This window comes from Marmota monax, unplaced genomic scaffold (assembly GCF_021218885.2).
Source record: "Marmota monax isolate L192 unplaced genomic scaffold, Marmota_monax_Labrador192_F-V1.1 WCK01_AAM20220418_F8-fsc00080, whole genome shotgun sequence".
In the NCBI taxonomy this organism is placed as follows: domain Eukaryota; kingdom Metazoa; phylum Chordata; class Mammalia; order Rodentia; family Sciuridae; genus Marmota; species Marmota monax.
In genome coordinates, this window is record NW_026694750.1 from 1,405,822 (window position 1) to 1,640,042 (window position 234,221).

Genomic DNA, 234,221 nt, shown 5'->3' on the forward strand with positions numbered 1-234,221 from the left:
CCGTCACCGTCATGGAAGTCAAGTCCCCTTTGGACCCACACAGCATTCAGAGTTTTGCTTTTTGTCTTTTCAATTCCACAGATGGTGGTCCCCTACCAGGTGCCCGATGTTCTGCTGGGCACGGGGGATCTGGAGCAAAATGAAGCCCATTCATTCATTCATTCATTCACTCGCTCACTCGAATGTGTATTGATCACAGTTTTCTCCCCAGCTCGGGCGATGCCGTGAGAGTTAAAAGGTTCATTCATTTTTCTGTTCATTCAACAGCGCTGACCAAGCTCCGTGCTGGACGCAGCAGGCCTGCAGCCCTCCGTGGCTCACGGTGCACCCCGGGAGCCAGGCTTCGAGGCCAACAGTGAGTCACTGGGTCCCGGGAACTGGAAGGCCACCCCCTCCCTGCCTCAGCGCTCCCTGCTGATGGAAGCGAGGGACCCACTGGCTGCTGCACATTGCCACCTGGACCTCTGGGTCTGAGAGACAAGGCAGGGGCCACCCCTGTCCTGGCCCTGATGTGCCTAACGCAGTGGGGACATGAGGGGGCCTAAGAGAGAATCCTCCTTTTCCTTCTGCTTCTTGCCCCCTGACCCTCATCCGGGGCTCCAGAGAGGAGAGGGGCGAGCCTGAGAGCCAGGGTCAGGGAGGCTGAGGCCACACGCTGCGGCCCCCCCCCAGAGAAGAGGGGCTGCAGGAGACCCTGCGGGCCTCAGAAGAGCCTGTGGGGGGCCCTGACCCCCTGCCCTGTGAGGGCGCACGGAGGGACGGGGAAGGGCAGCCTCCTTCCTGGCTCACCCAGGGGTCCTCAGGGGACATCAGCTCTGTCCCTGGACTTGTGATGGTGACCCAGGCTTTCCTGGTCTTCTCCTGTTCCCTGGTTTCCTGGTTTCCCCCTCAGGCTGGGCGAAGCCGGCGGAGTCCAGCACTTACAGCTGGGCGTGGCCTGTGTGGCCTTGCTCCTTCCAAAGGGGCCGCAGCAGCGCCAGGAGTTCTTCTAGAATCCTCCTCTCCCGTGGTGGGGTCTGTGTCCCCTCCCCTGGCATCTGGGCAGAGCTTTGTGAATGCCCTCACCAGTGGTGCCTGAGAGCAGGGACATTGTGACCCCTGAGGCTAGACCTTAAAGGCCACACCCTTCGCCTCGCTCTCTTGAAACCCAGGCGCCAGGCGGGCCCAAGTGGAGAGCCACCTGCTGAGGTCAGGCGAGGGTTCCAGCCCAAAGTCCAGCCGGGGTTCCAGCCAGCAGCCAGAGCCGTGAGCCAGGGGGCCTTCAGCGCCCCAGCCCTGGCTACCCAGTCACTGGGGCCTCCGGAAGCTTGAGCCTTCCCAGGTGAGCCCCGGGTGCACACGGTCGTCCCACCACACCGTCCACACTCCTGACCCTGGGCATAATAAAATGGTTAGTTCACACCCCCAAGTTTGGGCTTGGTGTGACCGCGGTCAGAGTGGCTGGAGCACTCTCCCTCCTGCTTTCCCTCCGGGGAGGGGTTTGGAGGTCCCTGCGCGGGTGCTGGCTGATCTCTGCATTCCCCACCTTGGACCGGACTGTGCTCCTCCTGGAGGTAAAAGGTCTGGTTCACCCTGTAAGGTCTCCAACAGGCTGGGAGCCAGGAAGGCTTCTCCTCCTCCAGGAAGCCTCCCCTGACTTCCTGTGGCCAACTTAGGGGCCCTTCTGCATCCCTAGCCATGAGGCTCACCTCACTCATTTCTGCGGCCGGTCTGTCCCCACAGGCTGTGGGACCCTGGGTTCTTTGCTTCCTGTCCTGTTGAGCACACAGGAAGTGCTCCGGAGGGCTTGTTGAAGGTCCAGAGAATGTGCCCTATTCCCTGAGCCTGGACAGCCGTCCCTCGAGCTGGGATCCCTCCACCTGCAGGGATCTGGACTCTGGATGCCCGGGGCGGGGCTGGCCTCAGTTTCCCCACCTGTGAAATGAGTGCGTTGGATGAGGAGGAGACTGGGGGCTCCTTCAGCTCAGTCGCCCAGAGATCTTCCAGGAGGCCCAGGGCAGCCTCGGGGTCAGCTTCCCAGGCTGCCCAGACCAGCAGGGGGAGGCAGGGTGCAGAGGGAGGGTGCATCCAGGAACCCGGTGCCCTCCCTCGTCCTTGTCTAACCTGGGGAAGCCCAGCCCTGGGCTCGGGACTGGGGCCTGATGTGGGGTCCACCCTACAGCAGGGCCAGGCCCACAGATGGGCAAGAATGTGGACGAGCCTCCTGCCTGTCTGTCCCCTGCTCTCCTCGCTCACGGAACGACTCAGAGAGGTCACCCCCTTCCCCACTCCTGGTGTCCTCACACGAAGCTGACACATGGCAGGGAGGCAGTCACCAAGGAGCACTGGTGGCAGGACTTGAAGACTGAGATGTGGCACACAGCTCCTGGCACACAGAAGGCGCTCCATGAACGTACCTATTCTCTCAGCAGAAGCCACCATTAACAAGAACCTGCCAGACACAAAGGCCAGGTGTTGTAAGTTCTGGTGACTCGGTTCCCACCAGAAACCCAGTTAAGTACTTTCTTTTTTGCTGTTTTATGAGGGGGAAAGGAATGAGACTCAGAGAGGTTACATGAATTGTCCAAGGTCACACAGCCATGAAAAGTCAACACTGGAAATTAGAACCCAGGTCTGTCTGACCCCAGAGATCTTATAGCCTCCTCTCCCTGGGACCTCCATGTAGGCCCAGGCCCAGGACTGTGGCATCAAATGCCACTGCAAGAGCCCATCTCAGCTGTGCCCTGATAGTGACAGCAGGGACGTGGGGGCATGCAGTCTCTCTGGACTCTGTTCCCCACCCCAGATCAGAGCAGATCTCAGACCCCAGGACTTTTGAAGCATGAGAGGATCCAGAGAGGGCACTGGGTAGACCCTGAGCCTGTCCTGGGAATGGCCTTGAATTGATGGGCAGCAGCTAGGGGTGACCCCACCAGGCTGGGGATGGGCTGAACGAAGAGGGTGAGAGAGATTTCCCCTGCAAAGACCCCTGTGATCTGTGGCAGTGACTTCCCTGTGGGGCCCTGCACACCCACACTCAGGCACAGGCACACCCCTGCTCCTGGCAACCTCTACCCCATCCCCAGACCGTCACAGCCACGGGTGGCCACGCACAGCTGCTCCCGAGCAGGGCATCTGTGGACACACGTGGCCTGCACACCTGTCCAGGCCCAGCCCTGGCTCCTGAGACCACCTGGGCTTGTTTCCACAGGCACGCAGCACAGCCCCAGTGTGTGTGTGTGTGTGTGTATGTGTGTGTGTGTGTGTGTGTGTGTGTGTAGACAGGATGGGGTCTCGCCCACTCACTTGGTCAGAGGGTCCTGGAGCTGAGGTTACTCTAAACACCACTGACCCTCCCTGGGTCCGAGCCTCGTCCACTCCTGGGGATAAGCCCAGGAGAGAGGATCTTTCCTTCCTCATTTTATCAATGACCTAACGGAGGCACAGAGAGGTTAAATAGCTCATCCAAAGTCACACAGCTAGATGAGAGCCAGCGGCGTGGCAGCTCAGACCCCAAGGCCTCAGCCAGCGGCAACCCTGCCTCAGAGGGGCGGGCTCCAGCTGCCCATTCGTCGCAGCCTCCCTCCCTGTCCTGCTCCCTGCTGTGTGTCCCGCAGCACTCTGCCACCTAAACACCCTGAATTTCAGTCATTTGCTTTTCTGCCCCTTGATGCCCCCAGCAATGTAAGCCACGCGAGGTAGACTTTTGCCCTTTGCCCTCTGTGTCCCGGGGTCTGGCACATGCTAGGGGCTGGCGGGGGCTCGTAGACATGTGCTGAATGAAAGGCTGTGAATGGGAATCCCCAGGCCAGGAGGAGGGCAGGAGGCCCGGCCACTAGGGGCTGCAGGACTGTCACCAGCTCCTTCCTGCCCAGCTGGGGCTCCCTCTCTCTGGTGGAGGGCAGGCGTCTGGGCTGTGGCCTGGTGGGGCTGGTGGGGGCTTTTGAGTGGGCACAAGGTAAGCCGGAAGGGGCCCTTTCCTGTCGTGTTCTTCCACGTCTCCAGGCTGGTGGGGGCACCTCCTGGGGGACCCTGGCCCCAGGCCCTGTCGGGAGAGGCAGGTAGACGCTCCTCCTGGGCCCTTCTCAGCTCTCTGGTATCAGGCCTCCAGCATCTGGCCCCACCCCTCCTGTGCCTGCTGCCCCTGCCCCACCCACCACTAGGTGGCGCCAAGTGCCCTCTGACAGTGGGAAGCTGCCCCGAGGGCTGGGTGGGAGCCAGGCTGGCCCCAGCACCCTACATTCTGGCTCTGGCTGGGCTTCCTGCCCCCGTGTCCCCTTCCTGGAAGGGCATGGCAGCCCCCAACAGTGTGTGCTGAAAGGTTTCCATCCATTACCTGACAGTCCCTTCAAAGTCTCACAAGGGCTTTGATGATGAGGCAGACACCACTTTTGTCCCCATTTTATAGATGAAGAAACTGAGGCACAGAGAAATTGGAGTCACACAGCTAAGAGGGAGCGTATTCAGAAAGCTACCCTGGGTTCCATGCGGAACTACTGCTTCCCAAGAGCTTGCCCAGGAGGGTCTGGGGCCCCCTGAGTGAACCAGGAGGCCCCCAGAGCTGCCAGAGGCTCCAAGGGAAGCCTCCAGACAGGAGACTGTTGGCAGAGCTTCCTGGCCCTGGGAGGGGAGGAGCCAGGCCTGGGAGCAGGATGGAGAGATGCCTGGGAGCTGCCTGATGGGGAGCCCAGGAAAAGAAGGAAGGAGTAGAGGGGGAGTGGGGGCCTGGAGGGGCCCCCCAAGAGCACTAAGAACAGCTGGGAGAAGGTTGGACACAGGCGCCGGATGGGGAGGATTTGTCCCAGATGTTCCAGGCAGCGCTGGGCCCAGATGGCACTGAGGTGGGGAGCCCCCTCTTCAAGCGTCCAGGCTTGGGAGGTAGGGCCCAGACGGGATCCTGGGTCCAGTGGGGTTGTAGAACCCCCAGACCAGGGAAGATCTGGGGGCCCAGGGAGGCCACGGGGCCCGAGGTCCCTGGGGCTCAGATGTGCTCCAGCTGCTGCCCACAGCGACAGCCACGTAGCAGGGCCTTCCATTTGTCCATCAAACACGTGGATCGTGCCAGGTGCTGGGACACTGCAGGGAACTGGACCAACCAGGTCCCTGCTGTCCCTGGTGCAGGACAAACACAGTAAACATGTGAGTGGAGAAGAGAGGGATGAGACTGAATGCCAGAGGTCTCGTTTAGGTTGGGTGATGGGCAGGGGGACCTTGGAGGCAGCAGGATTCACTGTAAATGGCCAGGAATGACTTTCTGGGCAGAGGGAGCAGCAGGAGCCCTGGCCTGAGGCAAGGGCCAGCTGAAGGGGCTGCAGGGATGGAGGAGGGGTCAGCAGAACCCCAGAGAGTGGCCAGGGTGCAGGTGGGAGAGGAGGCAGCCGGAGGGCAGGGCCAGGCTGAGGGGGACCTGTTGGGGTGCCCGTGAGCTCCTGGGGATGGCACATGCTCCCCAGTGCCAGCACGGGAGAAACCAGCTTGCATTTTGGAAGAAGACACTTGTTCGGGGGGATGTGCAAGAGGAGACCACAGGGGGAAGGGGTGAGCTCAGCGGCCACCTCAGGGCCCTGCCTGGGAGGGCAAGCCTCGGGCAGCTCGGCACTGCAGAGGTGCTGAACTGGGACCCTGATCTGCTGCCCCAGTTTCACTTCTGGCCACACCACTCACTGGCTGTGTGACCACATTCTGAGCTGTGATGTCTTTACCGGCCAAATGGGGACAGAAGCTGCCTGGGCTCCTTCCCTGGGATTCATGACAGTCAAGATCGGGAAGTGACAAAGGGCCAGAGCTTGACCGATAAGGTCAAGGGGGAGGCTGGGCGTGAGAGGACCCTGTGCCTGGGGTTGCTCTGGGGACAGAATGTTCTGGGGGGAGCGGATGGAGTGGTGACATTGTGGTTGAAATCACCACTGGGGCTTCAGTCCCTCCCTACACTGCTCTGGGCTCCCCAGTCTTCAGAGTCTGGGGTCCAGGAGGCCACCCACCCCTCCCCCACCTTCTGTCCTCCATCTTTTTTTTTTGCATCTTCTTTTTAAAATAAAAACGCCGGCCGCTCGCGGCTCGCTGATGTTTATGCCTCAGTAATACATTATGTATTATTTTGTTTTAAGCACAGCTTTTGCATCCTGACAGTAACAATAAAATGTGACTATGGGATTGCTAACACAGACAGACTAATGTTCCCACCGCCCGCCTCTTTTTTTTGCGTCCTAAGCACTTTTGAAAAGGCTCCTTTTATATTCCTAATAAAATTATAGCAAAATACATCGATTTACTGGAAAAGAGTTTAGGGTCGGGTTGGGTTCTTCTCCCCCTCCCCCCGAGTGGGCTGCCGCTTCCCCCAAAGGCTGATGGACCTTCCGAAGCTCCCATCTAAGTGCTGTTTGACCCCCGACCCCAGGTTATGTCACCTGGAAGGGCTGCGCCTACCCTGGGTGGGGCAGGAGCCCAGGACTGTGGGTGTGGAGAAGGGGTCCCTCTGTGTTGGGTGTCCCTGTGTGGTGTCAGGTGTCCATGCGTAGGTCGGGGTGTCTGTGTGTAGAGGGGTATCCTGTGTTGCTGGGCGTGCCTGTGGGTCACAGTGTCGGTGTGTGGGGGGTGTATGGTGTCTGTGTGTAATTCGGGGTGCCTGTGTGTGTCGGGGTGCTCCTGTGTTGAGATGTGGGGCTGTGTGAAGGTGACATCTGAGCCATGTTGGAGGGTGTCCCGGTGACACTGTCCTGAGGAGGTTTTCCCTGTGGTGGGAGGCGTGTGCCTGGGTGTGATGCGCTGGTGGGGACCCACACGAGTGCTGGGCAGTGGGGTGTTTGTGGGTGCAGGGATGTCGGGGTAGGGGTCTGTATGGAGTGGGGGGGCACTGAAGGTCAGGCTCAGGCTTGCTCGGGTGTCCCTGACGAGTAGCTCTCTGGTTCTTCCCGGTGCGGAGGCAGGTGGTTTGCTTAGGAAGACGACATAATCAGCGAGTTCTCCCCATCTGAAAAATGGGGTCCCGCCCCGGCTGGCCACTGCCTCCACTTCACACTGGCCGTGTGTGCGCGGGCGGGCGTCTGTCCCTGTCCACACGGGGCTGCGAGATCTGGGGGCAGAGGAGGGATGAAGAGCACGACAAGGTGGATCCTCCTGGTGGAGGCCCCTCAGGCCGTGTGGCCATGCTGGGCTCAGAGCTGCCTTGGCCAGTAGAGGGACATTGGGTCTCTGGGATGACCCTCAGCACAGGTGGCACAGGGGCAGCAGGCAGGGGAAGGGTTCCAGCCATGCACAGAAGCCATGAATGGAGAAAAGGACCAGCTCCTTCCTCCTGCCCAGGGCCCACTCCTCATCCTCACCAAGACGGGTGCCAGAGGCTGGGCAGCAGGGCCCCGGGCACTGGGTGTCCTTCAGGGGTGGGCACCTGCTGGCCTGCTGTGGGTTCTGAGACCAGGGCACTCTTTCCCGCTATTTCTGCCTTGGTTCCCTGCAGAATCCCGAGTCTAGGAAGGAAAGACCCATCAGACTCCCCCACCCCAGTGTCCCCCTCTGGGGAGCCTGAGTCCTCTGAGACGCCCAGGCCAGAGGGGCCCCTTCTGGGGCTGGAGCTGGGGGAACCTGGCCGAGAACCCCGATTCCCTGCACCCCAGCCTCCTAGGAGCTGAGTGCCCGAGGACCCGCCTGCCACCGGCACAGAGCCTGGCTTCCTCCCCCACCCTCCGCAGCCCGCCCTCTCCGGAGTATATGTGGGTTTGCACGATTCAGAAACAGAGAGGAAAAAAAAAAAAAGAATTGGGTTTTGTATACTAAGCACTTTTGAGGGCAATCTGGGGCCCCCTAATCCAGAGGTTTATAACCTCCCCAGCTAATGCTCCCTGTCACTGTGTTTTGATATCATTACTACATTATCCTCACAATTTTTGAGTGAAAAAATACAGTACTTAGAAAGTCGAAATTCATAAATAAATTCATGTCAAACCGCACTTAATATTGATTTTGTTAGTGTTCAGATTCAATAATAAGGTACTGCGTGCATGAATATTTAAATATAATCATCGTTTCTGCATCTCCTAATGGCCTCTGCTCCTCTACACTCAATTTAAACACAATTTAAAAACTATAATGTATTGAAAAATACTAGGATTTAGCAATAAATCATCATCGGGAGATTCCAGGCCTCTTATAGGGTGGCTCGATATGGGCTTCTCTGGGGACCGTACAATTAGATTCATGTTTTTAAACTTCTCAATTATCCATATACCATAATTTTATGTGAAAGTTTGTTTCGCTTCCCCCCTCGCCCCCGCCGCCCCCCGTCGCCGCCGCCCCCACCCGCTCCTTGGGTAGGAAGCGGTGGGCGCTTAAGTGTCCTCTTAGCCAGAGTAGAGTGGGGTCAAAGGTGGCCGTCCTCAAACTGAATTAGAGGCCGGGCCTGCCAGAGGCAGCCGGCGCTGAGTCACTTAATCACATTATTTGGGGAAAATATAGGGGGGAAAGAGATAAAATGACTTAAAATGAACTTGCCAAGGAGGAAGCGGAGTTTTTTAGATTTATTTAAAAAGCAATCCTTGGCCTGAGGAAATGCACGCAGGGCTGCGGCAGGATGTGGTAGGTCCCCGCGGAGCGGAGCGGGCGGCCAGGCTCTGGGAGCCCAGGGGTTTCCAGCCTGCTCCCCGGGGCCCCAGGGCTTTGTGAGGAGCCCCTGGGGTGCAGTAGGCCCAGCCCTGAGGATAAAGGGGTGCCCTCGGTCTCGGTCGGGGATGGGGAGCTGCTGGAGCCCTCTCCTCTGGGAGCCTGAAGGCAGGAGGGCGGGCTGTGGCAGGGTGTGGCAAGGCCCTGGGGCATCTCCTTGTATCCTGGTGGTGGCAAGTGGCAGCCGATGCGGACAGACGGCAGAGGTGGCACAGCAGTCGGGGTTGATGACGGGAGTGGATGGGGACCGGGGGGGATGTGGAAGGTGGTGTGCATTGACTCGGGGCAGCCAAATGCACACCTGGTCTGGATTGGGGTCACCCACCCCACTTACCAAGGACCTACTGGGTGGCTGGCGCTTCATGTTCAGCCCAAGGAGCCCCAGAACCACTGTGTGATGTAAGACATAGTCATGCTCATCCCACAGCTGAGAAAACTGAAGCTCAGAGAAGGGAAGCAGTTTGTTCAAGGTCACACAGCTGGTAAGGGATAACGTGGGGATTTGAACCCAGCTCCCTGTAGAACGGATGTTCTTTTTGTCTGGCTTCCTCTTTTGCTTGGCAGGTGCACTTGGAGGGTGGGTAAGATGTTGGCTCTGAGCCAGGTGCTCTGGATGCTCCAGAATTCTGCTCAGCTGCTCTTATCCCAGGGAGACATCTGCTCCTATGAGGGAAGGGGCAGGGACTCAGCACATTTGGATTCTGGAAACTTCTCTGGTCCCTGGTCAATGGGCAGGTTCGGTGTGAGGGTCAGTTGAGTGGGTCCAGGGCTAGACCCTGGACTGGTTGCTAGGGGAAACCCAAGTGTTAGCCTGAGAGTGGGGGGTGCCTTCGGAGCCCTGGGACAGATGGGTGGGTGGGCAGTGGTCAGAAGTGGGGGGCTGGATTTCTAGACGAGACTTCCACATGGGACAGGAACTCGAACTGGGGAGAGGCCTCACGGGGGTGGCCCAAAAAGGGAGGAGCCCAGCAGAGGCCAAGCCTTCACTAGGAGGCTGTCAGGTGCGCAGGTGAGAGCCAGGCCAGCTCATCGCTGGGTCTTACTCCCACCTGTTTTCTGATCAGCATTACCCAGGACCCTCGGCGGGGCTGGGGCTGGGGCTGGGTGTCGTGAGCCTGGGCTCTGGTTGGGTGAGAGCCAGGTTTTTGCCCTGTCCTCACACAGGCGTGCAGCAGGGTCACCCACAGGGCTGTGTGTCGCCTGTTCCAGAACACGGACACAGGGCGGCAGGGAGGTCCGGAGAAGGAGCTCGGGGGCTCAGCCTCTGGAGCAGCCCACAGGTTCCGCGTCCCGGAGGCTGTGGCTCCTTCCTTCATTCAAATTCACCCCTTTGCTCTCCGAGCAGGTGCCTGGCCCGGGATTGCAGGGAATGAACGCAACAGGGCCCCGAGCTGAGGATGGAGCCTCAGGTCAGTCTCCTCATGGGTGACGAGGGGATTAGCATCACCTGTTTCCCCTCCTTCTGCCTAAATTTTGTAAAGCCACAGAGATGAAAAGGTGCCAGGTAAAAGTGGCCCCAGGTGGGCTATTCTTCTTTTTCCAGTGAACGGGCCTGAGGAGCCCCTCGAATGGAATAGGAATAAAATTTGGGAAACTGGGAAATTGGGAGCCATTGTGAGCTTCTTGAGCCATGCAGGTCACCGAGGAGGCCTACCCAGTCTCAGCTGTTCCAAAAGGCCGGGGGGGACACTGGCTCTTTGAAAAGCTGAGATCTCCAGATATTTCCTGTGTCCCAGTCACTCCCACTGTCCCCATCAAAGTTAGTGTCTCAGATACCAGGGACTCCCCTCCTCTGGACAGGAGAGGAGTTGCCAGTAGAGCCTGGGCAGACAGCAGCTCTGGATCCCTGGGGCTGCTCCTCATCCCTTCGGCCAGGATGGGACAGGGGCCTCTTGCTCCCCTTTCAACTGACCACCCAGTGACCTCCCAGACCTTCCCCTCAGGAACTCTCGGCACCTTGGCCCCTGCTCCTCTCTCCAGTCCCCCTCCAGACCACACACGTTCATCCGCCTTCCCTCGGCCGCAGGGCTGTCACAAGGACCCCGTGGAACAGGAGCATGGAGGGCTTGGTGGACAGGATAGGGCTGCAGGGCTCCCCCGCACACCGTGGGACCCTGAGGACTGCCAGGCATAAGTTCTGTGGCCACAGAGGCTGCTGGCTCAGATCCTCAGATGGGCAGGGCCGGTGCCTCCTGGGGCCCTGTCACTCTACATCCAGGGCCTGTTTTTTTCTGGAAAACAAGCGACATTCATCACAAGTGACAGCCAGGCCCTAATGCAATCTCTGCCGGAGCCATGAATTGCAAATGGGTGGCAGTGAGGAGGTGCTCCATTAGGCCCCCCGGGGGTCACACGCCTGGGTCCAGGGGGTGCAGGTCACTGATAGGACACCTCCTAGGATCCACAGCTTCCTGATGCCACCCTGGACCAGGCCCCAGCTGCCTCTGGCCCCAGGTCCTCAGTCCTTGGGGTGGGGTGGGGCAAGGCTTCAGAGTGGGTGGAAGCAGGGGCCGGTTCCTGGTGACGAAACCTGCTTTTGTCCCTCTGTGAGATTCACAGAAGAAAAATAAAACACCAGGGCAATTACTTGAGCAAGTTGGGTGAGTGTGGGGGGATGTGTCCAGGCTCCAACTCTGACACCTCACCTGCCTGGCCACCGGGAGGATGGGATGGGGGTGGGGTAGGGGACAGGAGCACGCAGGTGACCAGGAGGTGCATGTGGCCTTGTGGCTCTGCGCCTCCCCAAGTAGCCTCTGCCCTCCTGCCCCCCCCCCCCCCAGCAGCCCTCCACTCCACGTTCGCCCACCCCCGCTGCCCTCATCCTCCCAGCTGGGCCCTGCCCCACCCAGGACTGGTGCCACCTCCGCACGTGTGTGCCCAGCTTCCAGCTCTGCACACAGGTATGTGCTGCTTCTCTCTACTCCATGAGTGTGCCCAGGCCTCACGTGTGTGCCCAGCCCACTGCCAGCCCAGCCCTGAGTCAGGGTGCGCCGCCAGCCTCTGGCACCCAGGGTAGGCGGGTGGGTTTGTTTTCCTCTGTGTGTCTGGGGTTCAGGGGGAAAATGAAACCTCCAAATGAGCTCTCCAAATGAGCTCTCCCTGGGGCGCTTTCCCCTTTTTTTCTGCCCAGGTGTCTCTAAAGGGAACCTCATTGTCTGTTTCAAATTCATTTGCACTTAACTCATCTAGAAGTTTTGCAAGAGCTGTTTGATGTCCAAGGAGCCTCCAAGCACCCCTCCCCCTCCCCACCCTCGGAAGGAGCCTTTTAACCCTTGGAGACCCAGAGCCGCCTTTGGACCCACGTCAAGGGCCCGCTGCCCGCTCAGCTCCTGGGTGTGGGAGGGGGCACTCAGCGAGAGCAGGCGGGGGTCGGGGGGAGGTTCTGTCCAGCTGGCCCCCTCCCTTGGCACATGCACCCAGCTGGGCATCTCAGCGCCCCCTATCCAGTGGCTCCAGCCCTGCTGGGTGCTGGGCCCAGCTGTTGGAGCTCTGAGCCTCCCCCACTAATTAATGGGTGCCTTCAAGGGCTGACCCAATTGGCCCCCAAATTAATCTCAATTACAGCGATTTGGTAACTGCAGGACTAGCCAGCCCCACCGAGCTGGGATTTCATCACCTGAGAATGGGGAGCCCGGCCGGACAGCTCAGCCTTCCTGGATGTTATCGGCGGGGGCGGAGCGGGGGTGCTGGGTGGCGCTCAGGGGCCCCAGGCGGCACAGCCTTTATCAGCACCATCAAATTAGTTCACACCGGCTAATATGCACATTGGCAGCCTGGCCTGCCCGCCCCTTCCCAGTCCTGGCGGGTGGGGCTTCTGGTGATCTTGGGCTGCCGGGCCCTGTCCCCGGGTCCCACGGGCTCGCACACTGGCTCACCATGGGGCCCAGAGCTGTGTGGCTCTGGAGCTCTGAGTCCCGCAGGGTGCCGGGTTCTAGACCCAGGGTCCAGCCGGGCTGCCTCTTCCTGGGCTGGCACAGAGTTGCCTCGCTGCAGGGCAGACGTGGGCTGGTGACGCCTGGTGCCTGGCAGCTCCCTGCAGTTTCCAAAGCCTGCTCCCAACCAGTAGCCCTGGTTTGCTCCCCGCAACACCCCTGTGGGGCAGGGCAAGGGTGGTTACCTCCATTTTACAGACAGGGAAGTAGAGGCCCAGGAGAGCAGAGCTGGCTTCGCAGGCCTGTCAGGGGCCAGGGTCTGCCAGGCTGCAGGGCTCCTGGTGCAGCACTCTGCCCAGGACACCCCGGAGACCGTGCGGCTCCCTCCACACGCCCAGCGCCTGCCCGGGGCACCTCTAACTGCCCCAGCCTGTGGTTGTTTGCTTATTGGTTCAAACAGGCCAAATTTTCTGAACTTCGGTTTCTTCATCTGTCAATGGCGGTGAAGATGATGAAGCCTGCATGCTCCCAGCCCACACGCACAGGCAGACAGATGTGAGGCCTTAGCTGTCATTATCAACAGTGCGCGGGGCGGAGGGTGTAGGAGGCCCGGTTAGGAGGCCATCCTCTGCGGGGGAGGGGTGGCTCTAATGGTGGAAGCCAGGCAGTGGGTGCCAACCAGGAAGGTCTGGGGGCTCTTCCTCATGGCCCAGCCCACCCACACCCACAGTCACAGCCCTGTGTCCTAACACTCCACTGTCTGGCAGCACGCGGGGAGGTTCTTGGATCCGTGAATGACTGGGCGGAGTCCACCCTTCTGCTCCAGAGACACTTAACACAACGTGGGCTGGTTACTCCCACCCTCCTCCGGCCTCCCTTCACCACTGCCCCCAGGGGCTGCTCTGCATCCAGGGCCAGGTCTGCCCCACCCTTGGCAGCACCCCCGGGAACTCCCACCACCCCACCCTCTCACCCCTGGGCCCGGTTTAGCCAACTGGGAAGGGATCCAGAGCTCAAGGTGGGGGTCCTCTGGGAGTGCTATGACAGGTGCCCATCCACGCCGGCCACCCAGGCCACCACCCTGCACGGGAGCCAGCGCCCTGAGAGCCCTCCTGCCCGCCCCCCACTTCCCGCAAACCCAGTGGCAGGATGATTGATTTTGCGGGAAGAGCAGCCCCGAGGGTGGGGGTGGGGAGCCGGGCGCCAGGGGCTCCTCACTCCATTTGCGTGTGGCTGTGAGTCAAAGCTGGGTCCCTCTGGGCACCGTGCGGGGTGTTCCCCGGCTGCTTGGCCTGGCTGAGGGGGCTCAGGAAGAGCTGTGAATCAGGGCCCTGGGGGTGCCCAGCAGCACTGAGGGGCCTCTGACGCCTCGGGCTGTGGCAGTCCCTTAGAGGGTGACTGGCAGCTCACCTGGAGCGGAGAGAGTGTCAGAAGGGGTCTCAGCCCTCCTTGGTCTGAGTTTTGCAGAGCCCCTGGGCAGGGAGTGGAACAGCCCCCAATGGGCTGGAACCCTGTTGTGTCAGGCCCAGAGGTCCAGAGAGCTCACTGGGGACTCAGGGGACACAGGAGCTCTGAGCCTTGTGACATAGAGCCCAGGTGTGTCCGGGATATGCTCAGGTGCATGCCTGTGCTCTCTCTCATAGGCGCCCAGGACCCGTCTTCCAGGCCCAAAGCCACACAAGGGAGCAGCTCACCCAGGATCAAGGTGTGGCCTCGGTGCTGCAGTCAGCTCAGGGCACCAGGAAACACCTCCCAGGACAGCCCCAGGGGCCGCTCAGGCAGCAGCAGCTGCAGCAGGACAGGGATTACAGGACTGTCTTTCCAGTGCCTCCTGGAGTCGTGGGCAGCCCAAGACCCAGGAAAGGAACGACTCAGGGAGGACCCGAGCGCCCTGGATTCAGGAGGCTGCAGGAGAACAGGTCCCAGCCTCTGTCGGTCACATCTGTCCCTGCCCTTTGGGGCGTGGCATGTGAGGGGGTGCAGCTCTTTCTAGCAATGCCTGACAAGGGGATTGCTTCAGCCCTGACCCAGAGTCGGGGGGCTTCCTGGAGGAGGGGACCCGCAGGTCACCAAAGAAGCAGATCTTCCTGGGGTAGGGGAGACCAGGAATTTGGGGGTGGGATCCTGTGAGGAGTCTGGGGAAGCTGGGGCCTGGGCTTGGGTGAGGGAGGGAGGAGCCTCTGGAGCAGGAATGGGCTCCTGACCGTGGGTTTCAGATGAAGCCTTTGCACTATGTTCAGGTGTGCTGGGTGCTGTGGGAGAGCCAAGGAAGTCCCCAAAGCCAGCCTCGTTTCCAGGGACCTTACAGGTCAGCTGGGAGGACAGATCACCCACACAGAGAGGCATCCAAAACAATCATGCTCTCATGGTGGGTCATGGGCGGTACTGGGAGCCCCCCACCCCCGGCTTGTCTGAAGACTCCGTGCACGTGGCTGGAGCTCAACGGAGCGCCCAGCGTCCTTCCAGCAGTCCTGAGGATACATTGGGTTGGGGTCAGTGCAGAGGGCGGGCATCCTGGAAGTCAGAGCTTGCAGAGGGGACCCAAGAGAGAATTGCAGGCCCACGCTCCAGTGCTGTCCAAAGAAGGCCGGAGAGACCAGGGCAGCCCTTGGAGGCCGCTTCCTTGGAAAGGGTGGGACCCAAGCATCCCCAGCCACTTAACACCCAGAACCCCCCATGAGCTATTCTGCAGCAGGGGACGGGGCCTCCCTGTGCTCAGGAGAAACACGGTTTTCTGGGAGCCACGGTGGACGCTGCAGTGACGGGTCAGAGCAGCCCACAGACCCAACTTCTGGGCCTCTCTCCTCTCTTTCTAGTTTAGGCCTCACTAGTTTATTATAACAGGGGACATGGGAATCAGTGACCTGTCGATAGGCTTCAGAACGCCCGTGGCAGGGGCAGCTTCAGAGGGGGCCATTTCAACAGCGATCACTTAACCTACAAACTTTCCTAGAACGTCACCATCTCCGAGAAATACCCCGGGTCCTCTAGAACGCCTCTAGTGTCTCCAAATTCTGGAAGGAGAATGTTGTCTTGAACTTTTCCACCAGCTGAATCTCTCCACCCTTCTCTTTAGAGCTGGTTCCAATGGCTACTACTGCTGCTCGGGATTCTCTTCCCAGAGAGCTTTCTGGAAGCGTGAGTCTCCCTGGGTTGCTGTCTCCACCACGCTGCTCTCAGGCAATATTCCGGCAAAGTGGGGGAAGGAGGTCTCTAAGGCCTGGCTTTGCTCTGGCTCACATCCTCACCCCACTGTGGCCAAGCGTACCTGTCCCCTGGGAATCTTGTTAACGCACTGGGGGACTAGAGTTTGGAAAATGCTGACCTAAGTCCTTAAAATTCTCCCTTTTCCTTGGAGATTCCATGTTCATTTTAACCAATCTGGGAAACGATGGAACAGCAGAAGAAGGTTTCAGTCTTTCGATATCATTTCTCAGGAAGACTCGCTGTCAGCGCCGCTCCACTTCTTAGTCCTTCTCTTCTGCGGTGCTGGGGGTGGAACCCAGGGCCTCACGCGCTAGGCAAGCGCCCCACCACGGAGCTGCACCCCCAGGCCCCAGTCTTTCTTCCTATGAACGTGCAAGAGGAATACCTGAATGCGCTAAGTCTGAACTGGGATCACACAGTGCTCTGTCTTGCTTTTTCCCGCATTGTTATGAATGACTTGTTCCACGCAGAAGAATATATGTGCAACCTAAAGAATAACCGTAAAACAAGCAGCCAGGTGTGCACTGCTTGATTTAAGAATTATACTCCACTTTTCCACTTAGTAGTATGCTCTGGACATTTTCTCAGGCCATTAAATATTCTTTGAGAACTTGAATTTTAATGACTGTCAGGTGTTCCTTCAAAGGGTGGACCATATTTTATTTAACAAATCCCTTCTTCTCAGAAATTTAGATTCCTTCCAACTTTTTACTCTTAAAAGGACACCAGGAAGAACACTATTATATGTAAATTTTTGCCCATCATCAGAACCATCTCTATTTCTTTACTAAAAATGGAAAGAAGCAGCACTTTAGAGTCAACGTTATAAAATAGCGATAGGGAATGTGTGTACTTCACACACCTGGCCAGCTCTGGGGACAGCAGAGCTGTCGTTGAGATTTACAAGTCCACGTAATACGTACTGATCTAATTTCCATTATACAGATGGACAAACGGAGGGTCAAGGAAGTTAAGTGAATTGCCCCAAATTGCATCAGAAGTGCAAAGCTGGGCTTCGAACACCCACAGTCTGATCCCTCCCCACTGTGCTGCACCTTGGTGTCTTCATTCACTCAATGATATTTACTGAGAACCTAACATAGCCCCGGGCACAGCTGCAGAGGACAGGGGTTCAGCTGTGAGCTAAACAGATACAAAGCTCTGCCCACCTTCTAGCAGAGGGTAACAGACAGAAAACTCAACCAGGCAGATCTTTAGACTGTTTAAAGTCTTCTGGCAAAAAATGCAACAGAAAAGAGGCAGAGGAATGCAGGAGTACCTGGGTGTTGCTTTAAAATAGGGAGGCGGGGGGGGGGGTTGTGGCTCAGTGGTAGAGCACTCTCCTAGCATGTACGAGGCACTGGGTTTGATCCTCAGCAACACATAAAAAATAAAATAAAGATATTGTGTCCATCTAACACTTAAGAATAAATATTTAAAAATAAAATAGGGAGGCATAAAGGGCCCCCTGCAAAGAAGACAACATAAGGAAATAATAAGAGAACACTCAGCTCTGCAGAGACAGCACTCCAAGCAGAGAGGCTATTAAGTGCAAAGGCCCTGAGGCAGCAATGGCTGACTGTCTAAGGAACAGCAAGGAGGCTAGTGGGGCAGGAGAGAGTGAAAGGGAGGGAGTAGGAGGAGGTGAAGCCAGAGAGATGGTGGAGGAGGTGCACACAGAAGGGCTCTGTGGCCACTGGAAGGACTTGAGCCTTTCTCTGAGGCAGGTGGCAGCCATGGAGGCAGAGCAGTGATGTGATCTAGCTTCTGCCGTCAGCATCCCTGATAGACTTCCATTTACGGTTGCACAGGTTATGGATTGCACAAGGGCAGCACAAGTTGTTTCTTTCTGCTCACAGACCTGAATAGCTTCCAGATCCTGCACACCTGTGAAGGACTGTGTTCTGCTGCAGTCCCACTCAAGTGTCCCCTGAGGTTGCTCCTCTGGCTCACCAGCCCCTCTGGGGAGCCTGATTTCCACTCTGACCCAACTCTAATCCTGCCACAGCATCTCCTGGGCAGGGCAATGGGAAGTGTTCGGAGTGTGACTGTTGACTTAGAGCCTGGGTATAAGTGACCACGAAGGTGCATGAGATGGGTCTGGCCAGGCTGCCCCCCACAGGAAGCTCTCCAGGCCCAGGCAAGGCTCAGCAGCGGGGCCAGCCATGCTGGGCAGTCTGGCTGCTTCTGGTGGGGTGGATGCTCTGGCCACGGACGTAACAAGAAGCTGATTGATGGAACTGTCATTCTGCGGGGTTTAGCCTGGAGGCCGCTGATCAAACCCCAGGGCCAGGGCCCCGCCCACTTCACACAAGGTCTGGCCTGGGGCCGCCCAGCTTGACGGGGCGCCCACGGGGCTCTCTGCTTACTCCTGGCCATCTGCCTACAGCTGGGCACAATGAAACGCAGTGCCACGTTTTAAAAACTGCTTTGGCTCCACTTAAGGAAGTCACTTTGTTCCAGCCGGCCAGGGGCTGTTGAGCTGGAGCAGCCCTGCCTCCTGTCCCAGAGGAGATGCCCATCAGCCGATCAGCCCAGACGCCAGCAGGAGTTGCAGTGCCAGATGTAAATTTGGGAACTGTCAACAGATACCGGTGTTTAGAGAGCCGAGGCTCTGGGGGCCGGGGGAGGGCTGCAGGGAGAAGACTCTGAAGGCCTCTGGTGTTTACTGGGGACTAGGAAGAGGAGGTGCAGGGGAGACTGGAAAGGAACAGCTGGGAGATGAGGAAGGAAGGTCCCCAGGAGGACTGAGTGGCCCCTGGGCCCAGCTGATGGAGGGTGAACCAAGGCCTGGGAACTGACCCTGTTTGCAGCTGTGTGGAAACATGGGACATGGGTGTCAGGGTGGGCAGTTGCATGTTGGGTGCTCGAGGGCGGGAGGACCTGTGGTTCCTGGGAAGCAGGCGCAGGCACAGGCGCTGTTTTCCAGGGGTTGACCACGGAGGTGGCAGAGGCCAGGTAGGAGCTGGGGGAGGGGCAGGGAGGAAAATGAAGCTGAGGGCCTGGAGATGGGGACAGTCCCCACGGCCTGAGGTGAGCCAGGGGCTGTCCAGGAGGAGAGGAGGGGAGGGTCTGGCATCAGGGGAGGTGCCCACATGAGATGGCAGTACTAAGGACCCGCTTCCAGGGACCCACCCAAGGGGCAGCACCTAAGGAAGGGCTGTTTCCTGTACCACCCCCCACTGGAGACTGGGGGCCCTTTGCAGCCCTGGGGTCTCCTGCAGGGGCAGGAACTCGGATACAGCCAGGACTTGAGGAAGCTGCACATGAGGAAACAGAGGCCCGGCGAGGTTACACGATCTGCCCTCGGTCACACAGCTCTTAATTCAACCCTGATTTTGCCCAACACTCTCCTGCTACCCAAGGAGCAGGGAGGCTGAAGAGATCTGCTGGGCTCCGCAGATTTGGCCTCATGACCAGTTTAGTGTTCAGGCGCCGGTGGCCAGGAAGATTCAGGCAGGGGCAGCCCTTCGGGGCTCCCAGACACTTGGGGCGGTCAGTCTGTGATCCCCGGGACGCACGGGGAGCCAAAGGCTTCCACGCGGGGTGGGGGGACTGCTGGGCGTCGACCGGGAGGTGCGAAGGCAGGCGAGAGTGAAGGGGCTGGAGGGGACCCCAGGCCACCGAGGGGCTGCAGCCTCTCCGCCTCGCCGGAGCCAGGCGGCCCGGGCCGCGGGTGGTCGCGGGGCAGCGCGGGCGTCTAATGGGCAGCCCGCCGCGTCCGGGGAGGCCCCGCGCTAATGCGCCGGCGGCGCTGCCCCGCGCGATCGATGCGCAGCCCGCGGCCCCGCGGGGCGGTCCTGGGACCTCAGCGGAGCCCGGGAGTCCCGGACTGGGACAAGGCCACGGTCGCTGGCCCTGTCACCAGGGCCGGGACCTGAGGAGAGGACGAATGAATCCCTCCCAAATTTCAGGGGGCGCAGGGGAACCAACTCGGAAATCAAGATAAGTACTTAAGAATTTCAAAACTGCTGAGCTGAGCCCTGTTGGAGCAAGGACAAAGTCAGGAAAACGCGTTCTGGCTTCTCGAATTCGTGGTATTTTGCTGCTCATGGATGGTTCACCTGGGGGTTTAAAGGAGGGTGTTGGCGGGTGAGGGTGCTAGGATCCCACTCCCCCACTGTGATCGACCAGAGGGACACATCAGATGTCAGCATCTTAATGCTCCTTTTAAAAAAAATAACTTTGTTGGGATATGATTTACACACTATCAGTTCATCTGTCCAAAGTGTGCAATTCCGTGGTTTTTGGTGTATTGGGAGTTGTGGGATCATCCTGGCCACACACAGATGTTAGGACATTTTCATCACTGAATACCCAGGAGGGCTTCCCATGGCCTTTGTTGTCCCAGGCAACCGCACACCCATCCTGTCCCTGCGGACTTGCCTGCTCTGTGCATTTCCTGTAGATGGACCATGCACAGTGCAGTCTTGACCATGGCTTTTGCACTTGAGTGTGGTGTTTTCCAGGTTCCCCGTGTTGAAGCACGTGTCGAGTTCCAGTGTTGACACTGCCAAATCCTGTCCGCTCCTTTTTTGTTTTTGGTAGTAGGGATTAAACCTAGGGGCGCTCAACCACTGGGCCACATCCCCAGCCCTTTTTAAGATTTTATTTTGAGACAGGATCTTATTAAGTTGCTTAGGGCCTTGCCAAGTTGCGGGGGCTGGCTTTGAATTCGTGATCCTCCTGCCTCAGCCTCCCAAACTGCTGGGATTACAGGTGTGCGCCACCGCACCCAGCCCTACCCAGCCCTATCCACTCTGTGGATGCACTGCATTTATCCATGTCCCTGTCAGTGGGTGTTTGGGTCATCCCCATGCTTTGGCTATTAGAAAAAATGCTGTTATGAACATGTATGTAGAAGGTTTTATTTGGGTGGTTATTAGGGATTGAACTCAGGGGCACTCGACAACTGAGCCACATTCCCAGCCCTATTTTGTATTTTGTTTAGAGACAGAGTGTCATTGAGTTGCTTAGAGCCTTGCTTTTGCTGAGGCTGGCTTTGAATTTGTGATCCTCCTGTCTCAGCCTCCTGAGCCTCTGAGATTACAGGCGTGTGCCGCCACACGGGGCCTATGACAAGTTTTTGTGGACTTGTTTTCCTTTCTCCTGAGTAGATTCCCAGGAGAAAGCATTGGTCAAATACTTAATGTTTGTTTTTTTTTAAACATTTATTATATTTTTAGGTGTAGATGGACACAACACAATGCCTTTATTTTTATGCGGTGCTGAGGATCGGACCCGGGTCCCGCCCGTGCTGGGCGAGCGCTCTACCGCTGAGCCACAATCCCAGCCCTACGAATACTTAATGTTTTAAGGACCACCAGACAGGCTGTTTTCCAAAGTGATTGTACCTCCTTCAATCCCACAAGCATTGCATGACGGTCCCATGTCCCCCTCCACCCCACACTTGCTGTTATAGTTTTTTTGATTCGAGTCCTTCAAGTGGGTATGAAGTGGGGTCTTGCTGTGGTTTTGCTGTGCGTTTCCCCGATGGCTAATGAATGATGTTGAACACATCTCCGTGTGCTTATTGGACGTCCGTACATCTTCTTTGGAGAAGTGTTCAAATCTTTTGCCCGTTTTTCAGATACCTTAATTATCTTTTATATAAGTGGTAACAGCACATTTAATGTTCTGCCCTGCGTCTTTGCACTTGCCAGGTGCTCTAGAGGTCTTTCTGAGTTTTATAGATCTACCTCGCTATTCTTAAGTAGCTATTCAAGGTTTCACAGTGTGGCTTTGCTCTCTTTATCCAAGCTCTGATTGATGGACATTTGTGTGTGTGTTTTTTTGAAAACATTTCCCATTACAAAAAGACAAGGTAATAAATAATAAACAGCCTTACACACATCTCTGTGCACCCAGATGAGTCTTTCTGGAAAAGAGAGCCCTAGGAGTGGAATTCCTGGATCAAAAATTGAATTTTGATAAACTATGAACAGGGCTGGGGCCTACACGTACAAGGCCCTGGCTTCAGTCCCAGCACCCCCCCCCACACACACACACGTATTAGTAAACTATTCTAAAAAAGTTTAACTCACATATACCTTCACCAGCATCGTGGAAGAGTGGCCCCTCCTTTGGGATTCCTTGTTCATTTTTTCAGTACTGGGAATTGAACCCGGGGCCTCAAAGACTGCTGCTACCCAGTTCTCTACCACTGAGCTACAGCCCCAGCCCAGGAGTGCCTTTTGTTTTTTAGAATTTTTTTTCACAATACCTTTATTCTATTTATTTATTTTTATGTGGTGTTGACTCTTGAACCCAGGGCCTCATACATGCTAGGCAAGCGCTCTACCACTGAGCCACAACCCCAGTCCCAGAGTGTCCTTTCAATTCAGTCTTTACCAATACTAGATAGGATAAATCCTCCCTCCCTCCCTCCCTCCCTCCCTCCTCTCTCCCTCCCTCCCTCCCTCTCTCTTTCACATGGCTGTGCAGTGAATCTCATGCGTGCTAGGCAAGTGCTCTACCACTAAGCCATGCTCCCATCATGTTTTTCAAAAAGACAGACAGATAGATAGATAGATAGACAGATAGATAGATAGACAGACAGACTCCATTGTTTTAATATTCGTTCACCTGATGGCTCCTGAGTGTAGATTTTTTCCTCGTGATCATTGGCCATTTTTATTTCACCTTTAGTCCATCTTCTTGTGTTTTTATATAAGCTAGAGAAGAATAATTTTCCCATGGCCTGTTGCTGGCCTGTTGCTACATAGTTTTGATGTTGTGAAAAACAGCGTAACTCTCTTTTCCTATTTGACTCCTGGGTTGTAGCTTAGTTTTCCTGCTTAATATTGTAAATTATTTTACTTGGATGGTCTTTTTTGGGGAGTCAAGGGTACCAGGAATTGAGCCCAGGGGTGCTTAACCACGGAGCCACATCCCTTGTCCTTTTTATTTTTTATTTTGAGACAGGGACTCACTAAATTGCTGAGGCTGGCCTCAAACCTGCAATCCTCCTGCCACAGCCTTTGGAGCCACTGGGATTCCAGGTGTGCCCCACCATACCTGGCTCTAATTTTTTTTTTTAACATTTATTTTGTAGTTGTAGTTGGACACAATACCTTTATTTTATTTCTTTTTATGTGGTGCTGAGGATCAAATTCAGGGCCTCACATGTGCTAGGCAAATGCTCTACCACTGAGTCACAACCCCAGCCCTCTAATGTTTCTATATTAAAAAAGAAATGAATTCCAGGCCAGTCTCAGCAACTTAGCAAGGCCCTACGCAGCTTAGTGAGACCTTGTCTCAAAATAAAAAAATAGAAAGGGTTGGAGATGAGCTCAGGGTAAAGAACCCCTGGGTTCAATCCCCAGTACCAAAAAAAGAATAAAAAGAAAAGAAATGGAGAGATTATTTTAGGATGCAATAACAATATTGAGATAGAACAACTCATTTTTTCCCTTCCTTTCTTTTATACTAGGGATTGAATACAGGGCCACTTTACCACTAAGATGCCCCCCTCGTTCTTTTTTATTTTGAGACAGGGCCTTACTAAGTTGTTGAGACTGGCCTTGAACTCATGATCCTCCTTTCTCAGCCTCCCAAGTTCCTAGAATTACAGGTGTGTCTCATCATGCCTGGCAAGTTAATTTTTCTTAAACTAACAAGTCAAATGCAACTTTTGTGAGTTTCCCAACATAAACGTTTATCAAATGTGATAGTCCGCTTGTAGATCCTACAAAAAAGAAATAATGAAAAATTCTGTCAAAGGAGAATACTCCTTGCAGTTGGACGTAAGTACGAGGGAGCCGACGTCAGGGAGATGGTGGAACCTGTGTTTGGGACTAGATGAATCCATCGGTGGGTAGGAAGAGGCCGGTGTTGATATCAAAGTTTAGTTTATGACAAAGATGACCTTGCAGTTCAGAAGAATCCGATAAATGGTCTTGGTTCAAATGGCTATCCACTTGAGAGAGAGAAAATGTGTATTCATTTATCTATGAAATATTTATGACGGCCTCACACATGGCAGGCACCACGCATGAGGACCTGGGATGGATCAGCCAACAAAGCAGACAAAAGAACAAGTTCCTGGCCTCATGGAGCTAAGTGCTGGCTGCCGAGGCAGTAGGTCCTCCAAGCCCAGGAGGTAAGTAGCTGAGTTATGTGACATTCGCAAGTTCTGAGCACTACCCAGGGCCATGGAGGAGCCGTCGGGAGACAGGGAGAGAAATGGCCACTTTAAATAGTCAGAAAAGGTGACATTTCAGCAAAAACTCGAGGGCGACAGGGCAGCTGGCCTGTGGCTAGCAGTGGGAGGGCTCTCTGGGGCCGAGAGCAGACAGTGCAGGGCCAGAGGAGGGAGGTGTTTGTGCGGCTGTGTTTTGAGCTCTAACATGTGGACTTGTGGGTGCGGTTGGCTAGCATGTGGGCTGTGGCGTGGGCAGCCACCCCTCTGTTTGTTTGGAGGCCACCCCTCTGCGGCGGCTGTGCAGGGCCACCAGAGGCAGTGGAGTCTGACACGCTGATGGTGGGAGCATCACCTGGTATAGACCGTCACCCAGCTGACCAGAACCCAGATGCCTGTATCAAGGCCTTCAGCACAACCATGCGATTTTGGATTCTGTGGTGCTTTGGGCATGACCAGATGCTCTGCGGGTTCACCTTCCACCCTCCGAGTGGACAGAGAAACAGTTAGGTTCCCCCTGAGGAAGGACTGAAAGCATAGACTCAACTGTCCATGACAACCAGGTGAGACATATTGTGCCTTAAAGTCACCAATCAAAGGGGTTAGGTCAAGAACGGGGTGGGGGGGCACTTGGGCTTGAACTTGAACTTTGACCCTGAGGGTCACAGGAAGGTCCTGAGCAGAGGTCTGATTCGAGTCAGTTTCTGCTTTCACTGGACCACTCTGGGATCTGGGTGGAGCAGAGGGCAAGAGGGCATGTGTGTGGGGAGGCCCAGGAGGAGGTCAATGCAGTGCCCAATGGGAAGTAGAGGGCAATGGAGGAGGCAGGAAGTGGACGGACCCTGGGTGGTTTTGAAGACAGAACTGCACTAGGGGTGACTGGATTTGGGGAAAAGTAAGGAATCCTCAGGAGCCCAGCTCTGTGGCTGGGGTTTGAGCGGCCCAGGAGACTTCCGAAAGGGCAGGAGGTCAGACACTGATCGCAACAGAGGCCAAGCAGGGCTGCAGACCCGCTTTGGAAAGGGTCACTCTAGTCCCATTTCCTGCCCCATACGGCAGCTGTGAGCCACGTGTGGCTTCTGAGCACTTGAAATGCAGCCAGTCTGGTGGAGATGTCTCGCTGAGTGTAAGACACACCTCGGATTTCACAGGCTTAGGATGGAAAAAAAGTACAGTAGCTCGAAAGTGATTTTTTATGTTGATCACAAGTTGATAATATTTTGGATGCATTTGGCAAGATGAAATACAGTATTTAAATTAGTTTCACTTTTTAAAATGTGTCTACCAAGAAAAAAAAAATTAATTGCCTAAGCGGCTTGCACTGAGTGTGCGTTGGGTGGTGATTGAAGCTCCGAGCTGGGTGAGGTCGCCCTGGGAGTGAGTGGCCAGACACCCAGGGGCAAGTCCTCCAAATCCCAGAGGGTGAGGAGGAAAGGCGGGGAGGGGGAGGGCGGGGGAGGGCAGGTCCTGGCGGCCAGGAGACCAGCCAGGAGAGGTCTCCAGCAGGAGCCACAGGCGGCTGGAGGGCTGAGGACTGGAGCGAGTCATTCTCAGGGAAGCAGGTCCTGCGGCCCTCCACTGCCAGGTTCAACAACAGGGAGCAAGGACAGGGGACCCCTGCCCCGCTCCAGGGCTCTTGGTGTAAGGGGAGAGGAGGGTCCCCTGAGTTCTGAGCTCCCAGTCACCCGAGGGGAAGGGGCAGAGGAGCAACCAGGAAAGCCAGGGGGCGAGGTTTGGAGGCCCAGCTTAGAGGGCTCAGGAGAAATCCCTATTCACGTTTGAAAACCCACATCCCGGGTCCTAACCCTCCCCCCACCCCCAATGCCCTGGGCACAGGGGTGGCAGACAGGGGAGGAGCAAAATAACAAGGGGTGGCGGGGTGGGGAGGGCTTCAGGGTCCGACTGCTGCCAGAAGGGGTCAGGATTTGAGCCCAGGGCTGTCTGGCTCCCAGTCTGTTCTTACAACACAGCTCTCGGTCCTGATGTGCCCAGGGACATGCATAGGGACGTGGGTGGCTGCAACAGGCTCTTTGTGGCTCCCAGCACTGCAGCGCTTTGTCACCCAGCCGCTTTCGGTGAGTTCTCCTTCGTGGGCGCATCTGTGAAATGGAGCGGTCGTGCCTTAGTGGCCTCGGCACACTGACTATGAGGGGCACACTAGTCTGGCTGGGAGGCGCGAGCCAGACCGCGCTATGCATCTGCAGCGGACACTCGCTCCCCAGGGAGGGTGGTGGAGAAGCTGGCCTCCAGCTCACCAGAGGAGAGGGAGGGCACTAGGGCGGACAGCCTCGAGTGTCTCTCGGCCTGTGCCCTCCAGAGCTCTGAGGCCTGTTTCCAGTGCCCCTGAAGGTCAGGCACTCCTTCCTGCCTCTGACTGTCCCCTCCGCCCTGGATAAATAGTGCCTCCGCCCGCCCGCCTCCTCATTCCCTCACGCTTCACCAGAATTAAATTCATCATTCATTTTTTATGGTTTATACATAGTGTAATTTATGTTTTCAAATATATTGAGGTCATACTTTAGCAGAAAAAAAGTATTTCACATTGAAATTGAAGGCATGTGTGTCCCATTAAATGGGGATGTTTGGGATAATTTTAAAAGGCTAAAAGTAGTAGAAAGTAACATTAAAATAAAATTTGAGAGATGTAATTACCCCTAATCGCACCATAAAATAATCAATACTGCATTCCATTATTTCTGACTTCCCTAGTTATAGCTTTTTTTGTTAAGCTCTTGAATATTGATGAGGTGAAAGGGTCGTGTCTCCTGGCGGAGGTCTGATGGAGGTGGAATTAAGGTGGAGTCCTCTCCAATTATCCCAGGGAGACCACGGGCACCGGGCGCTGCTGCTTCTGGCAGCGGATCCCAGGGGGCAGCACCGGGCTCCCTGATCTCCCGTCCAAGGAGGGACCCTGCTCTTCCGACCTAGGGCTGGAGTGGAGGCCGGGGGTGGAGGCACAGTATGTGTGTGTCCTTGTAGTTTTTGGAGCGCTGGCTGCTTACCGACCTCCATGCTGACCTCATAGACAAGGTCCTTCGACTTTCTTTCTTTCTTTTTGGTCTGGGGATTGAACCCAGGCGCTTTACCACTGAACTACATCCGCAGCCCTTTTGATTAATTTATTTATTTTGAGACAGGGTCTCGCCTTGCTAAGTTGTTGAGGCTGGACTGGAACTTGCGATCCTCCTGCCACAGCCTCCCCAGTTGTTGGGATTATGGGCGTCAGCTATGGCGCCCCTCATTCATTTGACTCTCAGGCCAGTCCTCCAGTCGGTGTTAGCAGGACTTCCCTTTTTACAGATGGGCACTCAGTGGTGGGATAGTTACCAAGGAGCAAGGCCTGGGCACTTGTCATTGTGTGTGCACCTGCCCAGCCAGCCGGGCCTCGCTGCGTATCATTACCATGAATAATAAACAGGGTAGAGGCGGCGAGGGCTGGAGAATCCAGCAAGAGAGTGCAGGGGTGCTGATCCCCCAGGAGAGGATAACCAGCGTTGACCTTGAGGACAGCTGTCACCGGCTACAATGGTGCCGGCCTAGCCGTGAAAGTCTCCGATTCCCTTTGGTGAGGTCTGAGAGCCTCCGTGTCTCTCCCGCACTGTATACAAAGGGTCCACTTCTGAGCCACCAGGTTCTGTAAGTGGGGGTAACAACAGAGCACCCCCGCCGTAAGTGGTGTCACCTGCGGAGCCCATACTGAGCACACTGCCGGGCACCTGGGGAGCGCCAGTCAACGGCGGTGGTGCTGCTGACTAAGACGAGTTCTCCTCCTGGGCCTCAGCTTCCCCAGCTCTGGAACGCTCCTGGGTGGGGACCGAACTGGACAGCAGCAAGGCCTTGGGCCTCTCTGATGATCTGCACAGGTTCTGCCGTGTGCCTTTGTGATCGTCCACCGGAGCTGAGTCCCTGGACGGTCACCCCGTCCAGCCTTTGCCCTCCAAGCAGGCGGCGAGTCTAGGGGTGCTCCTCAGCCCCTCTTCTTCCCATCTTGAGGAATTTGCACCTTTCAAGCTGCAGAGGGTTTCCCTGGGGCTCAGGACTGGGTCCCAGAGAGGGGTCCTTGAGAGCCCACCTGGGCAGGGAGAGTGGCCAGGGGTCCTCCAGGCCCTGAGCTGGGAGGTCTGGAGTCTGGACACCTCGTGCCAGAATATACGGGTGTCCTCATGCCCGCTGCTTGCCCAGAGTCCAACCCCCTGCCCAGAGTCCAGAAGGCTCTAGGCTTATTAATTACAGTAGCCAAAATATGGCAGCACCCCAAAGCCCACACGGAGTGAGCCTCCGAGGCAGAAGGCTGTGAAGGAGGCCAGACACCAAAGACCCGGTGTGGTAGACTCCATTTGTGTGAAGTCTCCACAACACGCAAATCCACCGAGACAGAAAGCAGATCAGCGGCTGCTGTGGGCTGGAGGAGGGGAAGGTGGGGAACGAGCGCTTCATGGGCACGAGGTTTCCTTTTGGGGCGATGAAAAGCCTCTGGAACGAGGTGGTTGCATAACGTCGTGGATGCACTCGGTGCCACCGAGACGGACACTTTCAAATGGTCCCGCTGGCGCACTTGTTCCGTGTGTTGTTCTGTGTGTTTTTCCACAATAGAAATCTTTTTTTTTTTTTTTAAAGTCAGGACACCCTGGAGTCAGTGACGTGCCAGGAGCCAGGCTCAGCCTCCACTCCGGGCCTTGGGGCGGCTGCTCAGTCCCAGTACATCAGAAGCCTGGGATACGGGGAGCTGACGGCCAGCCTCGCTCCGTGTCATTACCATGAATAATAAACAACAACAGAGTGTATTTTTAAATCTTTCCCTAATGGAGATTCCCAAGCAGCAACCAAAACACTCAGATGACCCTCCACTCCCTGAAGATACTGACACACAGAAGCCGTGTCACTCCCGGAGGAGCGCACCGAGGGCTGCACACACCCTGGTCCTGGGCGGTGCCCTCACTCCCCCCGGCCGCCCACCCTGGCTTTCCCCAGAGCTACCAGAGGCAGGGGGACAGGAGGGTCTACTGCATCCTCAGGGGCCCTGCCAGTGCCCTGGCCCCCTGACATGGTCTCCCCACAAGCTCCCTCTCCTGCCCTCTCACCAGGGCCTGTGCTTGGGCTGTTGGGAGGGGACACCGGTAGTGCCGACATGTTGGGAGGGGACACACGGCAGTGCCGACATGTCTCTGGTGACACCTGAGGCCCGAGGCACAGGGTCATGCTCGAGGTCTCCTGGCAGGGACGTGGCCCACCAGGTCTGGCTCCCGGCAGCTCCTCTACACTTGTTCTTATGTTTTGCAGTACTGCTCAGCAGAGGCAGAGCAGAGCAGTTGCCCCAGGCCAGGCCAGCCAGTGACCTCAGGAGGCCTCAGTTTCCCCATCTGTAAAGGAGGCAGGGACACCAGGTGCCTGTTGGGTGGGGGGATTATGGAAAGGATGCACGTGATGTTTCAGGGCTGTGCAGAGCAAATGGTGACCATTTTCCCAAGGATGAGGCTGAACCCAGGCCATGCGGCCTTACCAGCTCCCACCCTTCCAGGGTCCACCTGGTAGGCTGGCTGAGGACTGGCCAGAGTGCCTCTGCCCACTGACTTAGAAGTCAGCTGTTGTGACAAGGCCCATCCTGGGGTCCTCCATGCATTTTGGATAATTTACATGCTTTGCCAGGTGATCCTCTGGGCAGCTCTGGGAAAGACAGATTGCCATCCCCATTTTCCAGATGAGGAGACTGAGGTCCAGAGAGGCCGAGAACTTGATGACTGTGGGATTCAAAAACCACACTTTTGGATCCAAGAAGCATGGCTTTTAAATGCTATGCAATGACTGAATTGCAGTAGGGGCTCACTGTGGCTTAGAACAGGGGCCTTGCAATGATGCACTTGTCTGGAGTGAGGAGACACAGCTCATCATATTTTTGAAAGGAATCAGTGGCAGTCCCAAAGTCTCTGACCACCTCCTCCTCCTCCTGTGCCTCAGTGTCCCCATTTTTGAAATGCCAGGTTGGACTGGAACATCTCCAAGGCCTCTCTGAGCACTGATGTTCACTCATTCTCCGATCGTCCTGTGATTCTGTCCTCTCCCACCTCCTCACCCTAGCCTGGCCTCCCTGACACAGCCCTGCAACTAGCCACAGGCCCAGGCCAGCAGCCATGTCAGAAGTAAGAAGAAAGTGCGTCCCTGATGGGGGTGTGTCAGGGAGACGCAGCTGCCACCAGGCTGGGGCTCCACCGTTTCCTCCCCAGCCTCCCCTTGTCCCCTTTCTCCCCTGCGGTCCAGAAAGGCCCCAGCCAGACCCTGTCCAGAGGCCCCATCCCCTCCAGACCCAGTGACCCTGGCACCAGCCACAACCCAGCACTGGGTGAGATGGAATTGACAACCATAACTAGAAAGCTCTTTTAGGAAACTTGGGAAATGGAAGGGAGGCCATTAGGAAATTTACATTTGCGAATATGATGTTTAATTAGCAATACCAATAAATTAATAGGAGAATCTTGCTGCGGTTCTAGGTTCATAAAACACCAGGCTCAGCCTGCGGAGGAGAAGGGAGCAGCTTCAGGCTGCCTGCGGGGAGAGCAGGGAGCCGGTCCTCACAGAGGCCCTGCCCTGGCCACGCCCGCCCTTCCTCCCTGCCTCCGCCCATCTTCTGATGGACAGCAGGGCGGAATGAGGCAGCACTGACCACAGAGGCAGGAGGGTCTGAGCTCGCAGCCTGCTGCAGCCACTTGCTCCTTGGAGAAGCCGTTCAGCGTCTGAGCCTCCATGTCCTTCTCTGTCAAATGGGGATAAGGATCCTAACAGCCACCTCCCAAGGCCATCGTGACGATGAAAGGAATTAACGTGGCTAAAAGCACACGGAACAGAAAGAAGCTGGCACAAAATAAGTGTTGGTTATTAAGCGGCCGCTGCTCCTGCTATTGCGATTATTAATGGGATAGCGCAGGCGGAGCACCTGGAGAGGCAGGACTTGATAAATACGAGGCCTTATTGGCTTTCAATTTTTCTTTCCCAAATCCAACCTGCTCTCCCAGCCTCCCAGACACCTGGGGTGGCCGCCCTGATGACCCTTACCACCCGGTCTGGCCCCAGGGCCCTTCTGCATCCCTCCTGGTTACTGGTTCTGCCCAGCAGAGCCCCCAACGCGTTTGTGAACAATGACAGGTGCTGGATTCTGATAGTGCCTCCCCAGCTTGCAGACCCTCCATGGCTCCCAGCTGCTTTCGGATTTCGCTCAGGCCCCTCCTCTGCTGCGGCCCCACAGTGATCTGGCCGCCTCATTTCTCACCCCTGGGGCCTAAGGCACCACATCCTGCCAGATGCCAGCTTCTCCTGCTCCTGGGCACATGCCCCCACACATGCGGGCTCATCTCAGAGTGCCCCCCTCTAGCTGATGAACTTCTGCTCTTTTACCAAGCACCAGCCTTAGCAGGCGAGAACAGAGGCTGAGTCACTAGCTCTTGTCATCTTCTTCCGCCCACCACTGTGGCCAGCACCTGTGACAGGCCGGGGTATGGCCTGAGTCTGTCCTCGGGGGCACTCAGATCGATCGCCTTCCTGGGTCCTGGAAGATCTGCTCCACTCATCCTCTGGAGAAGAACCTCCCTGGACAGTCCTCCAGCCTCGGTGCTCCCACCTGCCTCGGGTCATCTCTCCACCAGTTGTGATCACGTGGCTGCTGGGTGTTTTGTCCCTAGGTCTCGACTCTTTGGGACCCAGCCTTTCATTTTTTTGTCATTTCTTACTCCTGCTCGGCTCAATGGATGAATAAACATACATCTAGATCGCCTCCTCCAAGAAGTCCTCCCTGACTGCCTCGGCTCTATTGTAACCTTTGCCTGTGTTTTTGTCTGTCTTCTCCACCAGATGGTCAGCTCTTTGAAGGCAGGGACCTTGTCCTTTTGTTTATTACTGCTTCCTGGCACCTGTCCTTGAGCCAGTCACATTGGTTTGCTGATAAATATTCCCCGGGTAAGTGAATAAATGAATGGATGAGAAAATGATTATCTGGATGAATGAGGAACCGAGTGAATGGATCAGTGACTGACGGGACAAGCGAATGAATGAACAAAGAAGGGGAAAAATGAAGGGATGCGCCCACGAAGGCCAGGCGGAGGGTGCTTCCCTGGGCTGGGGGCAGACGGCAGCTTCTCTTGAGCCCTGACCCCGCCCCCGGCTTGTTTCCCCAACTGTTTATTCAGCTGGGTAAAGTGCACAGGAAACATGATAATAATTAAAGCAGACACAACAACAGGTAATTAATTGCATTTCCAAAATTTGATCCATGCATATGAATGAACGGGAGGTCACAGACTCTGTGCGGAGAAGCCCCCATGCTCTCGGAATAGAGGTGCTTGGTCTCTGCTGAGGGAGCGCCCAGAAGCTGATGGCTGGGGGCTGTCTCCTCCTGACTCTCCTATGTGACCCCAGCTCCCCAGGTCCCGGGCAGGGAGGGGTGATTAAGGGTGACCCTGCAGGGAAGCCCAGGGCGGTAGGGATGCCCTCCAGAGTCACAACCACAGGAAGTGTCTGGTGGTGCCTCCCATGGGGTGTGTGCCGGGTGACCACTAGCTCAGCTGGAGCAGGGACCCAAGTCCACGGGCTGCCCGAGGAGGCCTGGGGCTGGGCTAGATGTGCAGAAGCTCCAACGCCTGCCTGGGGACTCTGAGTTGGGGGATCTGGATGGGACTGTGTCCATATTTTAAGTAAGACCCCGGACATTCTGCAAAGTGCCTGCTGGCTAGTCTCAGGTAGCCTCTCAGGTCCAGAATGCCCTCCCCAGGATGAGTGCAGCCCGGGGTCCAGGTTGAGTGGCGTGGGCAGGCCCACCCCTGGCTCCAGGCCCCCATCAGCTGCCACAGGCAGGGGAGCTTGGGGGAGCAGGGGAGGGTGGGGGTGAGGTCCCTCTAGGCACAGAGAACTGACTCCCTGTTTTTCATGGTTCTGCCAGAAAAAAATGTCACCAGCTCCAGGAAGCCTCTCAGCCACCAGTGAACTGAATCACTGTCCCCCGGCTGCTGAAAGGCCAGGCACCCACTCCCAGCACGCAGCTCAGTCTATGGACAGGAGAGTTCGCTCCTCCCCTCTGGCAGGCAGGGCTGAGGCTGCAGAGCCTGTGCACGGCCTGGGGTAGGGGTGCAGTGATGATCAGGTAGCTGGCAGGGAGGTGCGACCAGAGTGCGCACGAACCCCCCCATCATGTTCTTTGTTCGGTCCCAGAGGCCACCTTCAGCTTCTGACTCCAGCTCCCCAAGGACATCTCTCTAGCCATAAGCATGAGCTTGGCCCCTGCGACCTTCAACCAATGACGGGTGGGAGTCGGTGGGAAAACATCTAGCGGCCCTGACTGGGGACAGCCTGCAGGTGTGCTCTGCAGTCCTCTGGGACCCAGGAGAGGGAAGCCTCGTTGCCCCTGGGGACTGCTGCTTGACATACCAGGCATCTCCCTCCATTTTCCTTGGGGGTCCTTTCTAAATAAACACCCACAAATCCTTGGTCTGCTTTGGGGAAACTCAAATTTTAAAAGCCGCCTTAACTGGGAGGGGTGAGAATCCTGTCTTACACCAAAACTACCCGAGGGGACCCTGGGCTGCCTTACAGAGTCCCTGATCATCCCAAGTCTTGTCTGGCCACCGCAGCCCCAGTGGCAAGGTACAAGGATGACAAAACAGAGGCTCTGAGTGGTCAACGTCTCAGGTGGGGAGCAGAGCAGAGGCAGCCAGGCTGGGCTCCAGGCCTGGTGGAGGGAGCAGGAGTCCAGCACAAAGGTTGCTAAGTGTTTGCCAGTTATCACCTGAACTGCTGTCTCCCTAGGAGGCAAAACTATTTGGGAAATGATTGGGGACCACGCGTTTCCCATGTGTGGGATCCATCGTATGCACTTACATTGTCAGACTGGCTTCCAGGGCAGTGGGATTTGTACCTCATTTCTAGTGACCCAGATTAGTGCTGCTCTGATGGGCAGGGCTTAGTGGCACAGCTGGAAGGGTGGCCTGACTTTCTGGGGAGGGGTCCAGGGCCCAACACACAGTAGTGGGGGGGGGAAAGGATGGAATTCCTCCTTCCTGTTCCAGCCTTGGACTCTGAGAGGAGAAGGCCCTGTTTAAATCTGAGCTGTGTGTTCCTGAGCCCATGACCCACCTCTCTGAGCCTTGGTTTCTTACCTGTATCCCAGGGCTCACAGCCCTAATTTGCAGAGCTGCTGGGACTAGAGATCCCAGTGTGAGCCAGCACTCACCAGGTGCTCAGCAGATGGCCTGGAGATGCTTCCCAGCCTCTGTGATGTCACCTCTCCCCACTGACTTATTAAGCCTGGGCAGTGGTCAGGTAGGTGACAGCAGGGCCCACTGGGGTTGGGGTTGTCATTAGAATCTGTTCTCAATGAGAAGCCATAAGGCCACAGCCTAACTTCCTAAGGGACCTGTGGGATTGGGAGGTAAACAGCCCCTGATGGTAGGTGGGACCTCTACCTCCTTCTTGTTACCGGCCTTTTAGGAGGTGGTGGTGGCCTGGAGAGCAGCGATCAGAGCCATGGACCCCAGAGATCACAAGCATGTTGGTCTTGACCATCAGCCCCACCCCATCCTCTGCCAGCTGACCTCCCGGGAGGTGGCCTCAAAGAGCGATTCCTCCTCCCAAGAAGCCCTGGGGAAGACACCTGGAGGATGTCAGATGGCAGATGTCCACATATAGTGGGCTTTCCTGTATAGTATTTTAACTTGAAAAAAGAAAAGCCCAAACACATCTCAGTGTTGTAAATACTCCACAGAAACTTGCAAACACTTGCGAAGTCCTTTGCACTCCTTTGTATAAACGCATTAAGCCCCGCTGTCTGCCCTCTCGCTGCGGCACTGTCCAGGCTTGTCCTCGCCGGAGGCTGCACTCTCGGCCCAGCCCCAGGCCCCGGTGAGAGCGGGTGGCCTTCCCCGTCCCATTCCACGGCACCCGGGGCCACTCGGGCCTGCAGGGCTCTGCGCAGCCTCCCCGCCTCCCCGAACTCAGCCTGGCGGTGGGCGCGAGGCAGTCCCTGGGCCCGGCGCGGGCGGGCGGCGCGCTCCTCGGGCGAAGCACCTGCCGGGTCCGGGTCCGGGCTGGGTCCGGGCGCGGCGGGCCGTGTCCCGCGCCGCCCGCGGCCGCCGGTAGGGGGCGCCTTGGTCATGCATTATTCATCGCCGCGCCCGCCCGCCTCCCTCGCCTTCCCCCGCGCGGGCTGCGGGCTGCGGGCTCCGCGGAGCGGGAGCGCGGAGCCTTCACAATATTGTGGCAGCTCCGCGAATGACGGCTCCGGGAGGCGGGGGGCGCGCAGCCTCGGGCGGCGGCGGGGGCGAGGGCGGGGGCGGGGAGCGGCCCGGGTGGGGGCGACGCTGGGTCACATCGTCCCGGAGGGGGCCCAGGCCGAGGGGGCTGGTTCAGTGAGGGCAGAGGTTTTAGCGTCCGTCCGTCCGTCCGTTCATGCATCCATCAGTCCGTCCGTCCTCCATCCTTCCTTCCTTCCACCAAGTCAGCTAACATCTCGCACCAGGGGTGCGATGTAGGGACAGGGTGGTGAGCAAGGTAGGCTCGGTCCTTCCCTTTCAGAACTTAATCTCCAAGTAGGGAGGAAGACAGATGAAAAGCGTGCAAACAGATAATTAAGATAATTCTAGGGAAGAGCGCTCTGCGGAAAATAAAACTCTGGTGTGTGTGTGGGGATCTCCCGGATGGTCAGGGAGGGCTTTCCGAGAAGGTGACATTTGTGCAGGGACCTGAATGACAAAAATGAGCCTGACCTTGACTAGTCCCTGGGTCTCTGGGGTCTCTCCCTGCCTCATCCTGCCTTTCTAGGGGTGCTGTAAAGGTCAGCTTTCCCCATCCCACCCCCACCCAAGAAGCAGGGAGGAGGGTCTTGATGAGCCCGATGCGGACTGAGGCCTGGCAATGGTGACACCCCATCCCCTAGCCTCTCTGTAGGCCACAGGTGCTGCCGGTGCCAGTCCACCCCTGAGCACTGGGCACAGGGCATTGAGAGCAGGTTCCTGGTGCCCCCTTCCCACTCCTGCTTCTGGCGCTGGGCTGGGGGGACTTGGGATTGTGGAGCTCAGCCTGAATGGGGGCTCTGCTGCCCACCCCCCAGCCCTCAGCTCTGGGGCAGGGGGGCCAGGGAAACAGAGGGCGTGGGCTCAGGGTCACCACCAGCATCGGGTTTCCTTTCACTTGTACAAAGACTCATTGACGCCTGAGCACATCAATATCCTTAATGACAGTGAAGAGGAGCTGGGACTCCAGACGGCGTGCCTCCCCACCTCCGCCCCCTTCCTCCTCCTCCTCTCCCATTCCTTCTCTGTCTCCTCTCTCTGTCCCTCTGTCGTCTTTCCTTTCCCCTGCCTCTCCTTTCTCAATCCTGCCAGTCTCTCTCCTCTCTCTCCCTTCCTCCTGTCTTGGAGTCTTTCCTCTTTTTCTTCTTTCTTTCCTTCCTTCTGGTCTTCGAAGCCTCCCCTCCTCTTCTCTACCCTCCTTCCTCTTCCTTCCTTCTTCTCTCCCGACTCTCCAGACCTCGTAGCTCTTGTACATCCACAGCTCAGCAGCTCAACCAGGAGAGGCCCCAGCTGGACCAGTCCCTCCGTCTGTCCAGCCCAGCTGGGCCCCAGCACCTTCCCATGAGCCCTCAACAGCCCCAAGGCAGGGCCTATGTGGTAGGGTCAGGAGAGGCAGCTCCACTTCTGTCCTGCAACCTCGGCCCCAGAGGCACCTGGGCAACTGCCCTTCCTGCTGCCCCATGCTATGCTGGGAAATGAGAACGGCAAGTTTGGGTGTGGGATGCCACCGGTGAGGACAGAGTTTTGGGGAAGATTTTCTGTTTTGTATTTTTTATGACCATATATAATTTTGCATTTCTCCCTCAGCCTCTGCCTTCTTGGCTCCCAGATGTGTCCCACATTGAAGAATTATCTCTCCTCCCTGGAGTGAAATAAATGCAATCAATATGAGTATTGCTCTCAGGGCCTTGAAATATTACATTAATGTTCCATGTGGTGACATTTTAGCTGGAATTTTCAAATACATTATGATGGTTCAAATTAATATTTATCAGATCAGCTTTTATATTTTGCAAAAGAGAGAGAGAGTGAAAGAGAGAGAAGGAGAGAGGGAGAGAGAGAGAGAAAAGGAAAGACAGAGAGAGCATTATTAAAATACAAAATGCAGATCAAGTCTGAAATCGATGGTGCATTCTCCCAGAGCATTCCAGGGGCTGTCTTTAGCTTTCTGGGTTTGTTTTTAAATTTATTGGTGTTCCAGGCAAATCTATTGGGCTCCCATGGCCCCCTGGCCGGCCTCCCCTCCTCACTCCCTCTTGCAGGCTATAGGCCCCTTCCTTTTCTGTCTTTCTCTCTTTATTATCCTGAAATGTAAATTACGACATTAGCCTGGTCCTTATTTTTTTTTTAAACTCTCCGATGATTAAATCTGCTACACGACATCCTTGTCCTTTCTATAAATTAAATCATCTTGGCTTTGCACCTCCACTCAGGGCAGATGCCACACTGGTGTTGAGGCAGCGGGCAGCTGAGGCTGAGGGCTGGGGTCCTTGTCCTCTCCTGGAGATGACACAGGGGGCCTTTGTGTGGGGCAGGGAGGATGTCTCCCCGGCTCCTGGCTTCTCTGTAAATAAGAAATGTGGACTGGAGGGAGGAAGTGGTGGCAATCGTACATTCCACTTTATTTCAGTCACTTCCAAACTGATTACTCTGTGAAGTGGAAAATCCAGGCAGATTAATGGTTTAATTCTCTTTCTCTTTTCTTTTGCTTCCTCCTAACCCGCCTCCTGTTTTCCCCTCTTTCTTCTTTTCACATCTTTTTTCCCTTCTCAGAGTTGTATTTTTTAAAAAAAAAGGCTCAGCAGCTTTGGGCAGGCGCTCGCAGAGTGGCCACGTGGTTGGCAGAAGGAAGGACAGCGGGTCCAGCCGGGAAGCGGTCCCAGCCCTACCTTGACTCTGACTGGAGCCCTGCAAGGGTTAATAGTGCCCATCTTAGCCCTTAACTTTTTCTTTTTTGGTGGTCTTCTGTTTTCTCCCTCTTCAAGTTCTGGGCAAGAGTTTGCACTGGAATGAGTATTGTGAGGTGCACAAAGGCACACACACACACACACACACACACTTGCAGTCACACTCCTGCACACGCCACCATGCCCACCAACGCAGCAGTAGAGACATTCTGAGAAGACCTACATGAAGCAAGCTGCCCTCCTGATTTCTCTCCACTGCTGATCTGGCCAAAAGAACGACAGGAAACTTAAAAAAGAAAAGGAGGAGGGATCGATTATTCGACCTGTACTTGAACCCGACTGAAAGAGATAAAGCGGAATTTTCAATAGGTCCCCTGCCCTTTTCACCAGGAGGGAAAGAGGAGAAGAAAAACAAGAGATATTTATATGACAGCAGCTGCTGAAAATAGCATTTCAGAGCCATAAAAAAAGGCAAAACGAAATTCAATGGGAGAAAAGGCAAGAAACTCCTCGTCTGCTCCCCAAAAGGCGAAGCCGGCGGCGAGCGTCCCCGGCTGAAACGCAGGCGCGCCTTCTATAGATCTGTTCTAAATTATACTTGTCATTGAGGGGGAATTTATGCTTCTATTGATCTGCAAAAGGAAAATATTAAATGGTTTGGTTTTGATCTTTCGGTGACCCCAAGGTCAAGGGTAGTAGCAGATTAGTATTCATAGAATTCATCACGGAATTGCAGCCCGCATCCACTTTATGCAAACATGCGCCCCACACGCCCGGTGAAGCAGGCAGCAAATGGCCAATGGCGAGGAAAAAGGCAGCCGCACGCCCTCCCACCCCGCGGGGCTCTCCCTCGTGCAACCTCGGGGAGGAGAGGAAAGAAACGGCACAGGGGTGAGCGGATGGATGGATGGATGACGACACCCCGTGACTCTCGTGGGCTTGCACAAAAGCCGAGGTTCCCAGGTTGGGGAAGGTCATGGAGTTTGGATCACGGTGATGGACATTGTAGTGTGCAGCTGAAAGAGCCAGAAACCTGAGACCCAGGGGCCCAGGCGGGCAGGAAGGGGCACCCAGACCAGCAGCAAGACATTGCCGGAAGGGCAGGAGCAGACAGGCGCATGCGCGGGCGCACACACGTGTGCGCGCTCACACCCCGCCAGTGGGAGCCGGGGGCTTTTCTGAAGGAGGGACGTGGAGAGCTCTCTGAAGGTGACATTGTTACTTGTTCCACACCCAGGAGCATCCTAAGTGCAAGACACTCAAGGGCCTGGATGGGAAGCGGAGAAAGGCCCGGCTAGCAGGCTTCCCTGGGCCACTCAAGGGCTTCCCGTTCTCCCTCCCGCCAGGGCCATGAAACCTGCGTTCAGATGTGTGTGTAATAAGGACACGTATGAAGTCCCTGGAGACAGACTGCAAACACCCCTCCCACCTCGCATCAGCCCACAAGTGCCCTCTTAGCAGAGTCTGTCCCCAATGTGGGAACATTTGGTCAGTAACAGAGTCACTTGCCAATGCACTAAAAATAACCCACCCAGCATATCCCTGCAATGGCAGGAATTCTGGCTGGCCCTTGTTCTGCCGGCTGATGGGGGCCCGCGGGGGACAGATCCCCACTCCTAATGGGGGCTGGGGAGGGGGAGAGGGAGCCGACCTCTGGGGGTGAACTTAACAGTGCTTGCCGTCTTCATGGGGCACCTTATGCACATTCTCCCCTCACTTAACACAGAAATCCTAGCAAGCGGGACCCGCAGCAGCCCATAGCACAGATGAGAAAACTGGGCCTGAGAGATGAAGTCACACTGACCCGGCATCGCTGTGTTCTGACTGAAGTCCACCCTACTCTAACTGCCTGGCACCTGCCCTTCACAGTTTGAGAAAATCCCAGGATTAGTCCTTACTCGAGATTCGGAGGGAGGGGAGTTGGGGATGAAGACAGGGCTTGGAGGCCTGGGGGGTGGGTCTTGGGGGTTGTGAGGGAAGGAGAGGCAAGGTGGCCCTAGCCCTGCCCCCACGTGCCTGCTGAGGAGGACAGTGCTCTACCTATTAATCATGTTTCATTTATATTAGCTTGACTCGATCTACTGTATATTTGAAATGGATTTAATTTTAGATCACGCACTATGGAAGGGGGCCAGTTTGGTGTAAGGAGCATTATGAATATTTTCCATAAGCTGGATATACATTATCCAGGGACAGATATATGAGCAGCGGCCCAGGGCTGCTGGCTGGGGGAAGGGGGCTGCTCTCTCCTTCCTTCCCCCATGTCCCTGCAGCACAGGGTCATAGGGCTTTAGAGGGACCCCTCTCTGGCCTCTGCTCCTTTGGGGGCTGGTGGGGGTCTCCATCTTTTCCATGCCTGTGATCTCATCTCCACTGACCTTGAAGCCGCTGCTTTGCCCAGCTCAGGGCTGAGTCGTCGGCCTGAGAGGCGTGTGCAGGAGGGAAGAAACTAGGAATGCAGAGGACCCTGGAGGACTGGGATGCTGGCCTGACCACCAGCCACTTCATCTGGGCTATAGGAGGCACAGGGCCAGCCTGAGAATAAGAGAGGGGTTTGGGAAGAGAGAGGCTCAGGCCTCCCACCTTCACCCCCCCAAGCTCTGAAGGAGGAGAAGGCCAGTCGGCTGGTGGGTGGCACCCTCCTGCTCAGCCAAGCATGAGTGACAGGCCAGGCCTGACTTTCTGGAGAGCCCCTGAGCCTGGGCTGAGATGTCCCTTTCCTGGTGGTGGCTGGGGGGGGGGGCCTACATCCTGGGACCTTGCACCTTTCCAAGAGAAGCAAAGCCCGTTTTGAGTCTATGATTCCAGACCCAAGTTGGGGACACTGAGGCCCGAGGAGGATGAGAGCCGCATGGCGGGTCGTAGAACGAGTGGCCAGCTGCACGGGCACAGTACACTTGTTGTGTAATGCTTTGCACGTCCCAGAGTGCTTCCTGTTCGTTCTCAGGGCTCACAAGCTGGCCTGGATGGAACTAATGCCTGTGGTGGTCAAGAGACAGGCCAGTGGCACAGCTGAGGAGCAGCAGAACCAAGCCTCAGACGCCCATTCCACAGCACCGCATGAGCCAGGCGTGGCATGCAGGAAGCGGGCTCAGGAAGGGAAGGCGGCTGTATCCAAACCTGGACCTTTTGTCTTCTTTCACCCCCAAATCTGTCCCTTTCCCTGTTTTCCCACTCAGGTAAGTGGCCCCGCCATTCTCTAAGCTTCACGAGTCCCAAGTCCAGCTTTCTTCCCTTCCACCACCCCTTCCTTCAGCCCCATCACCATGACAGATGCATCCCCAACATCACCTCTTCCAGTCTGTTTGCTTCTCCCCATGGCTCCCTTCCCCCCGTGCAAGCCACCACCATCTCTCCAGGCCCACGGCATGGGCCTCTAGAAATGTCCACAAAGCCGCCTGCCCACTCCGGTCTGCTGTCTACACTGCGGCCAAGGAGATCATGCTTAACACCAGTGCAGGGCTGGGGTGCGGCTCAGAGCTTGCCAAGCATGCCAAGGCCCTGGGTTCCATCTCCAGCACCACCAAGGAACACAGACACAGGCAGACACATGGCACATGGTCCCTGGGGCTGCCCTCTCCTCCCTCCTCTCCAGATCTGTTTCCCACTCTTTACCTGCCATCTACCATGATCCTCCCACCCCAGGACCTTGGCACAAACTGGTCCCTCTACCTGGGCTGCTGCACTTCTTGCTTTTGCCCCAGCTGGCTCCTCAAGCTCTGCTTTGACCTGCCAGGGAGACCCCGACCATACCCACCGTCCCTCCCAAGTCCACAGGGAGTCCCACATGGGCCTTGTGCAGACCGACAGCCGTGGGAGATGTCTGGGGTCTAGCTGTCCACACCCAGCAGGCAAAACTCTGGGCATGTGCCGGGCCCGTGCCGGGACAGGTCCCAGCTGAGACATCCGTCTCAGCCATCCACTCATCCACCAGTTCCTCTGTCGACCACGCAGAGCATAATACACCCGTCACCCGCCCAGCCTGGGCTGGCAGGCTTTCAGAAGTGGCATGCGACGCTTCTCTTATTCATTCTTAATTTAAGGTTTTGTGAGTTGTAATAACCCCCTTCCCCCCAAATCACTGGGAATGGGGACCTCCATGACAGCCTCGGGCAGGGGGCTGAGAGTAATTGCCCTGCGTGTGCTGTTGGTGTCTGGAGAGGACAATGGCAGGGGGCCTGGGTGGGGCTTCCCAGTACCCAGAGCGCCTGGAGGGCCACGAGCCAGGAAGGGGTGGGGGCCGGAGTCACAGGCAGCTGAGAACCCTAGAGAATCATGTGGCCTGTGGTCCACGGCTTCACAGGGGACAGGTGCCCTAGACAAGGGGGGCCCTTCTTCCTGCAACTCCTTCTGCTCTACCCCCGAGGCAGAGGCTGCTCCCTCCTTTTCTAGGGCCAGAGACAGTTGAAAGGGGAAAGGGAGTCTGGAAGTGTGGCTTTAGCAGAGGGGGTTGCCCACAAGCCCTGGTCCTGGCTCCACAAGTGACATTACACCAAACGCTCCACCTCGCTGAGCTTCAGTTTCTTCATCTTTAAAGGTTTTGCTTTACCAGTACCTGCTTCTAGATTGTTCTGTCCATTAAAAAGTGATCACACACAAAGAGGTGAAAGGGTTCGTATGAGACAGGTCGGTCTTCCAGAAAGTTAAGCACTGAAATTTCTGTAACTATTTTTTTTTAATATATTTTTCAGTTTTTGGTGGACACAACATCTTTTTTTTTTTTAAATTATTATTTTTATGTGGTGCTGAGGATCGAACCCAGAGCCCGGCACATGCCCGGTGAGCACGTTACCGCTTGAGCCACATCCCCAGCCCCTCTGTAACTATTGACTCACAACGGGTCTTCCCACAGTCCGTGATGAGATAGCGTGGGGCTCCTGGCTTCCTATCTGGAGAGAAGGTGCTTTCACAATGGAGGAGGCCAGTCATTTTTATCTTGAGATAGGATCTTACTAAGTTGCTGAGGCTGGCCTCGAACCTGCAATCCTCCTGCCTCAGCCTCCAGAGTTGCTGGGATTATAGGCATGTGCCAGTGTTCCTGGCTGGAGGGAGGGTCATGAGCCTTCTGCCACCTTCCATTGAGGAGCCCTGTCCACCTACACTGCAGCTGGCCCCTGCTTCCTCCAGCACCCTCATTCCTAAGGCAAGGTTTGTTTTCTGGGTCACTGCCGCCCTTCTCTCTGGACTGGGGTTTTACCTGGGTACCTGGAATGGTGCTGGCACATAGCAGAGCTCAATAAATATTTGCCCAAAGAGTAAGTGATTGAATGGGGTGCATGCAGAAAAGTGGGGGACAGAGGGCATGTGAATTGGGGATCAGGTGGGGAGAGTCCCCTGGACCCTCACTGCCTCTTTCTTGGGCCTCAGGAACAACATACCTGCCACACACTGCCTGCCCATCAGTCACTGGAATGACCTCCCCTGCCTCCCTATAGATTCAGGACCTGGTGAGAAGAGCTGACGGGAACCTGCGTGTCCCCATTTCCCACCCAGATGCCTGGGACTCCTCACCTCCTGGCAGCCTCGGCCCCCACCCCTGGGTCCCTGGAGCTGAATTGTCCCTAGGGCAGTGACTGGCCCTCCTCACCCTTTCTGTATGAAGGGGTCCCAGACCCTGGTGTGAAGCAGGCTTCCAGAGTGCACATCCTCTTGGGCATGAATTCTAGGAGCCAAGGATGACAACAAAGAATCTGGCCCCGGTGCCCCGCAGCCCTGGTCCACTGCTGTGATCCTCTCGGTGCCGGGTCACCCAGCTCTCCCACCCAGGGGCTCACGGGACCCAGTGCTAGAGAGGGCGAGAGGCCGGCAGCAGCTCCGACCCGTGCCAGGAGCCCTCCGAGCGGTCCAACCTGTGTCTCCAGGCAGGGGAAGGAGTCCTCTGTGGTCCCCAGACACCAGGCCCAGAGAGCTGCCCGCCCTGTTCACAGGCCCGCAGCGAGGGCCCAGGCTGAAGCAGGGCTACTCTCAGAAATTCTGAGTGGTGAGGCCGAAGCAGAAAATAGATCTGACGACGTTGACGCCGGAGGACGGGCTGTCCAGTGTACAGAGGCCATGTACTGGGGTGGGTGTTCTGAGAGAGAGAGAGAGAGACTGAGCCAGAGGGGGAGGAGAGATAGAAAGAGAGGTACAGAGAGAAAGAGGAAGAGGGAGAGAGCAAGACAAAAACAGCTGCTTATCTGGAAACGAGAGAGAGGGTTTGGAGAGAGCAGCACAAGCCTGTGGGGTCCCTGTGCATGGGCCAGAGATGAGCGGCCAGGGCTGGGGCCCAGGGAGCCTGCGCATGGGTCAGACACGGGGTACTCTGCCAACACTTGTTGAATTTGATGGGGGATTGGGAGGTGGGGGCAGGTATTTTGCATCCAGGAGAACGAGTGCCCTCCTCACGTGACTGTCCCCATGTGCCTGCGACCACGTGGGCAGCGTGTGCATGCATGTTAGTGTGTGGAGGAGGGCAGGGCTCAGTTTCCCTCTCAGCTGTCCCCACGTCCGGGGACCGGGGACGTGTGCAGCCTGCCCCGGCTGCTGGGCCACAGGGCCAGGGTGGTGTCTGGTGGTGGGCGGCCTGACACACGCCCTCGCTGGGGGGAGGCCCCTGAGCTGTCAGCAGCCAAGGTCGGGCAGGCAGCGAAAGTGAACCGTAAAAGGGCCACTTCTCGCTCTGTTCACTTGACACTCTCTACCCCAGAAGCCACCTGTTCAGCCATCAGTCACCCACGGAGAACACAGCTTTCCTGAAACTGGGAATTGGACAGAGAGTCCCAGGAAGGAGTGAGCACAGGGGCAATGCCCACCCTCTGCCACTCCAGGGGCCTCTACGTCCACCCCCCCACCCCCCCACCCCCGGCTCCGGGCAGGCTGCAGGCCGGAGTCTGGACTCTGAGCTAAAAAAGAAAAAAGAAAAGAAAAAGAAAACCACTCCTGATTCAGCACAAACCTGCTACATTTGCGGGTCTTGGGAGGGCACAGAAGTGCCCACCTTGGGGGGATCGAGCAGCAGCCCTCACCAGGATGGCACAGCAAGAACTGTGCCCTGGAGGGGTGACCACTTGAGACACGCCCGGGTGGGGGGCACAATGAGGACGGCCTGGGGTGGGGGTGGCCCCGGGGCCTGGCTGGGGCTGGGGGGCAGGCAGGACAGCCAGGGCAGGGAGGGACCTGGCTTGGAGGCAGCTTGGGGCTCTGCCCAGTGGTGGCACCCGGGCCAGCAGAGGCCCAGCCCTGCCCCGCACGCCCCGCCTCGCTTGCTTGTTAATTTCGTCGTTTAGCCCGTTTATGGTGCTCCAGTTGCTGTTGCTTTTATAAACAAGCATTTTGGTGACCTTCCCCTCCGGACATCAGCTCCGCAAGAATCCCGAGCCCTGAACATTTATAAATAAGCCTTCTCTCAAGTTCCACAACAGGTGTGACCTCCCCCCCGCCCCCCTCCCCTGTCCTGTCCGAAAACCCAACAGTTTCAACAAGCAAAGGGAAGCCACGCGGGCTGTCTTAAAGGGGTCGAGCAGAGGCCACCCTGCGCGGGGCACCGGGGGCTGATCCACCTCCTTCTCCACCTCCCCCAGGTTAGGGGTCCTAGAGGAGAGGGCCAGGCCGGTGGGCAGTTGACCCCTGACCCCACTCCCCCCACCCCGGCCCCCGTGGCTGTGGTCTGAGATGCGTCCTTGGCTGGCACAGTGTATCTGAGTCTAGCTCGTTCTCCCCAGGAACTCGTATCGGGCCCCCCACCCTGGTCCTCCCACCGTTTGCTTCCCATGGCTCTGCTCGGCGCCCCTTGATGAGCAGAGCCTTCCGTCTCCTTCCCTGCCCAGAGCTCTTGCTTCATGAATTGCAGTGTTTCACGAGCGTTTACCTAACACACATCCGTGTGTTCAGCTGATGCTTCTTGAGCCCCTCCTCTGAGCCAGGCCTGCACCAAGGACAAAACGCTGACGAGGACTCACCCTGCCCCGGAGGAGCCCAGCATCCAGTGGGGCAGAGGGACAGGCTGCACGACTTGTGAACCCCTCGGTGCTCCAAGGGAGATGGGGGCAAGAAGCACCTCGTGGAAGTCATCACCACAGAGGTGACCAGGGGAAGTGCATTCCAGGCCAAGGAACCAACCAGGAGGGCTCAGAGGCAAATGTACCGGGGGGGGGGGGGGGGGGGGGGGTGGGTACAAGTGGCAGGAAAGCAAGGATTCATCCACTTGCTCGTCCTGATAGTGGCACTGGTCTCAGATTTGAAAACCAGAAAGCAGGGATCAGGCCTGTGACAATGGCTCCCTGGGGAAGTGATCCTGGTGTTGGTGGTAATATTGGCTGTGGTGCTGGTGCTGGTTATGGCTATGGTGATGATGGCGGTATTGGCTGTGGTGGTGGTGGTGGTAATGGAGGTGACCCTGGTGATGGCAGTGGTGACGGCGGTGGTGATGAAGGTGATCCTGGTCTTAGCTGTGGAGATTGTGGTGGTGATGGAGGTGACCCTGGTGATGGCAGTGGTGTTGTTGGTGGTGATGGTGGCAGTGAAGGTTGTGATGGTGATGGTCACGGCGGTGTTCACGGTGACTCCCACCTGAGCGAGTGAGGCAGGCCGTGCTGTTGCAGGTAGTGCTGGCGCTCATCATCGGTGGTGAGCCTGAGGATGGCTGTCACGATGACAGCTGAACAGAACCATAGGGAGTATTTCTCCCTGTGTGTCTCAAGGCAGGAAGCGGAGACGCTGGTCATGCTGTACGGGAACATCAAGGCCTAAGAACTAACAATTTGGCTACAAGTGTCCAGTGTGATGATGAAGCTAAGGATAGAAACGGGGCAAGAAGCAAAAAGGCCTTGAGCCAGGAGGCGGGCAGAGTTGGGGCCAGTTAGGCACAGGGCTCAGGTTCAAGTCTGGCCGCAGGGGACTTGGTGGCATCCTTTGTCTAGCAGCTGGTGTGGGTGCTGGGCTGAGCCTCGTGGCCTAGAGGACTCCTACAGGCCCGACTTTCCAAATGGACATGAACCACAGCACTGTGAGTCCTGGGCATCCTGGGGTCTGACAGAGGAAGCTGGGGATGGAGGACCCCATGCATCATAAATAAAAGTTACCAAAATGTGTCCTGAGGTTTAAAAAGAACTTTCCCCTCCCTTCTCTTTCAACCCATAGCGACCTTTAGAGGTAGGCCCTGATTCGCTTCACAGACGAGCACTGGCTTTGCCTGGGCCTCCTTTCTCCTCTTCTTACCCTTAGTAACTCTGTCTGTCCTTCTGGCCAGCTCAGTGGTCACCTCCTCCAGAAGCATCCTGATGGTCACCCCAGTCCTCTGGTGTCCTGGTATCCTCAGTGGCCACAGGGAACTGCTGGAGTCTTGCCTCAGGGTGAGACCGCTCTTGAGCTCAGTGTGGGTAGGGACCTGCCCCTACCTCCAGCCCAGGTGCCCGGCACAGAGCCTGGCTCAGGGGTGCTCAGGAAATGCCAGACTTATTGGCCTGCTGGTATTACTAGCTGACTTTGGGCCCCTCTGATGGCCCTGGCGATGTCCAGAGTTGGCAATCCCACTCCACTCTCAGGCCCTGGGTCAGTGCTTTCTCCTGGCAGTCGGGACACTGGCTGAGCCCCAGGGGAGACGATGGAACATGGGCAGAGGTGGCTCAGCTGACAGCTCAGGACCAGTGGAGGAAGGATTTGGGGCTGGGAATGTAACCGCCTTGTGTGGCTCCTACGGACAGAGTCCCTTTTGTATTCTATTGCCTGGCCCAAGGGCTGGCTAATGGCCAGGCGTGTGAATTTGACAGCATCAGACCCAAACCAGCCTTGTCTGTCCTTGACTTGACCCTCCCTGGGTCTGGATTTTTTTTTTTTTTTTTTTGTATTGGGAGTTGAACCCAGGGGCTCTTAACCACTGAGCCACATCTCCAGCCCCTTTTTATATTTTATTTTGAGACAGGGTCTCACTGAGTTGCTTAGGGCCTCTCTAAATTACTGAGGTTGGCTTTGGACTCGTGATCCTCCTGCCTCAGCCTCCAGAGCCACTGGGATGACAGGCGTGTGCCCCTGGGCCTGTCTTGAAAGAGTGAGCCAAGCTTTGGGGGACTTGGGTGGGACTTTGGCCAGTGCACCAGGCAGCATCCCGGCTGAGTCGCGACACCTCCCCAGGTGCTGGAGGGCAGTAGGAGTCTTCCTCACCCTCCCACCTCTTAACAGTGAGGATGGATGGGAAGGCACTGCTACGCTATGGAAGGAGGTTGATAAAAAATCACAGATTCATGGTATTGTTATTGGCAACAGCAGTAAAATGAGCCGCTCACCTTTTGCACTGTGTTGTTGACTCTCAGAGAGCAGAACACAGTCACACACGGTGGCCCCTGAGCCCCAGAACAACCCTGAGGGCCGACGGAGCCATAGTCACAGTAAGAGCAAAGGCAGCTCCCTGCCGGGCGCCAGGCCCTGGGTCAGTCGGGTCTGCTGGGGCTCAGGCACCCTGCGCGTGGCAGGCTCCGTAGCTCTGACGAGGTTGTCCCTGCCACCTCCGGCCTCAGCCCATAGAGTGGGCTGCTGCAGCCCAGCACCCCAACAGCCCACCACAAGGGCAGAGGACACCCTCATGGTCCTGATGTGTCCTCTGCTCCAGGGAAACAAGCCCAGAGTAGGAGCCTTGCTCTGCCTCCAGCTGCCTGCGCCCTCAGCAGCCCCTGGTCTCAGCCCCACCAGGGGCACCAGTGCTCTCCAGGGTTCTGTGACTGCATCCATTTAACACTATATTCTGGGCACCTTAACCTCCCTGACTGTCCAGAGGCTGCAGACGTGTGACAAATGGGACCCCCCTGGGGGCTGCCTTCTGGAGGCTCGAGTCCCTGTGGAGGTTACAGATGGGGAAGGGAGACCAGGCAGGAATGGGCCTGTGGGGGCAGTGGGGGCAGGTGCAGTGACAGTGACCAGGGCTTCTGTGAGGGTGGCGATCTCTGATTCCAGTAATCGAGAGTCACTCCCTGGGAAGTGGCAACAGAGAGACTGGACCCAGGTCGACTGGCCCCCAGCCCCTGCCAGTGGGTCAAAGCTGGCTGGGTGGCAGTGGACGAGCGTGCTGGTTAAGACTGAGGCTTGGCGACTCGGGAGGCCCCTTTCCCCTCCTCGTGCTCAGCCGGGGCTCAGCAGGGGCCGTGACAGCGCTCCTTGCTCTCTTCCTCCTTGGAGGGTCTCTGTCCAGGCAGAGGGCGCGACTTGCTCGGGCTTCAGGGCAGACAGTGGCACAGCCAGGGCTAGAAGTTGGGGCTCTGGACTCCACGCCCTCCACTACCCTGCAGTGGAGTGGAGAGGTCCCTGTCCTCTGGGCCCAGCTGCAAAGAGTCCAAGGCCTCAGGAAGGAGGCAGTGGATGTGGTACAGGGAACTCAGGCCTATGGCTTCACACACCCAACTCCGGGGTCACCCCAGGGCAGAGGTTCTGTCTTGCTGATATGGCAGCTGCCAGTTACCTGGCACCTGGCCGGGTCAGGCACCTTCCACCTGCCATCTCATACAAACCCCACTGCCGCTGGTGGACTTCATTTCACTGGGGAGGAAACTGAGGCTCAGAGAGGTGAAGGAGCTTGCCCCAGATTGCACAGCAGGAAGAGGGCCGAGTAGTGTCCCAGCCCAGCTCTGCTGACATCACCTGCCTAGGGACTCACCTGGTCAATCAAGTATGGCACCCTGTGTGCAGGTATTTCTTCCCACTTTGCACCAGGCAGTGTTTTGGGGCTGAGGACAAAGACAGTGTCCGTTTTCTCAGGAAGCTCAGCTTGGTCAGGGCCGTGGTCTAGACTAACACCAAACAGACCTTTTGCTTACTGTAAACACCATATAGCTCCTTCTTGCCCCTTCCTCTGGTTTTGACACAAAATTCACCTTCTCAGATGTTTCTAGGATACTTGGTTGAAGGTTTCTGGTCCATCTTTCATTTAATTTATTTCCTTTTCGTTTTGCTTCTTTTCTTTTTCTTTTTTCTTTTTTTTTTTCTGTACGAGGATTATACCCAAGGGTGCTCTACCTTTGAGCCACATCCCCAGCCCTTTGTAGGTTGAGACAGGGTCTCACTAAGTTGCTTAAGGCTTTGATAAGTGGCGGAGGCTGGTCTTGAACTTGCAATCCTCCTGCCTCAGCCTCCCGAGCATCTGGGACTAGAGGTGGGCACCACTGCCTGGCTCTTTCCTTCCTTTCTTCCATCTCTTTCTTTTCCTTTTTGGCTCTTATTATTCTCTAAACACCATGCACCCAGTTCCTGTGAGTTGGTTACTGTCTGTCTCTTCCGCTGGGTCAGAGGTCGGCAAGCTGCAGCCTGTGGAATGTAGCCCGTGGCCACCTCTTCGTGTTTGGCGGGGGAGCTAAGAATGACTTTTACATTTTTAAATGGCTAAAAAGTAATCAAAAGAAGAGTAATATTTTGTGACATGTGACAATGACATGAGATCCAGATTCCAATATTCATAAAGTTTTATTGGAATACAGCTGTCCTCACTCATTCACACGCCGCGGCTGCTTTTGCGCTGAGTTGATGGAGCTGAGCGGCCACCACAGACTGTCTGCGGCGCCCTCATTGCTGCTCAGAGTACTGCAGATGTCAGTGCCGGGGTGGTAACTCCATGCTGCCTCTTAGCCCACAAACCCTAAATATACCTTCTATCTGGCTTCTTCTTCTTCTTTTTTTTTTAAGAGAGAGAGAATTTTAATATTTATTTTTTAGTTCTCGGCGGACACAACATCTTTGTTTGTATGTGGTGCTGAGGATCGAACCCGGGCCGCACGCATGCCAGGCGAGCGCGCTACCGCTTGAGCCACATCCCCAGCCCCCTCTCTGGCTTCTTGTAGACGTCTTTAGACCCCTGCACTAAAATGTTGCTGACCATCAGAAAGCAAGGTCCCTGGGCTGGGGGCTGGGATGTGCTCCATGATAAAGAGTCTGCCTCACATGCAAACCCCTGGCTTCAATCCGTAGTGCAAACAGAGAGAGAGAGGGCTGGGGCTAGCATGTGTGAGGCGCTGGGTTCGATTCTTAGCACTGTGCGTAGATAAAATAAGGTCCACCAACAACTAAAAAAATTTCAAAAGAGAGAGAGAGAGAGAGAGAGAGAGAGAGAGTGCTCCCCAAGGCAGGGAGTTTGTGTCTGTTCATTTACTGCCATGTTGCGGGCATTTACAACAGCGTTGGGACTTTTGCTTCCAGACATGATGTAACAAGTGCCAGATTTACTCTCTCCCCTTAAAGTACCAGAAACATGAGCAAAAAAATCCATGAATCGATGGAATTCAGAATTGGACGATAGCCAGTGCAGGACCATGATCCCCAGGCGAAGGCAAACAAAGGACGAGGGTCCTGTGACAGCCCTGGGTCCTGCCTGAAGAGCACTGGGAGGCCAGAGCGCGAGGAAGGAGGGAGCAGGCCAGTCAAGCTTGTTAGTCCCACAGAGTCCAGGACACAGAATGGAGTTCAGGAAGATGGAGCAACTAAAATCTGGGGGACAAAATGATGAAGAGGAGGGAGGGAGGTCACAGAGAGACATGCAGAGATCATGTGAGCTGGGGTGAGAGAAAAGACCTCCGACCCCCCAGGGAATCTTCTGGATTAGGCCTAGTCTAATTGCAAGTTGTTCCCAAGCAGCTCAAAAGCGAGCCTTGACAACAGCAAACCAATTCCAAATAACTCGACCGCATCCCAGAACAAAGCAGCAATCTTTAAAAGAATACAACAGAATCCAGCACCAACACTGTGGAGTTTAAAGTGTCAGTGGAATAAATAAGTGAACCGCGGAGGTTGAGAGCTGGATCTCTCACGGTTGGAGGAGGTTACAGACTCACAGGCAGGAAGGCTGGAATGAACCCTGTGGGTCAGCGATGGAGAGGTCAGTATGAACCCAGGTTTAACTTAAAGCAGATTCAGATGGGCAGATAACAGAAACGATTCTAGATCTGTGTACGAGAGGTTATGCTTCCTGAGAGGGCTAGTGACAAGGAAACCCTGGCAGCAATGGGCGCCCCCAGCCACCTCTCGAATTCTAGTACAGTTCTCCAGGAAGAGGGGAAAGGGCAGGCTGCAGGCCCAGGGCAGGGGCACAGTCAGAAGAGCTTGCGGTACCAGAAGGTAAGGACAGGCTCCAGTAGCACAGGGCATGTCACAAGCACCCAGGAAACAAGCTGAAAGAGCTCTCACGGGCCAAAGATGGAACACTTTGGACAATAAAATAAAATAAATATTGGATTATAACCCAAAGTACAAAATAAGTATGTGTGAGTCCATATATGAATAAATAAAATGGGGGGTAAGTCTTTTTCCAGAATAATTTCCAATAATATGTGTAGATAGTGCCCCTAAAGGAGGTAGAGCTTATTTCAAATGTTGATTGCAATTTTTATCTGCAGAAGTTTAATTGGAGCTTTCTCAGTATTTCTGAGTCTGGGTTACACTTAGTGGCTTGCTTCTGAAGGATAGAGAGGAAAAAAGCAGGGGCTGGGGTGGTGGCTCAGTGGTAGAGCGCTTGCCTAGCAGGTGTGAGGCACTGGGTTCAGTTCTCAGCACCACGTAAGAGTAAATTAATAAAATAAAAACCCATCAACATTTAATTTTTTTAAAAAAAGAAAAAAAGCAGTGACTTTACCCTTCCTAGTGGAGGAAACTGGCAACCACCACCTCAGCTGGCCCATGAGGGATGACGTAATGTGGCTTCGCCTTCTGGAGAGGATGTCACACAATCCCCAGGAGGATGCCCTGCAAGGGCCCTTCACCTCGGTGGTGTGCCTTCTCCAAACCCACAAGTCCAGCCTGACCACAGGAGAAACTAAAGACAAACCCAGGGAGCATACAGTGAGCATTCCCCTCCTCAAGATGGTCAAGGTCTACACTGTGTACACAACCAGAGATGTGGAAAACTGTGCTCTACCTGTGTGATAAGAATTGTAGTGCATTCCACGGTCATATATAAATTTTAAAAATTAATTTCAAAAAAGATGGCCAAGGTCTTAGCAAGAGACTAAGAAGTGATCACAGACCAGAGGATACGGGGGAGAGGCATGGCAACAAGTGTCATGTGACGTTTGGGATTAGACGCTGGAATAGAAAGAGGACGTTGATGGAAAAAAGAAAAAAAAAGGTGAATCCCAAATACAGTTTGGAGTTTAGCTAGCATAATGTGCCAACGTCAGTATGGTAGTTTTGAAAAATGTGCCACGGTGACGTGAGACATTAGCAATGGGAAGACTGGGTGGGCAGCGTGGGGACATTATCTGCACTATCTTTACAGCCTTCCAAAAGCATATTTTTGTGGTGCTTGGGGTTGAACCCAAGGCCTTACATGTGCTAAGCTAATGTTCTACCCCCGAGTCAGCCCAAAGTTAGAATCATTTTTTTTTTATATTCTTCAGTGCTAGATATTGTTACCAGGTCCTCTTACATGATAGACAAGCACTCTACCATTGAACTCTCTCCCAGCCCTTTCAGCTTTCCTATAAATCTAAAGTTATTTTAAGTTTTAAAGTTTATTTTTTAAATGTCCAGCCTTCAATAAAAATTACCAGGCAAGCAAAAGCAAGGACAGAGGCAATCATGACTCACAACCAGGAGAAAAACCAGTCAATAGAAGTAGACCTAGAAATGTCACAGAAGGTGGAGCTGCGGACAGGGTTGTTTGTGGCAGCAGTCATGAAGGCTCCGCTCATGTTCAGGAAGGAACAGAAGCATGAGAGATGCAGAAATACTGAGAAAGCTCCAATTAAACGTCTACAGATAAAAATTGCAATCAACATTTGAAATGAAAATGGACCCACAGGTCCAAGAAACTCAGATGGGCCCCAAACAGAAGCAATTTGAAGGAATCCATAGGACAAATTGCTAAAACCAGTGAACAACAACAACAACAACAAAAATGCCTAAGAACAATAATGACAGAACAGTGTTTGGGAGAATCGGTAAATATGTCAAACAGTGAAGTTAACAACCATTCTAGAATGTGACCCAACAGCTAAGGAGCGGGACTGGGGATGTAACTCTGATAGAGTGCTCGCCTAGCATGCACAAGGTCCTGAGTTCCACCCCCAGCACCACCAAAAAATAAAATAGAAGGTATGGAGAAGAATAATAAAACAGGATGAAAGGACAAGGGAGGGCTATGCTCTTTCCACAGGGAGGTTTTAGGAACAGGGCATTTGAGTAGACCCTAGAGGAGACGAGGGAGCCGTGGATCTCCAGGAAGCGATCCCACACAGAGGATCGCTTGTTCAAAGGCCCTGAGAAGAAACCATGTTCATGTTCTGGTGTGTCCAGGGAGGAGCAGGTCAGAGTAGCAGAGCAGGCAAGAGGGAGAGACAGGGTGTGGATGGTGAGGCTGGGCTTTGTGGCCAGCGTTAGGTCTTTGGCTCCTACACCAGGTGAGACAGAGTCCTTGGAAACCCTTGAGAAGTGGCAAGGTCTGAACGAGGTTGCAGAAGTTTCTCTCTGGACCAGGTGGGGACAGGGAGATGGTTAGGAGCCACCACAATGGCCCTGAGGGGGAAAGGATGTGGATGCAGAGAGGGCCACGCCAGTGGGCTTGGCGAGCGATGGTTGGATGGATTCCGGAGGAGTTTTGAAAGCAGAGACACCAGGATTTGCCCAAGGGTGTGGGTGTGGGGGTAGGCAGCCAGGCAGGAAAAGACTCCAGAGTTTCTGGGCCTGGGTTGTTAGAGGAATCAAGCTGCTGTGTTAAGAAGGGAAGACTCCACGGTCATCGAGTTTGGGGTGCAGTGGGGATGAGGGGAGCAAACGAACAGCCGTGTCCTGCCACAGTGGCAGACATCGGCAGGAACCACCCCGCTCCTTCTAAATGTTCTTAGTCGTGGCCTCAAAATCCCCTCTGCACACACTGTAGGTCCCGCGTGGTCTGCCAGGAGACACGGGGTGGAGCAGTGGCGGAGTGGCACAGGGGACCGGTCCCTGGGCTCCCAGGTCTCCCATCCTGGCTCCACCCCTGGGGCTTTGGGCTTATGATTTGGGATTAAGTAGCTCATTTCTTCACTCTGAGCCTCAGTTTTATGAAATGGGGTGATACTTGGCACTTCCCTCAGTGGGGACGAGATGGCGGATGGCGCAACACAGAAGGGCCCATAAACGGTGGCTGGTACAGGCCACCACAGCTACCTGCCAGGTTGCAGACTTTGTGCAAGGAAGAGCCAACTTCATGTCCCCAGGAGCAGGTGAGCAGGGAACAGAGGACCCTGGAACAGAACGAGTACCCAGGTTTGATCTCTGCCCCGTGGGTCCTTGGCCAGAGTTCTGGAGAGAACCCTGCAGGGGCCCAGATGAAAATCCTCCCATTTTTGGACAGAGTGGGCTGTCGTTGAAATATAAGAAGTCCCTGTTGAAAAATGTCCCTGCTGTGAGCACCGCTGGGTGGATTAGCTGGCATTCCTTCTCCTCCATTGAGCGGAGTCACAAGCTAATAAATATTTCAGAATTGGCTGTATTCAATCCAGCCCTTGTCCCGTTTGACGTCTGTTCTCTCAGCTTTCAGAAGGAGACAGGTGCAGATGGATGAAGAGGGATTTAATTACTAAACATCTCCAGCTCGCGATATGCGGACACATGCTGTCCCGTGCGCGCACCTACTGCACACGGTCACGCACGCCCCGCGCACCCACACAAGTGTGCACACACGGACCCTCAGCACACGCACACCAAGTGATCGCCCAGTCCTGTGCTCTGTTCAGAGGAGCCACATCCGAGCACAGGGCCAATAGTCCATGTGGACACACGCATGCCGAGTGTGTGTGCGGGACCCTGGGTGTCCCCGGGAGCGTGTTTACAGTCCATGTGCACCATGTACATTTCCAATATGTTAACAACGTGCACACACCCAATACCACAGCCATGCAGATGTTCATTTCTACGCATACATATGTGACATGTTTCTGGTACAAGCAAAATTCAAAGGCACTTCCTTTGTCCAGCCGTGTTGCTCACTCCAGGGGACACTGGGGACTCAGCAAAAATGCAGGTGGACAGTGGCATCTAGGTCCTCACAGCACAGCTTCTATTTTTCTTGACACGATTGAGCACATGCATGACACACATGTGTGTGTGATTCAGGGCTAAGATGCACGTCCTCTCTCCTGTGTCCAGGGCTGCCATGAACACCCATGAGGGTGAGTGCTCCTCTATCTGGGCACACTCGTGTGCACACAGGCATGTGCGCACACACGCTCGCCCCTCTGCTGGGAGCCTCAGCTCTTTCCTCTTCTGCGAGAACGTGCCCAGCCTCTCGCTACTGGCCCTCTGGGGGGCTGGGGGTCTCAGAGGTCTCATTTCTACTGTCCATCACCAGCGTTTGGCCCTGAGGTGGAGGGGGAGGACATGCCTCTGGGTCCTGCCTCAGTGGTGATGGTTGGGGCCAGGAAAGGGTTGGGAGAGAGGAGATGAAGATGGGCAGAATGTGACCAGCCGCCATCCCTTAGGGTCCCTCATAGGCACCTTCGGGGTAAGGACACATCACTAAGACCCACTGCAGGTTGGAGAAGCCAGGACAGCCGGCATCTCCTTTGTCCCCATTCACACCTTGCTCGGGTATTGATGGAAGAGCACCTTGGTGTCAGAGAAGACCTGGGGACTGTTATCTGCTCTGTGCTGAGAAGCAATCCCTAAGGAGCTGGTTCCCAGTGGGTTAGCCTCAGCCCTCAGGGGCTAGCCTCAGCCCTGCTGTCAACAGAACCCAGCCGTGAGTTTTTTCCCCAGAAAGAGCCATTGCAAACAGACAGGGGGTGTGAGGCTTCCAAATAACCAATCAGTAGACCCTATGGAAATGCATGCAAATGAAAGATGCAAATCAGCACCGAGTCTTTTTGCATCTGTAACCGGCCCAGACCACCTGCCTGAGGTGATCACTTCCTTCCCTTTGTCAGGAAGGATGGGAGCTGAGTCCAGCAGGAAGCCGGCCGGAGGTCTGAGGACCCTGTGTGCTGACAGGGGCCATTCCCCGTCCCTCAGCTCTCTGCATGGCCACACCTGGCAGCCCCTCCCCCATTCCAAGTGCCCACTCACAGACCATGCACACTCAGCTTTGCCCAATGCACTCTCACACGAGCAATGCACAGCGCCCCACCTTCATATTGGCAAACACACATTCGCACTGTTGCACGCTTGCTCACACATGAATCACTCCCGTGCATCACAAAACATGCCTGCACACACTTTTCCTTGACCAGGAAGGAGCCTGTGTGCTTGTGCCCCATCCAGATCAAGAGTCCAGGATCCTGGGCTAGGGTTGTGGCTCAGAGGCAGAGCGCTTGCCTAACATGTGTGAGGTACTGGGTTCGAACCTCAGCACCACATAAAAATAAATAAATAAAATAAAGGCATCGACAACCACCCAAAAAAAAAAAAAAGTTCTGTGGATGTAGCTCAGTGGTACAGTGCCCTTTCAATCCCCAGTACCCACCCACCCCCCAACAACAACAACAAAAAAGAGTCCAGGATCCTGCCAGGCATGGTGGCATACATGTAATCCCAGCAATTTGGGAGGCTAAGGCAGGAGGATCACAAGCTCAAGACCAGCCTCAGCAAGTTAACAAGGCTCTAAGCAACTTAGCCAGACCCTGTCTCAAAAGGAAAAATAAAAGGGCTGGGGTGTGGCTCAGTGGTTAACACCCTGGGTGTTAACACCCTGGGTTCAATTCCCAGTACCAAAAAAAAAAGAGTCCAGGATCCTGGGGAGGCGGGCAGCGGGGGCACGAGGGTAGCCAAGTGTTCCAGGAGAGTCCTCTTCCTGGGGGCTGCCCAAGGGGTAAGTGGTCTAGCCTGGTCCCCTGGGATTCCCTGATGGATGGAGACCCCTTTCAGGAAGGGTCCCACAGCCTCTGGGAAGGGAGGGCAGGCACCCCCGGGGAAGATGCCTGCCTCAGAGAGCGGTAATTGAGGGGTAGGGAATTAGATAATCAGCACCGCCAGGAAGTGGGGATGTGCCCGTGTTGCCTTTGTTCCTAGAGTGAGCAGTCAGGAAGGGAGGGAAGGAAGCCAGCCAGGCTCGGGGTGGCTGGAAGGGGGAGCAGGGTCCCACCCCTCCTCCGCACAAGAGGTGACACTGGGCACTGTCAGGCCCCAAGCCCACCCGGAGGAGGTCCTGGGGGGTCAGCTGGGCCTCCGAGGGACCTGGGACTGCTTCCTTGCCCCTGAGCCACACCACTGGCTTCTCCCGGGCCCCGGTGCACCAGAGGCTAAGAAGCGCCTAGGAACGCAGAGGGCCCGAGTTTGACCCCTTCCATGAGAGCCTGGGGAGCCCCTCCAACACTCTGAGCCTCAGGGCCTCCCTGGGACCCTCCCTGCAGGTGAGGTGCCCTTCAAGCCTCACCAGCACTGATAACCAGGTGCATGCCAAGCTCAGAGCCGGTGCCAGGCTGGGCTGGGGCCTTGTGCACAGCCCCGTCCAGCCTCCCAACACCAAGAGGCCAGGACTGTGTCATTATTCCCCCCGTTTCACCTCTGGCCAAACCGAGGCAGGGGCCATCACAGGAATGGCAGGGGTGGCACCTAGGCAGAGGCAGAGCCTGTGCTGCCAGGGCCTCGATTCCTCAGCCAGGGAGGAGTCCACAGGCTGCTTGACATTGAGTCACCCAGGACATGGGCGATGACAGTGGCCTTTGAGAAGGAGCAGCCCCCTTTTCCTGCCTCCCTTTGACCCCCAGCTTCAAACCCCCAACACAGCCCTCGGCCCCAGGCCTGCTCCGCACACCCTCCGGAGCCCCTCGCTGAAGTCCGCCATGCACAGTGGCCCTCAGGGGTTCCTTCAGAGACTCCTCTCCCACGAGATCTCTGAGGTGCCCCTTCCAGCCTTGAATGGGGGGATTCTGGCCACCCCACGGTGCTGGGCACTTACCCATCACAGCCGCATCACGGTTGCCCTGATGCAATTGCTGAGCCCGGGGTGAGCAGGGACCTTGGTTTCCCTGCTGTCACAGGAGGGAGCTGGACTAGTCCCCATCCCTCCTCAGATCCTCCCATCTCTCCCCGCAGACCCCGGTGCTGGAGGCCACGCCCCGAGTGAGTAGGAAGGTTTCCCAGCGGGCAAGGGCTTCTGACCACCCTGCAAAGATGGGTCGAGCCGCGGCCTGCTGTGGGCATTCGTTCATTCCCAAATGCCACCGCCCTGTTTCCCGTCTGGCGCTGAGTGGTCTGAGCCCTGGAGCAGGAGTCCCAGCTCAGGGGCCTTATCTGGCTGCACCTTCCTCACCTGATGGGGCAGGTGAGCAGGACACACGACAGGACTCATTTCCTCCCCGCCTCAACCCCGAGTCCTCAAGGGTCAAATGGGATGCTCAGGGGCTACTGGGGTGGACAGACAAGCCAATAAAAGCCGAGTGTGATATCTGTCCCGAGTACTGGGTCCAAGCCCAGGAGGAGTCTAAGTGCTTCACTTGCGGCCCCTCCTCCCGCCCCACCAGCTCGCTACAGACTCATTCGACCCCTGCCCTTCCCTCGGTCTGGCAGGCCACGGGCCCTGCCCAGATCTGCCTGGCTTGCTGCCCACCTGGTCTGGGATTGACCTTCCCTGGTCCTGGCCCCTGGCCCACCTTCCCTCTCCACTCCCCTTCTTCTGGTGGAGCTGATGTGCATCTGACTCTGCCCACAGTGCCCATCCCGCCCTAGGACCAGAGCTCGGCCAGGGCAGGGGGTTTGTGTCACTTTTGTTCACTGTGGCTTTTCTGGTGCCCAGACCCCTGCCCACCATGTCCACCCATTTCACAGATGAGGAGACTGAGGCCCAGGGAGGTTCTGCGAGCTGCTCAAGTGGGCGGCAGGGACAGAGTCCAGGCTCCCCAGGATTTCCCAGCCCTGTGAGGAGCCCCCCTCCCCCGCACCCTCCAGCCATCCCATCCCCCGCACCAGCGTGCCCTAAGTGGCGGTGGTGGTAGAGATGGGACAGTCTGCCCACCTGCTCGGGGCCGGAGGCTGGAAGGGGCCACTGGAAGCTGTGGAGGAGCCTGTCTGCTCCCTGCCCCTCCAGGCTGCCCGCCCCACCCGAGGCTAGAAACCCGACACCCGCAGCCCATCTGCTTCTAGGCCTCTGTCCTCCGCCCCTGGAGGCCTCTGGGCCTGCGGCTGGGAAGCTGTGATTGTTCGGGGCTGAATGGGCAGGCCTGGCGCCCATGCCAGGTGCACCATTGTGAGGGCCCTGACACCTGCCTGGCGGGGGCACGGACCCTTGGCTGGCTGAGAGGAGCTGCCCACCCGCCTCCCGGGGCTGGGGGTCCCAGCTCCCCCTGCTCCCCAGGGCAAAAGGCCCCAACCCAGAGTCCCTGCCTGTCTGGGGTGGCCTCTGAGGCCCCTCCAGCCCCACACCCCCTTTCCTCTCTCTGCTCTCAGCCCTGGTGAGGCCAGAGACACCATTGGCCATAACCAGAGGCACAAACTCTGGGCCTCAGTTTCTGGTCTGTAAAATGGGGCTAATCATAAAACCTGCGGAAGGAGCATTAAGTGGACCAAAGGCCGAGATCCGGAGGCCGCGCTGAGCACGTGGTGGCCGTTGGAGAAAAGCAATTATCACGATTAAGACCTAGCAGTGTGCAGGCAGGAGCCCAGGGGAGCTGGTCTCAGCCCCAGCAGGCCCCGAGCCCCCAGCCGCCCCCCTGCCCGCCTCCCCTTGCCCTGCCTCCCGCCCGCTCTATGAAAATTTAATGCCGGGTAATGACAGTCTGGGCTAATGAAAGAGGCTTCTCTTCTGGCAAAAAGAGAAAAACAAACAAAAATCAACAACCTGCAAGGGGGCATTAACTTTTCATGAGCCGCTCTCCCCAGCGACACCCCGCCCTGCTCACCAGGGCAGCGCCAAGCCCCCTCCTACCCACCCTGCTTCTGGAGCTGGGGCTGGGCAGCCAGTGGGGGGGCAGGCTGGAGGGGGCCTGGCTTCTGGAGGCTCCTTCTTGGGGTTCCCTCATAGGGCATCTGCAGCCCCAGGAGGGGAGGGAGCCCCCGGGGGCTTCTGGAGCAGGACTTGGGCTCCGGGGTGGGGCGCCAGTCCTCAGGTGAGGGGGGCTGAAGTCCAGGGGTGGGTGGGAGAGGAGAGGGCTGGCGCAGGGGCCGCTGTCCCGCCACCAGCGGCCTCCTGCAGCGCCAGGCCCCCGCGCGTGGCTGTCTCTGGCTGGAAGGGGTCTGAGAAAAGGGCACAGAGCCTCCCTGGCCGCCTTTCCCTCTCTTTGTGGTCTCCTGGAGAGCCATTGGCTGCTGCCTGTGATATCCTGAGAGATGTGACAATTAATTTTCTTTTAATCAAGGTCGGATGAAGTAAATTGGTGCGGCTCTGCAGCCCTTCATTTTCTGTTTTTGCAGTAAGGCAAAACAAATATGATCAAATTACGCTCCTCCTCACCTTATTGAATTAGGAGGCATGACGGATCAGAGGGAGCGAGTGTTCTGGGCCACGTAGACCCCCTGCCCCTCCCTGCCTAGCCTCCGCCTCCTGGATTCCAACAGGTCACCTTCCCCAGGGACCCCAGGGGGTTGGAGGACAGCACCTGGTGTGGCTGGTGCTCAGTGAGTGAGGGACCCAGGGACTCCTGCGCTGGGCACAGGGTAGAGGCGCTCAGGCTGGGAGAAGGACTGGCCTTGGGGAAAACCAGCCCCTGTCCTGTAGTCTAGAGCCTCCCTCTTCCTAGGCGCCACTGGCAGGTGGGGGGTCCTTCCTCTGTGCCCCGCTCTGTGAGCTGAGGGAGGGGCTCCTGGGTCCACAGAAGTCCCCCACACAGTAGGAGTCGGGCAGTGCGGGCTGACTTGGGGGTGGCTTTAATTCGTCCCCGTGGAGGGGCTGGGGCTTCTGCCAGCAACCGAGACAGACGCCCACAGCCCTAGGCTCTGTCATTGGTGCCACGCCGAGATCAGGTCTCAGGGCCACCAGAGCTCATGCTGCCATGCGGGCTCAGGGAGATGCTGAGTGGTCTGGAAGGGTGCTGGCCCAGGGACAGCAGGGAGGGACCCAAAGACGGTCCTCAGCAATGCCCGGACCAGCGCAGGGAGAGGACGGCCAGGTCACCCGGCAGGAAGGGTGCCCCAAAGGGGCCGGCCGTCCCGCGGGGCTGTGAATGTGCGCTGGCACACCAGGGGGCTCGGATCCCAGCTCCTTTCTGGAACATTTTAGGTTTTCTTTCACCCTCTCTGCAGTGAGCATGTCCACGGTCATCCATCCCAGAGCCCAGTGAGTACAGTGACCTGTCCAGGCAATGTCCCACGGAAGGTCCCCAGAGGATGTCGGTCAGCACCGGCACCTTCTAGCGTCATGTTCCTATGGCTGACGTCGCTCAGAGGCCAGGAGAACTGGCTGTACGAGGGTGCCCCCGCCCAGCCTCCTTCTCTGAAGCAGAGGATACCCCCAGGACCTCGTGGGGTCAATCCCAGGGTCCACTGGCTTATCTGGGGCTTTCAGTGTGTGGGACCCTCATCCTCCGCTGCGGGCAGAGCCCTGTCCCAGGCAGCACAGGGGAGGAGGCGTTGACACCACGGTCACTTCCGAGGGAGCCCACAGCCCAGCTGGACATACACGGCGGGAAATCCCATGAGAAATCGACAAGGGCACAAGGCAGAAGAAGCCCGGAGATGCCACCCGCAGCCTGGGGGAGGGCAGCTGGCCCTAGGGCACCCGGGCAGAGGCCGCTGGCAGGAGGCCGGGGAGTTAGAGACAGGGCTCCGCGGGAATCTGGAGGCGAGGAGCAGGCTCTGGGTGAAATGGGAGGGACCGGGAGGCTCAGGGCTGAGGCAGGTCCCCAAGAGGACGATGGCAAGTGGGGTGGCCCAGCTCAATCTGGGCGAGGTCGGCTATGAAGACGCCCACAAATGAGGCCCTCGACAGTCATCTGGGAAGCACCTGCCACAGCCCACAGGGTCCACCTGGACCCACAGAGCTGCTTCTCCTGGGAATTCCAGGTGCTTAGGAGACACATATGTAATTATTTTACTATTTACCAGCAGGGCTAGGGATGGAACCCAGGGCTCACATGTGCTAGGCAAGTGCTCTTCCACTGAGCCCTGCCCCAGCCCTGGCTCTGGGCATTGTGGTATAGGAAGGCTCACGCCAGAGCCTCTGGGCATAGACTGGGCAGCCTGCTGTCATGGGCAAGCTTTGGGCTTCCTGTGTCTATCATATCTGGACTCTGTGATATGGGACAAGTGACTTGACCTCTCTGGTTAAATGGGATGAAGCTCACAGGCGGTGCTATGTGGCCCCAGCAAATTCCTCAATGCCTTTGAGCCTGCCCTGCCTGGGGGAGTCAGCTGACTGACACCCGGTCCTCGGCCTGGGCTGGGGTGTGAAGCAGGGGTAGTGCCTGAGTCCAGGAGCAGATGGGTGACCCTGGACATTGCTCCATGGGCCATTCCTGCATGCGTCTGCTGTGTCCGTGGCCTGAGCTGTAGGACCAGTCTCAGGGTGGGGACTTCTCAGCAGCTGAGTCACTACCCCTGGGGTACACCAGTCACCCAGATGGGGCAAGATCATGACATATATTTATCTCTGCCACCTCCCCAGTACCTCCTCTTCCCCTTCCTTTTCCTGTCCTTCTTCCTCCCTTTTTCCAGCCATTGGATGGGCCCAACTGACGCTGCGACTACTCAGCCCCAAATCTTTCCTCTCCTAAACAAGGTCTGTGGTCCTCCTAGGCCTTCTGTCTCATCTTCTCTAAGTTCAATGACAGTAGAGTAGCTGCCACTAATTGAGTACTTACCAATTATGAGCTACTTTGCATACATTAAATCTAATCCCTTATTTGCCAGTTGAATTGTTACTATTATTATCCCCATTTTACAGATGATGACAAGACTCAGAGAAGTTGAGTGGCCTGCCCAAGGTTGGAACGAGGAGTGGCTAAGCTGGCATTTTAACCAGGTGGCACTGATGTCAGAGCTTCTGATCCTTCCAGGATGTACTGTGCCATTTGTCTTCAAAGCTCCTAATTCCCTAGGGGTCCTCCCTAGGCCCAGAGCCCCTGCCCCCAGGAGTGTACACCTTGTTCCCACAACACGGACTTGTCCCAGATCCTGTCCTCGGCTAGTCCCAACCCCTTAGCCAGTCCGTTTAATGAGTCGCCTCCCTCCAGGACCTGGCTAACTCCAGCACACACAACTGTCCATAGATGCTGCCCCTAAGGCAGGCCAGTGTCGGGGCAGGGTCTCCGGCGCCTGTCAATCTGTGGCAGGCCCGCGGGTGGGGTGGGCTCCCGGGGCCATGCCCATGGCTGCAGCCGCCGTCCCCACCCAGGCCCAGACACAGGGTGGAGGGGCAGCGGGCGCCCAGCTGGTGAGCGGCGATCCCTCCTTATCCGGCATCAGCGCCTCCTTTTGCAGCTGAAGTTTCAGATCAGAGCTCGTTTTCACCCTGATGCTGGGGCTGCGAGGGGCGCGGAGAGGGATTCCAAGGTGGCGCCCCTCCCCCGCCAGAGCACGTGTCCACTGTCAGAGAGATGCTGTGGGGACCAGGGCCAGGGTGGCCATGGGCAGGCACCGGGCCGCTCCTTTTTCTGTTTTCCAAACCAGAAGGGCTTGGCTGGGTTTCTGTCCCCGCTGATTATTGAGGTCACATCTATGCATTCTGTGAAGTTCAGGCCACGCAGGAAAGAGGTCGCCAGCCCGCACTCCCTGCATCGACAGCGGGCAGTGCCTGTCCACACTGGTGCGTCCCCACAGAAGCCCCTGCCTGCTGTGGCCCGCAGAGCTGGGTGACAGGCCCCCGGGTTGCTTTCCCCCTTCACAGTGCAGCTTCTCCCGGCCACGGGTTAAAGGCTCCCTGGCCCTGTCATGGGAATCGTTGCTGGCCTTGGTCCTTCCTGGCCAGGCCTGCAGCGGCTGCCCCCTATTGCTTTCCCTTCCTGTCCCTCCTGCCAGAGATGCCTCAGTGTCCCCTGTCCTCTGGCTCCATCTGTCCATCCACGGAGGGGGAGTCGGCTCACAAGGATGTGAGTTGGTCCAGGCGGCTGCAGGGAGCCTGGGGTGGAGCCAGGCCCCTGGTTGAAGCCTCGCTGGCCGGGGACCCCAGGACCAAGGCTCTGTGGGCCGCGAAGCCTGATTCCCCCTGGGAACTCGGGGAGGGGAAGACGGCTCCGCAGGGCGGCCAGGAGCTGGTGGGCACACACGGGCTCGGTCCTGGGCTTAGGGACATGGTGGCAGCTGACAGCCTCCGGCTGGGGTCCTCTGGAGGTGGCAGCCTTAGGGACAGGGGAGGGCTGAGAAGTGGGGGCAAGCGGCCCTTAGGAGGGGACACTCTTCCAGAAGGGAGGACCAGGAGGGGAGGAGAAAGGGGGCAGGGCGGGACCCTGTGCGGCCAGCAGCCGCCGGGCGGGGGGCTGGTGGATGAAGGATGGCGAGAGGCACTCGCAGGGCGAGCGGAGAGGCCGGGAGCGCTGGAGCCATCCGTCTTTGGTAGGGCCGCTCCCACCCGAGATCCTGGCTCCCCCCTCTGCTGCTGGGGCCCTGCGTTTGGGGGTCCCCCTCCTTCTTCCTCAGCCCCTTGCCTTCTGCGTTTCCCCAGGAACGTCCTTCATCCGGCCCGCAGGGTTCGGGTCACCCCACGGAACGCGGGCTCCGTGCCACCGTACACTTCGGAGAATCATTAGCAGAAATCATTAGCTGGGATCCAGCCTCCCCCATAAATCTCCCCTGCACCTGGATCATTTGTCCGCGCCTAATTTCCATCTCCCGAACTTTATGATTTGTCCCTGGTTTGATGAGCGTTTCTCCCATCAATTGTGCCGTAAGTGCTTGCAGAGAAGGACCCCCTGCGCTGACCCCATCTCAGACAGACGGGTCTGGGCTCCTCGCCCCGCGGGCCGCTGCTGGAGGCCCCCTCCCCAGCCCCCCCAGCTCGTCCCTCAAAGGGCAGCTTAAAGTCGCTGTGCCCGCAGCCTCCCTTGGGAAGGAGGCCCAACTGGCCCCGGCGTGTGGCTGGAACCAAGGGGACGGAGGAAGGGGGGAAGAGCCTGTGGCTGGGTGGGTAGCCTGGTTTCTTGTCTTTGCCCCCACTCGCTGTGCGACCTCAGGCATGTGGCTCTCCTTCTCTGAGTCTCAGTTTCACTCAGGTGCGGAGCAGGGATGATGCTGCCCATCTTTCATGGTTGTTGTGTGAGTTGGGGTCATTTGTGCTTTCCCATGTTCAAAGCCGTTCAGGAAGTGTGTCTGCTCGGCCCCTTGACGCTCCAAAGGGCTATGTACCCTGCTCTTTGGTGCAGAAGGAACAGCAAAGAGTCACACACTGGTGAAAAGGGAATCGGCAGCCACCTTGGCGGTTGAGAGTGAGGGCCTTTGTGCCTGGTAGACATGGGTTTGAGTCTTGCATCTCCCACTAACTAGCTGTGTGATGTTGGGTAAGTCCCTTGACCTCTCTGTGGCTCCGTTTCTCGTCTGTAAAATGGAGGTGAAGCAAGCACTAAACACTTAGTCCAGGCAGGACGTGACCCCCACAGCCACTGTTGTTTTGTCACTGTGAGGCACAGAGAGGGACAGAGGTGTTCCTAAGGCACATTAGAAACTGGAACAGGTGAATGAGAGTATCAGAACAACGTAGAGGGACAGGAGCGCTGGTCCACGGGGTTCTTGGGGACAGGATCCCAGGCCTTGCTTAGTTGCCCAACAGCTTTTGGAAATGTCAGGCAAACCCCAGGAAAGGGACTGAGAGGAGGTGAGGGACAGGACTCAGGACTCTGCACCCGAGGAAGCAGGGTGTTCCCAGGACCTGTCCTCGGAGGCTGTGGGGCCCCCAGGAGGCGCCCGCTCCCCGGGCTGGGGCGAGGATGTGGAGTCTGGGGTGTTGGGAAACACGGTTGGGCCCTTCCCAGGGCAGCTCTGCCCACCTGGAAGGCTCCCAGAAGGGACACGTGTACCTTTGGGTTTGGGGACACAGGGTTCAGCAGGGTTGCCCGGGGGAAGGTGGTGGGAGCAGCCAGGGCCTCCCGGTCCTCCCGGGTGGGGCTGGGGGCACGGCCGTGGTGGGTCCCAGGGAGAGGAAGCCGCCACCGTGGAGAGGAACACCCACTTTAATGTCAGGGCCGGTCCCCACCTGGAGGCAGGGAAGGCCCGGGAGGTGCAGCGCGGCTCCTGGCATTTGCTGGGGTGTCCTTAGCTCACTCCGTGGGAGGCCGGGGAGCCTGCTGGTGCAGTGGGTAGGTCATGTGGCCCCGGGCGGGTTACTTAACCTCTCTGGGCCTTAGTTTCCTCCCTTAAAAAAGGGGTGATAATCTCGCAGACTTCACAAGGTTGCCGGGAGGAGTAATTATACCCCTCGGAGGATGGCGCCTGCCGGGCAGTAGGCACTCAGTCAGTGACGCTCATTGTCGTCATCCCAAGAACTGCACTTGCTGTGACACATTTTTAAATGCAGGGCTTTCTCGCAAAATTACCAAGGGCAGCGTATTTATGTCCATTTTCAAGGTGGAGAAACTGAGGCCCCAAAGCTGCTCAGAATGGAAGGCGGTTCCCAGCAGAAGCGGGAGGAGGACCGGCGCCCACTGACTGCTACCTGGCCACGCGGCCTGGCGGCGGACCCCAATTTGTGAATTCCCAGGAGCCCAAAACAGAGCGCCGGGATCTGGATTCATCAACACCCTCCCACGGGGTGACTCACCGAGAGCGAGAGCGGGATCTGCCCCGGCACATTCCCGCCCCCCGGCCTGGCAGCCGCAGCCCTGCTGACCCGAGGGCCCGGGAGACGGGGTGCAGGGCAGAGGGGCACGCTGCCCTCCGTCCGCCTGGGCAGCCATGGTGGCCGGGACGGTGAGCACCCCGATCCCCAGGGGCCCCAGGCTCACAAGTCCTGGGCCCTGGGGACACCCAGGGTAGAGCCCCGGCCCCGGGCAGGAGAGTGGACGGGGTGGGAGTGGGCGTGGGCTGGCGCCACGGGCTGCAGGGAGCGCGCGGTTTTACGGGTCGCATTATCTTTTATGGGACCCTAAAAAGAATGTCAGGCTCTGGAGGGCGGCCGCCCTCTCCTCGCCGCCTCTGATGGCCGCCGTCGCTGCTGCGACAGGCCTGGCCCCCCACCCCCAGAGCTGGGCGGCCGTGGTGCCCACGGAGCACTGGGCTGGCGGGAGCTCCGGCCCCTTCACACCGGGGAGGGCTCCCATCGCCCACCAAGCGGGGGTGGTGGCTCCAGACCCGCCCGCGGGCTCCGTCCACACTGGGGTGACTCTGCTCCCAGCCCTGTCCTTCCCAACCCCAGGGTGGGCCACGGTCCCCGTGAAGACCCTGACCCCCCCCCACCTTCCCCAGGTGACTCATTTCCCGTGGTCCTCTCGGTGCCCGAGATCCCCAGAAACCAGCTTTCGGTGCCCAGCGGCCCTGCCAGGGCTCCCTCGCCTGCTCTGACCCCTCGGTGCTTGCTCACTACCTCCGGCACCTGTGCTCTGGGCTTTGGCCTCTTCCCCTAAGGAAAGCACCGTTCTGGAAGGGACGGGAAAGATCTAGAAAACAAGTGTGTGCGTGTGAGGGGGGTGGGTTCGTTTCCCCAGGAGGAGGGCATTCAGAATCTCCAGGTGCCCGTGGCGTGGTGGTTAGGGCTACGACTGTGGGTCCCTGCTTGGTAAGGCTCAAGTGGGCCGCCACTGAGTTCACGGTGCCTGGTTTGTAGTAAGTGCTCAACAAACACAGACGACCACGGATAGCGTCCTTAATCGCAGAGTGGGTCTGTCTAAGCTTCTGCACTCTGTCCCTGGGGACTCCAGGAAGAGGGGACATGAGTTGACGTGGCAGCAAGAGGCGGTGGGGTGACACAGCAGGAAGAACTCCGGGCCACGATACTGGGGTGAGGGGGACGGGGGTGTGACAGCTCTTTCCTCCAAAATGGTTAAGAAAGAGGAGAGACTAGCCAAGAAAGCCGTGCCGCCCAGGGAAATTAGGCAGCGGGCCTAATGAAAACCAGGCAGCGGGCCAAGTGAGAAATGTGGCCTTCCTTCTGCCTCTCCTGTTTCTTCTCTAGGAGCCTGGGGTGGGGCGGGGCAACTACCACAGGACCATGCTGGGGGCCGGGGCGGGACGGAGGAGAGGGCTGAGGGAGCCTGGGAGGTGGCCTGGGACTGCACAGAGGTGGCCCACCAACTCTGGACGTAGGGTCAAACAGGCTTCAGGGCCTGCTGGCTCCTGCAGAAGTTCTAACACAAGAAACAAAGGCTCAGAGAGGTGGTGTGACTCACCTAGGGTGACCCAGCAGGCGGGGGAGAGCCCTCCCAGGCATCTGGGACTCACGGTTTCCATACACCTCTTATTCCCCTTGCTCTGGCCCTAACTCAGAGGAATTCAGCCCTTTCCCCAGCGCTTGGGAGTTGTTTGTGTTTGCGGTGTTGAGGCTGGAACCCGGGACCTCGCACAGGCCAGGCAAGCGCTCCCCCACTGAGCAGCATCCCGGCCTGGAGGCCTGTCCCTTAAGGTCAGGGCAGCGGGGTTGCTGGGGCACGAGGTCTCAGATTTTCTCCCCATAGGCTGACCTGATGTGAAGACCCCAGGGCCTCCCTTCCATCTGGAGTGTCCCTTAAATTTTATATAAGTTTGATGGGTTTTCTCATGATGCGCTGCTTAAGAAAACCCTCTGTCCTTGCAAAATCTAGAATGAGGTTCATACACTGGGATGATCTGTCAGGTTTATTTCATGACCTGTCCCCCCTCCTCCTATGGCGATACCTCCAATGCCCCTAGCTAGACAGGCCCAGGGTCCAGTGTCCACTCTGGACATCAGGCCCTCGAGGGCCGAGATTTTTGTTAGTTCTATTCACGGCTGTGTCACCCATCGGCACCTAGCACAAGTCTCGGCACATAGTAGGTTCCCAGCAAATATTGAGTGAATAAGTGAATGAGTGAGTGCATCCATGGAATGTCTGACGAGACCTGTCTAGGGAAGTGAGCGTCCAGGGAAATCGGCAGAAGGAGGAGGCATTTAAGGGCAGAGAGGAGAGACGGGCCTTTTGACCAGAGGAGGCAGTCTGTGCAAAGGTCCAGAGGCAGGGAGAGGGCAAAGTTCTGGGAGAGCTGGAATGAGTAGTGTGCTGAAGGGCTGTTAACCCAGTCCCTCTCCTTCCTGGCTGTGTGACCTCGAACAAGTGGTTAGTCCACTCTGAGCCTCCGTCCTCTGGTTTGTGAAATGGGACAATAGAAAGGTCTACCCCATCGGGAGTTGGGCCGACCTGCCAGTCCATGCCTGGGCTCTCCCCGTGGTTAGTTCTGGAATATTCAGTGGCTCTAATTATGGTCACAGTGTCCACTGTTCCTATGATCCAGTGACTTCGGGGCGCTGTGTCTCTTTTCACACCATGCCCCCGTGCTCTGTCCCCAACCCAGGCCAAGCTGCAGCCAGGGGTGCTTCCTTCCTGTCCCCACCCCTGCTGAAGGTCAGGCCTCCCCAAGGTTATCTCTGTTCTCCTCTGGATTCTGTGAAGTCCCTCAGGTCACACTCTAGGGCTGAAAAGTGTTGCTTTTTATAGCCTCCCTGGTGGGGGGCCTGTGGGGCCCCTCCTGGGGCGTCCCGTCCCCGGGCACAGGCACTCTTAGGGGCTGTGGTCCCCTCAGCCACGCCAGCCCGGCATCCCAGCAGTCAGAGGCCCTTCCGGGCAGGTTTCCGGTGCCAGAGTGGCATGGCCCTGGCCAAGGAGGCGGAAGCCCGGGGACAGGGGCCAGGCCCGAGGGTCCCTCCCCAGGCCTCAGCGTCTCTGGGCGGTGGGATGCGAGCCCCGCCTGCCCCTCGTGGAAGTGAAGTGTTGGGGCTTGGGGAGAACAGGGCAGAGGGTCAGCTGGCGCCCGCCATGGCAGGCTGGTCAGGGGAGGGGACAGGGGAGGGGACAGGGAGACGCCAGGCCAAGGCACACCCGGCCTGCAGCCTCGCAGAGTGTCTCCAAGGTCGGGCAGGAGGGAGGAGTGTCCTGTGCACAAGCTCCTCCCCCCACAGCACGGTCACCCCGCCAGCCTGTGGGGTGGGGGGACGAGGACACGGAGCTCCGGCCACCTGGCTTGCAGGTGGCAGAGCTGGGATGCCACCCAGAGAGGACCCTCCTGGGATCATCTCAGCAGGCAGCCCTGGGGACGGCGGCAGGGGTCTCCTCCTGGGGGTCCCTGCTTGCTTCCACGGGCCGCCAGGCCCCGCTTTCTGCCCCAGGAAGAGGTTGGCTCCAGGGTCTCCCCGGGCCCTGAGTGGGGCCCAGGACGGCCCAGGGCTGGCTCAGCACAACCCACTGCCCTTTGATTCCCCAGCGCCCTGCCCGGCCTCTACCTCCCTTTTAATCTGGTTCTTATCAAACACGATAACATCCAGCATAATAAACCCAGGTCCACTTTCTAACAGCTGATTGCCCCCACGCCCTGATTCAGAGATACACAGCCCATGTCCTGTGCTGGCCCGTGGGGACCTCCATGCCACCACCCCACCCCCTGCTCCTCCCAACCTGCTCATCACCCCTCACCTGGCCGGCCCCGGGGAACCTCTGGGGACGAGGATGCAGCCTCTGCCCTCTGCAAGTATCTCACACCTGCAGAAAGGTCGCAGGACCAACCTGCCCATCCCTCTCTCCTAACAGCAAGATAGAGCCATTATTTATTGAACACTTATATTTTGTGTCCAGCTTTGTAGCATTTTTTATCATATTCTCACTGAATCATGAATAATAGATACTATTCTCCACCCGGTTTTATTCAGAGGTGAGGAAACTGAGGTTCAGAGAGGTCAAGTCTGTTGCCCATAGTCACACAGCAGACTGCTCTAGGGTCCAGACTCTGAAGCACTCTGCATCCTGCCTTCTGCCTGCAGCCTGCTAGGTAGAGAGCACCTGCCAGGCAGCATCCCATCCTCACATTATTTGGGTGGCCCTGCCCCAAGGGGGTGGACCCAGGATTCAGATCCATCCCTCTCTTCCCAAGGCCCCAGGGGGCATGGCCGGGAGAGAGGGTTCCTGCTCAGCCCAAGACTGGGCCCGCTGCCAGGGCTGAGCCTGGGGTGCATGCACCCTGTGGGGACCTTTGTCCCTTTAATAGGTCCTCCTGGGTACAGGACGTCCTAGGGTGGAGGGCGCAGCTGGAGTGCCAGGCCTGGGCAAGCCCTGCCCAGGGCACTCCCCAGGCTCTGCAGCTGGGGGAGGGCACCCTTGTCTTGACTGCAGCCATTGGCTCCCCGTGGACAAGAACTGTGGCCCTCGCCACCCCCAGCCAGAGAAGGACATGGGGGTCCCAGGTATGGTGGGGGCCAGGTGGGCAGATTGACTCTGCCAAATGCAAATCACAGATAAGACCCGGACCCCGAGGTACAGAGACCCGCCCACCCAGCTGCCCACCTCTGCCCACCCCCACCACCCTGGAAAGCCTCCACCCTCTTCCCTCCCGACTCCTCTGAGCCTCTGCAGGCTTCAGGTCCAGCCAGCAGCACCTCCTCCAGGAAGCCCTCCAGACTGCTGCTGCCTGCAACAGTCTCCGCTCCCTGCCTGGAACTCCGGAGGCCGCTAAGGGAGATGCCGCTGCGAACTGAGGGAGCCCCCCTGTGTGCCAAACCCAGCACTGTGACCTATGTGGTCGGGAGGAATACAACATTTAGCACCCATTCTGGCCTTGAGGGTGCTCTCAGACTGTGGGGGAGAGCCCACCACACAGACCCACCCAGTATGGTCCTCCCCTGCCTGCAGCCCGAGGTCCCTAGGGCTCTAGTCCTTGGGGGGCACCAGCAAAAGGCTCAGATCTGGACCATAGTAGGTGCTCAATGAAGACGTATCAGCTAGAGAATGAACTGAAGGTCTGAGCAGTATCTGTGAGCTTGCTTCAGACCAGGGGGATCCCAGGGAGGGAGGTTAGGGAGTGCCGCCTCATTGGAGACCTGACCAGAGGAATTGGAAGCCAGACCATGAGCAGAGGCAGGGGCAAACCCGGGAGGACCGGCAGCTGCAGGTGTAAAGCAGAGAAAAGTGAGGAGAGGGAGGCGGGGTCACACCTGGTAGGACCTCGTGAGCCCTGCGGAGAGGTCCTGACCAGGTCCTGCAGCACGGGAGCCTCTGATTGGCACTAAGTGGGGGACCAGGGGCTGGGACCCTGTTGCATAGGAAGCAGCCCCTGGGGCGGAGGTTGAGGCGCAGAACTTTCTGCTCCTTCCTTAGTACACAGGGTCGGGCTCCCAGGATGGGCCTCTGGTGCCCCTGGGGCGCCGTCGATCTGGTCTCCAGTCTACATGGGGGCGTTGGGCTCGGTGCTGGGGAGGCTCGGTCCTGCTTGAGGATGGCTGAGGCAAGAACCCAGGGCCCAGTTCGCCTGCGCAGGGGACAGAGGAAGCCCTGGGCAGGGCAAGGTGGGGCCCAGCAGGCCCCGGGCTGCCCTGGCTCAGGCCGGGGCAAGTATGGCCTCAGAGCGCTGGAAGGTCAGGGCATTTAGTGCTCCAGGACAGGGCTGAGGAGCAAACGTCTCCTTCCAAGGGGCAGGAATGGGGCAGGGGGCTGGGTTCGAGTGTGGCCCAGGGTCCCCAGTCCACGGGGCCACCAGCCCTGGACCCTTTCAGCCCTCACAGAGGCCTGCCACGTCGCCAAGTAATAACGTCACTGCTTTGGTTTTAGATGGAGATGGCATGCCCCGTGCTCGTGTTTCACGGTCACCGTGAGATGTGGTGGTACCGACCCGCTTCACGGATGAAGAAACAGAGGCACAGACTCTAATCCCACTGGTGGCTGTGGAGGGGGGAGTCAGGATGACCCTGGAGCCCTCTCGACGCCACCAGGCAGACCGGGTGGGAGACAGCCAGGCCTGGGGTGGCATGAAGTGACCTCTCCAAGCCTCCGATTCCTTCCTCCTGCCCCAGAACATGGGGATGGAGACCGTGGGCCTCATGCCGTTGCTGGGAGCTCACAGGAAGGGGTGTGTTGAGGTGCCAGGAGCACGGGGTGGGAGGTGACTCAGTGGCAGAGCACTTACCTCGCCTGCACGAGGCCCTCCTCCGATCCCTAAATAAATAAATAAATAAACAAACAAACAAATAAATGGCAAGGTGCCCGAAGCCCAGCAGAACAGGGAGCTCACTGCCTTCCTCTGGGCGGCCAGCCTGCCTGGCCTCTACCCGATGCCCACACCCCTCTCTGCCCCATGCCCATTTGCATACCCGGCTGCCAGCCCTGGCAGCTGAACTGGGCATACCTTCCGCCCTCCCTCCTGTGTGGGGAGGCTGGGGCTGCGGGGTTGCCCACCTTGGAGGCTGGGCCGGGGCCCGGTGCCATCCGCACTCCTGCCTCCTCCAGGCTGGGCACAAAGGGGAAGCCCCCTCTGAAGGCCCCAGGAGTTCTGGTGAGCGGCGACTGTGGATAAGGCGGCAAAGCGCGCCCCTCTCACCCCCCAGCCCACTTCCTCAACCCACAGAAAGGTCTTTAATGAGCGAACAAAACAGAGAAGTCCAGGAAGACTGTAGCTCCTCGGCCATGCCACCTAGCAGTCCCCTGTCCCACCTCCCCTGAGGGGCTGTGGCTTTGATGTGGGCTCAGGTGAGCGCCCTGGCCTCGACTTCCCCCTCTGTAAAGTGGGGGTGAGACTTCCTCCCTCCCTGCAGCTCAGGGGGAGAGCGAGGGCTGAGAGCTTCGGCTTAGCCAAACCCTCCCCTGCCTCTCTCTCGGCTGCCGGTCTGAAGTCCCCCCTCAAGCACCTCTAGAAACTGAGGCCATGCCCCTGGGCTCCTGGGACGGGTCGGGGTGAGGAGCGGACCCTGGGCGTCCCCGTGCCTGCCCCTGCCTGACCTCCCAGTGCTGCTGCAGAACACCTCCCTCCCCTACCAAGGGCTCAGAGGTGTTTGGACAGCCCAGCCTAATGGTTTTCATTTTTGTCCTGAACAATGCCGTTTCTGGGCTGATTGTTAAGTAAATATTGCAGGAGGTGGCCCCAGAGCTGACGCAGGCTGGGGACATTATCAGAGATACAGCTCTAGGGGCAGGGCCCAGGCCTCTGCCACTCACAGGTCCTGCCCAGGACTCCAATCCCCATGGTGGCACGGCCCAGGGGAACTCACTCTGAAAACCAGTTCTACCCAGTGGTGCAGGCTCCCCAGCAACCGCAGACCTCTGGGGAGCCGCAGTGTGTGCTCGGCTGTCCCAGTTTGTGCCTGACGGTGAGGGTTTCTTGTTGCTGGAGACCTTCAGTGCTAACGCCACGGGAGTATTGGACAAACCCAGATGGTTGCTCACCTTGGAGGCTCCAAGAATCATGACAGACAGTGGGAATAGTCCATGCTGCTATGGAAGATGACAGCAAGTGCTACTAAAAGCCATTTATTGAGTGATTACTGTGTACCATTCACTTCTCATGTCTCAGCCTTATCCCCCAAATGGCCCTATGGAGAGCTGTTAGTCCCATTTTATAGCTGAGTAAACTGAGACTCAGAAACTGGCATGAACAAGATTCTGTGGCTAGGAAGTAGGAGGGCAGACTGTCAAATGCAGTCTAATTCCAAAGCCCTAGGTTTTAATTACCATCTGTCTCATCTGGGACATTGACCTTGGCCAGTCACAGATGGTAAAACCAAGACCAAGAGAGGTGAAGAGCACCCAGTCCTGGACTCCTGCCCCCTCAGTGCAGGTGAATGTAGGGTACCACTGCCCATCAGAATTGGGAGTCCTGGCTGTCCCTTGGCCCGCCCCTGAAGACACACACCAGCTGGTTTCAGGGAATAAGATGTGTCCTTGTCTAAGTGGCCCCCAATCTGTCCATGACATTGGGAGTCTTGCCTTCCCTTGAGAATCCATGGAAAAGGCAGACCCCCGAAGTCTTGCCCGTTGCACAAGTCACCCCCAGAGTCCTGACTTGACCCGCAGGCAGGCCCTGGAACTCCAGCCCCGACCTGGTTTCTGAGGACGGGAGGCAGGGGGCAGAGCTGGCTGGACCCTCCTCCCCATCTGAGCCCCTCCTCACTGTCCCCAAGCTCGGCTGGTGCTCCGGCCCCAGGGGCAGGGAGGGCCCTGGCACTCTGGGGGTCTGTTTGAGGTTTCCTCCAGCGGCTGGTGGCAGCGGGTACGGCTCACTAATTAATTAGCGCTTAAGTACTTAGCATCCTCCTGCATCGTGTCAAACGAGGATTTGAGTCTTAATTCCCTGTGTAGGTAACGGTGGGAATGTGGGGGAGGCGGGCGGGACCGAGAGGAAACGCTTCCCCTGGTGGGGACGCAGGCCGAGAAAGCCAGTGGCTATCGAGGGGGAAGGGGACCCTTGGGGACAGGACCCTCACAGCTGCCCTTTCCCCCCAGAGCCCCCACCACTCCACTGGGCCATGTCACCGATGTCACTGCGGCTGATGGCCGGGGTCGGGCTCCGGCTCCAGCTCCCAGCCCATCGCTGGCTTCCCTTGCGCCCCAGTGAGTCACTCATGTCTCTGGTCTTGAGTCACATGTGCGGAGGCGAGGGTGACAGTGCTGCCGTGGGACTGCTGGGAGGTGAAGCTACTGGGTGGAAATCCTGTGGAAAGCGCCGGCACGTGGTGGGACCCGGGGAATAGGGGCTATCATCTTTCACAGTCACTCTCCGTCATGTTTTTATTTGTTCAACAAACACGGATCCGGTGTCGACTCCACACCTGCCGGGCGCACGCCGCGTGCTGGGCGCAGGGCTGATAGTCTCCGGCTCCCGAAGGCCCCATCCAGCGTCAGTGAAGCGCAGGGTGGCGGGAGGCTTGGGTGAGACGCTGGTGTCCCCATAGCCTGGTCACCACGCTGAGCCTGTGGGTGAAGTCGGTGAGGGAAAGGCCCCTGGCTGCACTCAGGCAAGTAAAGGTTCTCATCCTTGGGAGCAGGAGGAGCACGGCAGGAAGGGGTGAAGGCCCGGGCCAGAGGAAGGTGCCAGATGAGCCTTAGATGGGCCACGTGGCTCTGCTCTATAACCTGAAGGAAGTCACACGCCCTCTCGGAGCTTTGATTTTTTTCCTGGGAAATGAGGACGGCAATCCTGTAGGAGATAGCATCGACAGGCGAGGGCCGTGTGAACTGACAACATGTCATAAAACTTCAGTGGCTGTGTTGTTTAGGGGCCCAGAAAGGTCCTATAGAAACCTTTACCCGCTACATTATAAACTCCTTTCAGGCAGAGATTCAAATTTAACCTTGTACCCCCTGTGGTCCTAGCCCTGAGTTTTACCCATAATAAAAATCCGTGGCATGGATGCAGCACCTACCACATACCAGGTACTGTGCTGAGCACCAGGCATTCACCATGTCTCACCACCTCTTTACCACAGACCCCATCACCAGCCATTCTCCCAGATGGGCAACCCGTAAGTCACTCCCCGAGGCTCTCCCGGGTAGAGAGCAGGGCAGCCAAGATTCAAACCCAGCTCAGCCGCACCTGATGCTCAGCAAATGTCTGTTGAGTGAATAAGTGAACAAATGAGGGCTCAGCGGGAGCACCACTGGTTAAGGGAGGGGGGGTGCTAATGAAGCTGTCAGAGAAGCGGCCACGGGCAAAGCACACCCCTGCTTTGGGGCATTCTTGAACTACTGCACCAGAAGCCCCTCCCCCAGAAGCTTAAGAGACTTGGGGACGGGGGGGGGGGGGGGGGGAATAAACCCAGCCCAGAGAGGAGCATGTGGTTCCGTGGGTAATGAGACACTCAGCTGGTAGCAACGGAGCGCCCACTGCCTGCCGCACATGCGCACAGGAGCTGAGGGTGCAACCCTGTGGGGCCAGACCCTGTCCTGTGCCTGCAGAGGAGCTGGCCTGAAGTGTGAGGGTATCTAGACCTGCCCCGCTGGCTGTGTCTGTTCTCCTTGGGACGTGGAGGGTTTAAGGACAAGGACGAGGTCCAACGGCCTCGCTGTGGCTCACATCCCCAGACCCAGAGCTTGAAAGAAACTGGAAGAAGCAGAACAAAGCGGGAGGCAGGAAAACGAAGCCCTGAGGAAAGCTACGATCTGTCCTTTCCCCAAATCGACAGATCGTGGCCACCTGCTGCCCACCGGGCGGGCTGCTGAGACCCTCCGGGGCTTCCCCCGGCTCTGTCCCCCGCAGGCTGCATTTGACAACAGGAAAACAAGCTTAGAGGGGTCACTTTGTCCAAGGTCAAACGGCTAGTACGAGGCAGAGCTGCAATCAGACCCCGGGTATCTGACTGCAGAGACACATGGTCAGCTCTGCTCCTTCCCTGGGTCGAGGGAGGTCCCTGCTGCCTGATGTCCACGGGGAAGTAGTGTGGGAGAGGTGGGCGAGGGCAGGGACACAATCTCAGGTTGGGAAGCTGCCATCCCACCCTCAGGCCACCTCGAGGCCACCGGAAGGAAGAGGAGCTGCTGGACAGAGGGGTTTTGGAGACCCACCTGGCTCCAAGTTAACGAGCATCTTGGAAAACCTCTCTGCAGGTTCCTGGCAATGTCCCCGTGGGAGCCAGAGCATGTATTTTAAGAAAAAAAAATCATTAAAGAAGTTAGGACTACAGAGAGGCCGTAAATGTAAAATATGGGTAGTTGGACAGTGGATCCCGAGCAGCCGCATGCAGAGTTCATTGACGAGCCAGAACCTTGTCCAAGAAATTAATCACAGCGGTTTTCCCAGATGGCTCCCAGGATGTCTGGTCCAAAGTTTTAACTTGCCCACCTCGCTCAGGACCCATTAGGATAGGGGCTGCACCCCGCCAGGAGAGAAGGAAGTGTTAGCACAATGAGGGAGACTTGGGCACCTGGAAGGGTGCCCACGAGGTCCAATTTTCCAGACAACCCCCGAGTCCCCCCTCCCTCACTTTGGCTTCCAGCATCGACATTCTGGAGGAGGAAGCCACACACCTCGGTACCTGCTAGGCACTCGGGGGTGCCTATTGACTGTGGGAACGATTACAGGATTTGGGGCACTGGGTCTGCTCATCCCTTTGATAGGCATTTGATCCTCCTTCCTCTCCTCAGCAGAGGAGGTGCCTCCACCCAGACATCTTTAATCCTGCTCCCTCCTTCATCCCGTGAGCCACGGTGAAGGGGATTTAAGGTGTCGGGGACCCCCACCTGCTCAGATCAGATTCAAGTTGGGAAGAGGCCTGGGCCTGGCGGAGGCAGGAGATCCAAGGCTGGAGGGATGAATTCCAAGGTCCCACCCAAGCCCCCAGCCCCCACATCCAGGGTGACTTCCAACAAACCACCTGACCCCTCCCCACCTCCTCTTCCCAGCCAGGAGACAGGAAGGGTGACATTGAACGCCAGCTCTGGGGCGTCCTAAGGGTTAACTAATTAATGGTCGGAAAGTGCTTTGAAAAAATAAAGTGGTGGATAATGGGAAGGGCAATTATGTTGGGAGAAACTCCTAATTTGGCTGGAATTGATGTTAATGATAAAGTATCTGAAACATGTAGCAAGCAAGCGTGATTGTATTTTATATGACAGAGACACTCACGCAGGGGACATGGAGAGCGGTTAATTTGGTTAAATAAAGTGAAAGATAAAAGGAATGCGGACACCTCAGGACTCCCTGTTTATCTGGACTCCTTGTAACACTTCGGAATTGGATCAGGCCCTTGACTATTTATTTATTTGTTTGCGATGGAAAGACATGGGGGAAGTTGTCATTTTATGGCTCAAAAAGAGGCCAGGGAAAGCAGACTCCAGATAGGAGGCCCGGAGCTTGGGAGCAGGTGCAGGCTGTGTTCCAAGAAGAGGCCGAGGTCACCCCTACTCCATCTCACTGGAGTTGAAGCTCTCTCACCTTTCAGGAGGAGAACCAGAGGGAGAGGGAGAGGGAGCAGGAGTCGGTGTAGAGGCCGACATTTCCTGAGTACTCTGCTCGCTCGACTGTTATGATCCTTTACTCCTTACATCAATGGGGTGGGTACCATTTTCACATCTTACAGAGGAAGATCAGAGAGGTAAAGCAATGTGCCCAAAGTCACATAGCAAAGATGGGCTCAGGCTGCCTGACACTTGACCTGAAACTCCATAGAGCGACTTTGGGACTGATGAAGTGCTCTTGATCCTCAAGACTCTGCTCTCTGAAGCAGAGCGCCTGGGCAGGAGGTAAGGCCAGGTGAGGACGACTGTCACTGTCCTATGAGGACTCTTGTGGTCACCTTGGGTGACGGAGGCTCCTGGCCTGGAAGGTGCCTGCCAGAGTCCATGGGAGGGTCCGAGCCTCGGTTTGAGTCCCAAGAAGAGAGCATGAGGTTACCCCAAGGAAGAGGAGGGGCCTTGTTTTCTGGAAGGTCTGGGAGGTCCCTGCAGGTCCAGATTAGTATTCAGTATTTATAATATTTCCATAATGGCAAAACAAAAGAAAACAAGCAGAGAGAATGCATTTTTAATCACCAATCATTTCTCTTTGTTTGTTGTGAATGAACAGCGAGGTGAAATAGTATTTCATAATCACCCATTCGAATTTTCCTCCCCACAAAGCACCGGAGAAATCTCTAAATAAAATAAATAAACAAGCCAAGACCTTAAAATAAATTCCAGAGGGCACAGTGCTACGTGTGGGTGATCACAGCTGTGGGGGGCAGGGGCTGGGAGGTGGGGGAGGGAGGACAAAGGGCCGGGGCCTCGTCAGTTACCGGCAGGCAGAGACCCAGGTCTGGAGACCTACGGGAGGGGACACGGTGGAGCAATGGCTTGCAGATGCACAGGTCAGGGTGGAGCTGGGGTAGGCTCCCCACCCTCCATTTCCTCATTCTTCCAGAATCTTCTGATGCTCATCCTCTTACTAAAAACCAGGGGAATTCCTGTTTCCTGGCTCCTGGAGTTTCATGACCTCCCACTCCTTATCCAGGGAAGCTTCCCTGCATAGCGTAGGCTGCCTCTGAGCCAGTCCAGCCCTCCCTAGACAGAGCAAGAAACTAGAGCAATGTGAAAATGAAGGGGCACAGCCGAGATCCCCTAGCAAGCTAGTGAGGGGCTGGGCCTGGAACCCAGGGCTCGCCACCCCGTCCGGGCAGCCCTCTTGGACGTCGCTTAGCTCTGGGAAGCTTTCACTGGTGCGTACCTCTGAGCACCTCACTGCCGTTCTGGAGAATTTGTCTTGTGTATGTCAACATTGCCTGGCCCTCGGGGGCTAGCGAAGGTGCCTGGTACCCGGGGACACTCACCAAATGTTTGTCAGATATACGGGTGGGTAGACGGTTGGGATGGACGGACGGATTATTGGATAGACGTGTGGAAAAGGTTGGGATGGAGGGTTGGATTATTGGGTGGATGGATGGGCCGGTGGAGGATGGAGGGGTGAGAGCCTTATGCTCCCTGGGGCTCTCACTGGCTGGTGGAAGAGGCTGCCTTGGAATGGCCACTTGCTACATAGTTAATGCCAATCACAGTGTGACCTCGCCAACATCTGGGTCCTGGTGACTTGAAATGAGGCCTTCAACCACCTCTTGAAGGACTCCAGAAAAGAAACCACCCTTTGCAAAGCAGGCCCCTCCAGGAAGAAATTTGAGGCAAAGGTCTCAAATGAGAAGCAGTTAGACCCCCATTTTCAAGTAAGTCACATGGTGGTAAAAGCACTGGCTGGTGCAGAGGACCGGGCTCTGGCCCGCTCTGCCCCTAACCTACGGCACGATCGTGGCTCAGGGCACGGCCCCCTCTCTCTGCGTCTGGCCCCTGCTCTGTGGCCCACCCGGCCAGGGCTTGGGAGAACACCCTCTCTGGGGCTCTTGTTTTTAATCGGGGTGGCCCTGCTCCCCTGTCCCTCTCCCCTTCCAGTTGAGCAGCAATCCCAGCCCTCGTCAACCCTGCCTCCTCCCTGGTGGGACAGTGAGATGGATAAGCCAAAGCGTCAGGAAGCCAGGCTGGATGTCCTAGCTGCAGCAAGGCCCATACTCCCTCTGAATCCTATTGAAAAAATAATAAAAAGGTAATTACTTTGTCATTACTGAACACTGGTTTGTCTTTTTTTTTTTTTTAAGTCCTGACCATAAATAACCAACCCATTACCCTTCAGAGTGGGTGCACACATCCGCCCAGGACCCGCGGGGGCACACACTGGTCCTCCACTCCTGCCCCACCCCATGCCGCAGAGCCTGCCGCACACCCACAGACAGACATGTGTGTCGGAGAGGTGCCACTCGCCACTCGCCATTGTCTAAGCCTCCTGCTAGATGCTGGAATAATAACAACAGCACCTCATGTGTGTGAATCCAGGCTCATGTTCATCAGTGCTGTGAGGCAGACCTTGATTTTGGTGCCATTTTACACATGGGGACACTGAGGCTCAGAAGCCCAGGGTCATACCACTTGTGAATAGCAGAGCTGGAATTTGAACCCAGGTGACCGAATTCAGAAATCCAAGCTCCCATATTCAGATTTTAAAAATCACACACACACACACACACACACACACACACACACACAGTCTGGTTGGGGGACGTCGGGAGAATTAATTATGAAATGTTAATTATTAAGTGTGCTATGACAGAGAAAACAAAGGGCTTTGGGGGCACTGGTGGGGGATCTAACCCAGCCTTGGCTGGGGGCACATCAGGGAAGGCTCCCTGGAGGAGGTGGTGCCTGTTTGGTCTTAACCGTAAGGGGGCGGGGCAGAAGGATGAGCCCCACAGAGGTCTGGAGGCCATAGCAAGGAAGGCAGGTTGCAGCTCCAGGCTGCTCCTGGGGAGCAGGTGGGAGAGGTGAGGCTGGGTGGCGGGCAGGGCCGACAGCACATCCGGGCCAGGCTGGCAGAGCGGGCCATGCTCCCCGCCCACACTCAACTACTTGGCATTCCTGATGGTGTGACATGAGGCACCTCATCAGCAAACAGCTCTTTCCTGCCTCCCTGGCCATCCCCGCCCTCTGTGAGACATGGTGCCATGGGCGCAGCCAACACCTGCACGGGCGCCCGACGGGAGGGACCATGGCCACTTCCGGAGTCCCAGGCAGGTTCTCTTTGCTGGTGGCCCTGCTGACCTCAGGCAAGATCAACAAGGTGAACCATGACCACTCGGCCTCTGTGCTCAGAGGTCTCAGCCCACTGCAGCTGGGGGGAGGTGGGCAGGAAGGAGGAGCGGGTAGGGGCTGAGCCACGGGCCTGTGCCCTACGTGGCAGGAACCACAGGCCATGGGAGTGTGGCTTTTACTCTGGGAATAAGTGGAGAGGCCAGAGGCAGTTCCCTTCGACTTCCCCGTCACCAGGTTTACCTTGCTTGACAGGGCCCTGGTGCCAGGTCGGCCCCACCCTGGCAGGCGTGGGAGGGGTTAAGGTGTTGGCCCGAGGATCCTTGGGTAAGAGGTGACGTCAGCGTCAGCCCTGCCCCTCACCTGGATGTACCTCTGTGTATTCCCGTGTCTGCTGACAGCATGGGCATAGTCTGCCAACGTCCAAACAGCACAGCTGTACCTCCCCGGCCCAAACCCTGCTTTAAAGGCACCCTGGCCCCCCATCTATGAGCGTGCTCACCCCCGTCTGTGCAGATCTCGCCACTTGGCATGAGAAACACCCTGATTCACACCCAGGCTCCAATCTCCCAGGCCGGCTGTGGAGGTGGCTGGGAAGGGCGGACCTGGTGGGCTTCATCTCAATGCAGTCTTTACGTTTTCAAATCTAATTCACACTCAAACGCTTGGCTCTTGGATTGTGAGTTTTTAAGTTGTCTACATTTATTTATATTTGAATTTCTCTGTGGTTCCTGAATTATTTGCAGTGAACACCAAGTACCTTTTCTTTTTTCCCAGAAATTTAAAACTTTTTTTTTTTTAAGGTAGATGGTTCAAAGAATGGGAGAGCTGGAAGGAGCCTAGTGGAGATGGGAGACCCAGGGACCAGCGAACATGTCCTTTTTAAAAAGGAAAAATATGACTTCCCTATGATTCTTCTCATTATCTGGCAGGGGTAAACATAAACGCCAAAAAGTCAATCAGTTAGAATGAACTAGAAAAGGAGAACAGAGAGCGAAACCGCCTGTCCCTTATTCGAGCTGAGCTGAGAGATCAGGAAGGAAAATAAAAGCGGGTACCGGGCGACTCCTGAGCTCAGAAAACAGGTAGTATTTATGGCACAGAAATCCCTAAGGCTTTTCCGTCAAGAGAGGCTTCTGGAAGGTGCAGGTGGATGGCTGGGAGCAGAGGGGAGCTCAGCTCTGTTGAAGCTGAAAGATGGAGACGGACCCTACCCTTTTTGTGCCAAGGCTGAACGAATGCCCAGGAAGCCCGGGCTCAGGTAGCCCCGGAAGCTGTGAAGTGCTTTGCTCTGGGCTCCTGAGCCCTCTCCCCATCCCTGTCGAGGCCGTGGGTCTCAGCAAGGCCACTCAAACCTTGAACGGCCCCTGCTTGTGGCCAACTTGGTTCTAATAAGGATTCATTACTGGAATCGCAGAGTCTTTCACCCATTAAATTAGCAGGGGTTAAAAAAGAGGGGGCAAGAGAGTCAGAGAGAGAGAGAGATCACCAGAGGTTGGCGAGTGAAGAGGGAGATGGGCTTGCTCATACGCTATGAGCAAAGGCAGCCTTCCCCGGGCAGGCGATCTGGCCATGGGTCTCAAAAGCTTTAAAATGCATGCACATCCTTTGACTCAACAACTCACTTTAAGGAATGTCCATGGTTATTTATGGACAAGGATATTCATTAGAGTTATTTATAATAATGAAAAGAATTGGAAACAAGTCTGATGTCCAAAATTTCCAATAGTGAGAGACTGCTTAAGTAAATTACGATCAAACTCCACAATACAGCCATTAAAAATCGCATGGTAAAAGAATATTTAACAGCGTAAGAAAAATGTGCATGCGACATATATCCAGCAAACAGAGACAAAAGAGAATCCGATATGTTCTGTGTGATTCTGATCACACAAAATAGAGGAAAAATGAAAAAACAACCCAAAATGCATGAAAGGGAATACATGAAAATATCCACAGTGATTATTCACGGGGGTGGGGGGGTAGGATTAAAGATGATTTAAATTTTCTTCTTCCTGTGGATCTGTATTTTCTGAATTTCCTACAACAAATACATATTGTGTATGCTGGAAGAAACAAATAATTATGTACTTTGCAAAAAGAATAAGTGAATTTTGAATTGGAAGGACTTGTAACGCTCATCAGCCTGGATGGGGTTTGAGAACCCAGCTTAAGAGTTTGGGAACAAGTTCCTGTCCCCCGCCTCCCTCCCCAGGACACTCCCCAGAGAGACATTTGTAAGTAAAATGAATGAACTCAGCTATTTTTTTTTTAATTACAACTTGCCCAGTAATCACCATAATCACTTTTCTCAGGCACTTGTTTAATTACTCAGTCACTAAGCATGCATTGAGCACCTACTGTGATACCAGCACCACGCTAGGCACAGCCAACTCCCCAAGCACAGACCCCACTCAAGGCAAGAGGGGAGTGAGCTCCCTGTTGGCCATTTCTAAATTTGAAAACAGCCTTCCTTTGTCCAGTGTCTCGAGTGTTTACTGTGTATAAGATCTGATGCTTTGCCCTGTGATTTCTTTGGTTCCATTTGTCTTTTACGAGATTGAAATGAGATTTACAGTTAAAGGACAGATTTGTTCTGCTTCCCCCTCCTCCTCTCCCCACGGGACTCACATTTAGGTTTCATTTCCGGCTCTCTTTCCAGGCTGGGGACGGTAAGCAAGTGCTCTACCCCTGAGCTGCATCTCCAGCCCCAGGTTTACTCACTCATGAGACGGCATGGAGGTAAAAACGCTCTCTGCAATGACGTAAGTTGGGAAGTGAGAATTTTGTTACCTCCCTGCCCAAGCAGCTGGCCCTGGGGGAGTCAGATTGCCTGCCTCAGTGTCCTCATCTGTGTCATGGGTATATGTTCCTCATTGTTCACCACATCATCCGTTGTTATGAGAGGCTAATGGGATGATGCAAATATTTAGCCTGGTGCCTGGTGCAGCAAGACCGTTCAATAAATATTGGCGATTGATGTACGATCAGGTTTTGCTTACCATCGCCAGAGAGAACTAGAAACCAAAAAAAAAAAAAAAAAAAAAAAAAACTCTCACCAGGAAGCTGAGCTGTGATTACTTTGGAGCCTTTCCCACTGACACCAACTGAAACAGACTTAAATTTCTTTGTTCCAGTCAATTATCGAGAGGCTCCTGGGTGCTGGGTGTGGTGCTTGGCTCCTGAGCTTCTGGGATGAAGGCACAGAATCTGCATTCAGAGTGGTATGTATATATATATATATATATATATGGGGGGGAGGGTGGCTGCGCACGGGGGTCTTCTCTAGAGACTTAGTACAGGCAGCCCACTTAAAGGACCCGGGTGGGTCCACGACTGTCACCTTCTCTCCCACCTGTGCAGCCTCCTCTGCTGGGCTACAGTTCTACAGAGCCACCTACTTCCCCACCATAAACTCCAGCCAAATGCCAGGGAGCAAAAACCCTGGCAGGGCCACTGCAGCTACCTGGCAATGCCCAGGTTCTACCAAGTCCAGGGGGCCCCAGAACTTTGTCTTAGGCCCTTTCTGGTCATTCTCTCCCTGGAGCCCAGGCACTCTGGAAGGCAGGGACTTATCTTGCCTCAGCACCCAATTCATACAGTGAGGGCCTGTGACGTGCCAGGCACTGTTGGAGGTGTGAGGGCATGAGGGGACACAGAACAGTCTCTCTGTAGGTTGTTTCCGTTCTAGGAGGGGCAGCTGGAGAGGGGACATGGGAACTGATGACTGAAACCCCTGTTAGACAAGTGATCAGGATAAAGGGAGAGAGAAAGACTGGGAGCTCCTTCAGGGAGATGGACACTGTCTATACTACCAGGCGCTCAGGAGGCCGAGGCAGGAGGATCAGGAGGAGCACAATTCAAGGCCAGCCTGCACAACTTAACAAGAACCTGTCTTAAAGTAAAAAATAAAATGGGCTGGGGATGTAGCTCAGTTTGTAGAGCAGTTGTCTGGCATTGAGAAGCTCTGAGTTTGATCTCCAGTACTGCCAAAAGAAAAAAATAAATAAACAAAAACAAGCCCTCCTAGGAGGGGAGAGAGGAACAATCAACGGAGTTCCACTGGAAGTGAGAAGGCTGCCAAAAGGGCTTCCTAAACAGAGGCACAGCAAGTGCAAAGGCCCTGAGGTGGGGATAAGCTTGGTGTTTCCAAGATAGAAGAAGCCAGTGTGACCAAGGGGAAGGATAGAGGGAGGTGAGGCCCAGAGCATGCAGTGACCACATGTTGGAGGACTTGCTGACCATTAAGAGTTGGGATTTGGTTTTAGGGGGAGCTCAGGAAATACTAAACTGTAGAAAATAAGGAGAAAGAGCATGTGGTCTCAGTCCCCTCGGGGGCTGGGGAAGAACCAAGCAGTGGAGGTGCAAGAAGGGATGGAGGCCAGAGGCCTCTCCAAGCCCCTGCTTCCTTGTACTCTGGAGTCGGGAGGCCAGAGGAGACTTCATTTTTCACTTTGCTCCTCCAGCCCGGTGCTGTTTCCGCTCCCCAGAGGTGAGGGTCTCCCAGAAAAGGCTGAAAGTCTCCTGGGGGAGAGGGGGTTGGGAAGCATCTGACCCAAAAAATGGAGGAAATAGTAAAGTAGTTTAAGGTAAGTTTGGTGGTGAGACATAACTCGGTGATACTGTAGGGAGGGAGGGTGGAAAAGAGTTGGGGGGGGCTTACAGCAGTAGAAAAGGGGGAGCCTGATAGAGAAAGGGGGACAGTCCTGGAGAAGCTAGCCAAGTCTGGGACCAGCTCTCCCGGGCAGGGTCCTGTCTGGCTCAGCCTTGTCTCCACCACTGGTAGAGCCCGCCCTTTACTGGGACATAGCAGACACTGGCCAGATGATTGAAGGCATGAAGGACGGTTGCTGGAGGGGGAGGGAAAAAAATGGAAAAGAAGGAAAGCAGAGAGGACAGGAAAAAAATGAGAAGTAGAGGGAGCACTGGATGTCCCCAGGAGCAATGACAATTACTAGCACTTATTGATCAGTGTCTTGGCCTGAGCCCTTTTCTTGCATTAACTCATTTTAGCTTCTCAATCACAGGCAGTAGGTACTATTATTATCCCCATTTTATTGTTGAGACAACTGAGGCATGCAGGGGTCGAATGCCTTACTCAAGGTCACCCTGTTGGTCAGTGGCTGGGGACTGACCCCAAATCCCGAGCTGTTCACTGCTTCTAGACACTGCCTCAGGAATGGAGTGAGCTGCGAGCCAAAAGTTAGAAGGCCAACTTTGGCACCTCTCAATTTCTCTTGAGGAATGGCAGGATTGAGTTTGGAGTCTCTGCCATCACTGAGTACAAGGGTCTTATAGATGAGGGAGCAGCACCCAGCCCCTGGGGATTAAGGATGCCTTTGATGGTGGGGGGTAGGAATGGAGAGAAGCAGGCCCGTAGTCCATGGGGTCTGCTCATCATTGATGTGTTGCTGCTTTCTGTTAATTGTGGGGGTGAGGAGGGACTTGACAGGTGTCTAAACCCTAATTCTGGCCTTCCTGTATGAACAAATTCTGCACCGATCCCCAGACCTATTCCAGGAAGTTAGGGGCTAGGTTTTTTGAGCTGGTTTCTTTCCTAGCCCCTCTGAAGTCAGCAGCTGACACTGCATACCCAAGGAGCCTGATTGCCTCCATGCCCAAATGTGCAGGCTTCATTAGGGGATAGGGCAAGTCCTGCCACTTCAGGGCCAGAGGGCCAGAGAGTCCAACGCTCTGTCCATTTGCCGCTGGACCAATTAACTGTCAGCTTAAGGCAGGGCATGGAACACATCCCAGCAGATGTCTGTCGTGGACCATTACGCAAGGCTGTGGGGTCACTTCCAGTGCTGAGAGCTTGGCTGGAGCCTTGCAGAATAGGCCCCCAAGTCTCCCAGCCCACGGCAATGTTTTACCAGCCTGTGGCATTTCCTCTTAGTCTAATGCATGGTGTCGAGCACATCTCTAAGCTGTGGGCCATACTTTAAATTTTTATTCATTTATTCAGCTGATCATTCATCTATTTAGTTTACTATCATGGTCAGTTTCTTCTTGATCTCATCATCCAGGTGTTCTCCCCCTTTCTGAAGGTCTCACATTATTTTCATCCTGGCTTTGTGCAGAAGGGAAATAGGTACCCTGAGTAGCTCAGTCCTGGGATGGGGTGGCCTGGCTGGGAAAGGCAGGACCAGGGTTTCGACAGATGCTGACCCCTAAGCTCAACTCAGAGTAGCCAACTCAAGCCAACTGGGAGGTGGGAAGGGTGGGCGTGAGGAGGAGTGGGTTTTCCTTTGGTGGAATATTACAGTACCCCTCAAAGAGGCTCTCTGAGAGCTGGGTTTGGGAGGTAGTTCTCCAGAGACACTGCTCTACTGCCTTGTTCTATTTTCTTTGGGTCCTTTCACTCTCTGCAATATTATTCGTTTTAATGTTCATTATCTGCCCCTCCCCGTGTAAGGTTCATTCTGCACAGCCTTTCTTACTCACGTAGGATTTACTTCTTGCACAAGAGATCGAACGAAAACCCCCTTGCAAAGAATAAGTGCAAAGAGGACATCCAACAGTGAGAACACTGCGTTCCTTTGGTTTCGACGATTCTAATATTTTCACTTGCAAAGAACCAAGTGGAAAAGTGGGAACCAAGCTCGGGGTCTCTCGGGGTTCGGAACAGATGAAAAGTAAAGCACCCCCATCCTTTCTCTCTTCTGCCCCAACCTCAACTCCACTCAGTAGCGGGGTGTGGAAACCTTTGGGAGCCGCAAAAGGGAGCGGCGCGCTCAGAAGCTGCTCTGCAGGCCGCGTCTCGCTGCGCACACGCCGAGCCCAGCCGGGGCGGTGGGTGGGAAGAATCCGGGAGGGGAAGGTCTCGGGGTGTGAGGGTGGAGCGGAACCTGGCCCTGCGATCCGGCCCGGGTTTTGCATGCCACCCACTCGCCCGCTCGGCCGCGGAGAATTCCATAATCACAGCGGGCGAGAGCGGAGACTGGGAGCGAAAAATCCGGGATCCGGCAACTTTGGGCAGCGCATGCGCGCCCGCGGCGCTCCATCCCAAACACACACACATTTTTCCCCCGGACTTGGAAAGTCACCCAAAGCCGCCCCAAGTGCAGGTAAGAGACTCGGCGCTCCCTCCGCTGCGGGCTCCCCTGTTCCCCAGCTCCGCGGGCCTCTCGGGGCCCCTCTCCGCTTCGCCCCCTGCCCGGGTGCAGCCCCCCACTCCCGGGGCTGCCGCTTGCAGCCGGGAGCGGGCGAGCGAGCGAGCGAGAGAGCCAGACAGCTTGCGAGCGGCGGCTGCCACCCAACTCCGGCCGTGCGGAGGCAGGGGGCACGGAGGGCTGGCACCCCGGCATGGGGTGGCGCGTCGCCCGCTGTGGCCAGGGGAATGCCCGGCGCGCGGCTCCTGGGGAGGGGAGGGCTGCTGCTCCTGAGGGTCACTTACTCCAACTGAGGGGGCGGCGGGGTAGGGGAGAAGAGGGGGAGGTGCCAGGTTCGAGTGCACGACTTTGCAAATATGGTGGGGGCGCCCCCCGCGCTGTGGGCTCCCGGGGGGGGGGCAGGTGTTCGCCAATACTGGGTGATCATTCCTTTCCCTACTCACCCCAACCCCCAGCGACAAGGGGGTCGTGCGCTCTCCAGGGCAGAGAAGGAGGCAGGGGTGAGGGGCGCTGGGGTGACTTTGCAAGACTTTGCCCAAGGGAAGGGGCGGGTGGGGATCACCTTCAGCCGGCTCTTGTACCCCGACACCGGGGTGTGTGTGCTTCCGGCAGAGGTAGGCAGTGTTCGCTTAGGCTCAGGGTGCCAAGGGGTGCCCGGGATGAGAAAACCAAGGCAAGAGGTTTGTTGGATGGGGGGAGCGGCGCCCCCTTTTTCATCTTTGCCTGGAAGTTTATCTCAAGTGCGCTGCTCCAGGCGCGGCAAGTGGCGCTTCTCGCTCTCTCCCCCACCCCCCAGCCTCCCCGGGCGCAGGCTGGCAACGCTGGGCACGGACACAGAGAGTCAAAGCACCGACTCAAAGCCGCTGGGCTGTTGGCCGAAGCCCGCCTGGGTCTGGGAAAAAGTTCCGGGGAGTTGCGGCGGCTGTTGTGTGCGCGGGGAGAGAAGTTGCGCCCGGGAACGTGGGACGCTGGCCTGGCAGGCCAGCTAGCGGGTGGAGCGATGCGATCCCGGGGGCTTCTGCAGCGGTGGGAGGAGGGTCTGGAAGGGTCTGTGCTCCAAGGTGGGCAGAGGGTGATCTGGGGGCTTAGCATTTGGGGAGGAAGAACCCTGAATCCGAGAGCACAGGGCTGAAATAGGCACCTGGTGGAGGACAGAGAGAAGAGTAGCTTGTTTGGGCTCAGGGGACACTAAAGGGGAAATGGTTGGACCACCCCGTCTTTGGGGTTCTGGCTTCTTGGCAAAGGAGCGCATGGTGGCTGGCGGAATAGTGTTGGGGAGCGGGGCTGCAAGGGGTGCGCGGGAATGGAAGATTGGGTCAGACGGATAGTCCTGTTGCTGCCGGGGCAGGGGGCCGAGTCGTGCGCTCGGGGTGAGCCGGCCGGGCGGAGCGGCGGCCGGTTTATTTTTACTCGGTGGCATTTGCAGAATGTGCAGCTGATGACCGTCGGCCGCCAGGAAGTTTTGCTTTCTGTTCTTTCTCTCTCTTTTCGAAGCCAGCGCGGCCCGGAGCTAGAGGGCCGCCGAGTCGGGCCTGGGAGGGGAGGGGGGCGGCCTCTGGGGTTGCAAGGTGCCGGCAGGGGCGCGCTGGGGCCGCGGGCGGGGGCTGCCGGCGCGGGCGGGCGGACGACGGGCGCTGGCGGCTGCGGAGCGGTTGGGCGAATATCTGTCCCCAGCTTTGGAAGCTCCTCGGCGAGGGGAACAGGTGTATGCGCCGTCAATCACAGCGGGAGGGACACTTTGGGGGCGTAGATTAAGATCATAATAATAGATTTTTCTCTTGGGGGGTGGGCGCAGATTCTTCCAAGTCATCCCAGACCCGGATCCCGAGTTGGGGGAGGAGTGGAGTGCGGAGGGAGGCTGGGGGCCGCTTCTCCCTCCGCATAAGTTTTTCCTGACACAGGCTCAGCTTGGGAAGCGGGCCTGGGTGCGACGTGGACCTCCTTCCCATCAAGCTGGGAAGGTGCGGGTCCGGTACGTGTGCCTGTGCGTAAAATTTATCCACCAAGGAAGCAGCAGTAATACTCCTCTTTTGGGCCGGAGCTCCCCCAAACCCCGCTGGATCTGGGAGACTGGCGGGGGTCTGCGTCGCTGCTCCAGCGGAGTCTGGGGACACGGCCCTCAGTGTGTGTGGTTGTGCGCCCACACCCTGTACACTCGCAGACGTGGGTGCGGGTGGGGGAGAAAGATCGGGTAGTTGTTGGCCAAAGTTGGTAAATTTAGGACGCCTCTAAGCGAGTACAGGCGCACGGGCAGAGCGTGCGAGAGGACTGGAAAACAGACCGCTGGGTAACATTGGTTCCCCCCCCCCCCCATGACACGCGCGCGGGCGCGCGCGCGTACACACACACACACACACACACACACACACACACACCGCCGTCCTAAAGAGAGCTGTCCCGGCTGAGCAGGAGCAGCTGCGCCGGGCTTGGTGGGGGGGGGGTAGTTGGTCCCCGGGGGCTGCGCCCGGGCTGCGCTCCACGTGCCCGGAGGGGGCGCTGGGCCATTCCGCGCTTGAGCGCAAAGCGCCGGGTTTGCGCCCTGGTGGCTGAGAGGCGGTGCGTCCGGGGCGGTCGTCGCGACCTGCGCCGTCTCCCGCGACCCGCACCAACTCCCCCGGTCCCCAGCCGCTTTCCCAGTTGCCAAACTTTTGACTTTTACGGTTTGCCCCTTTCTGGAGCTCTTGATTCTGTAGAGAACTTCTCCCTTCCCGGCCGCGGCTACCGTCTCTCTCCCAGGAACACAGAGAATTGGAGAGATGACCCCCCCCCCCATCTTGTTAGCCACCTTAGAGGCGGTTAACGAGAGTTTATGGGGAATATTGTTGAACTTCAGTAATCAGGTTTCCAGCGATCTTATGCCTCCTGTTTAATTTATTAGACTAGTTATTTATTCTGTTGATGATAATCTGTTGCTGGTTTCTATGGAGATGTTAAACTGATCTCTTTCAGAAATCAAACTCCATATGCACTAAAACGTTTAAAGGGGCAGTGCCTCCCTCTTTTTCCCCCTGCCTTTTTTTGTTTTGTTTTGTTTTTTAGACTTTGCACCTTGCTGAGACTTCGAGTCTTGCTTTGAGTCTCTGCGCATTTTACTTCCTTCTGACGAAGGAGAGGAGCCCGGGAGACTCACGCTTTGTGGCAAGTACAGCTTATTATGGCTAGCAGAAAGAGAAGGCTTTGATCCCTAAGTTGCATCATCATTTAAAACAGATCATTTCACCACCACCCCTTTCCCCCCCATCATAGAAGAGCAAAATTCTTTCAAGATCAAAGAGTCCAATCTTTAAAAAAAAAAAAACAACTATTGTTTAAAAAAATAGAAAAGTCAGTTAAATATGAACCTCCCCATTTATATCTGCTCTCCTTGTGTTTAAAGGATTTTTTGAATAAGAAAAACAAAACTCAGTTCATTTTTCAGACTTATTAATAGTTTATCTAGCCCCCCCCCACTTTAATTTAAAAAGAAGTTCAAAGTTAGATTTCTCTGCCTGTGGGGGTTGAGGTATACTTGCTTCTCTTTTAGATCCTGACCATCTGTTTTTGGAAAATTAGCCTCTGGGAAGAGGGGGAAAGCAGTTTTTACTCAAAGTTAATGGAGTGCTTTAATTTATTTATTTTTTTGAAAATATACAAATATTTAAAAGTCCTATTTTCCTTGCTTTTTAAGAGAATACCAGTAACCTCTGTCTGGTGTGTCAGAGTGTATCAACTTTTCCTTCTTCTGTCCTCTTCTCTGCTCAGGTATTTTTTCTGTAGACTTGTGACTTTGGTGAATTTTTTTTTTGGGGGGGATACAGTGAATGAAGAAACTAAAGCAGAAAAAAATTATCGTGGTTTTTGACACTGAAAAATTGCGAACCTACTCTGGCTCAGATATTTATCATGCTGACAGATATGATACAAAGCGATTGCATTCCTAATGATCCTCCGGGACTAAGTTGTAGGTAAAACCATTTAATGCATTTTTAATATTAAAGTAAGGCCCAGGTTCCATTTTCTTGGAGGTAGGGGGAGTGGCTGTCCCTGTACAGAGCTGGTGTTCTCTGAATAGACAGCTTTGCTTCTTCAACTAGACCCACCCCCCCATTTCACATTTCCATTACGTTGGGGAGGGGTGAGCCATACAGGGCATTTGGCTTTCACAAATAAATTTATATCCTACCAGAAGGTCCAATACTAAATAAGAGTACACTTAAAATAAAACCACACACACACACACACAACCCAAGACTCCACCCCTGTTATAGGAAAGAAAACATAGGCAATACTTGACCCCCCCACACCCTTCAGCCCTCCTGCTTCTCTTTTATATTATCTTATTTTGGAGGGGGCGGGTGGAATGGTGGTTGCCTTTCAGCTCAGAAGAGGAGAGAGGAGTCATTCCTATTATTTCCCTCTTTGCTATATTTTAAATTTTTGTTTGATTTGGATTGCAAACAGAGCAGGGGCTTAGGAGTAAAAAGAGCACTGTGGCTTTAAACTCAGGAGTTTGCATATTCTCCTTGTATCTTTCCCCTTTGCTAATTATTGTGTTGTTTTCAGAGCAAATATGTCATATCCATGGCGACCGGGCAGGTTTATTGTCTTTCTGAAGCAATAGCTCACATAAGTAATTAATGACTTTCTTTTTTTTCCTCTGGCTTAGGTTAAACAGATCATTCAAGGAAAGTCATATCTCTTCTCTTCTCTCCCTCTCTCTCCCTTTTCCTCTCTTTCTCTCTCTCTGTCTCTCTCACCTTCTCTCTCTCTCTCTCTCTCTCTCCTTTTTAGCCCAGTGACATAAGAACATGAGTTAAGAACAAGAAAATACTTTAAGCAAGAAGTCAACAAGCTTATTTCCCCCCCATTTCTTCTGAGAGCTGAGTGTCAGCTTTCAGACCTCAGAGTTGTCATCTGACAGCCCTGAGCAGTGTGGTCCCGCCCGGGCTGGCTGTCCACTGCGGGTCTGCAGGTCGCTCAGAGTGGAGGCAGGGAGGTGGTGGCATGGCCGGGAGGAACCTGCAGGAATTTGCTTTTGAGTTTGGGGGAAGCACTCCAAAATGATTATTTCTCCTGTATTTGGCAGAATTTAATTAAATTGTTTACTGGACAGAATGAACGAGTTGGTAGTCTGTGTCGCCCGGAGCCCTTCTTTTTTCCCAGTCTAGTTCATTGGAAAGACAAAGTTTTCCTTTTCAACTCACCTTCTTCAGCTTTCTGTGGCCTTTGTCTTAAGTGCTTTTTCCTGGAGGCGTAGCTTTTGGGATTCCCTCTGGTTAATATTTCCAGAATCCTGGTGGGGTTTTTATTTTTTTATTTTTTCCCTTTCAAACCTCCAACTTGAAGTGTTTTCTCCTTCTTAAGAATCAACAGCTATGGGATGATCAACTCTGCTTGGATTTTTTTTTTTTTTTACTTTTTCCTTTTTCTGGTGGGAGACCCTTTGGGGATGTCAGATTAGATAGGCAGCCTATTGGTCTTCTGTACCTACATAGTGACAGTGCCAGGGAAAGTAGAGGCTGTGTGTTTTTTTTTTTTTTTAAGAAACCACTTTTTATGTCCTGTGCTTTTCAGATGGACCTTTGCTACCAGAAGCCTTATGATGTCACCCTTTAACTTTAGGAATTTGCTAGATGTTTCTGCTAGCATGCTCAGCCGCCTTCTGCCCTCCCCCCTGGACACACATCAAGCACACTCCTGCGATCCTCCCCCCACTTTTAAGCGTTTCACATATGACCAAGGTTTTGTGTGTGTCCTTCGAAAAGGGGAGAGCCAGATAGCAAAGCATCACGTTGTCCTCAGACACGATTCAAAAGAATATTTTCCTCCCATCTGAACTAAGTGCAAAAAAGACTGCGAGTTGACAGAATGAATCTTTAGGCTTTTGCCATCAACAGTCAAAATATAAAGAAGAGAGATTTATTTGGTATCTGGTTTCTGAAGAGGAGCAGAGGAGGCCAGGCAAGTCTGATGCTGAGACTCCAGCAGGGCTGTAATTGAGCCCGTAACCTCTTGATGTCTATATCAGAAAAACAGACACGAGCAGGGAGAATGGAGGAGAGGAGAACCAGCAAGCCGGGCAGAGGAGGGAGCTGGGGGGAGAGTCACAGAGAGAGGGAGATAGATTTAATTTATAGACATTTTAAAAACCGTAATTTCATTAGGATCTGTTCTTCCCTTTCTCTGAAGGGCAGCCCGGCAGACCGATAAGGCCAGTCCCTCTGCCCGGGATGCGTGGTGCGGTTTGTTGGGCGCAAAGCCTCGGCGTCCTTGCCAGGGCGGTTGCCTCTCTGTTCGCTCCTTATTTTCAAATTTAAAAGCCCCGAACAGTCAGAAGGGCTGTGTGGCTCAGGCTGCCCCGCGATCTCCCCTCTGGTGCCACGCTCTTCTGGGAGCGGGTCTGTCTCCTGTCTGGGCGGTGGCATCTGCATGTCTTCCATCTGTCACCCGGCTGCTGTGGTTCCAGCGGCAACGGGCTGCCAGGGAGGGGGAGGCCCCCAACTCGTCCCCCATCAAGTTCACCAACTGAAGTTGCTGTGGTCCTGTGGCCGCAGCTTTAGGGGGGAAGATGAAGCTTGTCATAAATTCTGCAAAAATTAATCAGCCGTTGAAGAGCTGCTCATGGACGGGGTTTGGCAGGCAAGCCGGCGCCTACTGCTGCTCCCTGTCCCGAGTCCCATAGAGTGAGGGGTGTCCTGCACTGTGAGGAGGGAAGGGGGAGCTGATGGCTTTTTTGGTTTGTTTGTTTAATCACAAAAACTGAGGACAAGTAGGAAGAGGGCAGAAGACAGATGGATTTACCGAATATAAATCCTCAAGTGCCCTTGTTCCATGTTGTTGGAAATTTTCTCTCCCTTTCGGTCTGGATTTGTCCTGTGTGTCTTTGGTGGAACAGACACGTAGAGAAAGAGAGCGGGGTGGGGGGCGGTAAGGAGAGAGAGAGAGAAGGATAGAGAAGAGAGAGAGAGGAGAGAGAGAGAGAGAGGCAGGGACAGCAGAGCTCCTTCGGAACTCATTATCATTCTTAATAAGTCTTAAGGAATAAAGAAGAGCATTGAGTGTAAATGCTGGGTAATCCTAACACTTCTCAAGGTGAGAGGAGTGTTGAGGACACAGAGAAAAGAGAGAGCAGAGGAGGGGTGGGAGGTGGGGCTCACAGGGCCTGGGGTGTGGAGGCCCTGCAGGAGGCCTAGAGGCTGGGGTGGGGGGACCCCCGAGATGCCTCAGGTGGGATAGGTTGTCTGAGCTGACACACACGGGGATCTCCAGGATAGGGTGATTTGCTGAGGGTCAGGAGGAGGGGTGCAGGGACCCGTCCTACCTGTGTGTGGGGTATGGACTGGTGTTTTGGGGCCTTTCATTCCTCCTGGGCATCATGTCCCCAACCTCCAGGCCTCAGACTTTTGAAGAAGGCCCAGAACGGGATGGAGGAGCCTTGTCCTGCTCTAGGCCCCCACCTTACTGTCCCCTAGGGATCCCGCCCCCACCCCCGCAGTGGCCGCACTGGAAAGCCAGAGGGCCAGAGCAGCAGCTAGAGCTCAGCTCTGGACACTAGGTGGCTTAGAGGATCTGCTCCGTTCTCCGCTTGGCCGCTGGCTTCCCTCCCCTCCCCGCGGGTGGGCTCCGCTGTGCATTTGCTCTGCTCGCTGGGCTGGCAGCCCTGCCCAGGCGCATGGCCCAGATCCCAGGCTGGCCCTCCCGCAACCAGCTCTCAGGCAAAGTGAGGGTGAGGCCGGGGGGCAGCTCCCGAGGGGCAAGACAGCTGTCCAGGGACACTTGCAGGCAAGAGGAAGCGAGTCCAGCCGGGTCTCTGCCCGCTCCATCCTTGGCCACCTGGGCATGAGGCACTGCTGAGTGCTTGAGGGGGTCTCTGAGCTGTGCACTTCCCCTTCTTAGTTTATGTGCCCCCTTTGAGAATCTTCTTAATAAAAAAAATCTCATAAGCATAAATACTGCTTATACTTTGAGGGGTTTCACAGATCTTATAAGCCCGGCCTAAGGACCCTCCAGGGTCCCTTGCCCTGGTGGGCTTCCTTCCAGTTCTGTGGGATGGGGCAGCAGGAAAGAGGAGGCAAAACCTGTCCACACCACCACTTCCACTGGCCTGCCTCAGTCCTGGGAGAGGAGAGTGCCATCAGGTGTCACCTAGGGGCCCATAGATGAGGCAGGAGCCAGCCTGCAGGTCACCCTCTGTAGAACCACACCTGCTCGGGCAGATGCCCCAGGCCAGGTCCAAGGCAGCGGTCCCCTCCTCTGGCTTACCTCCGCTAGGATTCCTCGGATGTTCGAGGAAGGGTGTTAGCCAAGGTCATGTTCCAACCATCAGGAGAGAGGTGGGCATGAAGGACAGCACAATTCAGATTTGACTTACCAGAGTTGAAACAAAAAAAAAATTTTCAACTCTGTATTTCTTTTGGAAAGCAACTTCTGGGGAGCTTGCAGAGGGTGTGTGGGAGTTGGAGGTGAAGGCTGGTGACTGAGCTGGTGTGGAGCCCAGAGGGAGCGGGACGGGTTAATGGCGGGTGGATTCTGCTTTGCTCTTGTATAAGAGCAGTAATGGCCAAATTGCATGCCCTGCGTGCGCCTTGCTGACGAGATTTACCGAAAGGAAGCTGAACTGCCTCCGCTGCTGGGCTCTGGGTGGGTGAGCTTCTGTGTGTGTGTGTGTGTGTGTGTGATCGTGCGCGTGTGTAAATGAGAAGAAGGGGTGGGGGAATGCGCTCTGCCGGGCTGGCACCCTTCCCCAGCACTAATTGCTGGCAGAGTACCCACGGGGGCTGTGCCAGCGTCTCCAGCTCCGCCTGCCCCCCTCGCCCCAGGGAGCTCAGCTGTGCAGCTCACTATCCGAGGGCCATTTCCGGGCCCACTAGTCCTGGGCCTCCTTTGGGAATTTCAGGGAAATCTGATCCTTGGGGAGACTGTGGGTCAAGTGCCTGCATCTCTGGCAGGGACTGGGGTGGATGGGACAAGCCAGGGGTGGTCCAGGGCTCTGCTAAGGTTCGGCTGCCCACTCCCCTGCCAGGCTCCACGTGCCTGTGCCCACTCAGGGTCTCGTGAACCGTGGCGGGCTAGGCGAGGCATCGGGGCACCCTGTTCTGGTTCTAGCTCTGGTAAATCACTGTGTGACCCTGGGCAAGTCACTTGATCTCTCTGGGTCTTAGTTTGTTCTCTTGTCAAACGGCCTGTGACCCTACTGCCCTCATAGGGCTGTCCAGGCTGCCGGCTGGGCTCATAGCCGTGAAAGTCCTTTGAAAGTAATTAAACGTAATGAAGAATTTATCATGGTCATGTTGTCAAGTGCACGGTGTCCCGATGTCAGACGAGCTGGTTTTATGTAATATGGTACCAGTCTCAAAGGGGACCCCTGTGAATTCCATTCCAGAAAGCCTCGGCCTGGACACGGCGCCTGGGGCTGCCATTACATTTTCATATCAGGTTATGGGTTGGCTCTCTTGTCATCGGGAGTGTGGGGCTGGGTTGGGGGTTGCCTTTTAGACAGATTGGAGGATCCCATCCAGGATATGGGGGACACTTAGCTGTTTTAGCCTATGGGGCGCATTTGGCTGTTTTGGAAAACAGGGGTTCATTGAATTGCTGCATGCACATTATACATTCTAGAGCCACTGAGCTGGGGATCAAAGTCTTATGTTCTAGCATTGGTTTCTTAACTAGCCCGTGCCTCAGTTTCTCTCATCTGTAAAGTGGGAAGAGCTTGCTGTCTATATATCTGGGGACCAGGACTCTATTAGGTGTGGGGCAGTGTCATATTGGTTGAAAATTCTAAATTTTGTGCTTTACTTCTCTGGCTGCCTTGGGGGCCTCCTGGAATTTGAGGTGATGAGTCAGGAGGGAATGAGAAGGTAAACTGTATCGGTCCCAAACTGGGGCTGTGGCCATTTGCTTCTCTTTCTCATTGTGGCCTGAGTGGACATTCCTGGAGCTCTGTAGGTGAGCGGATCCGTCATGGGAGGTGTTTGGAACAGGAGGCTTGTGATGGGAAGAGGTGGGGGACAGACCCTGGGAATTGGCTCAGGGTGCCTGTGGTCTCTGCCTGTGTGCACCTAACTCTGGGTCAGGTGATCCCAGGGTCCCGGATGTGAGGGTTCTTTGTGGTGGAGACTGTGCCTGGCAGAGGGCTGAGAGCATGGGATTTGGAGCCAGGCTGAGCTGAAGGGAGTGTTTCTCCCACTTGGGCAGATTAATCCTCTAATCCTTTGTTTCCCTGTCTGTAAAATGGAATTTGTACCCTGTGGAGTGGCTGTGAGGATTCAATGAGAGAACAGTATCTGTCGCTAACGTCGGGTCTGCTGGGTTTCAACCTTGAGCATCATTTCACAGTCTGCACTCTGCCCAGTGAGCTGCACACAGTAGGACCACAGGGAGGCTATGACAATTACCTGGCCATCTTAGGCTCAGCCTCAGATGGGTCCACGGGTGGTTTGGGTGACCTTTGAGGCTCAGTGCTCAGCCAGAGGGTGGGGCCAGGCTGAGCATGACCAGTGTCCCCTTAGTCCCTACTGTGGTTGGATCCAAGGTTTCCCACCTACACTTGAGTGAGCCTGTCCTGGAGGCCCCTGGGCCTGGGTGCAGCGGGCAGGGAAAGCTGGGGGAAGAGGCAGTGACCTAAGGAGGCAAGGGCAGGGTGCTGTGGGGCGGGGGGCACCGGAGGGGCGAGGGGCACTTATGGAAGATGAGGTGTATGAAACTCCATCGGCCTCTCCCATTTCACTGCGCTGTGCCAAAACATCCCGGTTCTTGTTTCACTATCTGAGATCTGGGGGCAGGTTAATTTCCATGACGAACTCCCGGCCACGTGCTTGGAGGATTTATCTAATTAAATTGATGCTTTTTGCTAAGAAAGAAAAGAGAGAGGGAAGGAAGGAGGAAAAGAAGGAAGGAAGGCGGGAAGGAAGGGAGGGGAGGGAGGCAGGCCAGCGTGCTGGGGACGGGCGGGGCCTTGCTGGTGGGCCGAGCCTTGGCTTCCAACTCTCACTGTATTTTCAAAATTTCTCTTGGGCCAGGAGGGACGAGCTGGTGGGTTTGGGGTCTGTAGCGGCCCATCCAGTAGCCACTAATCCACCTGGCAATGTAACTTGAATTAAAAAATAGGTTCGGCTGTTCCCCGGCCGTGTGTGGCTCCTGGTGCCACTGTATTGGGCACACGGGGACAGAACATTGCCAGCACTGCAGCCAGTTCTCTTGGTGGGTGAGCCAGGTGGGTGAGCCCCCAGGGACCATGATGGACATGGAGTGAGGGGCTGGGCTACAGGGACATCCACAGATGTCCTTGGGGGCACCATACCTGGAGCCAAGGCCTCTGTGGGGTGGGACCACCTTGTCTTTCAGTCCCTACTCAGGTTTCCTCTCTTGGGACAGGGCCACACGACATGGCCAGTCTGGAGTTAGATGGGGCTTTAGACATTTCTCCCACTTAGGGCCTTGGTGACCTTGGGCAAGGGTCTTATCTCTCTGAGCCTGTGGATTGGGCTGACAGGAGGCAGAGCCTGCCCCCTGGGGTTCCTGGGGTCACTAACTGAGCTCACATAGTAAGCACTTAGTAGACTTGGACCACCATCCCGCCATCAGGACCACAGTCGTCACAATTGTTGATATTATTTTCATAAAGATTATGGAAGAGCTTCTGTGACTGCCCAGGTGTGAGGGATACTCCCCTCCCCCTGGCCACCACCAAATGTTGATTTTCTTCATTATCAACGGTTTCCAGGATGAGTTTAAATGAACCCCCCACACCCCTCCTTCCTGGGAACCTATTTTGGATTTCTTCTCCCCATCCCTCCTTTTCGGGGCAGGAGGAGGACTTGGAGCTGCCGGAAAATTAAAAAGTGCTGCTTCTGGAGAGTTAGATCCCCTGTCACTCCCAAAACACACACACACACACACACACACACACACACGCTGCCTCGCGCGTGCACACACACCCGGCTCCACTGGCCAAGCCACGTTAAAAAAAAAATCCAAAGTATTAACATAGGGGAGTACAGATGTGGCCCTGGCAGGCTGGCCAGGGCGCTTTGAGTGGGGGTGGGGGTCACTGGCCCCAGAGGGACGTGTGTGTTGTTCCCGGACATTGCCCAGTGCCCTGTGTGCTAATGCGGAGCTCCCCTGCATTGTGCAGACGCCTTCCCCCGTGAAAAGGTAATGGAGTCAGTGAGTTCCGAATGGATTGAAGCTGACAGTAAATGAGAATTTGGCAGTGGGTAGAAAACACGCTCCCCCAGCTCCACTCCCCACCAGAGCCAGGCTCGCCCGGCCCTCCCCGGACTCCCAGCGCCCGTTTTGGTTTTTAGAAAAGAATTACGGTTTCTTTTTTGTATGCATCAACATTAGCAGCTGGGGTGATGTCCCGACCTGTCCCCCTCCCCTGGATGGCCGAGCCCCCTCCCCCAGGTTGCCACCTCCCAGCCCCTTGCCGCCTCGGTGGCTCCGCCAGCGATCCCGAACGAGTTAAGGGCTGAATCAACTCCAGACCCAGCTGCACATTTCACTCTGGGCTCCTGAATGGAGCGATGTGCTGTGCTCAGCAGGATTGGAGACGGTCTGCCCCGGTGACCCAGGGCCCCCACCCTCCTGGGCTCCACGGGCTTTCAGGGGACCTGCTGCCCGATCCAGGACCTCCTGCCTGGCTAATTGGGGAGCTGGTAGCCCATGTTGTGGGGTCCTTGTCTAGTGCCCTCCCTGTGTCCAGCCTCCATTAGAGACTTTTTTTTTTGTACTGGGGAATGGACACAGGGTGCTCTACCACTGAGCTACACCCCAGCCTTTTTTTCTTTTTTCCCTCCCTCCCTCCCTTCCTCTCTTCCTTCCTTCCTTCCTTCCTTCCTTCCTTATAGACAAGGTCTCACTAAGTTGCTGAGGCTGATCTCAAACTTGCAATCCTCCTGCCTCAGCCTCCTGAGTCACAGGGATCACAGGTGGGTGCCACCATGTCCAGTTCCTTGGAGACCTATTTTGATTTTGAAAGAAAAGGTGCACCATTCTGAGCTGGCATCGTCCCTGGCTTGCAAAGAAGGCTGGCAATTTTGAGGGCTTGAAGATGCCAGGGGCCCTGCCCCTCCCCCCACAGTTCTTCTTTCGCCACGTCCACACCCATGGATAACTCCTGTCACGCACTTGCCAAGACCCCCGCATATGTAGGCCTCCCCATTTAAACACTCCCAAGAACCCCCCGGAGGGAGACACTGTCACCCTTGTCCTTCAGTGTCCCCAGCCATACCCCGTATTTATACAGTGGCATCTCTGCAGCTTGACCATCGTGTCCTGGTGGGGCAGGGGTGGGCTCTTTCCTATTCTTGGGGGCCAAGAGGCAAGAAGCTCTCATTTCGGCAGAATCATATAGCCTGCTCCTTGGGGGTGCATGTGTCTGTCGTGGCTGGCAATGCCGCCTTAGGGGCCCCTTTCTGTAAAGGCCTAGTGGTGTCTGCTTGTGTAGGAGCCTGGCCGGGAGAATAGTGGTTAAGTCCATAGTTTCAAATCCCCAGCCCTTCAGTTCTTAGGAGTATGACTTTGGATATAGCACGGACTTTTGTGAGCCTCAATTTCCTTGTTTGTCAAAGAGGACGGATAATAGTGCCTGTCGTGTGGGGTGGTTGTGAGGATTCAGTGAGGTAAAGCTGGCAGGGGCCTTGGCACGGGCCTGGCATGTGGTAACAAGGGGTGACTCTCGTTGTTGCTATCACTGCCCGGATTCCATCCTCCCCATCTGTTACCAGGGAAGTGGCAAGGTGGAAGGCTCAGGCCTGTCCCTGTGCTTGGGCTCCAGGACCCCCAAAGCCAAGCTAGAGTCCCAGTCCATCGCTGTGGCCACCAACTGTCTGCCAAAGCACACTTGCCAATCCAGCAAGGCACTGCCCCTCCAGGCCAGATCTCTGCAGGAAGCAGGGGAAGGGCTTGTGATACCCAGGCCTGGGTGGGCACCTTGGACACTCAGTGGCAGCCCCTGGACTGGCTCTGACTGCCTGGCCCAGGGCGAGAGCCACTCCTGGACAGTGCCGCCATCTTGGTTCTCCTTGGCCTCTCCTCTGAGGACGGGAGCACGGCCCTTGCCCTCCCCCATCAGCAGGTGGCCTTTGCAGCCCGGCACCTGTTCCTGGAGGGCGGCTGCCAGGAAGGCGCAAACCCAGGAATCACCCGCCTGGCGTGGCCTCCGAGTGTTTGCACGAGGTCCGAGTGCCGCCCGGGGGGCTGGCCTGGGCCTGGCCTGGCAGAGGAGGGGCTTGTTCTCTTGCCCCTGAGCCCCCTCCTCGCCTTCCAGGTGCGTCACAGGGTCTGTGCTCTGGGCTTGGCTGGGGGGAGGAGAGGCAAAGGTGAGTCGAGGGTGCGGGTGAAGGGTCTTGCTTTTGTCCCCAAGGGGCAGCAAGCAAGCTGAGGCCCTTGTACATAGTCATTTTATTAAAAGAAGGAAACAGACAGGTCCCAAGTGCTGACTGGGAGTGTGTCGAGTCCTGTGTTGTGACCGGAGGGCAGAACACAGGCAGGAAGTGCTTCTGCCGCCTGGGACCTGGCAGGAATAAGCCCCGAGAGGGGCAGTCGCTGGCCTGCTCATCCAGGCTCAGGGCACGAGGGCCAGGTTTGAATGGTTGATCTGACTCGAGCCCGAGACGCGTGCTTTCCTCATGCCCTCGGAATCGTGGGATCATATTTTCAGCATTTTTTTGAAAACTGATAAAGGGAAAAATATTCACCTGTAACGTCACTCTCGAGATACAACCTTGTTTAGTATTTAATGTATTTCCTTCTAGTCCCCCCGCCCCCCCGCCTGGGGACTGGGTATATTTATATAACATGTATTTTACATAAATTATGATCACAGGAGAGTGCAGTTGGGTTGAGACCCTGGATGAGGTGGGAGGGTCTCTGAGCCGAGGCCGCCCGGCAGTGATGGATTCTCAGCGCAGTGGAAACCTGGGCTTGGCCCTGAGCCATCCCGTGGGTCACCGGCGCCTGAGGTGTGTTGGAGAAGCCCTGGGTGAACGGACAGGCAGGCAAGACCCCCGTGCGCTCTGTGGGGCTGGCCCGGCTCAGTTCAGTGGTAGAGTTTTCCTTCTAACTTGCTTCCTTCTTGCTTTTGACAAATGGGAATATTTGTACCATTTCCCCGAATGACCTCCTCTCCTTGGGGTAATGAGAAAATGAAAGTCTTCGCTAAGTGCTTTGAGATATTCAGATATAAAAATGGAGAGAGCGGGCGATGTCAGGGGCCTTTGGCTGCCAGGGTGCTTTACAGAGAGGAAGCGCAGTTGTTGGGAGTGAAGGTCACCAGGAGGCTGAGGGCCTTGCTGGAACCTCGTCCCTCTGGGCTGGAGGGCAGCCGAGTTCGGGCCGGCTGGGCATGGGCGAGGTTGGGGTGGAGCCCCTGCCCTCCTCCAGGCCCATGCACCCAGGCGAGGCCCCTTTGGCCAAGGTGATCTCGATGCCCGGGCAGAGCCCGCCCTGGGCCTGGGTCTTGTGGCTAAATGATCCCATTCAAGGACAGACTCCTCCTCTCTCTCCCTAGTGTCAGCCCAGGAGTAGCACAGTGGAATAAATACTGTCACCTATACAAATAGTCATCCCGAAGATGATTTCGAAACATGGAAAAATGTTTATCATACGGATGAAAATGCTCCCCGAGTGCGGAGCGGGGCGAAGGCGCCTTTAGGAGCTGGATCTAAGCACCAGTGCTCCTTCCCGGGCAGAGCCCAGAGGTGCTCCTCCAAAATGGAAATTACAGCGTGAGGGCGCCGGGACCAGGGTGATTTGTTTTTTTATTTCACAACATTTTATTTAAATTCCCCACAAAGCCAACGAGGCGGCCCAGCGGGAGGCTGGCAGGGTGGGGGCGGGGCACGGGAGAGGGCGCTGCACCCACGGCCCCCGCAGGGCGCTGAGCTCACCGGCTCTGCCAGCCGCAGAGACCTATGAGATCCCGAGAAGCCGAGGCGTATCGGTGACTCAGAACTCGGTGTTGTGCTGTTCAACAATAGCTTTTGTCCTTTGCCCAAAACCCTAGGCCAGTGTGTGAAAAAAAAAATTATAAAATTATGAGATAGTTTGTACTTTCCTTACCAGCCGGTGCCAGCTTTGGGCGCTTTATTTATTCAAGGTGGGGAGGCAGGGAAGGCGGGGTGGGGGGGAGATAGAAAGGAAAAGAAAAACAAGGGAGAACTCGGACAAGGCCCAAGAGAGGTTTGAGCCTCAACAACAAACTTTCTTTTGTTTGATGGGTGGGGAGGGAAAAAATAAGGAGAAAACATGCAGAAGGCCGGTTCGAACCAAGCGCAGCTCTGTGTGGGGTTGCCCCAGCCTCCTCCCCCAGGGCTTTGCTTTTATTGGTGCAACTGGAAAGCTGTTTTGGAGGGGCTCATCTAGTGAAGGGGGCGATGAGGAGGGACGTAGGCAGAAAGGGCTGGAGCCAGTGGCCAGGATGGGAGCCAGGAGGCAGGGTTGGTGTCTCTGTTCAGACCGATAATGCCCAACTGCCAACAGCCTTTGCCCTTACTTCCGGTGGGGTTTAAAGAGGATCCATACCTCCTGGAGTCCCAGATGCCACGCTCTGCCAGTGGGACTCAGAATTCCCAGGGGCTCAGGGTGAGGAGGGGTTTGCATCTGACCGGACTAGTGTTTCCCTCTGGTGTCCACTGGAACACGTTTCGGGACTGAGATTCAGGAAGGCCTTGGTGGGGCTGGGAGTGGGTGTGTGTGACAAAGTGTGTGTAAATGAGTGTGTGGGTGGTCATACCTGAGCTCGTGTGAGGGATTGTGTGCCCCTTGAGACTGGCTTTTCTCCCTGGTTATGACAGCCAGATGGGTACAATTTGGGAGGAGCCTCAAATCTAATTATTTCACGTGTCACCCTGTCCCCTGCCCCAAACTGAGTGTTCCTATGAGGTGGCCTGGGCCTGAGCCGATGGGCCATGCTTCCTACCACATTGGCTCAGATGATTCTGTGGGTCTTCCATAGTGGTTGGACCAGGAAGAGAAAGGTTTGTGGGTTCAAGGACAAGCCCCTGGGGCTGGGGTGTGCTCCCCTGGACTCAGATGCTCACACTGTGGCCCCGATAAGGATCCCAACCCCCTGGCTCAGGAATGGTTCCCTCATGATCTTTTAGTCACTGTGACCTTCCCTCAAAGAGGACAGCTACAGATTACAGACCTTGGTGTACAGACAAACTGAGGCCAGGAGAGGGGAGGCTACCGAGCCAACGTCCCCCAGCTAGTCTGTGACACATTTGGAAGCAGGACCAAGCCTGTGGGCTCCTTGGAAACATGCTCCTCTCCCCCATGGCTCTAGTGAGGCCAGCCGGGTCCCAGCGCAGAGCTGTGCTTCCTCTACTTTCTCTTTTTGCTACTGAGGTTGAACCCAGGGGTGCTCAAACACTGACCCACATCCCCAGCTCTTTTTATTTTATTTTGAGATAGGGTCTCACTAAGTTGCTGAGACTGGCCTCCAACTTGTGATCCTCCTGCCTCAGCCTCCCAGGTCACCGATTACAGGTGTGCCACGGTGCCAGGCTTTTCCACTCTTAGGGTAGGCAAACAAACCCTCTTGGGGGACCAGATTTTGTGACTGTGGCTCAGGGTGACTGATCCTCTGCTTTCTATTGAGGAAAGAGCCCTGAACAGAGAGATAGACAAGAGGTTTCCAGCCCCACCTCTGCCACTGACAAGCAGCCATGTCCCAAGACCTGGGCTTTGTCTACTTGGAGCTGGAGGGCTGGACCCGGAGGTTCCTCATCTCTTCCCACTTCAGGACGCCTGGAGCTTTCTGCCACCATCCAGAGTCCCCAGCTGTGCCATGCAGCAAACCCTCTCCCACAACCTGTCAAACCAGAGATGCCAGTTCCCCAGGGCTCCCAGGAGCTCCCGCCCCTCTCTAGTACCAGGCAGAACCTCTGCAGGAAGGCCCCGGCCTGTGCCCTGTGCACCTGCTTATTGATAACTGTGTGTCTGAATGTGCCTCGGGTCAGAGCCCTTTGGTTTGAACTTGCCTTGTACCGAGAGGCCGGGACGTGAGAAAATTACGAGCAGGGGAGAGGAGTGGTACCCTATGACAGGAGGCAGCTGTGGAGAAGGAGCAGGCTCCATGCCCAGGGTGAGCGCCATCTGGGTGGGAGGCCTGGCTTCCAGCTGTGGGGGCTCCGGAAGGGCAGAGGCTGGGAGGAATGATTTTGAAGCCACTACTATGGAGATTAAGGGGATGAGAATGTAAATCTCAAGTAAAAAGGTAATTGAATGTAATAGCAAACACTGCTCGCTCTATGTTAATTTTAGCTCTTCCCCTGGATACAAGACGCTGTATTAGTGTTTTATTACCATTTTGTTTGCACTAATAAAATAGTAAAATTTATTTCAAGGAAGTTGAAGGATGGTTTTACAATGCAAATTTGAAGAAATTGGACTTTTCATTTATGCCTCTGCTATTTTAAACCCTGACGGGTGTAAATTAGCTACAGGGACTGAGGAGACCCCATTGATGGGGACTTGGGAGGCGGGAACCCTGGCAGGGGTTGCAGACTGGCTCAGGGCAAAATGTAGAGAGGGCTCCACAGAGAGGCTGAGGCCACTCAGGGGCCTGGCTGGGTGGGACTGTGCAGTGGGTGAGGGTGTCAGGCGTGAGTGACTGGCCGTGGGTGGGAACGTCACACATGGAGCCACTGGGGAGACACTCAGGCCTCGGGGTTTCATCTTTCTCCTCGGCCCTTTGGTCTCCTTCTTGTCCTGACATTGGGCCTTGATTAACCTGGTGAACCCCCAAGGGAAATGAGCAACCTCTCTCCTTTGTGTCCACCAGGGGCAAGTGGGCCACTTGTCCAGGACACACCCATCTGTCAAAAGGGGCTGCAGATTGAGGAGAAGCCATCAGAGTCTGGAGGAAGGACCCTGAGCCTAAAAGGAACCAGGGGAAAGACCCAGGCCAGGGCTCTTTCTGAGGAAGCCAGCATCCCTTCAAAAATGGAGCCGAAAGAATGGCCGGTCCCCAGCCCAATGGTGTCCATGAACCGAAAGGCCAGATGACAGAATTAAAAAAGAAAAACCAAGTGGTCTGAATCAGGGAAGCAGACAGCGAAGGATGTGGGTGGAGAAGGAAGGAAAGGGGTGATGGCAGAGGTTCCTTTTGAGTTTGGGGTAAAGCATTCAGGTTGGATCTTGTTTTATCCAAACCGGTTTGTTTATCTCTAAAAAATTATCGGCAGCAATGGCCCAAAGGGATGCATTGAGGGGACCCGCTTCCAAAGAGTAGGGAGCCCAACAAGTGTTCTAATGTCTGGCGGAGTCGGCAGCTTGTATCGCCCAGGGTTTGCTGGCTGCCTGCCCGGGTTGGGGGGAACAGTGAGCCCGGGGTGCTGGTTCCTAGCTCCAACCCCAGGTCTTGTGGGGCTTCTGTAGTGTGTTCTGTCTCCCTTGGTAGGGTGTGTTTTGTGTGTGTTTAAGGAGACGATTCAGACTGTCCATACTGGCCAGGCCAGGGGATGCAGGCTGCAGGGGCCTGTCACAGCCCCTGCAGCAGCTGCACAAACCCTGTGGATGCCCTTGGTGGCAGAGTGAGAGCTTGGGTGTTAGGACTTGGCTGGTGGCTTGCAGGGAACTTGGTCCTGGGGCAGAGGAGGTGGGCACAGACTCCCAGCCTCTTTCCGTGGCTCCTCTAGGCCTAGGGAGCCACATCTGGAGCAGTGGGGGCCTGCGTTGACTCGGGTCAGAGGTCACCCCTGAGGGTCAGGCCTGTCTGTGGCAGCAGGCCCAGCACTCCATGTGGTTCGTGGAAGAGAGAGGAAAATTCTCCAGCCAGGCTTCTTTGGGGTCCTTTTGGAACAAGGGGCTGGGGATGGGATTCCTTGGGGTCATGAGGTTAGGTGTGCAGGAGTCAAGGTCAGGAAACAGGCCTTGAACCTCCTCTCTTCCACTTCTGAGCACCCAGGAGGCCCTCGTGGCTCTGGGCTGGTAGCTGAGGGGCAGAGAGGGAGGCGGCCAAGGCGAGGGCAGGCTCGAGAGTGTTGCTGAAAGGAGGGAGAGAGGAGGACATTTAAATGAGGAAGGCCCGTCATTTAGCACTGGGCATGCTTTCCAGTTCTCCAAGAGGGGGAGATGCACTGCTGTGTGCCCAGGGATTTAGAGAGGCATCGGGCAGGGGGTTCCACTCCAAGTGCCTTTCAGCCCACAACTGTAATTACCCAAGGAGCAGACGGAAATGGGAAAAGAGGATTAGCGGGCGCCCTGCTGGGCCTGGTGGTGCAGGTGGCACCCGGAGTGCCCAGCCTGGCACAGCACCTGCCAGCTTTTAGCTCAACTTTGAGGCTGGGGTCAGAGCCACGGTGGTCTACCATGGGCAGTGGACCCCTGGGCACCTCTTTCCTTGGCTGTCCTGCCTGGCCACAGCACACCCTGGAAGCAGGACCCGTCTCTGCTGCCTTGTCCTGGGTGGTCTGGGGGGGGCCTGTCATCTGGTGCCCAGCACTTCCCCAGTGGCCCCTTCAGTTGGAAGAAAGTGAGGCCAGAACCCTGTGGTCTTTTGCGCTCCGTTTCGCTCAGCCCCCCGGGGGGTGCCGGCATCCCTGGGTGCTCTGAACCCCCAGCTCACCTTCCGTCTCCTGCCTGGCTTCCCTGCACCTGTCAGCTGTCTCACTGACTGTCTGGCTTGGCTGCCACCCATCCTCTCCTCCCAGGCCAGCCCCGCCCCCACCCCTCCCCCAGCCCCATTCCCTCCCTTCCTGTCTCTGCCCACGGCTGTCTCTACCTGCCCGGTCGCCGGCACACCTGAGGATCCGAAGCTGCCTATCGGAGTGCGGGCACGGTTCAGGGTGTTTACCAGACAGCCAGGATAAGGTATTAAATCCTGTTGCTGTCTTCCCAGGGCCGGGTTCCTCAGATGGTTTTCCAAATTCCTAATCTCAGTGCCCGCATCCCTGTGTTTGATGGGAGCGTTCCCTTCCCATTGAAGCTGAACCCGGCAGGAACTGTCATGGGGCTGGGGCTGGGTTCCCACCGGGGCACGATGACATGGGTGTCCAGCCCCTTCCTCTCTTTGGTTCTTCCTTCCTTCCTTTCTTTGGGAATCTTAGCAAGACAGGGCCAGGATTCTGCCATCCAGTATTCTAGAGCCTTCTTGAGCCCCCCATGCCCTCACCAGTATGGGTCTGAGGCCACCTTCTAAAATTGGGGGTGCATGTTGAAGATTGGGCTTACTATCAGAGGCCAGGGGAATCCAGTTTGAGGAGGGTCTGGAAGGGAGTATGCAGGCCAACAGCCCTGCCTGGGTTCTAGAATCGTCCTTTGCATTCTTCATACCCAAAGATCCAGAGGGAGCCTCTGGGGTGACGGGAGGGCTCAGGTGAGCCCTGTGCAGGGGAGCCTCCTCCACTCTTTTTCTTTTCTTATTTTGCCTTGCTAAGGTTGAAACCCGGGCCTCACACATGCTCAACAAGTGCTCTACTAACAGCCACGTCCCCAACCCCTTTTATATTTTATTTTGAAACCAGGTCTTGCTAAATGGCCCTGGCTGTCCTTGAATGTGCGATCCTCCTGCCTCAGCCTCCCAAGCTGCTGGGACTATAGGAGTGTGCCAGGCCCCTGGGCCCAGTGATCGCCATTCTTGATGTGGAGCAGAGGTAGCTCCCACGATCTTCCTTTCTGTAGGACACCCCGGGACTTGTCTGCCCACCTAGGATGGCAGGACTGTCCAGAGGGCAGGGAGGCTCTGCCATATCCTTAATCCCCTCTCCTAGGAACCAGGCTGTGAGAGGCCCGTAAGCTCATTCCCCCGTGCTGGGGAGTTTCTGGGAGGGAAGGAGCAGGACTTTGCAAGGCAGGGACCTGACCAATGGTGGGGGGGCTGCCTGGTTCCAGTAGGTTTGTCCCTTCTCCCAGCTACCACGTGACCTGGACTTCTAGTCCCCTTGTCTCTCTCCCTGGCGGTAGACCGCCTCTTCTTTCTCTGCCCACTGCTCCCTTCTCCCTCCAGGCAAAGAGGGCTCTTGGCTTCACAGCAGAGCCTCCCTCTTTCCAGGTCTCCTCACCTGTTCTTGCTGGGTTCCAGGTGGCACATGGCCCCACCCTCCCAGGTGGCCTCTGCAGCCAACACTGTTCTGGGCCTTTCCGTCCCTTTCTGAGACTGCACTACAGGCGCTCTGGAGGGCTCGGCCGTGGGGAAGGGGTGCAGGGTGCTGTGGCATCACCGTCTCCATCGAGGCTGCGGGCTGGGGCTCCCGTGGGCGTTTTGGGCACTGTGGTTTCTAATTTTATTTGGGGTCTGGCTCTTCTTTTTCTAATATGTGCTGATCAAAAAAATGATCAAAAAGTAGGATAAAAAGGGGCTAGGAAAAAATCTTGAGAGTGATAGTTGGGCTGGTGAGGACGGGGAGGAGGGGGACGAAGACAGGGAGGAGGAGGAGGAGGAAGGAGGTGAAATGAATTCATTAGAAAAACTTGTTTACTGGCTTTGCTTAGGCGCCTCCATTTTAAAAGTCTACGTTTACAATAAGTCGCTAATTAAAATACGAAATTAAGCAACAGCTATGTTTTTTTTTCCCTTACACTTTAATTGCATGATTTTTTGTGATGTAATTTCTGGAAACACCCAGTGTACCTCACAGGGCTGATTGTTTGATAAACTAGAAGCACCTGAAACCAACCCAAAAAATAAATATATAAATATCCAAGGGGAACTTAAGGTAGATTGGAAGTGACAGAGAACTGCAGACAGCAGGGAACCAACAATCCAGGATGATGATAACCAAAAAACTTCCAAGTAAGGACATTATCCTCCTGCCCGCACCCCCCACGGCACCACCGAAGCCAGAACACTCTGCGTGTCTCGGGGAGGGGAAGCTGAAACAAGCCAGATCAGGGGGCAGTCGCGCCCTGGCCCCTGCCCCAAATTGGTGCTATGGAAAACACCAAGACAGAGTTGTATGTCTTTCTGACTTCATTTCTAGCTGGGCTCAGAACTGGGACCTTTGAAGGGGAACTTCTTTGTCCCTGTTGCTCTCGGCCCAGGGGCCAGTCCCAGAGGGGAAGGATTGGGGGACCATGACTGTCCCTCCTGGACACAACAAGAGCCCCCATGCTCATGCCACAGCTGGGAGGTGGCCCAGGCCTGGTGGCTGCTGGCCCTGTGTTCCTGACGGCCGTGGAAGCACAGGCTCTTCCAGAAGGTGGTGGAGAGGGTGGTCCAGGGCAGGGGAGATGTGTGCTGACGCTGGCAGACAAACCGTGGCCTGCTACCTTTAAGATGTAGACCCAGGCGAGATTGCAAAACTGCCGAGAAACCTGTCAGGAACTGACTCAGGGTGGGGCGGGGAGGAAGCTGGATCCCGTGGCAGCCTGGCTGCTGGGGACACTTCGGCCCGGCATCGGTGGGGACTCTAGGCCTCCTGGGCATGGGGCACAGGGCAGCAGGAGCTTGTGGGACAGAGGGGACCGCAATGCTGGCTCCTTTTTCCATGTACCAGCCAGGGTCCCAGTTGGCCAGGGCCCCAGGAACCTCCTGACGTGCTCTGCTCTTGGGGAAAAAGGAAAGGCCCCCTTTCAGAGTCTCTAAAAATTACATTTTCTCCTTAATTGTAATTTATGCTTGTGGCTAATTGGAAAATACCAAAAAAAAGTATAAAAAATAATTAAAAAGTGGGTAATGTAGTGATTGAAAGTATGAGTCAGGGAGATGGAAAGATTTGGTTGTAAGCCCCAGATCTGCCACCCAGCAGTGTGACTCTCGGCAAATTACTTAGCAATTCTGAGCCTCAGTCTCCTCATCTATAAGTTGGGAGTGATGATAATACACACCTCGTCAGCTGCTGAGGATTGTGGGATCACCCACATAAAATATTTAACACGGGCACACGGCACACTTAAATATCAGCTATTTCTGTTACAATAGTTAATAATGGTTATCCCCACTGCCTTGGGATAAGAGGCTTTTTAATTTTTCATTAAGAAAAAAATTTTTACATGGATGAGATTATTTATCTCAACCTGTGATGTCCAGTACAGTTAGCCTCTGGCCACATGTGGCTATTTAAACTTAAATTAATTAAAATTAAATAAAATTAAAAATTCTGTGCCTGTCACATTCACCACATTCCAAGCGCTCAGTAGCCACATGTGGCCAGTGGCTGCTGATCTCAACAGCACCAGAAATTCTACTGGGCAGCTCTCTGAACGACATAACCATCTGAGGTTTTCCACTGGACCATTTCCTCCTTTTTAAAAAATGCCTCTTTTTAAAAATTTGTTGTTATTATTTTTTGCGGAGCTGGGGATCAGGGCAAGGGCTCTACTGCTGAGCTTCTTCCCCTTCTTTTAAAGCATCTCTTAATAGCTGTGTCGTGGTCCACGATGTGGCCCCATCCACTCTTCCTGGTCTGGTCTTTGAACATCCTCTGGGCTCTGATTGGCTGTGCTGGGTCCTCCCTTCCTCACTTTATTGTGCTGCTCTCTGATTGGTGCTAGGCACTGAGGGATTCTGGGAAAAGCAGACCTCTCCTGCTGATTGGCTCCCAGCAGAGATGCCAGGGCAAGGGTGGGGCACTCTTCTCCCCTGCCTGGGAGGGCTGGAGGGGCTGCTCCCCTTGGCACCCCATGCCTCCCCTAGACCTTGTCACCTCACAGGGCCGGAGACCAGGGAGAGGAGGGACTTGCTTGAGGTAGTAAAAATGAGCCATAATTACCCACCGTCTACTTTCCAGAGGGTCCAAGCCATACCCAGAGCCCCCAGAGTACCCCCAGGAGAAAGGCAGCCTTTCTTGATGGGGGATGCCACCATGGGGGGCTGCTGGCCTGGTTCCCCAAGGCCTGTGCAGTCCTCCCGAACCTAGAAGGATCTTCAGCCTTCCAGAAGCACCTTGACTGAAGATGGTTGTGAATTCCAGGGTGGGAGTGTCGGGAGATCCCAGGTTGGAGAGCCACCCTAGGAAGATCGTGCAGTGGCTGCGACCATCCTGTAGCTGGGTTGGCCGAATGAGCATTGGGGTGATGCTGGGGTCATGGTCCTCCCAGTGTGGCCAAGGGCAGAGCACTGGGTGGAGGGCTTTGGGCAGGGTCGGCAGGGGAAGTAATCCCCGGGGCAGTGGGCAAGACAGATAGGGAGAGCCGAAACCGGACCTGCTGATGTGGCCCTTTCTGCTCGCAGCGGATCATAAAATATGGCTCAGATTTTCATTACGGGCTCTATCGATTATCTTCTGGGACGGATGAATTATAGAGAACATTAAATTTTTTTTAAAAAGCAAGTGAGAGAGGAAATATCTGAATGAGTTTGGGTGGTCGATGGCAGAAAGGGCTGAGCCACCAAACCTGGTCTTGGAACAGTGAGGACAGAACCTCCCAGGGCCAGCAGCCTCTGGCTGTGGCTCTGGGCCTCCAGGCCTCCCTGTCTGGCTCTGCAATTGGGGAGGCCTGTGCTCCCCTATACTCTCCTTACTGTGCTCTGGCCCCTCCAGGGACCTGCCTGGCTCTGGGAAGGTGGAAAATCGGGCTGTTTACAAGGTTCTGACCTAAACCTTTCCCAGGCTTTGAGGCTCCATTTCTGGGAGCTGGGCCCCCAAATCCTACTGTTTTCCCTCCAAGGACAACCTAATCTGGAGGTGCTGCCTGGGCGGAGGGAAGGTTCGGAAGGCAGCATTGGTCTCCAAGGGTCAGGACCTGGGTAGGAACGCCTGAGCCCCTTAGCCACCTCATCTTTTCCCAGCTCCTTGTTTCTCCCATCTGCAGTCACGTCACGGAGGATTTCTAGTTTCCTTCGTCACCTTGGGAAGAGCAAGTTGGGGTTCACTGCTGTGCACCCAGTTGGAAAGAGCCCCCCAAAAGCCCACCCTCCTGCCTCGCTCTATACCCCTCTTACTTCTCCTCCCCTTGCCAGGCAGTGTGGCAATTAGGTGTCAGAAGGTTCTGAGTTCAAATCACTTCCCAGCGTGTGACCTTGGGTGGGACGTGTCCCTCTCTGAGTCTTTGTTTCTCAACTCTCCAGTTGAGATAATCATCTACCTCATTGAGTTCTTGTGATGATTATAGGTACTGATGTATTAAAATCCTGAGTACACAGTGCTTAATAAACATGAATGGTTATTATTTTCCTCCTCTCTTATGGCAGAATCTAGAAACCTCCCCCTACTTCATTTAGGCTTTTTGATTTATTGGGTTTATCAAATGCTTTATGGCACGTACGATGTGCTAGGTACTTTTCTCAGCATGTTACACGTAATAAATCATTTAATCCTCACGACTGTACTCAGGAGGAGCGATCACGTCTCCATTTTGCTGATGGGGAAACTGAGGTGCAGACAGGCTACAGGAACTCACCCAGGGTCACCCAGCTGAGGAGTGGCGGAACCCGGGTTCCTACCTGGAGCTTGTACCCTTCATGCCCTGGGCGTGCCGATCAGGGATCTGGAGGGTGGCAGATGTGCATACATGTGTGAGTGTGTGAGTGTGTGTGTTCCTGTGTGTTTGTCGGTGTGTAGGCGCAGGGGGGCACATTCAGGCAGCGCCACCCTCCAGGTGGTCAGCTGCTCAGCAGTCCCAGCCTTTTCCAGGGCCCTGTTCTGGGTGGAGTGTGGCCCCCACCCTGCACCGTCCACCTCACACGGGCTTCACCTAGGCTCTGTGAAGGTGGTGGTTTCCATGGATACCCGTGTCCCTCTGGCGACACGCCCTTTTTTGTCTAACTCTGCTCCCTGGAGTTGATTGTTTTTGGCACCTGGCTCTGTAAACTCATCCAACAATTAAAAGGCGGGTGGGGGTGGAACAAAATGGAGACAGATAGTTACTGTGGGGCCAGTGACACTTAGGAAGGGCCCCTGGGCTGCGGGTCCCCTCCCTGTCCCCCGTGGGCAGCATGACAGCACCCAGGGTGCGGAAAGGCCACGGCACCAGCTGGCTGGGAGTCACTCCTGCAGGGTTCTGGTGCCTTCCCTCGGCACCGTCTATCTCCCCTTCTAAGGGGGCCCTTCCTGGAGTCATGCAGCCATCTCCAGAGGCCGCCGGAAGCCGTGAGGTGCCGGCCTGGGCCGATGGGAACGCGGCCTGCCCTTGTTTTGGTGGAGCGTGTGTTTGCCGTGTGTATCATCGGGTGCCTCCTGCGCTGGGCGTACCCGTCGTAGGCTGTGTGAGATCACAGTTGAAAAATGCGGTGAAAAACATTTTCATGCCGCAACACATCGTGTAGGATTTTTGTATTAAGATGTGGATTTTTTTATTGTTTTTTTTTTCCCTCCTTTTCCATACGGCCCCGAAGTTGGGCAACGCACACGTCTGTGTTTTTGTTTTCACTCTGGGTGGTTTGTGAAATCTGCTCATTAGCGCCGTCCCTTCCCCACCCCAGCTGATCTTCTGCTGTCTGTCCTCACGAATGTAGATCTTTCCCCGCCATCTCCTGGTGTCTCCTCTCCTTTGAAGAGGTGGCGGGGGGGGGTGGGGGGGGCTCCCTACCTGTGCACATTCGCCAAGTGAAAGTCAAGGGCTCCTGTGGCCCTGCTCCTCAACCCAGGGTCTCTTAAGCAGGTGTTGGTGGTGGGAGGTCCCGATGTGGGCAGGCAGCAGAGACTTCTGCCTCCCTCCGCCAAAACACCCTTCCACCTGCCCCCTTGTCTGTAGAGATGAAATGAAAGTTGTCCTACCCGATAGAGCCTCCTTGGAGTGGCCCTCTCCTGAGTGGCTTCCTCGTCCCCATCCCATCAGATGACAGGCAGCAATGAGTATGCCCACAGCTGAGACCCCATTTCCCAGGCAGGCCCAGGGTTTGGCCTGCACACCAGGTGTGCGGCCCTGGGCCTGTCCGTCCCCATGTTCAGCCCAGCCAGAGCGGCTGAGCACGGCCCTTGTCTTTGGCTGTGGTGTCCAACTGAGTGCATTCTGGAGGCCCTGGGGGACTTGCTGGAAAGCTGTTCAAGGCTGTGGGAACTGAGATTCAGGAAGGGAAGTGGCATCAGGTGGAGTGGGTGCTAAGATCATGGGGAGAGGAGGAGGAGGAGCAGGTGAGTTTGGCCCGCATTCTCCAAGCCCAGGCCTGGCTTCAGCTCCTGTGAGTGGTGTGACCTTTGCCCAGTTGCTCCGTATCTCTGTACCTGCTATCCCTGATCTCTCCCTGGGGACCGTAATTGCTCCTGCCTTCGTGTTGTAAAGACTGGGCAGGATCATGCGTGTAGAGCACTTGGCATGGGGCTTGGCATCTGGTTAGTTTATATTAGTTCTCACGCAGGCCAATTGGCAGAGGGGAGAGCCACTCATCCAGTGCTCTCTATTCCCAGCATGCTCCCGGGCACATAGTAGGTGCTCAGTCAGTTCTTCTTGGAATTGATTGGAGGAGGATCAAGTAGCCAAGTGGTCCCCTCAGACCTGAAAGTCATGAATTCACAGGGATCATGAGGGAGGCAGAGAAGTCAAATCGCAGGTTGGGCCTAGGGAGCTCAACAGAAGGGAGAGTGGAAACTGCCCATGAAACTTTCTGTTGGGAAGAGGGAGAAGCCACACTAGGCCCGTCTGATTCCGACTTGAGATCAGGGACTCGTTCAGTTCCACCAGCACTTAGGCCACCCACTGTGGGCCAGCTGTTCTGCTAAGTGCCGACACAAAGATAATTAAGACCTGGTCTCTGCCCTCGAGGAGTTAGGAACCCAAGGCGAGACAGACCCATGAACAAATTACTTCAGTCCAGCGTGGATTCAAACGCAGGGACTACGGATGTGCCAGGAGCAGAGTCGAGGGGCACGTGACCTCTCGAGCGCTAGATTCCCTGAAGCGTGGAAGGAGAAGGTGGTGGCAGCGCCCCTCTCAGCCTTTGCCAGGTCTCCCCACAGCCTGGGGGACCTCCTCTCCTTCCTTCCTTCCTTCCTTCTCCTTCCAGGTGACTGGTGAGGAAACGGAGCCCTGGGAGATTAGCCGGCTCGGCGAAAGGCCCACACTGGGTTAAGTGGCAGAACTGGGCCTCAGACCCACATCTCTGATCCTTGGCCCAGGGTTATTTCTGTAACTGCATCTGGCTTCTCGCCCCTTCCCCCCCCCCCCCCCCCCCCCCGGGGCTGCTGGTCGGAGATCCGCACTCTGGGCTCTGCACCTACTGACCGGGATTTGTGCTGCTGCCATGGCCCCTGGGGCCTGTGTCGTGGGAGAACCCCGGTGCATGAAAGGCCCCAAGGCCTGTGCCCTGGTTTGGTAAATGGGTCAGGCCACTTGGTTTGGGGACAGTCCCAGAGTAAGGCCACACCCTGGCTGGGCTGGGGGATGGCAGGAATGGGGAAGACTGAGGAGGAGCAGGAAGAGGCCTGGCCACACCCTTTATTTGATTGAAGCTCCCTCTGCCCCTCAGGTTCCTCTGTTGGCAGGAAGAGGTCAGACTAGGCTCCCTAGGGTCTGGAGACCCCTCTTACCCTGTCACTAGACCCCCTTCAGAACCAGGCGTGAGACACTGGGAGTGCAGCTTGGGTGTGGGGTCAGACTCTGGTCCACCAGCTCCTTCCAGAAGTTGGGAGGTAGCGTGTTTCTCTTGACCTTTTCTCTAGGGAAATACCGTGTCCCTTCTGCAAAGCTGGGAGCTGGGAGTGTCACCCCCCCATGTCAGAAGCTGGCTTTGGGTGGAGTCTGAGGACCCTGAGGTGGAACCCCTGCAGGCAGGCATTCTGGGGGCAGCAGCCGTCGGTGGTCCAAGGCACCCCCCACACCCAGAGCCGTGAATCCGTGGGTGTGCTTCGGGAGCTTCCAGGGATTCTGGACTAACTGGAGGAGGAGTGTCAGAGCCCAGAGGACTGAGTCTCCCAGTGGCCCTGAAGTTCCCATTAAAGTGTTTTTTCCTCTTTTTTAAAGAAAAAAAATATTCCCAAACTGGAAAACAAAGGAAATCCACTTCCCCCAAATCACACGAAACTCACATTAGGGGCCTGGCAGGACTCCATGGAAACCAGGAAACCCGCCGTTAACCCTGTGTGGTGCTGAGGGTGGGGTGGGAGCCAGGCCAGTCCACCCTGGACTGCTGTCACCTTCCATCTCTACACTGGCCCAGGGAGCTGGCCTGGGTGGCATCGCCCCACCAGAGGGGAGGAGCTTGTGCCGAAGCCTGCAGAGCCCACTCCCTTCCACTCAGGCCCAGCCTTGGGTGGCAGGAGAGGAGCACTTAGCTCTCCAGGGAGGCCCCCTGGGGCCTCCGAGGCCCCGGGCCAAGTTGGAGAACCTGCCAGGCAGCTGCCCACTCCATGCCACTCACTGCAAACAGGGCCAGGCCCGCTCACACACTTGGGGAGCACACTGCCGTTGACCGTCATAGATGTCACAGTCCCCCAGGAGAGGAGGAAGAGAAGGACCCGGATTTCAGTGCCAGCTTCATACGCAGGGTGGGGGTGAGAGTGGGCAGAGTTGCCCCGGGATTCCCTGCACCCTGCTCTTACATCATGAGGCTGGGCCGCCACTTTGGGAAGTTGTGCGCCAGGTTCGGGCGTGTGTTTGTGTTTGCACGCACACGGGCTCGTTTTTTCTCAAAAGGCTGAAAATATTTACAGGTTTGAAGTTGAAACGCAAACAGGAAAAGCCCTTTAAAAAGTGAGTGTAGTGGATATTCAAAACAGGGATCACCATGGAAACACCACAATATTTGCTTAAATTGACACAAAGGTTGCCGGTAGCAGGGCACCAACTTTCTTTGGCCACTTTTTTTTTGTTTTTTTGGCCCAGCACCTATCACAGATGAATCTCAGCTGCCTCCTTCCAGGGCGTTTGCCCACGCCCTCTTTTCTTTTTTATGAGATGACCCAGCTCCACAGCAGAGGGGAGCGGGGAAAAGGAGAGAAGAAACCGAGTTGACCATCCCGCGCAGCTGCCCAGGCCCTGCTTAATGCTGGGTTTGCAGACTCCATAACCCCTGGGGGTCTGGGGCAGCCGGGAGCTGGCCCAGGGCAATCTGGAGGGCAGCAGGGTTAGGGAGCTCAGGGGCCCGTTCTGTCGCATGGGTCTCATCTGTTTCCAGTGTTGGCTTGGTTCATTCTCAGGCTGACCTTTCACCCCAGGTACCAAGCCTTGGGTGTGACCCCTCTGTTGTTCCCAGAGTGGCACCTGATTGGCCTAGTATTGTCTCTCCCTGTTTGATTCTTAGCATAGCAATTGGCTAATAATTGTGCAAAGGGCACACTGGTCACCGGGTCAAGTGTGGCATGCACGGTGGCAGTGCCACCTGCTGATTGACAGGCAGGGTCCAGGAGTCACATGTTGTTGGCTTGTTACCACCCGAGGTGTCGGAACCTTGCCTCCTTTGTTCGCCTATGGGCAGCAGGTTTGTGGGCACCAACTGTAGCCTAATCTGTTTTCCTTTCTCTTTTTGGTAGGCACATAGACCTTGGTGACAGAAGACAAAGATCCCATTGGCCCTTCCAGCTGCCCTGGCCACCAACCCCTCCTTCACAGGGGGTCCTGCAACTCCCAGGTGGTGCGTGTTGGAATGGACTTCAGACCCCAGCCTCTTGGGATGCAAAGGTAGCTGCTCTTGGTTCCCAAGGTGCCCCTGGGAAGAGTGGGCCGGCCAGTTTGGGGGTTGCGCCTTAGGATGGGAAATGCGTAGGCCCTAGGCCACCCTTTCTCAGTGGGTTCCAGCCTGGGTGGTGGTGGCTTATGCAGCATAGGTGAAAGTGAAAAGAACATGAGGGTGAGGAGAGGGCCCTGGTCTAGGAGCCGGGCACCTGCAACTTAGTCTGGGCTTTGCCAGCAGCTCACTGCCAGCTCCCCCTGAATCTCCATTTTCTTACCTGGAACATAGCAAGTTGGAGTAACTGACCCTAAAGAGTCCTCCCAGTGGTCCTGTGGGTGACACTGGATGGTATGGCGTGAGCGGGCCAGGGTGTCAGGTGAGGCCTCCGCCTGTCAGATAGCCATCCTGGATCTAGGCATCGGGTCATCTCTGAACTTCATCTCAGGGACCTTTCTGTATGGGCAGAGGCTTCTCTGAGCTCTGGGCTCAGCCTGGGGAGACCCACTGGGGCTCTCTTGGGTGGCTCCAGCCAGGCCTCCTTGGGGACTAGTAGGAGCCCTGAATACAACCCAGGGATTGCAAATCAGATGCAAACGTGGCCTTTGGTTGCTGGGGTGGAGCGACATGTGGCTGAGACTCTTCTTCCTGGCATCCAGGATGTGATCGGGCTCCAGGAATCGGTCCATCTGTACCTAAGGTGTGCTGCTGTTGTCCTGTTGTCACCTGAAAAAGGCCACGTGGGGGGATTGGTGGCTGCGAGGTCTTGCTTGCATTCGGTGCCAGCATCTGTACCTCTGCCTCTCCTGGAGCTCTTCCTGCCATCTCTGCCCTCTCTGATGATGACTGTTGGGAAGGCGGGAGCCTCAGGTTGGCTCCCAGCCCACCCTGCGCCCTGCTCCAGAGGCTGCCCGAGTGCCCCTCTGAGGGGACAGGTTCGCCTCTTCTCTTCTTGGTGGCAGGCTTTTTGTTTTCTTCTTTCTCTGGGCAAAACATGCCCATTAGTTTTTCCCTTTCTGAAGTTTCCACTCACTGTTGGCTCCCAGGGGCCGTGCCAGCTGGGATTTGCACCCGGCACAGGGTAGGGGCCCAGCAGGTCCGGTGGGACTCCCACATCCTGGCATTGGCTGTCTTGGGCTTGATAATGAAGCTTGGGAACCCTGCGGGCTCCGAGAGGGAATGTGGTCACCGAGTCCCGCCTCACTTACCCGTCCGTTTCCAGTGACGGGCTTGGCCACAGCCTGGGGTTCTCATGGCAGGGTGACCCCTGGTCTCAGAGGCATCCAGCCTGACCACAGCATGGGCGAGGGAGCCAAGACTGGGCTCAGTCTGGTCCACAGGCCTGGCTTAGCGTCTCCCAATTTCTGGCTATTCTCTGCGAGATCTGGTCACATTTATCCTACAGTCACAGAGGGTCTGGTGTCTGCCACTCTCTCCCCCATAGACAAAGTGGACAAGAAACCCCTGCTCTCACCAAGTTCCTGTAGCAGAGGTGACAACCAGCACACCCACAAAACTGAACAAAGACTTGGTGCTGAATGGAATGTGCCCGGGGCACTTAAGGCAGGATGCACAGAGGAGGCCTCTGAGGGGACAGCTGAGATGAAGGACAGGAAGTGGACAGCCATCTGAAGAGCAGGCAGGAGAATATTCCAGAAAGGGAGAACAGGTAGTTTAAAAGTCCTAAGGAGGGGCTGGGGATGTGGCTCAAGCAGTAGCGCGCTCGCCTGGCATGCGTGCGGCCCGGGTTCGATCCTCAGCACCACATACAAACAAAGATGTTGTGTCCGCCGAAAACTAAAAAATAAGTATTAAAAAAAAAAATTCTCTCTCTCTCTCTCTCTCTCTCTCAAAAAAAAAAAAGTCCTAAGGAGGGAGGAACTCACTACGTTCAGTGTCCAGGAGGAAAGGCCAAGTGGCCGGGAGGTAGATAGGGCAGGGTCCTGGATGTGTAGGGCGTAAAGTGTCAGGGGAGAAGGTGGGATTTTATTCTTGGGTGACAGGATGTCCCCTAGGGGCACCTTAAGGAAGGAGGTAGTGAGATGCTTTTTGTTTTTTAAAGACAGCCGGAAACCAGATGCCCTGGCGCATTCCTGTAATCCCAGCCACTCAGGAGGCTGAGGCAGGAGGATCTCAGGTTTGAGGCCAGCCTGGGCAACTTATCAAGAATAAAATAAAAAGGGCTGTGGGTGTGGCTGGGTGGTAAAGGGCCTCTGGGTTCAGTCCCCAGTCCCCAGAAAAAAAAGTGTGAGGGTGTCCTGGGAAGCATGCATCAGAATGGCGGCAAGGGAAGAAACCAGGAGGCCAGGGGACGGGAGGAGTGAGGGGCCTGGATGGAAGCTGTGTGCCCAGAGGCAGAGTTAGTGGAACTTACCAGTGGATTGAATGGGGTGAGGGAAGGAGGGGTCAGCACGCCTCCAGGGTTCTGAGCCCCTGGGGTGTGGCCTGCGTCTTCTTTCTGACAGTGCCAAGAGACCCATGGCTCTTAGACAGTTAACACCTTGTGGGTTGGAGGAGGGGCGCCATCTTGGAACCAAGCCGGTGGCCAAGCAAGTCCTGAAGGGCTTGGGTGCCCCTTGGTCCGCCTCCAGCAGCCAGCCTTGGAGCAGGCTGTGACTTCCATGCTGGCGATGCTTTCAGCCCTACGACTCTGCACGACACCAGCTTTGGGCTTTTGTTCCAGGGGTCCTGTGCTGGGTCTGAGGTTGGGCACAGACACCCGTAGAGTTTCTCTCAGTGGGGCTTTACATGTGGTCTGTCTTCTGAGCTCCTGAACCTTTTCCTTCGTGCCTGGTCATATAGACCCTCAGTTGATCAGCTCTGAGGCTGAGAAATGGGACTGTCTAAGACCTGGTCATGTCCATGGGACCCATTTCAGCTGCCTGCTCTTGCACATCTGCAGAGATCTTGGGGGTCTTTTATTTATTTATTTTAGTTGTCGATGGACACAATATTTTTCTTTCTTTATTTTATGTGGTGCTGAGACTTGAACCCAGTGCCTCACACATGTTAGGCAAGCACCCTGCCACTGAGCTACAGCCCCGGCCCTCTTGGGGGGGGTCTTTCCTCGTGGAAAGCTGTGCATTTTCCTAGGTGGCCCATCAGACTTGAACTCAGGCCCTGTGACTTTTTCTGGGGCCTCTGTCGTGGACTCCACTACCCCAGGTCCTGACATCATCTGCAAGGACCAGGCAGGAGGAGGCAAGCCCAGCCTGGTGCTGTGACAGTGAGGCAATCCCCGACTCCCCCCACCCCCACAGGCTTTGTGCAGCCCTGGGTACTGCCATGTAATTCGGTAGCAAGCCAAAGGCCTGGCTGGCACAAGCGTGAAGCTGTCACCACCGGCTGCTGAGCCCCATGTGCACTTGCCCGTGCTGGCAACACACCCCCAGCCATATGGGCCAGCTCAGCCCTCCAGGAAGCTCTGGAGGCCTGACCTCCAGGGGGCGTGACAGGAAGGGCAGGCCAGCTACGTTTCGCAGGGGGCATCAGGGGTGTCCCGAGTGGGAAGCAATATGTGACACAGCAGCTCAGTCCTCCAGGAAGCTCTGGAGACCTGACCTCCAGGGAAGTAATGGGAGGGAGCAGAAGGGCAAGCTGGTGGCGGCTGGCAGGGGGTGACAGGGATGTCCCAGGCCCACAGCTGGTGCCTCAGCCTGGCTCGGAGGGGGCCGCCAGCCAGTCCTCCTGGGCGTGCCTGCTGGCCCTGGGGGAGGGTGCGTCTGTGCACACGTGGGAGGCTTTTCTGCTTTCTGCCTCCATGGTCTGCACTAGATCCATGACCTTCACTCCTAACTGGACTGGACAGTTCTAATGCCATCCTCCGGGGCTTTGATCTGATGTGAGGCTGGCAGCTCCAGAGCACGCAGCTGCGGTGGGGGAAGCAGAGAGGTGGGTTCCGGAGAGGGATGTGGGGCCATGTTCTCCACCACCCTGGGTGACGCAGAGCTCAGGAGGATGAGTGGGTTCCAGTGGTGCAGCCCCGTGAGGGGTTGTGACTGGGAGAAGGTTTGGAAAGAGCCACTGATGGTTCTGGTTCTAATCTGGGTAGGAATTCTGTCTGATGGCACAGGCGCCCCGCCCTTGGCCCTTCAGTTTTTCCTTATAGAATTGGAAGCCCCCGCTACCCCAGGCACTGACTCAGGGACGTGGGCTGGCAGGTCTGGCAGCACCTGCCCTGTGTAGAGCTCCTGGGGGTCTCATCTGGTGCCAGGGTTGCTCGAGCAGAACAACGATGGCTTTAGGAGCGCTGACACCTTAAGGACCAGGGGAGATGCTCGGCCTCAGTCCCTGTGGCCTCTGGGTGCCTGCAGCAAAAAAATACCAGTAACAGAGGAGCCCCGGAGGCTGGGCACGCGTCCCCTTCCCGTGTAGACCTGTGGGCTCCTGCTGTCCCACCAGCGTCCCCTTGGCCTCTTTCATTCCAGAATCTACAGAGATACAGACCTGATCCAGGTGAGAGTCCTTAAGTCAGAGGTCGCTGGACCAAGGCATGAGCCACCAGTGGGACCCTTGAAGTCCATCTCCCAGGTCCTTGATGGTGACACACACTCACCCCCCACGCCATTTGCTGCTTGTTCTCTGTCACATGGGGCCTTGGAGTGATCCTCACCTTCTGCTCCCCACCCATGTTTTCTCTTGGGTTTGGTTGACTTCCCTCGGGAGCAGGAGGCTTGTCCGACCCTGAGCCTTGCTCTGCTAGTCTGGGGTTGAGACCGCTGTGGCCGGGGTGGGAGAGGAGAGGAGGTGTAATTAAACACTAGTTCCTTTTCCAGAAATGCTAATCGAGAAAAGCAATTAAAAGCAACTTTTTTTTTTTCCCTTAGTAATCTGGGTTAAGAGCTGGTAATGAAGTTTAGGGCCATTGTGACTCAGTATTTCAGCTTCACCGACTCAAGTCAAAACAATCCAAGCCCAGGAGCTCACCAGCCGCTGAGTTGGGCCCGGGAAGCAGCTGTGCGTCCTGATGTTCCCGCTTGTCACCACCCTTTGCCGTTCCCCGGGGCAGAGAGGAGCAGTTGCAGCTGGGAAAGGGGATCTGAATGGCATGTAGGTGGGTCCCCGAGGTGACCCCTCAGAAGACCAGAATCTGGAAATGCAGCTGAGCGGAAATGCTTAGGAGCAGGGCACGTGTGGCACCTAGTGTAAGGGCCAGAACCAGAAAGGGTGGGTCAGATAGGGTCAGGGGAGAGGAAGTGGTCCTGGGGTGGACAGGGCTCAGCCACATGGGCTCAGAACCAGAGGAGCTGGTGGTCCAGTCCTGACCTCCAACCTCTGCTCGTTCACCTCCGGTTTCATTCATTAATCAGTTGCCATTGAGCACCACTGCATACCCATGTTTTAGACACTGAAAGTGCAACAGTACATAGAGAGGTGAGGATTCCCACCCTCGTGGAATTTACATGCTGGTGGGAGGGAAACAGACCGTCCAGGGCATCAGGAAGGAAAGGAGATGTTCATTGGTGACGTGTTAAAGAGAAAATTAAAGCAGCTCCCGGGAATGGAACGGGTAGGGTGGGCAAGTGGATGTTGGTGATTTTAGATGTGGCTTCTGGGGGAAAGGGTCACTGAGGTGGTAACATTAGGGCGGAGACAAAACAGAAGGGAGGCCGTGGTCACCCTGGTTGTTATCTGGAGGAAGAGTGTTCTTGTCCAGGGGAACAGCAGCTGTGAGGCCCCAGAGGCAGGAGGACAGCAGGGAGGCCAGGGTGGCTGGGAAGGAGTGACCTGGAGATCAAGGCTGGGGCAGGGGGGTGCGGTCCACAGATCCTACAAGCCTGGCAGGCCATCGTGAGAACTCTGGCTGTTACCCCGAGTAAAACGAGATGCTTTTTGAAGAGCTCTGACTGACATGATCTGATTAGGCACAAGCTCTTTATTAAAAAACAAGACCCTATTGTCACTGTCCCCTCCTCTCATGGTCCCCTATGTGCAGAGTCCGCCTCCCCCCCCCCCCACACACACCCCTTGGAGGCACTCTAGCAACATTTCAATCTGGGATGGGCCAGAGGGTGCTGGGGGGTGTATCTGGAACTCACTCAGCCCCAGCCTCAGCCTCTTCCCTGGGAGCAGTTCACCATCAGGGTCTTGTCACTTTAAGCAGCCCCCCGCCTGGCTTCCCTGGCCTGCTTTATCTGAAGTCCAAGCGCATGTTGTTTCAGGACCGATCCGCTTTAGCTAATTAATAATCTGACAGGAGCCACCCAGGGGATTAGCCTCGGAGCTGAGCTCCACCAAGCCCCAGCAAATGAGCCCCATGCTCCTCAGGGACCTGGAGGTGACTTTGGGGGGGGGTGTTCAGGGAGGGGGGACCCCCACAGGTGAGCCATGGCATGGGGCAGTATAGGAGTGGCCAGTGAGGGAAGAGGAAGGGGAGAGATGGGAAAGGAGCCTCCTAGAGGACTCCACTGTCCCCAGACAGGCAAGGACTCTGCTCTCCTCTGCTGCCTCTTATGGTCTTGTCACCTGCCAGAAACTGTCCCCACCTGAGGAGCTGGGATACCATGGCCAGCATTAGCAAGTATAATGCAGGACACGGGTGTGGCCGAGCCTCAGGTGACCTGCACCCCATCTTCAGCACGAGTACGTTCCGTGGGCTGTTGGCGATCGGCTCCCACTAAAGGTGTCTTCGTTGTGTATGAGACACTCTGCTTCCACGTTTCCTCTAGCAAACCTGAGAGGAGGGCCAGAGGCTTTGGGGCTCCCTTTAGAAGAGGTGGCACTTCCTGGGGAGCCACCTGGGGCTTTTTCAAGCAGGGTGAGGCTGGGGTCCTGGTGACCTCATTGTCACAGTACAGGGAGAGGAGGACGAGGAGGACAGATGTCGGCCACTTGCCTGTCTTCCAACCTGTTGGGCCCAGGTGGTCCTTGGATGCTTAGAGTCTAAGTCCCCTCTGGAACATCTGTGGCCCCAAGCGAGGGAGCAGTGCCCCCCGGCCACCTGTCCCAGGGGAGGCTGGCATCTAGGAAATCCAGCCTGCGCCTAAGGGGAAGGCTTGAAGTTTCTGGGTAATCTGGGTTGGGTGGTTGTCCACTGAGGGCATTTGTTCTGAGCAGGGGTGGCCTCCTGTGTGGGAGGGGCCAGGCCAGGTCACATACAAGGTCAGGGACAACAGCCTGCTATGCAGGGCCCCTCCTTGTTCCAGGTTTCTGGGCACTGAACAGAGATACCCGTTGCTGACCTCCCCATGCCCACCGGCACGGCCACAGAGCAGAGTGCTGGCTTCTCAGGAAGGACACACCGTTCAGCCGGGCTGGCTGCCCAGGATGTCACTCTAAGGGCAGGAGGGGCGGGTCTTTATTGGAAAGCTTGATGGGGTCCAGCCTGCTGGCTCTCGTGACCCCTGTCACCCTGGCTGTGTTCCTCGTGGTCAGGGAGCTCAAGGCAGCGAGAGAGGCCAGCTGCCAGCTGGTGGAAGTCCAGCCTCCTGCAGCCAAGGGGCCTGATGCCAGGCGGGCACTGCCCTGAGGTGGGAGCGCGCGGGCCCCGGCTCTGTGCTCTAGGAGTTAACAGCATCTGCGCCCGGGGAGGCCCCCTCTCCCCGCTGGGCCGCCTCCTCCAGCCTTTCCCGGCACAGCCAGCCAGGGAGTCTGTGGTGCGAGCAGTCGGGGCCGGGGGTGCCGAGCTGGTGGGAACCTCTTCCGCTTCCTGAGCTCTCAGCCTCTTCCCCAGCGTGCCCGGTGGTTTGGCCCTGGTTCTCGAGCCGTCTGCTGCCCGTGCTGCCTCTGACCGACATCGTTAGCGTGGGTATTTATATTTCATTAACGACATTAAGCCCAAATGGCATTAAAAGCAAAGCTGGTGATAAATAGCTTATTAATAAACAGGGAGTGCTCCGTGCTGCCTGGCCTATCCCAGCCCCAGCGTTAACCCTTGCTGCCCTAGATAAATATGCTTCACCCCAAAGACCAGCCCCCAAAAGATGGGGCCGGAAGGGCCTGTCACCTGCCCGTCCTCTACCGGATACTCTCAGGTCCACGCACATTGGATCCCGAGTGGGCTAGTTCTGGGTCACTGCAGCTCATGCGACCTGGCCAGATCCCTCACGGCCTCTAATCAAATCCCCCTCACCCCATCCTCACTAATTTTGATTCTGGGGATGAAGAATTTAGGAAATCTGGCTTTTGTAGGCTGCAAGCTCAGGTCTTCTCCATTTCCTTGAAGTTCTGTCTACAAGGACTTTGGAATCAAAGACAGTGATGCTGCCGGGTGCGGTGGCGGGCACCTGCAGTCCCAGCAGCTCCAGAGGCTGAGGCAGGAGGATGGAGAGTTCAAAGCCAGCCTCAGCAACTCACGAAGACCTAAGGAACTCAGTGCGATTCTGTCTCTAATAAAATACAAAAAAGGGCTGGGGATGTGGCTCAGTGGTTAAACGCCCCTGGGTTCAATCCCTGGTACCAGAAAAAAAAAAAAAAAAAAAGAGTGATGCATATGAAAATAATAGCAGTGACACAGTGACAAGCACAGCTAACATTTTCGGGGTGCTAACTGTGAGCAGGCCTTTCACTGAGCACAGGCCCCCATCCTCACAGCCACCCCAGGGAGTCCCACTGAGCCCCACTGTATAAGTGGCAAGGCACTTCCTGGAAGAGCGAAGCAGTTCTACCCACTGAAGCCCAGGTCACACAGAGGCTAGGCCCTGGTCATGGTGCAGGACTTGGTACGGGGGGCCGTCCCTGGCTCCTGGGCCTCGGACCTGCCGAGGCTATCCAGGGCTGTGGCTCCAGGCCTTGACTCTGCCTCTGTTGAGCCCCCTGCCCACCAGGACTCAGCTGTTCTGTTAGGCGATGTCACTGGCCAGGTGAGCCCGCCTGCATGCAGGCTGTCTGTCTGGAGGCCACAGACATGCATCACAGAGTCCATCACCTCCTCTAGAACTCAGAAGTGCCAACAGGGATGTCCGCGGTGACCCCAGTGAACAGAGTCCCGCAGGCCTGGGTTGTTTGGGGTTTCGGTCAGTGTTTTGTGGCTGTCATCTCTTGATGCTTGGAAGAATTAGGGGCAGACTCGGTCCTCCCTTGCCCCGTCTCCCTGGCTGAATCACTGAAGGTAAGAGGAGAAACCGGAGCCTCACTTAGAACGTCTCACCTTGACCAACCTGAGCAAGAATTCTTGTCCCATGCCCTGTCTCTTTGGAACTGTCTGGGCCACACCGGGTTGAAGGGGGCCAGGGACTCCCCGGGAGTTTTGCGGTGTAGAAAGGAAAGAGGAGGGAGAGTCGAAAGTGACGCTGCCGTGGGGTCCCAAGCAAGAGGGTGGGGCAGAGGGCTCATGGCCGCGGCCTCTGCTTCTGCCCAGTGACGCAAACTTCCCACTCGCAGGAGAGTGCCGGGACTCCTGCTGCCTCAGCCGGGGGCCAGGCCTCTTCTCCCAGCCCATCCCAAAGCTGGGAAGGAAGTAGGAAAGCAGCCACCGTCAGGATCCTGGTCAGAAAGTTCCCTTCTCACCTGGGTGGCTGGACCTGACCCTCACACCCCACCCCCGCCGAGGAGAATGACGCAGGAACCAGCAAGGCCCCGGCTGACCGCTAGGTGCTGTCAGGGCTGCCCCTAAGGCCAAAAGACCCGGCCACTTGCTCTGGCCATGCAGGCCTTTATGGTAACGGCAGGGCACAGTGTATGGCAGAATCACAGTTGTCACCGACATTGTACTTAAAGTGCACTAGGTCTCTAGGCCTGTCCCTCCCGTAGCTAGCTGGTGGTCAGGAGGGAGAACCAACTGGGAGGAAGATGGGAGAGATGGGCTTTGAGACAGGCCACCCGAGTCGCTGTTTTGTAGAACTGTGGCCGTCCCTTCGCCATGCTCGGCTCCACTGTCCTCTGTGACATGATTGTGCCTTCTCTGCAGGGATGCAGTCTCTAAAATGCCTGTGATGGCCTTGGACCTGCGAGGCGCTGGGCGAGGGCTGGTGCCCGTATTCCTGCTCTTACCTTGTTGTCGCTGATATTCTGTCTGAGAAACAGGGGAGGAAGTGGGTGAAGACTCACATACACAGCAGGGCGTGGCCTGCCGCTCCCTCTGGGGACTGACGGCAGCACTGGTAGGGATAAGTCCATCCATCCAGTCGTCCACTCATCGTTTCTAGGACATCTCCTCTGCTAGGCTCAGGAGGAGTGAGGACAGGGTGAGTCTAAGGGGAACGCAGCGGGGCTCCCAGCCAGGGCTCCTGGGGAAGGGCAGCTGTGGGTGTGGCCACTCTGGTTTCAGGCAGCTGCAGGGACCAAGGGAGAAGAGCTGGCATCTCAGCATGTGGCCCTGCTGCATGGTGGGGCAGGTCCTTCCCCTCCCGTGCCGTGCCCACTGATAGTGGGCTGGCTGTTGGCAGGCATAAGCCACCTTGTTGTCCCTCTGCTATGCGAAGCCCAGAACCTGGGCAGGGCTTCTGCTTGTCTGCCTGCCAGGTGTTGGAGTGCTGTGCTCCAGGCCCTTCCCTGGCCACCCGGCTGACATGCCGTTCCTCTGGCCTTGGTGGAACATGAGTGGCACGGTTTGGCCCAGGCTCGAGGGGGCACTTAGCAAGAGCCTCCGCCTGAGGAATGAGGTTGGTCCCCTAGGTTGCATCAATTTCTGAGGGATGGGGATGTGCAGACCCCTCCCCTCTGCAGACCCCTCTTTCCCAAGGCAGCTTCCCTTCTTCTTCCCCTCCACCCTCTAAGGTGTCCTGTGTTCTCCAAGGGCCAAGGCTCAACAGGGGCCGGGGTGGGACGGCCAGTGGCTCCTGTGCAGAAGGTCTGTGTGGGCTTACCTTGCTTTAGTGGAACGTCACAGCAGACTGGGTGGCCTCCCTTATGTGCCACTTGTCACTCTAAGGATTCTGAGTGTCCACTCCTGCTTGAAAGGGACCACACGGGAAGAAGCTATGAAGTCATCTGTTTTGCCTCACGTGACCTAAGGAAAGGGGCTGGGGGTACAATGGGTGACAGCTCCGGGGACTGGGAGATGGTGGGTATGGGCAGATGGCTCAGTGTGCCCAGGAGCGGGGCCTGTGACCTCCTGGGCAAACCTTCAAGGGGGTCAAAGGCCGCTCCATATCCAGAGCGCTTTCTCTGCCTCATTCCTGGGCCCAGTGGTGCCCTGACAGGAGGCCAGCCTCCCTGGGCTGGGCCGTGGGCAGGGAGGCCCTAGGAGAGGCCTGGGCCCAGAGCTGGCCCTCAGTCGGGCTTAGGGTGCCCTCTTGGCTCTGGGCAGTGCGGGCCTGTGGAGTGCCAGGCAGGGTGGCCACCACAAGGAGCCAGGAGGGGGACGGCAGAAGGGGTCATGCGTGTTCTGTCCTCTGGGAGCTTCTCCTACTTTCATTTTCTTTTTGCCACTGTTTTTTTTTTCCCTTGGGGTCTAATTAAAGACTTGGAGCCGTTTACAGCCTGTGGTTGGCTTTTTATTTGGAGCCTTGGCAATTACCTCCTGCCCTAAAATAAGTTTCGATGGAGCAGGGGTAGGCTTTTTCTTTCGGCCAAGTTCTCAGCTTTAATTTTGCCGTGTGTGCGTGTGCGTGTGCGTGTGCACGTGTGTTCCTTCATGCTCGAGTGTGTGATGGGGTATCATGATGCCTGCCCCTCCTCCCCTTTCCAAATCCTTGTCACTTGCCCCATCTCAAGTGTCCCTTGGCCAAGGCAGAGACCTGGACAGTGGGAACAGTATGTCCTCAGCCTCACCCTGCCTGGAGGCACCTCGGTGACAACAGGCAGGTCATCTGTTGACTCTGTCCCAGTTTCTTCACCTGCAAATGGGGCCAGCGGGCTGGGCATGACGGAGGCTTTGGTCCACACCACTTTGGAAACAGACCTCTTGAGTGGGGGAAGCCACTGCCGGCAGCACCAGCACCCCGGGCCTCGTTTGCCTCTTAATCAACACCCTTTGAGTTTGATAGGAACCTGTTGTCGTGTCCCCATTTTATCCCTCTCTGTTCCCCTGGCCACTGTGTGAGCAGATGTGATCACCCCAAGTTTATTGCTGAGCCCTAAGGCCAGGGATAATTAGTGGCTTTTCTGAAATCACTTTGCTTAAAAGAGACAGAGTCTTGAGATTCAAACTCAGGTCCTATGATCTTCCAAAACCCAAACCCAAGACTTTGTGGGGCTCAGTGTAAAATGAAAACGTGGAGCCCCTTGTCCTGAAATAAGAATTCTAGGACCCCAAGAACAGGACATTAGACTGAGTGGGTGCCCTTCTGAGCACCTGTGTGGCTGCAGGGGTTGCATGCCCAAGAAGCTAGCCCTGCCCGACGCCCTCTTGAGTCTCCTCCTATCTGCTCTGTCGTACCCATGAGGTGATGGCAGGGAAGTCACATAGGCCAGTGGTGCCCCCCTGGCTGCTGTGACCACCCCTTCAGGGGGGCTGGAATCTGGGTTCTCCCAGCTCCTGAACTTTTCCATGAGCCCTGTACAGGATCTCTGGGTTCCCTGAGTCTCCTGGGGTCCTTCTCAGTTAGAGGTGAGGAACTGAAAAGTGGGTTCAATAAGAACTCTTTTTCCTTGGGGTAGAGGTTGAAGTTTTGAGGACTTGGTCCTCCGAGTCCCATTGAGGAGCTCAATGAGATTCTTTCTGTCAACCCAAAGCAAGTGGTGACCTGCCAAAAATGTACAGGTCAACCTAGGCTCCAGTTGTTCCGCTTTGGGTAGAAGGTTAGCCAGCCCATTCCTTGGGCAGATCTGGAAACTTCCTAGCTGGTTGCTGGGGACTGGGATTGCCATGGAAACTTATGGGTGGATGGATGGATGGATGGATGGATGGATGGAGCACATAGCTGGGTGTGAGCCCATGCGAGTGCCCATGTGCATGCACACGCGTGCCACAGAGGACATGGCTCTCCTGCAGCAGGCAGCTATTTACATGAGAGCTGTCAGGATGATTGGCTTTTACTGCATTTCCCAGATGGAGCGGCCTTTGCCTACCCGTCCAGTGTGCTCCTGCCCGTGGCCCCCTTTCTGTCTTCTGCTAATGCCCCCTCAAAGATGTCTGAGTGCCAAAGTCCTCGCTGCAAGAGCCCATCTGGACTCTCTCCCAGGTGCCCCTGCTTCCCAGAAGCCTTCTAAATTCTGGACCTTGGGTGTACTTAGGGTGAACCGTGTCCTGAAAACCATGGCAGCCATTTTTATGGGGGGGGGACAACTTTGTGTAAAATGGGGGCCAGGTGGGGGTGGGAGTCCCCCAGGCGCGAGGCCTGAGGCAGTTGGAGTATAGGAGGGCGAGGTGCCCGAGTTTCCAAGGACTGATTAGATGGTATGCCAAGTGTATTAAATTTTGCAGACATTTTAACAGCAATATGCTAGATAGTTGGGTGTCCCCTGAGGCGGCTGGATTTTTTATATCCTTCACAGAAGGTCAGAACCCTCTTCTGCCTGCCTCCCCCTCCATCCCATGCTCTCTGCTCCACGGCTCACCCTCCCCTTTCTCAACAATTTCCCTGGCTTCTCACTCTCTGCTCATCAGGAACCTAAAAGACATCTCTGGTCCCTGCCAGAAAGAGGGAGCACCGGTCCCTCCCGCCTCGCCATTGGGCTGGTGTCAGGGGTCTCCAAGGCTGGGGAGGGCTCACGCTGGAAGCTTGATTTCTGTTCTCTCTGCCCTGCACCCCTCCCCCCACTTTGGAGACTGTTCCTCCTTATTTTTATAGAAAAAAGGCAGGAAAAGCATCCATCTGGCATATGAATAATTGAAATGGCTCAACCCTGTTCCTGTGGCTGCTGTTTGTTCTCAGCCCCCCCCCCCCCCGGCCCGGCCCATCCCCGTGAGCATGGGTCTCTGAGCGGAGGCTGCGTGCGTGGGCATTCTTCGAAGGGTCTCCGGTGAGGCCCAAGGCTCTCCTTAACCTTGAGTCCTTTCTCCCTGGGAACCAACAGGTCTGAGTGGGGGACATTTGGAGATGTGGTTTCCTTTTCACTGTCCATGGGGATAGCCAGCCCCTGGCTAGAGTCTCCCAAATATCACTGCAACTCAACCGGTTCCCTTGGCTCCCCGGTCTCAAGGGCCAGCTTCCGTCACCCTGGGCTCTCCCAGAGCCTCCCGGGAACCTCTGATGTATTAAATTTTGCAGACATTTTAACAGCAATATGCTAGATAGCAATATGCCCAGCCTCCTCTTATCCCCCAGCCTCTGCGCCCCGTCCTGAGGGCTCTGGTGACCTCCCAAAGCTTCAGGGGCTCTGGGGACTCCTCTTTGGGGAAACTGGCTCTGGCAGTGCTGTCCCAGACTTCTGATCAGGCCTCTTGCCCAGAGGCCTCTGAGACACCCCGTCCCGTCCTCTGCCACCCCTAGTGTGCCCAGCTGAGGCTGCCCTGGCTGGAGGTGTGCCCTTCTCTGCGTCTTCATTTAGCCTTTGGGTTGGGAGCCGTGAGAGAGGAGATCCGCAACTTTGCTTTCTGGGAGGCAGCACGCGGCGGTGGGAGGGCGGGGCAGAGGCAGGCTGGCCGAGCTCAGGGCCTGGCCCGTCACTCCACCGGGCTGGGCCCAGCTGCACACCAGGCCCCGTGTCCCGGCCCAGAATTCACTGTCTCTTTAAAACCCTTTAGAGGAAAACCAAAAGAAGTTTAGTGCATTGATTCTAGATGAAGATGGGCCTCCAGATGATAGCCTGACCCTCCTGGCTCCCTGCGAGAGCCCACTTCCCTCTCCTCCTCCCCCTCCCACCCTCCTGCCCCTCTGCCCGCCCTGCCTCTCCATTCCCATCCCTTGTTCTTGCTCTGTGAGAGGCTGACGTCAGGGTTGCATGGAGTGTGGGCTTTCTGTTTGAAAAGTCAATACTTCTGTTTGTCTGTTTGGGACATCATGTTTGTGTCATGTGTGAATATTGACTTGCAGCCGTGGGCCCTGTGGTTATTAAGTGCTGGGAGCCAGTGTGCATTTCGGGACCACCGAGCGGCTGTGGTGGGGTGGGGCTGGCACGGGCATCACCACAAAGTGGTGAGAGGCCTCAGAAGACGCCCCCATAGGAAGAGGGTGCGAGCAACACCAGAACATTCTAGATCTTTTCTGGGTTCATTTACAAAACTGCCCAGTCAGCAAAAAATAATTCGGATGAAATTCAAATCAGGTTTGTTAATATATAACCATAAATATATAAATATATAATAAATATAAAAGTCGTTTGTAAAGACTCCTACACATGTTATAAAAGCTGCAAAATGTCTGACATTCCAGGGCCTGGTACGAATAATTAGATATTTATGTCCAATAAAACTGGTTTGATGGGGAAATCGTTTCCCTGTGTGGATTCTCAGTTGAGGACGAGTTTCGGTGGTTGGGTTTGTTTTTTTCCTGACAATAAAACCAGGGGTTTGGCACCAACAAATGTATTTCCCGTAAATATCTAAATCTCCGTTTTCCAGCGTGAGCTCTGCTGGACGGGCCCCGTCACGCCCGCCACTCTCCTCGCTGGCCTTTTCATTGTCCCTGGAGAACAGTGTGCACGGCCCCTCCTCCCTGCACCCCGGGCCTGAGCTGTAGCCAGGACCACTCTGCCCCCCGCGCCCCTCCGCACCTAGACTGCTGCTGTGGGCTCTTCACTCTGCTCTTTTGGGGGATCAGTTTTTTAGCCTGGGGCTTCTGCTCTCCTGCGCCCTGGAAGCCCAATCTAAGCCCCTCCTACCCCCCCACTACCATTTTTAATTCCCGTCTTCACCTCCTGCTTTAGACCCTGCTCTCCCTTCTCTCGGGAGCTCTGTTTGACCCCCTGGCCCATAGCCTTCAGGGCCTCTACCACGTGCCTGGAGGCCCTGGGGAGGCAGTTTGCCTTACTGCCCTGGCTTGGGGAGATCGCCCAGCCCCACCCTTGTTTTTCTTCCATCTGTTCCACAGCCGTGAACAGATGGAGCCAGGAGCCAGAAGGTGCTGTCGATGACTGTGACCTCTCTCTCCCATTATACGGATGTGGAGCTGAGGCCCCAAGTCGGGCAGATGGCTTGGGGTGAGGGGCTGGCTTAAGAGTCCTAAGTGGGACAGACAGAGCTGGGCCAGAAGTACAGCCCCTGGCTTGACCTCCCTCTGGTTCTGGGCGTGCGGAAGGGGAGCACACCTACTCCACAGGGACCCCTGGGGCAAGTGGCCTCCCTCTCTGAGCCTTGCATTTCGGACCAGTGACGAGGAATCAGTGCTCACTCCGCTGTAAGGCCACCCAGAGGAGCGACTCAATGAAGTGTCTACGAGTCGCACCTTGGGTTCTGGGCCGACGGGTCCGTTCCCCAGGAAGAAGGGAGTCAGGTTCACCCAATGGCCCAAGCCCGGACCTGCATGTCACCGGGTTGCTTGACACTGGGGTGAGGGCCTGTCTACGGGGCTCCCCCTGGGTGGTGGGATTGCTTTTGCCTGTCTCCCAGCATGGCTGGGACGTTCTGGCTGGGTTCAGGGTGCCTTAGAGCTTCCCAGGGGTCTGCTGTGACTTAACTTCAGCCAGGAAGGAAAAGCCACTGGTGGAGGAGCAGCACCCGGGTGCTGGGGTCTTCAGGGTTCCTCAGGAACGCACCCCAGAGGCAGGGCCAGAGAAGCCGCAAGGGTGCACTGCAGCGCCTTCGCCAAGACCCAGCCCAGCTCTGTCTGGGACATTTGGCCCAAACTGTAACCTGGGCCCTACGGAGGCTGGTGGCCCCGATGTTCTGACAGACATCTTTCAGATCAAAGAAAAGGAGTCTCCTGGCAGCCAGCACGCCCAGGAGGAGGGGAGAGGGCTGGCAAGGAGGGCTCGGGGGAAGGTCTGCAGGCCCTACCGGGAGCCTCGGCGCTTAATTATAGAGCTGTGAGTAGTGACAGTAGACAGCCCTGGGTACCGCTGGGGCTGCTGAGCGGTGGCACTGCCACATGCCACGAGCCCACACTCTTCCTCCGCTCTAATCCTCCTGCTCCTTGCTGAGGACCCTGCGTGTTCGTGCTGGGCGTGGCCAGCAGCCCAGGCCCCCACCCCCCCAGGATAACCCTTAAGTGACACACAGTGGCATGCCAGCTTCACCTGTACCCGTCCCCGGAGCGGAGAGGCCCAGAGCACACGGGACCACCCTCCAGGGGTGGCTCTCTTAGGCCAGTAAGTTTCAAGACACACTATTGCCCAGGGGACGGGACCCTGGCCTGGAATTCAAAGCCGCCCTCCAAAAGACACCTGGGTGGCTTGTTTTTCAATGTTGTCTTTTTTCTTCCTCCTTTTCCCCAACCCTCGCAAAACTAAAAAAAAAAAAAAAAAAAAAAACTTGGAGAAGCAGAGCCCAAGCTGCCTGTGACTGGCTCACAGAGAAGCCAGTCAAACCTCCCCTTGTTGAGAACATTTTGACAGCATAAAATTGTTGCCGGAATGTGACTTTAACGAAAAGTAAAAAAAAAAAAAAAAAAAGAAAAAAAAATCCTTCCTTCATGCATATGGAGTTTTTTGGAAAAAAAAATGGTATTTTAATGCTTTCTATTAAATTGGGACTAAAAGTGGTGTCTTAATTTGCATGCATTAGCATATTTGCATATAGATCACTGAAATGGTGGAAGAGAGAAGAGCCTTTAAATGAAAATTCTTTTAAAGGCACAGGCCCGCTTCCCTCCCCACCTCCCTCTGGGATTTATGCTTGATCTTTTCCTCTCACCTCCAACCCCACCTTTATGTCTTGATTAAGCTGTGAATGGACAGGAGAGTCAAGGCTCTACTTCTTAGGAGCCAATTCGGGGTGGAGTCAAGGGGCCAGAAAGTCCTGGCCCTTGATCACCCCCTGGCAGAGCTCTGAGCTGGCCTGTCCTGGCAGTGAGTGGCTCTGGAGGACGGGCCTATGTCCACGCCGACAGGCAGGTGGCCTGGACCCCCGGGCCTCTTCCAGCCATTATCCTGCCCTCTTTCTGGCTCTTCCCCTCCCACCCCCGCCCCCCGGGCCAGGTTGGTTCTATAGAAGCCCACTGTGGGCACCTGTCCTGCCAGCCCCTGGCCCCAGAGGAGGGGATGCTCTTCTTCCTCTGGTGTAACCCATCTCCATCCTCCGTTACTCTCTGCCACTGTCCTTGTTTCACTGTCTGCAGAGAACTCACTAGTTGTTTGTTTACTTGATGATTTGTCTCTTCCCGCCAACACCACCCTTGCCAAGGACAAACTCCACAGAAGCACAGCCCGGTGGCCGACTCATTCATAGCTAGACCCATGGTGCTACTGACAACGCCCAGCGCATTATGGGTATTCAGTAACTGTTCATTGAATGAGTGAAAGGGGGCTGGGACTCCTGCCAGGCTGAGCCTTTCCCAGTGCCATGGTCTCATGGTACACAGTGCCACACCCCAGCCCCCTTTAGATGTCTTCAGCCTTGCTGGAGGAGCAGGATTTGGGAATTGTCCAGGGCCTTCCAGTCTGATCCCAGGCCCTCAAAGAATGCTTTAGCCCACCCTTGTTCCTTTGGATGGCAGGCTGGATGGAGTGGGGACCTGGCCTTAGGGAGCAATCGGGCAGGGTGGCCTATAGGAAATGTTCAGCATGGGGGAAAGAGCTGGGGCTGATGAAGCTAGGGTCACCTTATGCCAACACAAGGGCCTCCAACCCTGTAGCCATATAGATCTTTATTTGGCACCCTTCCTCCCAGAAACTTCAGGGTGCACCATCAATGCCCTGGTTTCTGTACCCCAGTTGTGCTGCTGGCTGTCCCTAGTCTAGGTGAAAGAGTCCTGGGAAACCCCACCATGCTCTCTGCATTCCAGAGGGACAGCCCGGGAAGTGAGGTCTAGCCACTGAGCCCTGAGCCATCCCTCCCTTCCCTACTCGGGTGGGCTGGGCTTTCCAAAAGGCCCCTCCAGGCTGACAGCAGCCTCGGGCTCCATGCCCAGCCTGAAGGGGGAGGGCCGAGAAGGGTGAGGGGGACGCCCAGGGTTGGAGCGGGACTGTGCCTCCACCGCTAATGAAAATCGGAAACCAATTGAGCAGGACAAGGTGCCCCGCCAGCAGGTTGTGGGAACAAGGGTCCTAATGGATGTGGCTGGTGGGGGGAGCGGATGCCTCATTGATCGCCCAGTGGCTATATTTATCCACCTTGGGTCTGTGGCCCTAGCAGCTGGATGGTACAGGGATAAATAAATGGCCACTGAAATATTCATGAGCTGCACATGCACATCCGTGGTCAGGGGTGCCGCCAGGGCCTGCTCTTCCTTCCTTCGCCCATCTCTCTGCAGAAGCCTTTCAGGAAATTCCTCCCACCTGGGCCAGGTGACGCGTGGCCCAGCCCCACTGGGCACCCAGCCCAGCCACAGCCCTGGGAGCACCTGCAGGCCTGGGCACCTTCTATCCTGGGCCAGCTGACTGTTTTCAGACTGGTCCCTGCCTTGCCTTTGTCCCCTCCATTGCCCCTGTGTCCCTGTCCCTTAATGATGGATTAGACACGTGGGGCCGTGGCTATTTGCTTGACCCTGTATGCCCTGCTAGACCATGTCCTACTCCTGAAGGACAAGCTTGTGGCTCATTTGTCCCTGGATTTCCCCCGTGGCCTGGCACGGTGCCTGATGTGTCCTTGAGAGGAGCATCATCTGAGTGAGGCTCAGAGGTGGGCTTGCGTCTCAGGTCTGTCCTCTCAGGTCTTCTCCTTGCTGAACTCACTGTCCTCATCTGCAAAATGGGTTTAGGAACAGTGCTGGGGTGTCATTGAGTGTGGGCTTGGGGCTCCCCAAATCAGAAGCCCTAGCAGGTTAAGGACACCGTTCTGGGGCCATCCATACTGCTGAATGAGACTCTCCAAAGGAGGGACTGAAGGCTTAGTGAGCTTGTTGGTTTGCTGCTCACTGAGATGTAGAAGTCCTGGCTTTGACCTTCCAATGTCTTAGTCCAGGTAGCATATGGCTACCAGGTCTGCTCTGAGTTGTTCAGCCCCTGGGAAACAGGGCCAGGAGGTCAAGGGAGAGAGGATGATTCTAGAGGGTCTGGAAGCCAGGCTTCTGGTAAAGCTGCCTGGTGTGGAGTAGAGCTGCCAGAGACTGAGCAGATGGGCCAGTAGTGCTCTGTGGTAGGGTCTAGAAATGCGGCCGGGGCTGCCCATGGGCAACAGGTGGGTGGGGCCAGGGCAGGGACCTGTGGGCATCCTCCATGATCTGGAGGTCTGTTGTGGGCAGTGCCCAAGAGGGTGCAGATGTGGTGCTCTCTGGGGTTTCATCTGCCTTTAACCTCGCAGCTCCTCCCCGGTGGAAGGAAGGGAAGAGCTCGGCCCCTGGGCAGGAGTGAGCAGTGTCAAGAGCTATGGGTGCTTGCTCAGGGCTGGCTGGACAGCACACTCTCCAACCAGATTGCCTGTGGCACCACAACCACAAGCTGCTGCCTCTGGGTACCCTGGGTACCGCAGCTCACGCTGCCCCTTTGGTGTACTGCTGACCTGTTGGTGGCATGGGCCCGTCCCCTGGTAGGCAGATGCCCATGACTGGAAACCATTTGACCCTGTTTAACCGAGGGGACTGAGGGTTCAGCTGACCATCTGTGGTGGGTCTCTGAGGGCTCCGGGCACAGAGACCAGGAGAGTCGCAGGGGATGGGTGAGGGCAGAGCTCGCATCGGCAGCTCAGCCAGGAGGAGCCAGCCGTCCCTCCTCCCTGCCAGCCCACCTCCTCCCCCAGCCAAAGTTTGATCCAAACAGAAGCAAACTTTGGGGACAGCCCTGGCTCTGCGTGGAGCCTGCGGAGCCTGCGAGTGGCAGCGAGAGCAGAGGGAGGCAGCCCCGGCAGCCTTGGCGCCTGACTCCACGGTCCTCTGTCCCCTCCCAGAGCTCCCGGTCCGCGCCCGCGTTTGCAGGCGCCTCTCTCGTCAGCTCAGAATGCAGCTTGGGGCCCGTGGCGGCTCAACCTTTCCCTCTCCCAGAGCCCCGGTCTAATCAACCCCTATAATTTATGCAGAAAATATGATTTATATTTAATTTCACCACACTTGCATTGTTAATTTGAGATGTAATTAACCCGTCGCCATGACAACTAATTTTGTGATGCCGTAAATTACCGCCGTCTTTTCATCAAAATTCAGTTACTTTGGCTCCTGTGTGCAATGTACTGATGCAATTAGGTTGCTAAGGGCAACTCAAAAGTGTTCAATTTCTTTTGTGCAACTGCAATGGGGTAGAAGCTCCCTTGCGTCCTCCCAGGGTCCCCCTGGCCATGGGGCGGGGAGCCCAGGGTCCGAGGCTGCCCTAGAGGAATGCTGCTGGAGAGCCGGGCTGGGTGGGCGCCCGTGGCCTCTGCTTCTCTGCCTCCCACCCTCTTTTCTCCAGTAATTGTTTTTAAGCAGTGGCCCCTGGACGCATGCTCCCTGTGCCCCCCACAGGACCTCAGGGCAGCCAAGGGGCTCTCCCCTCGCCGGCTTAGGCGCTGCCTTGCCTGGTCCTGTCCCACGTTTTGGTGCTGCGCTTAGCAAGAAGAGCACCTTGCTTTCTTCCTGTTGGTGTCTAACTTGTTTATATAGATCTTCCTTCTCCCTCTCTCTGTTTCTCTCTCTCTCTCTCTTTTTTTTCTTTATTTAAAACAAAAACCCTCTGTGTTGCTTTTGTCACGTTAATTCCCATTTTGCCAACACCAGGGGCCCAGGCAGACGAGTTACCAAGGAACACAAAATTTTAATTAGTGTATTTTAATCATTCAGGCTTTCCCAGCTAATCCACATGCCCTAGAGAATTCCCGAGATGCAGCTCTGCTCTGCTTTACCATTTATTGTTGAGTCTATTATAATTACTGTTAGCAGGTGGGGACTGGGAGATGTTTATTATGAGTTTTTCATCTTTAGTATAATTACCGAAAAAAACAAAATAAAAAGATGTCGTTGTATTTTGTTTCCTAGAATTTTTTTTTTTTCCAGTGGAGGGCATGGCCGTGGGATATTTTTTCCCTGCCTCTTCCCAGGCAGGTGACTTGGAATTTCAGCGCAGGAAGAAACACTCCTCAGGATCAGGGCTGAGTGCTGCCCAGCACTCCACAGGCCCAGGAAGGTGGGCGGCTGCCACCTCTGCTTGTCATCTGCTCAGACAGGCCCTGGGGCTGCCCCCTCCCACCGGTGTGGGGTGGCTGTGCATCGATGGGGGCTGAGGCGGATAGGCCAGCTCCCAGTGTTCCTGCCTCAGCCTGGTGGCTTTGCCTGGTACGGGTCAGTCTGGGGGTCAGCCAGCGTGGACCTGTTGGAGATCAGAACAGCACCTGTGTGACTTTAAATGTAACTGTCGGCGTTTATTCAGTGCTTAGTATGTGCCAAGACCCGTGTCACGGTCTTTAGCTGCATAATTTCACTTAATCCCTCAGCAGCCCTCTGAGGCAGATACCAATATCAACTCTGATTTATAGAGCAGGAGCCAGGCTCGGGATCACAGAGCTGAGAAGTAGCAGCAAAGGATTCAAACCCAAGTCTGTCCCCAGAGCCCAGGTTCACGCCAACTATACCACATTGGCTCTTCTGAGTAGGTCTTCCAGGTCACACCAGAGATGCGGCCTTCTCCGAAAAGCCTTCCAGGATTGCCTGAGACTGAGTTAGGGCTCTTTATGTCACTACAGCCTCACAGTCTCAGTGCCTGTCCCTCTGAGTTGTAGTTGCCCGGTGACTTCTTTACTGGCCTCTGATAATAGGGAGCATTGAGGGTAGAGGGCTTTCTGCCATTGTCCCTGATGTAGCATATAATGTCCCTGGCACAAAGGCAGCTCAGGAAGTTTGTGGGGCAGGTGGGCACGCTGGTTCCTGATGGTACTGCACTATAACCTCTGCTCGGCAGGTCACGTGTCAGGATGCAGACATCCCTCAAAGACACTTCTCTCGGCAGAAGCCACAGGTCTGTGGTCCTGGGTTTCCAATTCCTGCAGGAAGGGGTACCCCGGGGTTCTAGGCCAAGTTTGGATCCTGTCCTGGGAACTCTGGGTGTGAAATGGGAACTCAGCTTTGGCTTCCGTTTGGCCCCCCATGTTGGTGGTGTCCCTGGGCTTACTTTTCTTTCTCCTCTCTAAGATTGGTTTACAGATGTTTTCCCCAAGCCGTGATGCTTTTGAAGTTTTCCTGGAAAATTCCACATCTCTGCCCTAGAGCTCGGCTAGGGGGCCGAGGGCCGTTGGTTTCCCCAGGCAGCGTGGAGCGGAATGCTGGAGCTGCAGCCTGCCGGTGCTCCTCTCCAGCCTGGTTTCCCCCAGGGACAGTGGGAGAAGATAATTAGCACGTCCCTGGGAAGGGGCCCAGGGCAGGCTGCGAACTGCACACTGATGGCAGGACTCCCTGTTCAGTGCCACATTCTTGGGCACCCCCTTTGCCAGCTCCTCTTTATATTCTGATGGAGCAGTGTGACTCACCTGCACCCCAAGCAGCTGCCCTCCCATGGGGGTCCAGACCCTGCTCAAGTCCAAGGGCGGAGATGGCCACTTCCCCCAGTGGTTGTTCTAATACTTGCTGGGAGCATCTGGCATCGGGCCCTGCCCAAGCCTCTGCACTCCCCAGGCACATGATCCTACTGAGGCTGAACATGTCTAATGTGAAAATACAAAATTCCAAATGCTCCAAAATTTGAAACTTTTTGAGCACCAACAAAACACCACAACTGGAATTCCACATCTGGCCTTATGTGACTGGTCACAGTGCAAATGAAGATGCACTAAAATTATATAAAATTACTTTCTGGCTGTGTGTAGGAGGTACCCATGAAACATGAATGAATTTGGTGTTCGGATTTGGGTCGCATCCTGAGATACCTCATATGTCTGTGCAAATATTCCCAAATCCCCAAAAATTGGAAATCAGAAATGCTTCGGATCCCAAGCATTTTTTTAAAAAAATTTTTTAGTTGTTGATAGACCTTTATTTTATTTATTTATACATGGTGCTGAGAATCGAACCCAGTGCCTCACATGTGCCATGCTAATGTCCTACGGCTGAGCCCCAGCCCCAGCCCCAGCCCCAGCTCTGGATCCCAGGCATTTTGGATAAGGAATACTAACCCTGCATCAGTCACGTAGGATATGAAGTGGGGCCAGCGATTTGTCCCTGAGGCGCCTCATCCCACATCCCCTACATAGATTTTCTGCTCCTACTGCTCTAAGAGAGTAGTTCTTGAATTTGTTGGTCTTAGGACCCTGTTATATTCCTAAAATATATTGAGGACCCCATTTTGGTTCATGGGAATTTTATTTTCCAATATTTATCAGGTTAGAAATTAAAACCAAGACATTGTTAAAAAAACATTTATTAATTCATTTTTAATAATATTATTAAACTATAACAAATCCATTACTATGCGGAATATATTTTTGTAACTGTCTTCCAGAATAAGTGTTAGCAAGATGATTGGTGTTGCATTACACTTGTGCAAGTTTCTTGGATGTTTGACTCAAGAGAGGGTGGCTGGATGTTCTCTTGGGTCTCTGCTTCCAGGCTCAATCCTTTCCTTTGGGTTGTTTAGATCAAAGGCAGTGAAGAAAACCCAGCTTCATGTGGGCCTTGCTGGACAAGGGAGGAGGCTTTGCATGGCTGTTGCAGACGGTTGAGCACGTTCTTCTTTGATATTACACCAAAACTCAACAAGTGGTTTCTCAAAGATTTGTTGTATCTGGTCGGTGAACCCACCCCATCACAGTAAAACCCAGTGGGCTCATTGGCTCTGGGAATGACTCATTCCCTGATCTGAGATTTTGTAACCTTGTATGGGTCACTTGGAAAACACGAGTTCCCTGGGGAATGCAGATCTTTGGAATGTTGAGCATTTCATTACATGGCATTTAGTGAATCGGAGTCATTAGTGTCACCACTGATCTCATCAGAAAAGCTGTTACGTGCAAGGACACTGTCTAAGTCAGAGTGACAGATGTAAGTTCTCCAAAAGTCTTAATTCTCCCTTGAAATCTCAGGTTTGATCATTGGCCGCAGATACTGTCCACCTTTTTCTCTTGAGGTACAGGCTTACTTTGGTCCCTTTTGAGAAAGTAGCTGCCAAATACTCAGATCTAAAGTATCGCAATGTGTCTGTCAGTGGCTCTTTCCTGGTGTTCCCTGATGGCGGTGGCACATTCTGCTTTCTGTTTCTCAGGCAAGTTCACTTCCCCCATCAATTCTTGGACTTGGGTTTGCTACAGCAGAATGCCAAGTGTGGCTCGATTTCATCCCTTAGACTCTCTCTTTTTTTTTTTTTTTAATATTTATTTAGTTGCAGGTGGACACAATATCTTTATTTCATTTTCACGTGGTACTGAGGTTTGAACCCAGTGCCTCACATGTGCTAGGCGAGCACCCTACCACTGAGCCACAACCCCAGCCCCCCTTAGACTCTTAAACAGACACATACTCGAGGGTCCAGATTCCATCAAAGTCACCAGTTTTTTTTGGCTTCATCCGGGACATTTTTAAGTGAACGTGGTGGGGTGTTTTTTTGGTTTTCGAGCCAGAAGTACGTGGGGCCGGGGATGGCAGCGGCTGCTCCTGCAGCAGCTGCAGCTCCTGGTCGGGAGCTGGCGCTTCCCCCCCGTCAGTGCAGCGTCACCACGTGGAGGAAGGCGCGTGGCAATGTGGGATGATCACAGAAGGCGTCCTGCCTTGATGGAGCTGCTGAAAGGGTCCTGAGAGCACACAGAGACCTGCAGGGGACTCTTTGAGAACCATCACCCTCAGCCTCTGGTCTGTCTCTCCCTGTGGGGCTCCAGCCCCGTCTTCCCCCATCAGAAAGCCCACATCCTTGGCCTGATCATTGGCTCAGCCCGCCTCCTGGGCATTGCCCATCTGACGCTGCAGTGGGGAGAGACAGCAGGGGGACACAGGGTCCTTAGGGGGCAGTCTGGGAGAGGGAGGGAAGCCCCTGGCCTGGCCACTGCAGTGGACAGATGCTCAAGTCCCGGCACGCAATAGAAAGAGCTTGGAGGCCATCTTGCCCCCTGTGAGGGCTGAGGCCCGTCTTGCATTGGGGACCTCAGTGCCTCCACCCTGCGGTGGCCCAGTTTCCCATCAGCCACCTGCCTCCATGCTGGGGGCCATGGAGCCAAGGGCAGGCCTGACCCCCTCCTCCCCGTGGCCTCCCTTTCCTTCCCACTCCCCTTCCCCCAGCTGCCTCCCAGCCACCTCCCCCAGCATGGCAGCCTGTCCAAGACACTGGGTTTTGTCCCCTCGATCCGGGCACCCTGAGAGTGAGAGAAAATAGCTGTCCAGTGAGTGTGGGGGGAGGCCTCTTGTTTTCCCCTCTCAGCCGCTGGTTTTCCCAACTTTCCCATCCCATCTCCTATGGAACAAAGGGCCTCTGGCCCCGTGTGCTGGGCTGGGCCCAGCGAGGGGACTCACCAGCAACTCTTTATTGAGTCTTCAAGCGCCGGCCAGGCACTCCATTAAAAAGCCATTCCCCTTTGTGCTGCCCGGCCCCCAGCTGTCCCCCCTCTCATGTGATGGTCGGTCACAGTTGTAAAACAACAACACACAGAGTTGGCAACTAACGAGGCTTTTTTTCAAGCCAGGGTCTCCATGGCAACCCCCGTCAATCACCCCTCAGGAGCGCTTTAACCTGACCAAGAGGGGGAAATAAAAAATAAAATAATAATAATAATAATAATAATAAAGAAAGAAAGAGTTGGAAAGCGAGCGAGAGGCCAGTAGACAACTGGGGAGGGAAGTGATTCAGAAAGTTTCTGGGGTTGGGAACACAGGAAAATTGAATCAGCTGGACAGGATTGCCTCAGTGACCAGAGGGGAAGGAAGTTCATTTTAAATATGTTCACATATAGTTTGTACATTGAAACTGATTTTATGAAGTCTCCTGACGTCTCGTTCTGTGGCCCATAAAATGATGGAACATGTTTGTCAGCAGTCGGAGCTGGAGGGAGGGTGGCTCCCATGGGCACATAATAGTGAATAGATGGTACCAGGGGCCCAAACCAAGAGGTGCCCAGTTGATGGCCTCAAGCCAGTGGGGAGAGCCATTCAGAGCTTGGCTTGAGTCCAGCAGGGTGTCTGAGTCCTTCCATGTGCGGCCCAGTGCCAATGGGGATAGCCCACGGTATATGATGGGCATGGAGCCAAGGGGACACTTGGGGGCCCCCATCCTTGGTGCCATGTAGGGAAGGAGCAGACCTACCATCATGATGTGTTGAAGGGGATCATGGGGTGGTGGGACCCCTCGTTCTTCACGTGCTGTCATGCCAGCAGATGCCCGGTTTCTGGGCACGTGGCATTGCGCCCAGGGTGAGTTCAACCTTCCTTGTGTTGGCATGGTGCCGGGGCATGGCAAGCTTGAGTTCTCCCCCCAGCTCGCCCCCTGACACTCATACATGCTGCCTGGCAGCTAGCCAGGGGCTCCACAGGTTCCCAGGTTTGTGCAGCCTGGGCACGGGCTGTGGGCAGCCCTGGCAGCTGCCGCCTGGCCCTTCTGACAACTCTGATCAGGGAGGAGGAGAAGGCCAGCTTCTCAGCCAGCCTTCCCCGCTCAGCACCCACAAATCTACTGTGCAGACGCTCATTCTCCCTGGGAGCGGCAAGAGGACGGGGTTCAGTCATGGCTCCTGGCACCTTGGGGAGGGTTTTCTCATTCTTGGAGTTTGGGAACCTGGCTAGAGGCCCGAGTGCATCAAGGAAGGGGATCCAAGGAACAGAACCTTAAGTTTCCAGAATATTTCAAAGAGTGGGCATCAGGTCAGTGTCGGTTGGGTCACTGTTGGGTGGTGCTGGACCTCTCAGGGCCTGGGGACAAAAGGACTGGAGGAACCTAAGTCTGTGAGTTTGGGGTGAATTGGGGGGAGGTTGGACTTTTTCTTGGACTTCAAAGCCCTGCACAGAGCTGGTACCTGGAGGAGCAGAGAGCATTGTGAACGCATGGGTGATAAAGGGGATGTGGCCGGAGCACGAGGTCCCACGGGCTGCTTCCTATAATATGAGGGCTGTGGGCCGGGCTCTCATGACAGGTGGCTCATGGCTCTGCAGCCCCTGTTCTCCGTGGCATGCTGTCACCCAGGATCTCCCAGGGCTGACCTGGAACCACCGCGGGCCACTCCCTCCGTCTGCCCAGCTCTCCCTCTCCTCCGCTGCTCTTTCTGCGGTGTCCCTCTCCGCCTTCTCTTGGTCCTCAGTCCTTTCCACTCCCATGCTCTGATCACTTCCAGAGGCAACCTCTCAGGTCACCTGTCCCCAACTTCTCCCTTGCCCCAACTCTAGCAGTGGGAAGCCGGGTGGGAGCCCCATGCCGTGCCAGGTATGTGACATCTCAGTGGGTTTACAGAAGCTGACTCACTCTCATTTCCTCCAAGGAAAGAGCCAGGACAAGGGAGACCCTGGCTTCCTGAGGAGCCCCTGTGCAGCCTCTCCTGGCTCCCTTTGGAGCCCTGTGCCACTGCTGCGGGTGTGGTAGGGACCCTCCAGGGACCAGAGCAGCTTTGGCAGGGCCCCGTCTTTGCATCTCCATTCCTGGGTGCCCTGGGAAGCTCCTGCAGGAGAAGAATGCTAGCAATCTGCTGGTGTAGTAAGCTGGCACCGCACCCAGGCAGGGCCACATGGTGCCAGGGCCTAGTAAAGACGTTGGCGAGGGCTGCCTTCCCCGTGCCTGGAGTTTCCTCCAGCCGGGTTGGCATGTGGCCTTCAGCTCAGCCTGAGGCAGCTCAAGGGCGAGGTGGCCTCCTCAGCAGGCCACAGCCCTGCACCCCTGCCTGCCTGGGGGACCACACATCCAGTCCTCCTCCTCCTGCCCCAGCGAGAGGGACCACAGTGGTGAGGAGTCTGTAGCGTCTTGCGGAAGGAGGAGCTGAGTGGGGCTAGAAGGACAGTGTCCTGCGTCCTGGCTGTGGGTCAGCAGCCCCGGAGCCAGGAGGCCTGGCCTTCCAGTTCCCAGCCTCTTCTCCTCAGTAAACGAGGATGTGGGCCAAGCATCTCTCTTGTAGGGTTTCTGTGGCCTTCTAATCAGGGAGCATCCAAGAAGGACTTCGCTCTGCCTGGGACACTAAACATTAGTGATTGCTGCTGCTGGTGGTGGTGGGGGTAAGACAGCGCCCACCCCTAGATGGCTTGAGTCCTGAGCTGACTTAGGAGAACACTCAGTATGGGGCCCAGCCTGAGTGAGTGCCCGGTGTCAGCCGACATCCTGATTATCACGCCATTATCATTTCCCCATGCACCGAGGTGGAACCTCACCTTGCTCTTGCTATTAAAGGACCTTGAGGATGCTGCCCCCACAGAGCCCAGCCCATCCTTCTAGAACATTCAGCAGGTCCCTTGCTCTGGCATCCACAGCCCTCCCCTCCCACCGCCTCTTCACTCACCTGTCCAGGATTCCCCCCCTCCACCAGCCTCTCTGGGGTTTCCTAGCAAAAAAGGGCTTCCCAGATCCAGCCTCTCCTCCTCCCTGCAAGCTCTCCCCCAGGCCTGACTGTGTATTGTAACATAGTAGCTGAATGAACTCCGGTTTCAAAGGTTAATATCAAAATCTGGAGTGGATTACCTAAAACTTACTTACAACACCATTAAAATTCTGAACTCTTTTTGTTGTGGCTGTAAATTAATTTAAAATGTCAGGTTTTTTGAGAAATCCAATAAGAAATTGAGCCAACAGAGCAATCTGCAAACTGTCTGGCAAAGAGGAAAGTGTGTCTCTTCAATCGACAGGGAAAAATATGGAGCTTAACTGGAACCATATGGCTCAGTACTTGAGAGAAGTCTGCGGAAGAGGGAGGGCGGGAGGGGAGGGGGGCGCTCAGCTGACAGCCTCACGCAGGCAGCAGGCTGGCCGCGGCGTTGGCATCAACGCTGCAGAGGGGCCTGGCAGACGCCTGGCACACGGCCTACTTGGCTGCCCAGCGTCCACGGTCACCAGGCGGCCCTGGACTGCAACTGGTCAGGGCATGGTCTTAACACTTTCTCTCGTGTCTCTCCAGGACTCCCCGCCAACTCGGGAGTCCCACCCCCGCCCCTAGGGGACCCCAAGCCCTGTCCCTGGTGGGGAGGAGTCTGGGCATCTAGCTTGTGCCTGCAACAGCCACCTGCGTCTGTAAGGCTGCCTCCCCCAGTCCTCTGTGGGCTCCCTCCCAGCCAACATGTGGTCCCCATTACTCCTGAATTCCCCCAGATTTACAACACATTAAGTAATTTGTAGGTTATTTCAACTTCAATCTGCTAAAGTTGAGAAAATCAAAACTAAATTCAAACCACAAGGAAACTTCAAAGAAAGAGGAGGAAGAGAAAACCCCCAGAGCTCCTCTCCTCCAGGTCCCGTATGTCCCCCTTCTGTCCTGATCTGAGGATCCCGGCCAGCCCCCCACTGCCTGCCTTCCTCTGGGCCTCCCCTTTCCTGGCCTGCACCTCACCCAGGGCCCTCCCCTCTGTCTCTGGATAGGCTATGCCTCGGTTGCCCTCTGCGTGAGCATGCGGGCGCAGGGGCTGCTGTGGGGCTCACGCTGGGATGGGTGGGTTTGGTGTGGGGAGGGGGACATGCCTCTCCAGCTTTCCGTATTCTCTGCTCCCGTTCCCTGGGCCCTCACCGTTTCCGGGCTCCAGAGCCTCTCTGTTCGCTTTCCTGGCCCATTTTGGGGGAGTCTCCACGGCTCTGTTCCGGCTCCTTCCATGCCTGGGACAGCTGGCAGCTAGTAGGTACCACCTGGCCCCTCGGTGTACTAGCTCAGTTTACCTTATTTTGCTTGCTACCCTTTAAAACAGCCTTGTAAATAAGCAAACACTCGGTGCCAAGCACCTTCGGCACTTCGCCAGGCTGGTAAATATTTTAGTAGTGACTTGGTAACAGTTGTGTTCACTTTGATTTCCTCGGAAAGGTTCTTGGTGCTGGGGAGGGGCCGTGGCTTGGGGAAACCATTTGCTGGTTATTTATAGTCCAGCTCTGACCACGTGCCCTTTGCTCTGACCCCGTGGACTGTATGCTGGGGTATTTTTGAAGTTGGAGTGACATTGGCCTCACACCCCTGCTGGCCAAGATGTGGAGGCCTCCCCCACCTTCTCCAGGAGTGTCCGTGCAGACAGAGTTGTGGGGTCTGGGATTTGGGAAACTAGACTTGTTCCCACCAGGAACCTGAAGAGATCTGGGAGACTTGGGCAGCTGGGTGTGAGTTTGAGGCCAGCTCCCAGTGACATGGTTCGGACTTGGGAAGAACCCTGAGCAGCAGGCTAAGGAGGGCTCTGGGATTGGGGTGCTTGATGCTTAGGTCAGAGTTGCAATGGCCACCTAAGATGGCCAGAGAAAAGCTGACTGTGACTGTCGCTGACTGCAGAGGCGAGTCTGGGGAGCATGCCACAAGTGGATGAGTTTTCTAGAGAACCCTTACTGTGGGGAAGAGGAATGCAGGTGACAAGCCACAGAAGATTGACAGGGGGAGCAAGCTACCAGCCAGGGCTGCTAATAGATGCCCTGGGGTCTGGGCCTTTCCTCCAGGCCATGACAGGGACACCTGTAAAGTGCAAGGCCGCCCTGCCCAGTGTCAGGAAGCTGGTCTAGCCAGACCCAACTTTGCCATGTCCAGCAAGGCACATGCTGCCCCAGGCTGGGTACCAGGGGAAGGAAGGGCGAGGCGGAGGGGTGGCGCAGGCGTCTGGCTTTAATAGACTGCTCTGCGCAAAGCCACTTACTCCTTTGTTTTACGGGCAGTTTTAATGTACAGATGGGTTAGTTTTAAAGGGATTCGAAATCATGGTACAGGGAGAGCGTGGCACTGTGCCCAGCTTGCAGTGCCCCCAACCTGGGTGGTGAGTGACCACAGCTGGCCAAGAGCAAAGTCGGAGTGATGCCCGTCTTCTCTCACTTAGCTCAGGGTGGCGGGCAGGCCAGGGGAAAGTGGGTGCCTCTGCGTTGGGTAGGATGGGCTCGGTGTTAGGATGAGGACCCTTGCTCTGCCCACCCACCATCCACACAGGTGGGCGGAGCCTTCCCACGACAGCTTACAGCCAGGGCACTGTTCAGCTGACCAGCCAACCTGCTGCCACTCCCAGCCGCCTGCCCTTCCTCCCTTGGCTCCTGGCGCCATGATGCGCGCCTCCCGTCTGCACCCACGCACACCCTATTGGTGCTCGGCCGCCGTGGGCGCAAGTCAGGTGAGCGGCAGACAGAGTGGCAGACCCAGCTCACCTCCTTCCCGGCGGGACTGGTGCCAGGGCTGTGCTCTTCCCGGAAGGCTTCCAAGCTCCCCCGCACGGCATCCTGTTGAGCCTGTTTTTGGGGTGCGGGGGCAGGCCTTTTTGGGGGGAGAGTGTCTGCCCCATGCTGCCCTGGCGCCAGCTCTTCTTGGAGGCCCATGGTGGTGCCTGAGGGCGGCTCTGGGCTGGGGCAGGAGATGGGGGTGTCTGAGCCGGGAGTCAAGGGAGATGCGGCCATCTTCTGCCATGCTGGGGCCCCACTGTGGACAGCTGCAGAGCCCTGGGCGGGTCTGCTTTGGTGCATGTTGCCTAGTGGCCCCTCTGTCCAGGGTTCTCCATGATGACCGGCAAGACCCAGAGCCTCTCTCTGTGCCCTCAGCTGGGCCCAGCACCCAGGTCAAGGCTCAGGGAACCTCATGACTTTTTGGCCTTGCCCGCTCTGGCTCTCCAGTTTTCAGTGTTCTTAGAATCTTGAGGACTTCTAGGGAGGTGAGAGGAAGGTAGAAGAGGCCTTTTTCTGAGCATCCGGGACTTTCGAGAAAGAGATCTGCCTCCCAAGGTTGAGGACCCCAGGGTCCCGAGGTCTCCCCTCCTGCTGGCCCCTGTGTGGAAAGGAGGGCTGCCTTGGAGAACTTTTGACTGCCCTTGGCCTTGGGTTTCCAGGATGCTCTTGTACTGGTATGAGTATCTGGAAATGACTTTTCTTTTCCAGTGTCCCCCCAGCCTTTGGGAATGGGGTGCCCATCAACACCACTCCCCTCCCCACTGTTGCTCAGGCACAGGTGAGAAAGGAAGACCCTGCAGAGCCACTCAGGGAACTAGTGGCTGTGACCTGCGCACTTCAGTGGCAGGCACTTGGGGCAGGACGAGGCACCGGTGTCTGCCCAGCCTCAGCAGTGCCTGGAAGTCTCCAGGAATTTAGAGATTCCCTGTGTCTTCTGAAGGAGACGATGCTGTGCTGTGCTGTGCTGTGCCTCAGTTTCCCTAGGTGGCCTCTCAACAGCCACGATGATGACCTTTAGGAAAGAGAGGCAAAGGGTAGTGACTGAGATGACCCAAAGAGGCCACCTGGGCCTGCTCCTCTTCCCTGTCATGGGCCTGCCTCTGCTTTCGAGCTGGTGAGATCAGGGGCAAAGAGCGATTGGCCTCCACCAAGGCCTGAAGGTTTGCTGGGCTGAGGCCACTACATGAGGCCCCCTCCAGCCTGCTAGGTCCCATACAGACCAGAGCCTGCCAGGTCTCAGTTGGTGGGCCAGCGCCTAAGCAGTAAAATACGGACTAGGAAGGAAAAGAAGGTCAGAGGCAGACGCCGTGGGCCCGGAGCCAGGCAGACCCTCCACTTCACCAAGCCCAACGCTGGGTCTGGTCGCAAGGGGGACGAGCTGGCAGGTGGCCAGTTGCCCTGTTTCTCCTTGATGCCTGCGTGGAGGGAGTCCTGGTTTCGAGCTCCCTTCGAGCCGGGAATGGAGGAGAGCCTATGAAAATGATGATATGTGACAATCAGTCACAGCAATTAGTGTTTTGGTTAACAGGCCTTTTTTGTTTTCTCTCACCCAGACAGAATGTCACAAATAAATCCTCTCCTGCATTTGCATATTAATTGGATCGGAGACGTCAAGCATCTTTCATTAAAGAAAATGATCTGCATATTTGGAGACATAAAATAGTTATTTTGATGGGTTTTTTTCCCTAAGATCAGGGGGTGGGGGAGGTAGGTGATGGGAGCGGCAGGATGGAGGTAGAGTGAAGGCAGAGCCAGCCCTCTGTCTGGAGTTAACCCTCTGCAGACTGGGACCGAGGGGTGAGGCTGGGCAGAAGGATAATTAGTCCATAAATAAACCAAAGAGCCAAGGGTCCCAGGCCCAGCTTGACGGCTATGCAGAAGGGACCCTCAGCAGAGTTTGATGCAAGGAGGTGGGTGGGCTGTGGGCCCTCAACCTTGCCCTTGAACTCCTCCTCTGAGCGCCGTCCTGCCCTGGAGTACTTCCCTGGAGCAGTGGACAGGAGGCAGAGGGCGTGGCCAGGTGCCCACCTTGTACCTTGGAGTCCCCGGCTTGTCCTGTCCAGCTCCATGTCCCCTTCACCTTGGCCCCTGAGTCAGCTCGTTCCCCCAGCCCCTGCTCTTCCTTTCTGGTAGTGCACGCAGCTGTGCCCACTTTCTCCCCACTCTCTGACCTTGGGCTTCCTGTGCCCTTCTCGTTCTCTGCCAATCATCCTCCCTCTCCTCTCCCCAGATGGAAAGTTTTCTGGGGGCAGCAGAAGTGAAGCCTGGAGTCATTATCACATGTACTCGAAATAACCCAGAAAGCTGCAGGGCCCATATTAGGGCATGAGTCCCCGTGGAAAGCTGAGCGAATGTACAGTTTTTGATAGGCAAATGGGACTGCCCAAGTCATCCCTGTTCACCCTCCTGCCTACACTCTAGGCCCTTGTCAGCTGTGTTAGCCAGTGTTCTGGGTGGGCGGCAGGGATGGCTGATGGCTGATCTTGGAGACATTTCTGAGCCCTCCCAGACAACATCTAACTCGCTTTCCAGTCTGCCATCCCCAGCCCCAAAGCCATGCTCTCTGGCACCTTCTCCTGGTTAGGAAGTGTTTAGGTGACGATGATGATGACAATGATGACTGCCACTACTTTTTGCACATGGAAAATGTGTAGACACTTTGCTAAGTGCTTTGCACTTGTCTCCCGGCATCCTCGCTACAGCCCTCTGAGATGGCCATGGTCATTGTGCACACCTCAGAGATAAGGAAACTCAACCTCAGAGAGGTCAGGTAGCATGCTCATCCGTGCCCTTCAGAGTTCAGAACTTGCAGCCAGAACTGAGCTCCACAGGGCTCAGCTGGGGGGCCTCTGATGGAGCAACGGAGATCTGCAGTGGTCTGGCTCCTTGTTTGATCCCAGTCCGGTGCAAAGACACTCTGACTGTGGTGCAGAGTGTAAGGCCTGTCTGCACTGCGGCCTCTTCACCCCACTGAGAAGACAAGAACTGCTTTCCCTTGGGGACTGCGAGTGACCTTGGATGACTTCTGTGGAGCCTTTAACCCCAGAGGTGCCTGTTCCACACTTGGTCCTTGCATGCAGCTTTGCTTAGAATTAAGTGCCCGGATCTTCTATTCTCCTCTGATCCTTCTCACTGTGCCGGGCTCCGGGGCTCAGGCCTGGGATTCAGCAGTACCTGAAGGCGTGGCCAGCTCTCTGGTGGAGCTATATACCAGCTCACCTCTGTCCCATGGCCTGGGTGGGCCTGGGTTTCCCTTGGTAGCCTGGGGTTGATGCTGCCTCCCCAACACCCAGATTCTAAATGTGTGGTGTGTGCAGCCTTAGGTCAAAACCTTGAACTTCAGGATCCTTTCCTTTGGCTCCCTTCTTCCTCTAGCCAGGGTTCATGAGCAGGGCGTGGCTCCCAGGTCTAAAGGGAAGGTGTGAAGTGTGGCCAGAAGGTTTTGGATGCAAACTGAGTCAGTGTGGGTCCTGCCTTGCTGTTTTTATGACCCGTGTGCCTCGAGCAAGTCATCTCCCTTCTCTGAGCCTCAGTTTCCTCCTGGCTCCGACGGCTTTGCCCCAGCTCGTTCCTGGACCACCCTCTGACCCTCAGTGACTTTAGCTACATGTGCTTTTGGCAGGGCAGGAACAGTAGCAGGGATCTGGTGGCCCTCAAGTTTTGGGTTCTTGGAGAAGGGGCTTGAGGTGGGGTGTTTTATGGAGTCTGGGGAGTCCTGCGGCAGCTGTATCTGTTAAATGCCAAGAAGCCAAGTTGGTTTAATATGATTGTAGCTGCTGCTTTGATAAATCAAAATAATTAAAAATAATAAATTTGATTCCTCAACCAACAGGCTGTGTGTGGGCGCAGGGCCTGGGTTGCGGAGCTAGGGAACTGGGAGGGGACACTGGAACACAGGAAGGCCTGCCTTTGTGGGATCATAAATGGGGAGGTGGACATGAGACTGGCCTAGAGGTCAGCTCTGCAGATCGATAGGCGGGGAGCGTCTTTCATGAGAAGAGTGTTGTCCAGGTTGGGCCAGAACCCTCGTGGGACCTGCCCCTGCCAGTCTCAGTGTCCTCATCTGTCAAGTGGGGCAGTAGTCCCACCTGCCTCACAGGGCTTTGCTGAGCACGTGGAGGGTGGGTCAGACCCTTGTGAGCCTGTGTCAGGCCTTGTGGCCCCCTCAGCTCATCTTTGCACTGCTGGGTACTGTCACCGCCTGGGGCTCACTGCATTGCTACCCACAGCTGCCCGGGACTCTTCCTCAGCTGCCGGCTGTTGTCCCAACACAGGATTGTTCTGTTTATGAGGACATCCCCTGGTGCAGGACATTTCTATTGATAGCTCCCTTCTGGTTCCAGAGTTGGGTCAGGAAGCAGCATGCCACACCCTGGGACAGTCTCTGGTTCAGGGTGCCGGCAGCTCAGACCACGGTGGGTGGGAGCTGGAAGGGTCAGCCCCCTTCTCCCCTCCCTCCCACCCCATCCACATCCTCAGGAGCCCTGTTTGGTGTCTGAGCTGCTGGAAATCTGAACTGAGTGGAGGGGGAGGGCCTGGGGGGAGGGAGGGACAGGGTGTCTGTCTCTTTAAATGCACTTTGTGTCAGTGCGATAAGGAATTTGATGGCTTTATCAGAAATACCAAAGCTTTATTTAGCAGGGTGAGGCTCACACCACTCGGCTCCACGCAATCTGCAGATAAATAGCAAAAAAGAAAAGGAGAACGGGCCCAGCGGCTCCCCCAGCTCCCCAACACCCCACCTCGGCAGAGAAGCAAGGACAGGCCAGGGGAAAGGCGGAGGCGCCAAGTTGGGAGTTTGGAGGATCCCCGAGTCGCTGGCAGGGTGGGGTGCGCGCAGTGGGACCCACAGGGCTTTCTGAAAGTGCTGACAGGCCGGCTTCTGCCCCTGCTCCACTGGAGGCCTTCCTAGATTTTTCTGTTATCAGGCACAAACTCTAGGACAGTCCTAATTCTTCCAGAGAGAGGGCTCGCGGGAGACACGCCTCTGGCCCGTCCCTCTACCTCCAGCCCAGCCAGGTCTCTCCAGGGCAGTCCTCAGGCCCAGCCGTGGGCGAGGAGGAAAGGCTGGATGACCGGTCAAGGAACCGCCAGGGGGCTGCCCCTCTCTGCAGCTCTGAGAAGGGGGCCCTGGCTCCACACGATGTGGCGGAGGAAGCTGGAGAGGGCAGGGCTAGGGGCCCATGGGACTCTGTGCTCAGGGCCGTCTCAGCCCTGGTCACATGGGGATGCCAGAGAAGCTGTGGCATGGCCCTGCCTACCTGTGGCATTCCAGGACTTTCTGTGCTTTCTGCCAGTTGGGCAGCTCTGAAGGACCCCCCACCCCCATCCTGGCCAGTCTAGATTTCCCTCTTTTGGAAGGTCAGCAAACCAGCAAAATGACATCTTTATTCCCTTCTTCCTCCTTGAGCCTCCTCTTTGTACCCTTGTGTTTGTCTTCCTGCCCCTCCTGGGGGCCCCTCCCCAGAGATCCAGCTTCATGGTCAACACAGGGCAGCGGTGGCTCAGGCATGGCAGTTCTGAAGTCCTCCCAACTCTGCCCTCCTCCCTTTGCCCTCCACCCCCAAAAGCTTTTGATGGGAGCAAAGCAGAATTAAGCCTGGTCCCCATCCAGGCCTCTGCGTGCCCTCCGGGGTTCTCCTCTTCTAACCCTGGAGACCCGGGCAGGCTTGGGCATCTGTGCTCACAGGAGAGCCTCCCGGGTGGTAGCAGGTGGGTGCTGTGGGGCATGGAGGATCCTCTACTCCTTCCTCAGCTGGGTGCACAGAGATGCTTCTCCAGGCCCCACTGGCCAGCCTTTGGGCTCCTCGCCCCTTCCTGCTGGCTCCACAGTCCAGCAGAGCCAAGGCCTGAGTCCTGTGCAGACCCGGTATACCCCGGCTTCAGGGCTGCTTCTGCCTCTTGGTAGGCAGCAGAGTTGGTTGAGGAGAGGTCTCTGCCCAAATAGGTGTCTCCAAAAGTGGCAGAAGGACCAAGGCCTTCCAGAGCCCACAAGCTGGTCCCTCAGACAGCAAGGAGGTTGGGCAAGGACAAAGGACACTTCGGGGGTGGTTACGGGGAGTCCAGCCTTGGGCTGGCTGAAGGCCAGGTGAGCAGACTTGGAGAGTAGCTCTGGACTGAGCATCCTCTCCCTGGAGCAGAGAGGGAGCTGAGCCCAAGCTCCCCAAAGTAAGTTAACGGCAGGGAGCCCGAGAAAGCTGGGCCAGCAGGCTGAGGGCCAGCCAGGTCAGTCTCATAGGGATTCCTGGGCTTTGGGGAGTGGAGCAACAGGATTAGCCTGGCTGCTTGGGGAGGGGAAGCACGGGGCGGAGAAACAGGGGAGCTGGGGGTGGGGGGGTGGGTGCTGGCCAGGGCAGGGCAGAGGCTGGAGGAAGCTGCAGAAAGGCCGAGGCCCAGAGACAGACAGGAGGAATAAGTGGAAGTGACAGGGTCAGGCCAGACCTTTGTCCTGCAGCCTGATTAGAGAGTCTGCCCTGGATTTCTGAAACTTTGGGATGTTGTCGGACAAACTGGAGCTTAATTCTGTCAGAGCGCTGGGGAGATTAGAATTGACATCCTGGGAGCACATTCCTGGCTGGGCAGAAATCCAGCCCCCGCTGGGAAAAACCTGTGAAAGCATGGCTGGCCCGTGGTGGCGGCGGGGGTGCCCCTCAGCACCGGTGGCCACTGCGGCCTCGTGGGTTGGAGCCAGGAGCCTTTGGAAGCCTGGGCTGTGTCACTGGAAATCACAGAGGCTGGGCACGGCCACTTCTGAATCTAATTCCTTTTCTGGGTCCTTTCCTAGCCGCCCTGCCTGGGGCAGAGAACTACAGTTGGTTGGACCTCCATTTCCCCATCTTTTAAAGGGGCAAGTTCTGCCTTCCAGACAGCTCACCTAACCCAGCCTTCCTTTCCTTTGAACTTGGAGGCCTAACTCTGGGCGGGTGATGGGGACTCTTCCCCATGCTCAGCTGTGGCAGAGCCAGAGCCTGCTGGGAGAAGTGAGCCTTCTCTTGCTCATCTCCCTGGTGTGGGGTGGCAGGCAGTGCCCATCAGCACCATGTTCCAGCTGGTGCAGGTGGAAGGCCCCTGACATTGAACACGGTGGGTCCTTTCCATCGGCCTCTGGAAGCCCCTTGAGATGGGCTTGTCCCTCTCTCAAGAACTCCAGGAAACCCCCACCCAGACTAAGCAAGCTGAGGCCAGCAACGCAGGCCACGCCGCAGGGGCCTCAGGCAGGATGGCCACCCTCAGGACAAGAGAGGGGACTGGAGGACGGGATTGCAGGCCAAGCACCGGAGCCCCAAACGGGGCTGTTTCCGGAAGAATTGAGTACCCCTCCCCACTTCCCTCCTGATTCTAATGACTTTTAAATATTGGTAAATATTTTGGCTGGTGCAGGCTCTCGTGGCAGAGAGCTAAGCTATCTACAGTTCAGGACCTACAAATTATTTATTAAAGATCTGAGATGCGGCGCAATTATGTGGAAAGGGTCCAAAAATTAAATAAATAAGTAACAAAATAAATAAATAACAGCCCCACTGGCCTCTTGAAGGCTTGGGGAGCTGCACACATGATTGTCGGCTTGATGAAATCCCCCCGGATGTAATGAGCTGATTTTCTGCTGTTAATATTGCATCTGCTGATGAAGGATTCGTTAGGATAATGGAACGAAGCTAAAATATAAATGACTCCCTGTCAAGAAGCAGCTTTTGTTTGTTGATCTCCTGACAGTTCCCGGGCCAAGGCAGGGGTTTCTGTGTGCTCACGCATTCGGGAGCAGGCAGGAGGGCGGGGTGAGGGCCTCCGGGACCCCTGAGCACCTGGCTCCCGGTTATCCTGGGCTTTCCCTTTGAGGTGGGACTGCCCGACCTTTGGAAGCCCTGGAGCCCTGGGGGCGGGGAAGTCATCCGTCAGACCCATCGGGGCCTGTTGCACTAAGATGCTGGGCGGCTGCACAAGTTGTCTGGGGAGCCAGGCAGAGGGATGCACACACACACGAGAAGACACGTTGCCTGTGTGTTGCGGCACTTGAGACCTGCCGTCGCGGGTACCGGCCTGGGGCCATCGGGAGACACCCAGCCTTTCCTGGTTTCTGTTCCTTCCACCATCAAAGAGCACATCTTGCCCAGGCCCAGGAACACCTGGGCAGTGGTTCAGTCAGTCAGTCAGTCAGGGCTGGTGGGAAAGGACCCATTCAAAGTGAGGGTGTTCACCTTTGCGCCCTGCCTGTCTTAGCTCACCTTTCTGCTGAGCTGCCACATGGGCCACCCACTGTCCTCTTCCTAACAGCATTTGTTTTTTCCTTTTTAAAAAAATTATATCATTTTTTTGGACTGGGGACGTAGCTCAGCTGGAAGAGTGCTTGCTTCACCTTCACAAGGCCCTGGGTTCAATCCCCAGCACCACATACATACAAACAAAAAAAGTGATTTCTTTTTTATTGTGAGAAAATGCACAGGCCATAACATTTCCCTGTGTGACTATTTTAAAGTATACAATTCAGTGTCATTAAATACATTTCCTAGAGTTGCATGTCACTGATACCTAGTTCCAGAACTCTTTCATCACCCCCAACAGAAATGGCACCCATCACACTCCACTCTCCCCTTGCCCCAGCCCCACAACCACTAACATGCTCTCTGTCTCCATGGATTTTGTCTCTGTTAGGATATTTCATATGAATGGAGTCAGTGTGTGGCCTTTCCTGTCGGATCTTTCACTCAGCTTGTTTTCCAGGTGTGCCTATGTTGTAGCATGAGCCAGGACTCTGTTCCTTTTTATGGCTGTGTGATACTCCATGGTGTGGATAAACCACATGTTGATCCATTTATCAGTTCATGGACACTTGGGTTGTATCCACCTTTTGGCTATTGCAAATAGTGTTGCCATGAATATTTGTGTCCGAGTTTTTTCTTGAGTCCCTGTTTTCCCTCCTTGGGGTCTATAGCTAGGAGTGGATGTGTTGGATGTCTCCCAGCTTTTAAAGACAGGGACCCTGGCAGCTGAGAGCAGGTGCTTACCATACCAGACATTGTGCTGAGCACTTCTTCAGTGGGGTCCTCCCAGCAGCTGGCAGTAAGTTTCGAGGCATTGTTCAGATCAGCTGTCACCAGCTCTGTCTTGGATCTCTCTTACTTTTTCTTCCCTGTGCCCAGCATGGCGTGGTGCACACAATATGGGCTCAATAAACACGTGATGATCTCACAGAACCCGGCTGGGGGAGAGCTGGGGTCAACTTGGGGAAGGGCTGGGAGCAGTTGCTGTCACTCTGGGCATCTGTCTGGCCACTGTGCTTGCCGGTCCAGCAGATATTCAGCCCTGAGTGGGCTGAGACCGGCCAGAACGCTGCTGAGCCCCTCCCAGCATATGGGAAAATCTTGCTGACTCCTTGGCCAGAACTGCTTCTCATCTTGACCTTGAAGGCCCTTACAAAGGGAGCATACCAGGCCACCAACTCAGACCCTTCTTCCTGGGAAGGAGACCAGTACTGTCCAGAGGCACCTCTGTTGATCGATAGGCCCCCTGGGGAAATGGTGGCAGTATTTTCTCCTCCAGAGGGGTCCCAGGAGGGGCCACTGGAGGGGCCAGAGGGCACCTCTTCTCCTAGAACCTTGAGCATCTCCCATCAGCCTCAGAGTCCCTGGCCATGCATGAGAATCATTTGAGACAGCGTCCAGTAGGACATATGAAGGCTTGAGTTGGGAAGGCCCAGGACAGACTGGGAGAGTGAGAGCGCCCAGGGCCAACCTGGCCAGCAAGGTTCCTAGCTGAAGGACAGAGGGGCCAAGCTGGGTGCCTCTCTGCTTTTTTATTTTATGACTATTGTTAAAAAAAAAAAAAAATTCTTGAAGGGCTAGGGAAGGGGCCCAGTGGTAGACTGGCGAGGTCCTGTGTGCAGTGGCCAATACCACCAACAAACCTGGAGCCAGGGCTTAAAAGAACACGTTGGCAAACCCCTTTCCTGTTCCTGAATCCCTAGGTCCTCCTTCTTGACCCTGTGCAGACTTTTCAGGGTTCTGGACAAATGCCCGTCAAGACTGGGCTCTCTCCAGGTGCTGGACAGACACAGCCACCTGGGCCTCCCTGCCGGGAGGTCTTGGACACCCTGCCCTCTGCGGGGACGGGCAGCTCACTCTGACTGCCGTCCCATCCAGACCCGGCACCTGCTGGACCACGCAGAGCCCGCGGCCCCTCATTGTCCTGCTAACCACTGTGTAAAGGTTCTGGGCGTCCTGTGACCTCTCCGTCTTGCCTGGTCACGCTGTGGATGGCCCACTGACACACATCCCCGGGCGGGCGGGCACTGCGCGGGCTGGGGAGGGCCTGCCTGGCCCCTGCGTGGCCTTCTCTCCCCAGCCCTCCTCCCCTTCTCTCTTTCTATCTTTCTTTCTTTCCCCCTCTATTTCTGCCTCCCTCCCTCTCTTTCTCTCTCTCACTCTCTCTTTTTCCCCTCTTTTAACATGGTTTTCCTAAAAAGTTTTTTAATCAATCAAATTTGAGGCAGAAAATAGGTTTTGTCACGCCTGGTCCCGGGATAGTGTGACTCTCACCCAGACTCCTGACAGCTCCTCAATGCAGGGAGGGGGCCAAACAGAATATTTCTCCGGGAAAGTGCCCGTTTCCATGACGCTGCCCCTTGTTGTCTGTCTGCCCCCCTCCTCAAGCTGCCACTGACATGGCCCCAGCCCCTGTGAAAGGGCCAGGCCTGGAGAGGGGGTGTGCGAGGACGGGAGGCCGATGGGGGCAGGGGAAGGAGCCAGCACTGGGGGGAGCCGGGCAGCCCGACAGCTGTCCTGAGCCTCCATGGCCCCAGAGGGTTGGGAGCAGGTAGGAGAATGGGGACAGGGGCCTGGCCTGGGCTGCATAATCAGAGGAGCCTCATACATACGGAGCTGGGCAGCCGCGGGTGAGGCTCCGAGGCCGAGCCTGGCCAGGCATTGGCTCCCGTTGACTGCGAGGGATGAGCCTTCTCCAGGTCCTGGTACGCTGGCCCCTGCCCTGCCCCCCCTTCACTCTCCACCATCCTTCCTGGACCCTGGACTCCAGCACCTCTGCCCCTCCTGGCCCGGCCCACCCGGGTGCCCCACCGAGCTCCCAGGCCCCTGCTCTTCCCTCTTCCTCCTCCCCATCTCCGTCTTTCACCCTCTCCTCTCTACTCTTCTCACTCTCTTTTATAATTAATGATTAGTTTTAATTGGTTTGCTTAGGCCGCCTGACAGCAAATTAACAGAAGCCAGCCCAGGGCTGCCAGGCTCGGGTGGGAGACCACTGAGCTTCCGACCGGCCAGGGGAGGCATGAGGCAGGCTGCCCCACGCTCTCCCCTCCTGGCCCGTGGGCTGGGCGAGCTCCGCAGAGGTCAGGCAGCAGCCAGCAAGAAGAAGGCAACATACTTCGCGCGGGAGGGCTCTCTGGGCCACCGTCCCCGGCTTTGGTTTCTGTCCTCTTCACTGTCACACACTGGGGTCAGGCAGGAGGGGGGCAGGCTGCTGCCTCTGGTCTGGGGCAGGGTGCGCTTTTGATTCCACCATCCTCACCTGGACCATGGGCCAATAGGGCTGGTAGCTTGGCACCTCTGGAGCCAAGATCTTTCCCATGGACAGGAGGAAGGGGCCACAAGGTTGCTGTCACCATGAGCTTTGTTAGCTGTCCTCAACCTTCTGGTCCTTGGTTGTCTGACTCGAGTAGTTAGGATTAAACACTGGGTGGACAGACGGACAGGTGGATGGATGGAGGGGTAGGCCGCTGACAGTGTGGGTACGCTGGCATTCCTTGGGCACTTTCTGCCATGACCCTTGAGCACGTTCCTTCCCCTTTCTAGCCTAGAAGGGTCTTGCTTATCCTGAGCCTCCCTGAGAGTAGGCTCCCCACTCTCTGGTTTTCCCAGCTGCTCTACCTCTTCCTGGGCCTGGCAGAATCCCTCCTGACCACACCCACTTCCTGACTCTGCTAGTCCTTGGGTATGCCACCTACTCATAGGGGCCAGAACAGGCATCAGGCACAGAGAAGGGCAGACAGGAGAAGATACTTTGGCAAGGAGAGAGAAATGGTGCTGGGATGCAGCTCGTGGTAGAGCGCGTGCCTAGCATGCTCAAGGCCCTGGGTTCCATTCCAGGCCCTGCCAAATAAAAGAAAAGAGAATTGAACATGTAGTACTGGGGACTCCTCACTGCCCCCTACCCCGCCCCCCGGGGACCTAGAATCCACCAGTGTCCCAGATCCACCCAGAGGCAGCCTCCCTGCTGTGATCCACCAGGCCAACTGCTTGGGGCCAGTGCATCCTGGTCCTGGAACGTGGCATCTCTGCCCCTCCCCCCTTCCCCCAGCCCCAACCAACTCCTAGAAAGTTTCCTGCCGATTGTTCTGTGCGATCAGATCTGCAAGTTGCTCTCTAAGCTTCTTGTCACATTTTGACTTAATGAAGTGCAACTGCTGAGGGATTTGGGTTCAGCGCTCCGGTCTCCGCGCTCCCTTGTTGTCAGAAAACAGGGGTGGTTGGGGACGCCAACACAGCGCTGCAAGTCGTTATCATTCCGGTCAGTCTGTTTAACACAAAATTAAACAAAGAACTAATTAGTGCCTCATGAATTAATAAATGCACAGTTGCCGGGGAGGATGGGAGGGGAGAAAAAGGTGGTAGAAGGGAGATACTGGAGTTGTGGAGTTGGGGGGCTTTGGGGGTCCAAGGGAGGCTGGCCGGGACGCCTTGAGAGAGCACAGGCAGAAGAGCTTGGGATGGACAGGACAGTGATGACACCCCAGCCAGGGCCCAGACTGACTGGCCAGGACGTGAGCTCGGCCAGCAGAGCCCACCTGGTGCCTCCTGGTGGAGGCCTGAGGTCTCCGTGCCTGGTCCTGCGGCCTGCTGTGGGGTCCTTCCACTTGGCCCAGCTAGCCTCTCCTCTGTGACTCCTCCCTTTTCCTCGCTGGGCCTCTGCTGGCCTCCTCTGCTCCCCCTTTCTCTCTGCTGCCCCCTATCTCATTTGCCTGCCCAGCTCTCTGCAGACCCTCAGCTCTTACCATCTGCATCAGATAGGTGGGTGTTAGAAGCCTGCAGGGCGGCCCTCCACAACCACTGCATGCCCACCACACCCTTAGTCCTCCCAGAGGCTATACTGGCAGGGTGGGTACCCCTCTGCCCCAGCCCAGCACAGGCAGCAAACACCAGCAGAGAGCCGAGCCCTCCTTAAGAGGGCATGTCAGGTACAATTAGCATTATCTGTCTAAATATGTCCTGGGAACGGGAGAACGGCTGGTGGGACTGGGTGGCATTCCGGGAGCCCTGTGCAAGGTCACCTCATCTCCCACAATCCCCCCAATCTGATTTGGGGATTACACGGCCTAAGGAAATTGGTGTTATTCCTCTTGCATCATTGATAAGCCACAAATGAGGGAGAGGAAAGAAAAAATGTAGCTAAGAGCCCACTCTCCCGAGCAGGGTTGATGCTGAGGCCAGAGCACAGGGCCGGCTCAGCAAGGGCAGGTGGGGCCAGGTGGGTGGGCAGAGGCCTCCTTGGGTTTTCCCTCCGTGCTGGGGGTCTCTCCTGAGTGAAGCTTCTCACACTCCTGCTGTTGGCTGGAGGGCCTGAGCCTGAAGGCCAAGCTGAGTCGTGTGTTGGTTAAAGACCCTCAACATTGTTGGGCCATTTCTCTCTCCTTACGTGGACGTAGTTGTGGGGACTTACTGGTGGACCCCAGGTTGGGAGGTGCTATCCGCAGCCTGTTCCTGAGGAGTTGAGGCCTCTTGGTATACCTGCCCTGGTCCACCCTTGCCCTTTGGACACCCACTTACTCTAGCAAAAGCTTGGCATCTGTCACTTTTATGTTCGGGGTGGGGGGGGCAGTGTAAAGGAGAATGCTGTGTTCTGTCGTCTCCAGGCGTCCCTTCTCAGCCACTGCAGCTCCACAGGACTGGTAGTCCCCATAACCGGAGCCCCCCATAACCAGAGCCCCCCATGCCTGATTCCCATCTCTGCCTCTGTGAACAAGAGTGGGAATCATGGTCTGACTTTCCTCCCCTTGGTTAGGGCTGTCCTGAGATCTGTATTTCCCTGGTGATCGGCCCTGCTGTTTTCTGAAGTTTCAGACTTTGGTTGGTATGTGCTTAAGTGGGTCAAAATCAGAGTCTACTCAGCATGTCTAAATGGCTGACCCCTGCAGCTGGCCTCAGAGCATCAGCCCCTCAACCCACAAAGTGGCAGGGAACCCTGGGGGTACACAGAGTCTTGGAGGGCCTGCCCTGGGGAGTTGTGGAGTTCCTGACTGAAAAGGCTAAGGGGAACATGGCATGGTGTGTAATCCCAGAGTCTTGGGTATCTGAGACAGGAGGATTGCAAGTTCAAGACCAGCCTCAGCAGCTTTGAAAGGTCCTCAGCAACTTTGAGAGACCCTGTCTCCAGATAGAAAAGGCAGGGGAGAGGGGGATGGGAATGTGGCTCATTGTCAAAGTGCCCCTGGGTTCAGTCCCCAGAACCAAAAAAAAGAAAAAAAGACTAACAGGCTCCTCTCTCTTCCTCCCCAGGATGAAGTGACACCCCAGCAGCATCTGAGGCACCTCTAGGACCCATTAGGAGGTAAGGCGTGCACCTTCTCCATGATCCTGTGTCTTCTCTCCTGCTGGTGACCACTCGCATGCATGACACATGTGTCATCCTGAGTACCCAGGAGAAGTGGGAAAGGTGGGGGGGACAGGAAATGGGAGCCATGCTGCCCATTGGAGCCTGGCAAGAAAAGATGAGCCCCAGCAGAGCTTCTCTGATTGGCTCTTTGGCTGGAAATGGGCGGGGGACTCATGCATTGCAGACAGGGGCAAGGACTGTGCTCCAGGCAGCATGGGACAGTGGGACTCTGGGGCCCGGGCTTGGGCTGCCGGCGGTACGTACCGTGCACCGCTCTGGCCGCCACTGCTGGCTCTCCCTGGAAGCTCTGCTGTGGCCCTGCCAGACAACCCTGTGGGCTTGAAGCCCTGGAACTCCCCCTCTGCCTGTCCCCTCCAAGGCTGGCCACCCAATTGGCCTCCTCCTTCCTCCCAGACCACAGCACCCTGCCTTTCCACAGCCGAGGACTCCCCCTGGGCTGGGCACCTGGGGCTGCCCTGGTCTACCCAACCTTCACAGGCTGTCACAGTCCCCCGGTGGCTCGAGGAACCACAGGGCCACCGGGCCTCGGGCCCCAGGCAGTGCCGTGTCAGAGGTGACCGGTGGAACGCCAGTGTTATGTAAATAGCGGGGCCTGCCTGGCGGGCGAGCTGGCTGGCTGCAGCCATCCATCATCTCCTCTTGGCAGGGCGGGGGACAGACACGGCACCGTGCGCTTGGCTCCAAACCTGTTTGTTTTCCCTTTGTCTCTTGCATTTCGGGGGCCCGGCTGCGACCGGCTCCGGGTTTTGTCCTGCTGACCCCCTCCCCTCGGGAGGACGGGGGAGGGAGGAGAGTCCCCAGGCTCCCACTGCGGCATCCCTTTCGTACTTCAAAGGCTACCCCAGCATTGTCTGCGCCGGCGGGCAGTGGCCCTGAAAACGTGATCAGAGGCGGCCCGGTGTAGGGCAGGCCCGGCCCGCGCCCTGCGCTCTCGCTGGGGCCTGTGGATTCCTCCCTTTGCCGCCAGCACCACCCTGGTTACAGCCTGCTCCCGGGTCCTCTCTGGCCTTTCTCTCCCTGCACCCCTTCTCACCCCCTTCTGGCTGCTCCTTCCTGTTCTCTCAGCCTCAGCCTCCTCTCAGGCCTTTGAGAATCTCCACCCCTTCCTATCATCCCTGAGAATCTCTAGCACAGAGAATCGCTTCCCAGGATGCTGGGAGCTGGAAGTTGGCTTCCTGTGCTAGGACTTGTTCTTCCCCTTCTCCTCTCCACTTCTACTCCTTTGAAAGTCCAGGTTGAACTTTGGAGCAGGCATGCAAGTCCTGAAAGTTGGTCCCATGAGCCTCCATTTTCTGAAGCAGGCCTGGGCTAACTCTGGCCCCTGAGCCACGTTTGGCCCACAGTCTGTTTTTATAAATAAAGTTTTATTGGAAACAGCCATGCCCATTCATTTGCATACTGCCTATGTCTACTTTCACTCTAGAGGGGCAGAGTTGAGTGGTTACAACAAACTGTTTGGCCTACAAAGCATAAAATATTTCACATCTAGCCCTTGACAGAAAAGATTCTGGCCTCAGCCCTGGAGGTTCTGGCTGCCGCTCTCTGTCTCTCTGTGTGTGTCTCTCTCCCTGGTAAAATATATGTAACGTGAAATCTGCCGTCGTGACGATGTTAAGTGTACCATTTCCTGGCAGTACATGCATTCACAGTGCTGTGCGCCATCATCATGAGCTCAGTGAGATTGCTCTGAGGGGCGTGGGCGTTTGTCTGGGAGCCCTATGCTGGGGGTTGCAAGCTGTTTGCTGTCCTGGTTTCTTGGGGAGCCCCCATCTCTTCTCTCCTTAGGGCTTCACCCTCTGCTCAGTCTTCCTGCCTATAAGTCCCAGCCCTTCTCTCCTCATCTGAGTTCCCTCCCAGCTCCGACTTCCAGTACCCAAGTAGCCTTTAACCTCACACCCAGTTTCCTCTTCTGCATGGTGAGAAGAGCATCTACTTTGCAGGGTTGTTGGGACAAGTGAGTGAGTTATGGCTAAAAGCGGCCAGCCCAGGACCCAATAGGTAGCAGAAGTACATGGTTCCTCCTCCCTCCCAGAGTCTGTGTCTCCACAGTGGGCCCACAGTGGGCTCCTTGGCCTGGGTCCTTGACAGGCCTCTGGGCAAGTTCCACGGAGCTGCCCCTGCTCTGGGCACCTCTGAGTTTGATCCCTTGAGAAGGCATGGCTTCTGATTCCAATGAACCTGTGGAAGAGGAACACCCCCTGGGCAGTGTACTGCAGATGGCCTTGTAGATGACCTCTCTGAGTGCCAGCATCTCGGTCTGTAAAACAGAGTCCTGACCACCATGCTCTGCTCTTCGGACTGTGGCTAAGAAGAACCGGGTGTTTGGGGACTAGCCCTGAAGGCTGTGGCAGGTATTGCCAGCAGGGAAACAGGCCAAGAAAGAGTCTGGGTCTGAGCTTGGTCCCATGGGGGTCAGGCCACTGTGCTAGCTGAGAAGTCCCTGGAACTTACTTGGTGGGCAGTTAGCTGTTCTGTCCAGGGTCATGGCCAAGGCTGTCCTGGTCCAGCACCATGACTGTGGGCTAACCTGGGGGCCAGGCTCCAATCCCTAGAGGAAAGGCTGGCGGAACGGGGGAGAATGAAGTTTTACATGTCCAGCTCCTGGGGCTGGAGCTGAGGTGCTCACTGGCTACCCTCTCCTGCTGGTTCTCCGCAGCCTCTTTTCCTGGCCTCTGTGTGGGCGCCGGCTTGGGTGCCTCTCTCCTCTCCTCCAGTCCTTCTCTGTACCCCGGGAGTTGTTCTCCCTCCCTGCCTTGCCGCCACCCCCCGCGACTCCGGCTCCCTCTCCTCTCCTCTCCTCTCCGCTCTCTCCTTTTCATCTACTCGGAAGGCTTTACTTTACTTCCTTGTCACCCTAATTGATTGCATTAACCTTTCAGCGTATTGGATTTCCCCGGCATCGTGCAGAGAAGCCCTGTGCAATATGCTTATAATCTGAGCCATAATGGACAGTTTGCAGTCAACAAGCCCCTTCTCCCATCGGCCCCGTTGACATCTCTCTTGCCCAGGCCACCCTGGCCACTTCCCTGGCTGGCAGGGGTGGGGCAGTGGAATGGGGCCGGGAGGAAGTGAACACACCCTCGGGCCCACCAGTGCGTTTCCCTGCTTCTCTTTTTCCAAGCTCCTTGGCCTGGGTCCTTGACAGGCCTCTGGTCTTTAAGAGTCCCCTTGGCTTGGCTTTCTGCTCCTGGGACTCTCTGCCTGCTGAGTGGCTGGTGGGGCCAGCGTGGAGTTGGTGAAGGCGAGGGTCCCCTGTTCCCCAGAGCAAACTGTCCCTCTGTCACTTGCCTGGGAGGCTTTGGAGAAGAATGATGGGGATGACTGCAGGAGGCAGGGGGTGGCTGAGAGATGAGATCTTTGGCCTTGACAGGACCCTGAGTCAATGGCAGGCCTCTGTGGGCCTCTGGCAGCTGGACCACTGCTGCAAAGGGTGTGGGGGCACAGGGGAGACAGAAGAAGGGGATCTGTCGGAGCCGAGGGAAGAGAGAGGACCACTGCCAGGGCTGGCCGCCCCTGAGCCAGGCGGCAGCAGCTTTTCCCAGCAGCGAGGACCTAACACGTGACGCCTCAGCAGCCCTGTCTCCAGCACCAATGTCATGCTGTGCGACTGGGTAGTCAGTGAGACATCTCAGGGTCTCGATGTCCCACCAGATGTTTAGCAGTAGCTTTGAGCAGATCCATCTGCCTTCATCAGAGGAAGAGGGATGGCGCAGCAACAGGCAGTGCACCAGCAGAGCCCTGTGTGGAGCAGTCCCACCTGGCCTGACTTGGCTCCCTCAGCTGGGCTCCTGGATGGTACCTGCTAGCCCAGCAGTAACAGAGCAGCCTGCCCCATGCCCACTGCCTGTCCTGGAGCTCAGCCCCAGGCCTGAGTCCCAACCCCATCCATCCTGGTCAGACCCTCTGTCCAGCAGCCTGGTCAGCCGAGTCGTCACTCAGGACAGGATGGGATGTCAGGTTGAATACATTAGTGTCAGGCTGGAGGAGCAGGCGGAAGCTCCCATTAGCCCTGGTGGTACTTCCTCTCTCCCACACTGTTCTCTCCCGGCCCTTTGCCCATCATCTTCTCCTTCCGACCATCCCTGCCTCCTCCCATCACTCCATCACTCTGAAGGGCAAGCTTTGGCAAGAGAGAGCTGGACCTCGGTCCTTCCCATCCTCTCCCAAGGATTTCGGGGGTAGGCAGAGGGCACAGCAGGGAGAAGCCAGGCTGCGAATTAAAGTTTGTGATTGTCAGTGTCAGGAGAAGCTAAATAACCCTGTAACTAGTATGAAGGTGAATTCACGGTCTGCTGCACATGGAGAATACGAGTGTCTGCCAGACGGGCGAGTGCGCAGCCCGGGAGTCCGCCTGCCTTGGTGGGTAGCCTCCTCTCCAGGGACCCAGCGAGAGGCAGGAGGAGAGCCATGAACTCTCCCGCCCCTGCCAGGGAGCAGCTGCCGGGGAGCCCCCACCAGGCACCCGGGGGCAGCTCAGTGGCTTGACAGCCTGCAGGCCCTGGCAGCAGCGACCTAGGGGGACGTTTGTAAGCACCAGCAGTATACAATCACCAACACCATCCTCTACTGGCAATTGCTGTGTGCTGTGTGCCCACAACTCCCAAGCAGACAGTGCTGTTGTGACTCCTGCCTTTTCTCCCCACTTTTTTATAAGTGCTTTATTGAAATATAATTCACATACCATAAAATTCACCCTTTTAAAATGTACAATTCAGTGGTTTTTAGTATATTCATGAGGTTGGGCATCCATCACCACTATCTAATTTTAGAACATTTTCATCCCCCTGAAAGAAACCCCAAACTCATCAGCTGTCACTCTCCATCCACCCCTCCCCACAGGCCCGGGGAACCACTAGTCATTATTCCCTTCAGATGCTGAGGAAATGAAGGCTCAGAGAAGGCCAGTGACTTAGTGAAGGTTGCACAGTCAGCATATGATAGAGCTGGGAGACTCCAGAGCCAGTGCTCCAGGAGGGACCATTCCACGTCCTGGCTACCCCCACCCACACACACACACATACACACACATGCCCTGCCACGTGTTTCTGACAGTTTGGACTCAAACATGTACATGCACCATCCAAACATGTAGGCCCAGACAGAGACACACATCTCTCTTCTCCCCAGATAACTTGCGACTCCATGCAGAAGAGCTTCACACACGTCCCCGTAAGGACGGCTGTTGTCCCTCCCCTGGATGCTCTCCAGCTGCCCTTGCCCAGCCACACTCCTGCAAGGGAGGCTGAGCACAGAGACCAGCAGCAATCGAGGAGCTGAGTGGCCAGAAAGACCCAGGTGGTTTTGAAGTTTTAAAATGAGAAATCCCCATGGATAATTGTAGCTGAAATAAAAGTGACAAAGCAACCTTCCCAAACAGGTCCCTGCCTTGGCTCGTGCCATCGGTGATGCTGTGCCCAGGGGGCAACCCCAGCCCTCTTCCCTGCCTCCCACCCTCTGCTTCCCTGTCTCTCCCACTCGCCTCCCTTCTGTTCTGTGTGCCTTACGCGTTTCCTTCCTGCCTGCCTCTCTCTTCTCTCACCTCACTTTCCCACCCAAAACTAAAAAGACAAAACAACAACAACAAAAAACACAAAATTTCTGTGGCCAGGCTCTTGCATTTACAAAATTTGGGAATTAATGTGAAACCCTCACGGTTTCAGATAAGAGATAAACAGGAGGCCCAGAGACAAAGGGAAAAGTAGGCACGAGAGAGAGTCTGTTGCATTTGGTTTGGGGTGTTTTTTCCTCCTTCTTCTCTCTCCCTCCAAAGCGGAGGATCCGGCCGGGCCAGTTTGGATATTTATTAAGAAAAAGCCAAAGATAATTAACTTTTTTGTTTTTGTTTTGTTTGCGGTGCCTCCCCTGCTGGCACCACTGACTGCCTGGCAAATCAAGCCTGCTCCCTGCTCCTGGGTGCTGGGCTGCCGGCAGGTCTGCCACTGACTGCCCTGAGCCTGCTGGGGCCATTGGCTGCCCACTCAGCCACCTACCTTGGGTTTTAGACCCCAGGTCCCTTTATGCCACCACCGTTGCCACGCCCCCAGGCTCTCCTGACTAGAAGAGCACCCTTTAGAGGTGGGTAAGTGGTATGTGGGGGAGGGGCTACTGCTTGGGGTTGTGTCCAGTACTTCCCTTAAAGGGGGGTGGTCAGACTGAGCCTGTCCCATGGGGAAAGGGCATGCCCTCTGGCCAGTTCAAGTCTACTGACTTCCCAGGAGAGGGTCAGGAGAATAGAATGAGTTAGAAGTGCAGGGAGTGGCCAGATTTGGGCCAAGTTGATCCCACCCTTGTACCAGGAGGCTGGTACTCTCCCAGGATCAGTGGCCCCTCGGGAATGCCCAGGAGAAGACTCTGGCCCACAGAATCACCCTGTGGTGTCTGTCCTCCTTCAGAACCAGGCTTTGTCCTGTTTCCATTTCCCACACGGCCTAGGCTGCCAGGGGGCATGGCACAGTGGCCAGAGAGCAGGGGCTCGGGTGAGAAGCCAGCTGCCTCTGATCAGCTGTCCTGGAACCACGTAGATCCCTGGTGTCAAGCTGTGGCCTGAGCCCAAGCCCAGCTTCTGGCCAAAAAGATGCCACTGAGAGTTAGAGACCTCTTGAAGGGGGACAGAGCTGAGATCTCAGGAGCCAGAACAGCCAGAGTGAGGAAGGCCACCACCGTGTTGTGCTGAGCTGCCTGGGACTGGGGGTGTGATTCGCCCCAGCAGGGCCCTCCCCAGCCAGGCAAAGGGCAGCCATTGTGAGGTCCTCTAGGTGAGGATACTGCTTTGGAGCTGGACACAGAGAGGAGGACATTTTTCAAGGATTTTTCTGGCCCCCTTTTTTTTTTCTCTGAAATATAAGGATGTGCAATTTTTTTGGTTTCAATTTAGCATTGGAGAATTTTATAATTTAGTAATTAAAATCTCTGATAGGCTTTAGAAATTGCGGCTAATTGAATTTAATGGGAAGATGATTTTCAATTTTATTTGATTACCAGGACCCCTGGCATCGGTATTTATGGGAAAAAAATGGGAAATGTGCTGTGTGGGCTAAGATGGCATAATTGAATTAGGGATAATCGGATTTCTCCGTCATGAATTTCACTATAATTTTCCTATAATTTTCCATTAGATATCTAGTTTACAAATATTCACAAAGAAATGAAGCTCTTTCGGAATGGAGATTGCTGGCTAACAGGATTACAGGGCCGAGCGTGCGGCTATGCCAGCCCCTACCCTACCATAATGCGATCCCTGTGTCTGCCTTACGCTTAGCGTGGCCTCGGCCCTTCGCTCTGCCACCCACTCTGTGGCTCTTTCCTCCCCTTTGTTTCCTTTTCATCCACATTTGCCCCCCCCCCCCGCCTGACACCCACCTGTCCGTGCCCAGGCATGGGCTCTGCTGGCTGATGAGCCCGGGCCGTGGCCCAAGCCGTGGCACCTCTGTCCCCCCAGCTCCCCACACTTCCCATCCACATTCTGCTGGCTCCCCACTCTCCCAACACCCTCCCTCTATGAGCCTGGGGAGTGCGCTCACACGCAAACACACAGACTCCCTCGCAGGTGCGAACATGCTGGTTCACATGCACACGCGGTCCTTTGGCCGGGGCTTTTGTGCCCTGGCCCAGTCACCTCAGAGGGAACCAGTTTATTGGGATCCTAGGGTGGGGTGCAGGAACAAAAGGAGCTTTGTTCAAGTTTATGTGAAAGTTACAAATTCAAAATGAGAGCAGATAAAGCATGAGATACCTGGTGTGTAAACAGGTCGGTGAGTGAGAAGGCCCCAGGCTCGGGAGGGAGAGAACGAGTGGGCACACTGGGGGTGCGGGAGGACAGGAGCCAGCTGGGCAGCTTGTCTGGGGAGAGCAGGTGGCTTTCCTGGGTCCTGGCAGAGCCGCTGGGTGGGAGGACTGCTGTAAAGGTTTCCACTTCACTTTTTCTCTTAGGGTGGGGTATCTGGAGGAAGAGCTGGAGGTTTGGGGCCCAGGTTCTGGGACCAGAAAGAACTGAGGCATTAGGTGTTGACTCCAGGCATGAATGTCCTTACTGTGGCCTGGTCTCAGGGTCTCAGAGGTGTAACCATGTCAGGGTCATCAAGGCAGAAGCAGGCCATAGTCTCAAGAGATGCCTCTCCCCTTGCTTTGAGCACACACACCCAGAGACAGACAGAGGGAGAAATCTGGGGACCTCTTCATCACGGCCTCTGACCCGTGCACAGCCTCTGACCCGTGCATGCAGTGCCCCCACTTCTTCTCCGACCTCAGATGCTAAAACGCCAAGGTGGCCTCAGTTTCTTGCTTCTCTGATCTGTTCTCTTCTACCAAAGGCCCTTGCTTTTGGGAATGGCCCTCTCCGCCTGCGGTGACTGACTAGGGCCATTGTCTCAGCAGATCAGACGCTCTCCAGCGGCCCAGGTCTCCCCCCACCATAGGCGGCACATGGCAGCCCCTCTATCTGGCCCTGCCTGCGCCACCTCCTCCCAGCCCTCGTAGTTTGCCCTATGAGCCATTCCCTGCCAGTCTTAGCCCACCAGAGGACACAAAGTTACGTGATGGCCAACCCAGTAGGCACTGCCTTGGTAACTGGAAAGAGAGATACTTTCCTATCCACCCAGGCACTCCTCAGGGGTCACTCCTGACCATCGGCCAAAGCCCAGAAGGACATTCAAAGCCAGCCAAAGGCACACAGGTCCCCTATGCAAGGAGCTCCTGGTCTGAGCAGACATCTTCAAATGACCTTCCACTGTCACCAGACTTTCCCTATACTCAGTTGCCCACCCTAGGACTGGGATCAATGGCCTATTGTTATAAGCCAAACCTGCAAGAGGGCAGAATCCTTGCTTTGGGGTGCCCTAGGTGGCAGCACCCAGAGGTAGGTGTGTGCCCCAGAGCATTCCTGGACACAAGGATGCCTTCTCTGAAACCCCCATGGGGAGCAGAGCACGTGGTCCTCCCTCACTGGTTTCTCTGGGCCTCCAGTTGATTCTCAGGCCTGGCTTTGCGTAGCACGGGGCTTGATTGGGTTTAGGAGTTCTGTCCCCTACTCAGGGTTTTAGGTCCAGGGGACTCTCAGTAAAGACTTTGAGCCTCTCCAGATACTATCTGCATATAGTGTTGGGGATAGGGGGAGGTTTGTGTGACAGCTAGAAATGGGGTTTGCCAAAGAAGTCATCAGAGAGGGCTGTGGAATAAATTCAAGATGATACACTCTTGTGAGGCCATTTAGAACCAAAGAATAATTAGGAAAAAAGAAGAAAAATAAGGGGAAAGTAGGAGAAAGAGTAGATTGACATCTTTGCCCCAAGGCCTCCTCTTTGCAAAATATAAATATTGCAGAAATATGCCAGCGCCATTTTGCTGAATGCCACCTGAGATCAGAGAGAGAGAGAGAGTGAGAAGGGCCTGTTTCCCTCCCTTCACGGAAAGGGAGTGTGGCCCCTCTGGAAAATAGGAAAGAAGGGAAGTAGGGAGAGAGAAGGCCTGGCTTGCAAGAGGCAGAGAGCTGCGGACAGTGGGAGCAGGTCCTGAATTAACAAAATTGCCCTCCTGGCCCCATAGGTAACTTGGCTTATTAACATACATGGCTGCAGCAGGGACCTGGGGAGGGGGATGGGGGGGTGCTGAGACACTCACCAAACTCTATGGGAGAAAAAGGAGAGTAAGGATAGAAGTTAGTGCCCAGTTCCGCCAGAAATGAAGTCTGGAATGAAGTCCAGTGTCAAAGTGGTCCTGACTCCCAGGGCACAGAGGAAACAGGTGGCAGGACCCTGGCACTTTGGTTGAGGGGTGCCTGTGCTCTGTCTGGGAATGCAAGGGGGACGCGTTGGGGAACCAGCCCAAGTGATGGCAGATGAGTGGAGGCGCGACCCGAGAAAAGACTGCCCGAGGGCTGGCCCAGGGGAAGTCAGGGGGCACCAGACCCATTCGCGTCGGGCCTTGGGGCTGTGGCCCAACTGGAGGTAGGAGGAAGAAAAAGAAAGGCCCGGAGACCAGGGACCTGCGTCGCAGGGAGGGCGCCGGGACCCATTTCAAGGGCAAAAGCAAAGCGAAGCGGCGGAAACCCCAGTGTGTCCCGGGAGCGCGGGTGCGGGGGGCCCGCGAGGCCGACGCGCGAGTTTCCCGACACTCACAGCCCCACCGCCCGGGACTCCTTTTTCCCTCGAACTCAAAGAACCACAACAAAATGAGGGAATCGGGGTACCAAATGTCTTTGATACCTCAGAAGCCCGGGGCCACCGGGCAGCGCCAAGGGGAGCGCGAAAGCGCGCGTCCCGGCGGGCGCGGTCCCGCGGCGCCTCGCACCTGCGCCCGCCCGCGCGGAAAAGTTTGCGCGGTGGCGCGAGGGGCGGGCGCGCGCGCGGGCGCGGCGGCCGTCGGATCGCGTTCGCGGGGCCGGAGCGGCGGAGGGGAGCGTTCGTGCGCGCGCGCCGTGCCAGCGCCTCGCTCCGGCCGCGCGACAGCCCCCCCCCCAACACCTCCCCCGCCCGCGCTTCACCAAGCGCAGAGTCCCCGCCTCCCTCCTCCCGAAGTCAAAGGTTTGGGGAATCACTGAGCCAGTAAGGCCGCCCGCCCGCCCGCCAGAGTCGGTGCGCGAGAGGCGCGCACGGGGGCGAGCGCGCGGCGCGGGCGAGCGCGAGCCCATTCACTTCAGCACCTCCGCGAGGCGGGCGGGCGGGCGGAGCGCTGATCTTTCACCTGCCGGAGCCGCGCGGGCCCGGCGAGGAGGCGGCGCCGCGGCCGCCCTGCCAATCACCTCGGCGCCTGGCAGCGCCCGGCCGCTCCCGCCCGCGCGCTCCCTCCTGCCAAACTGTTACCCTGAGTGTTACCGTCAGGAGCAATGACATCAGGGTTTTAAAACAACTTGTTATTCGGGGAGTAATCAGTTGCAATTAGGCATTAATTAAGTATTATGAAAGTTGATTATTTAAGTGAATTCGGCTTTCGACTCTCCGACTATGGTGAGTACCGGGAGCGGGCCGGGGGAGGGCCGGGCCGGGCGCTCGGCGGCGACCCCCGCGGGGCGGCGGGCCTGGCCGGGGCGCAGTGGGCGCCCCTGGGCCTCGCGGGCCTCCCCCGCCAGGCCGCGTCCGCCGGCGGCTCCGCTCGAGTTGGTGAACTCGGAGCTGCCGGGCGCGCGCGGCCGGAGCGTGAGAGCGAGCGGGACGGGCTCGGAGGAAAGTTTGGCCGCTCGGCCCGCGGGCCCGGCCCGCGCCCCCGGCCCGGGATGCGCCGCGCCAGCCGGGAGGGAGCGCGGCGGGCGGGCGGGGGCCGCGCAGGCACTAACCGAGTCTTCTCTCTCCCCTCTGCTGCCCGCGACGTTCCTCGCAGAGTTTGGGACCAAGGAGCGGAGAATGGATCTTGGAACAGGTACCGGCCGGTGGGAGCCCACGGGAGGCTCTTTCGCTTTTCTTTCGGTTCTTTTACGGAAGTTATTATTTTTAGCCCAATCAGCTAGCAGCTGGGCCCGGGTGCGGGCCGGCGCCGAGGGTCCGGGCCGCCGCCCCTGCGCCCTGCTTTCTGGAGGGCCATAGTGTTGTCATTATTTGTTACTTGCCTAGTGACTGTGACTAATTTGATGCTTGTCATTATGAAAGAACCGAGAGGACGGGGAGCTGGGGGGCACCCAGAAAGAGGATTTAGGGGTTTTTTGTGGGGGTTTTTGATCTCCGTGTTTTTTTTTTCCCCTTTCTTTTTGGTATGCCTCCGTATTTTTGTTTTGTTTTGTTTTGTTTTCCTGTGTGTGTTAAAAGTAGTTTACTCCCCTCCGCAAAGATCTCTGTGTGTCTGGCAATGGGGTGTGTGTTTTTATTTTTTTAGTGGGGGGTGGTTGAGTTTTTGAAAGCAGCGTCCTGTTGGGAAAGGTGGTTAGTCTGGTTTCGGGGCGACTGTCTCAAGGTAAAGGAATTTAATTTATTTGGGACAAGGCTGTGTCGGATGATCAAGCTGCTTATTATGGCTAATGAGTGTTTTTCACCTGAGAATCTGTGGGCTGAGGCGGCTGTTATCAGTTCAAAGTGAGGGGCCCAGGACTCTCCCAGCCCCCTTTTAGCTGGCACCCTGAAGTGGGTGATGACCAAGCACCAGACTTAGGCCCCTGGGTCTGGAACTTGGGTTTGGCTCCAGGTAGTGAACCACTGACCTAGGCAGAGTTTGTCTTGAGAATTCAGTGTCTTAGTGGTTGTGATCTAATAGTTCTTGTCCCTTGTGGGATTCCTACCTGAGTGGGTGAGGGCTGCCCTAATCCCCTCAGGCTTCCTTCGGACCTTCACATCCTAGGGGGTCAAATGCAACTCTCTTCCTCCAAAGTGTCTTAAAAGAAACAAACAGGCTGATAACCCACTGAGCCTTTCTGTTTCATTTATGGAAGGAAAGGTGGTATCAGAGTTAGTGTCAGACTTTTTGTTTGTGATAGGCCCAAGTCCATGACATGGTCACTTGGCACCCAAGAGCTGACATTCAAACGAACTCTGAGGTCAACTGGAATAGATAGCACTGGTGGAAGGGATCAGGGCAGGTGACATGGTGGTGGGCTTTGGAGCTGTGTGAGGTGGGTGGAGGGCCCTTCACAGAATATCTAGACTGTGTCCCAACAGGTGTGATCTTGGCTAATGGGCTGTGGAGGTCCTCAGGACTTCTGTGCCCAGGAAGGGTGTGATGCCCCCTGCTGGGAAAAATTGTGAAGGTGTCTGAGGCCAGCTGCCACCCTGCCCCTCCCTGCCTTCCACGCCCACAGAGAACCTGCTCACTCCTACCTCTAATCAGGTGTCTCATCACCTCCCTCTCAGGCCCCACCCCCTTCTTCGCAAATGGGACCCCCAGCCATCCAAGCCAAAGGGGCAGACTTCAGAGTTGGGCCAGGTGTTTCTGCAGTGGCCCCTACCTGGCCCAGGTGAGCCTCTGCAGTGGGTGGGCATTACTCAATTGGGAGACAGGTTCTCCTGTCTTCCTCCTTCTAACTTGGGTGCCAAGTGGAGCTGGCGCTAGTCCTCCTACCATGCCAGTCCCACCAAGGCTGCTGTGGGGGCACCACTCCACAGAACTTATGTGGGTGTCCTGATGGCCTGGCAGGAGACAAGTGACAGAGCCTCCTGGGGCACCTCCCAGAGCCCTGGGGAGACTTACTTCTCCCAGCAATCCAGGGACAGGCTCTGGAAACTTTTCCTAGAAGCCAGAGTGCCCTGGAGGTCAGCTAGAGCAGGGCACTCCCAATGGGACCCAGGCTGGACTCTGGCCATGCTGAGTCCAGGGTGTCAAAGTTCTGGCTGTTTCCTGGAGGAGTCATCTGACGATATCATCTCAGCCTCTTCTCTGAACTTGGAAGTTTCACTTAATCTCAGAACTTCAGAAGAAAAATACTTTTTCCTCACTTCACAAAAAAAGGGGAAGCAGATAAGGACTTTGAGGTCTGTCCCTTCTGAGTCTATATCTGGGCCAACTCCGTGCTTCCGGACCTGAGAGCATCCCCCTTGACCTTTGACCTCTGGGACTCACAGGGGACACTGCCTCATCTCTGGCCAAGGCTCATTGCTGGTGCAGTGCAGGGCTCTCTTCCTCTGAGGGCAGCATGGACAGCTTCAGCGGAGGGCCTCCTGGCACACACAGTACAAGGCTGGAGACACGGGCCCCAAGAGTTGCCAGCACAAGCATTGGTTCATGGGTTAACATCCCCTGTGGCCCAGGACACATCCAGCCTGAAGCACTCTGACCATAAGTAATTCAGTGACAGGAGAATCCAGGCTTCTCAGGAAGGGACAGCAGGACCTCAAGACCTTCAGGGGCCATGTGGACCCCGTTCCCCCCACCATGGTTCAGCCAAGGGCTGGATCAATCTGGACGTCTTTAGCAATAAAAAATGCCGATGTCGTCCTAATTCACCAGGCCCCGAGATGACAGCAAATTTACATTTTTTAATTAAACTAGCAGCCAGTTTTTATGAGAGGGGGTTGGGTTATGCAAATCAAATGGTTGTGTACGGAAGATTAGGAGAGTTTGGGAATAAATTCCACAAATGCTAATAAAAAAAAAAAGGAAAGAGAGGGAGGGGGAGGAGAGAGAGGAAGAGAGGAGGACATAGTTCCATTAGGCCCTTTTAGAGTGATTTCCCAGGGGGAGGGAGCTGGGTGGGGGAGGGGCAAGGAGGAAGCTTTCAGATACAGGTAAACCATTCTGCTTGGGAAGCTCCCTGGGATTGGGCCCCCACCAGGCTGAATCCTGGGTCTGAACACAACTGGAAGCCAGGGTGAAAGCCGCTGTGAAAGAACCACTTTGAACTTGCCCTTGATTATCTGAGTTATGAGTATAACCCCTCTCTCTCCTGAAAGTAGCTGAGGAAGGAGAGGGGCTGTCCAGTAGAGAATCCAGAGTTGACTCTGCTGTGTAAAGGGCCCAGTAGGCAAGAGGGCAAGTTCAAAGGTATGGCCATGGAGCACAGGGGGAGCTAGTGAGGGGTAGCACTACCCACAAGGGGACTGTGGCTAAAACCCTATGGTCCAGTTGTTGGAGGAAGTAGTGTCACTCTCTGAGGCAGGCCCATTTCTCCGCTGCTAGGGCTCCAGGCTGGTACCCCTTTGCTGTATAGACAGACCCTCCTGTTGCATATTTGCCCAGCCTTCCACTGTGGGGAGGCCAGGAAGGGTGGGGTCAAGAGAGCCCAGACAGGTGCCTTCGTTAGCCTGGTTCTTGAAGTGGAATTTCCTAGTAGCTACAGGCTCTGAAGACACCCAGGCTGCAGGCAGGACAAGGAAGATTGTAGACCACCCTCCCATGTGGTATCTGAACCCAGGGAGCAAGGAGCTTGGCTTTACCAGCTCAGCCCAGCTACTACTGTGCCAGCCCACCTCTTGATTCACAGAACTTTTGGACCTCTCCAAGAGTGGAAGTTTCTAGGAACCTTGCTAGCTCTGGTTACACTCTCAACCCAGCACACACCAGGGATTGGGAAGGGTCTTGTGCTCTTTCTGTAGGAGGGATTTCATGCTAGCTTTGCTAGGTAGGGCAGATTGCTCTCCATTTTCCTTCCTCCCATCCATACTTGTACTTGGCCAGATATACCCACTCAACCAGTCTAAGCTGGGGCCAGCCCCTGCAGTCAGGTTGGGCACCGGTTTTGCCAGTCTGCTGCAGGGGGTAGGAGCTCTGGTGCCATCTTGGCAGGAAGGAGCATCAGAGCCAAGGACAGAATGGGCTTTCTTGGAGTAGTAAGTTTCCTGGTACCATTCAGACAACCTGGCTTTGCACCAGGGAGTGACGCTGGGCCTGACTTGAGCATCAGATGACCTTTAAGGTCTTTGGCTCTCCAACTCCCAACTTGATTTTGTTCAGTGGGGCAGACCTGGGGAAGAGTCATACGGACAAGGTGAGAAGCCCGTCATTTGGACCTTCTCTATGGCAGAAAGCATTTGAGACATGCAGCTCTGGGATAGATGGCCTTGAGCCAACCTGGACACTAGTCATAAGACAGCAGAATTAAGGGTAACAGGCCCAGTATAGCTATTCTTCTCAGAAGGCAGAGAGGGCAGGTCTAGGAAGGTCCATAGGGGGACCCCACCCCAGGCTTTTGCTCCCTGCTAGGGACAAGCCAGGGGAACCCAGTAACTCCTCTCTAAGAAAGGCAAGGGGCCAGCTTCAGACAGTCCTCCTGCCCTCCTTGCCTTCCTGGGCTCTGCCATGTGCCCCACCCCCACAGCCAGAGAATCTGGCTGAGTTGCAACTTGGGTTTTTATGATGGAAAAATAAAATAAACGAAGGCACCTTTGGAGGGCTGAGTCACAGCAGCAGCATCTCCTCATTAAAGCTGCTGCTGTGGCTCAAGTCCCTGCCCACTGCCCAGGGCAGGGGATTGGGTGGAGTTCAGAAGGCTTCTGGACCCTACTGCTTTTCTTCCTGGAGCCTGCCAGGTTAGTAGTGTGTCCCCACTGCTCCATCAGCCTTGTGGGGCCACCAGCCCCAGGGCCTAGGTTTGTCTAACTCTGCCCTCCCAATGCTGGTTTTTACACCTTGACCACCTGGTAGCTGCCACACAGCTCTTCCTCCTCCTCCTCCTGGTTTGCACCTTCAGAGAGGGAAGAAAGTTGCTCTGAAGTAATTCCTCTCTGTGGGTCCCCAAGGCCAGGAGCAATGCTTCTTGGGTGGGGGGGGGGGCTGGGCCAGGGTCAGCAGAGTAGGAAGGGGGTGGGGAGGAGGAAGGCTGGCAGACACAGCCCTGGCATGCAGAAGAGAGTGTCCCTCCCTGGGAGGGGTTAGCAAAGGTGGCAACCTTGTGGTCCAGCACACACCCATTTGGCTGCCTGATCATAGACGGGCACCTCACCCCTGGGGCTCCCAGGATACATGTTCTCCATTGAGGACGAACCCCTAGGCAGGTGTGAGGCCACAACTGAGTAAGCTCTTGGGGGCAGTGTGGGCTGGCTGAAGAGATTTGTGACCCTGTCACAGGAACCAGGGACCCAAGAGCTATGTGAAGGAGTGGCCTTGTGGGCCTCTGCACTACCCACATCTGGATGTCTTCCCAGCCTTTTCTCTGCCTTGTCCTTACCCCTCTGTGAGCAGCCCCTGCTTCCCCATTGTTCAGCCCAGGGTTTCTGCCTTCCAGTCAGCCCTTCCTCCTCACCTTTCCTGCCCAGTGCCTTGCTAGCCTCACACCCAGTTGATCCTGGAAAGAGATAAAAGGGGTCTGGGGGCTCTGAGGATCTGGTTATTGGTATGCCATTCATGTGCTGTGGTTCCCGGGAAGTCAAAGCCAAGGACCTTGTTTTCTTTTGTGATTGCTGCCCCTAAGAGTGACCATTAGATGTGACCATTAGCCACTGTGTTGACATCTCCTCCCAGTGCTTGGTACCAGGCTGGGTCTCATGCCTTCCCGCTGTAAGTGCTAGTGCGATTGATTGATGGATGTGCCTCTTCCCTGAGTGCCTGCCCAGCTTCTGAGTGGGGGCAGAAGGAGGAAGGCAGGAAATGTTGGCTGATTCCCTTGGGAGCTGGGTTTTAGCTCCTCAAGAGCTTTCTAGAGCTTGGTTTACAGGAAGAAATAGGGCTGGGATCAAGGATGATGTGAAGGGCCAAGGGGGCCTAAGGGCAGAGACAGGAGTTGTAGGGTTGGATGGGCGCCCACAGCCGCTCTTGGCCAGGACTGTGGTGTGCAGCAGGGAGGGCCTGGGGCAGGAGGTCAGACTGCCACGCCAGGGTATAGGAGTCTAGTAGCCAGTGGCGTCTGCACTTCTCTACCTTCTCCCTGGCCCCATCTCTACCTTCCCCACCATGCAACCCTCACTGGAGCATGTCTGTCTGTCCTCTCTAGGCCAGGACCTGCCCCGACCCCAGCTGACAGACCCAATACAGGCAGTAAGGCCCAAAAGGGGGCCATGGGCTTATGCTTAGCCCATACTGCCACACGTCCACCCCATAGTCTCGGGTTTGGGTTGCTCCTGAGCTAAATGTGGGATCTGCTCTTAGAATATCCAACGGGCCTATCCTTTAGGGTCTCTTCCTTATCTTCAGGCCTCATAGGCTTTACCAGTGCCATAGGTGCTTGGCAACTGAAACTGCTTCCTACTCTTGTTGCCAAAGCCAGGGTTCTACAGATTGGGCACATTCAGATACATCCTGTGGCTCTAAAGTCCAGGGATTCCCAGAGGGAACCTTCTCAAGGTGCACTTTTCTATTAGGCTTTGTCCTTGAGTTAAGGGGGCCCCTGGGAGAGAATATGCTGCATGAGAGCAGGAGACTGAAGGAACCAGGCAGAGCCCCAGGTGGGGATCCCCAATGCAGTGGGGAGGCAGGAGCATCCCAGCCACAGCAGGGAGAGACTGCTGGAAGTTTGTGTTACAGGGAAGTATGTCCTCTCTGTGACCTCCATATTCACCTCCCTTTGACCAGTGCCTCTCTCTGTGCTGCCCCTGCAGCCCCAGAGCGCAAGGCTACGGCAAGCCAGGGGGTCCTGGTCAGCCAAAGAGGACTAAGGAGGTGCTCCACTGCCCAGCAGGGGGCGCCCCCTGTATCTGCCCCAGGCCCTGCAAGGACACACTGTGTGGTTCCACCTGGCCTGGGCCTTCTGGCCCTTGGTGGGGGCAGGGAAGCCTACCTTCCCTACCCCCAGAGGTTCCTTGGCTGAGTTTGTTTGGCCAGGGTGACCTGTTTAATCATCTCATTTTCTGGTGGCCGTTTATTCCTCGTTTCCACGGTTACGGCCCCATTAAGGGGAGAAGCAATAAGGCAGCGAGTCAAACAGGTAATAAAAACATTAAAGCCCATGTGCACAGAGGGAGGATGGGGCGGGGAAGGGGGCGCAGCGAGGTGAGACGGCCCAGGGCACCGCTGCTGAGGTGAGGCCCAGCCTGGTCCCCAAGGCTGTAGGAAGACTGCTCCCAAGTCCCAGTATTCAGCTTAGAACGTCCCCAGCCCTTGTCCCCTGGGCAACAGGCTCTACTTGAAGGTGAAATAGGAAAGAGCAAAGAGAGGGAGAGTGACAAAATCTCCCTGAGGACTGTCCCCAGCTGGTTGTGTGACCTGTTTCCAGGCCCCACCTTACCCTCACTGGGTGGGGGTGGGGGTGATTTCTGACATTGTTTGGAGCTCTAGAATTTTTTTTTCTGCCAACTTTATCAGAAAGCATATTTGTGGTGAGTGCTGCTAACAGGGCCAGTCTGGTGAGTAAATATTCCTTGTGTGGACGGCCCAGTGACCTTGAGAGCTGACGAGCATGGTAGCAGGGCCAAGGGCGTGCAGGGAAAGGATGGCCAGGTGGGGTCTATCCCAAACATAAGTGACACAAAATGACTTGCCTGTTGCAGATGGGCCAGGAGCCCTTGGTGGTGCCCACAAAGGAATTGCTGGCCAGTGCTTCTAGGGAGTCCCTTCCTCTCGTTAGTGGAAGCCGGCATGTTACAATGGTCAGCCTCCTGGTCAGTCCCACTGGGCACAGGGCATGTGCCTCCCCTTAGTATCCCCTTCTTGTGCTTCCTGGGTGTCCCAGCCCTCTGCCCTTCCCTCAAGGCTGGCCAGTAAGCAGAGCCAGTGCTGACCGAGGGGGTGTGCCAGGAAGAGTGGGGTGGGTAGGAGTGGCAGTGCCTGTGAGTACTGCCCAGGAGCAGAGGAGCATTGCTCAGAGAGTAGAGAGGAACAAGCCTATACTCTTAGCACCTCTGGAGGCTGAGGTAGGAGGATTGCAGGTTCAATGCCAGCTTCAGCAACTTATCAAGGCCCCAAGCAACTCAATGAGACCCTTTCTCTAAATAGAAAATAAAAATAAAAATGGCTGGGGAGTAGAGCACCCTTGAGTTAAATCCTCAGCATCCCCCCATACCAAAAAAAAAAAAGAGAGAGCATGGAGAGCTGAGACCAGCTCTGGGGCCTGAAAGTGGAGGAAGGAGCCTCCTTCCTTCCTTTCTTCCATGCTGTGATCCCTTGCAGATGTACAGAGGCCTGTATCTCCATTTATTAATTTCAAAGTTGATTCTGACTCAGGAGGAGAAAGAGAAGGTATGGGAAATGGGGAAACCCTTTGGCTGGGGACTGTGCCTTGGGAACAGGCCTAGATGAGTTAATATTCTGATCAAACAATTAAAAATAGAAAACGCTCCCGAGGCACCAGCTGCTGAGGCTCTCGGCAACTGTCACCAGCGGGTTCAGGGGCAGGTGGTGCTGGAAGGAGCTTCTCTCCACAAACAGCAAATTTCAGAGGTCACTGAGTGCCCACTGCCCTCCCAGTACTAGGGAAGGGTCTGGGGCTCCCAGTCCTCCATGGTTCCCTCAGGGGCCTCAGTGGGGCCTGTGCAGCTTCAGGGCCGCCCTTCTCCCCTGCAGGGCTGGCCACACGGTGAAGTCATCGCCAGATGCCTTGGTAATTGCTTTAAGAGTCCAACTTAAAATAAGATGAAAACTTATATTCCTGGGTGAGGAGTAATTTCCCATCTAATAGTAAATTAATGAAGGGATTATAGCAGGGGGCCTGGCTGGGAGGCCACGCTCATCTGATAAATCCAGGGTCTCCAGGCCTACCGGCTTTGGAGCTTGAGACTCTCACCCCTAGACCTGGCCCTGCTCCTGGGTTCTTCTTGGGCTAAACCATGGCCTGCTCAGGTGGGAGGACACATTCCATGTGTGCTCCTGGTCCCTCTTAATGGGAACCAGCTTTTAAAATCCCCATGGTAACTGTGGGTGGTGGGGCACACCTGTAATCCTAGCAACTCAGGAGGCTGAGACAGGAGGGATCACAAGTCCAAGGCCAGCCTCAGTAATTCAGTGAGACCCTGTTTCAAAATTTAAAAAAGGACTGGGAACATTGCTCAGTGGTAAAGTGCCCTTGGGTTCAATTCCCAGTACAAAATAATAATAATAACAACAACAACAATAAAAAACAAAACCTCCCATGGGAGAGGCTCAGATTGGACCCTCTGTGGACATGGGAATGTTCCCATCATCAGTTCCCCTGAGGATGGACCTTAGAAACAGATCCTACTCAGACTCTGGTGAGAGTCTCCACTTGTCAGAACTGTGTAGTGTCAGTGTGGTGACCAGTCATACCATTTTGCCCAGGATTAGAAGGACCCACATCCTGTTAATCTCCTCTGTCCCAGGCAAGCTGGGAAGGTTGATCAATCTGGTTTGGAGGGTGGAAGGTGGGCTGCTTAACATAGTCCCTCCCTCAGGGTCCTGGAGAGACCAGGGACCTCCAGAACTAAATATATTCTGTCCAGGAAGGATGATTTACAGCTGGCTCCTGAGACCACCGTGCCCTAACCAGGGCTCACTCCCTCTACAGGTTGTTCACTAGGGGCTTGTGCCCTGTGTGAGCTTGTGCATGCCTCCTGAAGACCAGTGGGCCTAGAGTAGGGCTTGCAGCTGTGGTCCTTCCATGGAGCACAGTCAGAGCGGGGCTTCTGAAGAGGAGTGCACCCCACAGCCCTCCTGCCAGCCTCCCAGAACCTTTTTTTCTGGGAGATTGAGCTTGTGCCACACCTAATGCTCCACTTCTCCTCACTCTCAGAGAAAGACAGGAATTGTCCTGTTCCCAACTGGGGAGGGCAAGGATGGGATTCAGTGGTAGAGCTCATGACTGGCACCAGGAGGGAGAGAGGATGGACAGAGGAAAGGAAGACACAGGTGAGAAGTGGGAAGCCTGGAGACTGCTGGATTTGTTCCCAAATGCCAGGAGATAGGCACGGTGTAGGGCTTCCCTCCCTGGGGAAAGACGGGCTTCCGGGAGGACCACACCACATAGCATGTTGAGTGGGGACACAGGGCTTCCAACCCTGGATATTTACTGTGCCACCTGCCTACATTCTGGATGTCCCTGGGCTCCACCATAGTCTACCTGCCATCCATGGACACCTCCCTGGCCTTCCCCACGATGTGGTAGTTGATGCAGGTATGCCGGGAGCTTTCAGCAGCAGAGCTCACTTTCCTGAATCCTCCATCCTGCTCATCTCCTTAAAAAGGGGTGTCCCTGTCTGTAGGGGGTGGGGGAGGACACATGGACAGCTCTTGGCTGAGGTGGAAGTGAGCAGGCTAGATACAGGGCTCTTCAGAAGCAGTCTAAACCCATAGTGTCTTCAGAGATGGTCCCTGAGTGCATTTTGTGTGATATATTTCTGTGAAAGTGGAGACTGTGCAGGGAAGGAAGGTGGGACACTTCCCCTGGTTCACTGGAAGACCACTAGAGCTCAGCTCAGGAGCACGGACCCCCACGGGCCTCCCCTGGCACCACTACAGGGCTACCTTGGAAGACTCCTAGGACATCCTTTTTTTGCAGACAGTTGTCCCTCAGTGGGACCTTAGCCTGAGGGCTTTCCTGAGTTTCCCCTGGCCTCTGTTCGGGTGGATCTCAGAGAGGATCCAGCTTCCTCCCCAGAGTGGACCACGCTGATCTCTGAGGTGGGGAGTAGCCCGTGCTCTTGTAGAGACAGGTGCTGCCTGAGTGGCCTGTCTCCCTCCACTCCACACCTAGAGGAAGGAGTTATGGAGCAGTGGGGCTGAGAATTCCTAGTCTAAACAACCCGGGGAAATGTGCTCAGGGAGGGAGCCACGCCAGAGCCACAGATGGCTTGATCCGGATGGATCATGGATCGTAAGGGGGAGGGGGGTGGCTTTGAACAGTGGATGTTGTGTGGCAGTTGCTGTTCAAGCAGACAGATTGGTGAATTCCAGGCTGCGGGGATCTGAGCGGTCCCTTCTTTATCTTCTCTTACCCTCAGGCTCAGGAAGTGGGTGCTATGGGCAGGAGATGGGCAGTGGCCTGGGGGCTCCCAGGCCAAGCACCCATCGCAGGCCAGCCAAGTCACCATCCACAATACCATGTGGGCCCCTCCTCGGCCTGCCTGATAGGAAGGGTCGGTCCCTTTGGGGCTCCTCAGGAGACCTTGTGGAGCAGAGGCCGCTTCTCTCTCAGGAGCCCTAGCAGGTCCAAGAGCCCTGAGAAGGAACTAGGGATGTTTTCTGTTTCCGGGTCCCTCAGGGGCCCAGGGGCAGATTGAGACAGGCTCCTTGCAGGGAAGGTGTTAACAAACAGCAGGTGATTAAACATGACAAGCGGTGACATTTCTGTTCAGGGTTCTCAGTCCCGGCAAAGCCAAGAATGAAGCTATAAACCCTGACATTTTGTGTTATGCACTGAGAGATTTTTAATAGACCTCGTTCCCTCTTCCCCAGTCAGCCTCTCCCTCCTTCAGCTCCTTCACTGTGCCCACTGCTCCAGTAGCACCCTGCCACCCTGTCCACCTGGCCTCCAGGGCCCTTTCTGCCTCCCCACCCCCCATTTTCTTCCCTCATCCTCAGACCCCTTTGCACCTGCAGGGCCTGGTGGACACTGCCCTCTGCCCCCTCCTTTTCTTCCATCCGTCCTGTGGCCCCTTCTGTCTCCCCCTCGCCTCCCCTCCTCTCATCCTTCATTCTCTCACCTCCTTTTTTTGGGTCCTGATCTCAGCCTCTCCCTTAGCTGCGGCTGTCCCAGTTGTCTGGGACAGCAGGTGGCTATCCTTGTGCCCTCTTTGTGCTCATAAGATTTCCAGACAGACTTAAGAGCGGGTGTAGGGAGACTATGGGGCTTGGTGTGGGATTTTCCCCCATCTTTTTTTCAATCCCCTTTTCTCCTTTTTGGGACAAGGAAGGAGGTGGGGGGAAAGAATTACACTTCATAGCAAACAGTTGCTGGATTTATTCGGAAAGGGACTGGCAGCAACAGTTGTCCCTCTCACAGAGCAATGTCAGAACAACTGGGGCCTCCTTTGTTTTCTGGGAAGAGCCCTGTGAAGGGCGTTTGGAGGTGAGCCTGGGGCTCAAGAGGGCAAGAAACCTATGGGGGTGGTTTCAGCTCTGTTGCACCCAGGTGCCTCCATCCTGGCAGATAGAAAAGGATCCTAGAGGTCTGAGGGTTTTGGTGAAGTCAGGCCACACCCTGGGTCTCCTCTCTGCCTAGTGAACTTGAGAAGCACTTAGTTTTCTGTATTCATTCAGTAAATATTTACTGGGCCAGACGCTGTGCTGAGCAGTGGTCCGCCCCACAGCTCCAGCAGCCAGCAGCGTAGCAAGGTAGAGGGGTGATGAGGCGGGTCACCGCAGACCTACAGCAAGAAGACGGAGGGGTGATCCAGAGGGCTTCTCAGTGGAAGTGACATTACAGCTGGGACCCCTGAAGGATGCATGGTAGATGGGTAGCCAGTCTGCCCAGAGCTGAGTGGCAGTGTGCTGAGGTCTGGGGGTTTCTGCTGCTCCTCAAGTGCCACCTGGCATGGAGTCAGTCTGGGCTGTGCCACCCCACAGTGGGTGTGCCCTTTGATCTCTGTATAACTGACTCCGAATTTGCTATTCCATCCACCTTCCACCAGACATGTGGGTGGGTAAAATGGGAATGAGGCTCAGCCCTGCCTTCATGGAAGGAAAGTACCCATGACAGGGGCTGCCGCCTGTTGTACCTCCTAGTCCCCTTGCTGATGACTCACAGGGTATAGGCCTGTGTGGAGGGCATGGGGGAGGAGCAGGAGCCAGGAGACCTGCCCTCCTCACCCCTCACTGATGCCCTCACCTCACTTCCCTCTCTGCTCGCAGTGGTATGTGAGACACTGCTGCTGAGTATCGTTCTTTTTAGACTCTGGGCTCCTTGAGACACAGGGCCAGAGGAGGCAGTTCTACTAGGTACTCAGGATGTAGTGGAGAACCTCCACCAAGCCAGGAGAAGGATTGAGTTAACCTATGAAAGCAGGACCATGAGGACTGTGGGCCTGCAACCGACCCATGGGCCTCTAGTGGCCAGGAAGAAAGGCCAGAGGCCCACATTCAGTTCATCATCCATTCTGAACTGGCCTCACACCCAGCACCATTCAGCCACAGAGCAGCTGGAGGGGTCTCAATGAGCCTTTAGAACCTCTCCCCCATCTTGCTCAGCCTTTGCCCAGGGGTTCAGGCCCAGCATACCCTACCTCCACACTGGCTCCCCGAGGAGGACCAGTTTGGCTGCTGGACCCAGGAGTAGCATAAAGGGGCCAGCATAGATTTCAGCCATGATTCCTCCTCATCCCAATTCCAGCCCCTACCTTTCTACCCTTTTGGCCTGAGTTAATGCCAATGCCATCCCTTGTCACCCACTTCCCAAAGACTAGCTGGACCTCCTGTAGGGCTGAGAGACTCAGCCTTCCTCCACTCACTTGGAAGCTGGGCTGGGGGTGGGTGTAAAGGGAGGAGAAGGGAGTCCCAGAGCCAGGACTTGGCCTGCTGCCCCTGTAGATCCAGAGCCAGGTTTTACTGTAATCCCTACATCCTGTTGCAGATCCTTAATCAGCTGGAGCCCAGGTTGGGCTGGACCCTGTGGTGACACTCAGGGCTGTAGTGTGGAAAACCTGAAGTGGAGCTTCTAGAGTTGGGGTTGGCTGTGAGGTTGAGGCTGGTGGAGGGGAGCAGAAGGGAGCCAGTTCGGGCACAGGATGTGGACAGAGCCCAGACCCACCACCTACCCAGCCTGGACTGGGTGGAGGAGCAGCTGTTACAGACTGGGAGCCAGGCTACAGTGGGGCATGTGGGGCCCCCGAAAGGACACCAGAGTCTGTAGGGACTGCTGCACTGCTTCATCACTCCATCGAGACAGCTGACGTGAGAGTTGCTCAGACAGTGGCTCCAGCCAGAAACCTGGGTGACGGTGGTTCCAGGGTTTATACCCACAGGTACTTCAAGTCCTCATCAGGCTACAAGTACCTATCCTGCTGGAGCCCTGCTTCCTGAGTAGGGGTGGGGAAGAGGGCCCAAGAGACCTATCCTGGGTTTGGGCAGCCAGGGCTTGAGGCTCTCTCCAGGAGGCAGGGGTCCCTTAGCAGGGAAGGGAGACCCCAGGATCACTCTTCCTTTTGCCACAAGCAACTGACCCCGGACAAGAGCTCCATATCCCATCTGACCCCTTAGTTCAGCCCAACTCTGTAGTCCCTGCGTGAATCTTAGGAAAGAGTTAGGGGACAGAGGGAGAAGACCCCACCTGGACCCCAACTCCTCTCAGCCCAAGATGCAGTGGTGGAGGAGAATGAGGGAGAATGCATAGTCCAGAGAGCCAGCACAGAAGCCAGGAGTGGGCTGGCTGGCAGCGGGTGGGCAGACGGGCGTCTGTCCTGCCAGGGGCCCAGGCTGGCTCTGCAGACAGCCTCTTTTCTATATGGAAATGAAGAATTTAGGCTAATGGAGCTCAACCATCTCTAATTTTGCGATGGCAGGAGGATTTTGATTGAAAGTAATTAAGCAAGCTAGCTGTAAAATTAATTAAAGCAAAAGGGGGGGATTTTTTATTGGATTGGATAGCGATATAGCGTCTGTCAGGCGGGGGACGGATGGGGGTGACCTGAATCCTCTGCCCTCCCCCCTCCCACTCGGGACGTTTATGTCACTTTAATCTCCTTACAGCGGCTGCTGTGCATTTGTTTGAAATAATCAAGGAAATATGGTCAGAAATTGTCAGCTTTCAGATCTAATTTACCTGACGGCCCCTGCGCGAGCTGGCGCGGCCTGGGGAGTGAGCGTGCGTGAGCGGGTGGGGGAGCTGAGTGGGCTCTGAGCACGCTGGAGCCGCAGCCCATGACCAGCCCGGGCTCCCTCCAAAGGGGCAGGAAGGTGCTGCCCAGCCTGTCGGCACCTCCCTGGGCTTTGCCCCTTTCTGGAACAGACTCCCACCCCCACCCACCTGCTGCCTCTTCCTCACACTGTAACCAGCTTTAGGGTTTAGGGAATATAGGATTAGGGAGGTGATTGTAATTCCTTATTCCAGATGGCTGACAACTGCTAAACCCCTCCACCAGGGCCACAGTTTTAAAAATACTCCTAAATTAGTCCCCTCATGTCCTCATCATTGGCCTCAGCAAGGGGATTGAGGAGATGGGCTGGAGGGAGGGCGGGGTGACCTGTCATCCCCAGGTCCTCTGCCACATGCTGCACCACCCCCCCACACCTGGGGCTGTGCTTACTGCCTGGGCCTCTCTGCCCCAGGTCCTTCCCCGACTTCTAGGGTAATGCTTGCCCTGTTTCCTCTTTGTAGCACACTCATGAAATCTGGGGTCTCAGTTCCTGCAAGAAGAAGGCCACTTCCCAGTGCCACAAGGTCCTACCCATTTCCAGTGGATAAACCAGGCCACAGAGCCGCTTTCCTTGGGGTATCTGACTTCCAGTCCCTGCACCCCAGAAGTTCTGGTTCAGAGCTCTTGGAGTCCCTGCCCAGGTGGGCCAGTATGCAGCCCTCCCCAGCAGGGAACCCTTGAGATGTCTGGGGTCCAAGGGCCCTGGAGCAGTCTCTGAGGCTATGAAAAATTCCGGCTTAAATGGAAATGTGTAGCAGTCTGATCTGCTGGGCGTGAGAGGCCTCCCAGTGAGAATTGGGTCCCTGAATCTGTCTAATGCTGACCAGTGAGTGACCCCAGCCTTCACCAGACCTGTCCATCACCCTTCCAGTTCTGAAGTTCTGTATAGGTCTAGGACAGCCTCTGCCCTGGTAGCTGTTCCCTTATACAGTCAGTTCATGGGACCTGAGGGCAGGCTGCCTTTGGGGCTTGCACACACCCCTGGGACAGGGGAGAAGGCTGGGGATTGATGATGGTAAGCAGCCAGCTTCCCATTTGCCCACTGGAGAGCATACCCACTAGAGGCCTCCATCCCCACCTGCCCTCCTCGGTACCACCCAAACACCCTCTGCCTTGTCCTCCACTTTTGCCCTTGAGGGAACCCCCCCCCCCCGTCCCCAGCCCACTGTGGGACAGGGTGACTCAGGCTGCCTCCTCCGGCAGCAGTGAGGGAGTGTGAGCTCCTGTCTGTCCTTCCAGCCTCACCCTCAGCACAGCAGCTGGAGGCAGGGGAAGCAACACCTGCCTGCTCCTTGGGCTCTTTCATCCGCAACCTCCTCTCTCCCTAACCATGAGTCACTCACTGTTGGGGTTAGGGGATGCAGCCCCAGAGAACTCTACCCAAAAAAGAGGGAGGAAAAGCTACCTCAGGGGATAGTTGCATGTACCCCAAGGCCAGGGGGCACTGAGGTCTGTGGGGCCCTGCTGTACTCCCCTGCTCCCTGTGCCCACAAGTGCCTAGGCCATAGGCAGCAGCATGAGGACCATAGGGACTCAGCCAGAGACACTGCCTTTTGTTCCCATTAACTACCCAGGACCCAGATCCCAGGAGACAGGAGATTAGAGGGAGTGGTTTCAGCTCAGCCTCTCACCTCCATGTGTGGCTCACAGCTGCTTTACCTGTGCTGCTGGGACATAGAGGGACCAGCTGGGGGCCTGCACCAGGGCAAGGAGCTTATTTCTGGCTTGCTCTGGTAGGTGCTGAGGTAGAGGGAGACTCCTGCAGAAGGGACCCCAAAGCAGGCTTTGGCATGGGGGAGAGGGGGAAGCCCAAGGGGAGAAGGGGCCTCCTCATGTCCTCCTAGTGTCCCCAAGACCACCCTCTGCCCCAGAGAGAAGAGCATGAGTTGGAAATGCTCTACTGAAATCCACTTCTTGGAATCAGCCCCCATGGTGAGGAGAGAAACTGATTCTGCAGTGGCTCCTTGGAGAGGAGCAACAGGGATGGCAGTGACAGACAGAACTGGCCACCGGCCCTCGGGTGTGAGTCAGAGGACAGCCCTGGGAGGGCACATGGGAGCCTAGGAGGCTGGGAGAGGGGAGAAGTAAGAGGGTAACTTGGGGGCCTGGGGATCAAAGGCTAGCTCAGCAGTGCCTTTCTGTCCTCTGGCTGGCATGAGATGGTTCCTACCCCTGAGATAACATGTGGTGGCCTCCCTGTTGTCCCTTGTTCCTTAGCTCCTAAGCCTTTGAGGAAAAAACATACTGGCCTCCCTTTCCCAGGACCTGTCCCTGGCCGACATGTCTCTGCCTTCCCCCAGAGCCAGGGTTCTGGGCCTCTGGAGCGGAACGTGGGGGGAGAAAAGGCAAGGCCAAGGACAACCTGCCTGGCCCTGCCAACCCCCAGGCCCTGCCAACCCCCAGGCCCAGCTCCCTGAAAAGCTTGAGGACTGGGGACTTCCCCTGGCGGAGGGGGCGGGGGGCAGTCCATCTGGCCTGGCTAGGGGTTCTTTCTCCCTTTAGGTGGGCCTGAGGGTTGGCTGGTCTCCCTCTCTCAGGTCAGGGGAAGGCAGGCCTTCCTGAGTCCTCATTCATACTTAACGAGGACCAGTGGCTTCAGGAGAGTTCTCAGTGTGCCCTGGCCACAGGGGCTAGGGGTAGGGGAGGCACCTGCCCCACTGGAGGAGGAACCCAGAGTAGCAGGTGTCCAGCCTCAAGAGTCAACTGCAGGGTCTTCTAATGACAGTGTGAACAGAGAGAACATCTGATATAGCTGGGGACCTGACTCCTCCTTCAGCCAGGTCCGTGCCCAGAGTTGGCATGATGTGACTGAGGCCCTGGGCTCCCGGAAGTGCCTGTGACCAGGCCGGGCTTGGCAGTCACTCTTCAGTCTCGTGAAGCCTCCCCACCAAGTCTGGTGGATTCCCTGCTCTGTAGACTTCTCCCCTGCCCACACTGGGCCCACCTGCCACCCCAGACCCCTCATCGCTTCCTTCCAGTCTGGCCTCTGTTTCTCGCCTTTTGGGTCTCAAGTCTCACTGCCCCAACCATGGCCCGTCCTCCGTCCCCCCTGGCTTCACAGTCACATTTTGCTGCCAGCGCAGGGCACTGAAAAACTGCTGGCACTGCCAAAAACCCTGTGTGCGCTATGACTCCCCAAACATCCCTTTATTTTTATTGTTCTGTTAATTACTGTTTAAACTTTAATAAGTCACTTCGTCAGGAGGGGGGACCTGCCGTGAGCTTTTCTGTGCAAACACGGGCCGGGAGTGACTCGGGTGTAATATAACCCTTTATGCGATGTGGGAATGTTTAGATTGTAACAGAAACTTGTTATTTTAATGACAGTTGGGGGGATCTGAGCGTGGTAAGGGAGGAGGGGTGGCGTTCCCTGTCAACCCCTCGGAGGGCTTGGGGTGGCCTGGCCCTGCCAGGGTTGCCCTCTGCCACGGCAGAGGGCCCAGCTAGCTGTGCACCCTCCTGGGCTGCCCACTCAGCCCCCTGGGCAGACTTGTGTAGAGCGGTGCCTTCCGAGGGAGGCCCAGGGCCTGGGGCAGGAGAGCCTGGGCTGGGCAGCTTGGGTGGGTGAGGGCCTGAGGAGAAAGTTGGGCTTTCAGGGATGAGGAAGCAGGAGGCCCCGGGCAGTTCTCTAGTCCCTGGGCAGAAGCAGGCAGGGTTGCGAGAGGCTGGACTCCACACCTAGCCATTCCTGACTCTGCCCAAGAGTCAGTGGAAGGTGCCCTGTGCTCTGCAGCTCTGTGCCAGACCTGTCACTCACAGCATCCCTTTGACATACTGTTGCAGATGGGACACTGAGGTCCAGTGCAGAGAAACTTGGTTAAAGTGGCAAGCTTTAAGAGGATGGCAAATCTCAGGTATTGATTTGTTTTATTTGGAAGCCACCAAAGCCCAGGTGCCCCAGTGTGGTCTCGGGCTGGACACTATCCCACAGTGGAAGGGCATGGAGGGGCACAAGTCCTTGTCAGCCATGGAGGGGCTTGGGCAAGGCTCACCCTCCATTCTCCCCTCACTCCCACCAGGAGGAGGAACTGGAAGATGAGGTGGGGTGCCCTGGTCACCATCTGCACTCTTTCCCTCTCCCAGGAAGCAGGAGCTCGGCCCAGGGCAGGGCAATGGCAGCAGATACCCTGATTCTCCTCCCAGCAGTCCAGACCTGCTTCCAGCAGACACCTGGAAGGGACCCCTTGCCCCCAGTGTTCGTGAGGCTTCTACCAGGACCTCAGGTCACCTCAGGGTCTGTTTTCCTGCTTTGTCTTCATTTGGTCTGTCTGTCCTGTGTAGCCAAGCCTCTGCTGTATTCCAGACACTGGAGTGATATAAAAGAAGGAGCCCTGTGCTCACCCTGAGGGCCTGTGACCTGCTGCTGTTAATAAAGAGATTTCAGGGGTCTTGGGGAAGGGCAAAATCGAGGGGCCCCGCCTCTGTCCAAGGCCTGCCCCGTCCAGTCTAGCCATAGAGAAAGACCCTTGCACTCTGGGCTCTCCTGCACCTTTCTACTGCCTCCCACTGAGGGCACCACATGGAAGCTGGCCCTGCCCTGTCCCCCACCTCCTGCTGGGCGGGGCCAGAGGTTCAGGGCCTTGTGCCCTGGGTCTGGAGGGGAGCCCCCAGATGGTGGTGGCAGCTCGGGCCACGAATCGCTGAGGTTTTCCTTTTCTGAGCAGTGCGTTTCCCTAAATTGTCTTTGACTGCGTGCATGGGTAATGAAAGTTTATGCCCTTGTTAGAAGGACAGGCGGCCAGTTCCAGTTAGAACTGGGGCTGTCTCCCTGCCAGGCCGGCAGCCCCCTCCCCAGCAGGAAAGAGCAGGAGGGCAGGGTGTATGTGTGTGTGTGCGCGCGCACGCACACACACACACACACACAGACACACGCACGCGCGCTTGCGCTCGCACACACTTGCATACCCCTCCCCAGTGAATAAGAAGCCTGTTAAGGGAAGGGAAGGGAGAGAGGACGGAAAAAAAGAAAAAAATTTCCATATTTGTGTAAGTTGCTTTAAAAGCATTTTATCATGTCATAAAAAAGGGAAAGTACTCTCAGAAATTGATCCTCTCCGCCAGCCCATTGGACAGAAGGACGTTGGGATGTTAATGGCCATCCTGCTCCAGGGTGGCTTATTAAAAAATTTATACATAAATGCTTAAAATTGCATAAATTATTTAAAAAAAACCAACAAAGTAAGCAATTTGAATTCCCTCTTTTCCTCCCCTTCACTCCGTCCCCCCTTTTCCAGCCTCTCCTCAGGGCTCTCCTGGTCCCCGGGCTCTGGTCCCCTCCTTGGGGCAGTCCCCCTCTTTTCTCCACTTCCTGCTGCGCCCCTGACGCCCGCCGTCTGCCCTGCCCTCCTCCGGGGTTTCCCTGCCTCACCCACAAATTAATGAAACAGCCAGCCCACCACCAAACGCTCACACGCACACGCGCTAATAAAAACACCACTAATAATGCCCCAAATCGCAAAATTAAATATTAAGGCCAAAGGAGGCGGACGTGGAGCGGAGCTGCCGCCACCGTTGCCGAAGCTGGAGCTGATGAGTGTGTCTCTCGCAGGCGTGGAATGTCACCCACACATCCTGGAGACTGGAGTGGGGAGTTTTATGATGGTTTTTCATTGATTTGTTTCCCCAGCGCAGCTGCCGACCTCTGTTGAGGGACAAACATAATCAGCACTGACGCAAATTAGATGGTTATTCGTTTTGAAAATTGACAGAAAAACAATAAAAAAGATGAAATGCTCCCAAATCAATAGATATAATGAAATTCAAATAATCCGAGAGATGAGGTCTCCATGGCAACTGATAATGTGGAAAAGAAAACAATTTAATAAAGGACAGACACACTTTGAAAACAGATTGGGCCCGGGGAGGGGGGCGGGCTGGCGGGCGGAGGGCTGGAGCGCGGGCTGGCGAGTGAAGGATCACTGTCCGTCCCAAGGACACCCGCCATAATTAAGCGAGGCTTTCGGCCCCAGAAAGTGCAGATTCAGGTTTTAATACACAAAATTATTTCAGGAGCAGTGAATCGGAAAGTCGTTTGTAATGACCTTCCTGAGAGGCCCGGGCGCGGGGCATGTTGGAGGCTGGGCGGCCCGGCCGGCTGAGTTATGGCATATTTGTGTTTTTATAGTGCGGAGGGGAGGGGGTGGTGGGGGGAGGGGGGAGAAGGTTAAACAGTATTTACAGCTCAGTTGTTTTCAGAGAGGAAAGAGAAATAGAGTTCATGGGGAGATGCAGTGGGCAGGCAGGGGGGTGAGCCAGGGAGGCCTCTGGGCAGCAGGGAGGGGAGGTAGACCTGAGCAGGTCTCCCACCTCAGGCTGCCTCACCTACGTCCGCCTCAGGTCCAGAGGAGATGCCAGGTCCGCTTCCCCTGCTCCAGTGCCTGGTGAGGCTCAGGCAGTGCGGTCTTCTAGGTCTGGGGCCTCTCTGACGGGGTGGGAGCCGAAGTCCAAGCCGTGTGGACACCCAGCTGCACCTATCAGTAAAAAGGTGGGGCATTTCCACAGCTGCCACGAAAAGTGGCTCTGCCCTTCATCCTCGCCCGCACCCTCCATTTCTCTATGTGGCAGTCGGTCATCCATCCAGATGGTGCTGCCCTTCAGGGTGCAATAGTTGAGGGCCGGACGAGCATGTAAGGACGGCATGCCCCACTGCAGTGGCCTGCAGCTCCCTGCCTTCTCTTCTTTGGTTCCCCCTTCATGCCAAGTGCCCACCTTGGACATGCAGAAGTGGGGTTCCGTGGGGCAGGTGGAGGCAGAGGCCACAGAGGGGGCAGGGGATCAAGCATCCCTGCCCCAGCCCTGCAGAGCCCCTAGCCTGCAGCAGGCAGCTCAGGCACTGGTGGCCAGGCCATGGGAGCCTTGAGACTCCCCCTCAGGCTCCGTGTCCCCTCCAACCCCTGCTGTGGGAGTGCAATTGTGTTTCAACACTGTGACCACACAGAGACTTTCTAGTTTGTGGGCTGCTGTAGATGGGCACGTGTGAACACGATTGTACAGAGATCCCTGAGTGTGTGTGCACACAGGCATACACACCGTCTGTGTGCTTTTGCTCGGTGTGTGTATGTTTTAAATCTCCCCTGGGTGGTAACTCTCTTTTTTCTCCTCTTCCTGTTTGGCTGTGACCTGGGGGAGATTGATAGCCAGCCTGTGTGGTGGATGCTAACAGTTCCCCTGATTTATAGAGTTACTTACGCTAAGTGAGGCCACTTAGACGCGTCTGGATAGTAAACCTTTTAACTGGACTAAAAAATCATAATAAATAAATAAACAAAGGGGGGTAAGCTAGGGCCCAGTGGCCAAGCCCTGCCCACTCCCCAGCTTAGAGCCCTTGAGGACCAGGGACCTGCCTGAGAACCCCAGGGGAGCAGTGGCCATTCCTCCCTTCAGAAAAAACTCAGAGGCCCTTCTGTTCTGAGCTGGAGATGGGATCAGGAAGGACCCCCTCTCCCAGGGGGCCTCTCAGGGACAGGTCTTGGTAGGAAATGAGGGAAGGGAACTGCTCAGCTGGAGATGGGCTCTGAGGGAGAAAGCATGGGCCTAGCAACCTTCCCTTCTGCTCTTGTGGCACCAGTGCTCCATGTCAGGGAGATGGTCTGGTAGTGACTTTTGAATATTGTTGCCTTGTCTGAACTGCATAGTCCCTGATGTAGGAACCAGGGTGACGTAGGACCCAGGACTGCCTGTCTTGCTCACATCGTAGCCTCAGAATTCAGCCCGAGCCTGGATGGAAGTAGGTGCCCCATGCGTGCCACTGAATGGGGGCTTGTGGTCTGTGAGGTTCCAATCCTCAAGTGCAGCAGGATGGGAGCTCCCCTAGGCACCCTGAGACTCCAGGATGGCCACTTGGAAGACCTGGAAGGCACCTTGGAAATCTGAACTTGGTGGGAGCTGGCTCCAGCACTGACGGGACAGTTGCCAACCTCATTACCTCTGCTGCCTCACCTGGAAATGGGGACAGGACAACTGGCCTGCAGGGATGCTGGGGGATCACCAAGGTGACTAAGTGCCCAGCATACTTTCTGGCACAGACAAGGTGCTCAGGAGGCACCAGGTGCCATGTGCCTGTAGATGCCATGGGCTAGCTCAGCCACCGGTGTCCGGACAGTGTCTGTGGCCCCCAGAGCTGCCTGGCAGTAGGCAGGCAGAGCCAGGTGCACCCCCACCCCAGGGGACTGGCTCCTGGCCTCTGCCTCCCTTCCTCCTGATATACAGCGGGCATTAGGCCGCCCAAAGGGGATCCTGCATCCTTAGGAAGAAATATGTCCTCATTTTTCTTAAACACCGTTTCCACTGAGTGAAATGTTTAGAAGGGACGCGCAGGGAGAACTTTATTTCCTACCAGGGAGTTCAGAGCCACCAAGCAGAGCCCATAAAGCACCCGGAGCCTGGTAGCTGACAGGCAGCCCAGCCCTGAAATACATTACTCACGGTGGGGAGGGGCTGCCAGGCCTGCCCAGACCCCTGGGACTGCCCCTGCCCTGGCAAGACAAGCAACTTCAAGACCCAGGGCCATGGGCAGTGGGCACCATGCCTCTTCTTCCCTTGAGCCCAGATTGCCTGCAGGAGAGGGCCTGGCCTGACCAGGTGCCGAAGGAGTAGTTCTTCCAGCTTCCCACAGGCCTTTACCTCCCAGGTCAGGAAGACGTGGGGACAAGGGGCCCAGGTGCAGCTACAGGCACCCCCCTTTCTCACCCAGAACTGGCAGGAGCCCTGGCCTTCCCTAGCCTGTGCAGGGAGTGATGAGATTCATGCCATAACGGGTCCCTTCTCCCAAGGCCCTCCCTTCATTCGATTTCTGAAGCTGGCTGATTTGAATATTTATAAATATCAGTAAATTATTTATTGTAGCAATCTGCTGCACCATTTTACCCATCGCAGTTAACACTTTAGGGGGCTCTGTGTTATGGGAACAGGAAGTGGGGGTGTGGAGGAGATGGGGCAAGGGAGGGAAGGAGCCCCTGCAGGGAGGCTTGGGACTTCCCAGAGCTTGCCTCGGAGCCTTCATGGGGATGAGGCTGAGCCTCAGCTCCAGGTATCTACAGCCAGGATTAGCTTCCTCCTCTGTCAAATGGGTTGGCACAGGGCTCAACTGGATCATTTTTGAAGCTTTGGTGAGATTGTGATGGACAGTCAGTTTTTGCTTCTCTCTCCTGCACCTTAGTTGGGTCTGCTCAGCTCAGAGACTGATGGGTAGTGCTTGTTGAGTTTGGAGGCCTGTAGGAAAGCCGAGGGGGCCATTTGCTGGCGCAAGGGAGAGGGCTGCAAGGATGGCCCCAGGCCTCCTGCCTCTCCTTTCCCTCTTCCCTCTTCTGGGCCAGGTGAGAATTCCTTGTCTTGGAATCTTGGGCCAGACATGGCACCACATCTGCCTGTCATTCTCCTCCTGGGCTCAGCTGTCTTTTCCCAGGTCCTTCCTTGCCAGGCCCTGTGCTTGGCCCAAGGAGGCGCCTTCTCACCTTGTAGCCCGGCAGCCCTTCTGTGAGAGATAGCTTGCCAGGGCCGGTAGCTCCCAGGGGTAGAGCCAGGCTATATGCTCCTGACTCTGACCCAGGGGCCAGACTGTAACCTGCTGTGCCTTCTGGGGTTCAGAGCCACTGGGGCCAGGAGCAGAGTTGGTGCTTTGCTGGGCCCACCTCAGCTGCCCCTCCTGCCTGCCCCCCAGTCTGCTGGTCCCTGGGGGAGCAGAACAGGAGTCCTCTTGCCTTCCCACCCTCCTGCCCAAGCCTGCCTCCTGGGCAGTATTGTTCCCAGAGGAAGTGTCCAGTGTAAATAGAGCAGCGGGCAGGCTGGTGGCGGGAAGGAGATGAAAGGGGCAGTGACAGGGCCGGGGACTGATGGCTTCCTTCCATTGAGGCCTGGCCACGCCGTTTATATTTTAGGGAAGAAAGTCAGGGGAATGTTTACATGGACAGGAGTCTGGGGTCAGACCATGGGGGTGGGTAGTCTGGAGGTCCCAGGGCCTTTGATGGAGGGGCCAGCAGCAAGGCCCCACGGGGTGGGCCGGAAGGCACAGTTCATACATGCCCTCCTCCTGCCATCCCGGCCTTGCACACATTGGCACTGACAACCATCAGCCCTGCCTCTGCCTCTTGCCCGTGTCCCGGGCCCAGGTGCCGTCTCCACCTCCACCCTTGGGACCAAAGTAGAGTCAGAGGGAGGGCAACATCTGGAATGCAGGTGGGCTGGGTCAGAACAGCAGCTGGAGGGCAGGTGTAGAGGGAGTCAGCAGGAGCAAAGGGGCCTGGGGGCTGGAGGTGGGCCCGGTGCACAGCTGCATCACAGCTGGTGGGGGCCCAGGCTGGGACTGAAGGGGCACATGGCTGAGATCGGGAGAAGGTGGGCTGGGTTGGGTGAGCCGAAGTTCAGGGAGGCTCCAGGATGGGTGGGAGCCCTGGGAGGGGGTGTCACTAGCAGCAAGTGCAGCCTTGGGAGCTTCTGCTTCCCTCTTCCTTGGGATAAATATTTATAGATTCATTTGCCGTCTGCCATACACACTTGGCTGCTTACCTCTTGGTAAAAATAGAGCAGGCTCCTCACTCCCGCTCTTTTCTTCCCCGTCCAGGGCAAGGGACAAGGAGGACCAGGTGAGGCTGCTCCCCCTGAGGCTGTTGGAGGAAATGTGGTGTCACAGACCCTGCTGGCCTGCCGAGCAGTTGAACTGGGTGGGGTTGTGATTAGGGGCCCTGAAGCTGAACTTTGAGAGGAACCTCATGTGCATACATAGGGATTTGGGTGCAAGCGGCACAGACTTGGAGCTGTGGACAAACATGAGTTTGTGGGCATCTGGCTTGGCCAGGGTCCAAGACCCTGGAGCCAGAGCCACAGGACTGGGAACTGGCTGAGCAGACCTTTCTCTGACAGTCCCCAAGCAAGGCCACACATTCAGCAGCTGGTGATAAGGCAGGATCTGCAGCCACAGGGCATGTATATATCAAGGGACTATTATTTGTGCATAAAAATCAGGTCGACCTGTGGGATGAGGCCCTTGGGCAGACACAGGTGTGGCTTCTTTGTGGGCTCTCCAGGATGTGGATTTCATGGTGGGCTTTTGTTTTGTTTTGGTACCAGGGATTAAACCCAGGAGCACTTAACCACTGAGCCACATCCCTAGCTCCTTTTTATATTTTATTTAGAGATAGGGTCTCACTGAGTTGCTTGGGACCTTGCTAAAGTTGCTGGTTTTGAACTTGCAATCCTCTTGCCTCAGCCTCCCAAGCTGCCGGGATTTCAGGCACGCACCACCACTCCTGGCTCATGGTGTTTGATCCATGGAGCTAAGGCACAAAGCCCTCCTGCCCCCCAGCCTTCAGACCTATATGAGACATGCCCATTTCCCTGGCTAAGGCCTGGGGAAGCACTCTTTGACAGGGACCTCCCTATGCACAAATTGAGTATGAACTGAGACGGTCACATGGCCACTCCCCTGATCCACCATGGGGTGTGGCACACGGCAGTACACTAGATGGATGGATGGCTAGACAGATGTGTGGCATCATTCGTGCATATATCCAGCCTTGTAGGCCTTCCTGGCCACCTGCCCTCAGGACCCTCTGTCCCCTGACAAGGTTTGGTTTCTAGCTGCCTATGTGCTGTGACGTCGGGAATCAGAAATTAAGCCCTTTAGCTGCAGTTTCTGGGCTTTCCATGAGGGACCTAAGCAATCCAAGCCTGTCCCAGCTGGGGCTCCTAGGCTAGGAAGTGCACTTCTCAGCTCCGGCCAGACCTTCCCAGGATGTAGGAGTGGGCCACAGGAATTGGAGGAGGAGGAGTGTGGTGCTGGGATGGAGACGTAGGAGGGGCTGCGAGGATCTCTGTGGAACAGCAATAGGAAATGGCCAGAGGCCCAGTGAGGCTGGAAAGAAGGGCCAGGAAGACCCTCACAGGGCAGGTGACTGAGGAAAAACAGAGGCTTTTTTTGGGGGGGGGTCAGGGTGGAGGTGGGGGGGCGGTGGTCCTGAGTAGCTGGGAGCCAAGGAGAAGAGCTCCGCTGTCCTGAGAGCAGACGCTGGAGTTGGTGAGGCCTAAGGACTGGGCCTGGCAGAGGTGCTGCCAGGGGATAAGATGCTCCGGTGGGGACAGTGCCAGCCAGGGTAAAAGGTTGACACAGGCTAGAAGCTGGTTGTCAGCTGACTCCTCCCCAGGGACCTGTGGTGAGGTAGAGCCAGGCCACCAGCAGCACAGTGCTTCCCTTGCCACCTTCCCTCACCACCAGCCCCTCATCTGCCTGTGCTTGGGGTTCTGCATGACACAAGTCATACCACCTCTCAGGAGCTATTTAGGGCCAAACAAGCCTAGAAAATGCTTCCAGGAACCAGGTGCTAGGAAGAAGACTTGTATTTGAAGAGCCTTTCTTTCATCCACTTTGAACCACCTACTCCGTGCCAGGCACTGTGCAGGCTCTGGGGATGGAGCGACTGGCTAGCCCAGCCCTCGAGCTCCCAGTCCAGAGGGGAGATGAGCAGTGCTAGGCCACCTCAGGACAGCATGATGGATCTGTGATCACCTGGGGAGACTGACTTGGGGGTGCAGGGTCGTTCAGGGGTAGCTGTGCTTGGCATGTGGCCCCTCATCTCTGTGTCCCTCCATCCCTACAGCTGAAGGCACCCGGTGCACTGACCCACCTGCAGGCAAACCGGCCATGGCGGCCAAGCGCAAAGGCGGCCTCAAGCTCAATGCCATCTGTGCCAAGCTGAGTCGCCAGGTGGTGGTGGAGAAGGGAGCAGAGGCTGGCTCCCAGGCGGAGGACAGCCCGCTGAGGCCCCGGGACAAAGAGCGCAGTGGCCCTGAGTCTGGGGTGGCTCGGGCCCCACGCAGCGAAGAAGACAAGAGGCGGGCGGTGATTGAGAAGTGGGTCAACGGGGAGTACAGTGAGGAACCGGCACCTGCACCCATGCTGGGGCGGATCACCCGCGAGGGCCTGGAGCTGCCTCCCGAGGGTGTCTACATGGTCCAGCCCCAGGGCTGCAGCGATGAGGAAGACCATGCTGAAGAGCCCTCCAAGGATGGCAGTGTCCCAGAGAAGGACTCAGATGGGGCAGCCTCAAAGGACAACAGTAGCCCCGGCATCAAGCAGGCTTCAGGTGGGTGTCTGGCCTTTAAGAGGCAGGTGGAGGCTGGGAAAGGGTGCTACACTGTGGGGTGACCCAGGAAGGAAGGTCCACGTGTCCAGGTGCCCACCTGCCTCCTCTTCATTCCTGCCCCAAGCACCAGCATCATGTCCAGTGAGAACTCTGGGGGTGGGGGCAGAGTAAAGGGACAGAGAAGGCAGCTTTCCAGGAGTGTGAGGGGGCAGGGGGGATTGCCCAGCATACAGTGGGTCCTTAAAAAACAACCGGTGGAGGGACAGATGGACGGATGGCCAGACACACAGAGGAATGGACAGATGGTGGGTGGGTGGGAATCAATAGGAATGAGCCTTCTGGGGGACCAAGGTCCCTGGCCACCAGTGTGGGGAGCAGTGGTTGTGGTGGGGCAGCAACATGAACCCCATGAGCTGCCAGCTGCAAGCACTCTCACTCCGAGAGACTTCTCTGAGGATCCTAGAAAAGGCTTGGTCCCCTGCCTGTGCCCCAGCATTCTCCTTCCCTACGTCACTGCCCCTGGCCCTCCTAGGTGGGAACTCAGGCCCATGAGGCTGGCCAGGCCCAGCCAGAAGATCCCCTTACACCCAGCCACCCCGACATGGTCCTCTCGCTGACCTCTTCCCATGAGATGGCCAAGGCCTGGCTTCTCTAGTGCCTACGTGTCCTTGGGACTTAGAGCAGTCTCCAGCTCTTTCTGCTCAGGAGAGGACCAGCCTGGGGTTTATGGCAGGAGAGGGGCCCCCGCTAGAACTAGGTCTGGCCTTTACTCTCGCCCCAGCCTCCTCCCAGGTTGGTGCCTGGAGCTGCACGCCTCCCCTGCCTCTCCCCTGTCCCTGTCCCCCCTGCGGCGAGGGGCGCATCTCCTCCCTGTGCGGGGAGCCCTGCACAGCCACATAATTATGCATATAAGATATAAACAGAGCTGTTTAATTATCCTTCGCCACATCAGTGACAGAGTAATTAACAAACATTGCAAGATCAATGAGGAAGAGTGTGACCTTCAGTTTCCTCTGATAGGAAAAGCCCTTGCCGTTGCCAGACACAAGGTGATTGTGCTAGGCCTGAGGAGAGGGAAGGGACAGCAGCCCTTGCTGCTGTCCCTCTGACGCTCTCTACGCTCAGCTCTGCCCACAGTGGAGGGGCTAGAGGAGGCCTCACCTCCTGAATCCTCCCTTCCTGGAGAGAGGAGCTGGAAAGGCAGGAGGCAGGGATCGAACTGCCCTGCGCCTCGTGGCCTGAGCTCTCCTTCCCTCAGCCCCAGGTGGCTAGGGAGCCAGTGGAGCCCCAGCTACCTTCCATGGCCTTGGCTCCCCAGGCCAAGAAGACTTCTCTGGGCCTGGGGGTCAGGAATGCAGGGCTCTGGAACTGCCTCTAGGACCCTGCCTGGCCCCCTCCCTGCTCCAAGTTGCCTGCCCTTCAGAGCCTTCGGTTTCCCTGCCATATATAGTGAGGGTTCAGCTGCCTCCAGCTATTTTTAGCCCCTTTCCCTGGTCCCTGAGCCACTGTATCCAGCAGCCAGAGCCCACTCCTCCCAGGCCAGGCCCCCAACCTCTGTGGCTGGTGTTCCAGACTGTGGCTGACCCACCTGCCCTGCCAGGGGAACAGCTGTCTGAGGGTTCCTTGAGTCACTCTGCCCAGCCTGGGTGCCAGGGAGCTGCCTGTGACCCTCCCCTCCTTAGCTAGTGGGCTCCCAGTCCTCCCCAGAAGCTGAGAACCCCTCCTTCCTCATTCTGCTGGGTTTTCTCTCCTGCCAGGCCCTGCCCGCTCTGCTCCTTTGGCCTCCCTCTGCCCCTTCCACTTGTGCTCAGAGCACCTCAGGCCTAGCAGGTTTGGGTGGGGTTGGGCGGAATCCCCGCTGGCATGCCTTCCTTAAGCTGTACTGTCAGGACCCACAGTCTGGGTCCTGCTACTCTGAGTGTGCCCAGGTGGGCAGGCTCAAGCTGAGTAGAGAACACTGTGTCCCCTGGACTGTGTGTCTCACTTGTCAGTATGTGCCCAACCCTGATGGAGGGCGCAACCTGCCGTAAGTGGAAGAATGAGCACCCTCTCACACATTGGAGACCACCTGTCTGCCAGGCCGAAAGGCTGTGTGTAGAAGGCACATTAGAAGGGGCCATGTTGGCCTAAGACTTGTCCCGGGGAGCTGGCTGTATCTGCAGAGTTAGGAAAAGCAGCTACGAACGTGAGCTTGTGAGTCCATGTGTGTGAGCACATGTGTGAGTGTGGTGTGTGCATGTGTGTGAACATGAGCCTGCATGTGGTGTGAACATGGGGGAGGGAGAGTGTACGTGTCACTGTGGGGAGGTCCCTCCAGGGTTCAGTGTGCCCTAGGTGCAGACAGTGGGGAGGATGGATGTGCCCAGCCCAGGCCTGCTGCCCTGGGCCTACAGTGCTGGCTGCTCCCACCTGCCCTGGTCCTTGCTCTCCCAGGTGACCCACCTTGGTGTGCTCCATGTGGTAAATCTTGGCTGGAGGAAGGGCCCTACATGAGTCTGTGTGGGCACGTTGGCACAGTCCCTGCCCTGCTCAGTTCTGTGGTTGGGGGGAGGCTGAGAAGCCAGGTCATGAGGCATCATGGGGCAAGGCCCTCATCAGCCAACGAGATCCATTTATGGGGCTCAGGGCAGTTCACCATGCCAGGTTCACCCCAACCCCACCCAGAGCATCTCTCTCAGCTCCTGGGATCTCTCCTGACTGTCCAGTCACCACCCACATCCCTACCTGTCCCTGTGCCTGTAACTACTGCCCCCACCTCAGGAGGCAGGTTGGGATTTGGCCTTCCAGTAAGATGACTTCTCTTTCATATTAGGCCAAGGCGAGAGAGCGGAGACATTTATGAAACTTTGTTTAATGTACTGAAAAGCCATCGGCCAGAACATTTAGGAAATTGATTTTCCTGGCATTGATGAACTCGTTTTATTTTACCCCAGTATTAATTACTTTTTTTTAAAACAAATTAATTTAAGAGTCGTAAAACCTAACAAGTGGGCCGAATGTCCATAGATCATGTCCTGCTCTGCCCCTCCCCACACAGGCCCCTCTCTGTGGTGGGGGCTCGCAGTGGGGGGCCTCTTGGCCCTTCCTCCCCTGATTCCTCCCAGAGGTGACCACCCCCTCCTCCTTGTAGGAGAGGCCTCCTCGCTAAGGGACTATGCGGCCTCCACCATGACCGAGTTCCTGGGCATGTTTGGCTATGATGACCAGAACACGAGGGATGAACTGGCCAGGAAGATTAGCTTCGAGAAGCTGCATGCGGGCTCCCCCCCTGAGGCGACCCCCTCTTCCATGTTACCCACCTCTGAGGAAAGCCTCAGCAAGCGGGCACGCTTCTCCAAGTATGAGGAGTACATCCGCAAGCTCAAGGCCGGCGAGCAGCTCTCTTGGCCAGCCCATGGCACCAAGGCTGAGGAGCGGGCAGGCAAGGAGATGGTGGGCCCTCTGCCTGGCCTGCGGCTGCCCAGCAACACCACCCACCTGGAGACCAAGGCCACCATCTTGCCCCTGCCATCACACAGCAGTGTCCAAATGCAGAACCTGGTGGCCCGGGCCTCCAAGTATGATTTTTTCATTCAAAAACTGAAGACCAGTGAGAACCTGCGCCCTCAGAATGGGAGTGCCTACAAGAAGCCGTCCAAGTATGACCTGGAGAACGTCAAGTACCTGCACCTCTTCAAACCCGGGGAGGGCAGCCCCGACATGGGCGGGGCCATTGCCTTCAAGACAGGCAAGGTGGGGCGCCCCTCCAAGTATGACGTCCGGGGCATCCAGAAGCCAGGCCCCGCCAAGGTTCCGCCCACCCCCAGCCTGGCTCCTGCACCCCTCGCCAGTGTGCCCACTGCTCCCAGTGCCCCCGGGCCGGGGCCCGAGCCACCTGCCTCCCTGTCCTTCAATACTCCCGAGTACCTGAAGTCTACCTTCTCCAAAACAGACTCCATCACCACGGGGACCGTCTCCACTGTCAAGTAAGGCACTCCCCATCCCACTGTACCCCAAGCCCTGAGGCAGGACACCCACTCGTACGCCCAGACCTGGGCTCAGTCGACTGTCATGCTCATGCTCACACACGCAGCGTGCTCACTCACTGCGTGCTCACTCCGGGGGGCCCTTCCAGCTCGTGCACGGTTCATGGCCCTGCACCTTCACCCCTTGCTGCAGAGCCTCACATGCTCACACAGCAGGCGCTGGTGTGCTGGTGTGCACTGCGTACCTGCTGACGTGAGTGCCAGCGAGTGCCATAACCCCTGGTTGCCACCACTGGCTTCCTTTGCCTGCTGCCATCAGAGCTGTGGTCGGCTGAGAAAGCCCCATCTGGGGGTGAGGCTGCTGGGGTTTCTGCAGTGGCCCTGGTGCCTGGGTTCAGAGCCTCCTTGGAGGAGGCAGAAAGAAGAAGGCCTTTTCAGCCTTAATTCAGGGACAGGGCACTGGCCCTGCCAGTAATATGGTGGGTGCCTGAGGCTGAACAAGACCCATCCCAAAGCCCTTATCTGCACTCCACCCTGGTAGCTGTGAACCCAGGCAGATGCAGGCAGTGCCCCCTGACTTGAGGCTATGTGCTGCCCTTCCTTCCCCTTTTCCTCCCTGGGATGCCTGATGCTTCTCAGCCCTCACCTTTTGATTCTCCCTCTGTGCCGGGGGGGTCAGGCCCTGGCTCCAGGGACCTTCCACCCAGACAGACTCTAGGCCCTGCCTGCCTGGGGTGGCCCAGCCCTCCTTAGCTGGGCTAATTGAACCTCTGCCAGGCTTCTGCCAAGGGACTATCTTAGTCCTACCCGTGTGCCTCGGAACTCTCAGCCAAGGCAAGAAAGGCGAGAGCCAGGGCAGGGAGCTCCCCACCAGCTCTTGGGCCTGCGGCTGATCGGCTGTGTCCCGTGTGTCTCACCAGGAACGGATTGCCCACAGATAAACCAGCTGTCACCGAAGATGTAAACATTTACCAGAAATATATTGCCAGGTAGGCCCCTGGGGAGGAGACTATGTGGAGAGAAGGTGGGGGGCCAGGAATGCCCAGGGACTGTGGGACCATCCCTGCACTCTCTTACCACTAGGGCCAAGACTGTCTCCTCCCAACCTCCACCTGCTTCTTTCCCTAAACTCCCCATGGAAGCTGTCCCATGAGCCCAGCTCAGACCTGCCTCTTTGCTGTGGTCCAGGCCACATGATCCTTAAGCAGCTTCTACCTCCAGGGCCAGGGTGTGAGAAGGAGCCCACAGCAAGGCTCGGCCATAGATGAGTTCAGGGTCCCCCTCCACAGCTGGCCTCTGTCGGGCCTTCACTGTGGACCCCAGGTGGAATGCAGACCACCATAATTGTCAGTTTCGGGCAGGGGTGTGGCTCCCTGGGCTGCCCAGGTAAGGCCTCACACCACCTGACTCCAGATCCATCCCCTCCATCCCAAAGGCAGCGGGATTGGCAGCAAATTCCCCTCCATCAGGCCCTCACAGCTGCTGCCTGATGAGGCGGCACATGGTGGGGGCTGTGCCCTGGCGGCATAGTTCTGGGCTCTTCCAGGTCCCTCCCATCCTCTCTGCCTCTCCTGTCCCAGTGTCTTTCCCCCTTTGCTCTCTTTGGTCTTCTCTTTATTACTGTTGCTATCATTATTATTAGTGCCTCAGCAGATGGCCCTGTTGGCAACTTCAGCTTAAATATTTATTTGCAAGTGGTCCCCCCATACATGGCATGGGTTTCTCTCCACTCCTGCAATCACGTCATCCACAGAGGGGCACAGGCAGGCCGAGGAAACATCTTCCCTGCCACTGTCACGGTTTGCTCTCCCAGGGCTGGCCCTCACCAAGACTGTAAGAGCCACACCCGGCAGTGTCAGGTCTGGAGAGCGACTGGGGTTTCCTGGAGGCAGGCAGCATGCAGGCAGCACGGGGCTCCTAGCTGTGCACTTGGCTGGAGAGCGAGCTCCCTGCCACAGGAAGCCAAACAGATGCTGTGCTTTAAAAATTCATAACTCTGGACTATTTCAAGTGTCAGGAAAAGCCCAGAACAGAGAGAGCCCTTTAACACCTCACAGCAACAGAGCCCCAGTTCACCAGCCAGGGCCTCCTCCCTGGACAGAGCTGGGCATAGTGTTGGTCAGGCAGCTAACTGTAGGAAAGGCAGTTGTGGGGACTTCAGGTCTCCTCCTCACCTCCCTGGTCTGTGTCTACTCTGGCTGTGGCTTGTGGCCTGCCCTAGCTTCTTCCTCCCCACCTGGGTGCCAGGCTTCTACTTCACCTGGCACTCACTACCTGGAAGATGCTGGCAAGCATGCAGCTTGAGGAATCTGGGATTCCTGACAGGCCTAGCCACTGGCCCTGGCATTCCCAAACCTCTTCCACTTCACCACTGTCCCCCCATATCCCCAGCCAGGCCCACAGAAACCCAGTAGCACATCTCTAGAACCTGGGCAGAGATGGCTTTAGGCCCTGGAAGAGTCCTCATGGGGCCTGGCACCCAGAAAGGGGCCTGACCCGACCCCTCTTCTCTTCAGGTTTTCAGGCAGTCAGCACTGTGGCCACATCCACTGTGCCTACCAGTACCGAGAGCACTACCACTGCCTGGACCCTGAGTGCAACTACCAGGTACGAGATGCACCACTGCACAGCACAGCGGCTCTGGCTAGAAGTGAGGCACCAGGTGCTTAGTACTCCATGGGTCACCTGAACTTAACTTGGTGGGCAGAGAGTACGGACCCACTGCCAGCCTGTGCCACTAGTAGGTTCTGCAGCCATTGGCATCCTGGTGGTGATGATGCCCATGCAGCTTCGCTGGGAATCCAGTGTGGACCAAGGCCCATTCCAGATGGCCTGTGTACCGCAGCTAGCTAACTCTTCAAGGGGCCTTCTAAGGTCGGCATCACTGCCCCACTTCAAAACGGAAATTGAGGTTCAGATAGAATGCCATTATGTAAAGACCACGACTTGCAAATGCAGAACTATCAAAGAGGTGGCATTGACAGTGTGCATAGGCTGCTCCTTCGGTCTCACCGGGTGTCTCACCTGGCTTTGCTCACAGGTGCATTGGGCAGAATGTACTGTCACCTGTCAGAGCCCTTGCCCTGAGGGAGCACCCTGTTCATCCTCTGCTTGGGCTGTGGCTGTTGGGAGGCTGGGGAGAGGCCAGGGGAGGGTCTATGGTTTCTGGATTGTTGGAATCCCTGCTGCTGAGGGAATTGGCTGGGCAGTCTGTGCTGTCCTGACCACAAGTGGGGTTAGGTTTATGAGGTGACCTGAGGGCCCTGAGGCCGGCCCCTGGCCCAGGCTGTCTTGGCATACGGGTGGGGATGAGGGCTCCTGCCAGCTTGGTACTCTTCCTGGCAGAGGTTCACGAGTAAGCAGGACGTGATCCGGCACTACAACATGCACAAGAAGCGGGACAACTCCCTGCAGCACGGCTTCATGCGCTTCAGCCCCCTGGACGACTGCAGCGTCTACTACCACGGCTGCCACCTCAACGGGAAGAGCACCCACTACCACTGCATGCAGGTGCCCGCCTCCCCGTCCTCGCCCTGAAGCCCCCCAGCTCAGGCCTTCCTCTAACCCCGACCACAGCAGCCATGGGCAGGGTCTCTGGGTGCAGGGTGGAGGTAGCTGGTGAGCCAAGAGTCACTGGGCATGCTGAGGGAGGCTCTGGGGGAGTGGGGAGCAGAATCTGGTGGCCGAGGCGGGGCCATCCCCGTGGCCATACTTGGTGTGGGGGAAATTCAGTGAGCTGTTTATACAGACCGACATTTTTCAGGCTTTAACACCAAGAGCGGCATTGCAAATGATTCCTGAGGAGGTTTTTGTTTAATTCTTTGTTTTAATGCCACACTGAGTCTGGGCTTTTTCAAGGTGTCAGGCCCAGGAGGAGCGACTTTGGGTTGCAAATAGCAGCCTCCTTGCCTCCCCCATATTTGTCGAGGGTTGTTATGGCCTCTGGGGAACAACCTGGGTGTGAGGAGGGGGGCCACCCTGGGCCTGAGACGGTGCAGGCACTGGCACAGCCCAGCCTTTGAGGGTGCTCAGAGGCCACTGGTTTTTACTCAATATGGCAACATTGTCTGCCTGGCCCAGTGCGGGGGGAGGGGCCATGCCCAGAAATCATCCACTAAGCAAGTCCCTGAGCTAAGGTGACCTCCAGGACACAGCCCCTGTCAACTCTGGGGACTGTAGAGGTAGGGCCACAGATGGGGATATAAAACCCAGCATCTGAAGAGCATGGCTCCCTCGCCTGGGCCCGAAGCCGCGTGGTCTGAAGACAGCCTGGCCCTCAGGCAGGTTCCGGTTGCTCCCTGGGCGGGGTGGGGGGGTGGTGGTTGGAGGCTTTATGCCTCGGCCCAGGCACACCTGGGGAGTTTGAGGATAGAGGTGTCAGCTGTCCCGAGAGGAGACCTGTGCCCAGCCGCCCTCTGACCTTGGCCCAGCTGTGCCAGGACTCAGATGGCTGCCCGCCATCCTGGCTGCAGGTGGGCTGCAACAAGGTGTACACGAGCACGTCCGACGTGATGACCCATGAGAACTTCCACAAGAAGAACACCCAGCTCATCAACGATGGCTTCCAGCGCTTCCGAGCCACCGAGGACTGCGGCACGGCGGACTGCCAGTTCTACGGACAGAAGACCACGCACTTCCACTGCAGGTGAGCCAGCTGTCCACCGGCACCCCAGGCTGGAGGAGGGGCAGGGGATAGCTTGCTTAAGGCCCTGGTTTGGTGTCCAGCCTGGGTTTTCTGTCACGGGGACTGCCCCCTGTGTGCCCCATGACAGACCCCCAATGTCCCATCCAGGCGTCCTGGCTGCACGTTCACCTTCAAGAACAAGTGTGACATCGAGAAGCACAAGAGCTACCACATCAAGGACGACGCCTACGCCAAGGACGGGTTCAAGAAGTTCTACAAGTACGAGGAGTGCAGGTACGAGGGCTGCGTGTACAGCAAGGCCACCAACCACTTCCACTGCATCCGCGCCGGCTGCGGCTTCACCTTCACCTCCACCAGCCAGATGACCTCGCACAAGCGCAAGCACGAGCGCCGGCATGTCCGCTCCTCGGGCGTGCTGGGGCTGCCACCCTCGCTGCTGGGCGCCAAGGACACGGAGCCCGAGGAGTCTAGCAACGACGACCTGGTGGACTTCTCTGCCCTGAGCAGCAAGAACTCCAGCCTGAGCGCCTCCCCCACCAGCCAACAGTCCTCTGCGTCCCTGGCCACTGCCGCTGCCACCACTGAGGGCACGCCCAGTGCCACCAAGCCTCCTAGCAGCAAGATCCAGGGGCTGATGCCCCAGGGCCTGCCAGGCTCCATCCCCCTGGCACTGGCCCTCTCCAACTCGGGCCTGCCCACCACCGCACCGTACTTCCCCCTTCTTCCTGGCCGTGGGAGCACCTCCCTGCCTGTGGGTGCCCCTGGCCTCCTGGGTGCCATGTCATCTGGGGCAGCAGCCTCAGCAACCCCCGACACACCTACCTTGGTGGCTTCGGGAGCTGGAGATTCGGCCCTGGCGACTGCCACCTCTGTCCCGGTGCCCCCTGCCTCCATCATGGAGAGAATCTCTGCGAGCAAGGGCCTCATCTCACCCATGATGGCCAGATTGGCCGCAGCTGCCCTCAAGCCCTCTGCCACCTTTGACCCAGGTGAGCAGGCCAGGCCCTGCCCAGGAAGCAAGCACCTTCTGGGTCCCAGAGGCTCCATCCCTGCACTCCTGTTGCAGAGCAGAGTAGGGTGGTGTGGGGGAGCCGTCTGTCTGATCTCCACCCTCCAGTCTTGCACCAAGCAGTGGCCCCTCTCTGCCTGGTCTCTGCCTCCCTCCTGTGTATTTCCTCCTCAGAGCCCCACCTGGGCCCCTGCCCAGGGAGTTCTCGCCTGTTTCTCCTGAGGCGGGAACAGTAGGCCCTCCCTCCTGGGATCCCCTGCATTCTGTTGGCTCGCTGTGTTCTCACCTCCCACATCACAGATGAGTCCCTGAGGAGAGCTGTCCCAGGCCCCCTTCTCCTCTTGAGTCTCCTCCAGATGACCTGGAGGGGGACAGGTCCAACACAGTGGCAGGGTGACTGCACCTCATACCTGGACAGCCCTCCAGGCCGAGGGACACCTCTGCAGCTTTCCCCCAGCAGAACTTACACCCCACGCTCTTCAGCATGGCAGCCACTAGCCAGGTGGCTGTGGAGTGCCCAGCTGGTCAGAGTGAAGAGGCACTGGGTTGCAGTGTGACTCATTTAAGCAGGCGCACTGGCCAGTGCTCCCTGATGGACAGTGTGGCCTGCAGCCAAGAGTGGCTTCTTCTGGTCTGGCACTGGCTTGCTACAGGGTGGCCCCTCCTTCCTCCTTTCCTTGCTTCCTTCTTTCTCCTGGTTTCCCTGGCTCCTCTCCCTTTGCTTCCCCATCTGGGAATTTGTCTTAGTTGAGCCCTTGAGAAGTGTTCAGCTCCGTCCAGGAGGTGGCTCATTCATTCACTCAACAACCCTTGGTGCTTGCTGGGTGCCTGCCGAGGGCTACCACTGAGTGGGTGCTGGGGACACACAGGCAGGAGGAAGTGGAAGCCAGCCCCGTCCTGTGGTGCTGATGGAGCAGTGGGGTGGCCCGTCCCCATACACAGCTGAAAGTGACAAAGTTGAGACGGTCCTCAGCACCTTGGCTGCCAGGTCCGGATACTCTGCTCCCATTTGAGACCATCTTGGAACCGGCCAGGACAGACAGAGGGTCCCTTCGTCCCAGCTTGGGGCTCTGCCCACACCTCCTTGAGAGTTCTAGCCCTGGAGGATAGGGAGCCGGGCCCGTTTTCCTGTGACTGGGGGTAAATGACTTCAGGAGCTGCTGGGGTGTGGGCTTATGAAGGCTGAGAACCCTTTCAGGTCCCTGGTGGGGCACTCAGATCCCAGGGGGCAGTTTAGAGGCCCCACCTTCCACTCCCTGGCCACAACCCCAACCAAGAACTGAGCCCTCCAAGGCCACCCTGGGCTCAGTGGCCAAGCTGTCAAGGACTTTCTTTTTCCTACAAAAGTCTCCTTCCCCTCCCCCGCAAAAGAAAGGTCAGGCGCAGGGGAGGGAGCCATTTTCCTGTATTTTTAATAAAATGCCACTTGCAGTCTGAAGCAGTCCTGTCAGCTGTAGCGCCTTGGGGCAGATTAATATTTCAGTCACTTGGGGATTGTGGAGCTGGGCCCAGTGGACACCTTCCTGTCAGCTTCTTTTGCCCCTGATCTGCTCGGCTTCCTACAGCGTCTTCCCACCCAGCTTCCCCTCAGACCCATCCTGGCCAGGCCTTGAGCCCCTGCCCTGGACAGCTTGACGGGCGAGGTCACACAGCTCGCTGATTGGCCGTCAGCTCGGTAGCCCTGACACAGCAGATGCCCTCTCTGGGCGTGCTCAGTGCAGGCAGGCTGTCTCCCCGGCAACAGCAGGCCAGGGACCAAGGAGGGGCCGCTCTGTCCAGATCTGCCACTTTCCCTCAGCATTAACAGAGTCTTTAATAAAAGCTTAAACGGCAGCCCCAGAAATCGACTGTGACAGTTGGTGAGGAAAACGAAGGGCCCCTGCACCCGCCCCAGCCCCCTCCTCAGCCTCCCGCCCTTCTCCAGGAGGCCCTGAGCCAGGCCAACTTTGACATAATTTTGCAGTAATTATCACTTGAAGAATTGCCACACAGGGGTAAGCGTCTCAAGCGATCACGTCAGCAGGGAGAATCGCTGACCACAGTGAGGCCTCCCCAGACCCCTGGCCTACCAGGCTACTGCCCTCCTTTTGTGGGGAATAGGGTTTGTGCCCATGTGAATCCTGGGCCCCTCTGACCCCATCTTCCCTCCCCTCTCCTGCAGGAAGCGGGCAGCAGGCCACCCCTGCCAGGTTCCCTCCAGCCCAGGTAAAGCTGGAGCCGGGTGAGAGCGCTGGCACCCCAGGCCCCCTTGAGGCCTCCCAGGACCGCAGTCTAGACCTGACTGTAAAGGAATCCAGGTGAGGTGCTGCTGGAGAGAGAAGCCCTTGACAAGCACCCTGGGCTGGACCCTGGGGTTCAGCTCGCCCTCCTGTCCAGAGCTCACCTCCTGCCAGGCAGCTGCAGCAGGCAGGGCTGGGGGCGGGTAGGCCTCTGGGTTGGTCCCACGGACGTCGGAGCTGAAAGCCCCTTGGTTTGTGTGTTCTAGTAATGAATCAAATGGCCACGCAGCCCCGGCAAATTCATCTCTTTTATCCTCGCTTATGAATAAGGTAAGAACCATCCATCACACGCCTCCTGCTCCCCCACCCCAAGAAATTAAAGCTGTGCTGGGGGGTGGGGGGGATGTGTTTGTTTTTTAATGTTTTCCCTCTAATAAGATGAGTTTGTACCATTTAAATTTTGAGGCCATTTTTCATCGACTATAATTTCAGAGCCACTGCTTACAAATTAATTTAATGAACTGGCTGAAGAAATATATGCCAGCCTCTGACACCTTTTTTCCCCTTCAGATGGAGGGCTCCAAAAGCTTTTCCGGAGCCCTCTAACTTCTCTCACCCTTAGTTATTAATGTTATTTATTTATTTTATATATTTTTTGTTTGTTTAAAAAGGGGTCAGGGAGGGGGGACTAAAGTGGGAGCACAGCATCAATTTCCACTTTTCGGGTTGAGTAATGGTCTCGGACGCCTTCCGGAGAGGTCGCTCTGGAATATTTATTTTAAATAATGCAGGGTCTTTGTAAATTATACATCATCTCAAATATATTTTTCCCCTTCACATGATAAACTTGACTGCAGCAAGATTAATTTGGTTACTGTACACAGTGATGGGGCTGAAGAGGGAGCTGGCCCAGGCTGGACCTCGTGGGGTGGGTCCCAGCTGGGCACTTGGCAGGCAGGAGCCTGCTACCTCCTCTCCTCTCCTGCTTGCTCTCTTGCTCTCGTCACTCCTCTGGCCACTGCCCACTGCACGCCTTCTTCCTTCCTGGGGAGCCTGTGGGCTGACCCCCCTCCCCAGCAGCGAGCCTGTCTGCTCTCACCCCATGAGTGTCCCTCCCTCCCCACACCTCCTTTGTGCACCTTCTCTTGTTCTCAAAGAATTCATAGGGGTTCCCCCCATCCCTCCTCCTCCTGCACTTCCTTTGAAAAACCTTCTGGCAGGAAAATAACCAGGGAGCCACGAAGTCTGGGGAAGATGGGCCACAGTGCGCACCCTGAGTGGCGGCCTCAGCGAGAGCAGCGGCTCCAGCAGCACGGGATTGCTTGGAGAGGCCCTGCGCCTTCAGGCCAGGCCCCCAGCTGTCCAGGCAGGGCCCTTCTCTAGCTGGAGCCCAGGGGGGGCCACAGATTCCCTCCTCCCTGCCCGGAGTGCTCTGGTGGTCACAGAGCAGCATGTCTGTCCTGAGGCTCCCAGAGCCGAGCTTGGCCACTGTCTTCACAGATGTCTCAGGGCAACCCCAGCCTCGGCAGCCTGCTAAGCATCAAGACAGAAGCAGAGGGGAGCCCTGCTGCAGAGTCCTCACCCTTCCTGGGCAAGGCTGCAAAGGCTGTCGTTCAGGAGAAGCTCTCAGAGCCCTGGAGAGTGTACCTACGCAGGTGAGGAGCTGCCTGAGGGCAGGGAGGGAGGGAGGGCTGGCAGTGGCCCCAGCAGCCTGCCTAGTGGCCAGCAGCAGCCCACCTCTAACTGGAGCCTCCTCCCTGCTGGCTCATTTGGCTAGGTTTGGTACCAAGGACTTCTGCGACGCCCAGTGTGACTTCCTCCACAAGGCACACTTCCATTGCGTGGTGGAGGAGTGTGGTGCACTCTTCAGCACCCTGGACGGGGCCATCAAGCATGCAAAGTGAGTGGGGCCCTGGGGGCCCTGTCATCTCTCGCTCAGGGCTCTGCGGGGCTGGATACCACACAGCCTGTTGCAATTCCCACCAGACCACAGAGCGGCTGGCTCCTCAGGAGGGAAGTGCCCAAAGGAGGATGGGCTTCCCGTCTTCCTTCCACACACTCAGCCCCCAGCCAGCTGTGTCCAGAGAACCCTGCCTGGGCCCCACTCAATACCCTAGCGCCAGCTGCTCCCAAGCCAGGACCTGTGGGGCTGGCAGCATGCCCTAGGTGCCCCTGCAGAGTGGCCAGAGACTCAGTGTGGACCCAGGGGTAGAGACCCAGGGCAAAGGCCTTTCCCATTCCACTGTGACATCTTGAGTCCCTTTGACCCAGAACAGCAAAATGAATCTGTGAATGCCATGGAGTTTAAAAGCAGCGAGCCCGGCCACTACTTGTAACTGACTCAAAACCTGTAAGCCTTCAAGACAGATCTCTGTGCCCTGAGCCCCACACCAGGCCTTTCTCACCACGTGGGCATCTTGTCCCAGCCGCTGGCCTGCACAGGAGCCTACTGAATAGTCAGAGCAAGTTTCGTGAGGCAGGGCCTACTCTCACACATATACCCAGGGAGGGGACCGCCTGGGCAGAGGCAGGGCACAGGTAGGAAGACAGAGTTAGGGCCAAGCCCAGAGCTAGGGCGCAGCAGTTGTCCTGAGGCTTCCTGTCTTGGTGGGATCACGGAGAGCTTGCTGAGCATGAGGTCCCTGTGCTGGGCCCTGGTCTTGTGATGGGGTCACACCACACCTGCAGCTCCTGTGCACAGGCAGCCAGGGAGGGGCTGGGCTGCAGCGGCCTCTTAGCTCCTCACCTGATGTGACCTCTCCTGCCCCTTCCAGCTTCCACTTCCGGACGGAGGGCGGAACAGTGAAAGGAAGCTCAGAGGCTTCCTTCCCGGCCTCTGTTGCTGAGACCAAACCTTCCTTGGCACCCTCACCCCCCCCGGCACCTCCTGGCACCACAGTCCCGGGGACCTGTCTGGAAGGACCTGCTCCCAGCCCGGCCTCGGTGCCCTCCACCCCCACCCTGCTCGCCTGGAAGCAGCTGGCTTCCACCATACCCCAGATGCCTCAGATTCCCGCATCAGTGCCTCACCTGCCCGCCTCACCCTTGGCGACGACTTCTCTAGAGAATGCCAAGCCCCAGGTCAAACCCGGATTCCTCCAGTTCCAGGAGAAGTGAGTCCCTCGATGAGCCGGGCGCCCCGTCCCCAAGCGTCTTGGGAGTGGGTGTGGCAAGGGCAGGAGGAGGCCCTGTTCCTCACCGTGCAGAGTTAACACTGGATGTCCCCACCCTCTGGGAAACGGCCTCTGGGCCACATCCTTCTAGCCAAAGATGCTGTGCTTGCCCCGCCACTCTGCCCATCCCAAGCAGCCAGTGGGTGGTGGGTAGCAGCAGTAGTCCCCAGGACCAGTTGGGATGGGCTGAGAGTGGATTCTCAGGTCTCCTGGCCCAACAGGGAGGGTCTCCCTTGCTGGCCTCTTCAGTGGCTCGAACCTGCTGAGATTGCAGGGCCAGGGAAGTCACAGGTGGGTGTGATGGGCTAGGCCCCTCCCAGGCCTGCACTCCCTGCATAGTGGCCTGAGTCTCGGGTGGAAGGGACCTTTCTCACTGAATGGTGGTGGCTCCTTGCGGCGAGAACGGTGACTTTGTATCGTAATGTGTGCGGCTTCCTGTTCTCAATAAAAGTAATAAATTGGATTATTTATACCGCCTGAGTGGCAACTGTCCTCCCTCTCTGAGCACCTGGGGCTGGGCCCGTGATTTGGAAGGGGACAGACTCCTCTCCGTCCCTCCCCCTCGCCCCCCCAGAAGTGGTGCCCTCCTAGTTTCCTGGTTGCTGTCAGAGCCCCCACCAGGGCTGCGCTCCTTGGCCAGTGCAGTGTTGCCTGCCAGTCAAAAGCTAGAGCCCCTCGTCCTCCCATAGATAGCCCCCTGCAGCATGGGAAGCAGGGCTCCCAGGTAGGGGCCTGCTCCACTCCTCTGCTCTCCCAAGCAGGCCAACCATAGGGGATGGCCCAGTACTCCCCGCCCATGCCCACCCATCATCCCTTACCACTCCCCTGGCTCCTAGGTCTCTGAGCAGGTGGGTATCATAGGCCTCAGATGACCCTAGGGAGTGCCATCAGCTGTGAGCCTCAGCAGGCCCTGACACACGTTCCCACTTACTGAGGTCCTTGGTAGCAGCACTCCTGGTAGGGCCACCCACCCATCTGCAGCCTGTCAGTCAACCACATCCAAATCAGTGCCATGCCATGCCAGCCAGGCCCTTGATGGCATCCTGCCAGGGCTGGCAGCACCATCCCTTATTTTCATTTCCAAGAAGTTATTGCAGCCATCCTTATCTATAATCCCGAGGTGTGGCCGTGGAAACTACGTGTCCCAGCATGCAACGCTCTGGGCACCCTGCATATTGCAATCCCTGTGCACCAGGCAGAACTCCTAAAAGGAGGCAGGGATGCATGCTGGGATCTGTAGTCTCTGGTTGAATCGTCCTGCTAAGCAGGAGGGCAATCTGGGGACATTTCTCTTGATTGTACCACTGGTGACAGAGGAGTGAACCCCAACACAGCACAGTCAGGACACCAGCAGGGAGGGCTTGGGAACACCAATGACCTTCTGGGCTGTGGTTTCCTTGCAGCGACCCTTGCCTCGCGACAGACTGCAAGTACGCCAACAAGTTCCACTTCCACTGCCTCTTTGGGAACTGCAAGTATGTCTGCAAGACCTCCGGCAAGGCTGAGTCTCACTGCCTGGACCACATCAACCCCAACAATAGCCTGGTGAACGTGCGAGACCAGTTTGCTTACTACTCCCTGCAGTGTCTCTGTCCCAACCAGGTCAGCGCAGCGGGCGGCCCAGCTGTGGGGGCAGGGGAGCCACAGGGCCTGGGACCAGCTCCTCCTGGCAGAGACTCTGCTTTTTGCACCCTTTTTAAGTTGGCTTCCACCAGACCCTGGAAAGGACACTGTCTGCCCCTAGGCCCCTGGAGGCCCCTGGGCTGGGGTCCAGATTGGTACTAAGTTGGTAAGGTCTATCATTTTAGTCCTAACCCCCAGTGGCAACTAAACACTATGCTGCTGCTGTGTACTTAAGATCATTCTTACCCATCTTGAAATTGGCTATTTCCCTTTTCTCCAGATGCATAAAATTTCTAAATGGGCCCATTGGATAGATAAAGAGAACTGTCCATGCCCAGACAGGAAGAGCAGATAAAATTCACTTTAAAGGCCTATCCCCAAGATAGGGGCTACCTGAGGACTCAGAGCAGAGGTCTGGGTGTGTAGAAAAGACTGGCTGGATAGATTAGTGGTGCCTACCTAGGTAGGTCCAGCTATGAAGGGAAGATAACTGGGATAGATTAGTGATGTCTGCTCTGGGTGGCATTGAAGGATGGCAAAATAACTAAATAGGATGTTTAGTGAAATGACAGAGGGACATGTTGCTTTTTGACATGTGAAAGTTCTTTACAAGATTGCATTTTCTGATTCTGGGTGTGGAAGAACACATGTGCCAAGGGCCTGCCACAGCCCAGAGTCCCAGTTCAGGCAGCAGCCCACACAAGTCCCCACCTGTCCTGATCTTCCTGTGCTTCCCTGCAGCACTGTGAGTTCCGGATGCGTGGACACTACCACTGCCTCCGGACTGGCTGCTACTTCGTCACCAACATCACCACCAAGCTGCCCTGGCACATAAAGAAGCATGAGAAAGCTGAGCGGCGGGCAGCCAACGGATTCAAATACTTCACCAAGCGCGAGGAGTGCGGCAGGCTAGGTACTAAGCCAGGGTGGGTAGGGACTTCTAGCAGGTACAGGCCAGTTGTCAAATTCACAAGGTGTCAAACCTGAAACATCCCAGGGAAGAGGACGAGAGTCACTCTGGCCTCCTCCATGCAAGCAGGATGCCCTGGAGCCTCACTGCCGGCAGTCATGGCTTAGCTTGATTCTTTTCCCCTTTCCAGAGGGCAGGCAGGTGAGCTTCTCAGGGGTTTGGAAATCACTCGCCCTGGGTTGCTTTCCATAGCTTCAACTGTAGGGTTTTGTTTAAAATGTGCCATGGTGTGTTCGTTCATTCAGCAGTAATTTACTGAAAAACAACTGTGTGCCAGTGCTATTGCAGGGACACGGGAGTGGTGACAGTGGCAGCAGCTAAGAGTTTTTGAGTGTCCGGTATGTGCTGGCATTGGACTTGGTGCTGGAAACCTGGCGAAGATGTGTGGGCTCAGCTGGAGAATCTGATTGGCAGGATACTCAGGAAGGAAGTAGCCATGGGTCTGAGAAGAAGAGGTCACCCGCAGCCCTGAGCTTGGTGATAGATGCAGAGATCTGAGCCCCACAGGGAACAGGGCCTCCTTCCGGGGATGCCCAATGGGATTGGGGCTCTAGGGTCAGCAGGCAGAGAGCACAGCCCACCCTCCTGCCTCAGGATGGAGCCCCGTGTTCATAAGCCTGTCGATGATGGGAATCATCGGGAATAGACTGGGATGGGAATCTCCCTGGGAATAGACTGGAAGCTGAAGGAAAGGCAGGAGAAGGTGTCAGCATGGACACCTGGGCTGCGGGCTACAGGCCAGGCCGGCTGTGGCCTGTGGTCATGGTTTCAGGGGCTGGTGGCAGAGGGAGGCTGCAGGCAGGCCCTTCCACAGAGGAAGGGAAAGATACTCATCAACTGCCAGAAAAGAAAGGAAACAAATCTTTCCTTCAAGTATTAATTCAAAAAGGATTCATGGCCAGGAGAGGGCTGGTAACCATGGTGACAGGTGTCAACACTCAGAAGTCCATGTTGTCGCGGGGCTCAGTTTACAGATGTCAGGGTATTCTGAAGTTGCCGTTATTTACTCAACTTTTGGTGTTTTTGGTGGTAGCTGGGGCCAAACAAAGCCGGGGGATGATATAAGACACCTGGCCAGCTCGGTGCCATGGTGACGGGCAGGCCTTCACCTGCCCTCAGCTGATGCTGTTTTGGCCCCACCTGTTCTGTTTGTTCTCAGCCTGGAGCAAAGGAGAGACATGGGGGCAGGGTGGAGGCTGGCTGCCACACCCACCAGCCCAGGTCCCCAGAGAAGGTGTTGGGGACAGGTGGCATGCTGTGGACAGGGCCCACTAGGTTTCCTTCCCACAGTATGTGGGCAGGGAGTGGGTTTGGACAGCCTTCGTAGCCTTGGACTTCCTGCAGGTGGCTGATCGTAAGCTTTCCTTGGAGAAATGCAGTTCAGGGTGCACATGCCACTGGCCTTGTCGATCACTCCCTGTGCCCAGAACAGTGTGCTCAACACACACTGGCTGTGAGCACTGGCTGGCTGGGGAGGCTTATGCAGGTGGGGGCCGTGTCCACAGGCTGCAAGTACAACCAGGTGAACAGCCACTTCCACTGCATCCGGGAGGGCTGCCAGTTCTCCTTCCTCCTGAAGCACCAGATGACCTCCCACGCCCGGAAGCACATGCGCAGGATGCTCGGGAAGAACTTTGATCGCGTGCCCCCCTCCCAGGTGAGTGCCTCAAGCAGGCCTGTGGGTGGCTCCACCAACCCCCCGGGAGGCCCTGCTGCCCCTAGCGAAGGCGGCAGGCAGCTCCTCAGGCACCCTGCTTCCTCCCAGGGCCCCCCAAGCCTGATGGATGCTGAGACAGATGAGGGCATGGACTACACTGGCTGCAGCCCGGGTGCCGCCTCCTCCGAGTCCTCTACCATGGATCGCAGCTGCTCCAGCACCCCCGTGGGCAACGAGAGCACAGCGGCAGGTGAGCGCAGGACCCCTGCCTCCAGCCCCGCTTTGCCGCGTCCATCCTGGACACAAGGTTCACAGTGAGGTAGCCCTGAGGAGGACAGGCTGGTGTGCAGTGGACCAGCTGGTGTGTGGGATGTGGGACACTGAGGCCACCTCCTACCATCCTGCCACCTCCCCAGCACTCTGCCTTGTGCTTCAGTTTCCAGGAGAGGAGCCTGGGCCTGTCCTCCAGAGTTCCAGGAAGGCAGTACAGCCCAGCCCTCCGGCCTGCCCTGGCCCCCCTCAGGCCCTGGCCCCGCTCAGGCCCTGGCCCACTGCAGCCTGGGCCTGGGGTCCAAGAGAGGCGCCCGCCTGCCAGGCCCGCCCTGACCGCTCACAGCCGCCCTGCGGCCTCCCTCCTCTCGCTCCTCTGTCTGCTCCTCTGTCCAGTGTCTCCCACCTGCTCCACCATTGGTTTCTCATTTTGGTTCTTTTTGTTTGTTTGTTCTTTGTTTTGGTTCTTTTTTTTTTTTTTTTTTTTTTCTCTGCTTTTCTCCACCTTCTCCAGGCGGCCCGGCTCCTCCTCCTCCTCCTCTTCCTCCTCCTGCTGCCACTGGTGACGAGGCCACCCGTGGGGCCCCACGGCCCCCCCTGACTCCACCCTTCCCGCCGGCTGCGCTCCGGCCGCCCCTCCCCCCCCTCCCATGCCTCTTCTCTCCGTCCTGTCTCTCATACTCTCTGCTCAGTGCCACTCTGGGAGCCAGTCGCGGCCTGGCCCACCCCATCAGCAGCCCGCCCAGCTTCCCGCCTGTCACTGCCACTCCAACTCCAGTAAAAAGTGACGTCCCCCTAGTTCAGGACGCCGCAGGTAACTCGCACACACATTCTCAGCAGTATCTGTCACCCCACCCGATCCTTGAGACTGTGGTCCAGGACCTGACCCTTTTCTGTGGCCAGCTCAGTCAAGGACAGGTGTTTTTGGTGGTAGCTGGGGCCAAACAAAGCTGCATCCTGATGGCCAAGCACTCCTGAGACCAGAAAGCCTGGCTCCTATCCCAAAGACAGCTCCTTGTGACTCCTGCTCAGACCAGAGCATTGCTGCCAGCCATTTGCCCCTGCTCAGCAACTGGTCAGCCCAGAGTAGGCATGCCAGATTCCAGCTGGCTGCTCAGGGTGGCCTCACCTTGGGCCTGGGCAGAACAGAGCCTGTCCCTGTGGCTCTCAGGTGTTCAGCTTCCCACCCAGATTCGAGGGTCTTGATCTGGCCCCACCCCTCCCTTAAAGCTGAGCCAGGGGAAGAAACCTCTGGAGCCTCAGGCCTCGGGCTGTGCTCTGTGATAGAAGCTCTTCCTGCCCCAACTCCATATCTGGAGTCCCACGGGGAGGGTCTGCTGGCCCCTCACCTTGCAGACGGCATACCACCTTCCATGCATTGTCACCTCACATTGTGCCTGAGCATGGCTTTGTGCCAGGCCCCGGTGGCTGTGGCAGTAAGTACATGGGTTCTGCCCATTGAGAGCTGTCACCCTGTGACTTCAGACCCAAGAACACATCATCCCTGGTGGATTTCCAGGCCTGAGGCTCTCCCATGGCCCCTGCCTAGTGCCCCCACCCCATTCCAGCCCTCAGTTTCTCTTCATCTGCCAAGGGTGGGTGACTGGGCCTGTTCTCCAAATCCGCAAGGCAGTAATTTGGTGCACAGAGCGGTGGCCAGGCATTCTGGCAGACTCAGAAGGGCCATGGCCCTCGGCCAGCACAGGGAGCAGCCTGGAGGATGTCCCCCTCTGGTGGGTCTGGGCCTTGGGTCCCTTATTTCTGGGGAGTGCTGCCTCCCCCCTGTGTAGCCAGTGGGTGCCTTCTGAAAAGGGTGAGGAAGCAAGCCCTTGGCAGTGGGCTCCTAAGTCCTGGGAAGCATTCTGGGCCAGCCTGGGCACTGATTGGGTGCCTGTCCTGTAGCTAAGCCCTTGTCTAGATCTGGCCCAGCGAGGAGACTCTGAGCAGGGGGTTGGTATCTTTTTGGTATTTAGTTCCTGAGGCCTGGCCTAGGAGGCCCACTAGGGGCAGAAACCTTAAGACCTTAAAGAGCCTTCTGGAACCAAGGAGAAGGTGCTCCTCAGGGCAGTTACAGCCCCAGATGGCCTAGGGCACTTGGCATCCCGGCTGTGAGTAGGCAGGTCCCCCTGCAGACAGGCAGGCAGCCCGGGGAACTGGTTTGCCCGCGGCGGGAAAGGAGCCGGCCTGTCCCTCATTAGAGGCAGGCGTGTGATGGGCCCTGGCCCCCCTCCAACTTGGGTAATTACACTCTGCGACCTAGATTCTCCCTTCAGCTTCAATTAGCACCAGGACAGGTCCTCACTTCCTACCCAAACTGGTCAGGAAGCAGCCACCACATCCCGGCAAGCTGCTTGGTCTGCCACCCAGGGATGCACGTGTGGTCGTCTGCAGGTCTGGATGACAAGGGAAGCCTGGGACTCCTTTGCTGTTCTGGGGGTGGGGAGAGGCGCCCTGGCCACCAGACCAGGGTCAGGGCCCTGTGTGAGTGTGACCCTGGCAAAAGAGGCAGCCTTCTGCACTGACTGCCCTGTGCCCCTTCCCCAGGGAATACCATCTCCATGCCCACAGCCTCCGGTGCCAAAAAGCGCTTCTGGATCATCGAGGACATGTCGCCCTTCGGCAAGCGGCGGAAGACGGCCTCCTCGCGCAAGATGCTGGACGAGGGCATGATGCTGGAGGGCTTCCGGCGCTTCGACCTCTATGAGGACTGCAAGGACACGGCCTGCCAGTTCTCGCTCAAGGTCACCCACTACCACTGCACGCGTGAGAACTGCGGCTACAAGTTCTGCGGGCGCACGCACATGTACAAGCACGCGCAGCACCACGACCGCGTGGACAACCTGGTGCTGGACGACTTCAAGCGCTTCAAGGCCTCGCTCAGCTGCCACTTCGCCGACTGCCCCTTCTCGGGCACCAGCACGCACTTCCACTGCCTGCGCTGCCGCTTCCGCTGCACCGACAGCACCAAGGTCACGGCGCACCGCAAGCACCACGGCAAGCAGGACGTGATCAGCGCGGCGGGCTTCTGCCAGTTCAGCTCGAGCGCCGACTGCGCGGTGCCGGACTGCAAGTACAAGCTCAAGTGCTCGCACTTCCACTGCACCTACCCGGGCTGCCGCCACACGGTCGTGGGCATGTCGCAGATGGACTCGCACAAGCGCAAGCACGAGAAGCAGGAGCGCGGCGAGCCGCCCGCCGCCTCGCCCGGCGCGCCCGTCAGCCTGGACGGCTCGCTCACGCTGGCCGCCGAGCCCGGGGGCTCGCTGCTCTTCCTGCAGACGGCCGCCGCCGGCCTGGGCCTGGCGCTCGGCGACGCCGGGGACCCCGGCCCGCCCGACGCTGCCCCCGCGCCGCGGGAGGCCCCCGCCGCCCCCGGCCCGGCCGCGGGCGCCGGGGAGTCCTCGCAGGAGGAGGAGGAGGAGGAGCTGGAGCTGCAGGAGGAGGAGGCCGAGGACGAGGACGACGAGGACGAGGACGACGACGACGAGGACGACGACGACGACGAGGACGACGACGAGGACCTGCGCACCGACTCGGAGGAGTCGCTGCCCGAGGCGGCGGCCGAGGCGGGCGCACGGACCCCGGCGCTGGCGGCTCTGGGCGCCCCCGGCCCCGCGCCCGCCGCCGCGTCGCCCTAGCGCGCCTCTTCCCGCGGCGTCACGTCACTGTCCCCACTGTCCCCGGCGCTCTTTAAAGAAACGCTGTCTCCACGTGAAGCCCCTGAACAGAGCCGCCCGCCCGCCCCGCCGGGCGCCCCGCAGGTGCTTCCGGACCCCGAGTCCGTCTCAGGACAGAGGCGGGGACCCCTCTGGTGCTCGGGCCGCCCCGCCCGGAACGCGCAGCTCCGCGGCGGAGGACAGGCCGCCGCCCCCTGCCCGCCGAGCGGGGTCTTCAGGGAACAGCAGGTGCTCGCCCGGGCGCGCGCTGACCGCCGCCAGCTCTTTGCTCAGGACCGGGGCGGGCGCTGGAGGCCACTGGGACCCCATCGGCCACCGGGGGCGGGGCCGCCACCTGTAGCGTCTGGCCGGGGGAGCCCCCTTCATGCAGCTAAGACTTCCCCCCTTGCCCTGGGGAAGGCGGTCAGCACGGGTGACAGTACAGGGACATGGAGGAAATCTGAAGGTAGCAGCAGGCGGGCCCTTCAGTGCGGCTGCACCGCGCTCCAGGGCCAGGCTGCCGCCCCTGCCCCTGCCCCCCACCCCCACCCCGTTAAAAAAAAAGAGGCTGTGTCCCAACCCACCCAAATGGAGCCTTGGGGACTGGGGTATCAGCCACCCTGGTGGTGCAAACAGGAAGGATGCGGCTGTTTTGGGCTTTAATATTCAAAATGGAAAAAAATACAAGAAGTTGTACAGTATTTTTCCTGTAAAGGTTATTATTCTACGTAGAGCAAAGGAAAAAAAAAAAAGACAAGCAAAAGCGGGCGGCTGAGTGCCACACCCCGCGGACCAGCCTGAGCTTGGAGAAGGGGGTGCGACTTCTCCCGTGGATGTTTAGCTTTGATTTTAGAGGCCTTAGCAGTTTGAGGCTGTCCGTCTTCACACTAGCACTGATGAGAGCTGCGTGATTCCAACTTTTAACTTGAATTTTGTAGAGACAAGAAAAATGGACTATTACTGTTGACACGAGTTTGTAGTTAATTTAACATTGGAGTTTTCCTCTGTTGGTTATGCGTGTGGCTTTGCAGGGCTTCTTGCTTGTTGTCCCAGTTTGTCTTCTTATTTTGCTCGGGATGCTTCTAGGCTGGTGCAACCCACCCAGATTCAGCCCCTTTTTCAAACCCCGCCTCCTGGAGGTTCTGAGGCTGTCAGCCCAGTGCAGGGCTAATGGCAGGCACACACCTGACCTGGCTGCTGCAGTCCCCAGACGGGGCAGGCTGCCCTCCAGCCTCTGTCCCTCTTCTGCACTTCAGGGCCCCACGGGGCCTCCGGCTGGGGAGAAAGAACAGGCCCAGCAGGCATTAGAGGGTTGGGGTAGAGTCTTATCTCCCTGAAGCCCCCACCCCAAAGGGCTTCAAGGGCAGTGGTTTTCTTTTTCCTGTGTGTGTGTGTGTGTGTGTGTGTGTGTGTCTCCTCTCAGCTGCCCACAGCTAGAAAGCCAGGACCCCCTGAGCTGGAGAGGGAGCAGGGAGGGAGGAGTAGTCAGTGCACCCGATTCAACAGGAAGTCAATTGATTTCTAAACAGCCCCTACCAGAGCCTCCTGAATCCTGTGGGCACCACGTGCTGCTGCTGAGCATTTGCCCAGGCTCTGACCTACCACAGGACTCTGTCTAAGGAGTTTTGTAAAGGAAAAAAACAAAAACAAAAAAACATTTTTCAATGTAGCAAAATCAAACAAAAAATTTAAAAAAAAAAGAAAAGAAAAACGAAGATGCCGACAGTGCGAAGTCTAGCCTTTTGTAACCTTCATATTGCACACTAGGACTATAAGCCATTGCTAGCTCATTTTGAATTTTAATGTGTAATTTTTGTTTTATTTTCTTTCTGTGGGGAAAATGATGCTTGATCCACCAATGCTCTTTTTAATGTTTTATAACTATGTATGTGTATATATATAAATATAAAATAATATGTATGCACATATGTGTGTATATATCTATATGTATATACATATATAGATATATAGAGATGTATAGAGAGGTTTTGAGACAAAAAAAACGCAGAACGTGAAACCGAACTGAACAGCGCGTGCTCTGATTACTTGAATCTGGTCTCCTCGGCACCTGGTTATTAAGAACTGAATATTTTTCCACTTGAATTTAGTGCTATTAGAAATTTAATATATGTGTTTTATTTATTTGATTTTTTTTTTTTGCATGACTGATGCAAGGTTTGACATTTTCACTCAATAAAAACTGGAAAAAAAAAATCCATCAAGTTATCTTTTATTTTTAAAATCGCCCCCAAGCGGCTGGCCGTGACCCAGCTATGTGGGGTGGTGCAAACAAGCCCTGCTCCATGTGCCAGTGAAGGGAAGGGAGGAGGGCGCTGGTCATCTTCAAGCCCAGTGGGGAGATGGGGGACAGACCAGTTTTGTCCTGGGCACCAGGCCAGGTTCTTCCAGCTTGCTGATGACAGTGGTGGGCTCAGGACTTGCCCTGCTGGAAAGTGGTCTCCTCCCATCCTGGGCCCTGCCTGAAACCCGGCTTGAGGCTCAGGAGCACCCTCAGGTAGGGCCATCCAGCAGTGAGGCTCAGGCCTCCCCGAGACCCCGTCCTACCCTGTCCTAGTCAGGGCTACTGGGCGAGTGCTTGGCAGGGTCATCCTGCAGCCCCTCCTTCAGCGCCTTCCTCCTTCCTGCAGGGACCTGCCCAGGCCAGGAACGGCGCGTACCCGGATCCACTCCGGATGCTGGCGAGGATCTGGCTCGAGGCTCGTCATGGCAGAACTGGGGGCTAGTTCCTGGGTCCGTAGCCACGGGCCAGGGCCTGAGCTGCGGGCGCTCTGGTGGCTCCATGGCGGGGGCGGGGGGTGCCCTTGGACACCAGGGAGTGGCCCAAAGTGCAGACCTAACGGCTCCTCGTTTGGCTCCCATGTGCCTGACGCTTCTGAGGGTCCTCTTCAAACCTCATCATCCTGTCCGGCCTGTCCCGAGCTGGCCTCCAGGTGGCCCTGGGAGCGGACATGTGTGGAGCCACTCTTGTCCTCCATGATGAAGAGCATCTTGCTGGCTTGCCACATCCCTGCCACAGGGGAAGACATCCACTTTTCTGAAGGGATCAAGAAGTTGGTCCCTGGGGCACACTCATCCCCCTCACTGCACCTGGCACATCTGAGCACCAGCCAGCTGCCTGGGGACCACAGCAGAGCAGCTTGTCCCCTCAGAGCCCAGCTTGGTGTCATCTGCCACCACAAAGCCTCTCTGGCCAGCCCAGGCCCAGCGCACGGGGCCCTTCCCCGTCGGCCTTCCTCCTGGACCGAGGCCCACAGGCTATTTACATAAATACGTTTGTAACAGACACGAAAATATATACTTTTTTCGGTCTTATTAAAATGTTCAAGTTGGAACTCGCCTATTGTTTGTGGATATCTTGATTCTGTTAAATAAAACAGTGACTAATTTATGGAATAAAACACAAGTTCAACAAATTAAAACCATTATTGGAGCTTTGTAGGCCCCGGTGGGCACATGGCCTCCCATGGGGCCTTAAGGAGGCAGGGAGCCAAGTCCCAGCCTCTGCTGGCAGGGGGACTGGGGGGTGGCGTGGCCACAGGGCTCCCCCTGGGCACCAAAGCAGTGGGCAGCAGAGAGTGGGGGCAGGTCTTGGACTCCTGGAAGCTAGAGCCTCGAAGCAATTTGATGGTCTTGACTCGGCCCCCAGACTACACCCTGTTCCCAGATCGACTGGGCCTGGATGGATTTTGGCAGATCCACACACCCTGGAAATAGGAGGTAAGACCAGCTGCCCAGCCAGCCTCCTGACAGGATCCAGGGAAGGGGCACTGGGTCTCACAGCACCACTCCAGAAAGACCAGGGAACCAACAGGCTGTTGCTCCTAGAGGGCAGAAAGAAGGGCCCACCCACCTGCACCCACTCGGCCAGTGGGGAGCCCGCTGCTGCAGGTGGCACCGCTCCCTGCTGGGCAGCAGGCAGTGGGCAGGGGCCCAGGAAGCTGCCCGTGGCTTGCTGGACCCAGTAGGAAATGCAGTCGGGCATGTTTTCCCTCTGGGATTTAATCAGCTCTGGTGGTGTGCAGTCAACACCCAAACTGGGGCACATTCAGGAGCTCTGGAACCTCCTGGCGAGAGCCAGAACCAGCTGCACAGGCTCCTAGCTGAGCATGGTGGCCTGCCCCTCCCCAGTGTGGTCCTTGGAGCAGGTCTGGCCCCAGCCCAGAGAGTGGCAGGCCACTGAGCAAGGCAGGTTGTCTATTACTGTTCTGAGGGTCAGACCTGGCCCCACAGGTGGCCTTGGCCCAGGGCCAGGGCCCAG

At 56.4% G+C, this 234,221-nt stretch overlaps 1 protein-coding gene across 9 annotated transcripts; it reads left to right on the plus strand.

Moving 5' to 3' along the window:
- Positions 1–89,458: 89,458 nt before the first annotated feature.
- On the plus strand, positions 89,459–230,486 carry Casz1 (castor zinc finger 1). Of its 9 annotated transcripts, XM_046424784.2 has the most exons (24): positions 89,459–89,615; positions 120,935–121,082; positions 167,541–167,592; positions 178,969–179,007; positions 197,463–197,533; positions 197,763–197,913; positions 206,270–206,755; positions 209,886–210,720; positions 211,641–211,709; positions 213,237–213,327; positions 214,066–214,230; positions 215,193–215,365; positions 215,513–216,354; positions 218,536–218,671; positions 218,860–218,923; positions 220,094–220,248; positions 220,371–220,493; positions 221,368–221,706; positions 223,170–223,368; positions 224,131–224,302; positions 225,865–226,016; positions 226,125–226,266; positions 226,801–227,100; positions 228,831–230,486. In XM_046424784.2, exons 7-24 carry the CDS (start codon positions 206,314–206,316, stop codon positions 229,922–229,924), a joined length of 5,493 nt encoding a protein of 1,830 aa, XP_046280740.1. In that variant the 5' UTR covers positions 89,459–89,615; positions 120,935–121,082; positions 167,541–167,592; positions 178,969–179,007; positions 197,463–197,533; positions 197,763–197,913; positions 206,270–206,313; the 3' UTR covers positions 229,925–230,486. The 9 variants fall into 9 exon arrangements, with proteins under 9 accessions (XP_046280740.1, XP_058428646.1, XP_058428647.1 ...); XM_058572663.1 differs by having other exon boundaries at positions 197,463–197,913; XM_058572664.1 differs by lacking the exons at positions 197,463–197,533; positions 197,763–197,913 and adding an exon at positions 204,238–204,259.
- The last annotated feature ends 3,735 nt before the right edge of the window (positions 230,487–234,221 follow it).

Coding starts and splice junctions, on each gene's coding strand:
- Casz1 (XM_046424782.2), top strand. CDS start 178,550: ATGAAAGTTGATTATTTAAGTGAATTCGGCTTTCGACTCTCCGACTAT. Junction 178,599..178,968: donor CTTTCGACTCTCCGACTATG/GTGAGTACCGGG, acceptor CGTTCCTCGCAG/AGTTTGGGACCAAGGAGCGG. Junction 220,249..220,370: donor TGGAGAGTGTACCTACGCAG/GTGAGGAGCTGC, acceptor TCATTTGGCTAG/GTTTGGTACCAAGGACTTCT.